The 256,454-nt window shown below is 42.8% G+C and overlaps 26 protein-coding genes, 1 long non-coding RNA gene and 1 pseudogene across 38 annotated transcripts; 15 read left to right on the top strand and 13 right to left on the bottom strand.

The window, feature by feature from the left end:
* Positions 1-2,590: 2,590 nt before the first annotated feature.
* On the bottom strand, positions 2,591-12,391 carry pax10 (paired box 10). Of its 2 annotated transcripts, none has more exons than XM_053413108.1 (9): positions 12,239-12,391; positions 8,268-8,369; positions 7,209-7,438; positions 6,834-7,028; positions 5,080-5,162; positions 4,805-4,964; positions 4,397-4,470; positions 3,480-3,612; positions 2,591-3,343 (listed from the first exon to the last, which is right to left on the bottom strand). In XM_053413108.1, the coding sequence occupies exons 3-9, from the start codon at positions 7,312-7,314 to the stop codon at positions 3,243-3,245; spliced, it is 852 nt and encodes a 283-aa protein (XP_053269083.1). In that variant the 5' UTR covers positions 7,315-7,438; positions 8,268-8,369; positions 12,239-12,391; the 3' UTR covers positions 2,591-3,242. The 2 variants fall into 2 exon arrangements, with proteins under 2 accessions (XP_053269083.1, XP_053269084.1); XM_053413109.1 differs by having other exon boundaries at positions 3,480-3,597.
* A 1,591-nt stretch (positions 12,392-13,982) lies between these two features.
* Positions 13,983-18,589, top strand: zgc:92313 (uncharacterized protein LOC436869 homolog). Its single transcript, XM_053413107.1, has 6 exons — positions 13,983-14,328; positions 14,503-14,615; positions 15,905-15,984; positions 16,635-16,906; positions 17,610-17,770; positions 17,975-18,589. The coding sequence occupies exons 1-6, from the start codon at positions 14,283-14,285 to the stop codon at positions 18,227-18,229; spliced, it is 927 nt and encodes a 308-aa protein (XP_053269082.1). The 5' UTR covers positions 13,983-14,282; the 3' UTR covers positions 18,230-18,589.
* Positions 18,590-18,636: 47 nt separating this feature from the next.
* On the bottom strand, positions 18,637-26,464 carry mapk7 (mitogen-activated protein kinase 7). Its single transcript, XM_053413101.1, has 7 exons — positions 26,265-26,464; positions 24,641-24,921; positions 24,359-24,524; positions 22,286-23,832; positions 21,137-22,197; positions 19,219-19,349; positions 18,637-19,012 (listed from the first exon to the last, which is right to left on the bottom strand). Exons 2-7 carry the CDS (start codon positions 24,915-24,917, stop codon positions 18,865-18,867), a joined length of 3,330 nt encoding a protein of 1,109 aa, XP_053269076.1. The 5' UTR covers positions 24,918-24,921; positions 26,265-26,464; the 3' UTR covers positions 18,637-18,864.
* A 1,250-nt stretch (positions 26,465-27,714) lies between these two features.
* vkorc1 (vitamin K epoxide reductase complex, subunit 1) lies at positions 27,715-30,286 on the top strand. Its single transcript, XM_053413113.1, has 3 exons — positions 27,715-28,012; positions 28,363-28,472; positions 29,156-30,286. Exons 1-3 carry the CDS (start codon positions 27,837-27,839, stop codon positions 29,365-29,367), a joined length of 498 nt encoding a protein of 165 aa, XP_053269088.1. The 5' UTR covers positions 27,715-27,836; the 3' UTR covers positions 29,368-30,286.
* Positions 30,287-35,058: 4,772 nt separating this feature from the next.
* Positions 35,059-43,998, top strand: LOC128427251 (uncharacterized). The gene is made up of 24 exons (XM_053414343.1): positions 35,059-35,150; positions 35,253-35,521; positions 35,618-35,763; positions 35,852-36,200; positions 36,459-36,621; positions 36,725-37,005; positions 37,105-37,235; positions 37,282-37,642; positions 37,931-38,093; positions 38,197-38,465; positions 38,562-38,707; positions 38,796-39,144; positions 39,403-39,565; positions 39,669-39,949; positions 40,049-40,179; positions 40,226-40,586; positions 40,875-41,037; positions 41,141-41,409; positions 41,506-41,651; positions 41,740-42,058; positions 42,243-42,414; positions 42,504-42,769; positions 43,201-43,310; positions 43,430-43,998. The coding sequence occupies exons 1-24, from the start codon at positions 35,074-35,076 to the stop codon at positions 43,685-43,687; spliced, it is 5,343 nt and encodes a 1,780-aa protein (XP_053270318.1). The 5' UTR covers positions 35,059-35,073; the 3' UTR covers positions 43,688-43,998.
* Positions 43,780-60,704, bottom strand: LOC128426282 (integrin alpha-M). Of its 3 annotated transcripts, none has more exons than XM_053413093.1 (30): positions 60,411-60,704; positions 59,435-59,537; positions 59,218-59,312; positions 59,036-59,106; positions 58,716-58,829; positions 58,259-58,399; positions 52,179-52,324; positions 51,440-51,590; positions 50,900-51,050; positions 50,620-50,693; positions 49,857-49,977; positions 49,360-49,493; positions 49,124-49,270; positions 48,820-49,032; positions 48,244-48,377; positions 47,979-48,121; positions 47,716-47,870; positions 47,470-47,595; positions 47,264-47,337; positions 46,938-47,079; positions 46,282-46,380; positions 46,121-46,200; positions 45,949-46,035; positions 45,777-45,846; positions 45,386-45,484; positions 45,187-45,267; positions 44,998-45,108; positions 44,730-44,843; positions 44,538-44,648; positions 43,780-44,324 (listed from the first exon to the last, which is right to left on the bottom strand). In XM_053413093.1, the coding sequence occupies exons 1-30, from the start codon at positions 60,469-60,471 to the stop codon at positions 44,220-44,222; spliced, it is 3,453 nt and encodes a 1,150-aa protein (XP_053269068.1). In that variant the 5' UTR covers positions 60,472-60,704; the 3' UTR covers positions 43,780-44,219. The 3 variants fall into 3 exon arrangements, with proteins under 3 accessions (XP_053269068.1, XP_053269069.1, XP_053269070.1); XM_053413094.1 differs by having other exon boundaries at positions 58,259-58,386; positions 58,715-58,829; positions 60,411-60,702; XM_053413095.1 differs by lacking the exon at positions 45,949-46,035 and having other exon boundaries at positions 60,411-60,703.
* Positions 60,705-61,908: 1,204 nt separating this feature from the next.
* LOC128426298 (integrin alpha-M) lies at positions 61,909-84,224 on the bottom strand. Its single transcript, XM_053413114.1, has 30 exons — positions 84,092-84,224; positions 81,192-81,294; positions 80,982-81,076; positions 80,800-80,870; positions 80,480-80,594; positions 80,024-80,151; positions 70,864-71,009; positions 70,122-70,272; positions 69,527-69,677; positions 69,200-69,273; positions 68,950-69,070; positions 68,469-68,602; positions 68,233-68,379; positions 67,929-68,141; positions 67,328-67,461; positions 66,712-66,854; positions 66,449-66,603; positions 66,203-66,328; positions 65,996-66,069; positions 65,670-65,811; positions 64,966-65,064; positions 64,805-64,884; positions 64,633-64,719; positions 64,462-64,531; positions 64,025-64,123; positions 63,826-63,906; positions 63,637-63,747; positions 63,369-63,482; positions 63,177-63,287; positions 61,909-62,962 (listed from the first exon to the last, which is right to left on the bottom strand). The coding sequence occupies exons 1-30, from the start codon at positions 84,126-84,128 to the stop codon at positions 62,858-62,860; spliced, it is 3,417 nt and encodes a 1,138-aa protein (XP_053269089.1). The 5' UTR covers positions 84,129-84,224; the 3' UTR covers positions 61,909-62,857.
* A 1,553-nt stretch (positions 84,225-85,777) lies between these two features.
* Positions 85,778-87,074, top strand: LOC128426300 (uncharacterized). The gene is made up of 2 exons (XR_008333252.1): positions 85,778-86,050; positions 86,170-87,074. It is a non-coding gene; the product is annotated as an uncharacterized LOC128426300 (long non-coding RNA).
* LOC128426285 (integrin alpha-M) lies at positions 86,523-99,504 on the bottom strand. Its single transcript, XM_053413100.1, has 30 exons — positions 99,351-99,504; positions 97,588-97,690; positions 97,371-97,465; positions 97,189-97,259; positions 96,868-96,982; positions 96,417-96,544; positions 96,103-96,248; positions 95,375-95,525; positions 94,835-94,985; positions 94,555-94,628; positions 93,792-93,912; positions 92,270-92,403; positions 92,034-92,180; positions 91,731-91,943; positions 91,155-91,288; positions 90,890-91,032; positions 90,627-90,781; positions 90,381-90,506; positions 90,174-90,247; positions 89,848-89,989; positions 89,146-89,244; positions 88,985-89,064; positions 88,813-88,899; positions 88,641-88,710; positions 88,157-88,255; positions 87,958-88,038; positions 87,769-87,879; positions 87,501-87,614; positions 87,309-87,419; positions 86,523-87,095 (listed from the first exon to the last, which is right to left on the bottom strand). Exons 1-30 carry the CDS (start codon positions 99,385-99,387, stop codon positions 86,997-86,999), a joined length of 3,411 nt encoding a protein of 1,136 aa, XP_053269075.1. The 5' UTR covers positions 99,388-99,504; the 3' UTR covers positions 86,523-86,996.
* A 2,277-nt stretch (positions 99,505-101,781) lies between these two features.
* LOC128426283 (integrin alpha-D) lies at positions 101,782-113,739 on the bottom strand. 2 transcript variants are annotated; one of them, XM_053413097.1, is made up of 30 exons: positions 113,581-113,739; positions 111,879-111,981; positions 111,662-111,756; positions 111,480-111,550; positions 111,159-111,273; positions 110,704-110,831; positions 110,348-110,493; positions 109,607-109,757; positions 109,067-109,217; positions 108,787-108,860; positions 108,026-108,146; positions 107,529-107,662; positions 107,293-107,439; positions 106,989-107,201; positions 106,417-106,550; positions 106,152-106,294; positions 105,889-106,043; positions 105,643-105,768; positions 105,436-105,509; positions 105,110-105,251; positions 104,403-104,501; positions 104,242-104,321; positions 104,070-104,156; positions 103,898-103,967; positions 103,415-103,513; positions 103,216-103,296; positions 103,028-103,138; positions 102,760-102,873; positions 102,568-102,678; positions 101,782-102,354 (listed from the first exon to the last, which is right to left on the bottom strand). In XM_053413097.1, exons 1-30 carry the CDS (start codon positions 113,615-113,617, stop codon positions 102,256-102,258), a joined length of 3,411 nt encoding a protein of 1,136 aa, XP_053269072.1. In that variant the 5' UTR covers positions 113,618-113,739; the 3' UTR covers positions 101,782-102,255. The 2 variants fall into 2 exon arrangements, with proteins under 2 accessions (XP_053269072.1, XP_053269071.1); XM_053413096.1 differs by having other exon boundaries at positions 110,704-110,844; positions 111,160-111,273.
* Positions 113,740-116,001: 2,262 nt separating this feature from the next.
* LOC128426284 (integrin alpha-M) lies at positions 116,002-127,976 on the bottom strand. Of its 2 annotated transcripts, none has more exons than XM_053413098.1 (30): positions 127,817-127,976; positions 126,116-126,218; positions 125,899-125,993; positions 125,717-125,787; positions 125,396-125,510; positions 124,941-125,080; positions 124,552-124,697; positions 123,824-123,974; positions 123,284-123,434; positions 123,004-123,077; positions 122,243-122,363; positions 121,746-121,879; positions 121,512-121,658; positions 121,208-121,420; positions 120,630-120,763; positions 120,365-120,507; positions 120,102-120,256; positions 119,856-119,981; positions 119,649-119,722; positions 119,323-119,464; positions 118,625-118,723; positions 118,464-118,543; positions 118,292-118,378; positions 118,120-118,189; positions 117,635-117,733; positions 117,436-117,516; positions 117,248-117,358; positions 116,980-117,093; positions 116,788-116,898; positions 116,002-116,574 (listed from the first exon to the last, which is right to left on the bottom strand). In XM_053413098.1, the coding sequence occupies exons 1-30, from the start codon at positions 127,851-127,853 to the stop codon at positions 116,476-116,478; spliced, it is 3,423 nt and encodes a 1,140-aa protein (XP_053269073.1). In that variant the 5' UTR covers positions 127,854-127,976; the 3' UTR covers positions 116,002-116,475. The 2 variants fall into 2 exon arrangements, with proteins under 2 accessions (XP_053269073.1, XP_053269074.1); XM_053413099.1 differs by having other exon boundaries at positions 124,941-125,068.
* Positions 127,977-129,468: 1,492 nt separating this feature from the next.
* Positions 129,469-136,161, top strand: LOC128426781 (fructose-bisphosphate aldolase A). Of its 2 annotated transcripts, XR_008333287.1 has the most exons (8): positions 129,469-129,740; positions 130,234-130,352; positions 131,005-131,271; positions 131,366-131,526; positions 131,693-131,951; positions 132,088-132,287; positions 132,438-132,590; positions 136,071-136,161. XR_008333287.1 is itself a non-coding variant. In XM_053413824.1 (7 exons), exons 2-7 carry the CDS (start codon positions 130,241-130,243, stop codon positions 132,528-132,530), a joined length of 1,092 nt encoding a protein of 363 aa, XP_053269799.1. In that variant the 5' UTR covers positions 129,469-129,740; positions 130,234-130,240; the 3' UTR covers positions 132,531-132,797. The 2 variants fall into 2 exon arrangements, 1 of the variants encoding a protein (XP_053269799.1); XM_053413824.1 differs by lacking the exon at positions 136,071-136,161 and having other exon boundaries at positions 132,438-132,797.
* On the top strand, positions 133,480-137,949 carry LOC128426784 (fructose-bisphosphate aldolase A-like; annotated as a pseudogene).
* Positions 137,950-138,251: 302 nt separating this feature from the next.
* zgc:123217 (uncharacterized protein LOC641414 homolog) lies at positions 138,252-144,321 on the bottom strand. Of its 2 annotated transcripts, none has more exons than XM_053413825.1 (6): positions 144,097-144,307; positions 142,552-142,566; positions 142,315-142,477; positions 141,080-141,348; positions 139,897-140,039; positions 138,252-139,157 (listed from the first exon to the last, which is right to left on the bottom strand). In XM_053413825.1, exons 1-6 carry the CDS (start codon positions 144,149-144,151, stop codon positions 138,843-138,845), a joined length of 960 nt encoding a protein of 319 aa, XP_053269800.1. In that variant the 5' UTR covers positions 144,152-144,307; the 3' UTR covers positions 138,252-138,842. The 2 variants fall into 2 exon arrangements, with proteins under 2 accessions (XP_053269800.1, XP_053269801.1); XM_053413826.1 differs by lacking the exon at positions 138,252-139,157 and adding an exon at positions 139,164-139,554 and having other exon boundaries at positions 144,097-144,321.
* Positions 144,322-145,657: 1,336 nt separating this feature from the next.
* Positions 145,658-153,876, top strand: si:ch211-180a12.2 (uncharacterized). The gene is made up of 13 exons (XM_053413823.1): positions 145,658-145,849; positions 147,683-147,994; positions 148,118-148,411; positions 149,238-149,543; positions 149,625-149,735; positions 149,893-150,054; positions 150,814-151,044; positions 151,128-151,178; positions 151,262-151,516; positions 151,602-151,949; positions 152,235-152,507; positions 152,972-153,247; positions 153,367-153,876. The coding sequence occupies exons 1-13, from the start codon at positions 145,798-145,800 to the stop codon at positions 153,396-153,398; spliced, it is 2,703 nt and encodes a 900-aa protein (XP_053269798.1). The 5' UTR covers positions 145,658-145,797; the 3' UTR covers positions 153,399-153,876.
* Positions 153,877-154,870: 994 nt separating this feature from the next.
* si:ch211-136m16.8 (uncharacterized) lies at positions 154,871-160,167 on the top strand. The gene is made up of 6 exons (XM_053413435.1): positions 154,871-155,156; positions 155,919-159,176; positions 159,276-159,471; positions 159,681-159,760; positions 159,841-159,932; positions 160,016-160,167. Exons 1-6 carry the CDS (start codon positions 155,100-155,102, stop codon positions 160,074-160,076), a joined length of 3,744 nt encoding a protein of 1,247 aa, XP_053269410.1. The 5' UTR covers positions 154,871-155,099; the 3' UTR covers positions 160,077-160,167.
* A 144-nt stretch (positions 160,168-160,311) lies between these two features.
* On the top strand, positions 160,312-166,561 carry LOC128426527 (uncharacterized). Its single transcript, XM_053413436.1, has 9 exons — positions 160,312-160,549; positions 161,344-163,830; positions 164,020-164,071; positions 164,328-164,447; positions 164,645-164,734; positions 164,903-165,034; positions 165,123-165,251; positions 165,653-165,724; positions 165,976-166,561. Exons 2-9 carry the CDS (start codon positions 161,425-161,427, stop codon positions 166,011-166,013), a joined length of 3,039 nt encoding a protein of 1,012 aa, XP_053269411.1. The 5' UTR covers positions 160,312-160,549; positions 161,344-161,424; the 3' UTR covers positions 166,014-166,561.
* Positions 166,562-166,825: 264 nt separating this feature from the next.
* On the top strand, positions 166,826-174,961 carry eif3c (eukaryotic translation initiation factor 3, subunit C). The gene is made up of 23 exons (XM_053413674.1): positions 166,826-166,986; positions 168,039-168,156; positions 168,244-168,309; positions 168,409-168,598; positions 168,748-168,873; positions 169,029-169,080; positions 169,256-169,377; positions 169,498-169,625; positions 169,815-169,962; positions 170,121-170,224; positions 170,436-170,577; positions 170,834-170,962; positions 171,267-171,360; positions 171,554-171,741; positions 171,876-172,100; positions 172,195-172,386; positions 172,566-172,737; positions 172,827-172,986; positions 173,162-173,227; positions 173,443-173,530; positions 173,678-173,843; positions 173,980-174,042; positions 174,308-174,961. Exons 2-23 carry the CDS (start codon positions 168,059-168,061, stop codon positions 174,598-174,600), a joined length of 3,012 nt encoding a protein of 1,003 aa, XP_053269649.1. The 5' UTR covers positions 166,826-166,986; positions 168,039-168,058; the 3' UTR covers positions 174,601-174,961.
* A 201-nt stretch (positions 174,962-175,162) lies between these two features.
* Positions 175,163-179,865, bottom strand: prodh2 (proline dehydrogenase 2). Of its 2 annotated transcripts, XM_053413676.1 has the most exons (11): positions 179,717-179,865; positions 179,324-179,645; positions 178,949-179,139; positions 178,415-178,541; positions 177,983-178,054; positions 177,822-177,902; positions 177,567-177,710; positions 177,283-177,449; positions 176,836-176,946; positions 176,579-176,667; positions 175,163-175,954 (listed from the first exon to the last, which is right to left on the bottom strand). In XM_053413676.1, exons 2-11 carry the CDS (start codon positions 179,552-179,554, stop codon positions 175,773-175,775), a joined length of 1,395 nt encoding a protein of 464 aa, XP_053269651.1. In that variant the 5' UTR covers positions 179,555-179,645; positions 179,717-179,865; the 3' UTR covers positions 175,163-175,772. The 2 variants fall into 2 exon arrangements, with proteins under 2 accessions (XP_053269651.1, XP_053269650.1); XM_053413675.1 differs by having other exon boundaries at positions 179,324-179,827.
* An 832-nt stretch (positions 179,866-180,697) lies between these two features.
* Positions 180,698-187,006, bottom strand: tbx6 (T-box transcription factor 6). The gene is made up of 9 exons (XM_053413699.1): positions 186,855-187,006; positions 184,318-185,521; positions 183,640-183,850; positions 183,207-183,474; positions 182,976-183,119; positions 182,655-182,725; positions 182,503-182,561; positions 182,112-182,397; positions 180,698-181,998 (listed from the first exon to the last, which is right to left on the bottom strand). Exons 2-9 carry the CDS (start codon positions 184,385-184,387, stop codon positions 180,771-180,773), a joined length of 2,337 nt encoding a protein of 778 aa, XP_053269674.1. The 5' UTR covers positions 184,388-185,521; positions 186,855-187,006; the 3' UTR covers positions 180,698-180,770.
* Positions 187,007-187,126: 120 nt separating this feature from the next.
* On the bottom strand, positions 187,127-190,623 carry nif3l1 (NIF3 NGG1 interacting factor 3-like 1 (S. cerevisiae)). The gene is made up of 7 exons (XM_053413700.1): positions 190,511-190,623; positions 189,296-189,900; positions 188,973-189,129; positions 188,376-188,499; positions 188,135-188,273; positions 187,916-187,999; positions 187,127-187,837 (listed from the first exon to the last, which is right to left on the bottom strand). Exons 2-7 carry the CDS (start codon positions 189,888-189,890, stop codon positions 187,653-187,655), a joined length of 1,284 nt encoding a protein of 427 aa, XP_053269675.1. The 5' UTR covers positions 189,891-189,900; positions 190,511-190,623; the 3' UTR covers positions 187,127-187,652.
* Positions 190,624-193,363: 2,740 nt separating this feature from the next.
* cabp5a (calcium binding protein 5a) lies at positions 193,364-195,469 on the bottom strand. The gene is made up of 7 exons (XM_053413993.1): positions 195,285-195,469; positions 194,755-194,804; positions 194,426-194,456; positions 194,197-194,340; positions 193,979-194,088; positions 193,726-193,873; positions 193,364-193,640 (listed from the first exon to the last, which is right to left on the bottom strand). Exons 1-7 carry the CDS (start codon positions 195,319-195,321, stop codon positions 193,612-193,614), a joined length of 549 nt encoding a protein of 182 aa, XP_053269968.1. The 5' UTR covers positions 195,322-195,469; the 3' UTR covers positions 193,364-193,611.
* A 2,544-nt stretch (positions 195,470-198,013) lies between these two features.
* taok2b (TAO kinase 2b) lies at positions 198,014-218,339 on the top strand. Its single transcript, XM_053413221.1, is given in 22 exon segments — positions 198,014-198,548; positions 200,541-200,681; positions 202,037-202,108; positions 202,185-202,286; positions 202,589-202,634; positions 202,743-202,839; positions 203,117-203,230; positions 203,724-203,815; positions 203,960-204,053; positions 204,499-204,580; positions 204,946-205,113; positions 205,758-205,964; positions 206,418-206,487; positions 206,518-206,647; positions 206,748-206,925; positions 207,127-207,255; positions 207,478-207,681; positions 207,805-208,044; positions 212,771-212,983; positions 214,327-214,509; positions 215,009-215,188; positions 215,190-218,339. Coding segments are annotated over 21 exon segments (3,495 nt in total). The 5' UTR covers positions 198,014-198,548; positions 200,541-200,549; the 3' UTR covers positions 215,952-218,339.
* Positions 218,340-219,728: 1,389 nt separating this feature from the next.
* mazb (MYC-associated zinc finger protein b (purine-binding transcription factor)) lies at positions 219,729-226,874 on the top strand. 2 transcript variants are annotated; one of them, XM_053414022.1, is made up of 7 exons: positions 219,729-220,627; positions 220,812-220,962; positions 221,759-221,865; positions 222,655-222,902; positions 223,395-223,458; positions 223,670-223,841; positions 224,572-226,874. In XM_053414022.1, exons 1-7 carry the CDS (start codon positions 220,595-220,597, stop codon positions 224,913-224,915), a joined length of 1,119 nt encoding a protein of 372 aa, XP_053269997.1. In that variant the 5' UTR covers positions 219,729-220,594; the 3' UTR covers positions 224,916-226,874. The 2 variants fall into 2 exon arrangements, with proteins under 2 accessions (XP_053269997.1, XP_053269999.1); XM_053414024.1 differs by lacking the exons at positions 219,729-220,627; positions 220,812-220,962; positions 221,759-221,865 and adding an exon at positions 221,987-222,183.
* A 1,556-nt stretch (positions 226,875-228,430) lies between these two features.
* On the top strand, positions 228,431-235,598 carry tlcd3bb (TLC domain containing 3Bb). Of its 2 annotated transcripts, none has more exons than XM_053413797.1 (7): positions 228,431-228,835; positions 230,145-230,352; positions 230,656-230,739; positions 231,216-231,441; positions 231,884-231,979; positions 233,256-233,365; positions 233,514-235,598. In XM_053413797.1, exons 2-7 carry the CDS (start codon positions 230,228-230,230, stop codon positions 233,779-233,781), a joined length of 909 nt encoding a protein of 302 aa, XP_053269772.1. In that variant the 5' UTR covers positions 228,431-228,835; positions 230,145-230,227; the 3' UTR covers positions 233,782-235,598. The 2 variants fall into 2 exon arrangements, with proteins under 2 accessions (XP_053269772.1, XP_053269773.1); XM_053413798.1 differs by lacking the exon at positions 228,431-228,835 and adding an exon at positions 228,857-229,098.
* Positions 235,599-236,490: 892 nt separating this feature from the next.
* On the bottom strand, positions 236,491-238,917 carry pagr1 (PAXIP1 associated glutamate-rich protein 1). Of its 2 annotated transcripts, none has more exons than XM_053413796.1 (5): positions 238,720-238,917; positions 238,300-238,505; positions 237,172-237,508; positions 236,990-237,078; positions 236,491-236,880 (listed from the first exon to the last, which is right to left on the bottom strand). In XM_053413796.1, the coding sequence occupies exons 2-5, from the start codon at positions 238,469-238,471 to the stop codon at positions 236,645-236,647; spliced, it is 834 nt and encodes a 277-aa protein (XP_053269771.1). In that variant the 5' UTR covers positions 238,472-238,505; positions 238,720-238,917; the 3' UTR covers positions 236,491-236,644. The 2 variants fall into 2 exon arrangements, with proteins under 2 accessions (XP_053269771.1, XP_053269770.1); XM_053413795.1 differs by having other exon boundaries at positions 238,300-238,487; positions 238,720-238,916.
* A 122-nt stretch (positions 238,918-239,039) lies between these two features.
* On the top strand, positions 239,040-244,836 carry kif22 (kinesin family member 22). The gene is made up of 13 exons (XM_053413794.1): positions 239,040-239,384; positions 239,665-239,877; positions 239,967-240,094; positions 240,460-240,611; positions 240,877-241,086; positions 241,435-241,831; positions 242,181-242,301; positions 242,616-242,736; positions 242,966-243,128; positions 243,526-243,620; positions 243,843-244,043; positions 244,181-244,240; positions 244,639-244,836. Exons 2-13 carry the CDS (start codon positions 239,690-239,692, stop codon positions 244,666-244,668), a joined length of 1,866 nt encoding a protein of 621 aa, XP_053269769.1. The 5' UTR covers positions 239,040-239,384; positions 239,665-239,689; the 3' UTR covers positions 244,669-244,836.
* A 307-nt stretch (positions 244,837-245,143) lies between these two features.
* Positions 245,144-249,453, top strand: prrt2 (proline-rich transmembrane protein 2). Its single transcript, XM_053414166.1, has 5 exons — positions 245,144-245,371; positions 247,314-247,603; positions 247,795-248,093; positions 248,173-248,302; positions 249,286-249,453. Exons 2-5 carry the CDS (start codon positions 247,369-247,371, stop codon positions 249,300-249,302), a joined length of 681 nt encoding a protein of 226 aa, XP_053270141.1. The 5' UTR covers positions 245,144-245,371; positions 247,314-247,368; the 3' UTR covers positions 249,303-249,453.
* The last annotated feature ends 7,001 nt before the right edge of the window (positions 249,454-256,454 follow it).

The raw sequence follows: 256,454 nt of genomic DNA, 5'->3' as shown, positions 1-256,454 counted from the left end.
CATTCACATAAAAAGCTACCTCACGTAATCAGTGTCTCGGATAAATCCTTAATCCTCTGTGTGTGTGTGTATGTGTGTGCGTGTGTGTGTGTTTGTGTTGACTTACAGTCCGAGGCACCAGGTGAGAGTCCATTGAAAGTCAGCGAAAGAGCAGCGTGCAGTCATCCATCCTTCAACAACAGGCTGAAGTCATCCAGGACCATTTCTGCAAAGTGTCTTTTCTCAGCGCCCTAATCACAATGACTCAAACTGGGACTGCTTTAACACACTGTCTCCCAGGTGTTATTACAGTAAGCTTCACACTGCAGGTTGCCTCACACACACAGACACACACACACAGAGGCATTCTTAATGGTACCTGACAGAAAATACAATAAGACACTAAAGGCACGTCTCCTATTATTTCCATGAACCTGTAGATATCACATAAAACCTGTTTGTATGATCTATAGTAATTATTGTGTCATCAGGATGTTACTGGTCTTTCTGCAGTGATTGTGCATGAACTCAAATTACACAAGGACCTTTCAGGACTTTGAGGCTACATCCACAAAACTGTGTATAGTTAAAACAAGTATAGAATTAGAATCTACATATTCTGAGTCTGAATATAGGAGGTTAAAACTAATCTATGGAACTAAAAAGAGGTCTAAAGCGTATGGAGATATTTGAAATGTTTATTTCCAAGGAAGAAATTATGTTTGTAAGGAAATTGTTTATTCATCTAGATGGAAATGATCAGACATATTTGATATTTCTCCTTGGAGTCACTCTGTCTAGAAGCGTAACAGCAGTCAGAAAATCTTTGAGTTGAAACTGTGAGTCTGCAGCTCTTTGATCCTTCGAAGATCTTTCCACACCTCTGGCTTAAAGCACAACTTCAACCTCTTGAGGTCAGCAAAAAACCTTCTGCCTGTGTTTCTCTTTAAATGAAGTATCCACCCAAAACAATCAATTGTTGATGTCGAATTATTGATTGAAGCAGCTTTAATTAGACCAAACTTAAAATTTGATTTGAATTGAACTTTCTTTCCCTTGAACCACATGGACGGTGAGTAAAGCATGACATGACCACACAAACAAAGACCTTTACGGGTTTATTTTCATTACGCACAGCTTTATTTTTCGTTAAAGGGATCCAAGGCCTTCACAAAAGGGTTGACTCTTGGTAGCTATACAGTGCTAACACGACACGCGACAACAACAGAAACAACACGGAAGGACTTATGTGAACGAGTGAGAACACAAATAAATAAGAGTCGAAAGACGTTACGAGATCAAAACCGAGATGCATCAACGAAACCAGTAGTCAGAGGAAAGTGAGCAGAAAACCCTGCAAACGACGGTCACAGTTTTTTGTACAATACTTGATTCCTTTCTGCGAGTAGCTGATTGTCTACAGCGGCTTGTTTTTGGTCATGCACAGTTGATAGAGTCATTGCTATTCAATGGACAGTGAGGCAATGATTTCACAGTTTGTCGTTATTACTTTTTACATTTGGATCTCCTCTACCTCCAGCTTTGATTGTCAGTCTCTCAGGTCACGATGCTTGATTGTCACTGGCTCATGGATATGTTTCATTAGTGCTAATACTGGGGACGCTTCATGATAAGTACAACGCCCCAAAAACCGTCTCTAATAAAAAAAAAAAAAAAAATAACATCCTCATATTTATGACAGAAGAAAAAACACTAGAGTAGTTTTTGGTAATAATCTGTTCAACCTGTACATGATCTGTAGTATTTCTATGTTTCAGATGACATCTGAATCCAACAGTGATATGGTGCGTCCCTATTATTTTATCACGACAGATGAAACTTGTGCTTTGAGGATGATTCGAGTCCACAACATGCTACATTCTTCCCTCTGATAACATCTGACGATGGTCCGGTAAATCTTCTTCATACACAGACGTCTGTACAAAAATATGCAGTTTGAGTCTCAGTGTAACTTTGCTGGCAGGATAGGCAGGAAGTTTGTTTTTTTATGGTAATTTTTTTTTTAACACGTTTTAGTAAAAGTGATTGCCTTATGCAAGTCTAAAATCTTCCCAGCAACTTCACACCAGCTTATGCTCGGGGGGGGAACAAGCAAGTTATCACAATATCATCGAGCTGCTCAAGTAACAAGAAACTGTGGTTACGCCTCACGATACATACATCTGCTGGCATTTACTTAGTACCACTCATCCCTTCCTTATCTATTATAGGTCCATACTTATTGGTCACATGTTGATCATCTCAACGTTCAAGGCTACAGTTCTACTCACAGTTTGTTTTTAAATTTACTTTCATAAAATTAACTTTGGGGAAGTATCTCTTGCCGGCGACTTCTGGTATTTTTCAACCTGGATGGTCTCCACTAGCAGCCCTGACACGGAGGCAGTAGCAACCATGTGATCCTATTGGTCAACTGCCACAGTCCAGCACATTCTAACTAAAGGTCCTTTTTATTCTGTCAGGTCTGCTGAGATGTGGGTTGTTGCAGGAAGACGGAGGTGGAGGTGAGAGTTGGAGAGAAACTATGATGGCTGAATCTTATTCTGATGAAGTTGAAGCATTGTGACAGAAGATCCCCCCCCCCCCCCCCCCCCCCCCTTTGATCAACAGGGTGAGACGTGTGTAATGTTAACAGACTCTAAGCAAAGATGCGGTGTCCTAGCTGCTGATTGAGATGATCTACTGTGCTCATTTCAAAAGTTTATATAAGTACCATTAATTTACACACCCACATTTAAAAACATAGGACCCAGGTTGAAACATACCAGAATTCAAACCGTGAAGCAGTCTCCTGCCCCCTCTATGGTAAGAACACTGACTCCTCTTGGTGGTTATCCATTCCTCGTGGTTCAAGCCGGTATCCGCCCTTCTTGTTTTTGTTGTTATAGTTCGTAAAAGCCAAATTATTTTGACTTCTGAAGGGTCCAGATCTATTTCTCAAATAGAGCTAATCCTAAAAATATACACTTCCACCATGATTAACACACTAATCCACCCAAAAAGTGCCACCTGATAATACTAAGCAAATACCAGAGTCCTGTCAAGTGCAACCAAAGCTGCTCTCGGCTGAATTTGTAAACATTTAATGCATTTGGGGTCTGCGACTCATCCAGACCCCTCACATGCTCCCTCGTGTGTCCCCCATCATTTTTTATTCCCGTTATTTTTTTTAACATGCCCTTTTTCTCCTTCATCTTCTTCTTCTTCTTCTCTTACGCCTGTTGGAAGTGAGTGTCTGTTGCTCATTGTAATCTGGCCCAGTACTGACCCAGGTTCTGACTCATGCTCTGCTGCTCACTTCCTGGTACCTGGACCGGCACTGAGACACCAGGCGATATGAGCCCTGAGAGACAGAGGGGAAGAAACACAGTTAGTCATCCAGTTTCATATTTACCATGTAAGCACTGATAGACGGAGACATACAATGAAGTGTGTCTGGCCCATCAGACAAACCCCACATCTGCCTCAGAAACACTCACCAGTGTTGGAGTTGGCTGAGGACGGAGTCTGCAGATGAGGGGAGGAGTACGCCGATGAGTCAAAGCTGCGCGGGGTGGAGGGGGATGGAGGCAACATGCAGGAGTAGGACGAGGCCGACTGGGGAGAAATAGACTGAAAGTGAACACAGGAGCGGAGGAAAGATTTGGATTAGATTTACATTCACAAAAAAATCATTAAATCAAGTAGGAATCTTGAAATATTGTTACACAATGTGCTGTAAAAGCCAGTGACAATATGGTCTCACTTACACCACACGGGGGTGCTAGAGTACTGTTAGTGATCGGAGTAACGCACAACAGCAGCGTCCACATTCATTGTCTCACATGTGGAAACAGTGTTTCATTGATCTTTATTGTGAATCTTATTCTGGCTTTTCTTCCTCCGTTGATACCAAGTCATTTTAACTGCAGTTTTTCATCATTAATCAAATCATATTTTATCTATATAGCACATATTCACAAATCACTATTTGCTGCATGGGCCTTAACAAGGTGTGACATTCTGGAGTTTAGAAGAACCTTTTTACAAAATGTCTATTCATCAAATGATAGTTTCTTGTATAAGTAAGATAAGTTATTGCATCTTTGTGATTTTGCAGTTTTAATTATTTTGAGTTCTTGTGACTATATTAATATTATTAGAAATCTGACAACAGCAAAGATACGATTAAGAAAAGAAGAACAATAAATTATATATTTTGTCAAGATTGCTATTATCAATATTAGTTTATATTTCAAATAGTAGCATTAATGTCTGCAGTATATCTATTATTCATTTTCTTTATTGTACATTCTGGACCCGTGATGTAAAGCATCTTGTGACTCGCTCCTTCTGAGTGGTGACATCGTGTGTTGTTAAAAGTTTGGAAGGTGCTGATGAAGGATGAAAGTCTAACCTGGACTCCAGATGAGAAAACTGACAGGGAGCTGTAGCTGGGCAGGGACGACTCAGCCTGACTCAACATGGACCCTGGGGAGGAACACACACACAGAGTGAGATGGTGAACGCGCACACACACTTACACACACTCATACACTTACACAAGCACATATTTGTGCCTTTAAACAGATGTGGTGGGAACATCTCGCTGTGGAGATGCTGTAATATAGATGTTCTCTAATGAAGAACCTCTGAGAGTGTGCCTGGCTGCAAATAACAAGCAGGAGAGATCTGAGGTTCTTACTGATAAACTATAAAATAAGTAAACACACGTCCGTCAGCAGATATTTCAATCTGAAGACATCACATGTAGTGTCAGTGTAATTAAGATTAAGGGTTAAAGGTGCAGGGAGCAGCTGTTTACCTGAACTGCTGCCATGCTGCTGATGATGATAGACAGATGTGTTGAAGGAAGTGGTCAGTGGAGCTTGACTCTGCGAACAGGAAGTCACGCCCCCTGACCTCCTTTGGTTGCGCAGCTTCTCCTCCCTCCTCCACTTGGCTCTTCGATTGGAGAACCACACCTGTCAATCAAAGACTCCCGTCAGGCCAGTTTTTTTTTTCTCATGCAGGAATAGATCTTTTTGAAAGCAGCTGATTGATGGCGTGTTGTCACAGGTTGAATGAGATGCTCCCCACCTGTATCCTGGCCTCTGGCAAATCGATCTTGTTCGCCAATCTCTCCCTCGCAAAGACATCTGGGTAATGTGTCCTCTCAAACTCTGTGGAAGATATGAACTAATGTCAAACACACAGTGTGAGTCTTAATCGGGGATGACAGGACGACTGGAGAGCGGCTCGCCACATCACACATCCTGCCTGGTGTTATTATGTTTTGGATTCATCTGAGCCTTTTTCTATTAATATGAAATATTGAATATTTAAATAAGTTTATAACTTTAATCTCATCATCTGTGCAGATATTTCCCGACCTACTGGGGAATTACTGCTTAATATCAGCATGACTAATTATCTTTCAGTGGAGTATACAAACCCAGGAAGCTGAGATGTATCCTTACAACCATATTTGAAATATTTATCTGTTGCACTTTGTATAAATTATTTACCATTATGGAACATGCGGAAAGTTCAAATGAAAGGATTCAAGTTGAGAAGCTGCCTAAGCACTTCATTTCCAAGGAGAGGGACCAAAGCTAAACTGAAGAAAAATCCTGAGAGGTTTCTAATCTTGTCATCATTTGTCATTTTGAATTAAAAAGTATCTTGAATTGCATTTTGTGAGTGGTACAGATCTGTAGTCGACTAATTGCACAGTATATAACAGACAGAGTCTTACTGAGAGTCAATTCCTCGTGTGATAGTTCCCTCTAACATTCATATATAAGAGACTTTCTGTAGCAGGGTATCATTTCTCATTGTGGCAGCTAATTTATAGTTGACAAACTGCTGACATTTTTGTTGTTGACAAGTCGAAACAAGAGCTGGCCTCTCCTTCTAACTGACAGTCTGAGTCACTCGGATGAACTCGTCCAGTCACAGCGACGTCTTTTACAGATTGAACTGTCGGCACTCGTGATGCTTAGCATTTGTTTAACGTGTCAATGACATGTCAACAGAGAAACTATATATCAATTAATGGTTTGTTTAAAACCGATGTGGTTGCATGAAAAACGGCAGCTGCAAATGTAATTATGTTTTTTTATATTGCTGAGAATATAATACGAACGCAGAACCTCTGTTGCGAGTGACACTGGTAACACAGGCTTAATAAATCCATATTGCACAAAGACAACAGCCCGATGAATTAAGTCTGTCTAACAAATTGTTCTAATTGGCTTGGTTATAATTGGCGTCTGTGTCAACACATGATTGTTATTGTGCCTTGGCCATGCACTGAGGTCAGGGTACCTCATTAATGTCTTTTGCACGGAGTGACCACACTGATACGTTTCCACTCGGCTGCACAGCGGACATTGCGTCCTTATTTAGCTCAGGGGCCCGCTGCAGCCATATCCAGTCAAGGGTGGCTTCCTGATCCCTCTCAGTGGATGTCAGCGTGCGAGGGTTCAGATCTCGCTGCATAATGTAACCACGTAGATGCATTATCACAACTCTCTGCTGCACTCGCTGCCAGAGGCCACGAGAGTTTAGATTCTGAAAAATCTGGAAGTGAGCCCAGATCCCTCGCAGGGTTTGATTAAACAAAAGTGCCTTAATTTTCCAAGCAGTTACAAAACTCGATTAAGATTTGGATTCTTTGGGATTTCTCATATTTATGCCTCCTGTCATTCACCAGAAACCTCTAAACAAGGTGTAAAGGCTACAGTCCAATGGCAACAGTGTTGGCAGGACGAGCTGCGTCATGCCGCTCTCTGGAGGGTCATTGGCTGGAGAGCGGAAGAGAGTGCTGTGCGTGCGTGCATTGGCCTGACCTTTCTCCAGAGCCTCGATCTGCTCCTGTGTGAAGCTGGTCCTGTTCCTCTGCAGCTTCCTCTTGAGCTGCAGCCTCAGCTGAGACTCCTCGCCCTCATCCCGCTCCACGGGTACTCCTCCCCCTCGGCCCGCTCCTCCACCCCCGGCCTCTCCCCCCATGCTCCCCTCGGTGTCCAGCAGACAGCCCTCAGACACTGGCAGAGAGGAAGGTGACAAAAGAGACGTGTGATTGCCGGGAAAAAATCCCTCCGATGGCGCGTCACAGACACTGTGAGCTGACAACAAGTTGGTGAGACAGTGCAGAGGCTATTTCTGATTTCTCTGTGCTCTAAGTGAGGATGTGTTAGCACTCATATGTGAAAATTTCCCCTCACCTGTGCTGTGTTGTGTCTGAACTCCAGTGGGGTCATGGTACCAGTTGTTGGGCCCGCTCCAGTTGGAGCCGCTCTGCAGGTTCAGCATGGTTAACTTCTCATACATGCTGCGAGTGTCCAAAACACCATGAAAAGAAGCCGAGACGTCCTGTGCTGTCCTGTGCGTGTCCGCCCCTGTTTACTGTCACCTTTGGCTCCTCGCTCCCTCCTTCAGTCCTCACGCTCCTTCTCTGTGAAAAGAGGGTGGAGAGGGGGGGGTGGTGAGTGACGGAGGGAAAAGAAGATGGAGAAGGAGGGGTTCATATCGCATGAGTTCACACATGGTCGGCATTGTGGTGAATTAGCCTCATGATGACAGACAGAAATGGAGTTAGTTATGTGTGCGCTGTCGTACCGTGTGTGTGTTATACATTGTTAGGCTGGTATACCGTGGGGAGCGAAGGTACATTAGAACCCACTCTGATCATGCTACTTGCTTTTAGCCCTATTTTTGCTGGGAAGCCGGAGCCTGCACTCGCACATACACACGTATGCATGAAAAGACAGTGCATTTATATGTAGTGACAAACTGGCATCACGAACACACACTTGCACGCATCCAAACGCACACAGTCGTTGTTTTTTTTGCACAAAAATCTAATAAAAGCTTTCAACCAAGCCCATGTTTAACTTCCTGTCTAAGAGCATCAGTACATCCATGAACATTAATAACGTGTCTATAATTCTGACGTTAAAACGGCTTATCTAACATTCACATTTTTTATTGAAATTAGCTTAAGGCAGAATCAGAAATGAAAACGACGATGTGTCGATACTGAGTCGAATCTCAGCTACTGCATGCACAAAATGTCAAAGGTCAAACTTCCTTCGTTTGGATGATGCAGCCCCTGAACAACAATTTACTCATCTGCTTTTCACTAAATTACAGAAATATACATATAGATACTGTTGGTGGCGTGTTGGATTCCAAAGCCTCCAGGGAAGTCAGGATTAAAGAAGTTACAGCTCAGAGCGAAAACACACAAAACCCCTCTAAACACACAATTTCTGCAAACTTACCAAGTGTCCAGGTGAAATGATGCAGGGGGTCCTGTGTGTTACTCTCCTCTTCCGTGGACCTTTATTCCCCTGCTCCCTTGTTCTCCAGCTTTGTTGACAATACTGTGTGTGTGTAAAGCAGAGAGATGGAGAGAGTTAGACAGGGTGAGAGAGAGTGAAAGAGGGAGAGAGAGGAGGAGGGGGGGTGCTCTGGAGAGAAATGCGTCTGCGGGCACTCTTGTCCTCCAAGCGATGGAGGCTGGAGAGAGAGAGAGAGAGAGAGAGAGAGAGAGAGAGAGAGAGAGAGAGAGAGAGAGAGGGAGAGGGAGAGGTAGAGAGAGGGAGAGCCACCGAGGGGTGACAAAGTGAGTCAACATCAGTGTCAAGTTTGAACTTAATGCCAGCAAGAGGAGGAGGGGAGGCCGAGAGAGTCGAGCAAAAAGCCCAGATAATGGAGAGATAGTGGATGATAAATAGATGATGGAATTCAATTTTAGCCATAAATTGCTCATCGGTATTGAGGACAATTGTCAGTCAAGTGTTTGTCTTTTCTTTCTTTTTTTTACACTGAAACATGTGCAACCAGACAACTGAGATTATCGGATTAAATGTTATGTTCACACTAAGGACTTGTGTCCGTTGATCCTCATTTACAAGCTCAGGAGAGATCAATTAAAACTTTGATAAAGCTTTTATAAGATCACATGCATCTGCTGTCGAACTGCATTCATTGTGCCGCGATAGTGAAATACTGCCAATTCTGCAGCCGCACGTAAACATTAACATCAGGCCTATCACATGGTCATATGGATTTTTCTTATTGTTTAAATAAATCATGATAAAACAAACTTATCTTATTAAGAGTTACTTCTCTGTTAAAATAATTGGTAGTATTAAAACATTATTTGGTTATTTACTTGAGTGAGATCTGAGACGTTACAAAACGAGAGGACAGAAAGAGATATTTCAAGATAGTAATACGCAGTAATATGAGGCTTAAAATTACATTAAAGTTTATTTATTAAAGATGACATGAGAAATGATGTCGCAAAAGAATCACAGTCTGTATCATTAGCTTTTGAAACCGATTGGATTTATTTGATACCAGACATTTGCTATTTAAAGGTTATTTTGTAATAACAATATATAAAATGTTAATTTAGCAAAGGCATTGCAGTGAAAAATTTAAGTTCAATGACTAAAATAAAAGCATTTGATTACAATACATATTATATGATGATATATAATTAAAAATCATGGTATGGATAGTATCTTAAGGCTGGGAGACAAAACAATATCAATAGTTACGGCAATATAATTTTCTTAAATAACAATATAACAATATAATTTATTGATTTTGCATTATGAAAGCACAGCGATGGTCTAACACATAATTGATCTACCTCAGATTTATATAATGTTTTGTTGTTTATTAAGTGCTTGTCATATTTTTCTCATAATTAAGATAAATAAGAGTTTAAAACCACGACCTTCGCTCAACCTACACACTCAAAATGAAAAGAAAACATTTATATCTTGATGTTAATTTTTAAATAAAAGCTCTAACCCTAACCTAACCCTAACCCTTTTGTATCAATTGTTTTACAAAATAATGCTCTGTATCTATGTCTTTAAGCAGCAACTAAGATATTGTAAAATAGCAATAACAGTTTTTGTCATTTTGCCATTATTGGTGATCAGTCTACAACCCAAAAATATTCAGTTTACGTCAAGAAAATACAGCAACTTATCAGATACAAGAAGCTGGAAGTGGAAAATGTTTTAGCTTGACAAATTATTGGTGGTTGATCTGTTTTCTGATCATCTAATTGATAATTTGATTAATAGCTACAGCTCAGCTTCTGTTCATAATGATGCATGTAACAAAACCCCAGCACCAGTACATGTGGCCTGTTGGGCTGTTGCACAGAGTTGGAGACGCAGCTTTCCTCAGAACACCTGAGCATTGTCCTCTGACAACAGAGGTATTGTTCTCCTGCTATAAAACACTGAGCTTTGAGCTAGGGGGACAATAAACAATGGCACTGTTTGGCCCCCGAGTGAAGGAGCACCACACCGAAACCCAGGGCAATAAAGACACAAGGTTTGATGTGAGGTAATGACGCAGGTATGACGGTATGTATGGTGGAGTCAAAGAGCGAGAGCAGAGTAGAACCGGGGTTTAAATATATCTCTGCAGCGGAAGGGAGAGAAGAAGAGAGAGATAGAAGATGGAAGCAGGGAGGCAGAGGAGAGAGAGACAGAGAGAGTGAAGAGGAAGTATGTGACTTTGGGGTGGGTGTAGGGGCTTGGGGATGGGGAGGGTGCCAGCTTGTTTTATTTCCGGTTGACAAGACTTTGCGCTCCCTTTCTCTCTGTCGCTCCCTCTCTCTTTCATACTCTGCTATTCTTTCTCCGCTGCCCCCGTTGCTCTGTCTCTCTAACCCCCCCCCCCCCCCCTTCCTCTGTTACTTTCCTCCGAGACGTGCCTTGGAGAAAGGAAAGGACTTGACAAGTTCAAAGGTAAAAAAAAGGAGTAAAAGCAAGGGAAGAAGTAAAAGTACAGTAAAGCACAGGAATCACACTAGTGAAATACTCAAATACAAGTACGGAGCCACTAATCAACATTTTAAGAATGTAAAAGTATATATGTATCAGCAAATCTACTTCAAGTAGAAAAACGTGTCCTTATTATTCAGGTATCATTAAATACAGTATGTTGTATACATTTTTTTTATTTCTGATGCATAAAAATGTATGTGTCATTTTAATGTCTGTAGCTTGTTAAGTGGAAATTAATAAAACTACTAAATGTATTAAGTATTTTCATCATCACTATGTGTGTTTTTGTGTTTAACGTATCTATATTCTATTTTATTCTATTCTATTATTATTCTATTGTTTTTATATGTAATTATTCTGTATTTGGGATGCTGTACTACCAGAATTTCCTCCATAGGGATCAACAAAGGATTTTCTTATCTTGTCTTTATTTTAAAATGACACATTTTATAAATTCATGATATATTTTATTCACAATAAAATCTACAACGTCATAAGTACAAGTAAATGTCAAATAAATGAGGTAGAGTCAAACTTGCAGTGTTTCTCTCGTTAAAAAATGAAGCATAAAGAAGCTGGAAACTGGAAGTAAGTATCTCCTATTTGTACCACTTGAATACATTTTTCAGTAAGAGCACAGAAACGGGAGGAAAGAAAAGGAAGTACACAAGGGGAAGTTGAGTAGCACAACCGCTTGGTTAATTTAAATCTGAGCTAAACAACATACACCTCTGTTCCTACTGCCTGTTTTCTAGCCGGCTACTCTTTTGTTTTTTCCTTTACTCAGAAATCATGATTACATCTTATTGTGTTCCAGTTGTTGGAATGTGGCCTAACCTATGTGATCCCGATGTGCTGAATGCAATACTGTGTGTGTGTGTGTGTGTGTGTGTGTGTGTGTTGAGCTGTGTGTGTGTGACGGCGCGTGCTTCACTGCAAGGATTCATGTAGCTCCGGGACATGCATTTTTTTTTTAGTGCATCTTGTTAGTTCATTCCTGTCACCTCTCTCTCTCTCCCTCTCTTTCCCTCCCTCGCCATCCCTCGCTTTTTCAGCGCTGGAGGGGGGATGGGGAAGGGGCGGTGGACGGGGCTGGGAGGGGAGGGCGGGGGAGGCGGCGGCGGTGGAGGCAGTCGCCATGGTTACAATGCCATTACAAATATTCATCAAGTCGTTAAAATAAAAACAAACGGGAGTGCATTATAATTGCTCTTACTGACTGGATCCTATAATGCGTTCATATATTATGAGTGAGAGGAGCCGAGTGGAAAGGCCTCACACACGAAAATATGCCGCCAGTGATAAAAAGTGAATATCAGCTGACCTGGAGGCAAATGCATGTGGCACACACACACGCAGACACACACGCACACTTGCTTACTTGCACACACTTCTTCAACTGCTTTTGTGCAACTTTATCTCTACATTACCTGTTTATGGAATTCCCTGTGAGTACTTTCGTGAGTCTCTCCTTTCCTCTCTCTTTGTCCCTCCATCTCTTACTCTTCCTCTGCTGTTGTGTAGCCCCAGGCGATACTGTGATGTGTCCTCCCTCTGTCCCGCCCTCCCTCTCCCTCTCTCTCTGTCCCTGTCACCTTCAATTGCTCTGTGAAACTAGACACACTGCCTGGGGCGGGGAGGCAGGGTGGGAGGAAGAGATGGAGGGAGGGAGGGAGGGAGGGAAAAGAGGAAGAGAGAGGAAAACGGGAGACAGACAAACAGCTTTAAAGACAGACATGAGGGATACATTTTTGGTGTCATTAAAAACAGGACAACCACGGCCCAGATGTGTGGCACACTCTGAAAAAACCAACAAGTTATGTTAACGTCACATCACAATCAAGTCAAAAATATACAACACTTAAATAATGTATCACTGGAAACATTAAAAACACATAATGACTGTATACATACACACCTACCCAATTTAAAGGAGTGTTTTGACCTAGAAGTTTTGTCCTATTAACAGGATGTTATTAACCGTCTGTGTTCTATGATCCAGTCATCTCTCCGCCAGTTTGGACCTGTTAGACTGGTTTGTATTTTTCAAAAGGAGCAAGGAAGACGTGAGTGTTCCTTTCTCCCTATAAGCCCTGAGTTAAAGTTACAATGACGCCTCAACAATCATGTCCCAAAGAGGGGAATGTAATTCATGCAAGGCCTATTATAGTTATTGAGATATGACAAGTGACACAAAATCAGCAGAGTAATAATTTCCAAGAATAACGTAATACAAGCTTACTGCATCTTTTGATGATTTAACCCAGGTCACACTTGTGGTAGTAAATTGCTATAAATTGCATCTAAATGTTAAGTGTAAATCTGATGTGTAAAGTATAGAGATAAATTATATTATTAAACTAAACTAAATATTCACATGTGAAGAGGCTCCTTTTTTTTAATCCAAAAGACCTAAAATATGCTGGTCTTTACCTTTTTTTGATTTTATAAAGCTTTGAAATGTCCAAATGTATCTGCAAATTTGAGTATATGCAATTACAGAAAGCAATGCATCCAACAATTTCACCATAGAAGCAGATACTTTTAGGTAAAGATTTATCTTATTGGGCTTAAAACATTATAACATTTCTATTTCCATATAGGACTTTAATAATATGACACGTGTGAAATGTAACTAAACTGTTAATAACTATAACTCCTGGTGAAGTATAACTCAAATAAAATAACCTGTGTAGAGTCATGTGTATAATACAGTAAACTACCATAACCATACTATTCCAAAGGAAATTATAATGTGTAGAGTATAATCAGTAAATGTAGGCAACCTAAGTATCAAAATCAGTGTCCATTATGCAGATGTGATTTCAATATATTATATTATATTACTATTAATGATGTATGTCATATCATGGACAAACAAGCAGTATTTATATTTATATCTTGTTGAATTCAGTTAAATGTAACTACATTACTTTACTGTTGATTAGATTTAATCTAAATTGTTGCTTCATTTACAAATAAACAATTTGTTTTGTTTATTTAAGATCTGTTAAATCTGATAAATAAACTCCCCCGGAGGTTTGAGGACTGAAGCCCTCAGTTCACCTGGGTACGATCTGATTGGTCTGCAGCAGCATTTCTTCAACGCCATTGGTTCAGGTGTGTTGCGAAGGCGGGACATGAGCTCTGATTGGGCGACGGTGAGCACACAGGTAGTCAGCTGACTGATTTGGGAGGAATTCGCCTGAAACCGTTTCAGGATGAAACTCGGATCCGTTACGGGAGCGAGTCCGCGGCCATGGATCTGAAGACTCCCACCACAGAGATCTGTTAAGAATACATGAAACTCACCTGGAGGCTGGTTTGAGTTCCTGTAGCTGGACACAGGAAGAAGAAGAAGAAGATTGAAGAAGAAGAAACGTTTCAGAAAGAACTTCCCTCAGATTTGTTTTCTTCTTCTTCGCTTAAAAAAAACAAGGCGAGACGCGTTCGGTGCCCGCGAGACGTCCCAAAATGTCGCCGAATTCCCGTTTTTTCGCCATTTTCTGGTTCACAACAGGTGAGTGTCGCCTCCATCCCCCTCCACCCACCTGCTCCTTCTTTGTCTGCCGTGCCTTTGTCCCCCTGCTTTCCCCCAGCTAACTCCGTATACCTGAAACATGATGTCGTCTCTCCCCCCGCCCAATTCCTCCCCGTGAGCGACTCAGAAATGTTCTCTACGTTTTCCACGCAGGGGTTCTGGCCTCCTACGCCCAGGAATGTGGCCGACCACCGCTAACGGAGAACCGGATCGTGGGGGGCATGGACGCCGAGGATGGGGCTTGGCCCTGGCAGGTGGATGTGCAGGTGGGTCTTTCGTTTCCTGTTCTGGTCTGTGGAGATGTGCACTTCCCTGAATGTGTTGATGCCATTTCTGACCTTCTTGTTTCAGATCCACTGTCATTAATATCAACAACAGTCTGAAGTTAAACAGCTTGTCATTCCACAATCACCACTCCTGTTTGTTTTCATTCTAACAACTGGTCTGTCAGAGCTGAAACGTGATGGTGCACAACTGTTCCTGTGTTCTCTCTCTTATCTCTCTCTCTTTCTCTCTTATCTCTCTCTTATCTCCCCATTTTACCTCTGCTCACTCCATCCAGGGTTTCTCTTTCATTTTAAGGTCTTGCGATAATGCATTTTATGATTTGGTGCTATACAGTTGGAGCTTGTGGCCCAAAAATACATCAACGTAACAATTTACAAGTAATAATATCATTTATTTTATGTTAAGAGACCAAAATAAGTGCTTGGTAATAAATAAGACGATTGACAGAACACTAGATTGATAGATGGATACTTTATGGATCCCGAGGGAAATTCATGCAGCCAGTATCACACGGAACATTCAAAACACAAGAGCATAAGAACAATAAAAGGTCAAAGTAAGTTCACTGCAGTGAGATGAAAGTCCAGCCACCAGAACTAATACCAAGCTGTCACTGTAATGAAGTATGTGCTCTTGGAGATATTGACAATACAAATATTTTTAAGTATAAGGTTATTGAAAGACACAAGCAACCGAGGCAGAGTATTGAATCCAAATTTAAATACAGATTAAAAGATAAATAACTGTAATAAGTGTAAAAAACAGCTCCACGGACCAAATACGGTTTGGTCTTCTAGGGTTCAGTCATGTGCGCCGTCGCAAACATCTGATTTAAGAAGCTGAGCTGAATCCATTAATTGTAAAATCACTGAGATGATTGACAGACAAATAATCAACCATCAGTCATTTTTCCAAGCTGAAATGTTCAGTAGCTCCAGCTTCTCATATCTGATCATTTGCTGCTTCTTCTTGATGTAAATTTAATATTTTGACTTGTTTTTGCTCAAGTTAAACAGCAAAAACATTCTATATAAATCTGAGGTAGATCAAATCCAGGGGTTTTGTGTTTGGTAGTGCGTTGATGTGTTCCATTTTGTCATTATGATTATTGATATTTCCTTATTGCCCAGCTCTAGTATCACTTCTGCCTGTGGCTAGCTCTCTGAGTGGGTTAGTCAGGGTTTTGTTGATGAATACGAACTTGCTGAGAGAGGCTTTTGCCTGTGATGCTGCGGTGACTCACTCCCTCTCTCCCCTCGGCTTCCAGACAGTCGGTGACGGTCATATCTGCGGAGGCTCCATCATCACGGAGAACTGGGTCCTATCAGCCGCGCATTGTTTCCCCAAGTAAGAGAAGTTACACACAGGCTGTCTTCTTCTTTATCGAGCCGTCTGAATCCTGGCAGGGGCCACTGCAGAAAGCCCCTCAAGGAAAGTCTACTTATTCGAGGAGAATGTTTGAAATGTGCATAATCGGGAAACTGACTTCATCACGTTAAACTCCAAATCGATCCCGTTTTCATAATTCGTTTTCTCCACGTATAATATTTATCAAGTGTCTGCACACACAAACTGACTGTGAGGAATCAAAACTTTCTGTTAATCATTTACAGGTGATTCATCTCATTTGTACCAGATGAGTATCTGAGGAGCTAAACTAATATGTCACTCAGTAGAGCGCATGCCTCCGCCCTTCTCAACCATTACATTAAATTCAATAAAGTCCCACCAAATTGTACACACTCATAGATATTGGTCTCCTAAATATGCCTGTTCCTGATCCATGGATTATTTCTTGAAAAATTCACAAAAATCCCCAAATCTCAGGAGAAAAAAAATCAGGAAAAAATGGTTCAATTGTTTTATTGCATAATCCTGCTGATAAACAGACACAGCAATGGCGTCAGTAAGAAGTGCATATGACAAACAACATTCAAAGTCCCCTTTATGTCCAATCTAGCAGGTTCTGTTCAATGTTCCTCTTCTTCTCCTTTCAGTCCCTCGGACGTGAGCTCTTACATCATCTACGCTGGCCGGTACCAGCTGAATGGCTATAACCAGCACGAGTTATCGCGTCGCGTGAGACGGGTGGTGATCCCATCCGGTTACAGCGACCCTAACAACGGGAAGGACGTGGCGCTGGTGCAGCTGAGCAGCCCGCTGACCTGGTCGGATCACATTCTTCCCGTCTGTTTACCGGGATCAAACACGCTGTTCCCGAGTGGCATGGTGTGCTCCGTCACCGGCTGGGGGCACACCAGGGACGACGGTAGGACATCCTGGATTCTGTACATTATTTTATCAAGCAGTCCAACGTTTCAACAGTTCACAAATATCTGTTTTGTTTATCTGGATAACTGGTGTCAAGGGCCTAAATTTGGTTTGAGCATTCATTATTTTTCTTGATCTCCTTTTTCATAGTATAATTCGTTGACCTGCTTGCATCAGCTCTGCACCCACTTCTGGGCTCATAGTACTTATCATCATATGCTCATTCAATTTAACATTATGTGTAAAATCCTTTTAAAAGTTTCTGACCCACACCCACCAGCAGTCTTTGTGTCTTGTTGTGGGGTCTCTCTGCCGTCAGTGTGGTCTTCACCAGGTGGAATGCTGCTCAGTAGGACTGAGATCAGGTGTCTCAGCCAGTCGAGGACATTCCAGCTCCTAGCCCTGAAAATCTCTTTGCTTTGTTCGACAGTTTTCCTGCAGAATGACTGAAGATTAGATTTGATGCATTTGATCACAGTAAAATGTATGTAAGTGTGTCCTTTGCATTGATACCCTGGTTATTTCTAGACAAAGACCCATTCCAACCCTTTATCATAAAAGATTTAAACCTTCAACATGGCCATTGAGCCTTGCTAGTAGTAGAACAAAGCTTACCTGCCACCTGTTCCTGCTGCAGACATTTAAGAGGCTCGTACTCCCTTTTGTTGTTCATTCTCCACCTGGCCTCGTGTCCCCCTCAGTCCCTCTGCCAGGAGTCGGGACTCTGCAGGACGTGCAGGTGCCAATCATCTCTCAAGGTTCATGTCAGAGCATGTACCAGACGGACCCATCGGAGCAGGTGGACATCCTGTATGACATGATCTGCGCTGGATACCAGGAGGGCGGCAAGGACTCCTGCCAGGTACTGTTTGATCAACTGTTCCTGCTGCCGTGTTGACGTTCACAAGGCATGTTTAGATGAGCAAAAACAAGAACGTGCTTTGACAATAACCTGGATTGTTGCCTTTCTGCAGCCATTCACCGTTTAGTGTGGAAGGACATTCCTTTTGAGAACTTTGATACCTCCCAGTGGCGAAAGTTGAATGTGTATGTTTTTTTTTTTCAGGGTGACTCAGGAGGGCCTCTTGTGTGCCGAATGATAAATGGAACATGGGTGCAGGCCGGGGTGGTGAGCTTTGGACTGGGCTGTGCTCATCGAAATAAGCCAGGTGTGTACACCAGAATGACCAGCTACACGAGCTTCATCAGCAACACGATACCAGAGATCAGGCTGTACGGCCGAGCGGATCAGAACTGGTGTGGGAGGGCTGCCATCGTGGTCAGCTGCCTGTCCTCTCTGCTGATCCTGCTTCAGAAATAAACCCAGGGAGGAAGAATGTAATCCAGGTCCATCGTAAATGTATGACTTATGTCTAAAGTGATCCTGAATAGTTCACCTAATGTGATGTGCACATGGAGCCATATTTAATATTGTGTCCTAAACATTTTTTGTAATGAAACTGATTTATCTTTGAGTCAAAATAGCTTTGATAGGTTTGTATTTTAAATTAGGAAAAATAGCAAAATAAATTATGTCTTCTATTTCTGAAATAAATTGTTCATCTCGGTGCTCTTTTAACCTCTAAGCCGTTACTGTACGAATCATCTTCTGCTCTCACCTGTAAATGTTTCCCTTCGATTATGTATTATGAAAATAATAAAACAATTTCTGTGCACAGCCCTTTTGAATGTTTTCTTGATTGAAATGAAGGTAGTTTTAAAATGGTCTGAAGTTCATAAAATATTCAGAAACAATTAAAGTTTTCTTTATTATAAAGAACAGGCAGCATGTCAAAATGGTAAAAAAAAACAGCTTGGTAGTAACGATGAGAAAAATTACAAAAGACGCGTATAAATTAATTTGATAAGTCTTCATTTAAGGTTTTCATGCTAAAAAAGTAAATAACTTCTACACAAATCACAGATTCATCTTTCCAGATTTAAGGAAAAGGAGAGTCAGGTGTCAGGGGGAATGGTATCAGAGAGGATCATGGGAGAGCCGAGCTGCAACTCCTGCTGCAGTGATTCCAGATCAGCCGGAGTCATGCGGTGCACCTCACTCCAATCAGATAAGAGGGAGGCCGAGAGGGGAGCCGAGTCGTAGCTGATGGAGGAGAATGTAGAAAGCATTAAACGTGGCCCTTCTTCTGACCATTCAAGAGTATATTCATTGTAGAACTTAGTGTTTTTCAGTGCTTGGTCAAAGCTCAGAAATGCACTTTTCAATCGCTGGTTTGAGACTTGTAGCAGTTATTCACGGTGCAGCTTGACACTGGTGTTCTTCACATTAGGAAACAAGTAAGACCTCACCTGTCCCGGTCACAGTGTTGCAGGTCTGTGAGAGACTGGTTGAGAAGGTCGTCCAGGTCGAAGCCCACGCCGTACCCAGCGCCGCTACCTTTAGGGGTGACTGAGAACACCGGGGGTAGAATGTCCTCCACCTGACAGGACAACAGGGACAATATTAGTACAGAAGAACTTTGTATCCCTCATATCAGTTCAAGGCAAAAGAAGATTGTGACATTTAAGGCGTCTTTTTCAGTTCTGTTTATACAGTGCCTTGCATAAGTATTCACCCCCTTTGGACTTTTCTACATTTTGTCATGGTATAACCACAGATTAAAATTTATTTCATCGTGAGTTTATGTAATGGACCAACACAAAATAGTGCATCATTTGGAAGTGGGGGGAAATATTACATGGATTTCACAATTATTTACAAATAAAAATCTGAAAAGTGTTGAGTGCATATGTATTCACCCCCTTTACTGTGAAACCCCTAACAAAGATCTGGTGCGACCAATTGCATTCACAAGTCACATTTGCAAGTCACATAATTAGTAAATAGGGTCCACCTGTCTGCAATTTAATCTCAGTATAAATACACCTGTTCTGTGACGGACTCAGAGTTTGTTGGAGATCATTACTGAACAAACAGCATCATGAAGACCAAGGAGCTCACCAAACAGGTCGGGGATAAAGTTGTGGAGAAATATGAAGCAGGGTTAGGTTATACAAAAATATCCAGAGCTTTGAACATCTCTCTGAGCACCATAAACTCCATCATAAGAAAATGGAAAGAATATGGCACAACCGCAAACCTACCAAGAGGAGGCCGTCCACCCAAACTGAAGAGTCGGAAAAGGAGAAAATTAATCAGAGAAGCAACCAGGAGGCCCATGGTTACTCTAGAGGAGTTGCAGAGATCCACAGCTGAGGTGGGAGAATCTGTCCACAGGACAACTATTAGTCGTCTACTCCACAAATCTGGCCTTTATGGAAGAGTGGCAAGAAGAAAGCCATTGTTGAAAGGGATCCATAAAAAATCCCGTTTGGAGTTTGCCAGAAGCCATGTGGGAGACACAGCAAACATGTGGAAGAAGGTGCTCTGGTCAGATGAGACCAAAATTGAACTTTTTGGCCTCAATGCAAAACGCTATGTGTGGCGAAAACCCAACACTGCCCATCACCCTGAGCACACCATCCCAACAGTGAAACATGGTGGTGGTAGCATCATGCTGTGGGGATGCTTCTCTTCAGCAGGTACAGGGAAACTGGTCAGAATAGAGGGAAAGATGGATGGAGCCAAATACAGGGAAATCCTTGAAGAAAATCTGATGCAGTCTGCAAAAGACTTGAGACTGGGGCGGAGGTTCATCTTCCAGCAGGACAATGACCCTAAACATACAGCCAGAGCTACAAAGGAATGGTTTGGATTAAAGAATGTTAATGTCTTAAAATGGCCCAGTCAAAGCCCAGACCTCAATCCAATAGAGAATCTATGGCAAGACTTGAAGATTGCGGTTCACAGACGGTCTCCATCCAATCTGACTGAGCTTCATCTTTTTTGCCAAGAAGAATGGACAAACCTTTCCATCTCTAGATGTGCAAAGCTGGTAGAGACATACCCCAAAAGACTTGCAGCTAATTGCAGCGAAAGGGGGTTCTACCAAGTATTGACACAGGGGGGTGAATACTTATGCACCCAACAGATGTCAACTTTTTTGTTCTCATTATTGTTTGTGTCACAATAAAATGTATTTTGCACCTCCAAAGTACTATGCATGTTTTGTTGATCAAACGGGAAAAAGTTTATTTAATTCTATTTGAATTCCAGTTAGTAACAGTACATAATGGGAAAAAGTCCAAGGGGGGTGAATACTTATGCAAGGCACTGTACATACTACACTGATCGTCTCTTTGGAAAACACAAGAATATATCACAAACCTGGGACTTTGACAGTTGCAGTGTTACTGTGTGGATGTCGGGGGCAATGGAGGGTCCATGTTGTCCTGTATCAGTGAATCCTAAGCTGGGATGAGGCTGTGACGGGACCCCTAAAGCCCCACAGAGAGGGTTTGTCGGCTGTGGCCCAGATTTCTCTCCCACGGTGGGACACAGCTTCTCCATCGGCCCAGCCCTTGTAGTCTGGTGGGAGTTGAGGTTATTTTGGCCTCTGATGTCCACGTTCCCATTTGTCTCTCTGCTGGTCAGAGTTGGAGCCTTAGTCAAAAAACTCTCCAGCGGGAGCAGCTGAGGTTGAGGGTCGGGTTGGGTTTGGCTTTGTGGTTGGAGCTGCGGCTGAGGAAAGCCGGACGGTAGCGTCTGCTGTTTCCTGTTTTGTTGTGGTTGTTGAGGTGGCCTTGTCTCTACTTGCTGCCCGCTCCAATTCCCCAAAGAGTTGAAACCACTCTGTCCGTTGCCCTCGTTGTGGGGTTTGAGCGTGTTGTTTTTAACGAAGCTGCTAGTGACACTCGCTATATCTATCCCTCCACTCACAACTAGATCTGCAGGAGGTTTCCTCTGGCTCACGGGTAAAAGTAATGATGCTTGCTGGCTGCTGGGTGGCTGGAACAAACTCGGCTGGTTAGGTTTAACTCGAGAGATTAACTGTTTGTGAAGATAAATCCTCCTCAGCTCCTTGTCTGTTTTACTGCTCAGAGCTCCTTGAGTGCTATCAGCGATCCCCACGCCCCGGTGTGAGTTACAGTCATTTTCAACAACCCTCTCGTTGCGACTGTCCATCATCATCGTCCAACGCTGCAAAAGGCTTTTGTCGTTGTCACTCAGCAGAACCCCGCCCAGAGAGTCCCCCTGTTTTCCCTCTCTTCTCTCCTTTTCCTTCACTTTCCTCTCCCTCTCTCTGGCTCGTTCCTGCCTCTTCCTTCTCTTCTCCTCTCGTTCTCGTTGACGCTCTTGGGCTGTGACAGGCCGACGCGAGTCCTGAACAGATGACAGGGAGGACAATATACCTCCGCCACCAGCATCCAGCAAAGACATACCTCCATCTGTGATGAAGACAACAAATTAATTGTAAGCAAAACATTTTAACGGTGTACATTTAAAATTTAAACACACCGAGGACGATACACTTACCACCCCTGCATTTATTTCTGAGAGCGGATTTCAATAAAGCTGCTTTAAGGGCAGCTTTAGTATCCTCCGAAATGGCTCCTTCTTTTCTGGTTCCCTCTCCTGCACCAGGAGGAGGCCTGGCGTTCTTGGACAGTGACTGTGAGAGGGACTGAGACAGTGACTGGGCTTGTGCCACAGACAGGGAAAGGGAAGGCACAGTGGTGGGTAGGGGTGTCATGGTCTGTGCTGGCGTTGCAGGAACACTGGTGGGAACCTGGCTCATGGACTGGCTCTGGGTGGGTTGAGTCAGGGGAGCTTGACTGCTGGTGAGCTGCTCCTGTACCTCACTGTCTCTCATTGTTTCTGAGGGGGCCTCCTGACTAGACACTGGTGTTGTTAAATCTATGGTCTCTAGCTGACTGCAGTCTGAGTTGGCACTGGGCATGTCCACATCAACTGGGCCACTCTCATTTTTAGAGAGTAGGGGCAAATTATGGGTCACACGAGGTGGACTAACCTCTAGGAGTGATGTGGGCTTATTAAAGGTCTGCATGTCATTTGTAAATGCATAGTTCCCTTTTGCTGGTGTGTGGTCTTGTTGCTGATGAGTTTCCACTTCTCTCATTTGCTGCTGTTGTATCTGTGCTGCTTGTGAGTGTTGTGCCATGGGAACCAAAGCTGATTTGGTGACAGTGGAGGCCTGAGCGTTAGACTGGTTGCTGCTCTGCGCTACAGCTCCGCCATTCACCCTGACCAGAGGCCTGAACTGCAGTCTCTGACGGGTGATTTTTTTGTTTTTATGAAAGTCCTGGATCTCCATCAGAATCGCCTCTTTGATCTGCTCCTTGTTCATTTGGAGGTTGTCGAATTCAAAGTCGAAAGCCGGCACACAGATCGGCTCGTCATCTGGGTCGTGGTACTTGGCCAGGTAAGGATGCTCCAGCGCTTGTGTCACACATATTCGTTCACGAGGGTCAAAGCGCAACATGGCCACCAGCAGGTCCAAGGCCTCCGGTTCAGCCTGTGGATAGAGCTTGGCCAAAGGCACGGCCAACCTCGTTGGAAGACTCTGAACGTAGGAGCGTACTCTGTCGGCTCTGATAGCACCGATTAAACCCTCCGGAGGAGTGCCTAACACAGACAGAATGAGCTGCAGCTGATGGACGTAGTGCTTCCCAGGAAAAATCTGCTTACGCCCTAGCATTTCTGCAAAGATGCAGCCCACCGACCACAAGTCAATGGCCAAAGTATAGTGATTCAGAGACAGCAGGAGTTCAGGAGCACGATACCATCGCGTCGCCACGTATTCAGTCATGAAGGAATGACACTCCTCAGGGTGCGAACTGAGACCCCTCGCCATGCCGAAGTCTCCGATTTTCAGCTCACAGTTCTCGTTCACCAACAGGTTGGAGGGTTTGAGGTCACGGTGGATGACGTTGGCTGAGTGCACATACTTAAGGCCACGCAGTAACTGGTACAGAAAGTAGCGTGTGTGCTCCGGGGTGAGCGATTGGGCAGAGTGTATGATCTGGTGCAAGTCGCTCTCCATGAGGTCCAGCACAACGTACCTGTGGACATGGGAAATGGAAAAGAGATGAGCTTTAGAAAGGGGGTCACTCAATACTCAGGAAGCGAGGTCCTTTTGATGTACTGAGGTGAACTTTGGACACATAAACATATCGGTTTTATGTGGAATTATTATCCTGTGATGCTAATGCTCCATAAAATGATTTCTAAGAATATAACTATCTTAAAACCTATAAATACTCCATTAATAAAAGTTTAAATAAATATGACCGTCTTAATCAGAAATATGTCTCCCACTTACATAACATTCTTAGTACAACTCCACCAATACAATAATGTCAAATATAAACTATATATTTATAGGGATGGGTTTTGTTCTCTGCTAATTATTTCAAATCCACATTTTTGAAATATATTTGTGTATTTTGGTTATAAATCCGTATTACTGAATCCTCAGCTTGATGGGTACATTAATTATTTTAAATATGAATGACATTGCAGACTTTTCTGTTCGATGCGTGTGTGTTTTGTGTTTGTTTTTGTGTGTTTTTGTGTGTGTACACGTACACAGACTTGAAGGCAGAGTGAGGGAGGTTCGGCTGCAGGATGTCTTTGATGGCGATAATGTTGTCATGTTTGAAGTGCTTCAGAATCTTGAGCTCTCGCAAAGTGCGCTTGGCATTCGTCACCACTTCAAAAGCATTGGAGATCTTCTTTATCGCCACCTGCTGGCCTGTGTAATGCAAACATGATTCAAGAAATAATCAAAAGGACTTCCTCATTCATCACTGAGCATTGTGGTAAAATCAAAACTAGATTTTTTTTTCTTCTTCAGTAAATCAGACCTACCAGTGTCCCGTCTCCTGGCAGATGACACGACTCCATAGGCCCCTGTGCCGATGGTTTCTATGACGTCATACTCCTCTCCGACGTCAAACTTCACATCCAGGGAGTGAGCTTTGAGCAGGGCCAGGTTTTTTGCTGATGTGCTGGTCTCTGTGGTTTCTCCCGTCGCCTCGACTCTGCACTCGTTCTGGTTTCCTCTGCTTTTGTCGGTGGACATTCTTTCGGGCGACATGGCCACAGGTTGACCGTTCTTACCTTCGCTGTCCTCCTTGGTCGACATTTTTCTGTAAAGAATAAAAAACAACAAAATTTGAGTTTTTCATTGGTGTCAGTTTACAAGACTTCACAGTGAGGCCCCCAGGAGCCACTTCAGGATTACTGGTACCTGCGTCAAACTCCACAGTGAGGCCCCCAGTATTCTCTTCAGGATTACTGGTACCTGAGTTTAGATCTGCTGATACCTGAGTCAAGCTCCACAGTGAGGCCCTCAGGAGCCACTTCAGATCTACTGATACCTGAGTTTAACATCACATTGAGGCCCTAAGGAGCCCCTGATACTTGAGTTTAACTCCACAGTGAGGCCCCCAGGAGCCCCTGATACCTGAGTTTAACACCACAGTGAGGCCCCCAGGAGCCCCTGATACCTGAGTTTAACTCCACAGTGAGGCCCCCAGGAGCCCCTGATACCTGAGTTTAACTCCACAGTGAGGCCCCCAGGAGCCCCTGATACCTGACTTTAACACCACAGTGAGGCCCCCAGGAGCCCCTGATACCCGAGTTTAACTCCACAGTGAGGCCCCCAGGAGCCCCTGATACCTGACTTTAACTCCACAGTGAGGCCCCCAGGAGCCCCTGATACCTGAGTTTAACTCCACAGTGAGGCCCCCAGGAGCCCCTGATACCTGAGTTTAACTCCACAGTGAGGCCCCCAGGAGCCTCTGATACCTGAGTTTAACTCCACAGTGAGGCCCCCAGGAGCCCCTGATACCTGAGTTTAACTCCACAGTGAGGCCCCCAGGAGCCCCTGATACCTGACTTTAACACCACAGTGAGGCCCCCAGGAGCCCCTGATACCCGAGTTTAACTCCACAGTGAGGCCCCCAGGAGCCCCTGATACCTGACTTTAACTCCACAGTGAGGCCCCCAGGAGCCCCTGATACCTGACTTTAACTCCACAGTGAGGCCCCCAGGATCCCCTGATACCTGACTTTAACTCCACAGTGAGGCCCCCAGGAGCCCCTGATACCTGACTTTAACTCCACAGTGAGGCCCCCAGGAGCCCCTAATACCTGACTTACACAGGTGTACAGTAGATTTAAAACCCTCATGGAAAACCAAACTTCGCAGCAGGTGAATGTGCAGCTATTTAACGGGTTTCTATGTATTAGCAGAAGGTGGTGGGACAGGGACGAGCCTGGACCCGACCCGTTAGGCCTGGATGACAAGGGACCGAAACCTGTGGCTCCCGGTCCGGACACCATTCTACGACACAGCGGCGGTGAACAGAGAACCAACCCGGGACGAGCTGTCTTTGAGCCGCTCCTACCCTTTTCCATTAAACAGAGGGACACCCACTGACTCCATGATACCTCACCCGCTCTTTGACGCAGGGGCGTAGGCTGCTTACCTGCAGCTCAGCCCAGGAGCGTTGAACCGGGTCCTTCTCGGTCATGAACCGGACCGTGACATCCCGGAGACGATCCTGTGAGTAACCGAGCACCGGTCCACCATGTGAAGTAACCACAACACGTGTAGATGTGTTCGCGATCCCGTGGTAGAGCTGGTTTCTCTTGTTATTGTCTGCCGCCTCCTCCGCGCTGCACTTCCGCGTCGCGTTTGAGTGACGGTTGGCGGACCAACGAGGTGAGAGCACCGACAAGAGCCCGTCCAATGGGAGCAGAGGACGTGGTGGAGGGCGGGGCGTCGCTCTGTATAGTAGGCTCTCTGTTTTTTGGTGTTTTTTTTTTTATTGGACGTGATGACGTAATTTTCCAGAAGTTATCTAGTTGAGGAGGAGCCACAGTTTATCCGACAAAAACGTTAACACTTACAGATATTTGTATAACGGATCTACACTAATATAATGACAGTGTATAACATTAACCACTTTTACTGTCAATAATACACAAATAACTACTAATATCTGTATATAGAGAAAGAAGAATGGGAAGAAAAATACAAAGAAAAACTGTTTCATTGAGATTATTAAATTGTTTTATTTTTGCCAATACTTACATTGGTAGGACATAACCACCAATACTACTACTACTACAAGATAGACGGATAGATATACATATAAGTGAATAAGTACAATTCAGATACTTTGCTTACTTATATTTTATTTAAGTAATGTAGGACTATAACCACCGCTACTACTACTACTAATAGACAAATAACTACTCTAATTTCTATATCAATAAGACTGAGTTATAGATAGATAGATAGATTTGTGGATGGACATCAGAAGGGGGGGTGAAAGTGTAAATATTCATAGTATCTAAGAATATACTCGAGTAATTAAGTACAGTAAATACAACCAGATGAAATGCATCAAAACTTTGGTGCAGCTGGGTGGTATAATCTCCAACATAGGTCAGTAGTATAAAGTAGTTAAACTTCTTCTTCAATTGTTAAAATCCTGCTAAAACAATACTGCAATACCATGTCCAACGAGTACTTAATATATTGCACATATTTCATATTCATTCATATATTGTATTTTTTTCTACAAAGTTTATATTTGATGTATCTTTATCTTTCTCCTTGAACGACATAACCCCTATTTTTCTTGTTGTGTGACATGTATCAAATACCAAAAATACTTATACCTGAAAACTTACTGATTAATGTGAGTTACTTCATCTACCACTGGTCATATACATGGCAGTACTGGGTCCTATGGTTTTACAGTATTTTTAATTAAAGACTTCAGATGCTTAAACCTGTTCCATGTCCTTACAGGCCCCAGAGACTGAAGTCCACAGTAAACACACAGTACACACCCCCTCATCCTGGCTGTCCAACAGCTGCACCCAGCTGTCCAATGAGAAGCAGCTGCAAAAATCCCCCCAACCAATCAGAAGAGAGAATCTGGCCTCCAACACGTCCCCTGCAGAAGAGCTGGAAAGAAAATATCTGCAGCAGCAAAAACTCAAGTGAGATTGATCTAACTCTTCTGCAGACTCGTGTGGTTTTAAACATGGCCGGTGAGATGCCGCGGTGGGAGAGGAAAGTGCGCGTCTTCCTGTGCGTCTTCGGTTTGGCTCTGTCAGTTTACGCGCTCCACGTCGAGGTGTCCAAAGAGTCGAACCCAGCCTACAGAGCGATGTGTGACCTGGGGGAGTCGGTGAGCTGCTCCAAAGTCTTCACCTCCAGGTAGGCTGTTCACTCATGTGCTGGTTCTCTTTGGTTCTACTGGTGCGAACCTGTGGTGCTGCAGCAGCAGCAGCAAACCTCGACCTCGTCTCTCTCCTGCATTGGTTAATTCATGCTTCTCACGTTTGCCTGTAAACTGTGAAATGTGCATTCTTCCAGTCCCATTCATTTTGGTGCCACGTGCTACATTCCTCAGCTACTGTTCCACACTGTGAGACAACCGAGTGATTATCCCTGGACTTTTCCTGAAGACAATAATTATAATCTCTGAATTATATAGTGGAATGCAGCCGGGCTATCCTTTCATCATCTTGTCAGTAATGTGTGTCCTTTTGTTTTGTTTTTGGCAGATGGGGACGTGGTTTTGGTTTGGTCCAGTTCTTCGTGGCCCAGGACAGTCCTCTGAACCAGCCCAACAGTTTGCTCGGCATCATATTCTACACTCTGCAGATGGGCCTCGGTTAGTCTGTCATCATCTTCAGCTGATTATAGCCCAGTGCATTTAGGGAAAATACTGTTTACATTCCAGCATTTCTATGAACCATGACTGGCCCTGCTCTTCAGGTTTTTCAGAAAAGTAAAGAAAGTAAGTAAGAGAGTAAGTAAAGTAAAGTTTGAGTATGTAAAGTTGGAAAGCAAAGAACGTAAGTTAGTTAATTAGTTAAATAAAGCACTTTTCTCCGACCAACCTCACATAGTGCTTTTCAGAAAGACAACAAAAACACAAGGATTCAAAAAAACATACACGGTGAGACATACTAATCAGTGTAAATAATTGGGTTTCCAGTTACTGCCGAATGTAAATCTATGGGAAGAGTATTCCATAATAACGGGGCCAAAACTTAGAAATATATGTGGTACAAGCAACCAGTGTATGACAGGTCTGGACGATCAAGAGGCTCCAGAGATGATTCATTGAGGATGAGAATAAAGATGTGAATGATCGTCTGTAGCTCCGCTTGTGACACAAAGGTCCAGATGACTGCAGATTTGGTCAAAGTAAACGTAAGGTATAAGCACAACATAGTATTTGATTGCTTATCAGTTAAGCTTATCAGTGATAGATTCTGCTGTGTTTCCTTAAATTGCCACTGTGTCTTTTTATTGATTGTCTAAAGTCCTGGGTGTCTGTCTTCATTACAGGTCTGTCACTGTCCAGGAAAGCTGCAAAGTTGCTGGTCTTCTTCTCCTGGGTGTCGGTGGCCGGCTCTCTCTACCTGGCGTCCATTCTCGCCTTCGTCCTCGGGGACTTCTGCATGGTCTGCGTGTCCACGTACATCGTCAACTTTGCACTGCTCTTCACCAACGTCAGGCGAAGGAGAGCAATCGGGGGCATGAAGGAAAAGGCCGGATAGAGTGTGTTACTCGTGAAATTCAAGGCCTCTGCTGAGGTGAAGCCACACTGGAACCGAATATTCACCCCCAGAGTATTTGTGTTTCTCTGAGAAACGGGACTGGTTGTGTGTCTCATCTCAGCTTGATACTGGATAAAGCAAGAGTCACTTTTCTGCTTCATTTGATTTTTTGTGTTGCTGATGCGCACACACACACACCCTTATGTATATTTGAATAGTGCTGTTTGTCAAATGTGATTTTAGTCCACAGAAGCTTTAAAAAAAGCTTTAATGTACAGTAAATCAAATGTTGGTGAAGCAATACAGAGTCGTACCAGTAGATGGGGCTACATGTCAATTTCTGTTCATTTAAAATAACTGAGGGTCTGTTTGTCTTCTTTTTCCTTTGATGCTGTGAAGGAAATCTTGATGGACTCACTCAAAAACGCCACTTTATTTCTCCTAAGTTTAAAACCTTTTGATCAACCTCTCATTTACACTTGGGAAGTTGCAGATTCTCCACAAAGGGGAGGTGTTAGTTCAGTTTGATACATGTCACTCAAGGCTCTTCTTCAGAGGTGCAGCCTTTTCCTGTGGTGGTGCTGTTGAATGCAGCTTCACACACTCTTTCTAGCAGTGGTGGAGGAAGTACTCAAACATTTAATTTAGTAGGTACTTAAATGTACTATAAGTATTGAAAGTGAGAGTAACTTGCAGTGATGCTGCTCGGTCTAATGTGACCTGTCTGCTCTTATTGGATCAGTGGAACAAGTCCCCCCTCACTATTGATTATGTTAAAAACATATTTTCTTTAAATACGTTCATGTAACGGTACATTGTAAGAAAGTACAGGTATTTGCTGATTTAAGTGGGAAAAAGTGCCTGAAAACAAATATACTTAAGTAAAGATACATGAATAAATGAACTTTGTTACATCCCACCACTGCTTTCTAGATTCACAGTCCTGCAGCACAGTGACGCCCTCGGTAGTATAAAATCTGTCCTCTAACGAGTATACAACAGACAATTTGCTCAAGATAAGAAACCCATACTTGGAAGCTTTCAAGAGAAAATGTAAAGCCACAACAACCCACATTACTGTGAATTTAGCGACAGAGAAACAACAGATAAAAATAACTGCAGCAATTAGCAGGGTTTGGATTTTCTGACGCCTGTTGCTTTTTTTTTCTTGTCGCTGTAAAAGTCCATCTGAATCAGACAACCAAGGAAAAAATTTAATTTCACGACGCTCCCTTGGACCCCGATGAAATCAATGCTTCACAATTCCCCAGTGTTTTAAATACTAAACAAATAATTGATCAACTGAGGAACTCGATTGTTTCACATCAGCTACAACAGAACGGGTTAGGCGTTCCCCATTCCACTTGGATTCAAGTGTCAGCACGGGACGTAAGGAAAAACCAACAAATTCATCATCTTAACAAAACCAAAATGACATTTGTGTCTAATTTTAACTTCCTTCTCTGATCGTACATCATGATCTCAAACCCTCACTTATTTACTCTTTCACCAACCCACCTCATTGAGATTCTCTCCTCACGAAATGTGTGTATGCTTACACAGTAAAGTTTACTTAAGCCTCTTAAGGCTTCAGATTTGTTTATGGTATATGTGACAAATGATAAGGAGTCAGCTCAAGAGTTAAGTAAATAAATAAATGTTACATTTAGCAATCCTCCATAAAGTCACTTCTAAAGTCACAATCTTATCTGGCCGCCATTTTATTCCATGATCATGAAGCTGACATCTACTTACTCTATTAACTCCCATGAGAGCAGAAGTATAGTTATGTATTAATCTGCATTTGTTTGTTTGTTATTTAGTTGTTTCTGTTGTTCAAGAATCTTCTAGATTCAAGATTCAAGAGTTTATTGTCATATACACAATAATTACATTAAGCAGTCGCTGGCAATGAAATGCTTGGGTCACAGGCTCTCTTGTAACAATGCATTGTATACAAAATGAAATATAGATATATCTTAAATATAGATATACCTAAAGACAAAATAAATAGTGCAAATATGTGCAATAGTGCAAATATGCTAAGTAAAGAGTTAGTGGAATTATGACAGATTGGAGGAGTTTAAAAGTCGTATGGCCTGGGGGATGAAACTGTCTCTGAGCCTGGTGGTGCGGGCCCGGATGCTGCGGTACCGTCGGCCAGATGACAGCAGCCCGAACAGTTTATGGGTGGGATTTAGAGTTTTCATGATATTTCCACACATAATGTTCAATAAAAGTTGCCACACGTGAACATTGTATAGGGACAAAGTTAACTATTTCCTCGCTGAGAACAAAGAAGAGAAAATGTGAGGTAAGAAAACAGCAGCATGTGTTGTGAAATGTTACATAACGTTCCGACCTTTACATTTGTAAAGGTCTTTCTATGCACTGTCAAAATACATATTTGCACTCAAAGAATAGAGAGAATGATGGATGAGGAGTAAAGGTTCAAGCCGAATCTTTAAATGTCATAAGACGTAAGTGTAGTAATGTCTCCCACTGCAACGTCACCAACTTGTCAGCAGGGAATTCTTACCTCTGTGTTATTGTTTTTCCCCACATGGCACTGAAAGACGAGTATTGTCTTTATCAGTGATGAGTTGTGTCGTGGAAAGGTATTTGTGTGAATGACTTGTTTGAATGGCTACGTACGTGTGCTGAAGAGTCAGACCCCTACGCTTGATCCATAGCTTCCTGCCAAATAAACCTCACAGCCACTGTATGATAGCTACGATTTTTGATTAAAATTGAAGCATTAATAAGTGGGCCTCAGCAGATTTTTGGTTTAAATCCTGGTTCTGTGTGGAGTTTGCACGTTCTTCCCGTGTGTGTGTGAGTTTTCTCCAGGTACTCTGGCTCCCTGCACAGTCCAAAAACATGCAGATTGGGTTTAGGTTCATTTGAGACTCTACTTATGTGTGAGTGTAAATAGTTGTTCTCCCTGTGATAGACAGGCGATCTGTCAGGGGTGTACTGAGCCTCTCGCCCAATGTCAGCTGGGATTAGCTCCAGCTCCACCCTCGACCCTGACAAGCTGTACAATAATGGACGGATAGATGGATTCGGGAAAGTATTATTAATTCATTCAACTCATACTGTGGATGTGGTGTGGTGGTCAGCACTGTCATTGCAAGGAGGTGCCTGGCCTTTCCAGGTGGACTTTGCAGGCTTTCCTTTTGCATGTTGTTTTTCCAGTTACTCCTGCTTCCTCCCACAGTCCAAAATGATGCAGACTGGGGTTAAAGGGAAAGTTCAGCCGAACATGAAAAGGCGATGGAGGGGTGCGGGAAGTGTTTGAGTTAAAAAAAAAACTTTCAGAGTTTCAGGGGTAAACAACTTAGCAACCAAAATTCCAATGCAACTGTTAGTAACAAGTGACTGGTTCTTCAAACGGAGAAAAAAAAACAGAAAAAATATCCCTTCTTCCTGCTCCTGTGGTATCCAAGTGTCCGTACGCCCTGACATTCTAATTAAACTTGAAACTGCGTCATTTACACCTTGTTTTCAGCTGAAATGTCTGATCAGTAATTAGAAATGTAGGTATCTATCCCATAGGTTACACGATAGGATTGCAACAGGTAATGTGCGTGCTACCAGTGACATAACCAGGTAACATCACTTTATCTCCACGAGGTGCTGAAATGCACCATTGTCTGATACAAACTGTGACAGCAGACACTTCTGTCTCATCTTGTGGAATGGCAAATATTATTTTTGTCGTCTGGTTAAGCATTTGACATGTCTGGGTTTTTACCCCGATCTCACACTGGGTTTGCAAAACATGTGATACTGTAGGTGGTGGTTTGTCCTCATCTTAAGTTTCAATATTCATGCAGTAAATCCGAGCTGTGTAAAGATTGAGATAGGGACAAAATGTAGCAATTAATCCACTAATCATATGTTTGATCACAAAAAAAATCTTAATATTATTTCTATATGTTTATTACATTTAATTGTGTCTAATTGTGTCCATGCTGCACATCTCCTTTAATTCTTCTTTCTAACAGGGGCAGTGGCCTCTAAACTGTATACGTATGAACTTACATAGCTGGATTGTTTTAGAAGTTTTTCTACAAGAATGAATGAGAAGGAAGGAGGAAACTGTTTCTTATTGACAGTGAAGAAAGGTGTCATGTGGGAGGGGCACACCTCCCCGTCGCTGACTGATAAAACCAAGCTTAAATAGAGAAACGAGCAAGAGCCGTGCACTCAAACGATGGCTTTGGTGAGATGGATCTGCGCGGTCACTCTGACCAGCCTTTTCTCCACAGGTGAGTCACACTGAATTGAGAAAAACTTCTTTGTTAATGGGTAGCTGCTGGGAAAATGTTATCAAGTATAGTAGACATATGTAGAAATAAACAATAGCACACATTAAACTACCCAAGGGGACCTGAAGTCACTTTAAAGTCACATGAATCTGTTCTGATTTAGTTTGGAAAAATTGTCTCATATGGGAATAACCGCTGTGTATTTTCAGCACAGTGATGTTAGATGAGGACCAAGTACAACTTTAAATTAATTATTAAGCTTAGGTAAAGTTAACAATTGAGAAATGATGTGCCCTTTTTATAACAAATTAACCAGATATTGTCAGATGTCAGCAAGGAAACAAAATGTAATAGTTTCCAAATAATTGTTTTAATCTGTAAATTATTTAGAAATATTCTTTCCGTGCCAATTTATCTATTAATGCTGAAATAACTAATTTGACACTGTACTTGAATTAACACATGATCAAGTCAAGTCAAAGGCTTAAAAAATATAAAAATAAAATAATTTGAAAATACAGAATGAAAAACACTAAAGCAATAAAATGTTAAACATCATATGATATAAATAAATATTTGATAGATAAGATATTGCACAAAAGCAGAGTCTCAAACTCAACTTGAAGCCGAAATGGAATCTTGAGATGGTAAAAGTCCTCATTACTTTAAAAAGTGTTTGCGTTACATTTTTTAATTAAATCAAATTCACCCAAGTAATTTTATTAACTCAAACTAGCATGATGTAAAACACTGGGGTAGGGGCTGTATATTACTTACATCCTAAATTATGAAAGTATGAAACAAAGTCTATAATTTTAGTCTATTTCAAGAATCTTCAGTAAAGTGCAAATGTAAATTGTTATATTCTTTGTTAACGTTTTATTTGATCCATAAATTGAGATGACTGAATACATTCAAATTAAAATACTTTTGGCTGTATTGGCCTAAAGAAAAGGACAACCTTTAGATTTTTTTAATTTGTTGATTTATCGTCAATGAGTTACTCTTATTAGAATAAGTGCTTGATGAAACATAAATACCAGTAATAAAGCCAATACAGTAAGTAATTAATAAATTAAATGTGCAAACCAAAAAGGTGTATAATGGTTAAAATAAATTCCAGAGGAGAACTGTCTTTTTAACAATAGGGAATTGTATCTATAGTTGAGCTTATATTTTACGAAACATCACATATATCTGTGATTAACCAATTTGTTTTGTCGTCTCTAGAGTTACATGCTCAGCTGGATGGTAAGATCAGAATTTTTTTTAATCTTAACATGATTCCAATCATCCTGGAAATTAAAAAGATAACAGGAATAATTTTGGAATTTTCTTCTTTCCAGTATGTGGCATCACTCCCCTGAACACCAGGATAGTTGGAGGAGAAGATGCTCCACCTGGAAGTTGGCCTTGGCAGATTAGTCTGCAGATGTTTGGCGGCCATTTTTGTGGTGGCTCCCTCATTAACAGAGAGTGGGTGATGACTGCTGCTCACTGCTTCTCCAGGTGGGTAACTAGTCTATAATAGAGGATGCATTTGTGTGTGTTCCAGTCTGTGGTTCCGCTGTGATTTTCTTCTTAATACTGACCCTTATTTCTATTTTTCAGCACAAGTACGTCGGGCTTGAAAGTTTCTCTCGGCCGTCAGAACCTGCAGGGCACGAACCCAAACGAAGAGTCTAGAAGTGTTGCCACAATCATTTTGCATCCAAACTATGACAGCGACAGCAGCAACAACGACATTGCTCTACTCAGACTCTCGTCACCAGTGAATCTCACTGACTACATCCGACCTGTGTGTCTGTCAGCCAGTGACAGTGTGTTCAACAGCGGTACAGATAGCTGGGTCACTGGCTGGGGCAACGTCAAGGAGGGAGGTGAGTCTGCTTGTTGCTGACAAAGAGTGTTGTCTAAGTGTTATATTAACTGTAGGTGGATGTATGAATTGTGTCTCTTTCTTGTTGGCCTCTCAGTGTCATTATCGTTCCCTGAAACTCTACAAGAAGTGGAGGTTCCAGTTTTGGGCAACAGACAGTGTAACTGTCTCAATGGAGTCGGTACAATCACAGACGACATGATTTGTGCTGGTGTTCTGGCAGGAGGCAAAGACTCATGTCAGGTGAGCCTCTTTTATTGATTTGTAACTTGTCGGTCAGTGTGTTGAGGACTTTGTGAAATCCTCAGTCGTGTCCTCATTTTGTCCTCAGGGAGACTCAGGAGGTCCAATGGTGAACAAACAGGGCTCCGTCTGGGTCCAGTCTGGAGTGGTTAGTTTTGGTCTTGGTTGTGCTCGGCCCAATCTGCCAGGAGTTTACTCCAGAGTGTCCCGTTACCAGTCCTGGATCAACTCCATCATCCGCTCTGATAGGCCCGGATTCGTCAAGTTCACCTCCAGTGGACTGGATGCTGACAGCAGCTACACCTGTCCTGGTCTCCCACCTCCTCTTATTACAACCACCGCTGCTACTGGTCTTGCTACTGAAGGACCAGAAGCTACAACCACCAAAGCAGTGTCTCAAACCACGAGTCCCGACCTGACCATGTCAAGTGCTAAATGTAAGTATTCTCACTGCCAACTTTTCCTAAGTTGGTCATTCTATTATGTCTCTGCTCCGGCAACAGGTGGTGAAACTGCACTGGTCAGTGGAGGCATACATCTACAGTGCAGTAATTAGGTTATCATCTAAACAAATACTCTGTTTATCTTGTTGGTACTTCTTTCAGTAGCATGTACTTTCATGAAACTCTCTGAATTTATTCTATGGGTCAGTCACGTTAGTTTGAGCTCCACATTCTTTGCTCTGTTGTTTGCAGTATGTGGCATGACTCCCCTGAGCACCAAGATAGTTGGAGGAGAAGATGCTCCACCTGGAAGTTGGCCTTGGCAGATTAGTCTGCAGATGTTTGGCGGCCATTTTTGTGGTGGCTCCCTCATTAACAGAGAGTGGGTGATGACTGCTGCTCACTGCTTCTCCAGGTGGGTAACTAGTCTATAATAGAGGATGCATTTGTGTGTGTTCCAGTCCGTGGTTCCGCTGTGATTTGCTTCTTAATACTGACCCTTATTTCTATTATTTTAGCACAAGTACGTCGGGCTTGAAAGTTTCTCTCGGCCGTCACAACCTGCAGGGCACAAACCCAAACGAAGAGTCTAGAAGTGTTGCCACAATCATTTTGCATCCAAACTATGACAGCGACAGCAGCAACAACGACATTGCTCTACTCAGACTCTCGTCACCAGTGAAATTCAGTGACTACATCAGACCTGTGTGTCTGTCAGCCAGTGACAGTGTGTTCAACAGCGGTACAGATAGCTGGGTCACTGGCTGGGGCAACGTCAAGGAGGGAGGTGAGTCTGCTTGTTGCTGACAAAGAGTGTTGTCTAAGTGTTATATTAACTGTAGGTGGATGTATGAATTGTGTCTCTTTCTTGTTGGCCTCTCAGTGTCATTATCGTTCCCTGAAACTCTACAAGAAGTGGAGGTTCCAGTTTTGGGCAACAGACAGTGTAACTGTCTCAATGGAGTCGGTACAATCACAGACGACATGATTTGTGCTGGTTTTCTGGCAGGAGGCAAAGACTCATGTCAGGTGAGCCTCTTTTATTGATTTGTAACTTGTCGGTCAGTGTGTTGAGGACTTTGTGAAATCCTCAGTCGTGTCCTCATTTTGTCCTCAGGGAGACTCAGGAGGTCCAATGGTGAACAAACAGGGCTCCGTCTGGGTCCAGTCTGGAGTGGTTAGTTTTGGTCTTGGTTGTGCTCGGCCCAATCTGCCAGGAGTTTACTCCAGAGTGTCCCGTTACCAGTCCTGGATCAACTCCATCATCCGCTCTGATAGGCCCGGATTTGTCAAGTTCACCTCCAGTGGACTGGATGCTGACAGCAGCTACACCTGTCCTGGTCTCCCACCTCCTCTTATTACAACCACCGCTGCTACTGGTCTTGCTACTGAAGGACCAGAAGCTACAACCACCAAAGCAGTGTCTCAAACCACGAGTCCCGACCTGACCAATTCAAGTGCTAAATGTAAGTATTCTCACTGCCACCTTTTCCTAAGTTGGTCATTCTATTATGTCTCTGCTCCGGCAACAGGTGGTGAAACTGCACTGGTCAGTGGAGGCATACATCTACAGTGCAGTAATTAGGTTATCATCTAAACAAATACTCTGTTTATCTTGTTGGTACTTCTTTCAGTAGCATGTACTTTCATGAAACTCTCTGAATTTATTCTATGGGTCAGTCACGTTAGTTTGAGCTCCACATTCTTTGCTCTGTTGTTTGCAGTGTGTGGCATGACTCCCCTGAGCACCAAGATAGTTGGAGGAGAAGATGCTCCACCTGGAAGTTGGCCTTGGCAGATTAGTCTGCAGATGTTTGGCGGCCATTTTTGTGGTGGCTCCCTCATTAACAGAGAGTGGGTGATGACTGCTGCTCACTGCTTCTCCAGGTGGGTAACTAGTCTATAATAGAGGATGCATTTGTGTGTGTTCCAGTCCGTGGTTCCGCTGTGATTTTCTTCTTAATACTGACCCTTATTTCTATTATTTTAGCACAAGTACGTCGGGCTTGAAAGTTTCTCTCGGCCGTCAGAACCTGCAGGGCACAAACCCAAACGAAGAGTCTAGAAGTGTTGCCACAATCATTTTGCATCCAAACTATGACAGCGACAGCAGCAACAACGACATTGCTCTACTCAGACTCTCGTCACCAGTGAAATTCAGTGACTACATCAGACCTGTGTGTCTGTCAGCCAGTGACAGTGTGTTCAACAGCGGTACAGATAGCTGGGTCACTGGCTGGGGCAACGTCAAGGAGGGAGGTGAGTCTGCTTGTTGCTGACAAAGAGTGTTGTCTAAGTGTTATATTAACTGTAGGTGGATGTATGAATTGTGTCTCTTTCTTGTTGGCCTCTCAGTGTCATTATCGTTCCCTGAAACTCTACAAGAAGTGGAGGTTCCAGTTTTGGGCAACAGACAGTGTAACTGTCTCAATGGAGTCGGTACAATCACAGACGACATGATTTGTGCTGGTGTTCTGGCAGGAGGCAAAGACTCATGTCAGGTGAGCCTCTTTTATTGATTTGTAACTTGTCGGTCAGTGTGTTGAGGACTTTGTGAAATCCTCAGTCGTGTCCTCATTTTGTCCTCAGGGAGACTCAGGAGGTCCAATGGTGAACAAACAGGGCTCCGTCTGGGTCCAGTCTGGAGTGGTTAGTTTTGGTCTTGGTTGTGCTCGGCCCAATCTGCCAGGAGTTTACTCCAGAGTGTCCCGTTACCAGTCCTGGATCAACTCCATCATCCGCTCTGATAGGCCCGGATTTGTCAAGTTCACCTCCAGTGGACTGGATGCTGACAGCAGCTACACCTGTCCTGGTCTCCCACCTCCTCTTATTACAACCACCGCTGCTACTGGTCTTGCTACTGAAGGACCAGAAGCTACAACCACCAAAGCAGTGTCTCAAACCACGAGTCCCGACCTGACCATGTCAAGTGCTAAATGTAAGTATTCTCACTGCCAACTTTTCCTAAGTTGGTCATTCTATTATGTCTCTGCTCCGGCAACAGGTGGTGAAACTGCACTGGTCAGTGGAGGCATACATCTACAGTGCAGTAATTAGGTTATCATCTAAACAAATACTCTGTTTATCTTGTTGGTACTTCTTTCAGTAGCATGTACTTTCATGAAACTCTCTGAATTTATTCTATGGGTCAGTCACGTTAGTTTGAGCTCCACATTCTTTGCTCTGTTGTTTGCAGTGTGTGGCATGACTCCCCTGAGCACCAAGATAGTTGGAGGAGAAGATGCTCCACCTGGAAGTTGGCCTTGGCAGATTAGTCTGCAGATGTTTGGCGGCCATTTTTGTGGTGGCTCCCTCATTAACAGAGAGTGGGTGATGACTGCTGCTCACTGCTTCTCCAGGTGGGTAACTAGTCTATAATAGAGGATGCATTTGTGTGTGTTCCAGTCCGTGGTTCCGCTGTGATTTGCTTCTTAATACTGACCCTTATTTCTATTATTTTAGCACAAGTACGTCGGGCTTGAAAGTTTCTCTCGGCCGTCACAACCTGCAGGGCACAAACCCAAACGAAGAGTCTAGAAGTGTTGCCACAATCATTTTGCATCCAAACTATGACAGCGACAGCAGCAACAACGACATTGCTCTACTCAGACTCTCGTCACCAGTGAAATTCAGTGACTACATCAGACCTGTGTGTCTGTCAGCCAGTGACAGTGTGTTCAACAGCGGTACAGATAGCTGGGTCACTGGCTGGGGCAACGTCAAGGAGGGAGGTGAGTCTGCTTGTTGCTGACAAAGAGTGTTGTCTAAGTGTTATATTAACTGTAGGTGGATGTATGAATTGTGTCTCTTTCTTGTTGGCCTCTCAGTGTCATTATCGTTCCCTGAAACTCTACAAGAAGTGGAGGTTCCAGTTTTGGGCAACAGACAGTGTAACTGTCTCAATGGAGTCGGTACAATCACAGACGACATGATTTGTGCTGGTTTTCTGGCAGGAGGCAAAGACTCATGTCAGGTGAGCCTCTTTTATTGATTTGTAACTTGTCGGTCAGTGTGTTGAGGACTTTGTGAAATCCTCAGTCGTGTCCTCATTTTGTCCTCAGGGAGACTCAGGAGGTCCAATGGTGAACAAACAGGGCTCCGTCTGGGTCCAGTCTGGAGTGGTTAGTTTTGGTCTTGGTTGTGCTCGGCCCAATCTGCCAGGAGTTTACTCCAGAGTGTCCCGTTACCAGTCCTGGATCAACTCCATCATCCGCTCTGATAGGCCCGGATTCGTCAAGTTCACCTCCAGTGGACTGGATGCTGACAGCAGCTACACCTGTCCTGGTCTCCCACCTCCTCTTATTACAACCACCGCTGCTACTGGTCTTGCTACTGAAGGACCAGAAGCTACAACCACCAAAGCAGTGTCTCAAACCACGAGTCCCGACCTGACCATGTCAACTGCTAAATGTAAGTATTCTCACTGCCACCTTTTCCTAAGTTGGTCATTCTATTATGTCTCTGCTCCGGCAACAGGTGGTGAAACTGCACTGGTCAGTGGAGGCATACATCTACAGTGCAGTAATTAGGTTATCATCTAAACAAATACTCTGTTTATCTTGTTGGTACTTCTTTCAGTAGCATGTACTTTCATGAAACTCTCTGAATTTATTCTATGGGTCAGTCACGTTAGTTTGAGCTCCACATTCTTTGCTCTGTTGTTTGCAGTGTGTGGCATGACTCCCCTGAGCACCAAGATAGTTGGAGGAGAAGATGCTCCACCTGGAAGTTGGCCTTGGCAGATTAGTCTGCAGATGTTTGGCGGCCATTTTTGTGGTGGCTCCCTCATTAACAGAGAGTGGGTGATGACTGCTGCTCACTGCTTCTCCAGGTGGGTAACTAGTCTATAATAGAGGATGCATTTGTGTGTGTTCCAGTCTGTGGTTCCGCTGTGATTTTCTTCTTAATACTGACCCTTATTTCTATTATTTTAGCACAAGTACGTCGGGCTTGAAAGTTTCTCTCGGCCGTCAGAACCTGCAGGGCACAAACCCAAACGAAGAGTCTAGAAGTGTTGCCACAATCATTTTGCATCCAAACTATGACAGCGACAGCAGCAACAACGACATTGCTCTACTCAGACTCTCGTCACCAGTGAAATTCAGTGACTACATCAGACCTGTGTGTCTGTCAGCCAGTGACAGTGTGTTCAACAGCGGTACAGATAGCTGGGTCACTGGCTGGGGCAACGTCAAGGAGGGAGGTGAGTCTGTTTGTTGCTGACAAAGAGTGTTGTCTAAGTGTTATATTAACTGTAGGTGGATGTATGAATTGTGTCTCTTTCTTGTTGGCCTCTCAGTGTCATTATCGTTCCCTGAAACTCTACAAGAAGTGGAGGTTCCAGTTTTGGGCAACAGACAGTGTAACTGTCTCAATGGAGTCGGTACAATCACAGACGACATGATTTGTGCTGGTGTTCTGGCAGGAGGCAAAGACTCATGTCAGGTGAGCCTCTTTTATTGATTTGTAACTTGTCGGTCAGTGTGTTGAGGACTTTGTGAAATCCTCAGTCGTGTCCTCATTTTGTCCTCAGGGAGACTCAGGAGGTCCAATGGTGAACAAACAGGGCTCCGTCTGGGTCCAGTCTGGAGTGGTTAGTTTTGGTTTTGGTTGTGCTCGGCCCAATCTGCCAGGAGTTTACTCCAGAGTGTCCCGTTACCAGTCCTGGATCAACTCCATCATCCGCTCTGATAGGCCCGGATTCGTCAAGTTCACCTCCAGTGGACTGGATGCTGACAGCAGCTACACCTGTCCTGGTCTCCCATCTCCTCTTATTACAACCACTGCTGCTACTGGTCCTGCTACTGAAGGACCAGAAGCTACAACCACCCAAGCAGTGTCTCAAACCACAAGTCCCGATTTGACCATGTCAAGTGCTTCCACAACATCTGCATCTACAACAAAGCCAAGTACCTTAGTGACTCCTACAAGTGAGTGTCCTGCTTAATGTCTTATGAATTATAACCTCACACTTCTTGTTTAACCTATCTACAAGTTAATTCTGATTCTCTTAATTCATCAATTTCTACCATGAAGGACCAGTGTGTGGCAAAGCTACCTTAAACAGTCGTGCTGTAGGCGACAGCAGTGTTGTTCTTGGAGGAATGTGGCCCTGGATGGTGAGCCTCCACAAAAACGGGGTCTTTACATGTGGAGGAACCCTCATCGCTGATATGTTTGTCCTCACCTCCGGCCAGTGCTTCTCCACGTAAGAATAAAATTAACTTATTTTGATTATTTACAAAGATTTTCCATTGGACATGACTTTCTGAAGATGTGTTTTTATACTCCTTACAGCTCCAGTCCAAATGTTCTTGAGTGGAGAGTGTTTCTTGGCCAGCGACTTGTGGGCAGTTCTGAAGAGTTTGAGATGTCTGTTGGTGTTGTGAAGATTATCCTGAGTAAATTTACAGGATTTAACATTGCTGTACTACAGCTGGAGAAACCAGTCAGCTACACAGATTATATCCAGCCTGTGTGTCTGGATAGCAACAATGACAGATCCTTCCCCGTTGGTAGTCAATGCTGGCTGCCAGGCTGGGGGATGGGCAGTAAGAATGGAGGTGAGGATCCTTCAAGCTATGTGACCCTGCTCAGACTTGATATTAAAATCCATCCTGCGTTATCCAATCACAAGTGGTCAGCACGCACCCAAATGCATCCTGAGGTCTGATCAGGCAGACCAGGTCATGAGGTGGTCTTGGATGCATGGGGCCTCATTATTTTTGCTGTGTGAGGACAAATGCGCGTTTTGTCGAGACGCGTCACACAAGTGCATTGACAGAAAGCATGAATGTAAAAGCATGAGTATAAAAGCCTCAGAACGAATGCTAAAGCACTTGTGATCAGTCTTCTCAGAATGGATTATAACACCAGGTCTGAATAGGGCCTGGTTTTAATGGGATTTTAAGTTTTAACTAAACATGAGTCAGGCTTCATGATGTGTAAGACATAGACTGATAATTCACAAAAACTGTATTCTTGTGTTTTTAAGGTGCTGACAAAGCTGGCTCAAGTCTGAGAGACCTTGAAACTCAAGTGGTAAACTGTGGGAGTGTTTCTGATTCGGACAACATTTGCACTTATGCCGTAAACCTTCAAGAGGTAAAAACTCAAAGTTTCCCTTTCACCTGAGTTTCTGAAATCGAATTGCTTTTCTCATCAGGGAAGAAGGTTTCAGATCAGGACCTGACTGATGTCGAATTCTCTTTTTCTCTTTGCAGGGGGATCAGGGCAGCCCTTTGCTTTGTAAATCAGACTCCTCTTGGTTCCAGGCGGCCGTTGTCACAATGAGTGGGAATAAATCTGTGCGGGCAGATATTCAGTCATTTGCCAAAACCTCAAGATTCGGGTCATTCTTAAAGGAGACAGTTGGTGATTTGCCATCTCCTGAAACGTCCCCAATAGCAAATGCAGCAGAAAAAGCCTTTTCCTTGTTCTTTAGTTTTGCTGTTGTTATTACCTCCATGTTCCTGTTGTAATGATGTGGTATTTGTTGAAGCTGCGTGAAATAGTCCAATACTGTAAATGCACTTACAAAACTCAGGTCGAACAAAAGAGAATACACCATGAGGCACTTCCAATCAACAGTTTATATATCTAACAAAAGGTATTTTACTGTAAGAAATCTGTAGACAAATTGTACTGCAAAAGGCAAATCTTTTGAAATGTGTTAATCCATCTGAATGAAGTAGAGTGTTTATTCTCTGTTCCATCAAACCTTGTCTATTTTCTTTGATTCACATAATAAAAGTCAAATCGAAGCTTGAAATAAATATTAATGAAGCATGAAACAAAAGTTTTTTCACATTCATTCCAGTTTAGCAAGAGAAGCTGCTCCTAAGCATATTTTATTGTAACAGTTTTCATGATAAGCAGAAGCCAGCAGATCCAAGTGTATTGTGTTTTTCTCACTTCCACCTAAAGAACACAAGGCAGGAATAATAAACCAATTGGGGCGGCTTGATAGCATGTAAGAGGACTGTTGGGGCTTAGCAGTGGTATATGTGCCAATTATGTTTGCTGTTCTGGTATGGCTGAAGCTTCATCCGCCCCTGGTTCTGCTGCTGCTTCTGCCTCATTCATCATTTCTTTGTATTTACTCTTGAAAAATCCAGCCTGAGAGAAGAAAAGAAAGAAAGTGACATTAAAACACTCCGATCCTGCATTAAAGGTGCTTCATACATGAAAGGAAAGAAGAGAATAACTGCTGAATAGTTAAAAAATGAAAGGATAGTGTTCATTTACTTTTATTGGGGGTGGAACACCGTTCATTGACTCCATAAGGCTGTATAATAAACTAAAATAATGTATATATTTCGTGAGCCTCACCTTATACAGGCCAGCAGTGAGTAAAGCCAGCAGAGCTAACCCTCCCAACAATCCCCCGACGATTTCTTTGATGAAATCTGGTTGTGGATAGACTTCAACCTCGGCTTCAATCTGAGACATGAAATGACATGAAGGTGGATCAAAATCAAGGTTATTTGAAAGACAAGTAAAATAAATAGAATGTGGAATCACCTTGTGAATCGGAGGCTTGTTATTAGACCCTGTAGAAAAGAAGATGTACTGGTTTGTGTCGTACTCCAGAGTAGCCGTGCTGGTCAAGAGGAATTTTGCCGAGTCGAGTCCAATCTGTTTAGAAAATGAAAGACTTCGTGATGAGCACTGCCTTTGGTGACTTTCAATTTCTTTGGTAAATTACTGTAATTTTACCACTTTAGAATGAGCACCAGTTGTAAAATACTTCAAAATGCCTGTTACAATATGACACATGCACATCAGTTACCTGCTCTATCCATCCTGAACTGATGTTGGCAGAGATTTTGTACTTTTTACTCTCCAGTCGTCCCATGAACCTACTGCACCTGAACACTCCGCACCTGGCCACAGAGCAGTCCTGTGGGTGAGGAATAGACGACAGAAGTTGTAGTACAGTGTAAGTACTTGAATCCCCCATTGAAGATAGTTAACTCACCACTACATTATTCTTCTTTATCTTAGCAACAAAGTCTGTGACAGTATGGTCTTCGTCTGCGTCTCTTTGGCAGTCTGGAATCTGGAACAGAACAGGTTTGCTTCAGTTTAACAGACGACCAGATGTGGTTCTCATGTCCCTCCGGCTCTTCAGGCTGCAACAGCGACATGAGAGACTTTTCATGGATCAGTAACGTCACCTGCAAACTGCTCGAATCCAACCAGATGTCTTTATCACCGAGCTTGACTGGCACCTTGATCACCACCGTGAAGTTCAGCGCCCTGATGTTGTTTGTGACCTGTCAGAAGAGGAGAAAGGGAAAGGATCTATCTGAGGAGGCTGAGCAAGCATCACGATCAAGATGATGAACAAGTTATTAAACTCAGCCAAGATGATTCTGTTGCAATATTTTCTACATTTTCCTTATTTTCATGGATCTTGAAACTATACCAGGCATGTTTAGGGGGGTGACATTGATGAGCGTGTGTAATTTGGTGCAGATCTAGTTAAAACATTGAATTTAAATTTGGTTTGATAAGGGGAAAGCTGGTTCTCGGCGAAGGATATGATCATGTGAGGAGAAACTTTACCACAATTGACTGCTTGTGAGGTTTCAGCAAATCGTTCTTTCCAGATGTGAAGTTGTTGTAGCTGAGGGAGCTGAAACAGATGTTTTAATATCAGGTTATAGACTGTATGCTTTGAAAATATTAATATTTGAATGTGATTTCTTTGTCTAACGCAGGGGAAAAAACACCAAACCTTTCAATCGTGACAAAAATCCTGTAATTCAAGTCCAACCATTTCATTTGGTAAAGTTCACTTGAAGTGGAATGTTCCTGATTCTCACTAAAAGATAGAAATGAAATTAACTCTGCGAAATATGTATTAGTAATGTAATATGACTTATAAAGATTAATGACAGGCACAGTACCTGGAAGCATTTGCAGAGATAAAAATCTTCCTGTCAAATCGTCTGTTGCCTTCAATCCAATAGGAGACGGTGAACAAAGCCTTTAATGAAAGAGGGGTGAGATTGTCTCTGCGTTTTACTGCAGCAATGGGAAGAGATGCCTGTTTACAAATAACACAAACCTTAGTGTTGCTCTTGAAAATGGGGTTGTTAATAGTGCAGGTTGTCAATCCTCGCGATAAGCCATCTTCACTGTCCAAGGAGTTGCACTCGATTCTTCCCTTCATTAAAAGGCAATCAATGAAACAACATTATTGTGGGGGGAGCGGTAGACTGTATCTGTAAATCAGCAATGTGTCTCCACTTCCTCCCGTGAATGAGCCTTAAATATCCTGAGCCTAAAAGTAAGGGTGCTGCCATCTTGATATCTTGGCATAATTTTGAGAATAGTCAGTCTGCGCAGTAAAGATGTTTTTGTTGTTAATCAAGACCGATACTCATGGTCAAGAGTTCCATTATAACAGACCAGACGCTAATGATTTACGGCGAATTTTAGCTCAATGCTAGATATGTATACGTAAATTTGAGCCTTGTCCATATTATGCATTCATTTAATCTTTATTTCATTTTTGTGCACATCTTCTGAAGGTTTATGGATATTGGTAAAACAGACAAAATGGAGCAGTACCACCGGTAATCATAGGGGGCATTGTGAGGAGAGATTTGAAACTCTTGACTCGGTGCTGCCATCTAGTGGATGTACAGCTTAACAACCACACCAACGTAAACAACGCATTGGAAGTATGTCGGAGTTACAGTTAAACCAATGAGCCCTTACCTGCAAACCTGTGAACTTCCTGTAGGAGAGCCCAGCTGGGTACGTAAGTTTCACGTAGCTGTTGTAGGAGTCTTCTTCTCGGTTCTCCACTGATACGGTGATGTCCAACAGTTCATCAATGCCCACCTTCAACTCTGAGGAGCTGACAGAGAAAAGAGAAGGTGAAGGCATGGAAAACAATAAATATAATTGTCTCCTTTTGTGCTAGCAGCTAGCGACCCCCTCAGCTAGATGCTCACAGTCTACTATGCCAGACGTGTTCTTGCAGAGAAGAGAAATGTAACCTTGCCCACACCCTTAGGTTGGGCTTCACTTTTGGTTCTCACCTGTTGAAGTTGAAATCCACTTTCAGGTTATCTACACACTTGTTGTCAGTGCCACAGTTGATCTCGAATTTCAACTGTGGAAGAGAGCATGAAGAAAAACAATAACAATGACAAAAATTCATAAAAGTTCAAATTAAAGCTGTTCACTTACTCACTCTGTTCAGTTAAATCAACATTTATTGCAAGTTTGTTTAAAGGTCACTTACAGAATGGTAGGTGGTGGTTTGAGCCTGCTGGGCAAGACTTGGTTTAAGGTTTGTTTTAGAGGGAATACCGTCAAAGGTGAATCTGAGCTCATTTCTAAGTACATTGAGAGCATCCTGAGGACAAGCCTGCGAGAGGAGGGCACAGTTGGGAAATACTGTTAGTTTGAACTCAGTGAGTTTGTTTGTTTTTGTTTTTCAGACGGAAACCTCTTTGGGTTGTGATATAATCTGATGCCAACAACTCACCTTAATAAAGAATTCCACTTGGAAGCAGTTTGGCCTTTGTAAGTCAACTTCAATTGACCCGGTCGTCTCTCGTTGTTTGTCGTTGATGTAAGCTCTGTTGTTTGGGACCTTGCAGGTGGCATCCAGTGTTAAAGTATAATTGATCTTTGCTCCAGCTGGAATGAATGACGGTTAAATCAACATGTTACTCATGTACAGGGAAATGTATTTGAACTGATAGACAGTGGCTCTGTGGTTCAAGAAAAGTGAGAGGAATGAGTAACCTGTGGAAACTGTAGAAAGTTTGGTCATGGTAAAGCAGATTTGAGCTGTGTTCTCCAGTGGGTTCTTGCAGACTGGGTTTTTTGTAGGGATCTGGTTTGGGTTGAACGACATCGTAGCCTCTACCATTACGACCGGCTGTGACCTGGAAATGGATAGAGCAGGAAAAAATGAGGACCACCACGTTTTCATAGCATCAAATCCAAAGCAAAAGTAGTATGTTAACAAGAACTGTAATAATAGCAGACTGTAGAATCTTGTACAAACCTGAGTAAGACAACTGTGCCCTTTGACCCCACTGCTAAGTCAGGCAGACTGTCGCCACTGCGGTCAAAAGACGAGTCACTGATTGACATACCGAAGAATCTAAGTTGTTGCCGGACTTCAGAGGCAGCAATTCTCTGTGGAATTTAAGTATTTGAGATAAAACATGTTAATCTATCTGAAAGAATAAGGCCTGACATACTGAATTTGTTACAGTCCCACTAAATTCCCCTTAAACTCTTCTTAGTTCTTCATAATAACATATTCAAAAGGTTTGACATGAAAGAATTCCCCTCACAGCCTTGAAACAACTTAACTCTGCACCTTATGGCCCGGTCCTGTATATCCCAACCCTCACAGCACCACCTGCAGGTGAAGAGCTTTTTTCAGCTGCTTGGTCCCACTCACAAGTTGACTTTCTTAGGTTTGTGACATCACAAACCCTGGCTGTATCCATATTCTGCAGCTTTATGGTGGAAAAAACTCTTGTATTGGATCATGTCAAACCCTGACATATGAATATGTTTTTATGATTTTCACCCTAGCGGGACATTGATTTTTTTTTTTTTGTCTACTCACCTGTGAGTAAGTCGAACTGACTCTTCTTCCTCCTTCGCCGTGGAATATGTAGATGCTGCCTTGACCACCATTCTCCAGAGGTGCACCGACTGCCACCTCCCTGAGGTTATCTGCGTTGAGATCAGGCAGCACAGCGAGAGAAGAGCCAAACCTCGCCTGGTCGGACTCAACCCCTCTCAGCACTAGCGGAGATTCGAAGTGACATTCGACCCTCTGTTCAAAATATATGGAGTAGAGTCAACGTTTTCCTGGATGTTAAGATTTTTTTTTTTATTTAATGGCACTAGAAGAAATAGTCACTTACCGAACGAGCTAAACCGCAAACGTACACTCTTCCCTCTCTATCAGCTTCCTTGTACATCGGGGCAGATATGAGGATTAGGTCAGTGTATCCGTCAGCGTTCACATCCATGGCTCGAACCTCTGCCCCAAAATATTCACCAGTCTGAAACTGTTTAAGAAGCAAGAAGAAAACAATACTATTTAATCCAGATCTATGTACACGTTGATCGTCTATATATCTGATCAGAAACCACGCACCTGCCATGGAAAGGGATCAATCTTTTGATTGATCTGTCCACGAACTGCCATCACAAGTCCTCTGTGTTTATATCTCGGAGCGCCAACAATTGTCAATTGGCCTTCTCTGGTTCTTGCGATAGTCATGGAGTAACCTGAAATTTAAAAGTCAAAGCAAATCAAATCAAAACATCCAAAGCTTTAGCTACACTTGACAAAAGAGTCATTTATAACAACTGATTAACTTTAGTAGTGAGTGTAGTGTTTTTCTTTTCTATGAAGGGTTTCTAATTTACCTTTAAATGTAACTTTGGTGATTTTTTTGAGCTTCATGTTTGACATGTGAACATGTTTTACTCACATGACTCTTGCATGTACAGTACTTTCTGACTCCTTGTTCTTCATTTGCCTTTTTACCTCCCTGTGCTCAATTCGAGTCGTTAGCGTGGGAGGGAGGGTTACAGTAGAAAAGTACTAATCACGTGTGTATTAGTTTGTTATTACTGTAAAATTCTTACCCAGGTAACTGTCTTGTTCCATGAACAAAGGTTCATATGAACTCAGCTTCTGGCCTGATAATGTGTATTCCATGTAGCCTCCTTTCCACTGGTTAGCGCCAACAGTTCCCATTTGAATTCCCTGTAATTCAGAAAACCACAATCAGCACATAAAAGCGAAAGTTAACTGCATTATAGCAGGGGTCTTCAACATTTTTCAAGCCAAGGACCCCCAAGCTGGTGGAGAGACGGAGCAAGGACCCCATACCATATATATTGTAAAAAAGTGTGTTTTATATTGAATAAAGTACCAAGTGCCATGTATAAACATAGCTACCCTGTTATTGTGCATTCAATACTAAACTATTAAAATATTACACAGTTTCATATATTCATGTTTTTAATTTAAACATGTGCAAGGTACAGGGTGGTCATGTCACTGCCTTTTATTTTTAACATACATGTAGAAGAGACAGTGAATCCTCAAGCCATCTGTGCATGGCACACATACTCTCACATAAGTGAGATGTCGGACCCTGATGGGTAGCACACAACTTATCTAACCCTGGATGAATGGAAGTTGTCAGGCAGAGGGTCATATCAGCCTCACAATATGTTGGATGCATGTTAATGTGTATTTAAGGACATTTACATTTTTTGGGGGGAAATTGGTTGGAAAATCAATAAAAAAATTAAAAAAATTGTCTCAAATTTTACGTCTCCCCTGCAGTATTTCCATGGACCCCCCTGTTGCTGATCTCTACGTGTCTTTGATTATTATTACCTTTGGCACATAAGCCACACTGAATCCCTCCTGAGCCATTTCCATTTTCAGTGTCTCTCCACTGGACTGAGATCCTGAAACAGCAAAAGAAATTAGTACTGAGCTGAATCCCACAGTTACATGCCCGCTATATTATAATATAATTATTATTTCGGTGTTGGAAAACATAACATAAGAACTGGATGTGCATCATGAAAGGAGCCCAATAGACAACATCAACGCTAATATTTGTCAACTGAGAATGTTAATTCAATGTTAAGCTGTTAGTTTACATCCGTACCCTCAATAGAGAAGATTTTGTCCTGCAAATTCTTCGTTATTGCAGCAAGTGCGTCAAAGCTCTCTACTCGAAACACGTGATCTGTCGAGAGCGAAGATGCAATGAGGTCCAGTTCCTGTTTCGCCCTTTTGGAAGAGAACGCATTCCCCACCTAGAGGCATGTTGAGAAAATAGTTTTAATGCTGTTCAAGTTTAGCTGAATTTTTTTACGCTTTCGTGGATAGTTTATCCACCTGCACTCATCACGAAACCAGAGTTAAAAAGTAATGTATTTATGTAAAAAAAAATTGATATTCACATAAATAGGTTTAAGGGATTTTTAAACCAATAAACTTTTTTCAGAATCAATTCTGAAAGCAGCATGAGAAGAGATGGTGTTGATGGGATGTGGTGAAGGATTGTAAACTTCTTATTTATGAAATTTCACTTACAATTCACAGGGTAGTATCATGTAACTGTATGTCTGGATGTATGGTAAAAAACTAAAACAAGGTTTTTTCTGTTAAACACATTTTGCTCATTGATGTTAACTGAACTTACCCCAATAGCAAATCGAACAATCTTTGCATTCTCAGCTAAGCGTATTGCATATGGCAAGTTTTGGCTGTCAGAAGATTCTCCATCAGTAATGACGATCAGGATCTTCTTCACGTTTGGTCTGGAACCTCCTGCTGATGTGAAAACATTTTGGCTGCCAAGACAAAAACAATATCATCTAAATACACTTTTGTCCAAATCTTTGATCAATAACATAACCTAACAATTTCATCTCTCGAGATCTGCATTTTATTTATGTTTGAAAATATGCTCATTATGCAACTGACTTAGTTTCCCTTATTTTGGCTTTACCAGTTATCCAATAATATAACCAATAGCAATATAACTAATGTTCAGTCACTTTATTGCTTATACATTGTGCACAGTGAGGAGGTTTAACACATACGTTGTAAAATGTTTTGTTATCAAGTTTGTTTAAAACCACAACCCTCTCTACCACAACCCTCTCTAAGGAGCGAAAAACTGCTTTTACTCTCAATGTGACATTTATTGTGATAATTATCGATATTGACGTGGAAAGTTTGGTTTCACTTTGGGTCGTATTGTCCAGACCTATTTTTACGTCTAGCTCACTTTGGGGTTTGTCTCGTCCACTGCACGGGAGACAAACTACACACACAACACCACAAACTACACCCTCAAGAGTGTGTTAACTGCTCCTGTGTCAAAAATTAGACCACCATCATATACATTATCACATCAGGATCACATCAGCACTTACACCACATATCGGATGGCACCAGCTGTGTTAGTTGTGCTGCCTTTTTGTGTTATTCCATCGATTTTCGACTCCCATCGTCCAGATGAGAAAAAGTCACGAAAGTTCGATTCAACAGTGACATCATAAGAGAACTGGACAACAGCAAACTGCAAAGAGAGAAGAAGAAGAAGAAGAAGAAGAAGAAGACTTTTGACTTTTACATAACTTTATTTAAGAGACATTATCAAAAAAGCTCTTAATTACTCAAAATTTTTTTTTTTTTTTGGGAAAAGACAAGGGATGAAAACATTATATACACGCACACATCATAAACCAACCCTAAAAAGTTAAAACCAGAGACTGGTTCTCCCCCAGTGAGCATAGGACCTGTCCCACCCCCCACACAGCCCTGAAACCCTCCAAATTGCTAGTAAGTGTAAAATACGCATGTTCAATGCTCAGCCGAGCTGCCACAAACCCCCTCAAACAGCGCAGTGGATCTGTCCATCCTCCCCCAGCCATTTTGTTTTTTCTACTAATCCAGGTTGCCATCTTTGCATTAGAAAAAAGAAAATTCATTAAAACCATAGTATGTTTTTTCCTTGCTGTGTACTTGGGTCCAAACACAAAAAGTGGCAACGAGAAAACCTCTCCTAACCCCCCCACCCACTGCTGCAGCTGTTTAAACATTTCAGCTAACCTGGGACAGGACACCACTAAGTGCTCCAGGGTCTCAGGCAGTGAACAGAATGGACACCCCCCCTCAGTGCTTGGGTCCAGGTGAGCTCTGTATCTGTTTGTAGCTAGAGCTCCATGTATAATTCTCCACTGGATGTCTGCCATCCGTCTCTCCACCGGAGGTTTATACAGGACCCGCCAGCTGCCACTAGGGGAATAGTCTGAGCCAAAAACCTCAATCCATTTTGACTCCCTGACTCCTTCAAGAGAGCGACAGTTCAGGACCTTCACGCAGCTATGGTAGAGCTGTTTCCCTCCAGAGTTGTTGAAGGTGCCCAGTGCTGGAGTCCTGAGGGCTAGCAGTTGGCCGCTCTCTTCTGTCCACTCCCCCACTGCAGGACTCACCTTCAGGATAGGGAACACGTATTCCTGTGTTTTGGTCCACTGGTCCGCCTGACTTTTGTTCTGGGCGAAGGTCCGCAGAGCCTGGGGCAGTGCCTGCCACACCTCATCCACGAGGCTCCGCAGCATTCTGGTGGATCGAATTCCCGTCACCTCTGCCAGCCTCTCAAGTGACGTCCGGGTCAGGTGGCCCAGCTTCACTATTCCTGCCTCCCTGAACTTGTTTTTTACCGTTGTTGAAGTGGGTGTGGATGTCAGGACTGAAGTGACCAGGAAACCATTATCAAACAGTGGCTCCTCAAATAGCCACATCCCAGGCGCGGGGTCAGGAGGTCTCGTGAAGTTGAGTGTCCTCCAGGCATCTATCACAGAGGTGTAAAACTGCGTGAGTCCAGTTAGTTTGTGCTGCGGAGAGTTCAACAGGAACAGCTGTTTGTCATAACCAAGGCCCCCGGCTCTCCAGAGCAGCAGGCGTGCCACAGCCGACCAGCACCGTGTGGGGCCGTACAGGAGCCTCTGGGCTGCCTGCAGTCTGAAGGCAGCAGTCCTGGCGATGATGTCGGTTAGTCCATGGCCCCCCTCTGCCACAGGGAGGTACAGCACGGACGCCCGCACCCAGTGGTGACCCGACCAGAAGAAGTCGACCAGGAGCCTCTGTAGTTGCTCCATGAGTCCCGGTGGAGGAGTGAGCACATAGAGTCTGTGCCACAGGGACGCTGCAACCAGGTTATTGACTATCAGACTTCTTCCCCTGTAGGACAACTGGGGTAGCAACCATTTCCATTTAGACAACTTGACCTGCACCTTTCCCAGCACTCCCTCCCAGTTCTGCCTCTCTATCTCTTCACTGCCGATATGCAAGCCGAGGACTTTTAACCCTTTAATACCCCATGTCAGGTTCCCAGGGAGACGGGGTACTCTCCCTGCGTCCCACTGACCAATCACACAGGCTTCACTCTTACCCCAGTTAACTTTTGCCGATGAAGCCTTTGCATACAATGACAGACTGCCCTCTAATTCTTGTATGTCTGCCTGATCCTTGACAAAGATGTTCACATCATCCGCATAAGCTGATATTACTATTGGGGGGCTGTGAGCCAGCTCAGGCAGACGCAGGCCTTTCAGCCGAGTCCTGAGCCGACACAGGAGCGGTTCGATTGCCACACTGTAAAGTTGGCCTGAGATGGGGCATCCCTGCCTTATCCCTCTTTCAACTGGTACAGGTCTGCTCAGGCCTCCCCCCACCTTCAAAACACAACATGTATCATTATATAATAGTTTCACCCAGGACAGAAAATGCTCCCCAACACCGAAAGCCTGCAGTGTGGAAAACAGGAATGAACGATCGACACGATCAAATGCTTTTTCCTGGTCAATGGAAATAATGCCAATATTAATATTACACGTTGTACACAGATCAAAAATGTCTCTCATTAAAAACAAATTGTCTTGTATTGACCTACCTGGTACACAATAGGATTGGTCAGCACCAATAAACACTTCCATAAAAACCTTGAATCTATTTGCTAAAACCTTAGATAAAACTTTATAGTCACTACATAAAAGAGAGACGGGTCTCCAGTTTTTCAGCAGGGTCAGATCCCCTTTCTTCGGCAGGAGTGATATTACAGCTCGTCTGCAGGAGGCTGGAAGAAGCCCCTTCCCAAACGACTCCTTCAAGACATCCAGCAGATCCTGTCCCATAATGTTCCAGAAATGTTTTAAAAAATCTGCCGGTAAACCATCCAAACCTGGTGACTTGCCTGCAGCCATCTGCGAAACTGCAGTGGTCAGCTCCTCCAGAGTGATGTCCGAGCTCAGGATGTCCCTCTCACCTGGACTCAGCTGTGGGAGGTCCTGCAGCAACTCGGCCACAGCTTCAGCGTCACACTCCTCTGCCCCAAACAGGTCGGAATAAAACTCCACTGCGTGTCTCCTCATCTCGGCTGGTTCTGCTGTTATATTCCCATCCGGCAGCCGGAGACCCACCATCTGCTTCCCCTGGGCCACGGATCTCTCCAGATTAAAAAAGAAAGAAGTGGGTGCGTCTATGTCTTTTAATTTCTGGAACCGAGCTCGAACCAGAGCTCCTTTGGCCTTCTCCTGGAGAAAGGAGTTTAGTTGTTGTTTTTTAGTTTTTAATGTCTCCGTGTTGGTAGGTACACTTTCCAGCTCCTTTATGTCGGCCTCTAGCTGCTCCATTGCTCTTTTAATGTTCCCTGAAGAGTACGCAGTGTATTGCTGGCAGAACACCTTAATTTGACCCTTGCCAACCTCCCACCACTGACACAGGGAGGGAAACAACTCTTTCTTTGATTCCCAGTTGGCCCAGAACAGCTTAAAATTCCCACAGAAATTTAAATCCTTTAAAAGCTTAACATTAAAATGCCAGAAGGATCCAGGCTTTCTAACAGGAGATAAAAGTAGATCTACTAGAACTAAATGATGGTCTGTGAAGCCAACCGGGTGAATTTGACAGTTTGTCACACGGGTAATAAAAGGAGCGGATATGTAAAATCTGTCCAGCCGGGCACCATGGATCCTGCCGTCTGTTATCTTTATCCAGGTGTACTGCCTGGCCGAAGGATGTTGCCTCCTCCACGGGTCCACTAGATCTGCCTCCTTGACTGTCTGGCCCAGGAAAGAGGAGGACTGAGGATGGAGCTCCTGTCCTGTTCGGTCCAGATTGACATCCGTGCAGCAGTTCCAATCCCCCCCCATTACAATACATTCCCCTTGACCCACACTGCCCAACATGTTTTTTAATAATTTAAAAAGAGTAACCCGTTCAGGACCTTGGTTGTGTGCATACACGTTGATTAAATTAAAAATAATACTGTGTATTTCTACTCTTATAGTCAGAAACCTGCCTGCCACGCTCTCTGTGCTGGATAGAATTGTCATGTTTAAAGAGGGAGAAAATAACACAGCGACTCCTGCGCTCAGGTTAGAGCCATGGCTGAGTATGTGCTGCCCCCCCCACCATACTCCCCAGTCTGTCTCATTCAGGCAATCACTGTGTGTCTCCTGTAAAAAAAGGACATCCAGCTTTTTTACTTTAAAAAGTTCTGATACTAAAAACCTTTTCTGAGCACTTCTACCCCCGTTAATGTTTAATGAGGCTACCCGTAATGCCATGAGAGGATAAAAAATGCAGCTTAAAAAGACAAACAGGTACACACAGCAGAAAGAAAACACCCAGTGATGAATGGTCATGGTCAATTTTATTTACAACTTTTTCTTCTCTTTGACCGTATATTACATGGTAGACCTTTTTTAGCCGCAGTGACATGCTTCCTGAGCCTATACCTTCTTTTCTCATCCAGGACATCCGTCCCCACCACCTTCTGCAGTGTACTGACTGTCTGAATGAACTTTCCTACGTCTGGGAAGTACTCCCCTACTTCCACTGCTTTGCCAAATGATTCATCCAGAAACTCATTGACCTCTTTTAATGAATATAACTCTGCGCTTAGTGAGATGCTGTCAGCTAGAGACACATTATCAGATTCATAATCTTCCTCCACATCCATCTCACTAACCTGACTGTTGTTTACTTCAGCCTGTGGTTCTACCTGCTGTGCAGGACCACACTGCATCTCCTGTTGTTGCTCGGCAACAACCACCTTTTCTATTTCAACCTGTTTCTCACATCTCTTCTTCGACCTCACCGCAGCCACCGGCACTACCGGTACCACCGGAGCCGACCCGGGAGCCGCAGCCACCGGCACTACCGGTACCACCGGAGCCGACCCGGGAGCCGCAGCCACCGGAACCGCATCCGCGGCACCGGGAGCCGCCGCCCCCGGAACCGCATCCGCGGCACCGGGAGCCACCGGAACCGCATCCGCGGCACCGGGAGCCCCAGCCCCCGCAACCGCATCCGCGGCACCGGGAGCCGCAGCCACCGGAACCGCATCCGCGGCACCGGGAGCCGCAGCCACCGGAACCGCATCCGCGGCACCGGGAGCCGCCGCCCCCGGAACCGCAACCGCGGCACCGGGAGCCGCAGCAGCAGAACCAGTAGCCGCAGAGGACGCAGCAGCACCGACCGACCGGCCCCACGCAGGCCGAGTCACCCCAGCGCTGCCCTCCCCTCCTTCCGCTCCAGCGGCCCCCCCCGCCCGTCTCCCGTTCGGGCACGTCACCTTCTTGTGTCCCGCTTCTCCACACTGAAAACACTTCATGCTCCCCGAGCTCGCATAAACCATGTAGAACTGTTCCTCGTAGCGAACCCGGAAAGACACGTCTAGTGTCTGAGACTCATTCTCCAGAAACATGAAGGCTTGTCTCCTCAGAGACTGGACGTGCTTCAGCTTCGTGTCTCTGCACCCCAGAGCCACCGCGCGGAACCCACTCGCGAACTTCCCGAACCTCCTCAGCTCTCTCTCCAGAGCTTCATTGGGGATGAACGGGGGGACACCGGACACGGTGATCCGGGTGGAAGCTACCGCTAGCGGGGACACTTGAATGAACTCCTCCTCTAAAGTTAAACCGCTCTCAATTAGCTTAGTGACCGAGTCTGGATCTTTAAAAAAGATCACCAGCGCCTTGTTCATCCTGGAAGCGTAAGAGATGTTCTCATGTCCCACCTGCTCCCCCACAGCCAACAGCACCTGCTCCACCGTGGAGCTGAGCTGAGGCACCAGCCTGACGCCATGTCTCAGGGACATCGGCGGCGTCCCTGCGGACGCCATCCCCCCCACAGACACGGCAAACACACAGACAAACTACACTAAACGTACACAAACACTACACAACAATGAACATACAATAAACATACAGAAATCTGAATAAGTTTAAACGCACTTTCCTTCACCTCCTCTGTCTTCACAACTACACCTCCACCAACGAAGAAGAAGAAGAAGAAGAAGAAGAAGCAGAAGAAGAAGAAGAAGAATACACATTTTAACTTACAGTCATGGAGGCAGTGACAAACTGTAGAATTTGATCTTTCAGTGAATTCTCTGAGTGTCTGCAATAGTTTAAGTGGCAGTGGGAACATCGTCCTGGGAACATACCTGTGTATCTTCTCCCACAAACGGGCGTACCAGCGTTTTCACAAATGTCTTCATTGTTTTAAAATCTCCAGGGTTGACGCTGCCTGAACCATCCAAGAGAAAAGCAATATCTGCTTCGGTTCTGCACTCTGTCAAAGACACGGGCCAGAATCTGAATCATTCGTTAAAATCCACATAGCACATCTTTGACAAAAATCTATTTGATGTGTCCTTTGTCCTGTCTGTTAACATGGAGGAGGCAGGGTTTATGAGCTACACTGCAGACATCTAGTCCACTCCTCTGAACATCAGTTCTAACATCTAAGCAAACTGAGACTAATTGACTTAAACTGCTCTCATTTCAAATAAGATAAAAAAGAATCTAATAAAAAGCAAGAAAACATTTGTGACCAATAATAAATGTTCAGGAGGAAAAGTTTACCAAAAGTGTATCATGGTAAATGTTCACAAACTCACCTGGAGAGGACGGCGGCACCGCGGATCCAAACCGATTAAACTGGTCGATCTGGAAGCATGCGCCGCTGTACATGGTGATACTTTTGCAATCCTTTGGGATGGTTGGGCCACACGCCTGAAAAGAGACGAGATCAAATCAACCTGATTGAATTAGCGGACTATTTGATTCTGTAGTCGCTCCTTAAAACAACCGTTTTTCAAGCTGCAAGGCAATAAGAAAGTGATAAGAAGTGAACATATCAAATGTTTAATTGGACTTTTGATCGATCTCTATATTGATTTTAACTATGTTCTGGAAATCTGTGAAGTTTAACAACTCACCATAGTGTTTTGTGTGATGGGGTCATTCGTCATTGTCAAACCAAGGGACATGTTGACTGCAAATTCTGGCGCTGCATAGAAAACATTGAACACTTGTGTTACGAAGCTCATATGATACGAATGCTTGTTGTCACAATATCAGTTTTTCTGGTCTTTCTCTGGAGACGTTAACAGCCGCCTACCTGCAAATGGCAGACTTGTGCAGGTATCATTGCACTTGTATATTTTCCCCCTTCCCGATGGTGAATACTGTTCAAGGGGAGCGCTGATGAGCACGCTGAGGAAATAAAACCCAGAGAAATATGGAACAGAAGCAGTATCGTCTGCGCCGTGCAGCTGTTTTCTTCTATCAAGAAATGCCATATGTTATTGCAGCTGTTAGACGTGAGACTGACTTACTCTGACTGTCTTTGCACAACCTGGTAGCCAAACCCTGCGGCACCGTTTGTCCAGGTCTTCCAAGCAACGGGGTCGATATTGAAACATTGAGCCATATTCAACACTGAGAAACGAGAAATGATAAGATCAGAATCATACTTGCTGAAGTGTTATAACAACTGTAAAACTCATCAGAATTTTTGTCTCTATCTATAGACTCCATGTGCGCCATTCAGTTTGTTTTTGCTTTACAGTGGTGTGAACTGGGGGTTACCACATTGTCTGTTTGGATAACACCACTAGGGGGCACCAAAGCAGAGCCTTTCCAACTCTGGACTCACTATGTGCAGTGCCAGACAGACCTGGAGATGAGAAAATGCTCTTAAATCTTTATATTTTATCCCATCTTTTCATATTGGGAATAACAGAGGTGTAATGCAAATTTTTATTCAGGATGTCTGCCTCTAAAGACTGAGGAGTCAGGGGTGAACAATGTCTCCAGTCTCCTCTCTGCACAGGACGAGCAGGTATTGATAATAAATGGGAGGGTTGTTGATAGTTTAGCCTCTTCTCATGTGTTTCTGTGATTATTTTCCAGATTCTTGCCGACCTAATCTATTCATGCAGCATATGCACACAGGTCATTTAAATGATACATGCTGTTAAACAATCAAAATGAATCTAAATGGTCAAAACGAAGTATCTACCAGTATGAGCAGTTGAAATGGGATCAATACGGAGACTGGGTTCTGTCTGGGGTGTGCTCTATATTTTCAAAATGTTGTTATAATTGTTCGTTCATCCTGTAGCTCTGGTTAAACAAGGCAAATAAACTCATTTCTGCAGGAACACTCTAAATGTCAGAAAACAAAATAGATTACATTTTTACTGCCTCACAAATATATAGAAAAACGTTTTCTCCATATGTAAGGATGGTGTATATTATCTTCTTTTTTTTAAAAGACAGTTTAAGAAAAAAACCTGCAAGTTTTCTTACCTAAAATGAATACTGCAGCAGCAAATATCCCGGCCATTGTGTGATATCCTGTCGGGAACATGCATAAAGTGCGATGGTTTGCTCACATGAATGTATGTGGAAGTGAGAGAGCTGACTATTTCTACTACTGCTTGTGCAGAAATCTTGAAAGAACTCGTTAAAAGTTGAGATTAGAGGAACCTGAAGTAGGTGGGGTCACAATCCTTATCCCCTCGGTTTAATGTGGGCTATATAAGGAAGTTCAGTAAAGTTGGCAAGATATTCACATATTCAGACAATATGTCACCACTCCCAGGAAGAACAGGACGATTGTTATTATGATACCACGGCGGCCCTGAGAGCTCAACGCACATCCACTTAATAAAAAAACGTGCAAGTGGCCAAAACAGAAGCGAAGTAAGAAAACATCTTCATCAATTTCACAACACATTACAGAAACGCGCAGTAAATACAGAAATGCGCAGCAAACAGGGGAAACGACATCGGATGTGTTTCCAGGGGACTCCTAAAGGAGATGGACAAATCCGCTTGTTGTTGCTGTCGCAGTTTGGAGTTGTCAACAAATATCAAACTTTATTCCTGCAGATGTATCCTGTCAACCCTCTGAGAGACACTGGGCTTGATGCGATCTCAAATATCATGTTGACTTTAGAGCGCCTTGACTGCTCTGGTCTGTGCTGGAGACATGCCGTCTTCTCCTGTTAAACGGAATAAACAGCGCTAACAAGCAAGCCCCTGTTCGTGAGGCAGTGTGTTGTCCATATTGTGCAGGGGTAGGAAACCTTTACTATCAGAGAGACATTTTGTCCCCATCTCCCGAGCTCCGATGATCTCACTGTGTCTCCGAGCGAGTGGGCGGAGCCACGGGTTGCAGACCCCTGTGTGGAACCGAATCTGTTTGATGTATTGGACGTGTTTGTGTCTCCTGTGGCCACACTATCCATCACTTTGAGGAGTCCTGTTGAGAGTGGATAAGTATATGAATGCATGTAACTATATTTGTTCAGGAGGAGGCGCTGTTGCGTCTCATATGGCATCGAGTCACGTGTGACTGATGACGCCACTTCCTTATAAGGGAGATGTTACCGAACTCTCTCTCTATGTACCTGCCTCTCACGGAAAGGCACCTGTTGTGCACAGGTCTTCAATAAACAACGCCAAGAGACCGATGGCTGAAGAAACAAACGTTTGTTCATCCCTTAGAATTATTATTCCGCTGTGCAGGTAGGCAGAAGGAATAAGCCTACCTGTTAACAAGTCCTATGTAAACACGTCGTTTTCTCTATTTACTGCGCGTTTCTGTAATGTGCTGTGCTGTGTTGTGAAATTGATGAAGATGTTTTCTTAATTAGCTTTTTTTTGGTCAACTTGCATGTGTTTTCTTTGCCCTCAGGGCCACCGTACGATTCAATACAATAAGAACATGTTTTAAAAAGACACCAGAAGAATACAACCTTAACTTAACTTTTTGCTGGAAAAGGGGAAGTAGATGCAGACGCAGATATGAAGGAGTTTTATTTATAACAAAAAATCGATGAGTACAAAAGCCACAGCACGAATACTAAAGCACTTGTGATCAGTCCTCTCAGAACGGATGTTAACACCAGGTCTGAATAGGGCCTGGTTTTAATTGGATTTTAAGTTGTAACTGACATAAGTCAGGTTTCATGATGTGTAAAACATAGACTGATAATTCACAAAAACTGTATTCTTGTGTTTTTAAGGTGCTGACAAAGCTGGCTCAAGTCTGAGAGACCTTGAAACTCAAGTGGTAAACTGTGGGAGCGTTTCTGATTCGGACAGCATTTGCACTTATGCCGTAGACCTTCAAGAGGTAAAAACTTAAAGTTTCCCATCCACCTGATTTTCTGAAATCGAATTGCTTTCCTCATCAGGGAAGAAGGTTTCAGATCAGGACCTGACTGATGTTGAATTCTATTTTTCTTTTTGCAGGGGGATCAGGGCAGCCCTCTGCTCTGTAAATCAGACTCCTCTTGGTTCCAGGCGGTCGTTGTCACAATGAGTGGGAATAAATCGGTGCGGGCAGATATTCAGTCATTTGCCAAAACCTCCAGATTCGGGTCATTCTTAAAGGAGACAGTAGGTGATTTGCCATCTTCTGCAGTGTCTACATGATTTCTTGTTCACATTTTAAAAGTCATATCAAGTCTTGAAATAAATATGAATGAAGCATAAAACAAATGTTTTTTCACGTTCATTCCAGTTTAGCAAGAGAAGCTGCTCCTAAGCATATTTTATTGCAGCAGTTTTCATGATAAGCAGAAGCCAGCAGATCCAAGTGCATTGTGTTTTTCTCACTTCCACCTAAAGAACACAAAGAAACACAGATAGTTTGCAGGAATAATACAGCACCAACAAATTGGTGCGGCTTGATTGCATGTAAGAGGACTGTTGGGGCTTGGAAGCGGTATATGTGCCAATTATGTTTATTGTTCTGGGATGGCCAAAGGTTCATCAGCCCCTGGTTCTGCTGCTGCTGCTGCTTTTGCCTCATTCATTATTTCTTTGTATTTACTCTTGAAAAATCCAGCCTGAGATAAAAAAAAGAAAGAAGGTGACATTAAAACACTCCGATCCTGCATTAAAGCTGCTTCATACATGAAGGGAAAGAAGAGAATAAATGCTGAATAGTTCAAAAATGAAAGGATAGTGTTCATCTACTTTTATTGGGGGTGGAACACCGTTCATTGACTCCCTAAGCCTGTATAATAAACTAAAATAACGTATATATTTCGTGAGCCTCACCTTATACAGGCCAGCAGTGAGTAAAGCCAGCAGAGCTAACCCTCCCAGCCGTCCCCCGAGGATTTCTTTGGTGAAATCTGGTTGTGGATAGACTTCAACCTCGGCTTCAATCTGAGACATGAAATGACATGAAGGTGGATCAAAATCAAGGTTATTTGAAAGACAAGTAAAATAAATAGAATGTGGAATCACCTTGTGAATCGGAGGCTTGTTATTAGACCCTGTAGAAAAGAAGATGTACTGGTTTGTGTCGTACTCCAGAGTAGCCGTGCTGGTCAAGATGAATTTTGCCGAGTCGAGTCCAATCTGTTTAGAAAATGAAAGACTTTGCGATGAGCACTGCCTTTGGTGACGTTCAATTTCTCTAGTAAATTACTGTAATTTTACCACTTTAGAATGAGCACCAGATGTTAAATACCTCAAAATGTATGCTACAATATGACACATGCACATCAGTTACCTGCTCTATCCATCCTGAACTGATGTTGGCAGAGATTTTGTAATTTTTACTCTCCAGTCTTCCCATGAACTTACTGCACCTGAAAACTCCGCACCTGGCCACAGAGCAGTCCTGTGGGTGAGGAAAAGACGACAGAAGTTGTAGTACAGGGTAAGTACTTGAATCCCCCATTGAAGATAGTTAACTCACCACTACATTATTCTTCTTTATCTTAGCAACAAAGTCTGTGACAGTATGGTCTTCGTCTGCGTCTCTTAGGCAGTCTGGAATCTGGAACAGAACAGGTTTGCTTCAGTTTAACAGACGACCAGATGTGGTTCTCATGTCCCTCCAGCTCTTGAGGCTGCAACAGCGACATGAGAGACTTTTCATGGATCAGTAACGTCACCTGCAAACTGCTCGAATCCACCCAGATGTCTTTATCGCCGAGCTTGACTGGCACCTTGATCACCACCGTGAAGTTCAGCGCCCTGATGTTGTTTGTGACCTGTCAGAAGAGGAGAAAGGGAAAGGATCTATCTGAAGAGGCTGAGCAAGCATCAGGATCAAGATGATGAACTAGTTATTAAACTCAGCCAAGATGATTCTGTTTTCATCAGGGTTTGATGTTTGGAAGGATTATGCAAGAAAAGAGAAAGAAACTTTTTGATGTGTATACTTTTTTTAATCGTTAAAATTGCAATATTTCTACATTTTCCTTATTTTCATGGATCTTGAAACTTTACCAGACATGTTTAGGGGGCTGATACTGATGAGAGTGTATAATTTGGTTCGGCATCTAGTCAATTTAAATTTGATGATAGATTTGATGATGAGATACATTACCACAATTGACTGCTTCTGAGGTTTCAGCAAATCGTTCTTTCCAGATGTGAAGCTGTTGTAGCTGAGGGAGCTGAAACAGATGTTTTAATATCAGGCAATAGACTGTACACTTTAAAATTGTTAATATTTTAATGTGATTTCTTTGTCTAACGCAGGGTTAAAACACCAAACCTTTCAAATGTGACCAAAATGCTGTACTTCACGTCCAACCATTTCATTTGGTAAAGTTCACTTGAAGTGGAATGTGCCTGATTCTCACTAAAAGACAAAAATGAAATTAACTCTGCGAAATATGTATTAGTAATGTAATATGACTTATAAACATTATTGACGGGCACAGTACCTGGAAGCATTTGCAGAGATAAAAATCTTCCTGTCAAATCGTCTGTTGCCTTCAATCCAATAGGAGACAGTGAACAAAGCCTGTAATGAAAGAGGCGTGAGATTGTCTCAGCGTTTTGCTGCAGCAATGGGAAGAGATGCCTGTTTACAAATAACACAAACCTTAGTGTTGCTCTTGAAAATGGGGTTGTTAATAGTGCAGGTTGTCAATCCTCGCGATAAGCCATCTTCACTGTCCATGGAGGTGCACTCGATTCTTCCCTTCATTAAAAGGCAATCAATGAAACAACATTATTGCTGTGTGAGCGGTAGACTGTATCTCAAAATCAGCAATGTGTCTCCACTTCCTCCCGTGAATGAGCCTTAAATATCCTGAGCCTAAAAGTACGGGTGCTGCCATCTTGATATTTTTACATAATTTTGAGAATAGACAGTCTGCGCAGTAAAGATGTTTTGTTGTTAATCAAGACCGATACTCATGGTCAAGAATTCCATTATAACAGACCAGACGCTAATGATGGCAAATTTTTGCTGAATACTAGATATGTCGCCGTAAATTTGAGCCTTGTCCGTATTCTGCATTCATGTAATCTTTATTTTGTTTTTGTGCACATCTTCTGAAGGTTTATGGATATTGATAAAACAGACAAAATGGAGCCGGTTATCAAAGGGGGCAATGTAGCCAATCGTTTAAGCGAGACAGAACATGAGGAAGACAATTCAGCAATGGCGGAACTTTATGAATAGAGACTTGAAACTCTTGACTCGTTACTGCCCTCTAGTGGATGTACAGTTTAACAACCATACCAATGTAAACAACGCATTGGAAGTATGTCGGAGTTACAGTTAAACGAATGAGCCCTTACCTGCAAACCTGTGAACTTCCTGTAGGAGAGCCCAGCTGGGTACGTAAGTGTCACGTAGCTGTTGTAGGAGTCTTTTTCTCGGTTCTCCACTGATACGGTGACGTCCAACAGTTCATCAATGCCCACCTTCAACTCTGAGGAGCTGACAGAGAAAAGAGAAGGTGAAGGCATAGAAAACAATAAATCTAATTTTCTCCTTTTGTGCTAGCAGCTAGCGACCCCCTCAGCTAGATGCTCACAGTCTACTATGCCAGACATGTTCTTGCAGAGAGGAGAAATGTAACCTTGCCCACACCCTTAGGTTGGGCTTCACTTTTGTTTCTCACCTGTTGAAGTTGAAATCCACTTTCAGGTTATCTACACACTTGTTGTCAGTGCCACAGTTGATCTCGAATTTCAACTGTGGAAGAGAGCATGAAGAAAAACAATAACAATGACAAGAATTCATAAAAGTTTAAAATTAAAGCTGTTCACTTACTTACTCTGTTCAGTTAAATCGACATTTATTGCAAGTTTGTTTAAAGGTCACTTACAGAATGATAGGTGGTGGTTTGAGCCTGCTGGGCAAGAACTGGTTTAAGGTTTGTAACAGAGGGAATACCGTCAAAGGTGAATCTGAGCTCATTTCTAAGTACATTGAGAGCATCCTGAGGACAAGCCTGCAAGAGGAAGGCACAGTTGGGAAATACTGTTAGTTTGAACTCAGTGAGTTTATTTGTTTTTGTTTTTCAGACGGAAACCTCTTTGGGTTGTGATATAATCTGATGTCAACAACTCACCTGAATAAAGAATTTCACTGGGAAGCATTTTGGCCTTCGTAAGTCAACTTCAATTGACCCGGTCGTCTCTCGTTGTTTGTCGTTGATGTAAGCTCTGTTGTTTGGGACCTTGCGGGTGGCATCCAGTGTTAAAGTATAATTGATCTTTGCTCCAGCTGGAATGAATGACGGTTAAATTAACATGTTACTCATGTACACGGACATGTATTTGAACAGACAGACAGTGGCTCTGTGGTTCAAGAAAAGTGAGAGGAATGAGCAACCTGTGGAAACTGTAGAAAGTTTGGTCATGGTAAAGCAGATTTGAGCTGTGTTCTCCAGTGGGTTCTCGCAGATTGTTTTTTTTGTAGGGACCTGGTTTGGGTTGAACGACATCGTAGCCTCTACCATTACCACAGGCATTGACCTGGAAATGGATAGGGCAGGAAAAAATGAGGACCACCACGTTTTCATAGCATCAAATCAAGAAAAAAGTAACACTTGGAAAAACATTGGTGCGATAAAATCTACCGAATAATGTGAGAAAACGTTATTTGACGTGCACTTTGACTGTCTAATTTGGTCCATGTCCTATCAACGAACATGGAGGAGGAGGTGAACTAACTTCTAGACAAAAATAAATCGGATTGACAAGAGCTGTGACAATGTTGAGACAACAAAAAAAGGTTTGTGACATATACTGCATCCAGCCACCAGGTGGTAATCAAAAAGCTTGGGCTTCACTTTTGGGAGCTTACAAATCTTCCATCTATACAGTCTATGCTATAAATTATATTTTGATATAATTGTAAGCTTATAAAAAATAAGATTACAATTGAACAAAAGCAGTAGGTTAACAAAGGACATTGATGTTGACAGACAGCAGAATATTGTACAAACCTGAGTAAGACAACTGTGCCCTTTGACCCCACTGCTAAGTCAGGCAGACTGTCGCCACTGCGGTCAAAGGACGAGTCACTGATTGACATACCGAAGAATCTAAGTTGTTGCCGGACTTCAGAGGCAGCAATTCTCTGTGGAATTTAAGTATTTTAGATGAAAAATTATAATCCCTCTGAAATAATTAGGCCTCACAGACTGAATTTGTAACAGTCCCACTTAATTCCCCTTAAACTCTTCTGTGTTCTTCATAATAACATATTCAAAAGATTTGACATGAAAAAATTTCCCTCACGGCCTTGAAACAACTTAACTCTACAATTTATGGCCCAGGCCCTGCCCCCAATATCCCAACTCTCACAGCACCACCTGCAGGTGAAGAGCTTTATTCAGCTGCTTGGCCCCACCTACAAGTTGACTTTCTTAGGCTTGTGACATCACAAACCCCGGCTGTAATCCATAATTTTCCAACTGGCATTTGTTTACTGCAGCTTTATGGTGGAAAAAACTCCTGTCTTTGATCATGTCCAACCCTGAAATATGAATATGTTTTTATGATTTTCACCCGAGGGGGACATTGAATTTTTTTGAGTCTACTCACCTGGGAGTAAGTCGAACGGACTCTGCTTCCTTCTTTACCGTGGAATATGTAGATGCTGCCTTCACCACCATTCTCCAGAGGTGCACCGACTGCCACCTCCCTGAGGTCATCTGCGTTGAGATCAGGCAGCACAGCGAGAGAAGAGCCAAACCTCGCCTGGTCGGACTCAACCCCTCTCAGCACTAGCGGAGATTCAAAGTGACATTCGACCCTCTGTTCAAAATATATGGAGTAGAGTCAACGTTTTCCTGGATGTTAAGAAAAACAAATTTATTTAATGATACTAGAAGAAATAGTCACTTACCGAACGAGCTAAACCGCAAACGTACACTCTTCCCTCTCTATCAGCTTCCTTGTACATCGGGGCAGATATGAGGATTAGGTCAGTGTATCCATCAGCGTTCACATCCATTGCACGAACCTCTGCCCCAAAATATTCTCCAGTCTGAAACTGTTTAAGAAGCAAGAAGAAAACAAGACTACTCAATACAGATCTATGTACACGTTGATCGTCTATATATCTGATCACAAACCACGCACATTCCAGTCGAAGGGATTAATCATCTGATACGTCTTTGCATTAACTGCCATCACAAGTCCTCTGTGTTTATATCTCGGAGCGCCAACAATCGTCAATTGGCCTTGTCTGGTTCTTGCGATAGTCATGGAGTAACCTGAAATTTAAAAGTCAAAGCAAATAAATTAAAACATCCAAAGGTTTATTTACAATTGGCAAAAGAGGGATTTATAAAAACTAACTAACTTTAGTAGCGGGTGCAGTGTTTTTCTTTTCTTTGAATGGTTTCTAATTTACCTTTAAATGTAACTTTGGTGATTTGTGGAGCTTCATGTATGACATGTGAACATGTTTTACTGACATGACACTTGCATGTACAGTACTTTCTGACTTGCCTTTTTACCTTCCTTTGCTCAATTCGTGTCGTTAGCGTGGGAGGGAGGGTTACAGTAGAAAAGTACTAATAACGTGTGTATTACTCTGTTATTACTGTAAAATTCTTACCCAGATAACTGTCTTGTTCCATGAACAAAGGCTCATATGAACTCAGCTCCTGGCCTGATAATGTGTATTCCATGTAGCCTCCTCTCCACTGGTTGGCGCCAACAGTGCCCATTTGAATTCCCTGTAATTCAGAAAACCACAATCAGCCTACAAAAGCGAAAGTTAAATTCATAATAGAGTCAAAATATGTCGCCTGTGTGTAGCTTTTTGTATCACAAAGGCAGGTGTCGGTGTCTTTGATTATTATTACCCCTGGCACATAAGCCACACTGAATCCCTCCTGAGCCATTTCCATTTTCAGTGTCTCTCCAGTGGACTGAGATCCTGAAACAGCAAAAGAAATGAGCACTGAGCTGAATCCCACAGTTACATACCCGCTGTTGTTGAATGGATTTACAGTTGCAAGCTCGTTAAAACAAGTTCAACTTATTTTAATATAATTATTAATTCAGTTTTGGAAAACATAACATAAGAACTTGATGTGCATCACGATAGGAGCCCAATAAACAACATCAACGCTAATATTTGTCAACTGAGAATGCAAATTCGATTTTAAGCTGTAAGTTTACATCCGTACCCTCAATAGAAAAGATTTTGTCCTGCAAATTCTTCGTTATTGCTGCAAGTGCGTCAAAGCTCTCTACTTGAAACACGTGATCTGTCGAGAGCGAAGATGCAATGAGGTCCAGTTCCTGTTTCGCCCTTTTGGAAGAGAACGCTTGCCCCACCTAGAGGCATGTTGAGAAAATAGTTTTAATGCTGTTCAAGTTGATTTTTTTTACTTGTTCATAGATAGTTTATCCACCCGCATTCATCAAAACCAGAGTTAAAGAGTAAGTAAGGTGTTTATGTAAACAAATTCAGAGAAGGTAAATAAGAGAGTGATTCATTGAAACATAAATAACAAAGAATGAAAAGATATATCTGTAAAAGAGACAATGTATAAATTAAGAGGGAGATTAATAAGATAAATTAATTGATATTAATAAAATTGATTAAAAAAATTGGTGTTAATGAGATGTGGTGAAGGATTGTAAACTTCTCATTTCTGAAATTTAACTTACAATTCACAGGGTAGTATCATGTAACTGTGTGTCTGGATGTATGGTCAAAACAAAAACAAGGTTTTTTCTGTTAAACACATTTTGGTCATTGATGTTAACTGAACTTACCCCAATAGCAAATCGGACAATCTTTGCATTCTCAGCTAAGCGTATTGCACCCGGCAAGTTTGGGCTGTCAGAAGATTCTCCATCAGTAATGACGATCAGGATCTTCTTCACGTTTGGTCTGGAACCTCCTGCTGATGTGAAAACATTATGGCTGCCAAAACAAAAACAACATCATTTTAATACACGTTTGTCCAGTTCTTTGGTCAATAACATAAAATATCAATTTCATCTCTGGAGATCTGCATTTTATTTATGTTTGAAAATATGCTCATTATGCAACTGACTTTGTTTTCGCATAATTTTGGCTTTAACAGTTATCAAAGAATATAAACAACAGTAATATAACTAATGTTCAGTCACTTTATTGCTTATACATTGTGCACAGTGAGGAGGTTTAACACATACGTTGTAAAATGTTTTGTTGCTTATCAAGTTTGTTTAAAACCACAACCCTCTCTAAGGAGCAAAAAACTGCTTTTACTCTCAACAGAAATTATGATATGACATTTAATGTGATAATTATCGATATTGACGTGGAAAGTTTGGTTTAACTTTTGGTCATATTGTCCAGCCCTATTTTTACGTCTAGCTCACTTTGGGGTTTGTCTCGTCCACTGTATGGGAGACAAACTACACACACAACACCACAAACTTACTCCTCAAAAGTGTGTTAACTGCTACTGTGTCAAAAATTAGACCACCATCATATACATTATCACATCAGGATCACATCAGCACTTACACGACATATCGGATGGCACCAGCTGTATTAGTTCCTCCACATTTTTGACTTATTCCATCGACTTTCGACTCCCATCGTCCAGATGAGAAAATGTCACGAAAGCTCGATTCAACAGTGACATCATAAGAGAACTGGACAACAGCAAACTGCAAAGAGAGAAGAAGAAGAAGAAGAAGAAGAAGAAGAAGAAGAAGAAGAAGAAGAAGAAGAAGAAGAAGACTTTTTTGACTTTTGAATAACTTTATTTAAGTCACATTGTCAAAAGAAATCTTTAATTATTCAACATTATGTGTCACAGAAAATGTTAAAAAACATTCCAGGCACACATACATCATACACCAACGATAAAATTTCCAGATGTTCTGTTAAAATTTTTAAAACCAGAGACTGGTTGTCCCCCAGTGAGCAAAGGACCTGTCCCATCCCCCACACAGCCCTGAAACCCTCCAGATTGTCCGTAAGTGTAAAATACGCATGTTCAACTCTCAGCCGAGCTGCCACCAAACCCCTCAGGCAGAGCAGTGGATCTGTCCAGCCTCCCCCCGCCATTTTGTTTTTTCTACTAACCCAGATTGCTATCTTGGCATTAGCAAAAATAAAATTCATTAAAACCATAGTATGTTTTTTTCTGGCAACGTACTTTGGTCCAAAAACAAAGAGTGGTAGCGAGAAGGCCTCTCCTAAACCCCCCACCCATTCCTGTAGCTGTTTAAAAGTGTCAGCTAACCTGGGACACGACACTACTAAGTGCTCCAGGGTCTCTGGCAGCGAGCAGAAAGGACACCCCCCCTCAGTGCTTGGGTCCAGGTGAGCTCTGTATCTGTTTGTAGCTAGAGCTCCGTGTATAATTCTCCACTGGATGTCTGCCATCCGTTTCTCCACAGGAGGTTTATACAGGACCCGCCAGCTGCCACTAGGGGAATAATCTGAGCCAAAAACCTCCGTCCATTTCGACTCCCTGACTCCTTCAAGAGAGCGACAGTTCAGGACCTTCACACAGCTGCAGTAGAGCTGTTTCCCTGCAGAGGTGTTGAAAGGGCCCAGTGCTGGAGTCCTGAGGGTTAGCAGTCGGCCGCTCTCTTCTCTCCACTCATCCACTGCAGGACTCACATTCAGGACAGGAAACTGGTATTCTTCTGTTTTTGTCCACTGGTCAGCCTGGCTTTGGCTCTGGGCGAAGGTCCGAAGAGGCTGGGGCAGTGACTGCCACACCTCGTCCACGAGGCTCCGCAGCATCCTGGTAGATCTTATCCCCGTCACCGCCGCCAGCCTCTCCAGTGATGTCCGTGTCAGGTGGCCCAGCTTCCCTATTCCTGCCTCCCTGAACTTGTTTTGTATTGTCGTTGATGAGGATGTGGATGTTAGGACCAGGAAACCATTGTTGAACAGTGGCTCCTCAAGAGCCACATCCCAGGCGTGGGGTCAGGAGGCCTCGTGATGGTGAGAGTCCTCCAGGCATCTATCACAGAGGTATAAAAATTACTGATCCCAGTCAGTCTGTGTAGAGGAGAGTTTAACAGGAACAGCTGTTTGTCGTACCCGAGGCCCCCGGCTCTCCAGAGCAGCAGGCGGGCCACAGCCGACCAGCACAGTGTGGATCCGTACAGCAGCCTCTGGGCGGCCTGCAGTCTGAAAGCAGCAGTCCTGGATATGATGTCTGTCAGTCCATGGCCCCCCTCGGCCACAGGGAGGTAAAGCACGGACGCCCGCACCCAGTGATGACCCGACCAGAAGAAGTCCACCAGCAGCCTCTGTAGTTGTTGCAGGAGTCCCGGTGGAGGAGTCAGCACCTGGAGTCTGTGCCACAGGGACGCTGCAACCAGGTTATTGACGATCAGAGTTCTTCCCCTGTAGGACAGCTGGGGTAGCAACCATTTCCATTTAGACAACTTGAGCTGCACCTTCCCCAGCACTCCCTCCCAGTTCTGCCTCTCTATCTCTTCACTGCCTAAAAACAAACCGAGGACTTTTAACCCTTTTACTCCCCATGTCAGGTTCCCAGGGAGACGGGGTACTCTCCCTGCGTCCCACTGACCAATCACACATGCCTCGCTCTTTTCCCAGTTCACCTTGGCTGTCGTAGCCTTTGCATACAATGCCAGACTGCCCTCTAATTCCTGTATGTCCCCCTGATCCCGGACAAGAATGTTTACATCATCAGCATAAGCTGATATTATTATAGGGGGACTTTGAGGCAGCTCTGGCAGACGCAGGCCTTTCAGCCGTGTTCTGAGGCGACACAGGAGAGGTTCGATGGCCACGCTGTAGAGCTGGTCTGATATTGGACATCCCTTCCTGATCCCTCTTTGGACTGGTACCTGTCTGCTCAGCCCTCCCACCACCTTCACCACACAACATGTATCATTATATAATAACTTCACCCAGGACAGAAATTGCTCCCCGATACCAAAAGCCTGCAGTGTGGCAAACAGGAATGACCGATCGACACGATCAAAGGCTTTTTCTTGGTCGATGGAAATAATGCCAATATTAATATTGTATGTTGTACACAAATCAAAAATGTCTCTCATTAAAAACAAATTGTCCTGGATTGACCTTCCTGGTACACAATAAGATTGGTCAGCATTAATAAATACTTCCATAAAAACCTTGAGTCTATTTGCAAAAACCTTAGATAAAACCTTATAGTCACTGCATAAAAGAGAGACGGGTCTCCAGTTCTTCAGTAGGGTCAGATCTTAGCCTGACGTTGTCAGACTCACAATTCTAGTCAGAATGCGAGTCTGAGACCGCTCCATTGGGCTGTGATTATGGGGCGTGTTTCAACTGACCAGGAAGTAAAATTCTTCTTCGCTCAATTGGATAGACCTACAACCAATCAGACCAACGTAGTATGTGACGTATGCTAAGCAACGCATTGTGAGTTATTTACTAACGCCGGGTTCACACCGGACGCTTCAGCACAGCGCCAAGCCTTAAATAACAGCTGGCTCCCATCCACTCCCATGTTAAAACTTTGTGCCGGTCACACCGGAGGCTGAAGCACGGCGAGGCAGCCTTGACGCAGCGTGGTGCTTCAGCCTCCGGTGTGACCGGCACAAAGCCGTGCAGCGATCTACTGGATCAACGGGTGATATTATTAGCGCTGCCCGGCGGTTCAGCGTCGCTTCAGTGTCCGTTGTGAACAGCCAAGCGCCGGGGCGATAGGGATTAGCGCGGTGCTTTGGCGTCGCCTCCACGTTCTGTGTTCCTCTTTCAAAATGAATGCGCTGTCGATGTCTTCTAAAACAGACTCAATGGCAGCATCTACACATCTCAGTTCACCAGCGGCAGGCATGTTTGTTGAAAACGAATTCAACCCAGGCACTTTGATGACGTGGTTGATTACGTTACCGTTGATCATCTGTCAATCATCGTATAAAGCCCGCCCTGACAATCTTGAAATTTTTTCCTAACGGAGCGACTCCAGACCGAACCGCCCGACCTAAAATGTTGTGGGCGGGGCTAAGTTCGTCTGGCATCCAGGCTAGTCAGATCTCCTTTCTTCGTGTAACCCAGGTTAAAAAGAAACATGATTTAGTAAATAAATTAGTGAATAAATAATTGAATAAATACTATTAAAATGTACCTGAGTTAAGTTGATATTATTTATAAAATCCATGATTTGATCTGATTAAAAGGTTTAACCAAACACTAAAACAAATATCAAAACTAATACAATAAGGATCCATATTATTAGTTGTGAAAGTAGTTTCAAGTGCACTGTTGCTTTAAGAAAACACAGTTGCAAGAGCCAATGGGAAACCAGTTAAGGCCAATGTATGCTTCTCCGTTTTGACGAACACGGACAGATAGGACCGCCCTCTCCAACGTGGAACGCCCTTTTCGTGCAGCTCTCATTTTTCTAACTACACGTCGAAATGACGGACAGCCCACGGATAGCCCTTGGCTGTGATTGGTCCGCTAACGCCAGCATTTTGGAATGGAAACTTCCTGTTCCATTCCCTACATCACAATAAACCAAAATCACAACTACGACTCTATGATTAATGTGACAAGTGTGTTAAGCCAGCGGCGTTGTCCGGCTGACGGTGGCTGGTTAGAGCACTTACAGCATGTGTGTACGGTCACATACGGTTATAACGAACTTTCATAACGGGGCTAGCGGGCTAACCACCATGCTAACTGCGGTGGGAACAGCGCAAAAACCCGCTGACTTAATCCTACGGCTGTCTTGACACTGTTTCTCAAACACCGTCAGGTTAGAAGCAACCACTTGGTAGTAGTTAGTATCGGGTGTCCCTGCTGACTGTGTGTGGAAGCTGGGGGGGAGCTAGCTGCCTCCGTGTAGCTTCAAGCCGTGCAGCTTTTGAATTAGCAACGCAGTTTGGCAACAAGACCGGGGAACCGCTGCGTTAAGACACGATAACAAAAGCATTTTGACCCGCTGGGTGTCACTTTATTTCAGCAAAAACTGTTGCGTCATCAACATCCTATTTCTGTTAGTTGTCATCGTTCACTGTGTGTGAGGAGCCGGGAGGACGTAAATAAACCAGCGTGGACTTCTTCTATATACCTCATGAGGTAGGCTTCTCTAAGCTCGACTTCAGTTGCACCATCTACTGTTCTGGCGGTGAATTGTTTTCACAACAAAAAGGCTCGTAGAACTATAAATCAAAAAGGGTCTGTCCGCTCTGTCCGTCCGTCAGTCCGCAACGGACTCGGAGAAGCATACTGAGGCCTTTAGTTCTCCTGCTCCGGAGAACGGCAGGTGGAAGACAGGGAGACGGAGAAAAAGAGACTGGTTTGCTAAGAGTGAACTAAAGCTACTAGAAAACCTGGATTTGGACTGTTGTTAACTTTTATTTTATTTTCTAAAAGTGTTTGAGTTCTATTCTGTCTTCGTCGGTGGACTGTGGTTTTTTTGGACATTTGAAAAGTGATTTAGACTGACTGAAAGATCGCGAGGAGCTTAGCATCCATGCTAGCATCGTAGCTTCATGCATGCAGAGGAATAGATGGCGAACCAACCGAGCGAGTGACCACACCCTGTCCAGAGCGTGACCCCACGGGACAGAGTCCTGTTCATCGGAGGACAGCACGTGTTTTTCTGGAATTTACGGACTGCAGCACGTGGCCGTAAGATTGTATGATTAGAATGTGTTTTTTGTAAATATTATACTTGATATTGATTATATTGCATTGAATGAATATTATTTTTTCCTTGTGTTAGTTGTATTGCAAATGTGTTATATGTTGCCTGTTTATCATTCTATCTAAAACTACTTTTTCTATTCTTATATAAAAGTCCGGCATTTCAACTTATTCTATGGTCTGGTGTGTTCATTATATTTATATTTCTATTGTTTAACTATTTTACTGCTCCCACGAAACCTAGACTCTGGTCCTGTTTCCAACTTAACTGCAACCAGCAGTAAGTGTTACATTCGGTAGCAGTGATATTACTGCCCGTCTGCAGGAGGCTGGAAGAAGCCCTTTAGCAAATGCCTCCTTCAAGACATCCAGCAGATCCTGTCCCATACTGTTCCAGAAATGTTTTTAAAAATCTGCTGGTAATCCATCAAACCCTGGTGACTTGCCTGAAGCCATCTGAGATACAGCAGTGGTCAGCTCCTCCAGCGTGATGTCAGCGCTCAGGGTGTCTCGCTCACCTGGACTCAGCTGTGGGAGGTCCTGCAGCAGCTCGGCCACAGCTTCCCCATCACACTCCTCTGCCCCAAACAGGTCGGTATAGAAGTCCACCGCATGTCTCCTCATCTCTGCTGGTTCAGATGTAATATTCCCATCCGGCAGCCGGAGACCCACCATCTGGGCCACGGATCTCTCCAGGTTAAAAAAGAACGTGGTAGGTGCATCTATGTCTTTTAATTCCTGGAACCGAGCTTGGACCAGAGCTCCTTTGGCCTTCTCTTGGAGAAAGGAGTTCAGTTGTTGCCTTTTACCTTTTAATTTCTCTGTGTTGGTAGGTACGCTCTCCAGCTCCTTAATGTCTTCCTCCAACTGCTCCATCGCTCTTTTAATGTTCCTCGTAGAGTATGCAGTGTACTTCTGGGAGAAGACCTTAATTTGACCCTTGCCAACCTCCCACCACTGACCCAGCGAGGGAAACGAGTCTTTCCTGGAACACCAGTTGGCCCAGAACAGTTTAAAATTCTCACAGAAATTTTAATCATTTAAAAGCTTAACATTAAAATCCCAGTTTGATCCAGGCTTTCTAGCAGGAGATAACAATAGCTCTACTAAAACCAAATGATGGTCTGTGAAACCAACCGGGTGGATTTGACAGTTGGTCACACGTTGGATAAAAGGAGCGGATATGTAAAATCTGTCCAGCCGGGCCCCACTGACCCTGCCAGCTGTTATTTTTATCCAGGTATACTGCCTGGTGGAAGGATGTTTCCTCCTCCACACGTCCACTAGATCTGCCTCCATGACTGCCTGGCCCAGACACGAGGAGGACTGAGGATGGAGCTCCTGTCCTGTCCGGTCTAAAGTGACGTCTGTGCAGCAGTTCCAATCCCCCCCCATTATTATACACTCCCCTTGACCCACACTGTCCAACTTGTTTTTTAATAATTCAAAAAGAGTAACACGTTCAGGACCGTGGTTTGGTGCATACACGTTGATTAGATTAAAAATAATGCTGTGTATTTCCACTCTTATACTCAGAGCCCTGCCTGCCACGATCTCTGTGCTGGATAGAAAAGTCCTGTTTACTGAGGGAGAAAATAAAACAGCGACTCCAGCGCTCAGGTTAGAGCCATGGCTGAGTACGTGCTGACCCCCCCACCATACTCCCCAGTCTGTTTCATTCAGTGAATCACTGTGAGTCTCCTGTAAAAAGAGGACATCCAGCTTTTTTACTTTAAAAAGTTCTGATACTAAAAACCTTTTATTAGCACTTCTACCCCCGTTTATATTTAATGAGGCTACCTTTAATGCCATGAGAGGATAAAAAATAGAGCGTAAAAGGACAAACAGGTAAACACAGCAGAATGAAAACACCCAGTGATGAAACGTCATGGTCACTTTTATTTACAATTTTTCCTTCTCTTGGACCGTATCTTACATGGAAGACCTTTTCGTGCTGCAGTCACATGTTTCCTGAGCCTATATCTGCGTTTCTCATCCAGGACATCCGTCCCTACCTCTTTCTGGAGGGTACTGACTGTCTGGATGAACTTCTTAATATCTGGGAAGTACTCTGCTACCTCCACTGCTTTGCCAAAGGATTCATCCAGAAATTCGTTGACCTCTTTTAATGAATATAAATCTGTGCTTGGTGAGACGCTGTCAGCTAGAGACACATTGTCAGATTCATAGTCATCCTCCACGTCCATCTCACTAACCTGACTGCTGTCTAATTCAGCCTGTATCAGTTCTGTCTGCTGAGCAGGACCACACTGCATCCCCTGCTGTACGCTGGCAACAGACACCTTTCCTATTACGCCCTGCTTCACCGTCACCACGGACTCATTAACAGGCACAGCAGAGGAAACCTCTGCGCCCCTCACAGCAGCTGGATCCCCCGCCCCAGGACCCCCAGCAGCTGGATCCCCAGCAGCTGGATCCCCAGCAGCTGGAACCGGCGCTGCCGGCCCGGCACCCACCGGACCGACCGCACCCGGCCCGGCACCCGGCCCGGCATCCACCGGAACCGCCACAGCCACCAGCACTGCCGCCGCCGAACCGGACGTGGCCACCATATAGAACTGTTCTTCATATCGAACCCGGAAAGACACGTCTAGTGTGTGAGACTCATTATCTAAAAACATGAAAGCTTGCCTCCACAGAGACTGGACGTGCTTCAGCTTCAGGTCTTTGCAGCCCAGACCCACCGCGCGGAACCCACTCGCGAACTTCCCGAAGCGCCATGATCCGGGTGGAAGCTACCGCTAACGGGGACACCTGAATGAACTCCTCCTCTACTGTAACCCCGCTTTCAATGAGCTTAGTGACCGAGTCTGGATCCTTAAAGAATATCACCAGCGCCTTGTTCATCCTGGAAGCGTAGGTGATGTTCCCGTGCCCTACCTTCAAAACATCACCCGAACTGAATTCTTCCACCTCCGCAACATCTCCAGACTCCGCCCATCACTGACCCAGTCCAGCACCGAAATCCTGGTCCACTCATTTGTCACATCCCGCATCGACTACTGCAATGCCCTCCTCACCGGACTCCCCACAAAACTCATCAACAGACTGCAAATCATTCAGAACTCGGCCGCCCGGATCATCACCTGTACCAAATCATCGGATCACATCACTCCTGTACTCATCCAACTTCACTGGCTCCCTGTACAATACCGCATTGACTACAAAAACCTTCTCCTCACCTATAAAGCTCTCCACAATCTAGCCCCCACTTACCTCTACGACCTCCTTCAGGAATACATTCCCCCCCGCACCCTCCGCTCATCCTCTTCTGGACTGCTAACCATCCCCACGTCACGCCTCAGTACCATGGGTGCCCGAGCCTTCAGCTGCTCAGCACCCAGGCTCTGGAACTCCCTCCCCCCACACATAAGACAATCAGACTCCATCACATCATTCAAGTGTCAACTCAAAACTCACCTGTTCAAACTGGCATACTCCTTATAACTGGACCCTGTGCACTTCACTTGTTTTTATGTTGATGTCCTGTTTTAATGTTTTTTTTTCTCTTTAATGTTTTTATCTTTTATCCTGTACTATTGTATTGTAAGGTGACCTTGGGTGACATGAAAGGCGGCTCCAAATAAAATGTATTATTATTATTACCTGCTCCCCCACGGCCAACAGCACCTGCTCCACTGTGGAACTGGGCTGAGGCACCAGCCTGACGCCATGTCTCAGGGACATCGGCGGCGTCCCTGCGGACGCCATCCCCGCGGACGCCATCCCCGCCACGAGACACGCACAACACACAAAAAACTACACTACACGTACACAAACACTACAAAACAATGATCATACAATAAACATATATAAACCTGAAAAAGTTTGAACGCGCTTTCCTTCACCTCTCTTCACAACTACACCTCCACCAACGAAGAAGAAGAAGAAGAAGAAGAAGAAGACAAATTATACCTAACAGTCATGGAGGTGGTGACAAACTGTAGAATGTGATCTTTCAGTAAATTCTCTGAGTGTGTGCAATAGTTTAAGTGGCAGTGGGAACATCGTCCTGGGAACATACCTGTGTATCTTTTCCCACAACTGGGCGTGCCAGCGTTTTCACAAATTTCTTCATTGTTTTAAAATCTCCAGGTGCGACGCTGCCTGAACCATCCAAGAGAAAAGCAATATCTGCTTCGGCTCTGAACTCTGTCAAAGACACGGGCCAGAATCTGAATCATTCGTTAAAATCCACATAGCACATCTTTGACAAAAATCTATTTGATGTGTCCTTTGTCTTGTCTGATAACATGGAGGAGGCAGGGATTATGAGGTACAATGCAGACATCTAGTCCGCCCCGCTGTACGTCAGTTCTAACAGCTAAGCAAACTGAGACTAACTGACTTAAACTGCTCTCATTTCAAATAAGATAAAAAATAATCTAATAAAAAGCAAGAAAACATTTGTGACCATTAATACATTTTCAGGAGGAAATGTTTACCAAAAGTGTATAATGGTATATTTTCACAAACTCACCTGGAGAGGACGGCGGCACCGCGGATCCAAACCAATCATCCCGTTCGATCTGGAAGCATGCGCCGCTGTACATGGTGATACTTTTGCAATCCTTTGGGATGGTTGGGCCACACACCTGAAAAGAGACGAGATCAAATCATCCTGATTGAATTAGCGGACTATTTGATTCTGTAGTCGCCCCTTAAAACAACAGTTTTCAAGCTGCAAGGCAATAAGAAAGTGATAAGAAGTGAACATATGGAACGTTTAATTGGACTTTCGACTGATCTCTCTATTGATTTTAACTATGTTCTGGAAATCTGTGAAGTTAAACAACTCACCAGAGTGTTTTGTGAGATGGGGTCATTCGTCATTGTCAAACCAAGGGACATGTTGACTGCAAATTCTGGCGCTGCATAGAAAACATTGAACACTTGTGTTACGAAGCTCATATGATACGAATGCTTGTTGTCACAATATCAGTTTTTCTGGTCTTTCTCTGGAGACGTTAACAGCCGCCTACCTGCAAATGGCAGACTTGTGCAGGTTTCAGTGCACTTGTATATTTTCCCCCTTCTCGATGGTGAATACTGTTCAAGGGGAGCGCTGATGAGCACGCTGAGGAAATAAAACCCAGAGAAATATGGAACAGAAGCAGTATCGTCTGCGCCGTGCAGCTGTTTTCTTCTATCAAGAAATGCCATATGTTATTGCAACTGTGAGACTGACTTACTCTGATTGTCTTTGCACAACCTGGTAGCCAAACCCTGCGGCACCGTTGGTCCAGGTCTTCCAAGCCACGGGGTCGATATTGAAACATTTAGCCGTATTCAACACTGAGAAACGAGAAATGATAAGATCAGAATCATACTTGCTGAAGTGTAATAACAACTGTAAAAATCATCAGAATTTTTTGTTCTAGGAAAATCTATAGACTCCATGTGTAGTATTCAGTTTGTGTTTGGTTTACAGTGGAGTGAAATGAGGGTTACCACGTTGTCTCTTTGGATAACACCACTAGGGGGCACCAAAGCAGAGCATTTCAAACTCTGGACTCACTAGTGCAGTGCCAGACAGACCTGGAGATGAGAAAATGCTCTTAAATCTTTATATTTTATCCCATCTTTTCATATTGGGAACTTGCAGGTAGATATAGTGGGTCAAAACAATAATTATTTAGGAACATTCATGAGACAGCTACTACCTCTTTGTAAACTTCCGAGTAATTTGTTAAAGCAGAAACGCAAATGAAGCCTCTCTTATTTTTCCTTTTTTGGATTCTCCAAAAATGGTCAACGTGATACGAACTCTTTGTCCGTCTGACTAATGATGTTCTCATGGTGAACAGCAGGAGAACAGAAGAAGTTGAACCACCAGGGTTTGATGTCTGTGACTTTAACGATATTTTGGTATCTTGTACGTTTTGAACATCATGTGTATATTCACATTAATCTTGCATAAAAGTTCAAACCTGAGTTTCTGCTGTGTTTTACTTTTCATTTCTTCTGACACTATTGGTTGTATTTTAAGCAGCTTAATATAACCAGCTTTATATTAACTTACCCTGGGTCAAAGAGCACAAAATAGATGTGTTATGATGGATAAGTATAATGTGAGTCATTTAGTAAACGCACATTATGATGACTTTTAACAGCTTTTATAGCTTTAATAGCTTTTTTGCAGCCAGCTTCTTTTATGGTCAGTTTAAATGTAAAACACAATTTTAATTCAGGATGTCTGCCTCTAAAGATTGAGGAATCAGGTGTTTGTGACACGGTTTTTATGAAACAAAAGGCCTATTTTTTGGCCTACATGTAGTCAAAGACTGGAAACGAGCATGGTCCTCTTTGTTCAGGAGAACTATTAGAAAGCCACGGAACTCAGGCTTCAAGAATGCTGTATGTTCCTCTCGTTTCAGCAACTTCACACAGAGGTGTGAAAAGCCACAATGCTCACCACCTATTGGTCACTCTGGCCCCATGACCTGTGAGGTCACTGGGTCTATATAAGACCAAAATCTCCCTCTCTTGTATCTCCTTCCAGAACTCTTCAAGGAGTGAGGCTGCCGGCCTTTTCTTCCTGCATCGGCGAGAGGAGAAACCTGATTTCTCCAGCTCAACCCTTCTCTTCGCATCCAACGAGAGGAACGCAGAGTTGCAGCTTCCAGTTCATCTTCTCAAGGAATCCGCCCCTCAAATCAAGCTCTACAAACTCCTAGCAGCGACTCGATGTCCTGTCGGTAAGATTCAACAAGCAACCGCATCACAGCTCAACAGAACCGCGAATGCAGAAACCTTATGACCAACCGGAGATTTCACCGAAATTGCGAACTGGACTGCAATTTCTTTTCCCCTTTATGATAACATAATCTGGGCTTAATAATTATACTACGCTAAGCAAGACTGTTTATTTGATTCTGTGTGGTGTTTAAAAGTTTGATATATGTTGTGATATTGTGATTATATGTTATTTGAAAGTTAATGTTAGTTACCCTCTACACAGACTCTTGCATTCTCTTATTACCATTCACACAGACACACGCATATCTCTTCACCTACTCACCTCCTCCCCCACTGCAGAAGAAAAGACGGGGCTGTTATCTTTAGTGGGCCAAACCACCATTTTGAAAGCATGCTGAAGAAGGTGTGATCTTTTGACAGCCATTTTGGGAAACACACTAATTTACATACACACACACTCACATACACATCTTTGTTTAGCTAGTACGTTTTGTTATTAATTTGTGTTTTTATACTTTATTATATTCATAATAAATGATTTTCTTACACAAATGTTCTTTCATTAATATTGCATAAGTGAGCTTTGCCAACCGCTACACTGTCAAGAAACTGCATAACCTTCACTGTTCATTATATAATCTTTAATAGTAAATATTGAGATTTCTAATTGAACTAGCTCTAAATGAGATTGATCTTAATCAATACATTGGATATCTTTTCCCTTCCTTTGAAGGGTGGTGCTCCGAGAGAACTTTAACCAACTAAAGTTATGATTTAATATTAATATTTTAAATATTTATTTTTTATTTTGATAACCAAATTTATTGATTGCCTAAAGGCACACCATTCTATGGTATCACTTTTTAAGCATTATTGCACAACACAGGGGTGAGCAATGGCCCCAGTCTCCTCTCTGCACAGGCAGGCAGATATAGATAATAACTGGGAGGGTTGTTGATAGTTTAGCCTCTTCTCATGGGTTCCTATTTTCCAGATTCTTGCCGACCTAATCTATTCATGTAGCACATGCACACAGGTAATTTAAAGGATATATGCTGTTAAACAAACACAATTAATCTAAATGGTCAAAACGGTGTATCTACCAGTATGAGCAGTTGAAATGGGATCAATACGGAGACTGGGGTCTGTCTGGGGTGTGCTCTATATTTTCTAAATGTTGTTATTAATGTTCATTCATCCTTTAGCTCGGTAAAACAAGGCAAATAACAGCATTTCTGCAGGAACACTTTAAATGTCACTTAACAAAATAGATTACATTTATACTGCCTCACAAATATATAGAAAAACCCTTTGTCCATATGTAAGGATGGTGTATATTATTATTTTATTTTTTAAAAGACACTTTAAGAAAAAAACCTGCAAGTTTTCTTACCTGAAATGAATACTGCAGCAGCAAATATCCAGGCCATTGCGTTATCCTGTCGGGAACATGTATAAAGTGCGATGGTTTGCTCACATGAATGTATGTGGAAGTGAGAGAGGCGACTATTTCTACTACTACCTGTGTAGAAATCGTGAAAGGACTAGTTAAAATTTGAAGTTAGAGGAACTCAAAGTAGGTGGGGTCACAATACTAACCCTTTCCATTGAATGTGGGCTGTAATGACAATATGTCACCACTTCCAGGATGCACAGGCAGCTTTTTATTATGGTTCAATACATAAAGAACATGTTTTAAAAAAACACCAGAAGAATACAACCTTAACTTCAGCTCTTGTTGGCTGTTGTGGCACTTTTTGCTGAAAAAGGGGAAGTGGATGCAGACACAGATATGAAGGAGTTTTATTTACGACAACAAATCTATAAAGTCACTTCAAATTCAAGGATACATCCACAGCAGTGGGAAAACATTAGGACGTATTTCTATAGATTAAAATAAAAACCAAATATACTTGTTTTGAGATGTATAGGATGTTGTCTTTCGCTAATATTGGTGTCTCTCCTGACAACTTTGGCAGTAAGGAAGTCAAATATCATGCAGCTCCTTTTCTACCTCTGTCCCATCGCACGCCATTTGAGAGAAAGAGGTCAGCACTATGAGCAGGGAGAGTCACTATCTGATGACTTTATTACCTCAGATAGAGAGGTATGTTTATATGTCTGTTAGGATTATACAACAATACTGCTCAACGGATTACCATAAAACTCAGATGGGCGGTTTTTCGATGTGTCAAGAAGGAATAAAAAAAATGGGAGGAGAAATACATCATCTTGCTTTTATTAAAAAACATATTTAAAATAAATAAAGTAGAAGGATTCATTACTAAGTCACCCTGCTTTTATCTTTTTATCAGAGCTCTGCATGTAGAACCACTCTGCAGCTCACAGCTGCAGAGTGGACAAGGAAGTGGACTTCCTTCACAACCACTGATCACTGATGATAACTTGCGGCCCTGCCACGAGTGTTTGGAACCAAGCTCTCTGACCACATACAACATCTTCTTAAAAGACAGCGCAAGACACATGTTTGACTTGCGCTGTCACATAACCAGAGTGAGAAAATATCACAGATATAAAGTGCCGTGAAACCAAATGACGTGCAGGTACAACCTTTGCAGAGTGTGCCCCTTGACCCTTTGCCTGCCGAGCATTGTTCTAATTATTATTATTGGCAAGATTATCCTGAGTAAATGTACAGTCTTTAACATTGCTGTACTACAGCTCGAGCAACCCGTCAGCTACATAGATTATATCCAGCCTGTGTGTCTGGATAGCAACAATGACAGATCCTTTCCCGTTGGTAGTCAATGCTGGCTGCCAGGCTGGGGAATGGGCAGTAAGAATGGAGGTGAGGATCCTACAAGCTATGTTACCCTGCTCAGACTTGGTATTAACATCCATCCTGAGTGATCCAATCACAAGTGGTCAGCACCCACTCGAATGCGTCATGATATCATCTGATCAGGCAAACCACGTTGGGAGGTGGTCTTGTATGCATGGGGGCTCATTATTTTTGCTGTGTGATGACAAATGTGTGTTTTGTCGAGACGCTTCACACAAGTGCATTGACAGAAAGCATGAATGCAATAGTATGAGTACAAAAGCCACAGCACGAATGCTAAAGCACTTGTGATCAGTCCTCTCAGAATGGATGTTAACACCGGGTCTGAATAGCGCCTGCTTTTAATTGGATTTTAAGTTGTAAGTTGACCTGAGTCAGGCTTCATGATGTGTAAGATATAGACTGATAATTCACAAAAACTGTATTCTTGTGTTTTAAGCTGCTGACAAAGCTGGCTCAAGTCTGCGAGACCTTGAAACTCAAGTGGTAAACTGTGGGAGCGTTTCTGATTCGGACAACATTTGCACTTATGCCGTTAACCTTCAAGAGGTAAAAATCTAAGTTTCCCATCCACCTGAGTTTCTGAAATCGAATTGCTTTCCTCATCAGGGAAGAAGGTTTACAGATCAGGACCTGACTGATGTTGAATTCTCTTTTTCTCTTTGCAGGGGGATCAGGGCAGCCCTCTGCTCTGTAAATCAGACTCCTCTTGGTTCCAGGCGGCCTTTGTCACAATGAGTGGGAATAAATCGGTGCGGGCAGATATTCAGTCATTTGCCAAAACCTCAAGATTCGGGTCATTCTTAAAGGAGACAGTTGGTGATTTGCCATCTCCTGAAACGTCCCCAACAGCAAATGCAGCAGAAAAAGCCTTTTCCTTGTTCTTTAGTTTTGCTGTCCTTATTACCTCCATGTTCCTGTTGTAATGATATGGTATTAGTTGAAGCTGCGTGAAATAGTCCAATACTATGAACGCACTTACAATACTCAGGTCGAACAAAAGAGAAAACACACTGAGGCATTTCCAATCAAATCTTTATATATCTAACAGAAGGTATTTTACTGTAAGAAATCTGTAGACAAATTGTACTGCAAAATGCAAATTCTTTCAAAATGTGTTAATCCATCTGAATGAGGTACAGTGTTTATTCTCTGTTCCATCAAACCTTGTCTATTTTCTTTGATCACATTTTAAAAGTCGTATCAAGTCTTGAAATAAATAGGAATGAAGTATAAAACAAATCTTTTTCTAGTTCGTTCCGAAAACAAAGCAATTCAGTTTAGCAAGAGAAGCTACTCCTAAGCATATTTCATTGCAGCAGTTTTGATGATAAGCAGAAGCCAGCCGATCCAAGTGCATTTTGTTTTTTTCACTTCCACCTAAAAAACACAAAGGAACACAGATAATTTTCAGGAATAATAAACAAATTGTTGCGGCTTGATAGCATGTAAGAGGACTGTTGGGGCTTAGCAGTGGTATATGTGCCAATTATGTTTATTGTTCTGGCATGGCTGAAGCTTCATCCGCCCCTGGTTCTGCTGCTGCTTCTGCCTCATTCATCATTTCTTTGTATTTACTCTTGAAAAATCCAGCCTGAGAGAAGAAAAGAAAGAAGGTGACATTAAAACACTCCGATCCTGCATTAAAGGTGCTTCATACATGAAAGGAAAGAAGAGAATAACTGCTGAATAGTTAAAAAATGAAAGGATAGTGTTCATTTACTTTTATTGGGGGTGGAACACCGTTCATTGACTCCCTAAGGCTGTATAATAAACTAAAATAATGTTTTTATTTTGAGAGTCTCACCTTATACAGACCAGCAGTGAGTAAAGCCAGCAGAGCTAACCCTCCCAACAATCCCCCGACGATTTCTTTGGTGAAATCTGGTTGTGGATAGACTTCAACCTCGGCTTCAATCTGAGACATGCAACGACATGAAGGTGGATTAAAATCCAGCTGATTTGAAAGACAAGTAAAATAAATAGAATGTGGAATCACCTTGTGAATCGGAGGCTTGTTATTAGACCCTGTAGAAAAGAAGATGTACTGGTTTGTGTCGTACTCCAGAGTAGCCGTGCTGGTCAAGAGGAATTTGGCAGAGTCGAGTCCAATCTGTTTAGAAAATGAAAGACTTTGTGATGAGCACTGCCTTTGGTGACTTTCAATTTATTTGGTAAATTACTGTAATTTTACCACTTTAGAATGAGCACCAGTTGTAAAATACTTCAAAATGCCTGTTACAATACGACACATGCACATCAGTCACCTGCTCTATCCATCCTGAACTGATGTTGGTAGAGATTTTGTACTTTTTACTCTCAAGTTGTCCCATGAACCTACTGCACCTGAACACTCCGCACCTGGCCACAGAGCAGTCCTGTGGGTGAGGAAGAGACGACAGAAGTTGTAATACTGAAAAAGTACTTGAATCCCCCATTGTAGATAGTATACTCACCACTACATTATTCTCCTTTATCTTAGCAACAAAGTCTTTGATAGTACGTTCTTCGTCTGCGTCTCTTAGGCAGTCTGGAATCTGGAACAGAACAGGTTTGCATCAGTTTAACAGATGTCCAGATGTGGTTCTCATGTCCCTCCAGCTCTTCAGTCTGCAACAGCGACATGAGAGACTTTTCATGGATCAGTAACGTCACCTGCAAACTGCTCGAATCCACCCAGATGTCTTTATCGCCGAGCTTGACTGGCACCTTGATCACCACCGTGAAGTTCAGCGCCCTGATGTTGTTTGTGACCTGTCAAAAGAGGAGAAAGGGAAAGGATCTATCTGAGGAGGCTGAGCAAGCATCAGGACCAAGATGATGAACAAGTTATTAAACTCATCCAAGATGATTCTGTTTTTATATAAGGGTTTGATGTTTAGAAGGATTCAGAAGAAAAGAGAAAGAAACGTTTTGATGTGTATACTTTTTTTAATCTTAAAAATTGCTATATTTTCTACATTTTCCTTATTTTCATTGATCTTGAAACTAAACCAGGCATGTTTAGGGGGCTGATATTGATGAGCGTGTGCAATTTGGTGCGGATCTAGTTAAAACCTCTAGTCAATTTAAATTTGGTTTGATAAGGGGACAGTTGGTTCTCGGCGAAAGGATATGATCACGTGAGGAGATACTTTACCACAATTGACTGCTTGTGAGGTTTCAGCAAATTGTTCTTTCCAGATGTGAAGTTGTTGTAGCTGATGGAGCTGAAACAGATGTTTTAATATCAGGTTATAGACTGTAAGCTTTGAAAATATTAATATTTTAATGTGATTTCTTTGTCTAACGCAGGGAAAAAAAACCCAAACCTTTCAAATGTGACCAAAATGCTGTACTTCACGTCCAACGATTTCATTTGGTAAAGTTCACTTGAAGTGGAATGTGCCTGATTCTCACTAAAAGACAGAAATGAAATTAACTCTGCGAAATATGTATTAGTAATGTAATATGACTTATAAACATTATTGACACGCACAGTACCTGGAAGCATTTGCAGAGATAAAAATCTTCCTGTCAAATTGTCTGTTGCTTTCGATCCCATAGGAGACGGTGAACAAAGCCTTTAATGAAAGAGGCGTGAGATTGTCTCAGCGTTTTACTGCAGCAATGGGAAGAGATGCCTGTTTACAAATAACACAAACCTTAGTGTTGCTCTTGAAAATGGGGTTGTTAATAGTGCAGGTTGTCAATCCTCGCGATAAGCCATCTTCACTGTCCATGGAGTTGCACTCGATTCTTCCCTTCATTAAAAGGCAATCAATGAAACAACAATATTGCTGTGTGAGACTGTGTCTGTAAATCAGCAATGTGTCTCCACTTCCTTCTGTGAATGAGCTTAAAACATCCTGAACCTAAAAGTACGGGTGCTGCCATCTTGATATTTTGGCATAATTTTGAGAATAGACAGTCTGCGCAGTAAAGATGTTTTGTTGTTAATCAAGACCGATACACATAGTCATTATAACAGACCAGACGCTAATGATTTCCAGAAAATGTTTGCTCAATGCTAGATATGTATAAGTAAAATTGAGCCTTGTCCGTATTATGCATTCAATTAATCTTTATTTTGTTTTTGGTCACATTTTGTGAAGGTTTATGGATATTTATAAAACAGACTAAATGGAGCAGTACCACCGGTAACCATAGGGGGCAATGTAGCCAATCGTTTAAACCAGACAGGACATGAAGAAGCTATTTCAGCAATGGCGGAACTTTGTGAGGAGAGATTTGAAACTCTTGACTCGGTGCTGCCATCTAGTGGATGTACAGCTTAACAACCACACCAACGTAAACAACACATTGGAAGTATGTCGGCATTGGCCGTTAAACAAATGAGCCCTTACCTGCAAACCTGTGAACCTCCTGTAGGAGAGCCCAGCTGGGTACGTAAGTTTCACGTAGCTGTTGTAGGAGTCTTCTTCTCGGTTCTCCACTGATACGGTGACGTCCAACAGTTCATCAATGCCCACCTTCAACTCTGAGGAGCTGACAGAGAAAAGAGAAGGTGAAGGCATGGAAAACAATAAATCTAATTGTCTCCTTTTGTGCTAGCAGCTAGCGACCCCCTCAGCTAGATGCTCACAGTCTACTATGCCAGACGTGTTCTTGCAGAGAAGAGAAATGTAACCTTGCCCACACCCTTAGGTTGGGCTTCACTTTTGGTTCTCACCTGTTGAAGTTGAAATCCACTTTCAGGTTATCTACACACTTGTTGTCAGTGCCACAGTTGATCTCAAATTTCAACTGTGGTAGAGAGCATGAAGAAAAACAATGACAATGACAAGAATTCATAAAAGTTTAAAATTAAAGCTGTTCACTTACTCACTCTGTTCAGTTAAATCAACATTTATTGCAAGTTTGTTTAAAGGTCACTTACAGAATGATAGGTGGTGTTTTGAGCCTGCTGGGCAAGACTTGGTTTAAGGTTTGTTTTAGAGGGAATACCGTCAAAGGTGAATCTGAGCTCATTTCTAAGTACATTGAGAGCATCCTGAGGACAAGCCTGCGAGAGGAGGGCACAGTTGGGAAATACTGTTAGTTTGAACTCAGTGAGTTTGTTTGTTTTTGTTTTTCAGACGGAAACCTCTTTGGGTTGTGATATAATCTGATGCCAACAACTCACCTTAATAAGGAATTTCACTTGGAAGCATTTTGGCCTTTGTAAGTCAACTTCAATTGACCCGGTCGTCTCTCGTTGTTTGTCGGTGATGTAAGCTCTGTTGTTTGGGACCTTGCGGGTGGCATCCAGTGTTAAAGTATAATTGATCTTTGCTCGAGCTGAAATGAATGACGGTTAAATCAACATGTTACTCATGTACACGGAAATGTATTTGAACTGATAGACAGTGGCTCTGTGGTTCAAGAAAAGTGAGAGGAATGAGTAACCTGTGGAAACTGTAGAAAGTTTGGTCATGGTAAAGCAGATTTGAGCTGTGTTCTCCAGTGGGTTCTCGCAGATTGGGTTTTTTGTAGGGATCTGGTTTGGGTTGAACGACATCGTAGCCTCTACCATTACCACAGGCTTTGACCTGGAAATGGATAGGGCAGGAAAAAATGAGGACCACCACGTTTTCATAGCATCAAATCAAAAGCAAAAGTAGTATGTTAACAAGACCTGTAATAATAGCAGACTGTAGAATCTTGTACAAACCTGAGTAAGACAACTGTGCCCTTTGACCCCACTGCTAAGTCAGGCAGACTGTCGCCACTGCGGTCAAAAGACGAGTCACTGATTGACATACCGAAGAATCTAAGTCGTTGCCGGACTTCAGAGGCAGCAATTCTCTGTGGAATTTAAGTATTTGAGATAAAACATGTTAATCTATCTGAAAGAATAAGGCCTGACATACTGAATTTGTTACAGTCCCACTAAATTCCCCTTAATTCTTCTTTGTTCTTCATAATAACATATTCAAAAGGTTTGACATTAAAAAATTCCCCTCACAGCCTTGAAACAACTTAACTCTACACCTTATGGCCCAGGCCCCGTATATCCCAACCCTCACAGCACCACCTGCAGGTGAGGAGCCTTTTTCAGCTGCTTGGTCCCACTCACAAGTTGACTTTCTTAGGTTTGTGACATCACAAACCCTGGCTGTATTCATAATCTGCAGCTTTATGGTGGAAAAACTCTTGTATTGGATTGTGTCAAACCCTGACATATGAATATGTTTTTATGATTTTTCACCCTAGCGGGACATTGACTCTTTTTTTTGAGTCTACTCACCTGTGAGTAAGTCGAACTGACTCTGCTTCCTCCTTCGCCGTGGAATATGTAGATGCTGCCTTGACCACCATTCTCCAGAGGTGCACCGACTGCCACCTCCCTGAGGTTATCTGCGTTGAGATCAGGCAGCACAGCGAGAGAAGAGCCAAACCTCGCCTGGTCGGACTCAACCCCTCTCAGCACTAACGGAGATTCGAAGTGACATTCGACCCTCTGTTCAAAATATATGGAGGAGAGTCAACGTTTGCCTGGATAGTAAAAAAACTAATTTATTTAATGGCACTAATAGAAATAGTCACTTACCGAACGACCTAAACCGCAAACGTACACTCTTCCCTCTCTATCAGCTTCCTTGTACATCGGGGCAGATATGAGGATTAGGTCAGTGTATCCATCATTGTTCACATCCATGGCTCGAACCTCTGCCCCAAAATATTCACCAGTCTGAAACTGTTTAAGAAGCAAGAAGAAAACAAGACTATTTAATCCAGATCTATGTACACGTTGATCATCTATATATCTGATCAGAAACCACGCACCTGCCATGGAAAGGGATCAATCTTTTGATTGATCTGTCCACGAACTGCCATCACAAGTCCTCTGTGTTTATATCTCGGAGCGCCAACAATTGTCAATTGACCTTGTCTGGTTCTTGCGATAGTCATGGAGTAACCTGAAATTTAAAAGTCAAGCAAATAAAATCAAAACATCCAAAGGTTTAGCTACACATGACAAAAGAGTCATTTATAACAACTGATTAACTTTAGTAGTGGGTTTAGTGTGTAGCCCTTGCTAAAGTAATGGGTGTATTTGCATTTTTGATAATAATATAATGTACAGATTCATAATTCATGTGAAGTTTATTGTGTATTCATGTGTTTAAAAATGCATAAATATGGTTAAAATACAAAGGTTAAAAAGTTTAAAATCTACATGAAGTATGTGTTAAAAATATAAGTTCATGTCATCACATGTCGTGTTCTAAAAGGAAAAAGAAGCTTGGAGACTCCGGCCAATCGCGGGAGCAGTCTGACGTGAGGGGGTGGGATTTAGACTCTGTGGTGGTTCCGGGAAGAAAGCGGGGAAGAGAGAAAAAAGAAGGAAAAGAAGGAGACACGAGTTAGCCCAACCGCGTCGAAGTTTTTTTAGAGGCTGAAAGCTCTTGTTTGTAGGTCAACGGACTGTTACCTGATAACAGTCTGATAGCCCTGTCAAGAGGATCTGCGCCCTCTGGTGTGGACGAGAGCTGTCGGACGGAATCGTACGAGTGGACTGTGAGTTTCGGCTGCGCCTGCCGGCGAGCCGCCATCCCCTGTTTCCCCACGGACTGTCGGGAGCGCAGGGACTGTTGTCGGGAGCCGTGAGTAACTTGATTTGCACGTGCCTTTTATTTTGCTTTCAGAAAGCGAAGCGGCCAGTGTGTTTTGGGCCTCAACGCACACGAGCAACGGAACAGGCCTGCAACGGGGTTTTGGGATAGCTTTTCCCAGACTGTTGTGGACTGTGGTGTGTGTGTGTGTGGGTTCATTGCATTATTCGCTGGCTTTATGATTTAAAACGGGTATCATTTCTGTTGAATGTTAATTGTATTGTCACTGAACCCAAGTGATTATTGCCTATTTTTATTTGTCTATTTTGAACTAAAAAAATCCTCTAACTAAAGAAGGTATTTACATTTAAAGTGCTATTGTGTGTGTTTTTCATTTACTAAATTCTTATTTTATTTATTAAGCAAAACAAAAAAGGGAATATCATAAGTCTAACTCGGGCCCCGCCCCATAGGTACATGAGACGGGTGTTACAAGTGTTTTTCTTTTCTATGAAGGGTTTCTAATTTACCTTTATATGTAACTTTGGTGATTTTTTTGAGCTTCATGTTTGACATGTGAACATGTTTTACTCACATGACTCTTGCATGTACAGTACTTTCTGACTCCTTGTTCTTTATTTGCCTTTTTACCTTCCTTTGCTCAATTCGTGTCGTTAGCGGGGGAGGGAGGGTTACAGTAGAAAAGTACTAATCACGTGTGTATTAGTTTGTTATTACTGTAAAATTCTTACCCAGGTAACTGTCTTGTTCCATGAACAAAGGCTCATATGAACTCAGCTTCTGGCCTGATAATGTGTATTCCATGTAGCCTCCTTTCCACTGGTTAGCGCCCACAGTTCCCATTTGAATTCCCTGTAATACAGAAAACCACAATCAGACCATAAAAGCGAAAGTTAAATGCATTATAGCAGGGGTCTTCAACGTTTTTCAGGCCAAGGACCCCCAAGCGGGTGGAGAGACGGAGCAAGGACCCCATACCATATATATATTGTAAAAAAGTGTGTTTTATATTGAATTGGGCCTAGTGCCATGTATAAACATAGCTACCCTGTTATTGTGCATTCAATACTAAACTATTAAAATATTACACAGTTTCATATATTCATGTTTTTAATTTAAACATGTGCAAGGTACAGGGTGGTCATGTCACTGCCTTTTATTTTTAACATACATGTAGAAGAGACATTGAATCCTCAAGCCATCTGTGCATGGCACACATACTCTCACATAAGTGAGATGTCGGACCCTGATGGGTAGCACACAACTTATCTAACCCTGGACGAATGGAAGTTGTCAGGCAGAGGGTCATATCAGCCTCACAATATGTTGGATGCATGTTAATGTTTATTTAAGTACATTTACATTTTTTGGGGGGAAATTGGTTGGAAAATCAATAAAAAAATTGAAAAAATTGTCTCAAATTTTACGTCTCCCCTGCAATACTTCCATGGACCCCCCTGTTGCTGATCTCTGCGTGTCTTTGATTATTATTACCTTTGGCACATAAGCCACACTGAATCCCTCCTGAGCCATTTCCATTTTCAGTGTCTCTCCACTGGACTGAGATCCTGAAACAGCAAAAGAAATTAGTATTGAGCTGAATCCCACAGTTACATGCCCGCTATATTATAATATAATTATTATTTCGGTGTTGGAAAACATAACATGAGAACTGGATGTGCATCATGAAAGGAGCCCAATAGACAACATCAACGCTAATATTTGTCAACTGAGAATGTTAATTCGATGTTAAGCTGTTAGTTTACATCCGTACCCTCAATAGAGAAGATTTTGTCCTGCAAATTCTTCGTTATTGCAGCAAGTGCGTCAAAGCTCTCTACTCGAAACACGTGATCTGTCGAGAGCGAAGATGCAATGAGGTCCAGTTCCTGTTTCGCCCTTTTGGAAGAGAACGCATTCCCCACCTAGAGGCATGTTGAGAAAATAGTTTTAATGCTGTTCAAGTTTAGCTGAATTTTTTTACGCGTTCGTGGATAGTTTATCCACCTGCACTCATCACGAAACCAGAGTTAAAAAGTAATGTATTTATGTAAAAAAAAATTGATATTCACATAAATAGGTTTAAGGGATTTTTAAACCAATAAACTTTTTTCAGAATCAATTCTGAAAGCAGCAAGAGAAGAGATAGTGTTGATGGGATGTGGTGAAGGATTGTAAACTTCTTATTTATGAAATTTCACTTACAATTCACAGGGTAGTATCATGTAACTGTATGTCTGGATGTATGGTAAAAAACAAAAACAAGGTTTTTTCTGTTAAACACATTTTGCTCATTGATGTTAACTGAACTTACCCCAATAGCAAATCGGACAATCTTTGCATTCTCAGCTAAGTATATTGCACCCGGCAAGTTTGGGCTGTCAGTAGATTCTCCATCAGTAATGACGATCAGGATCTTCTTCACGTTTGGTCTGGAACCTCCTGCTGATGTGAAAACATTTTGGCTGCCAAGACAAAAACAATATCATCTAAATACACTTTTGTCCAAATCTTTGGTCAATAACATAACCTAACAATTTCATCTCTCGAGATCTGCATTTTATTTATGTTTGAAAATATGCTCATTATGAAACTGACTTAGTTTCCCTTATTTTGGCTTTACCAGTTATCCAAGAATATAACCAATGGCAATATAACTAATGTTCAGTCACTTTATTGCTTATACATTGTGCACAGTGAGGAGGTTCAACACATACGTTGTAAAATGTTTTGTTGCTTATCAAGTTTGTTTAAAACCACAACCCTCTCTAAGGAGCAAAAAACTGCTTTTACTCTCAATGTGACATTTATTGTGATAATTATCGATATTGACGTGGAAAGTTTGGTTTCACTTTGGGTCGTATTGTCCAGACCTATTTTTACGTCTAGCTCAGTTTGGGGTTTATCTCGTCCACTGCACGGAAGACAAACTACACACACAACACCACAAACTACACCCTCAAGAGTGTGTTAACTGCTCTTGTGTCAAAAATTAGACCACCATCATATACATTATCACATCAGGATCACATCAGCACTTACACCACTTTTCGGATGGCATCAGCTGTGTTAGTTGAGCTGCCTTTTTGTGTTATTCCATCGATTTTCGACTCCCATCGTCCAGATGAGAAAAAGTCACGAAAGTTCGATTCAACAGTGACATCATAAGAGAACTGGACAACAGCAAACTGCAAAGAGAGAAGAAGAAGAAGAAGAAGAAGAAGAAGAAGAAGAATACAAATTTTAACTTACAGTCATGGAGGCAGTGACAAACTGTAGAATTTGATATTTCAGTGAATTCTCTGAGTGTCTGCAATAGTTTAAGTGGCAGTGGGAACATCGCCATGGGAACATACCTGTGTATCTTTTCCCACAAACGGGCGTACCAGCGTTTTCACAAATTTCTTCATTGTTTTAAAATCTCCAGGGTCGACGCTACCTGAACCATCCAAGAGAAAAGCTATATCTGCTTCGGCTCTGCACTCTGTCAAAGACACGTTCCAGAATTGAATCATTTGTTAAAATCCACATTGCACATCTTTGACAAAAATCTATTTGATGTGTCCTTTGTCCTGTCTGTTAACATGGAGGAGGCTTTATGAGCTACACTGCAGACATCTAGTCCGCCCCGCTGTACGTCAGTTCTAACAGTTAAGTAAACTGAGACTAATTGACTTAAACTGCTCTCATTTCAAATAAGATAAAAAAGAATCTAATAAAAAACAGGAAAACATTTGTGAGCATGAATAAATGTTCAGGAGGAAAAGTTTACCAAAAGTGTATCATGGTAAATGTTCACAAACTCACCTGGAGAGGACGGCGACACCGCGGATCCAAACCGATTAAACCGGTCGATCTGGAAGCATGCGCCGCTGTACATGGTGATACTTTTGCAATCCTTTGGGATGGTTGGGCCACACGCCTGAAAAGAGAGGAGATCAAATCAACCTGATTGAATTAGCGGACTATTTGATTCTGTAGTCGCTCCTTAAAACAACCGTTTTTCAAGCTGCAAGGCAATAAGAATGTGATAAGAAGTGAACATATCAAATGTTTAATTGGACTTTTGATCGATCTCTATATTGATTTTAACTATGTTCTGGAAATCTGTGAAGTTTAACAACTCACCATAGTGTTTTGTGTGATGGGGTCATTCGTCATTGTCAAACCAAGGGACATGTTGACTGCAAATTCTGGCGCTGCATAGAAAACATTGAACACTTGTGTTACGAAGCTCATACGATACGAATGCTTGGTGTAACAATATCTGTTTTTCTGGTCTTTCTCTGGAGACGTTAACAGCCGCCTACCTGCAAATGGCAGACTTGTGCAGGTATCAGTGCACTTGTATATTTTCCCCCTTCTCGATGGTGAATACTGTTCAAGGGGAGCGCTGATGAGCACGCTGAGGAAATAAAACCCAGAGAAATATGGAACAGAAGCAGTATCGTCTGCGCCGTGCAGCTGTTTTCTTCTATCAAGAAATGCCATATGTTATTGCAGCTGTGAGACGTGAGACTGACTTACTCTGACTGTCTTTGCACAACCTGGTAGCCAAACCCTGCGGCACCGTTGGTCCAGGTCTTCCAAGCAACAGGGTCGATATTGAAACATAGAGCCATATTCAACACTGAGAAACGAGAAATGCTAAGATCAGAATCATACTTGCTGAAGTGTTATAACAACTGTAAAAATCATCAGAATTTATGTCTCTAGGAAAATCTATAGACTCCATGTTTAGTATTCAGTTTGTGTTTGATTTACAGTGGTGTGAACTGAGGTTTACCACGTTTTCTCTTTGGATAACACCACTAGAGGACACCAAAGCAGAGCATTTCAAACTCTGGACCTAGTAGGGCAGTGCCAGACAGACCCGGAGATGAGAAAATGCTCTTAAATCTTTATATTTTATCCCATCTTTTCATATTGGGAATAATAGATGTGTAAAGTAAATTTAAGAAAGGACTTCCTCAAGCAGGCCCTACACAATACCTCACTGTTTTATCTTTTGTGAGCTGGACGTTGAGTTTTATAAACAGTCTTTGCTGCAGAGTGAAGTTAGAAAACTGTGTTCATCCCACCTGGTTTATCTGCAGTGAAGATTCTTCATTAAATGAAACTGACTTTGTGTTTTTTTTCTTACTGTTCACATCTGTGACCGATGTTTGTAAGAACTTGCAGGTAGATATAGTGGGTCAAAACAATAATTAATTGAAGAACATTCGTGAGACAGCTACTACCTCTCTGAGTAATTTGTAAAAGCAGAAACAGCTTTTTCATCATGGAAACAAGCACAACTTCCTTCTATACGTGCTATTTTTGTACATTGAGGGATTTGTTTGTTGCGCAAGTCTCTCTTCTTTTTCCTTTTTGCGATTCTCCAAAAATGGTCAACATGATACAAACTCTTTATCCGTCTGACAAATGATGTTCTCATGGTGAACAGCAGGAGAACAGATGAAGTTGAACCACCAGGGTCTGATGTCTGTGACTTTAACGATATTTTGGTATCTTGTACATTTTGAACATCATGTGTATATTCACATTAATCTTACATAAAAGTAAAAACCTGAGGTTCTGCTGTGTTTCACTTTTCATTTTTTCTGACCCTCTTGGTTGTATTTTTAGCCAATTAATATAACCGGCTTTATACTAACTTACACTGGATCACAGAGCACAAAATAGATGTGGTATGATGGATGAGTAGAATGTTTCTTTAAATGTAAAAAAACATTTTAATTCAGGATGTCTGCCTCTAAAGATTAAGGAATCAGGTGTGAACAATGTACGGAGTCTCCTCTCTGCACAGGACGAGCAGATACAGATAATATCTGGGTAGGTTTGTCGATCGTTTAGCCTCTTCTCATATGTTCCTGTGATTATTTTCCAGATTCTTGCCGACCTAATCAATTCATGTAGCACATGCACGCAGGTCATTTGAACGATAGATGCTGTTGAACAAACACAATGAATCTAAATGGTCAAAACGATGTATCTACCAGTATGAGCAATTGAAATGGGTTCAATACAGAGACTGGGGTCTGTCTGGGGTGTACTCAATATTTTCTAAATGTTGTTATTATTGTTCATTCATCCTTTAGCTCTGGTAAATCAAGGCAAATAATAGAATTTCCGCAGGAACGCTTTAAATGTCACTTAACAAAATAGATTTAATTTTTACTGCCTCACAAATATATAGAAAATCGTTTTGTCCTTCTGTAAGGATGGTGAATTTTATTATTTTATTTTTTTTAAGAATATTTAAGAGAAAAACCTGCAAATTGTCTTACCTGAAATGAATACTGCAGCAGCAAATATCCAGGCCATTGTGTTATCCTGTCTTAAAAATGCATAAAGTGCGATGGTTTGCTCACATGAATGTATGTGGAAGTGAGAGAGGCGACTATTTCTTCTACTGCCTATGCAGAAATGGTGAAAGGGCTATTTAAAAGTTGAGGTTAGAGGAACTCAAAGTAGGTGGGGTCACAATACTAACCCTTTCCATTGAATGTGGGCTATAATGACAATATGACACCACTTCCAGGATGCACAGGCAGCTTTTTATTTTGATTCAATACATTAAGAACATGTTTTAAAAAGACACCAGAAGAATACAACCTTAACTTCAGCTCTTGTTGGCTGTTGTGGCACTTTTTGATGGAAAAGGGGAAGTGGATGCAGACACAGATATGAAGGAGTTTTATTTACAACAACAACTCTATAAAGTCACTTCAAATTCAAGGATACATCCACAGCAGTGGGAAAACATTAGGATTTATTCCTATAGATTAAAATAAAAACCAAATATAATTGTTTTGAGATGTATAGGATGTTGTCTTTCGCTAATATTGGTGTCTCTCCTGACAACTTTGGCAGTAAGGAAGTCAAATATCATGCAGCTCCTTTTCTACCTCTGTCCCATCGCACGCCATTTGAGAGAAAGAGGTCAGCACTATGAGCAGGGAGAGTCACTATCTGTTGACTTTATTACCTCAGATAGAGAGGTATGTTTATATGTCTGTTAGGATTATACAACAATACTGCTCAACGGATTACCATAAAACTCTGATGGGCGGTTTTTCGATGTGTCAAGAAGGAATAAAAAAAATGGGAGGAGAAATACATCATCTTGCCTTTATTAAAAAACATATTTAAAATAAATAAAGTAGAAGGATTCATTACTAAGTCACCCTGCTTTTATCTTTTTATCAGAGCTCTGCATGTAGAACCACTCTGCAGCTCACAGCTGCAGAGTGGACAAGGAAGTGGACTTCCTTCACAACCACTGATCACTGATGATAACTTGCGGCCCTGCCACGAGTGTTTGGAACCAAGCTCTCTGACCACATACAACATCTTCTTAAAAGACAGCGCAAGACACATGTTTGACTTGCGCTGTCACATAACCAGAGTGAGAAAATATCACAGATATAAAGTGCCGTGAAACCAAATGACGTGCAGGTACAACCTTTGCAGAGTGTGCCCCTTGACCCTTTGCCTGCCGAGCATTGTTCTAATTATTATTATTGGCAAGATTATCCTGAGTAAATGTACAGTCTTTAACATTGCTGTACTACAGCTCGAGCAACCCGTCAGCTACATAGATTATATCCAGCCTGTGTGTCTGGATAGCAACAATGACAGATCCTTTCCCGTTGGTAGTCAATGCTGGCTGCCAGGCTGGGGGATGGGCAGTAAGAATGGAGGTGAGGATCCTACAAGCTATGTTACCCTGCTCAGACTTGGTATTAACATCCATCCTGAGTGATCCAATCACAAGTGGTCAGCACCCACTCGAATGCGTCATGATATCATCTGATCAGGCAAACCACGTTGGGAGGTGGTCTTGTATGCATGGGGGCTCATTATTTTTGCTGTGTGATGACAAATGTGTGTTTTGTCGAGACGCTTCACACAAGTGTATTGACAGAAAGCATGAATGCAATAGTATGAGTACAAAAGCCACAGCACGAATGCTAAAGCACTTGTGATCAGTCCTCTCAGAATGGATGTTAACACCGGGTCTGAATAGGGCCTGGTTTTAATTGGATTTTAAGTTGTAAGTTGACCTGAGTCAGGCTTCATGATGTGTAAGACATAGACTGATAATTCACAAAAACTGTATTCTTGTGTTTTAAGCTGCTGACAAAGCTGGCTCAAGTCTGCGAGACCTTGAAACTCAAGTGGTAAACTGTGGGAGCGTTTCTGATTCGGACAACATTTGCACTTATGCCATTGAACTTCAAGAGGTAAAAATCGAAGTTTCCCTTTCACCTGAGTTTCTGAAATCGAATTGCTTTCCTCATCAGGGAAGAAGGTTTACAGATCAGGACCTGACTGATGTTGAATTCTCTTTTTCTCTTTGCAGGGGGAACAGGGCAGCCCTCTGCTCTGTAAATCAGACTCCTCTTGGTTCCAGGCGGCCTTTGTCACACTGAGTGGGAATAAATCGGTGCGGGCAGATATTCAGTCATTTGCCAAAACCTCAAGATTCGGGTCATTCTTAAAGGAGACAGTTGGTGATTTGCCATCTCCTGAAACGTCCCCAACAGCAAATGCAGCAGAAAAAGCCTTTTCCTTGTTCTTTAGTTTTGCTGTCCTTATTACCTCCATGTTCCTGTTGTAATGATATGGTATTAGTTGAAGCTAGGTGAAATAGTCCAATACTATGAACGCACTTACAATACTCAGGTCGAACAAAAGAGAAAACACACTGAGGCATTTCCAATCAAATCTTTATATATCTAACAGAAGGTATTTTACTGTAAGAAATCTGTAAACAAATTGTACTGCAAAATTCAAATTCTTTCAAAATGTGTTAATCCATCTGAATGAGGTACAGTGTTTATTCTCTGTTCCATCAAACCTTGTCTATTTTCTTTGATCACATTTTAAAAGTCGTATCAAGTCTTGAAATAAATAGGAATGAAGTATAAAACAAATCTTTTTCTAGTTCGTTCCGAAAACAAAGCAATTCAGTTTAGCAAGAGAAGCTGCTCCTAAGCATATTTCATTGCAGCAGTTTTGATGATAAGCAGAAGCCAGCCGATCCAAGTGCATTTTGTTTTTTTCACTTCCACCTACAAAACACAAAGGAACACAGATAATTTTCAGGAATAATAAACAAATTGTTGCGGTTTGATAGCATGTAAGAGGACTGTTGGTGCTTAGCAGTGGTATATGTGCCAATTATGTTTATTGTTCTGGCATGGCTGAAGCTTCATCCGCCCCTGGTTCTGCTGCTGCTTCTGCCTCATTCATCATTTCTTTGTATTTACTCTTGAAAAATCCAGCCTGAGAGAAGAAAAGAAAGAAGGTGACATTAAAACACTCCGATCCTGCATTAAAGGTGCTTCATACATGAAAGGAAAGAAGAGAATAAATGCTGAATAGTTAAAAAATGAAAGGATAGTGTTCATTTACTTTTATTGGGGGTGGAACACCGTTCATTGACTCCCTAAGGCTGTATAATAAACTAAAATAATGTTTTTATTTTGAGAGTCTCACCTTATACAGACCAGCAGTGAGTAAAGCCAGCAGAGCTAACCCTCCCAACGATCCCCCGACGATTTCTTTGGTGAAATCTGGTTGTGGATAGACTTCAACCTCGGCCTCAATCTGAGACATGAAACGACATGAAGGTGGATCAAAATCAAGGTTATTTGAAAGACAAGTAAAATAAATAGAATGTGGAATCACCTTATGAATCGGAGGCTTGTTATTAGACCCTGTAGAAAAGAAGATGTACTGGTTTGTGTCGTACTCCAGAGTAGCCGTGCTGGTCAAGAGGAATTTTGCCGAGTCGAGTCCAATCTGTTTAGAAAATGAAAGACTTTGTGATGAGCACTGCCTTTGGTGACTTTCAATTTATTTGGTAAATTACTGTAATTTTACCACTTTAGAATGAGCACCAGTTGTAAAATACTTCAAAATGCCTGTTACAATACGACACATGCACATCAGTCACCTGCTCTATCCATCCTGAACTGATGTTGGTAGAGATTTTGTACTTTTTACTCTCAAGTTGTCCCATGAACCTACTGCACCTGAACACTCCGCACCTGGCCACAGAGCAGTCCTGTGGGAGGGAAGAGACGACAGAAGTTGTAATACTGAAAAAGTACTTGAATCCCCCATTGTAGATAGTATACTCACCACTACATTATTCTCCTTTATCTTAGCAACAAAGTCTTTGATAGTACGTTCTTCGTCTGCGTCTCTTTGGCAGTCTGGAATCTGGAACAGAACAGGTTTGCTTCAGTTTAACAGACGACCAGATGTGGTTCTCATGTCCCTCCAGCTCTTCAGGCTGCAACAGTGACATGAGAGACTTTTCATGGATCAGTAACGTCACCTGCAAACTGCTCGAATCCACCCAGATGTCTTTATCACCGAGCTTGACTGGCACCTTGATCACCACCGTGAAGTTCAGCGCTCTGATGTTGTTTGTGACCTGTCAGAAGAGGAGAAAGGGAAAGGATCTATCTGAGGAGGCTGAGCAAGCATCAGGACCAAGATGATGAACAAGTTATTAAACTCATCCAAGATGATTCTGTTTTTATCAGGGTTTGATGTTTAGAAGGATTACACAAGAAAAGAGAAAGAAACGTTTTGATGTGTATACTTTTTTTAATCTTAAAAATTGCTATATTTTCTACATTTTCCTTTTTTTCATTGATCTTGAAACTAAACCAGGCATGTTTAGGGGGCTGATATTGATGAGCGTGTGCAATTTGGTGCGGATCTAGTTAAAATCTCTAGTCAATTTAAATTTGGTTTGATAAGGGGACAGTTGGTTCTCGGCAAAAGGATATGATCACGTGAGGAGATACTTTACCACAATTGACTGCTTGTGAGGTTTCAGCAAATTGTTCTTTCCAGATGTGAAGTTGTTGTAGCTGATGGAGCTGAAACAGATGTTTTAATATCAGGTTATAGACTGTAAGCTTTGAAAATATTAATATTTTAATGTGATTTCTTTGTCTAACGCAGGGAAAAAAACACCAAACCTTTCAAATGTGACCAAAATGCTGTACTTCACGTCCAACGATTTCATTTGGTAAAGTTCACTTGAAGTGGAATGTTCCTGATTCTCACTAAAAGACAGAAATGAAATTAACTCTGCGAAATATGTATTAGTAATGTAATATGACTTATAAACATTATTGACAGGCACAGTACCTGGAAGCATTTGCAGAGATAAAAATCTTCCTGTCAAATCGTCTGTTGCTTTCGATCCCATAGGAGACTGTGAACAAAGCCTTTAATGAAAGAGGCGTGAGATGGTCTCAGCGTTTTGCTGCAGCAATGGGAAGAGATGCCTGTTTACAAATAACACAAACCTTAGTGTTGCTCTTGAAAATGGGGTTGTTAATAGTGCAGGTTGTCAATCCTCGCGATAAGCCATCTTCACTGTCCAAGGAGTTGCACTCGATTCTTCCCTTCATTAAAAGGCAATCAATAAAACAACGTTATTGCTGTGTGAGCGGTAGACTGTATCTTTAAATCAGCAATGTGTCTCCACTTCCTCCTGTGAATGAGCTTAAAACATCCTGAACCTAAAAGTAAGGGTGCTGCCATCTTGATATCTTGGCACAATTTTGAGAATAGTCAGTCTGCGCAGTAAAGATGTTTTGTTGTTAATCAAGACCGATACACATAGTCATTATAACAGACCAGACGCTAATGATTTCCAGAAAATGTTTGCTCAATGCTAGATATGTATAAGTAAAATTGAGCCTTGTCCGTATTATGCATTCAATGAATCTTTATTTTGTTTTTGTGCACATTTTGTAAGGTTTATGGATATTTATAAAACAGACAAAATGGAGCAGTACCACCGGTAACTATAGGGGGCAACGTAGCCAATCGTTTAAACCAGACAGGACATGAAGAAGACATTTCAGCAATGGCGGAACTTTGTGAGGAGAGATTTGAAACTCTTGACTCGGTGCTGCCATCTAGTGGATGTACAGCTTAACAACCACACCAACGTAAACAACGCATTGGAAGTATGTCGGCAGTGGCCGTTAAACAAATGAGCCCTTACCTGCAAACCTGTGAACCTCCTGTAGGAGAGCCCAGCTGGGTACTTAAGTTTCACGTAGCTGTTGTAGGAGTCTTCTTCTCGGTTCTCCACTGATACGGTGACGTCCAACAGTTCATCAATGCCCACCTTCAACTCTGAGGAGCTGACAGAGAAATGAGAAGGTGAAGGCATGGAAAACAATAAATCGAATTGTCTCCTTTTGTGCTAGCAGCTAGCGACCCCCTCAGCTAGATGCTCACAGTCTACTATGCCAGACGTGTTCTTGCAGAGAAGAGAAATGTAACCTTGCCCACACCCTTAGGTTGGGCTTCACTTTTGGTTCTCACCTGTTGAAGTTGAAATCCACTTTCAGGTTATCTACACACTTGTTGTCAGTGCCACAGTTGATCTCGAATTTCAACTGTGGAAGAGAGCATGAAGAAAAACAATAACAATGACAAGAATTCATAAAAGTTTAAAATTAAAGCTGTTCACTTACTCACTCTGTTCAATTAAATCAACATTTATTGCAAGTTTGTTTAAAGGTCACTTACAGAATGATAGGTGGTGGTTTGAGCCTGCTGGGCAAGACTTGGTTTAAGGTTTGTAACAGAGGGAATACCGTCAAAGGTGAATCTGAGCTCATTTCTAAGTACATTGAGAGCATCCTGAGGACAAGCCTGCGAGAGGAGGGCACAGTTGGGAAATACTGTTAGTTTGAACTCAGTGAGTTTGTTTGTTTTTGTTTTTCAGACGGAAACCTCTTTGGGTTGTGATATAATCTGATGCCAACAACTCACCTTAATAAAGAATTCCACTTGGAAGCAGTTTGGCCTTTGTAAGTCAACTTCAATTGACCCGGTCTTCTCTCGTTGTTTGTCGGTGATGTAAGCTCTGTTGTTTGGGACCTTGCGGGTGGCATCCAGTGTTAAAGTATAATTGATCTTTGCTCGAGCTGGAATGAATGACGGTTAAATCAACATGTTACTCATGTACACGGAAATGTATTTGAACTGATAGACAGTGGCTCTGTGGTTCAAGAAAAGTGAGAGGAATGAGTAACCTGTGGAAACTGTAGAAAGTTTGGTCATGGTAAAGCAGATTTGAGCTGTGTTCTCCAGTGGGTTCTTGCAGACTTGGTTTTTTGTAGGGATCTGGTTTGGGTTGAACGACATCGTAGCCTCTACCATTACCACAGGCTTTGACCTGGAAATGGATAGAGCAGGAAAAAATGAGGACCACCACGTTTTCATAGCATCAAATCAAAAGCAAAAGTAGTATGTTAACAAGAACTGTAATAATAGCAGACTGTAGAATCTTGTACAAACCTGAGTAAGACAACTGTGCCCTTTGACCCCACTGCTAAGTCAGGCAGACTGTCGCCACTGCGGTCAAAAGACGAGTCACTGATTGACATACCGAAGAATCTAAGTTGTTGCCGGACTTCAGAGGCAGCAATTCTCTGTGGAATTTAAGTATTTGAGATAAAACATGTTAATCTATCTGAAAGAATAAGGCCTGACATACTGAATTTGTTACAGTCCCACTAAATTCCCCTTAAACTCTTCTTAGTTCTTCATAATAACATATTCAAAAGGTTTGACATGAAAAAATTCCCCTCACAGCCTTGAAACAACTCTACACCTTATGGCCCAGGCCCCGTATATCCCAACCCTCACAGCACCACCTGCAGGTGAGGAGCCTTTTTCAGCTGCTTGGTCCCAATCACAAGTTGACTTTCTTAGGTTTGTGACATCACAAACCCTGGCTGTATCCATATTCTGCAGCTTTATGGTGGAAAAAACTCTTGTATTGGATCATGTCAAACCCTGACATATGAATATGTTTTTATGATTTTCACCCTAGCGGGACATTGATTTTTTTTTTTTTGTCTACTCACCTGTGAGTATGTCGAACTGACTCTTCTTCCTCCTTCGCCGTGGAATATGTAGATGCTGCCTTGACCACCATTCTCCAGAGGTGCACCGACTGCCACCTCCCTGAGGTTATCTGCGTTGAGATCAGGCAGCACAGCGAGAGAAGAGCCAAACCTCGCCTGGTCGGACTCAACCCCTCTCAGCACTAGCGGAGATTCGAAGTGACATTCGACACTCTGTTCAAAATATATGGAGTAGAGTCAACGTTTTCCTGGATGTTAAGACATTTTTTTTTATTTAATGGCACTAGAAGAAATAGTCACTTACCGAACGAGCTAAACCGCAAACGTACACTCTTCCCTCTCTATCAGCTTCCTTGTACATCGGGGCAGATATGAGGATTAGGTCAGTATATCCGTCAGCGTTCACATCCATGGCTCGAACCTCTGCCCCAAAATATTCACCAGTCTGAAACTGTTTAAGAAGCAAGAAGAAAACAAGACTATTTAATCCAGATCTATGTACACGTTGATCGTCTATATATCTGATCAGAAACCACGCACCTGCCATGGAAAGGGATCAATCTTTTGATTGATCTGTCCATGAACTGCCATCACAAGTCCTCTGTGTTTATATCTCGGAGCGCCAACAATTGTCAATTGGCCTTCTCTGGTTCTTGCGATAGTCATGGAGTAACCTGAAATTTAAAAGTCAAAGCAAATCAAATCAAAACATCCAAAGGTTTAGCTACACATGACAAAAGAGTCATTTATAACAACTGATTAACTTTAGTAGTGAGTGTAGTGTTTTTCTTTTCTATGAAGGGTTTCTAATTTACCTTTAAATATAACTTTGGTGATTTTTTTGAGCTTCATGTTTGACATGTGAACATGTTTTACTCACATGACTCTTGCATGTACAGTACTTTCTGACTCCCTGTTCTTCATTTGCCTTTTTACCTTCCTTTGTTCAATTCGAGTCGTTAGCGTGGGAGGGAGGGTTACAGTAGAATAGTACTAATCCCGTGTGTATTAGTTTGTTATTACTGTCAAATTCTTACCCAGGTAACTGTCTTGTTCCATGAACAAAGGTTCATATGAACTCAGCTTCTGGCCTGATAATGTGTATTCCATGTAGCCTCCTTTCCACTGGTTAGCGCCAACAGTTCCCATTTGAATTCCCTGTAATTCAGAAAACCACAATCAGCACATAAAAGCGAAAGTTAAATGCATTATAGCAGGGGTCTTCAACGTTTTTCAGGCCAAGGACCCCCAAGCTGGTGGAGAGACGGAGCAAGGACCCCATACCATATATATTGTAAAAAAGTGTGTTTTATATTGAATTGGGCCTAGTGCCATGTATAAACATAGCTACCCTGTTATTGTGCATTCAATACTAAACTATTTAAATATTACACAGTTTCATATATTCATGTTTTTAATTTAAACATGTGCAAGGTACAGGGTGGTCATGTCACTGCCTTTTATTTTTAACATACATGTAGAAGAGACATTGAATCCTCAAGCCATCTGTGGATGGCACACATACTCTCACATAAGTGAGATGTCGGACCCTGATGGGTAGCACACAACTTATCTAACCCTGGATGAATGGAAGTTGTCAGGCAGAGGGTCATATCAGCCTCACAATATGTTGGATGCATGTTAATGTGTATTTAAGGACATTTACATTTTTTGGGGGGAAATTGGTTGGAAAATCAATAAAAAAATTTAAAAAATTGTCTCAAATTTTACGTCTCCCCTGCAGTACTTCCATGGACCCCCCTGTTGCTGATCTCTGCGTGTCTTTGATTATTATTACCTTTGGCACATAAGCCACACTGAATCCCTCCTGAGCCATTTCCATTTTCAGTGTCTCTCCACTGGACTGAGATCCTGAAACAGCAAAAGAAATTAGTACTGAGCTGAATCCCACAGTTACATGCCCGCTATATTATAATATAGTTATTATTTCGGTGTTGGAAAACATAACATAAGAACTGGATGTGCATCATGAAAGGAGCCCAATAGACAACATCAACGCTAATATTTGTCAACTGAGACTGTTAATTAGATTTTAAGCTGTAAGTTTACATCCGTACCCTCAATAGAGAAGATTTTGTCCTGCAAATTCTTCGTTATTGCAGCAAGTGCGTCAAAGCTCTCTACTCGAAACACGTGATCTGTCGAGAGCGAAGATGCAATGAGGTCCAGTTCCTGTTTGGCCCTTGGGGAAGAGAACGCATTCCCCACCTAGAGGCATGTTGAGAAAATAGTTTTAATGCTGTTCAAGTTTAGCTGAATTTTTTTACGCTTTCGTGGATAGTTTATCCACCTGCACTCATCACGAAACCAGAGTTAAAAAGTAATGTATTTATGTAAAAAAAAATTGATATTCACATAAATAGGTTTAAGGGATTTTTAAACCAATAAACTTTTTTCAGAATCAATTCTGAAAGCAGCATGAGAAGAGATGGTGTTGATGGGATGTGGTGAAGGATTGTAAACTTCCTTTTTATGAAATTTCACTTACAATTCACAGGGTAGTATCATGTAACTGTATGTCTGGATGTATGGTAAAAAACTAAAACAAGGTTTTTTCTGTTAAACACATTTTGCTCATTGATGTTAACTGAACTTACCCCAATAGCAAATCGAACAATCTTTGCATTCTCAGCTAAGCGTATTGCATATGGCAAGTTTTGGCTGTCAGAAGATTCTCCATCAGTAATGACGATCAGGATCTTCTTCACGTTTGGTCTGGAACCTCCTGCTGATGTGAAAACATTTTGGCTGCCAAGACAAAAACAATATCATCTAAATACACTTTTGTCCAAATCTTTGATCAATAACATAACCTAACAATTTCATCTCTCGAGATCTGCATTTTATTTATGTTTGAAAATATGCTCATTATGCAACTGACTTAGTTTCCCATATTTTGGCTTTACCAGTTATCCAAGAATATAACCAATAGCAATATAACTAATGTTCAGTCACTTTATTGCTTGTACATTGTGCACAGTGAGGAGGTTTAACACATACGTTGTAAAATGTTTTGTTGCTTATCAAGTTTGTTTAAAACCACAACCCTCTCTAAGAAGCAAAAAACTGCTTTTACTCTCAAAAGAATTTATGATGTGACATATATTGTGATAATTATCGATATTGACGTGGAAAGTTTGGTTTAACTTTTGGTCATATTGTCCAGCCCTATTTTTACGTCTAGCTCACTTCTAGGGTTTGTCTCGTCCACTGTATGGGAGACAAACTACATACACAACACCACAAACTTACTCCTCAAAAGTGTGTTAACTTCTACTGTGTCAAAAATTAGACCACCATCATTTACATTATCACATCAGGATCACATCAGCACTTACACGACGTATCGGATGGCACCAGCTGTATAAGTTCCTCCACCTTTTTGACTTATTCCATCGACTTTCGACTCCCATCGTCCAGATGAGAAAAAGTCACGAAAGTTCGATTCAACAGTGACAACATGAGAGAACTGGACAACAGCAAACTGCAAAGAAAGAAGAAGAAGAAGAAGAAGAAGAAGAAGAAGAAGAAGAAGAAGAAGAAGAAGAAGAAGAAGAAGAAGAAGAAGAAGAATACAAATTTTAACCTACAGTCATGGAGGCAGTGACAAACTGTAGAATTTGATCTTTCAGTGAATTCTCTGAGTGTCTGCAATAGTTTAAGTGGCAGTGGGAACATCGTCCTGGGAACATACCTGTGTATCTTTTCCCACAAACGGGCGTACCAGCGTTTTCACAAATGTCTTCATTGTTTGAAAATCTCGATTGTGGACGCTGCCTGAACCATCCAAGAGAAAAGCAATATCTGCTTCGGTTCTGCACTCTGTCAAAGACACGGGCCAGAATTGAATCATTCGTTAAAATCCACATAGCACATCTTTGACAAAAATCTATTTGATGTGTCCTTTGTCCTGTCTGTTAACATGGAGGAGGCAGGGTTTATGAGCTACACTGCAGACATCTAGTCCACTCCTCTGAACATCAGTTCTAACATCTAAGCAAACTGAGACTAATTGACTTAAACTGCTCTCATTTCAAAAAAGATAAAAAAGAATCTAATAAAAAGCAAGAAAACATTTGTGACCATTAATAAATGTTCAGGAGGAAAAGTTTACCAAAAGTGTATCATGGTAAATGTTCACAAACTCACCTGGAGAGGACGGCGGCACCGCGGATCCAAACCGATTAAACTGGTCGATCTGGAAGCATGCGCCGCTGTACATGGTGATACTTTTGCAATCCTTTGGGATGGTTGGGCCACACACCTGAAAAGAGACGAGATCAAATCATCCTGATTGAATTAGCGGACTATTTGATTCTGTAGTCGCTCCTTAAAACAACAGTTTTTCAAGCTGCAAGGCAATAAGAATGTGATAAGAAGTGAACATATCAAATGTTTAATTGGACTTTTGATCGATCTCTATATTGATTTTAACTATGTTCTGGAAATCTGTGAAGTTTAACAACTCACCATAGTGTTTTGTGTGATGGGGTCATTCGTCATTGTCAAACCAAGGGACATGTTGACTGCAAATACTGGCGCTGCATAGAAAACATTGAACACTTGTGATACGAAGCTCATATGATACGAATGCTTGTTGTCACAATAACTGTTTTTCTGGTCTTTCTCTGGAGACGTTAACAGCCGCCTACCTGCAAATGGCAGACTTGTGCAGGTTTCAGTGCACTTGTATATTTTCCCCCTTCTCGATGGTGAATACTGTTCAAGGGGAGCGCTGATGAGCACGCTGAGGAAATAAAACCCAGAGAAATATGGAACAGAAGCAGTATCGTCTGCGCCGTGCAGCTGTTTTCTTCTATCAAGAAATGCCATATGTTATTGCAGCTGTGAGACGTGAGACTGACTTACTCTGATTGTCTTTGCACAACCTGGTAGCCAAACCCTGCGGCACCGTTGGTCCAGGTCTTCCAAGCAACAGGGTCGATATTGAAACATTGAGCCGTATTCAACACTAAGAAACAAGAAATGCTAAGATCAGAATCATACTTGCTGAAGTGTTATAACAACTGTAAAACTCATCAGAATTTTTGTCTCTAGGAAAATCTATAGACTCCATGTGTGGTATTCAGTTTGTTTTTGGTTTACAGTGGTGTGAACTGAGGTTTACCACGTTGTCTGTTTGGATAACACCACTAGGGGGCACCAAAGCAGAGCATTACAAACTCTGGACCTACTGGGGCAGTGCCAGACAGACCCGGAGATGAGAAAATGCTCTTAAATCTTTATATTTTGTCCCATCTTTTCATATTGGGAATAATAGATGTGTAAAGTAAATTTAAGAAAGGACTCTCTCAAGCAGGCCCTACACAATACCTCACAGTTTTATCTTTTGTGAGCTGGACGTTGAGTTTTATAAACAGTCTTTGCTGCAGAGTGAAGTTAGAAAACTGTGTTCATCCCACCTGGTTTATCTGCAGTGAATATTCTTCATTAAATGAAACTGACTTTGTGTTTTTTTTCTTACTGTTCACATCTGTGACCGATGTTTGTAAGAACTTGCAGGTAGATATAGTGGGTCAAAACAATAATTAATTGAAGAACATTCGTGAGACAGCTACTACCTCTTTGTCAACTTCTGAGTAATTTGTAAAAGCAGAAACAGCTTTTTCATCATGCAAACAAGCACAACTTCCTTCTATACGTGCTATTTTTGTACATCAAGGGATTTGTTTGTTGCGCAAGTCTCTCTTCTTTTTCCTTTTTGCGATTCTCCAAAAATGGTCAACATGATACAAACTCTTTATCCGTCTGACAAATGATGTTCTCATGGTGAACAGCAGGAGAACAGATGACGTTGAACCTCCAGGGTCTGATGTCTGTGACTTTAACGATATTTTGGTATCTTGTACATTTTGAACATCATGTGTATATTCACATTAATCTTACATAAAAGTAAAAACCTGAGGTTCTGCTGTGTTTCACTTTTCATTTCTTCTGACACTCTTGGTTGTATTTTTAGCCAATTAATATAACCGGCTTTATACTAACTTACACTGGATCACAGAGCACAAAATAGATGTGGTATGATGGATGAGTAGAATGTTTCATAAGTCATTTAGTAAACGCACATTATGATGACTTTTAATAGCTTTAATAGCTTTTCTGCAGCCAGCTTCTTTTATGGTCAGTTTAAATGTAAAAAAACATTTTAATTCAGGATGTCTGCCTCTAAAGATTGAGGAATCAGGTGTGAACAATGTACGGAGTCTCCTCTCTGCACAGGACGAGCAGATATAGATAATATCTGGGTGGGTTTGTCGATCGTTTAGCCTCTTCTCATATGTTCCTGTGATTATTTTCCAGATTCTTGCCGACCTAATCAATTCATGTAGCACATGCACGCAGGTCATTTGAACGATAGATGCTGTTAAACAAACACAATGAATCTAAATGGTCAAAACGCTTTAAATGTCACTTAACAAAATAGATTTAATTTTTACTGCCTCACAAATATATAGAGAATCGTTTAGTCCTTCTGTAAGGATGGTGAATTTTATTATTTTATTTTTTTTTAAGAATATTTAAGAGAAAAACCTGCAAATTTTCTTACCTGAAATGAATACTGCAGCAGCAAATATCCAGGCCATTGTGTTATCCTGTCTTAAAAATGCATAAAGTGCGATGGTTTGCTCACATGAATGTATGTGGAAGTGAGAGAGGCGACTATTTCTTCTACTGCCTATGCAGAAATGGTGAAAGGGCTAGTTAAAAGTTGAGGTTAGAGGAACTCAAAGTAGGTGGGGTCACAATACTAACCCTTTCCATTGAATGTGGGCTATAATGACAATATGACACCACTTCCAGGATGCACAGGCAGCTTTTTATTTAGATTCAATACATTAAGAACATGTTTTAAAAAGACACCAGAAGAATACAACCTTAACTTCAGCTCTTGTTGGCTGTTGTGGCACTTTTTGATGGAAAAGGGGAAGTGGATGCAGACACAGATATGAAGGAGTTTTATTTACGACAACAAATCTATAAAGTCACTTCAAATTCAAGGATACATCCACAGCAGTGGGAAAACATTAGGATTTATTCCTATAGATTAAAATAAAAACCAAATAGAATTGTTTTGGATGTTGTATTTCGCTAATATTGGTGTCTCTCCTGACAACTCTGGCAGTAAGGAAGTCAAATATCATGCAGCTCCTTTTCTACCTCTGTCCCATCGCACGCCATTTGAGAGAAAGAGGTCAGCACTATGAGCAGGGAGAGTCACTATCTGTTGACTTTATTACCTCAGATAGAGAGGTATGTTTATATGTCTGTTAGGATTATACAACAATACTGCTCAACGGATTACCATAAAACTCAGATGGGCGGTTTTTCGATGTGTCAAGAAGGAATAAAAAAAATGGGAGGAGAAATACATCATCTTGCCTTTATTAAAAAACATATTTAAAATAAATAAAGTAGAAGGATTCATTACTAAGTCACCCTGCTTTTATCTTTTTATCAGAGCTCTGCATGTAGAACCACTCTGCAGCTCACAGCTGCAGAGTGGACAAGGAAGTGGACTTCCTTCACAACCACTGATCACTGATGATAACTTGCGGCCCTGCCACGAGTGTTTGGAACCAAGCTCTCTGACCACATACAACATCTTCTTAAAAGACAGCGCAAGACACATGTTTGACTTGCGCTGTCACATAACCAGAGTGAGAAAATATCACAGATATAAAGTGCCGTGAAACCAAATGACGTGCAGGTACAACCTTTGCAGAGTGTGCCCCTTGACCCTTTGCCTGCCGAGCATTGTTCTAATTATTATTATTGGCAAGATTATCCTGAGTAAATGTACAGTCTTTAACATTGCTGTACTACAGCTCGAGCAACCCGTCAGCTACATAGATTATATCCAGCCTGTGTGTCTGGATAGCAACAATGACAGATCCTTTCCCGTTGGTAGTCAATGCTGGCTGCCAGGCTGGGGGATGGGCAGTAAGAATGGAGGTGAGGATCCTACAAGCTATGTTACCCTGCTCAGACTTGGTATTAACATCCATCCTGAGTGATCCAATCACAAGTGGTCAGCACCCACCCGAATGCGTCATGATATCATCTGATCAGGCAAACCACGTTGGGAGGTGGTCTTGTATGCATGGGGGCTCATTATTTTTGCTGTGTGATGACAAATGTGTGTTTTGTCGAGACGCTTCACACAAGTGCATTGACAGAAAGCATGAATGCAATAGTATGAGTACAAAAGCCACAGCACGAATGCTAAAGCACTTGTGATCAGTCCTCTCAGAATGGATGTTAACACCGGGTCTGAATAGGGCCTGGTTTTAATTGGATTTTAAGTTGTAAGTTGACCTGAGTCAGGCTTCATGATGTGTAAGATATAGACTGATAATTCACAAAAACTGTATTCTTGTGTTTTAAGCTGCTGACAAAGCTGGCTCAAGTCTGCGAGACCTTGAAAGTCAAGTGGTAAACTGTGGGAGCGTTTCTGATTCGTACAACATTTGCACTTATGCCGTTGAACTTCAAGAGGTAAAAATCGAAGTTTCCCATCCACCTGAGTTTCTGAAATCGAATTGCTTTCCTCATCAGGGAAGAAGGTTTACAGATCAGGACCTGACTGATGTTGAATTCTCTTTTTCTCTTTGCAGGGGGATCAGGGCAGCCCTCTGCTCTGTAAATCAGACTCCTCTTGGTTCCAGGCGGCCTTTGTCACAATGAGTGGGAATAAATCGGTGCGGGCAGATATTCAGTCATTTGCCAAAACCTCAAGATTCGGGTCATTCTTAAAGGAGACAGTTGGTGATTTGCCATCTCCTGAAACGTCCCCAACAGCAAATGCAGCAGAAAAAGCCTTTTCCTTGTTCTTTAGTTTTGCTGTCCTTATTACCTCCATGTTCCTGTTGTAATGATGTGGTATTAGTTGAAGCTGCGTGAAATAGTCCAATACTATGAACGCACTTACAATACTCAGGTCGAACAAAAGAGAAAACACACTGAGGCATTTCCAATCAAATCTTTATATATCTAACAGAAGGTATTTTACTGTAAGAAATCTGTAGACAAATTGTACTGCAAAATGCAAATTCTTTCAAAATGTGTTAATCCATCTGAATGAGGTACAGTGTTTATTCTCTGTTCCATCAAACCTTGTCTATTTTCTTTGATCACATTTTAAAAGTCGTATCAAGTCTTGAAATAAATAGGAATGAAGTATAAAACAAATCTTTTTCTAGTTCGTTCCGAAAACAAAGCAATTCAGTTTAGCAAGAGAAGCTGCTCCTAAGCATATTTCATTGCAGCAGTTTTGATGATAAGCAGAAGCCAGCCGATCCAAGTGCATTTTGTTTTTTTCACTTCCACCTACAAAACACAAAGGAACACAGATAATTTTCAGGAATAATAAACAAATTGTTGCGGTTTGATAGCATGTAAGAGGACTGTTGGGGCTTAGCAGTGGTATATGTGCCAATTATGTTTATTGTTCTGGCATGGCTGAAGCTTCATCCGCCCCTGGTTCTGCTGCTGCTTCTGCCTCATTCATCATTTCTTTGTATTTACTCTTGAAAAATCCAGCCTGAGAGAAGAAAAGAAAGAAGGTGACATTAAAACACTCCGATCCTGCATTAAAGGTGCTTCATACATGAAAGGAAAGAAGAGAATAACTGCTGAATAGTTAAAAAATGAAAGGATAGTGTTCATTTACTTTTATTGGGGGTGGAACACCGTTCATTGACTCCCTAAGGCTGTATAATAAACTAAAATAATGTTTTTATTTTGAGAGTCTCACCTTATACAGACCAGCAGTGAGTAAAGCCAGCAGAGCTAACCCTCCCAACAATCCCCCGACGATTTCTTTGGTGAAATCTGGTTGTGGATAGACTTCAACCTCGGCTTCAATCTGAGACATGAAAAGACATGAAGGTGGATCAAAATCAAGGTTATTTGAAAGACAAGTAAAATAAATAGAATGTGGAATCACCTTGTGAATCGGAGGCTTGTTATTAGACCCTGTAGAAAAGAAGATGTACTGGTTTGTGTCGTACTCCAGAGTAGCCGTGCTGGTCAAGAGGAATTTGGCAGAGTCGAGTCCAATCTGTTTAGAAAATGAAAGACTTTGTGATGAGCACTGCCTTTGGTGACTTTCAATTTATTTGGTAAATTACTGTAATTTTACCACTTTAGAATGAGCACCAGTTGTAAAATACTTCAAAATGCCTGTTACAATACGACACATGCACATCAGTCACCTGCTCTATCCATCCTGAACTGATGTTGGTAGAGATTTTGTACTTTTTACTCTCAAGTTGTCCCATGAACCTACTGCACCTGAACACTCCGCACCTGGCCACAGAGCAGTCCTGTGGGAGGGAAGAGACGACAGAAGTTGTAATACTGAAAAAGTACTTGAATCCCCCATTGTAGATAGTATACTCACCACTACATTATTCTCCTTTATCTTAGCAACAAAGTCTTTGATAGTACGTTCTTCGTCTGCGTCTCTTAGGCAGTCTGGAATCTGGAACAGAACAGGTTTGCATCAGTTTAACAGATGTCCAGATGTGGTTCTCATGTCCCTCCGGCTCTTCAGTCTGCAACAGCGACATGAGAGACTTTTCATGGATCAGTAACGTCACCTGCAAACTGCTCGAATCCACCCAGATGTCTTTATCGCCGAGCTTGACTGGCACCTTGATCACCACCGTGAAGTTCAGCGCCCTGATGTTGTTTGTGACCTGTCAAAAGAGGAGAAAGGGAAAGGATCTATCTGAGGAGGCTGAGCAAGCATCAGGACCAAGATGATGAACAAGTTATTAAACTCATCCAAGATGATTCTGTTTTTATATAAGGGTTTGATGTTTAGAAGGATTACACAAGAAAAGAGAAAGAAACGTTTTGATGTGTATACTTTTTTTAATCTTAAAAATTGCTATATTTTCTACATTTTCCTTATTTTCATTGATCTTGAAACTAAACCAGGCATGTTTAGGGGGCTGATATTGATGAGCGTGTGCAATTTGGTGCGGATCTAGTTAAAACCTCTAGTCAATTTAAATTTGGTTTGATAAGGGGACAGTTGGTTCTCGGCGAAAGGATATGATCACGTGAGGAGATGCTTTACCACAATTGACTGCTTGTGAGGTTTCAGCAAATTGTTCTTTCCAGATGTGAAGTTGTTGTAGCTGATGGAGCTGAAACAGATGTTTTAATATCAGGTTATAGACTGTAAGCTTTGAAAATATTAATATTTTAATGTGATTTCTTTGTCTAACGCAGGGAAAAAAAACCCAAACCTTTCAAATGTGACCAAAATGCTGTACTTCACGTCCAACGATTTCATTTGGTAAAGTTCACTTGAAGTGGAATGTGCCTGATTCTCACTAAAAGACAGAAATGAAATTAACTCTGCGAAATATGTATTAGTAATGTAATATGACTTATAAACATTATTGACACGCACAGTACCTGGAAGCATTTGCAGAGATAAAAATCTTCCTGTCAAATCGTCTGTTGCTTTCGATCCCATAGGAGACGGTGAACAAAGCCTTTAATGAAAGAGGCGTGAGATTGTCTCAGCGTTTTACTGCAGCAATGGGAAGAGATGCCTGTTTACAAATAACACAAACCTTAGTGTTGCTCTTGAAAATGGGGTTGTTAATAGTGCAGGTTGTCAATCCTCGCGATAAGCCATCTTCACTGTCCATGGAGTTGCACTCGATTCTTCCCTTCATTAAAAGGCAATCAATGAAACAACAATATTGCTGTGTGAGACTGTGTCTGTAAATCAGCAATGTGTCTCCACTTCCTCCTGTGAATGAGCTTAAAACATCCTGAACCTAAAAGTACGGGTGCTGCCATCTTGATATTTTGGCATAATTTTGAGAATAGACAGCGCAGTAAAGATGTTTTGTTGTTAATCAAGACCGATACAGATAGTCATTATAACAGACCAGACGCTAATGATTTCCAGAAAATGTTTGCTCAATGCTAGATATGTATAAGTAAAATTGAGCCTTGTCCGTATTATGCATTCAATTAATCTTTATTTTGTTTTTGGTCACATTTTGTGAAGGTTTATGGATATTTATAAAACAGACTAAATGGAGCAGTACCACCGGTAACCATAGGGGGCATTGTAGCCAATCGTTTAAACCAGACAGGACATGAAGAAGCTATTTCAGCAATGGCGGAACTTTGTGAGGAGAGATTTGAAACTCTTGACTCGGTGCTGCCATCTAGTGGATGTACAGCTTAACAACCACACCAACGTAAACAACGCATTGGAAGTATGTCGGCATTGGCCGTTAAACAAATGAGCCCTTACCTGCAAACCTGTGAACCTCCTGTAGGAGAGCCCAGCTGGGTACGTAAGTTTCACGTAGCTGTTGTAGGAGTCTTCTTCTCGGTTCTCCACTGATACGGTGACGTCCAACAGTTCATCAATGCCCACCTTCAACTCTGAGGAGCTGACAGAGAAAAGAGAAGGTGAAGGCATGGAAAACAATAAATCTAATTGTCTCCTTTTGTGCTAGCAGCTAGCGACCCCCTCAGCTAGATGCTCACAGTCTACTATGCCAGACGTGTTCTTGCAGAGAAGAGAAATGTAACCTTGCCCACACCCTTAGGTTGGGCTTCACTTTTGGTTCTCACCTGTTGAAGTTGAAATCCACTTTCAGGTTATCTACACACTTGTTGTCAGTGCCACAGTTGATCTCAAATTTCAACTGTGGTAGAGAGCATGAAGAAAAACAATGACAATGACAAGAATTCATAAAAGTTTAAAATTAAAGCTGTTCACTTACTCACTCTGTTCAGTTAAATCAACATTTATTGCAAGTTTGTTTAAAGGTCACTTACAGAATGATAGGTGGTGTTTTGAGCCTGCTGGGCAAGACTTGGTTTAAGGTTTGTTTTAGAGGGAATACCGTCAAAGGTGAATCTGAGCTCATTTCTAAGTACATTGAGAGCATCCTGAGGACAAGCCTGCGAGAGGAGGGCACAGTTGGGAAATACTGTTAGTTTGAACTCAGTGAGTTTGTTTGTTTTTGTTTTTCAGACGGAAACCTCTTTGGGTTGTGATATAATCTGATGCCAACAACTCACCTTAATAAGGAATTTCACTTGGAAGCATTTTGGCCTTTGTAAGTCAACTTCAATTGACCCGGTCGTCTCTCGTTGTTTGTCGGTGATGTAAGCTCTGTTGTTTGGGACCTTCCGGGTGGCATCCAGTGTTAAAGTATAATTGATCTTTGCTCGAGCTGAAATGAATGACGGTTAAATCAACATGTTACTCATGTACACGGAAATGTATTTGAACTGATAGACAGTGGCTCTGTGGTTCAAGAAATGTGAGAGGAATGAGTAACCTGTGGAAACTGTAGAAAGTTTGGTCATGGTAAAGCAGATTTGAGCTGTGTTCCCCAGTGGGTTCTCGCAGATTGGGTTTTTTGTAGGGATCTGGTTTGGGTTGAACGACATCGTAGCCTCTACCATTACCACAGGCTTTGACCTGGAAATGGATAGGGCAGGAAAAAATGAGGACCACCACGTTTTCATAGCATCAAATCAAAAGCAAAAGTAGTATGTTAACAAGAACTGTAATAATAGCAGACTGTAGAATCTTGTACAAACCTGAGTAAGACAACTGTGCCCTTTGACCCCACTGCTAAGTCAGGCAGACTGTCGCCACTGCGGTCAAAAGACGAGTCACTGATTGACATACCGAAGAATCTAAGTCGTTGCCGGACTTCAGAGGCAGCAATTCTCTGTGGAATTTCAGTATTTGAGATAAAACATGTTAATCTATCTGAAAGAATAAGGCCTGACATACTGAATTTGTTACAGTCCCACTAAATTCCCCTTAAACTCTTCTTAGTTCTTCATAATAACATATTCAAAAGGTTTGACATGAAAAAATTCCCCTCACAGCCTTGAAACAACTTAACTCTACACCTTATGGCCCAGGCCCCGTATATCCCAACCCTCACAGCACCACCTGCAGGTGAGGAGCCTTTTTCAGCTGCTTGGTCCCAATCACAAGTTGACTTTCTTAGGTTTGTGACATAACAAACCCTGGCTGTATCCATATTCTGCAGCTTTATGGTGGAAAAAACTCTTGTATTGGATCATGTCAAACCCTGACATATGAATATGTTTTTATGATTTTTCACCCTAGCAGGACATTGACTCTTTTTTTTGAGTCTACTCACCTGTGAGTAAGTCGAACTGACTCTGCTTCCTCCTTCGCCGTGGAATATGTAGATGCTGCCTTGACCACCATTCTCCAGAGGTGCACCGACTGCCACCTCCCTGAGGTTATCTGCGTTGAGATCAGGCAGCACAGCGAGAGAAGAGCCAAACCTCGCCTGGTCGGACTCAACCCCTCTCAGCACTAGCGGAGATTCGAAGTGACATTCGACCCTCTGTTCAAAATATATGGAGGAGAGTCAACGTTTTCCTGGATGTTAAGAATTTTTTTTTTATTTAATGGCACTAGAAGAAATAGTCACTTACCGAACGAGCTAAACCGCAAACGTACACTCTTCCCTCTCTATCAGCTTCCTTGTACATCGGGGCAGATATGAGGATTAGGTCAGTGTATCCGTCAGCGTTCACATCCATGGCTCGAACCTCTGCCCCAAAATATTCACCAGTCTGAAACTGTTTAAGAAGCAAGAAGAAAACGACTATTTAATCCAGATCTATGTACACGTTGATCGTCTATATATCTGATCAGAAACCACGCACCTGCCATGGAAAGGGATCAATCTTTTGATTGATCTGTCCACGAACTGCCATCACAAGTCCTCTGTGTTTATATCTCGGAGCGCCAACAATTGTCAATTGGCCTTCTCTGGTTCTTGCGATAGTCATGGAGTAACCTGAAATTTAAAAGTCAAAGCAAATCAAATCAAAACATCCAAAGCTTTAGCTACACTTGACAAAAGAGTCATTTATAACAACTGATTAACTTTAGTAGTGAGTGTAGTGTTTTTCTTTTCTATGAAGGGTTTCTAATTTACCTTTAAATATAACTTTGGTGATTTTTTTGAGCTTCATGTTTGACATGTGAACATGTTTTACTCACATGACCCTTGCATGTACAGTACTTTCTGACTCCTTGTTCTTCATTTGCCTTTTTACCTTCCTTTGCTCAATTCGAGTCGTTAGCGTGGGAGGGAGGGTTACAGTAGAAAAGTACTAATCACGTGTGTATTAGTTTGTTATTACTGTCAAATTCTTACCCAGGTAACTGTCTTGTTCCATGAACAAAGGTTCATATGAACTCAGCTTCTGGCCTGATAATGTGTATTCCATGTAGCCTCCTTTCCACTGGTTAGCGCCAACAGTTCCCATTTGAATTCCCTGTAATTCAGAAAACCACAATCAGCACATAAAAGCGAAAGTTAACTGCATTATAGCAGGGGTCTTCAACGTTTTTCAGGCCAAGGACCCCCAAGCTGGTGGAGAGACGGAGCAAGGACCCCATACCATATATATTGTAAAAAAGTGTGTTTTATATTGAATTGGGCCTAGTGCCATGTATAAACATAGCTACCCTGTTATTGTGCATTCAATACTAAACTATTTAAATATTACACAGTTTCATATATTCATGTTTTTAATTTAAACATGTGCAAGGTACAGGGTGGTCATGTCACTGCCTTTTATTTTTAACATACATGTAGAAGAGACAGTGAATCCTCAGGCCATCTGTGCATGGCACACATACTCTCACATAAGTGAGATGTCGGACCCTGATGGGTAGCACACAACTTATCTAACCCTGGACGAATGGAAGTTGTCAGGCAGAGGGTCATATCAGCCTCACAATATGTTGGATGCATGTTAATGTGTATTTAAGGACATTTACATTTTTTGGGGGGAAATTGGTTGGAAAATCAATAAAAAAATTAAAAAAATTGTCTAAAATTTTACGTCTCCCCTGCAGTACTTCCATGGACCCCCCTGTTGCTGATCTCTGTGTGTCTTTGATTATTATTACCTTTGGCACATAAGCCACACTGAATCCCTCCTGAGCCATTTCCATTTTCAGTGTCTCTCCACTGGACTGAGATCCTGAAACAGCAAAAGAAATTAGTACTGAGCTGAATCCCACAGTTACATGCCCGCTATATTATAATATACTTATTATTTCGGTGTTGGAAAACATAACATAAGAACTGGATGTGCATCATGAAAGGAGCCCAATAGACAACATCAACGCTAATATTTGTCAACTGAGACTGTTAATTAGATTTTAAGCTGTAAGTTTACATCCGTACCCTCAATAGAGAAGATTTTGTCCTGCAAATTCTTCGTTATTGCAGCAAGTGCGTCAAAGCTCTCTACTCGAAACACGTGATCTGTCGAGAGCGAAGATGCAATGAGGTCCAGTTCCTGTTTGGCCCTTGGGGAAGAGAACGCATTCCCCACCTAGAGGCATGTTGAGAAAATAGTTTTAATGCTGTTCAAGTTTAGCTGAATTTTTTTATGCTTTCGTGGATAGTTTATCCACCTGCACTCATCACGAAACCAGAGTTAAAAAGTAATGTATTTATGTAAAAAAAAATTGATATTCACATAAATAGGTTTAAGGGATTTTTAAACCAATAAACTTTTTTCAGAATCAATTCTGAAAGCAGCATGAGAAGAGATGGTGTTGATGGGATGTGGTGAAGGATTGTAAACTTCTTATTTATGAAATTTCACTTACAATTCACAGGGTAGTATCATGTAACTGTATGTCTGGATGTATGGTAAAAAACTAAAACAAGGTTTTTTCTGTTAAACACATTTTGCTCATTGATGTTAACTGAACTTACCCCAATAGCAAATCGAACAATCTTTGCATTCTCAGCTAAGCGTATTGCATATGGCAAGTTTTGGCTGTCAGAAGATTCTCCATCAGTAATGACGATCAGGATCTTCTTCACGTTTGGTCTGGAACCTCCTGCTGATGTGAAAACATTTTGGCTGCCAAGACAAAAACAATATCATCTAAATACACTTTTGTCCAAATCTTTGATCAATAACATAACCTAACAATTTCATCTCTCGAGATCTGCATTTTATTTATGTTTGAAAATATGCTCATTATGCAACTGACTTAGTTTCCCATATTTTGGCTTTACCAGTTATCCAAGAATATAACCAATAGCAATATAACTAATGTTCAGTCACTTTATTGCTTATACATTGTGCACAGTGAGGAGGTTTAACACATACGTTGTAAAATGTTTTGTTGCTTATCAAGTTTGTTTAAAACCACAACCCTCTCTAAGGAGCGAAAAACTGCTTTTACTCTCAATGTGACATTTATTGTGATAATTATCGATATTGACGTGGAAAGTTTGGTTTCACTTTGGGTCATATTGTCCAGCCCTATTTTTACGTCTAGCTCACTTTGGGGTTTGTCTCGTCCACTGTATGGGAGACAAACTACACACACAACACCACAAACTACACCCTCAAGAGTGTGTTAACTGCTCCTGTGTCAAAAATTAGACCACCATCATATACATTATCACATCAGGATCACATCAGCACTTACACCACATATCGGATGGCACCAGCTGTATTAGTTGTGCTGCCTTTTTGTGTTATTCCATCGATTTTCGACTCCCATCGTCCAGATGAGAAAAAGTCACGAAAGTTCGATTCAACAGTGACATCATAAGAGAACTGGACAACAGCAAACTGCAAAGAGAGAAGAAGAAGAAGAAGAAGAAGAAGAAGAAGAAGAAGAAGAAGAAGAAGAAGAAGAAGAAGAAGAAGAAGAAGAAGAAGAAGAAGCAGAAGAAGAAGAAGAAGAAGAAGAATACACATTTTAACTTACAGTCATGGAGGCAGTGACAAACTGTAGAATTTGATCTTTCAGTGAATTCTCTGAGTGTCTGCAATAGTTTAAGTGGCAGTGGGAACATCGTCCTGGGAACATACCTGTGTATCTTTTCCCACAAACGGGCGTACCAGCGTTTTCACAAATGTCTTCATTGTTTGAAAATCTCGATTGTGGACGCTGCCTGAACCATCCAAGAGAAAAGCAATATCTGCTTCGGTTCTGCACTCTGTCAAAGACACTGGCCAGAATTGAATCATTCGTTAAAATCCACATAGCACATCTTTGACAAAAATCTATTTGATGTGTCCTTTGTCCTGTCTGTTAACATGGAGGAGGCAGGGTTTATGAGCTACACTGCAGACATCTAGTCCACTCCTCTGAACATCAGTTCTAACATCTAAGCAAACTGAGACTAATTGACTTAAACTGCTCTCATTTCAAATAAGATAAAAAACAATCTAATAAAAAGCAAGAAAACATTTGTGACCAATAATATATGTTCAGGAGGAAAAGTTTACCAAAAGTGTATCATGGTAAATGTTCACAAACTCACCTGGAGAGGACGGCGGCACTGCGGATCCAAACCGATTAAACTGGTCGATCTGGAAGCATGCGCCGCTGTACATGGTGATACTTTTGCAATCCTTTGGGATGGTTGGACCACACGCCTGAAAAGAGACGAGATCAAAACATCCTGATTGAATTAGCGGACTATTTGATTCTGTAGTCGCTCCTTAAAACAACCGTTTTTCAAGCTGCAAGGCAATAAGAAAGTGATAAGAAGTGAACATATCAAATGTTTAATTGGACTTTTGATCGATCTCTATATTGATTTTAACTATGTTCTGGAAATCTGTGAAGTTTAACAACTCACCATAGTGTTTTGTGTGATGGGGTCATTCGTCATTGTCAAACCAAGGGACATGTTGACTGCAAATTCTGGCGCTGCATAGAAAACATTGAACACTTGTGTTACGAAGCTCATATGATACGAATGCTTGGTGTCACAATATCAGTTTTTCTGGTCTTTCTCTGGAGACGTTAACAGCCGCCTACCTGCAAATGGCAGACTTGTGCAGGTTTCAGTGCACTTGTATATTTTCCCCCTTCTCGATGGTGAATACTCTTCAAGGGGAGCGCTGATGAGTACGCTGAGGAAATAAAACCCAGAGAAATATGGAACAGAAGCAGTATCGTCTGCGCCGTGCAGCTGTTTTCTTCTATCAAGAAATGCCATATGTTATTGCAGCTGTGAGACGTGAGACTGACTTACTCTGACTGTCTTTGCACAACCTGGTAGCCAAACCCTGCGGCACCGTTGGTCCAGGTCTTCCAAGCAACAGGGTCGATATTGAAACATTGAGCCGTATTCAACACTAAGAAACAAGAAATGCTAAGATCAGAATCATACTTGCTGAAGTGTTATAACAACTGTAAAACTCACCAGAATTTTTGTCTCTAGGAAAATCTATAGACTCCATGTGTAGTATTCAGTTTGTGTTTGATTTACAGTGGAGTGAAATGAGGTTTACCACGTTGTCTGTTTGGATAACACCACTAGGGGGCACCAAAGCAGAGCATTTCAAACTCTGGACCTACTAGTGCAGTGCCAGACAGACCCGGAGATGAGAAAATGCTCTTAAATCTTTATATTTTATCCCATCTTTTCATATTGGGAATAATAGATGTGTAAAGTAAAATTAAGAAAGGACTTCCTCAAGCAGGCCCTACACAATACCTCACTGTTTTATCTTTTGTGAGCTGGACGTTGAGTTTTATAAACAGTCTTTGCTGCAGAGTGAAGTTAGAAAACTGTGTTCATCCCACCTGGTTTATCTGCAGTGAAGGTTCTTCATTAAATTAAACTGACTTTGTGTTTTTTTTCTTACTGTTCACATCTGTGACCGATGTTTGTAAGAACTTGCAGGTAGATATAGTGGGTCAAAACAATAATTAATTGAAGAACATTCGTGAGACAGATACTACCTCTTTGTGAACTTCTGAGTAATTTTTAAAAGCAGAAACAGCTTTTTCATCATGGAAACAAGCACAACTTCCTTCTATACGTGCTATTTTTGTACATTGAGGGATTTGTTTGTTGCGCAAGTCTCTCTTCTTTTTCCTTTTTGCGATTCTCCAAAAATGGTCAACATGATACAAACTCTTTATCCGTCTGACAAATGATGTTCTCATGGTGAACAGCAGGAGAACAGATGACGTTGAACCTCCAGGGTCTGATGTCTGTGACTTTAACGATATTTTGGTATCTTGTACATTTTGAACATCATGTGTATATTCACATTAATCTTACATAAAAGTAAAAACCTGAGGTTCTGCTGTGTTTCACTTTTCATTTCTTCTGACACTCTTGGTTGTATTTTTAGCCAATTAATATAACCGGCTTTATACTAACTTACACTGGATCACAGAGCACAAAATAGATGTGGTATGATGGAATAGTAGAATGTTTCATAAGTCATTTAGTAAACGCACATTATGATGACTTTTAATAGCTTTAATAGCTTTTCTGCAGCCAGCTTCTTTTATGGTCAGTTTAAATGTAAAAAACCATTTTAATTCAGGATGTCTGCCTCTAAAGATTGAGGAATCAGGTGTGAACAATGTACGGAGTCTCCTCTCTGCACAGGACGAGCAGATATAGATAATATCTGGGTGAGTTTGTCGATCGTTTAGCCTCTTCTCATATGTTCCTGTGATTATTTTCCAAATTCTTGCCGACCTAATCAATTCATGTAGCACATGCACGCAGGTCATTTGAACGATAGATGCTGTTAAACAAACACAATGAATCTAAATGGTCAAAACGCTTTAAATGTCACTTAACAAAATAGATTTAATTTTTACTGCCTCACAAATATATAGAAAATCGTTTTGTCCTTCTGTAAGGATGGTGTATTTTATTATATATTTGTTTTTAAGAATATTTAAGAGAAAAACCTGCAAATTGTCTTACCTGAAATGAATACTGCCGCAGCAAATATCCAGGCCATTGTGTTATCCTGTCTTAAAAATGCATAAAGTGCGATGGTTTGCTCACATGAATGTATGTGGAAGTGAGAGAGGCGACTATTTCTTCTACTGCCTCTGCAGAAATGGTGAAAGGGCTAGTTAAAAGTTGAGGTTAGAGGAACTCAAAGTAGGTGGGGTCACAATACTAACCCTTTCCATTGAATGTGGGCTATAATGACAATATGATACCACTTCCAGGATGCACAGGCAGCTTTTTATTTTGATTCAATACATTAAAAACATGTTTTAAAAAGACACCAGAAGAATACAACCTTAACTTCAGCTCTTGTTGGCTGTTGTGGCACTTTTTGATGGAAAAGGGGAAGTGGATGCAGACACAGATATGAAGGAGTTTTATTTACGACAACAAATCTATAAAGTCACTTTAAATTCAAGGTTACATCCACAGCATTGGGAAAACATTAGGATGTATTCCTATAGATTAAAATAAAAACCAAATATAATTGTTTTGAGATGTATAGGATGTTGTCTTTCGCTAATGTTGGTGTCTCTCCTGACAACTCTGGCAGTAAGGAAGTCAAATATCACGCAGCTCCTTTTCTTCCTGTGTCCTATCGCACGCCATTTGAGAGAAAGAGGTCAGCACTATGAGCAGGGAGAGTCACTATCTGATGACTTTATTACCTCAGATAGAGAGGTATTAGGATTATTATTATTATTAGGATTATGCAAAAATACTGCTCAACGAATTACCATAAAACTCTCATGGGCGTTTGTTCGATGTGTCAAGAAGGAATTCCAAAAAAGTGGGGCGAAATACATCATCTTGCCTTTATTATAAAACATAATTAAAACTAATAAAGAAGAAGCATTTCTTACTAAGTCACCCTGCTTTTATCTCTTTGTCACAGCTCTGCATGTAGAGTCACTCTGCAGCTCACAGCTTCCTCTGCTCAGGAAGTTGACTTCCTACACGACCACTGATCACTGATGATAAGTTGCAGCACTGCCACAACTGCTTGGAACCAAGCTCTCTGACCACATATGTGTGACCTGCCCTGTCACATAACCTGTCAGAGTGAGAAAATAAAACACATATAAAGTGTCGTGCAACTAAACGACGTGCATGCACAACCTTTGCAGAGTGTGCCCCTTGACCCTTTGCCTGCCGAGCAGCGACGGTTGAGAAAAAGGTCAAGAACCAGGACAGAGTGTCGCTGTGTCTGGATAAAATTTCTGAGTGCAGGTTGGTTATTTTGTCACATGCTCTCCCTGTCTCAGTGTGTGTGTGCGTGGGTGTGCGTGTGTATTAGTACATTCTGTATACACCCCAAAGTTCATACATATATACCCTTGCCATTTACCCTTTCAAATGACCTCCGGGAACTATGAAGCACTTCCAAATTATGAAAGAAACAAACTGCAGTTTCACAATGTGGGAAATCTGCTTTTATAAATTGCAATATAACGTTATAAAAAGGCAGTTTGCAAGATTCACTAGTTTGCAATAGATTATCTAAAAAGTAAGATTAATTCCAAGTGAATCATTGCTGAATATTTCTCTGTGATATCTTCTATAAATATATCTTCCTATTTGTATGACTCTCATAGAAGCATCTCCCCCTCCACCTCTCGCACAACGGAGACTCTTTCTGTGCGGCTCGCTGAAACCCTCTCTGCCCTTTCGCTGGCTGCTCACTACCATGTTACTCCAGCCCCAGACCCCTCTGAATGTCACGGGCCAGCTCTGGTTGCATCCTGTTCTAATTATAGCCGGGCAGCTGAAATGTGAGGGGTCACAATGGGAGGATAAATACGAGGGCCAACTGGCTGTGTGGTTGTCGCAGACGAAGCCCAGAACTTCTCTTTCCCTCGGACTTCTCTCAGCTCTCCTCCTAAACTCAAAGGTAAAAGAGCAGAACACACAGACGCATTTTTGTTCTGTAATTATCTTTCTGTAAAACCTGTTGAACTTTTTGTTCTGTAAAGACATACGCTAGAGCTGTGACATGTCACCTTCTGCTGGAATAAAGTTGTGGTTACTGACGCAGCCAGAGTGTGTATGAACATCAAATAAAAAAAATGGAATAGGTCAACCACACGCTTGTCACAACTTCGAAAAGGGTAGTCAGATATGTGGAGCATGGGGCAAAGGAGGGTCGGGGGGTGGTAGGTGTGTGTAGCTGCAGCAATCAAAGTGCCTAATGTGGAGGCCGTGGTAACAGCCGTGAAAACTGCAGCCACAAGGTCAGAGGTACTGCTGATTTGATGCAGGAACAAGTCACACTTTATGATCAGGCTCTTAATTTACGCCATTAATGTTAACTTCTGCCCATTTGTGTTATATTAACAAATTGTTTTCCCAAATGATTCCTTGTTATCTCATTCTTTCCTCTCCAGAGTCAGGATGCCTCACGCATTTCCTTTCCTCACTTCTGAGCAGAAGAAGGAGCTCAGCGATATTGCTCACAAGATCGTCGCTCCCGGCAAGGGAATCCTCGCCGCAGACGAATCCACTGGTAAAAACTTCTTTATACAGTTATTTTAATGCCAATTGCTCTTTTTGGACAGCTCTGTGATATCTATGATGCACCTAATAAAGTTGGCATATATACATGATGACAAAAGTTATGCAACAAGACTAAAAGGGTCTACAGAGCATTTTAATGAAGCTGATGATTTTCTTACGCTGTAAGTACGAAGGGTTGTCAAAAAGGCAATTTTAAGACCAACAAATCCATGGGGTGCTCATTTAGGTGGAAGTGCATTTGCTATATTGACAGCAGTCACTTCAAAAACCCTCAGTGAGAGAGGTGTGTGCAAAGAGAAAGTCTACATTTGCTGTTGTGGGGCAATACTTTGATGGAGAGTAGGTAAGGTTTGTTAATCGCTGGACTTGTTGGGGTCCGGAGAGTCAAAAAATCTAGAAGCAAAGACGTTAAGTTGGCACCAATGTACCCAAACGACTCCCTGATCACATAACAGGAACTGTCGGGCCTATGCATTTTTAAAGAGCAACTGCCAAGTCACTGTCATTTTCAGGATCACAGATCATAGGTGGTGACTGAAAATAAACTGGAAATTGTTTGCCATCATCTGTAAATGCACAATCAAACATGCCAGTGCAGTTCACATCTGGACTAAGCCATCATCTGTCTCTCCAACCTCCAGGCAGCGTAGCCAAGCGCTTCCAGAGCATCAATGCTGAGAACACTGAGGAGAACAGGAGGCTGTACCGCCAGCTCCTCTTCACCGCTGACGACCGCGTCGCCCCCTGCATTGGTGGCGTCATTCTCTTCCACGAGACCATGTACCAGAAGACCGACGATGGCAAACTCTTCACCCAGCACCTGAAAGACAGAAATATGGTTGTTGGCATCAAGGTCGACAAAGGCGTTGTCCCCCTGGCTGGAACCAATGGCGAGACAACCACCCAGGGTGAGCGAAAGAAAAGATTTATATACAAATAGACAAATCGATCAGTATCTCGTAGCATTTCTCTGATCCACTCTGTCCTCTCCCTCGTTCACAGGACTTGATGGATTGTATGAACGCTGCGCCCAGTACAAGAAGGATGGTGCTGACTTTGCCAAATGGCGCTGTGTGCTGAAGATCACCCAACACACTCCCACCAAACTGGCCATCTTCGAGAACGCTAATGTCCTGGCCCGCTATGCCAGCATCTGCCAGATGGTAAGACACAACAAACACAAGCTAAACTCTCTTGGCGAGCACAGACTCTAGACGATGCCCTATTGAGAGCCTATTAAGCTTTTAACATGACAACAAAATCTCATAAAATCTCTTAAAACCCACAGCTTTCTGCTCAACATTACCATTTGGACTTTTTCTTCCTCAGCACGGCATCGTCCCCATCATCGAGCCTGAGATTCTCCCTGATGGTGACCACGACCTGAAGCGCTGCCAGTACATCACTGAGAAGGTCCTTGCCGCCGTCTACAAGGCCTTGTCCGACCATCACGTGTACCTGGAGGGCACCCTGCTCAAGCCCAACATGGTTACCCCCGGACACTCCTGCTCCCACAAGTTCAGCAACCAGGAGATTGCCATGGCAACTGTGACTGCCCTGCGCCGCACTGTGCCCCCTGCAGTCCCTGGTGAGCTGGATGCACAAAATATTGTCTGTCTGCAAACTTAAAAAAACCATTCAGTCCTTCATCGAATAGTCTTTGTGACATTCACTCAAATTTATAGAGAGGTGTCTTGCTCAACTCTTTTCATCTTCCTGTGCAGGCATTACCTTCCTGTCTGGTGGCCAGAGTGAGGAGGAAGCCTCCATCAACCTGAACGCCATGAACCAGTGTCCTCTGCACAGACCCTGGGCCCTGACCTTCTCATATGGCCGTGCCCTCCAGGCTTCTGCCCTCAAAGCTTGGGGTGGCAAGAAGGAGAATGGAAAGGCCTGCCAGGAAGAGTTGATCAAGAGAGCTCTGGTATGAGTCAATGCATTTAAAAATGTATTAAAGTATGTCACTATATAGGGCTGCAGTAGATTTTTTATTCAGAGAACTGTATCGATTGTTACAATGAACCTTCAGTCTTGTATTGTGCATTCAATAATACTGTCCTTTCTATTCTTACAGGCTAACAGCCTGGCCTGCCAGGGTAAATACGTTTCCTCAGGAGGCAGCTCCGCCGGTGGAGAGTCCCTGTTCGTAGAAAACCATGCTTACTAAACAAGGACACTCACCTTCCCGTCATTATCACATCACCATAGAAGTGGCCACGCCGTAACGGTAAAAAGCTGTGCTGTTGCTGTGCCAGGAGATTCTGGCAAATTGTTCTGCCTCCATTCCCTTAGCTTTTATTTTTGAACACCTTTTTTTAGGAGAAAGATTCCTTCACTGTTTTTACACAACTTGTGCTTTTCTTTCCTTTGTCTGATTCCACCAAGTCCAGTGCATAATTAACAACAGTGCTAAGGAATAAAGCATTTCCCCCGACGTGCTGCCTCTGACCCACTTTCTTCTCCTTTTGATATGTTGCAGCATTATGCTAAATAAAAAAAGTGCCCCGCTTCAATCTCAATGGTACAGTTCACAAACGCATCCTTATCAACCGACCCAATGAAAGCTGGAAAAGAAGTGTTGTGAGGAGAAGCTTGCGTTGCTTGACAAGATAAGATGTGTCCGAAATCACCCTCTCACTCACTCACCCCTCCCCCCCTACTTCACTATATAGCGACTTCTATGTAGAGGACAATATAGTGAGCTCTTCCGCACAAGAAGGCTACTCAAAATGTATTTAGATCAACTTCAAATTGAGATGAGTGTCATAACAACAAGATGGAGATAACAAATTATTAAAAGATACATTTTTTTATCACACCGTCTGACCGTGGCGTGGTGTGGCGTCAAAGTTTGATTAAACGTCATCCACTCACCGCAACCACGTCAATCTGAATCAAATGGGTCTCAAGACATTGATAATGTAGGCATAAGATTACTGTGACTTTTCGTCAAACGTTATATAAATGGCGTGGCATTAAAGTTCATCAACTCACCATGACACACGAAATCGCTATAACTTCCATCTTCAATAGTCTATCTCCCTCAAACTATTTGTGTAGCAACAGCCCCCCCGCCCCCCCCCCCCCGAAGATATTCATATGGTTTTAAGGAATGGGTGTGGCAAAATAACTGCCTAGCGCCCCCTAAAGGGCAGCCCGGCACTACGTTTGGCCGGCATCTACAAAAATCTATTGGGACACATGTCTTTTCATGACAAACAAAAAAGTCTCTTGGATAAATATGCTACACTAAACAAGAAGCCTGCCATTTATGATTTGGTGGCCATCTTGGCTATTTCCTACAGTTTTACTCTGATGAACTTGTCCTTGGGCTTTCATCAGGTCAACTTCAACTTCTGGGAAGGTCATCTCAAAAACATGGAGATATAGTATGACCGTGGGGTGGCGTCAAAGTTTGATGACACGCCATCAAAACACGGGGTTCTGTATGTCAGGCATATTTGGTCCAATCGAGTCCAAACTAGACATGTAAGACAAGGGTCCCGTCACAGTGTCAGTGGTCATAGATCAAAGGAATCTATGATGTCTTAGACAGTTGCAAAGGTGAAAGATTTCACCTTTTTCAAGCGAGCCAGTGACCCGCTCGGTATCTCATTCTCTGTCTCACTTTCTCTTTAACCAACCAGTTTCTCTCTCTCTCTCTCTCTCTCTCTCTCTTTCTCTCTCTCTCTCTCTTAAACCGGCCAGTCTGTGTCTCTATCTCTCTCGAACTGAAACAGTCTCTGCACCCAGCAGGAAGCACGCTGCACACATTCAAAGTTTGTAGGTAGGAATATTCTTACATGTCTAAAAAATTTTAAGGAATCTATGACTAGCGAGCACCACTAGGCGCAAGATTTTCACCTAGTTATCATTACTATTGTGCTGTTGAGTAATTATCAAAAAGGTTGCCAGTTCAAAACCCTGGGTATTTCTCTGTGGAGTTTCCATGTCTTTCCCGTGTAGATGTGGGTTTTCTCCAGGTATTGTGTCTTCCTCCCATGGGGCCTCAGCATTGTGATTACACATATGCAGCCGTTCCCGCAGCATTAAGGAATGGACGAAGACGGATGGATAACTAACAATGAAGCAAGAGTTAATAAGAAAGAGAAAAAAAATTGATTTAAAAGATGGCAGCTATTTCAAATAAATATTTGCTTAAAGGTTCGGTGTGTAGAATTTAGTGACATCTTGTGGTGAAGTTGCATGTTTCAGCTGAATACCCCTCAGCTCACCCTCCCCTTCCAAACATGAAATATAACCTGTGGTAGCCTTCAGGTGTCAGCCGGGCAGCTGAAATGTGAGGGGTCACAGTGGAAGGATAAATACAAGTGCCAGCTGGCAGTGGTTGTCGCAGGCGTAACCAAGAACTTCTCCCTCCCTCGGACTTCTCTCAGCCCTCCTCCAAAACTCAAAAGTGAAAAAGCAGAACACACGTACGCATTTCTTATCCGTGATTATCCTTCTGTTAAACTTGTTGAAACTTTTGTTCTGTAGACCTGAGGTGCGAAAACCTTTCACATACGCTAGAGCTGTGACATGTCACCTTCTGCTGAAGAAAAGTTGTGGCTACTGAGGCAGCATGAGTATATGAATATCACATTTAATCCACAGACAAATGTCATCTTTTTTTTGTAACATATATTTATTGGTTTCATACATTTAAATAAATGTACATACATACAGGAATCTTCCCCCAAACTGATCATATAGCAGTATATAAAAAAACAATAGATAATACAAATATCACATAAATGGCTAAGTTATAATTAAAACATAAATTCAACAAATGTCATCTTACTTATCTTTGACCGACTGAAACATCTCTGTGCTTTCAATAATACAACTTATACCTTGCGTCTCTTGCACTCTACCTCAGTCAATTGTATTTATCACGTACATCGACTTTGAAACCAGGGAGTGGTGATCATTTTGGGGTTGATAGATGTATATTAACATGAAAACCATCAGTAATGTGATTTAAAACTCAATTTGATGTTGTAGGTGATTCTTTAACACAGTTCACTATCTGCCATGACTGTGGTGCTGGTCGCTCCTTCATGTGATGCATAGTTTCAGAGTCATTAGTGACTCACTAGTTCACTAGAAATTTCAAAAGTTGGTTCCCAAATTGCAAATCTTACTTTAGTGCAGGACACGCCCGTGAACCATGACGGCTGTGAGGCTGCACAATTCTCTTTCACATAATTCCTTGTTTCCAATCCTCAGAGTTATAATGCCTCTGCAGTGTATATTTAGTCTGGCCTATTAAAAGAGGAGTTTGAGAGGGGGGAAGAGGAATGAGGAGGGACGGGGCAGTGGAGGGGAACAGAAAGGTCAAGGATAAGAGGCAAGCAAATGGAATAGGTCAACCACATGCTTGTCATAACTTAAAAAAGGGTAGCGATACACGTGGAGGATGGGGCTCAGCAGGGCGGGGGGCTCTCAGACACTGGATCCCTTTTTTGCTTCTTCATTTTGTGTCTGGGGAGCAGTGTGTAACCACAGCACACAAAGTGGCTAATGTTACAGCCATGAAAACTGCAGCCAAAAGTTCAGAGCTCCGGCTGGTTTGATGCAGAAACAAGTCAAACTTTATGATCAGGCTCTTATTTTACACCACTACTGTTAACTTCTGCCCATTTGTGTAATTTTAACAATCTATTTTCCCAAATGATTCCTTGTTATCTCATCCTTTCCTCACCAGAGTCAAGATGCCTCACGCATTTCCTTTCCTCACACCTGAGCAGAAGAAGGAGCTCAGCGACATTGCTCAGAGGGTCGTTGCTACTGGCAAGGGAATCCTCGCCGCAGACGAATCCATTAGTAAAAATCCATTTACTTTATACATTGTAAATGCACGATCAAACATGCCAGTGCAGTTCACATCTGACTAAGCCATCATCTGTCTCTCCAACCTCCAGGCAGCGTAGCCAAGCGCTTCCAGAGCATCAATGCTGAGAACACTGAGGAGAACAGGAGGCTGTACCGCCAGCTCCTCTTCACCGCTGACGTGTCACTCCTTGCATTGGTGGCGTCATTCTCTTCCACGAGACCATGTACCAGAAGACCGACGATGGCAAACTCTTCACCCAGCACCTGAAAGACAGAAATATGGTGGTTGGCATCTAGGTCGACAAAGGCGTTGTCCCCCTGGCTGGAACCAACGGCGAGACAACCACCCAGGGTGAGCGAAAGAAAAGATTGATAAATAAAAAGACTAATCGATCAGTATCTCGTAGCATCTCTCTGATCCACTCTGTCCTCTTCCTCTTTCACAGGACTTGATGGATTGTATGAACGCTGCGCCCAGTACAAGAAGGATGGTGCTGACTTTGCCAAATGGCAACTGTGTGCTGAAGATCACCCCCTACTCTCCCTCCAAAGTGGCCATGTTAGAGAACGCTAATGTCCTGGCCCGCTATGCCAGCATCTGCCAGATGGTAAGACACAACAAACACAAGCTGAAATCTCTTGGCGAGCACAGACTCTAGAAGATGCCCTATTGAGAGCCTATGTAGCTTTTTAAATGACAACCAAATCTCACAACAAGCTCTTAAAACCTACAGCTTTCTGCTCAATATTATTATTTGGACTTTTTCTTCCTCAGAACGGCATCGTCCCCATCATCGAGCCTGAGGTTCTCCCTGATGATGACCATGACCTGAAGCGCTGCCAGTACATCACTGAGAAGGTCCTTTCCACCGTCTACAAGGCCTTGTCCGACCATCACGTGTACCTGGAGGGCACCCTGCTCAAGTCTAACATGGTTACCCCCGGACACTCCTGCCCCCACGGAGATTGCAATGGCGACCGTGACTGCCCTGCGCCGCACTTTGCCCCCTGCAGTCCCTGGTGAGCTGGATGCACAAAATATAGGTGTCTTGCTCAACTCTTGTCATCTTCCTGTGCAGGCATTACCTTCCTTTCTGGTGGCCAGAGTGAGGAGGAAGCCTCCATCAACCTGAACGCCATGAACCAGTGTCCTCTGCACAGGCCCTGGGCCCTGACCTTTTCATATGGCCGTGCCCTGCAGGCCTCTGCCCTCAAAGCTTGGGGTGGCAAGAAGGAGAATGGAAAGGCCTGCCAAGAAGAGTTCATCAAGAGAGCTCTGGTATGAGTCAATGCACTTAAAAATGTATTAAAGTATGTCACTATATAGGGCTGCAGTAGATTTGTATTCAGAGAGTTGTATCGATTGTTACAATGAACCTTCAGTCTTGTATTGTGCATTCAATAATACTGTCCTTTCTATTCTTACAGGGTAATACGTTTCCTCAGGAGGCAGCTCCACCGGTGGAGAGTCCCTGTTCGTAGAAAACCATGCTTACTAAGCAAGGACACTCACCTTCCCGTCATTATCACATCACCATAGAAGTGGCCACGCCGTTACAATAGTGCTGTTGCTGTGCCAGGAGATTCTGGCAAATTGTTCTGCCTCCATTCCCTTACCTTTTATTTTTGAACACCTCTTTTCAGGAGAAAGATTCCTTCACTGTTTTTACACAACTTGTGCTTTTCTTTCCTTTGTCTGATTCCACCAAGTCCAGTGCATAATTTACAACTGTGCTAAGGAATAAAGCATTTCCCCCGACGTGCTGCCTCTGACCCACTTTCTTCACCTTTTGATATGTTGCAGCCTTATGCTAAAAAAAGTTTCCGGCTTCATTCTGAATAGAACATTACACAAACGCATGCTTTTCAACCAACAAAATGAAAGCTGGAAAAGAAATGTTGTGAGGAGAAGCTTGCGTTGCTTGACAAGATAAGATGTGTCCGAAATCACCCTCTCACTCACTCACCCCCTCCCCCCTAATTCACCATACTGCAACTTCTATGTAGAGGACGATATAGTGAGCTCATCCGTACAAGGAGGCTACTCAAAATGTCAGTCATCATTCATCAACATTTATCAAGAACAACCACAGGTCTCTTATAGCTCTACTGAGCTGTGTATTCCTTTAACCCTTAGAGGTCATGATTTTATCTTTACAAATAAAATGGAAACTGTCGGAGAATAAAAATGTCAGCACCTCCTTCCCGTGATTGACACAGAGTTATGTAGAATCAACTGCAACACTTATTATTTAGAAAGGTTGTCAGACCTGATATCTCTCTTTCAATCTTCTAAACCACCAAGGATTAGATCTAATAAATGTAACTTTATTAACAGGCTATGCATTGCAGGCATTTATTGGCCTCTATGACTTGTAGAAGTTAAACCACAACCACACTAAGTGACTGTTGGATTTCCCATTGATTTATCAAACAGTTTGTCCTAGGCAACAATTTGATCATACAAACTCTACTGCAACAACCATGAGGTTGTATGTAAGTAGAATGTAGAACTTTATCAAATTAATTCAAAAGGGTAACACCAAAGAAGGTACATCACATTTCATTTAGCGGGCGCTTTTATCTAAAGCGACATACAATAAGTGCATTCAACCAAGTTGTTTTTTACAACTTTGCTATTGAGCTAAAAGAGCTGCAGGAACACTGTCACTTGGCTTATAACAAACACAGGCAGCGCTGTCAAGGTTGATGATGAGGAGGGTGCAGTTCCATTTGAGGGACACACAAAGCTGCTGTCTTGGTCGTTGCCATTGGAGGTGTATGTCAAAAATCCAACACTGGCTCCTGCCACTTGTTGTCTGATCCAGCCCTCGAACTCAGACACTCGGCCATAGACCTCAGGGTAACCCGCAACGGCACAAGGTATTCCGAAACTGGCAATCCCAGCCTGGATCCACTTTGAGCCTTGTTTGCACTGCAAAGGTCCCCCGGAGTCCCCCTTAAAAGACACACCATGGCAGTTAGTGGACACTCCCAAGGATCATGTAAGACTGGAGTAGCTTAGCTTTGCCTCACTGACAATAATATACAATATGTTTCAATGTTAATATGTTTAAATGTGTAAGACTCTTGATGCTCTACAGCTTCATCATCGTGACAGATGCAAATATTTTAACTTTTTGTGTGAATAGATGTCTCTGAGGGATTTAAGAAACTCCAAAGAACAATCTAGGCAGGTCGGTAATCATCAGTTCTTATTATCATTAGTATTGTGCTGTTGAGTAATTATCAAAATGGTTGCCAGTTCGAATCCCTGGGTATTTCTGTGTGGAGTTTGCATGTTTTTCCCGTGTTGATGTGGGTTTTCTCCAGGTATTGTGTCCTCGTCCCACGGTCTGAAAGACATGCAGTTTGGAGGTAAGACCCTGAATTATAGGTGTAGATGTCTCTGTCTTTGTGATACACTGGCGACCTGTCCAGGCTGTAGCCCGCTTCGATTAGATCATGTTCTCCCTGTGACCCTCAAATGATAATGGATGGATGGATAAGTAATTATTTTCAGTATCAGTGAATAATTGGTTGTACTTCTTAGAGAAATTTTTACTGTCAGTAGAAATAAAAGCTTCCACAGAATTGAGGTTGTTGTATTATATTGTGTGAGGTTTATTTGTTGACTTATGTCTCTATGTCGGTCGAGCAAATAGTCGGTACACCTCATATTTATCCTCCGTTGTTACCTGACACACTCCTTTGTTCTCTTCCCCAGCACAAATCATTTGGTTAGTGATGCCTATTTCTTCTTTGTAAGTGCACCGGCACTTCTTATTTCCAATGACAGGGATCTTCACCTCCTGAAGTTTCATAGTAGCTGGCAAAGGCTCTGCAGGAGAGATAATATAATCACTCCATCATGCTCAAGTTTCAGTCTTGCAAATGTATTATTTGCCAATAATCAGACAATCTCTCCTCTGTGATCTGATGACAAGTGGTTGACGCTAAGTAAATGAGCAAACACAACCAAATATGTCAACTCAGCTGACGTCCTCTGACCCGCTACAGTTTCACGATGATTGAAAAGTATTTCTTTACGTCTCAATATCAACACTTATTTCTTTTTTTTTTAAATGGATAAAATATTTTCTTCAGCCGCTCATTGATGCATTCAGTCCCACCTGACTTGTGGTCACTAGTGGTCACAGGAGACACCTTCAGGATGCAGATTAATGTCAATATACAGACAAACTAGCTAACCACTTGTGATTGGATCTTTCAAGATGGAGAATAATACCAGATTCGAATTGGGCCTCAGCCTTGTGATTATACATTTACAGTCGTTCCTGCACCATAAAGGAACGGATGAAGACGGATTGAGAACTACCAATGAAGCAAACCTTCGTAAGAAAAAGTGGTGAAAAAAGATTCAAAAAATGGCAGCTGCTTAAATATATATTTGCTTAAAGGTTCAATGTGTTTAATTTAGTGACATCTAGTGCTGAAGTTGCATGTTGCAGTTGAATACCTCTCACCTCACCCTCCCCTTCCAAACATGAAAGAGAACCTGTGGTAACTTTCAGTTGTCACAAAAACTACAAAAGGTGTTTTGTTTGTCCAGTCTGGGCTACTGTAATCCTCTCTACATCCGTAGAGAGGACCCGCTCCCAATGTAAATATCAAGTATTAAAATATAAAGGGCCCATTCTCGGGTAAAGAATACAACAATTCATACTATTTAGATGAATCATACTAGTGGAAACATCACTAGGATTATTTTATATAAAATGTCCCTTTCACCTAAATCTTACACACTGTGAACCTTGAAACTTGGTCTGGGATTAAAATAAAAGTGACGGAATATCCCGACAGAAATATGGTCTGGATGCTCTCTCTGCATCCAACTATACTACCTGAAAGGACCCTCACCATTTTTCGTAAGTCTGCCCCATCCAGTGGCCCAGCAGAGGGTGGAGTTGAAGAACTCGCTTGTAGTACTTGCCAGGCAGATGGGTCTGATGTAGTTGTTGAAAGTGACAGTGCTGCTGAGCTTCATCAGGGCAGCGTCATTGTTTAGCTTTGTGTTGTTGTAGTCGGGATGGAAGATGACTTGGGAAACAGTGCGGCTCACCTCATTAACATTAGGGCCACTTTGAGTCTCTCTTCCGAAATAGAGAGTCCATTCATCGATTTGGTTTCTACATTTAGAAAAACATGAATTAAATTGTGGACAGAAAAATCTCATATCAACCCATTTGCCCATGTATTAATTCTCCTAAATCATTTCAGGAAGATCTGTATGTTTCCAACAATTGATTTGATTCCACCAACGGCTCAAATGCTGTCTACTTGTTATTTTACACTTCATGTTCTTGACATGATTGGTTAATTTGGTTTGTGACATCACAAACTTGGCGGTTTGAACACTTTTTTTCATTATTTACTGCAATGTTAAGGTGTGAACATTCATTACAGATTTACTTTCTCTGGAATTGGCACCCAGTCCACCTTTTCGTTTATTGACTCTTTTAATAATATTGAATTTTTTATCTTGTTTTAACTCTTACCTGATCTTTACATTTTATATTTTTTTATTTTCTACTCTAAAGCTGTGTGATCTCCATATTTTTTGGGCTTACATTTTTCATTTTTAACCTATGAAAAGCCTTTTCATCGTGCTGTGAAAGGTTTATAATTATGTAAACGGCACAGGGGCGACATGTTAACAGGTTTAAAGTAGATTTTCAGTTTGCAGTGCAGAATTGCAGTAAAATGGAAAGTGTGATGGTTTTATGTAACACATGTTGGATCCTGTTTTTGCATCCGGTTTGCTATGAATTAATTACACAAGCTGATGAAATCATCGACGGGATGCAGTAACAGCTAGTATCAGAATTAGGCTTCTGGTGTATCAGGGTATTTCACTTCCTCATTTGTACAAAAGCAGACTATTTTTAAATAAAATATATATATATGTTGCTTATTTGCAACTAAGAATATAAATACATTCAAAGATTGCAAGACCATGAGGATTTCGTCATAGATATGAACTTACTATTTTTTTCTTCATGTGCATTGTTGCCATGAAAAGGAAGCTTTTGTCGTAAGAAAGAGAAATTTGACTGTTTTTCTGTTGTGTTTTGTTCAGTGGGAGTTTGTCTTACGTTAGGATGCAGTGGGCAGCTGTGAGCACCCACTGGTCACTGATGAGGGTCCCTCCGCAGATGTGAGACCGAAGATAGTGCACGCTGACCTGCCAGGGCCATGAGCCGGCTGTGGCACTCTCGCCGCCCACTATCCTTGTGTTCAGAGGTGCATCTCCACAGTCTGAGAGAGAACAGAAACCGACTCATCATAGATGCTTCTAAGTATTTGCACAGAACTAAATAAACTGTACTCACCCTGAGCCGTTGAGCCTGTGAAAAAGAGAGATGAAGATGTTACTTAAATCTGTTCTTCTTTTATCTATATTGTTTATCCTGTAAGGGTCGTGGAGGGATGGCTGGAACATTGGGTTAAAGGCCGGTATACGACCTTAGGGCAGCATATCACAGGACCAACATACAGACACATATGATCATTCACACACACCTACATTAAATATAGAGTTTCCTATCAACATTACCCAGACTTGCCATTAGTAGTCAAGATAAGGACTAAATGTAAGTTGAGTCTTTAAAAACATCACTTCGAAATGGCCTTGGGTATGAATACATTTGAATTTATCATAACCTTGAAGATGTGAGTTGGAATAATGTGGAAGTGTGTGTTTGTTTGATGAGATAAAGGAAAGTTTAAACAGCAAATAATCAGCAGAAAAAACGACTTATCTTTCCAAATTGAAACAAAGTTCAAAGTGAAGTTCACTACATGTTTTTATGGCAGAAGGTTAACACAGTCGTTTTTTGGGTTGCAGTGAATCTGCATGTGTTGGGACTGTGGAAACCCCCACTGACATGGACCAAGAAACCCACCGAAAGACCGAGAGCTTTCTCACTGTGAGTGTTAACCATATCCCTCACTTCAATCTATATATACTCAATGTGTGATTGTGTATTTGAGTGTATGATAGTCAGACCTGTGTCCATGTATGGTGGTGTAACAGTGTTTTGTTTTGTGTGACTACATCCACAGTGTGGCGCTAGAGTCACAGCTATTACCTCCAATTATTTCTAAGCTGCGGGATGAGATGTGCAAACAGCAATGTGAGTATTCTGTTCGTATTCATTCTTAATATGTTTATATGAATTATCTGCCATGATAGTCCTGATATTTAATATAACAGTTTTTGCTTTAATATGATCTCTGAAGTAAGTATGATTATGCGTCAGTGTACAATTAGATTATACTGCAAATCTGATCAGAATAACAAGCATAATTCACAATTCAGAGGAGCAAACTTCTGTTAACCTTGGTTTTAATGATAATAACAATAATAATAATCCACATCACATTACACTGGCAGCTAAATATAACCAATGAGTCATAAAATCTTAATAAAAAATTCCATTTGTAGTAAAAGACTATGGAATTATTTCCTGATCTTTAGAAATTCAGGGTGTAAGTGGAGATGTACTGAATCCCTGAATGTTTCAGTCACTGGACAGTTTGCTATTGGATATTAATGGTGTTATATTACATGTTCAATGTGATACAGGACATTACAAGGATGACGTGCTTGACGGCCTGGAAACAGTTAATGACAACATCCTCAGTTGTCCTGCGAGAAAGCCTGTGTTTCGTATTCACATCATTGAATTAACGTTTTATTGAGAGTAAAAGTCATTTCATTTTGAACCACCATTAACTACGTCCTCACAAATATACATAAAGTTGAATCACAGCTAACTAACTAACTAACCAACTAACTAAATACCTAACTAACTAAATAACCTACTTCCTTACTCACTCAGTTACTTACTCACCTACTTTGTGTAAATGCTCACCTTGATTCAACAGGACTATACACATCAAAAGCATCAGAACCGTCCCAGCTGCCATATCTGATCTGTCACTGTGTGTCTCCAGCTGTGCCTCGCTCTACGTTTAATTCACCCTTGTGAACTAATGCAGGTAGTTTTCTACACGATAGCAACACCCTACAGTACAGGTTAGACCTGTATAACCTTTGTGATTGGAAATAAGCTCAGACCCCCCTCCCCCACACGCACACACACACACACACACACACACACCCTTTGCAGCAGGACAATCACTGCTTTTGAGCTTTTGATGATTGAAATAACTTTCCTAATCACAGTGGGTGTGTGACGCTGCTCAAACCTGATTTCCTCAATACCTCTGCTGTGTGTAAGTCCCGCTTCGCCGTCAACTCTTTTCTGTACCCATCAGAACAGCTTTAGAGTTTGTGATTGTCTGACTTTAAATGTGTCATGTGTTCATTTTGGACGTGGTTGAGATGATGCGCAGCTGTTTCGTTTGTTTCACAGATTGTCTATTCTTGCTGTAGTTTGTGTGTTTTTTTATGTGCACCTCAACGACAGATACATTTGATTTGATTTTAAATGAAAAATTAAGCCTATGACATGGCTGCCCACATCATTAACCACATTTAGTAGGTGGCAAGAACAACTGTAGACTGACAGACGACAGTCACACACAAAATTACATATATTAAATTGTAACCTTCATTAAATGTTAAATAAAACACTACAATTAAGTGAGTACTGATTTGTTCTCCTTAATACATTGGCTGAAGTCCTAAAAATGTCAAGTGAAGTGATCACAATCAACATAATCCTTCATCGTGAAAAGATCAGTGTCAGAAACAAGTTGCCCAGTCAGCGAGAACACGGAGTACTGACACAAACAGGCAAATGGAACACATTCGTCACAGTTTAAATCTCACTCAGGTTTCGGTTTTGTTGAAATAAAACAGCAAAGGAATGTGACAAAAGAAAAGATAAAACACTTGAGCCCAGTGACAGAGAGGCCCTGTGTGATCTCCACGTAAGAAATGAACCCATGTTTGCAGACTGATGTGTGTCACGCTCAATTAAAGTGTAAAGTCAAACAAGTCAAACAGCTAATCAGGTTAATGAATATTCAGAGAGAGGGCGACAAAGACAAATCCCTTTCCTTCAAATATCAAGCACTCGAGGTGGTTAAAGATTAACTCCAACAGGGACACATCATAGCAGGACTGGAAACACAGAGGGCCCGTAAAAAAAGAGCCATTCTCTTCTTTTTATCCCCTTTTCTCCTGAATGCAACACCTCACAAATTTTCCCCTGGAGAGAAAAGAGTTGTGGTCTCGCCTGAATGTTTGCCCACATAAGCTCAGTGGGATGACCCTCTCTGTTTGTTCATGGCAACACTGCACCAATGTAAAGTAGCCCACAAAACCTTGGCCCGGGGCCCGAGTGAATTTTAAGTGACCGGTTTCTCCCATTGGTGTGTCCCTGCACATCTAACTCCCTTCCCTGCTTCTCCTTCTGGCTCTATCAGTCCTCTGGGGCTCGCTTCCCTAAGGAGGACAAACACATATCAAGGGCCTCCTTTCAGTCCCGTGAGGCCCAGGGACAATATTTCTTATTTCCCATTTGGCAGGAGAATCCCGCCCACTTTCATCTCATAGCTCTATATAAGACAGTAAAGGGGCCTGGCGATAAGACACGGCTCTCAAGATGCGGTGTAAAGTCCTCGTCTATGTCGGCCTCCTGGCTCTCATAAAGCATGGTGAGTATTGGGTCATTTCACTCACAGGCCAGTTACGGGTGCTAGACTGTTGTTTGTTCACCTATTGACGAGGTTTGTGAAGAGTTTGATCAGATCAGGTGAAATTGGAAAATCGATGCTGATTTATCTGAGATGAAGTCTTGGACGTGGTCTGTATGCAAATCGAGACGGTGCCTGCTGCTCCGACCTGTCAACATGCTCTCAACCCTTTATTTTGAGTTGATTTGTCGGAAGTGTAGGACCATTGAAGGTTTGAGAGCAATGTGTGTGTAGGTGTAATGGGTTTAATTGGGTAATAATACACTGATATATGAAAATCTGATATTTCTTCTTTTTCTTATTGATGCAACTTTCATGTCTCCTGTTGGTTCAATGTGAGCAATGCTGCTAATCAATGAATAGCACTGCTTTAGGGCAGTATTGGATTTAAAGTGTTTTCTTGCACCAGTGTGATGATTTGTCTTAACCAAAAATATATATTCCAGTCCGGCTATTAGAGAACATGTCTCTCAATGGAATTCATAGAAAATTGACTTACTGCTATCTGCTAAAATATGATAATTCATATACAGCAATCAACGCTTTTTTATCCACATCGTCCACTCCAGTATAATAATATTCACATGCACTGAGAATATACATAAGAATCTTTAAATGGTGTATTTGTCTACGCTACCGATTGTGCAGATTAGTAGATAAATAGCGAAAGCTAACCAAGCTAACCAAGGCAATTTCCTGTATGTGCAAATATACATGGCAATAAAAAGAATTCTGATTCTGATTCTGATTCTGAAAAGTATATTTTAAGATTTTCTTCGGAAAATAGTTTTCACTCAATTGCTCTGATCCGGCCCGAAGTTTAAAATAACTCTAATCTAGACTTAGCAGCAAAGTATAGCATTAGTCAACTCATTCTTCATCTGTTTGTCGGCCTCCTATGATCGGCCCATCAGTCACACTTATCAAGAGGTGCAACACAAACACTCCACACAAAAGAAAGTTTGCCTTGCTTTGGCTCTAAGTATTTATTGTGCTAGTTACTAATTAAGCTTATTGGCTGCTCAGAGCAGACTCAAAGGGTTCATATTTACACTGATTCTATGAGGTATACACTCAGATTACTGATTTACAATTAGGAAAGAAAAGAAAGAACGTGGACAAAGGACAAACTTCATGAAACTCAAACAATTCACTCAAATTCCAATTTATCTTGTGATGACATTTGTCAAATTAAATAAACAACCCCGGACTGGGTCAAGTCGGGATCCAGGAAAACTTTTTCACTTTCTTTGACAATGCGAGAGACGGCTGTTCAACATTTATGTTTGTTTCTCAAAGTTTAATTTATAGATCTTGGTGAAATAAACAGAGATATTTATGGGACTGATATGAGTGTCTGCTGATTGGTGCAGATTCCCAAACATGTAAATGTGTTTTTTTTTAGCTACATTTTCACCTTTATGAGGAGGATAGTCTTTTCTTCTTTTGAAAGAAGACAGCTTCACAAGGAGTTAAACGCTGTAGAGGAACGTTAGCTCGACTTATATCATGAAAGCTTTGCTATTTACAAGAGAATGTATAATCTTAAAAACAAACCTTTGAATTTCGTTTGTTTTCACAGGACTGCTAATTTTAAATCTAATTTAAGCTTAATTCAATTCAATTAATTAAACTGCAGCTGAAGATCCTAATCATTAACCAAATATTAAAGGCACATTTCACCAATCATCACTAATCTAATCTGTGCTGCAGTTGGTCAGGGCATCATTGAATGTGGTTCAGTAAAGTCTCTTTATTTCCTTCTCATCTGAATTAACACTCTCTGTGTTTCAGGGTCTCCCAGAGAAATTCAGGCCGGCCCAGATCAATATGCAACCCTCCCCTGCAATGTGACGCTCCCTGTTTCTGTGAACGAGTCTCTCATCACTGTCAGCTGGATAAGTAACGGCTCTGCTATCGCCTCATTCGGGAACGTGGCAACGCAAATAAAGGAAGGCTTCTTCTGGCGCCCCAGTGATTTTATCAGTGGATCCTTTTCACTGTACGTCCTCAGAGCCACTCTCGCCCTGCAGGGGGTGTATGAATGCACGGTCAGCTACAACTCCACGATCCTGCACTCCAGCAACGTTACATTCAGTATCATCGGTATGTCTTGGTTCAGTTGTGGAGATTTGGGCTTTAATTTCTCATCTGAACCCAAAAGTAGACGATGCTGAACTCTTAATCTCGTATTTCTCAAGCAGTTTCTTCTACGTCATCTCTCTGCAGCTCCCCCCACTCTCTCAATCCCTCAGCAGTGGGTGGTGTTAGAGACAGAGTGCCAGTTCATATGCAACGCAGATGGTTTCTACCCTCCTCCTGTCTCTTTCTCCTGGACCAGAGACGGGCAGGTGATTCATCCTCCCCACCCGGTCCAAGGTGAACAGGCTCCAGACGGTTTCTACACGGCCGTGGGCAACTTGACCCTCTACCCTTCCCGTGAGGACCAGAATGTGACCTTTGGCTGCAGAGTGTTACACAATGGAAACAATCAAGAGCTGGACTTCCAACTCAACATCACATGTGAGTGACACAAAGACACATTGAGCTTTATCGATCTGAACTCGTGGTCTGACACACGTGTGCATCCATGGTGGCTTAAAGAGAGAATGCCCCTGAAGAGGAAACAGATCTATTTAAGATCGGCTCAGTTTGAAAATGGAAAAAAATGAATGATGTAATAAGGTGAAATATGGTGACACAGACATCAGATCAAAGTTTTGTTTTTGCTGAATAGCTCTATCGCTTTGTGTTCCTTCAAGATAGGAATGCGAACGATTCCTCTTGACAACCCCCTCGTGCACTCATATGGGAACAAGTACCTATGCCAACTAGAATGACTTCTGAAGAAAAGAGATTAGAGAGCAATTGTCTTTTAAGTATACTTTATTACTTGCAAGGAAGGTCAGACAATCAAACAGCAGCGATGAGCATCCTGCAGAGGGAATGACAAAGAAACAGTTGCACTGTGTCTGTGTGTATGAAGGTGAACTATGTGTGTGTTTGTGTGTGTGATTGTGTGTGTGTGTGTGTGTGTTTGTTTGTGTGTGTGTTTTTGTGTGTGTGTGTGAGTGTGTGTTTGTGTGTATGTTCCCAGATTTGTGGCCCTGCTATAGTATGCATAAGCACAGATAAAATATAGTGCAGTATAATCCATTAATAACCACATTTAAATCCACTAGATCTGGATTTGTATTAGCTCCGCCACAGAGGGTTTAATTTCATCCACATTTGTTTGTTAGCCGGATTGCACAAAAACTGCACATTAACAAGTGATCCCGATGATTCCTCACGTTTCTTTTTTTCTGTGAGAACAGTTTTTCATCTGGTTCATAAATGTTTTCATCAGATCTCCCGTCTGTGCGTCTCTCTGCGTTGCCGTCGCACTCCAGCAACATTCCTCTCACTCTCTACTGTGACCTGGAGAGTTTCTACCCTGAGGAAGTCTCGGTGTCCTGGATTCAAAATGGCACAAGCCTTCCCGAGCCCCCGGCCACCGAGCAAAACCCAGACGGGACCTACAGCACCAGACACTATTATACTTTGAGCCCCGAGCAGAGGGAGCAAGGTGGGAGGGTCGAGTGCTTGGTGAACCAACCTGGGGTAATGGTCCCAGTCAGCGGCTCGGCAGACATGGAGAAACTGGATCCACAAGGTAATACTTAATTGAGATAACACATGTCTTCTTATAGATAACTGTTTGATGGATTTATTTCCTCATGCTGTTTCCTGTTAGATGAGTCTCCGGTGTTGACGAAATCAGCCAAAGCATCTGTGGCTCTGATGTGCATTTCTATAGTGCTGGTCTTCCTGCTCTGCTTCGGCTTTTCTTGGAGGAGAAGAGATGGTGAGTCAGAAACTGTCATGCGCTGATGCTTCCATTTATCTGACAAACAATCACATTTCCTCAGACCACCGTGTTAAATTCATTTGACCAATCAAATCCGATTGATTTAACTTAACTATGCTTTTACTCCTGGTAACTCGTTTGTTTTTCCCTTCAGAGAAGCAGAAGTCTCTCACCGTGTCGGGGATCATTCTCCCTCCGCGCGTGATCATTGGTAAAAAGGGCCGAGTGACGGTGAGCATCGAAGGCCGGAGAGTGGACCGAGTCCAGACAGCCTGGTTCCTCAATGATACCCCTATCTCCGACACCTCATTCACAGGTAGGAGAGCGGATGAAGCGTCCAGATGACCAGTGATTGCTCATTAATCCGTCTTTGTCCTCTTAAACCCGACTGGACCGGATCAGTGAGAAGAACCGAGTCGATATGTTTGATGTTTGAGATTTTTACAACCTTAGAGAAAGGGTTTGGTTAAAGGAGCTGTATATGTAAGGATTGCTATTGCTACATATCCAGCATCAACTCTTTACTTAATCGAGTAGAAACCCTAGATTACAGGGTTATAATCTTATTCTCAAACTCTACTCAACTTTTGGGAAGGCATCATTGAAAGTCCAGTATCGAATGTTCATTTACTCGCCAAGAGCTGGGCTGGCATGTGAAACACTGGGGTCACGAGAGGGCGCACGTTGCCTCTTGTCTTGTAAACCCAATGATGGCTGAAGCTCCCAGCAGACGAACATCACCACCACAATATATAGCACCTTTAATGCACTTACCACTCATGCCTGTTATGGCAAACTTTGGGCAGCAGCTACATTGAAAGGTCAGTGTAACTACAATGGGCGAAGTGGCTGATATATTGAAGAAACAGGAAATAAAACGTAGTTTGGACTGATGAAGGTACAGGAATCTTTTATTCTGTTCGTGAAACTGACCATGTTTTTTCTTTTACACTATAATTCTGCTAACAATTTACCAACCTCACACACGTAGGGACCTCCAAAGCTAACTTCAACTGCCTCTATAACCCCCTAACCACCATCCATCTGCCCTACGGTCTAACTCTCACCTCCACAGCATCAGAGAAAGGCCCCCTGCTGCCCTCCAGAGGCGAGATGGCCTACTACAAGCTGCACACCGAGGGGCCGCTGCACTCGACTGGAAGTGGCTCCCAGCAGTTGATCTCCGCGATGACCTTCATACCCCAGATTTCAATCCACAAGTCGGCGGTGTTCAAGTGTCAGGTCTCCTACATTGGCAAGGACAAGATCGTGGTGGAGAAGGTGTCCGAAAAGTTCACGATTCTGTGTAAGAAGTTATTCCCTCTCAATCATTTTCTATGACTTTCACATTTTTATGCCACCGAAATTATCACAAATTTTCTCCCACAGCTCCGCCTGAAGTATCAGAAATCCAGCTGGCAGAGACACCAAACGACTCAGGTAAAGCAACAGTTAATCCCCTCAATACATGTAGAACATTCCTGATTGTTAGAAGCTCCATCCCTCACATCTCTGTCCTGCAGATGTCATCAGCATGACTGTACGGGCAACACATTTCCATCCGGACGTCATCACCTTCCGCTGGTTCTGTCAGGGGGGTGAGCTGAGCCCTGTGGCCTCCCAGGCCTCGTCCTCCCCGAGGCCTAACTCTGAGGGTTTCTTTTCGGCCTACAGCCAGTGCAAGTTGCCCCAGAGGGAACTGGAAAAGGGAGGAACAAAAGTGTGGGTCAGTGTCCACCACATCGCCCTGAAGCAGCCAGTCACCCGCGAAACCAGAGGTAAGAAGCAAGGGAAGCAAAAGGCATGAAATGTTTATTTGATATACAAAATTAAAGCTTGATTTTCTGCTTGACTCTGAAACAGGCTTCATGAGGAGGCCGTGCGTGTCCGAAATCTTCAGCTCCGCCTCTTCCCCGGATCAGACTTCAACCTTGGGATGTGAAATCACAAATTTCTACCCTCCGAACGTCACAGTGACCTGGCTGAAGCTCAGAGAGGGAGAGCAGGATGACAGGGAGGAGGAGGTGGTCGACGGAGGGGAGCTGTGGGGCCCCTTACAGACTCAGCCCAGAATCTACAGGGCCACAGCCTTTCTGAAAAGGAAGGGAATGAGTCAGGGGAAGAAGGAGAGACGAGGAGGGATTATGTGCAGAGTGGAGCACTGTTCACTACAGGAGCCCATTGAGAGGCAATGGAAACATGTTGACATTGGTATGAATCATAATAATATCGGTATTTTCACTATCATCAGCGCTATCCTATGCAGGCCCATTTCCGCCAGTGATAAATAAAAATGAATCTAAGTCATAATTAAAAGATATCAAATCATTTTGAGACACTAAATTGTTATTGTGAGACGAGAGTTATTATTTTACATTTTCTCAGTATAAAAAACTCCATAATATCCAAACAATAACCCAAAGAGGGGGAAAAACATAACTTTTCCTGCTTTTAAACTTTTTCATGAACTAAGTCTTTCTGTTGTCACTCCTTTAGTTGCTCCCTACATTGCTCCATCCCTCTCGGTGTGTTGGAGCAGTGAAGGGGTCGGCGTGTTCTCTCTCCTGGTGAAGGGAGGTCACCCCAAGGTCAAACTACTCTGGGCGGCGGGCGGACACACTCTCTCATCGCTGGTGTCCAATGAGACGGAGGAGATCGGAGACGACGGTCAGAGGGAGCTGAAGAGCGTGTGCGCCCTGGAGAGGTCGACGAGTCTGCCAAGTCGGACGAACAAACAGCAGGAGAGACAGAAGAACAAACACGCAATAAGTACTTATTATATTTATACATATGTGTGTGTGTATGTGTGTGTGTGTGTGTGTGTGTGTGTGTGTGTGTGTGTGTGTGTGTGTGTGTCACAAACAGTAAATAAAGTTGGAAAACATCATTGGCACCAAAAGTGGAGCCAATGCATCCTGATCGCCATCTGGTGGCTGGAGTCAGTATGAGTGATAAACCCAGTTCTTATCCCACTTGCGTATGTTTAAGTGTTTTCCCACTAAGTCAGGTTTTAATTAGTTATTTGATGCTATAGATTTAGGAAGTGGAGATGCATTGTGCATCTTTATTTACAGTCTATTGTTTAAAGTCTACAAATTGTTAAAGGGAATCCTGTGCTACAATTCTAACACAGGGTTTAAAAACATGGGTTTTAGAGTAGAGAGCATCAAATGAAAAATGCATCACACATAGAGACATTCACTTTTAACTCATTCGCTGTTCTTACTTCGCAGAAACAAAAGCTGCTGTTACGGACCCGGACGCCGAAGGGATCGAGTACATCGACGAACAAGTGGACGGAGAGAACAACAACATTGACAGGGAGGAGGACATGAACGCGGAGGTGGACCAGGACAGCGACAAAGAGGCGGTGGACGACTCGGGCGCGCTGCACATCAACAGAGTCAACCTGAGCAGAGGCCCCAGAGAGAGCGAGCGAGCGTGCATGAGAGTGTGCGTGGAGATCACACACGCGGCCCTCAAGCTTCCTGTTTATCGAACGTGGACAGGTGAGATTACTGGTGTCAACTGTCGCTTTTGTTTGCACAAGACAGAAGTAAAGCTCCCTCTCAACAGGAAGTGTGTTCACGTTTAGTTCTTCAACTGGATCTTGTGTCGTCTCTTTCAGAGCCCAATGAGGAAATGTCCTCCTCTGCATGAAGCCCTGACGTCTGAGGAGTGTGTCTCTGTGTCACACAGCATAAATCTAACATACTGTATGTTTCTATATAGTGAATACAAAGTAGTCATGATTCCAGAATGTCAAGGGTTCAATTTTATTTATTATGATGTGTCACACGTAACTTTTTTTCTTCCAACTCCACAACTTTTACAAATGTTCATAGTTTTGTACAAAGAATTTTGCAACAATAATAATCAACCTCTGTGGATATTAAATCTCTTTTGGGAAATGCAATCTATTCTAAATCAAGAGATTTGTGTCTTTTGTTTCTCTCCGCTCAGTGGTCTGTGCAGAAACATAGGAGTCTATCTGTTTCTGTTGTTGGTCAACCACTGCAACATGTTCTCATTTCAAAATACACTTCTGTTTTTCCCCCTGCACACCCTGACCACAGGGACGTCACGTGCTCGGCTGAACTGAGTAATTAAGATGATGTTTAGTTGGAAACTTCCGTTGCACAAACAGTACATCTACAGTCACAGCTGTGCAATGATAAAGAGGTGGAACAGACAACTCTTTTTATTCCTTGTATATGAAAGTAGGTTTTTAGTATAATTTTTGGTCAATAAAATTCTAGCAGCTTTCATACACACGACCTAAGTTTCCCACGTATGCTGTGTTTTGTATTGTTTTAATGCGAAACCTGGTGCAATAGTTACCCACAATGCCCCTGGACCTGATTCACTCAACTGTACAGATTAACACTACAGTATCTGTCGCGCTGATCTTTTGAGGAGCCAATCCCAGCCGACATTGGGGGAGAGGTGGGGTCCGTCCCTGGACAGTTTGTCAGTCTATCACAGGCTAAGACAAACAACCAGTCACAATTTACCACAATATGGCAAATTTAGAACTGACCTAACCCAAACCTGAATGTGTTTGGACTGTGGGAGGAAGCCCATGCAGACACAGGGAGGACCGCCTTACTCCACACAGAGAGACCCCGACCAAACTGGGATTCGAACCAGGGACCTTCTGGATGTGAGGCAACAGGGCAAACCACTGAAACTGAGATTGGAGTCTGGAGTTTATTTTAGTTTTCTATTTAGTTTTTTAAAATTCCTAATCTTCATTATTAACTTCAAAAAGACAAATATAAGAATGAAGATGTTGCAGATGAGAAAAGGGTAAAAATAAAACACTATAAAATGATTTAAACATTCACTAGGCATCAACAAAATATTATTTAAATGTGCATAAATGACACAAAGGCCATTAGGCTCTCTCTGGTTATCTGGTTAATATCTCTAGTTTGATATAAAGTGAACCAGGTGTAAACACAAGTCAGGTTTAGTTCTGCATGAACAGATATAATTTGATCTGAGCAGGGGAAGTTTTGCACCCTGGTGCACGTGTTATAATATTTTCACACATGAGCTGCAGCTGTTTTTTCCATCGTGATCATGAGCGGCTTTGCTGTAAACGGTGACTGGGAAGTAAAGTCTGATCTGTGGTCGGACTTTGTCACATCCGCAAACTGTGCGACACGCAGCAGAGACTCAGCTGCGTTCATCAGCCTCTTCCTCATCTTCACCCACCGGATATCAAGTGTGTGTCAGTGGAGCAGGAATCGAACCAGGCTGGATGCTCGTGTGCAGCTTGATGTCATCGCCCAGGACTTTTAATCAGTTTTGTTTTGAGTAAATGTTTCGGAGGGTGGAGGAGCAGGAAGTCAGAAGATGGACCCGGACAATGACTCCACTTCCCGGGTGGAGAGGAGCCTGTGGTCCCTATGGGTGAGCTGCTGCTGCTGCTGCTTATCGATACAAGTTGATCATTGAACCACAGTGAAGTTTCCGGTTCGTTCACAGCTGATCTCAGGGGTTTTAACTCGTCAACAAATGAACGTTTGAATATAGGAGATAACTGCGATGTTTTCAATAGACTCCGAATCACCTCAGATATTATTACACCACACAAACAGGAAACAGCTCGTTTAAATGGATTTAAGTGCGTTCTCTTCTATAAATATTTATGAATCACACATTTTTCACTAGCTTATATTCAAAGATGTGCTGAATTGTAACAACAGCATAGAAAAAACAGGACACACCTCTTGTAAGTGGAAAGCACTGTTGTATTTTATATGAATATTATTATTTAAAAAACGTTGTCTCTTAATTTGCTCCCATGTCACGTGACCCTATGATGGCAAATCAATGCTGGATTGTATCATATTATTTATATCCCAAGAAAAACAGAACACACTTTCATGGGGTTTATTATTCTTTATTTTATTATTGGATTTTAGTGCTTTTGATATGGATAAATGTATATTCTTTCAATATCTTCCATTCCACTTAATTCTGACTCCTGCACTTGATTATAATATTATCCAAAATGATTGAATAGATAAAGATGTATTTGTGAGTTTGTTCACCTCCTCGGTGGATGACAAACAGGTCCCATGTTATCCCTTGTGAGGAAAAATGCAGAAAATTACAGGATGAATACAAATTTGAATTAAAAATCAACTCTTTCTCTCCATATCTTCTCAGTCCTATATAACCGGAGCAGTGAACAGACTCTTCCGTCCAGAGCCCACGAGCCCAGAGTACAATGACCCCGACTCCTTCCAGCAACCTGCAGCTGACAGTGAACCTGCTGACAGCCGTCCCCCAGACTCCGGGGGACGGGGTGTGGATGAAGAACGGCCTCTTTCGACGACCTCTCTGCTTAGTCCTCCGCGGTCGGTGGTTGTCTGGGAGCTTTGCAGCACAAGTGACGACTTCGGGCCCGAGGAAGAAATCATGCAGTTCAGAAGCCAACTGAGTGAAGGCCCTGAGAGCAAAGCATCTGAGGAGGCCGAGGCCACCAGAGAGGAACAGCTGGGCCAAACAGGAACTGATGATGCAAGGTTGCTTAAAGCAGCAAAAGAATACAAAGATGTGGGTGATGAGGAATCTTACACTCGAGGACAAGAACAGACGACAGAGAATGAAGGGCCTTTAAGTATTACAGATGATGACATGAGGGGAAATGGAAGACAGGCTGATGACCACGGAAAAGTGGATGAAAAAGGGGAAGATGATAAAATGCACCTTGAACATGAACCAACTTCGGAGATGGAAGATGCTGAGATAACGTTGTGCTTGGGGACAGATTTCAGTCCAGAAGAGGAGCGTTACATGCACATAGAAGAGGCAAGGCTGCTGAGGGATGCAGCAGGAGAAGGAGAAAACCGCGATGGGTTGTCACAGCTGGGCTCGGAAATCAGTATCAAGTACGACGAGGGGAGACAACAAGTTGAACATCAGTTACTCGTCTGTGAGGAGCTCTCAGAGAATGACAGAGAAGTCAAGGGAGACCCAGGCTCGTCCTCGCTGGAGGATGAATTAACTATGACCCTCGGAAAAAGTGGTGAAGTATCAGAGGGCGTTGGATATGAGCATGTTATGGGGGAGCTTGGTGGGGAAGAAGAGGAGGCTGCAGACCACCAGGCGGTAGATGAAGAGTTTTTTACTGAACAGGCTGCATGTAATGAAGAAGTTGTGCAGGACTCTGAAGCTGAGCTGCAAACAGCTGAATTTAGAGATAAAGAAAAAGAGGATGTGGCCAAATGCATCGAAGTGCAAACCATAACACCAGAGACGGATGATGCGAACGAGGAAAAATCGAATGTGGCAACAACAGACGTTTCAGTGGAGAAGAGATTTTTTGATAAGGATCAAACAGAAGTGGAGAGTTTTTCCAGTAAATTGAAAGACAACAAAGAAAGTAACATAGAAGCAGCATGTACAACCACTTTAGTTACAGTAAAACCCAAAGGCCAAACTGGACAGGAAATAAGTGGAGAGCTCAAAAATATTCCCCCGGGGGTAGGCGAAGGCCATGCTGTTGTGGTGGAGGAGCCGCATTCTCCGACCAGCCAGGGAACACAAGAGGGAGTTCCTGAATACAACAATGAGCCTGGGCCAGATGAAAATACAACACAAAGGTTCCTGGAAGTAGGAAATTACAAGGAAAGCGATGCCACCCAATTACCAGAAGAGGTGGAGAGCCAAGAGTGGGAGAACATTCAAAACAGTGGCACTGGAGGTGGGTTTTCCCCAGTGAGGGAGCATAAGAAGGAGGAAGGAGACGGAACAGAAGATTTTAAGAAGGAGGATAGAAAGATACTGCAGCTTACAGACGCTGGATTACCACAAGAGACTGAGGATATGATTGTCGAACCAGCCGTCGAAGGATCAGGACAGAAAGACGAGACATTCTCGAGCTCGATGAGGACGAGGATCGGACAGTTGGAAGAAGAATTTGAGAGCCACGTTGGTACAACAGAGGAGAATCTTAAGAAAACAGAAGAGCAGGATGGAACTGAAGAGCTGCTGGTTGACTTTGAAACTCATGAAGATTTAAGTGGAACCAAAGAAGCTGCAGGAGGTGACCAGGAATCGACGGGAGAAGCTTTGAAAATCCTTAAGGCTGAAGAACAGAGGATGACAGAGATGAGTTTCTATCAAGTGTCAGGAGATGCTGAGCAAAACTTCGAAGACATTATCGAATCTGGATTTATGAAACAATTGGAGGAGCCTAAACTACCTGAAGGTAATAGTGTAGAAATGCAAGATGCAGGGATAGATATGGAAGAAACAGGCTCTGGAGTTGAGGAGCAGGGAACGGAAGATGAAATGGAGAACAACAATGAGATGGAAGCTTTAAATCTGGCCGCCGAGCTAACTTCTGAAAACAACAAAAATATTTGGTTTGCAAAATCGGAATTAACGACACAAGACGAGTCGCTGGAGATTGAAAATCAAACATCAGACGAAGCATCTGAGGCGAGTGCAGCAGCAGATAAATTAATGACAACCACAGGCAAACCAAATGATTTGGATGTGATAGGAAAGGAGGAAATGGAAAAATTTGAGGCCGAATCAGAGGAGAGCTCCTCAAGTGGATCTCAAGACCTGATTGAGGAGGAAATCCTTGACTTGTGGATAGAGAAGGCATCGTTCAAGGAGGCAGAAGAAATGGAACCACGAGAAGGGCCTGAACCCGGAGGACAACGGGTCAAAAAGAGAGAGGAGCAATCGGATGAGACGGACGAGGAGAACGAGAAGCTTGTGGAGTCGATGTCAGGAGAATCTGGATTAGTGAGCGACACAGAAATGTCTCCATCAGCAGCAGAGTCTGGATTATTGGACCAGTCTGTCAGTGGATGGAGCACAGACCCCAGTGAGTCCAATCTCCTGGAGTCAACGAGCTCTGGGTCCCCACAGGACATCTTGGACTTGTTCGCTGGTGCGTTAGACTCAGCAGACGTCTCCGAACTGTCTACACGGCAGCCTGACTCTGAATCTCAGGATGTGTCGTTGGAGGAAGCAGCGGAGACGGGGCAGTCGGATCTGACAGAGGAGGAATCGACCCCTGAGACAGGATTTCACCCTGGATCTGGAATAATATCACTAGAGGCTGGATGTTTCAAAGTGAGATCGGATAAATCTCAAGACAAAACAGATGAGGAACCAGTTGAATCAGCAGAAAGTGAAACTGGAAAAGAGAAAGGGAGCGACTGGAAAGACTCTGGAGAAGAAGATCCTGAGACCCTTTACACAGAAGAGAAAACTGAAGATGCAGGTGCACCTCGTGAGGCAGCTGTCTCTGACTCTGGAAGTGGCTCAGAGGTTTTGTTACAGGACGAAATCCCCATGAGGGATTCAGAAGATGTCCCCTTTGATGAGAAGTTGGAGCAACCACAGGACACCGCGTGGTGGGAGGATATCGCTGAGGAGGCAGACGAGCCGACAGCAACTCAGGTTCAGATTGATGCATTGTTTCTAAAATAACATATTTAAATTTCAAAGTGTTCATAACCTTCAGAGATGGTGTGAGCTCAGTTGGTTTTGTCATTGCAGGTGGACGAGTCTGCTCTGGACTTCACACCACAAAAGTCGAGGATTGCTGTGAAAAACCCTCGTGTCAGGCCGCCCTCAGATCCCCGCTCCCTGCTGCACATGCCCTCAGCGGATCCCACGCCCTCCTCGCGGCTGCCAGTCAAAGTCCCTCGAGGTGTGCCTTTGGGAGGCATGGGCATCGGGATAAAACTGCCAGGTATGGGTCACTCTAAGTTGTTTCCAGACATGAACTTTGGAAATTGTTTGTGATATCGGATCCGGACATTTTCAGTAGTTTGTCTTTTACGTACGAGTCTCATTCTATCTCAAATTTGACATCTTCGCCTGTGTCTTGCACGTGTATGGCGCCTCTTTGTCCTCATGTATCAAAGTTTGTAAATAATGTCACAAATCTTCGTTTTTCAGGCCTTGGCGCAGGTTTCCCCGCTTTGAAAAAGACCAAGCGTGCGATGACGGAAGAAAAAAGCTCAGAGACCTTCTCACAGGTATCATTAAGCTTCATTAATAGTCTGTGAGTCTCACGTGTTGAGGTGTGAACATGTTTACAATGTGGTCACATCAACAGGAACCTGAAACAAAGCCTGAGGAGCAGAGTGATGCGATCAAACAAGACGAGGAAAAACCCAAACCTAAATGGATGCCACCTCGACATCCAGGGTAAACTTTTAAGAAGAGTGAAATTCTGCAGAAAAGAGACATGAAGTCTGATTCTTACTCTTAATTTTGAAATGTCTCCCCAGATTTGGAAATCCCCTCATGTCTGAGCTGAAGAACAAACTGAAGAAGCCCACAAACGAGTGATGAAGATGAATTGTGTGAAGATTTGATGATTATGTACAAATGGATTTATTTTTTGTTGTTTTTGTCAAACTGGATAAAGTGATGAGATGTTCATCGTGTCGTGTTTTTCTTTCTCCGCCGTGTTTGAGTTTTGTAATAAAGCTTGAGAATTGTTTAATTATGAGTTATCTTTCCATGGAGGCAGCAGGTGGCAGTGCTGCTCTTTCCTCTATGAACGCTGCTCACAGTGTACACGAAGAAGAAGTGTTCAGGGCTCTGATTGGTTGGATATGTCCAATGATCGTGAAGGAGACTTCTATTTTGAACTGGAGCGGCGGCTCTGTTGCTTCAGGAAGTTCGAGATGTGACTTTTCGCTCGTAATTCTGACTTTTACTGAACATCAGTGGAGTCGTGGTTCAGATCCGAGTGTTTAGAAAACCGGTTAAAGAGTTTTAAAGGATAAACGTTAACTAACAAGTTCCTGCTGACGTAGGTAAGTTGTTAAAAAGCCTCCTAACTGACGGTCACGTTACCGAACTAACGTTAGCTTAGCTTCTCTTGGGGCTGTCACCTCCTTAAAATAACACAAACACCATCCGTCAGTGTCTGTGCCTTCTCTCTGTTGACTGGAGTTGTTATAATTAGCTGAACTTTTATGTTTTGACCTAATTAAAGTGAATATAACATCAGTGCAGAAGGTCCAGTCCACAGCGTCCGTCACCAGGTGTTAATAACCTGCACAACGTAGATGACGATATGATTTTCATCAATAGCAACAAAACAAAAGTCCAATATTTACGTGGGTATTATGCACAGGGACGAGGTGTAACACCTCAACTGATCGATGTCAGATCTGTCAAAGTTTTGGTCAATCTCTGCCCATAAAGAAGAGATTCAAACCACAACCTTCGCTCAGGATCAGTCTCTGAACTTTAAAGAAATAATAATGTGACATTTATCATGATGATGATGTGGGAAATGTTGTTGGAAAAGTTGTCTGTCGTAAAGTGTTAAAAACGTATTTGTATTTTTAAACAAAAGCCTGTCTCAGATCTGCCTTTTAAACAGTACTTTACAACAGCAAAAACCTTCAATAAATAAAAACAATAAATTAATATTCACCCAGAAAAAAAAAAAGGTTTTAAAAGCAGTAATGAGGAATGACAAGTACACAATCAGCTGATCTAAGATGGAATGCAGGCTCAATAGATTCATACCTGAGAGTAGTTTGTTGATATGACAATAATGTAAAGATGTTTTCCATTAACTACATTTTTTAATCCACAGGCTGCAGTAACAGAGCATCTGAGAAAACACCTGAAAAAAGAACGTCTTTCTCGTGTGAAAGAAGACGAGAAGTTCGCCGTCATGGCCGATGAGTCGACACCGCAAACCTCATCTATTCAGGAAAATGCAGAAGCTGAGGAATTTCGTGAAAATATTCCACCCGGAGGCACCGCTGCAGCTGAGACCTCAAAGCTCCAGGTCCAAGGAGACTTGGCCGGATATTCCTCTGCAGATCCAGGTGTAGAAAATAAGCCTCTCTCTGAGAACTGCACCTTTTCAACCCCAGCCCCAGGAAGCGTCAGCGGTGGAACCAAGGCAAAGTCACGGCTGTCTGGCCTTCAGTCTGCTCTAACACCCATTTTAAAATACTTAAACATTGGAAACAAACCTCCATCTCCAGAGCCTTTGAAATGTGGGAACAGTCCCCACCCCAGTGCTCCCTTCTTTCCCTTTGGTGTAACCGCGGCGAGTTGTAAAAAATCAACTGGAGGGTGGAGCCAACATCCCAACTCAAATCCCTCTAGTAGCCATTCTGGTCAATCATTAGGCGATAAGAATTCTCCTGTTTACTGGCTGCAGGACGAAAGCCTGCCTGAAATTACTCTCCTTGATTGTACGTATGATTCCCCTATGCAAATAACTAGCAATGAAAGAAACACTTCTGACATCCAGCCGCCTAAACTGTCAAAACATAATGGCCCAACAGCTGGTACAGATCAGAATGCTAAGATGGTCGACACCCCTGACAGTAAGGGTCAGCGTGAGCGCTGGCTGGATGACAGATATTTCCCCGAAATTACTCTCCTCGAAGTGACTCGTGACTCAGAGCTTTCACCGGGAGCAGACATGTCCAATATGGACGTTACACAGGATATTCCCCCAGTGGATGCTGTGAAACCCAGCAGGCTTTCATCAGAGCTCAGTGGATTGATTGTGGCAGAGCCTGACGGACCGGACATGATGCAAAGTGAAGAACTGTCAAGTACTCTTACTGGCGGTGTCACCAGCACCACAAGCTCATTTAGTGAACGACCGGTCAACAAGTCTGTGCAAAACGTGAAATCCTCTATGGAAGCAACTCGGGATATTTCTGTGTTAAGTGTTTTAGAAAACAACTCCTCCTCCTTAGAGCTCAGTGGACAAAGCATGAAGAGTCAAACATCAGCTGAGGACACATTTGAAATCGTTCCTTCTAATGTGACTCGCGACATGAGCTCCTCCAGCGACTTGTCGGTTCAGAGCGCTGCTTCACAAATCGCTACCCCGGATGTGCAGAGTAACACCAGTTTAAAAAATGTCACCATCGAGATTCATGTCAAACCCGTGGAAACTTCTATCGCTGTGGAGGCTAACGAGGAAGAGCTGCTTACTGGTCGTGATACTGAGTCAATGGGCAAAGAGCCGGAAACGAGCTCCGATCTGAGTGCCTCCACTAATTTAAATACCACTGATCAAACATCCTGCCCTCAGAACAAGACTCTGGATCTTCCACCATCTAATGTAAACAGTCCCAAAGCAGAAAGTGTGGCTGTAGATCAGGTTAGTGCCGACGTTCAGAACGCCACTGAAACTTCCCTTGATACGAATCAGAATAGTTCAGCTGCTAAGTCAGGTGAGTCGGGTGATGTGCAGAACGGAACTTTTGATATACATTCTCTTCAGAAATCCTGTGGCACTAGTGCTTTAGGGGAAACCGGTGCAGTGACCTTTTGCCTCCAGAACAACACTTTTGATAATAAACCTTGTAAACCGAATGGCACGATAACAATATCAGAAACCAGCTCAAGCGACAGTCCCCAGAATACCTTGGACAAACCCTCTCCTTCAAAAGTCTGTAATTCAACCATTGACTTTAAAGACAACACCTCTGATGTCCACACGCCTGAAGTATCAAAACTAAATGGGACAGCTAGTGCAGACCCAGATGTCAAGATGGCTGACACACCTGAGAGGACATTTGAAGCTAATCCAGCTGTCGCTGTAGCTCCGGCAGCGAGTAGACGTGAGACAAAGGATCATTCACAATCTGTGCCGGACGGTCTTTCCGACAGTTTGGGCCATCAGGGCACGGATACGGAGAACAACCAAGCAAACCCCTTCAATTTGGATGACACTTTAGATTTGAAGGTAGACTCGTTGGTAACCTCAACGCCGATGACTCACAGTAAAGTTTTCCACTTCAACTCTGAGCAAGACATCGGCAAGGCCATCGCGGCACAGAAGAGGCTTTATGGGGACGGACCCTGTAAGCTGGTCATTCAGGTGCCGACAGATGTACCGTCCAATGTAATCACAGACCGAAAAACCCTGATGCAGCCGCTAGCGAGGTCCCACTTGCCTCCTTCGAGAGCTGCCTCACAGCTTTTGAAATACCACCCAACCTCCGCACTTCCAGGAAGAGGTGAGCCGGCAACTTCAAAACTGCCCATGACGAGACAGAGGACCCAGACTGAAGCTGTGAAACACCCTGCACCTTCAGCCCAGGGGGTAGGCTTTGAATGTTAAAAGTATTTTTTGTACAAATGATTGATGGCATTTCTGTTTAAAGGAATATATCAAATGAACTCTTTTGGTCTTTGTCAGTATCATCTGTTAAATCCACTATTTTTATGATTGAGACCAGAGAAGAAGCGTTGCCTGCTTGTATTGATGATTGTCTCTTGTTAACATCTTCAGTTTAAGATCTCAGGGATTTCAAGCTCCTACAACTTGCGTCCTACAACAACTGGTAAGCAGAATGTAGTCGTCTTTTTAAAATGGGATTGGTGGAAAACAGTTGTAAATATTTAGAGTAAATTATTAAAATGGGATGAGAATTGTAGGCACTGGTGCAATTTTTTTGTATTTCGTGTAATATTTGTTTTGTTTCATTTTGCTTAACCTCAGTTTTAGTGTTGTGTACATCAGTGTAATGCCTTCTGTATGAGAAGTGTGTGGAGGCACATTATTTACATCTCTCTCCATCTTCCCTCTGCTGATGTCAGCATCCAAGCAGCCCAACTCTGGCCTGCCGAGACCACCGATGAGCAGCATTCCATCGGGCTTCCAGAGATCTGCACCAGGGCTCAGGCCTCCTTCTGCTAAAAGTAACCTAGGACCTGCAGGTAATAATACAGTGGTCAGACTGTAGGCTTTGATTGTTTTGGTCAGTTATAAGTAGGAAAAGTTTATGTACATGATTTTATCAATGCAGGGTTGAAATTTCTTTACCTTTTGGTTTGTAACATTGCAATCATTGAGGACTAAGGACCTGGAGTATCGTGTTAAACTATCTTGTGATATATTTTCTTTTTTTTAACAGCTGCTAACCCTGGGACAAAGTTTACACAACCAAAGAAGCACACATTAATCAGAGGGGAACTTTTGCCAACAGCAAAGAGGAAGAAAACAGGTAAATACTGACGTGCTGCAATTGTACAATACAACCGATCTTTATTTTGTAGGACTTTTGTTGTTAGGACTCATTGTTGGATCCAACCCCCATGACTCAAACAATTCAGCTGTTATTGTGATAGTGTTAAAAACCCATATCTGAGCTCATTCTTTGTCCTCTTGTCAGACGGTCCTGCACCATCATCCAGTGGAGCTGAGACCTCAACTGCCTCTGATGCTGGGAACGGATTCAAAAACCCGAAACGGATTGGAACCAGCTGCAACCAGAGAGTGTTACCAGCTAAAGTCCACAGAGATGGTAGGTTGGAATAACGCCACGCCCTTCTGTTATGCAAAACTCTTGACTTTTAGTGAGCTACTTACTTATCGTGCTACGTGACTTTCAGACGCTGCAGTGCCAGTCACTGCTGCTGCTGCAGAAAACATGACATCTTGCAACGCAGCCAGCAGAAGCAGAAACCAGAAACTGCCTGTAAACCACCATAGATCTCAGCCAGCTAAACCACAAGGACAAGGTAAGCCGGGACTGCAGGAAGGGAAGTGTTCATACATCATCCGTAAAATAAGATCTTTGGAGTTGGGTGTCTGTGTTTAATGCACATCCATGTTTTTCTGTAGATGACACAGCTTCTGTTAAACCTAGTCTGTAAATTTCACAAGCAATCACAAAGGTCATGATCAATCTATAAAGAAGACTGATCTGTGGCCACTTCTTAAACTGGTTTGTTTTATAATGCTGCAAAATGTCTATTTACATCTCTGGATAATAACAGTGTTCGCTGGAGGAAGTGAGAGTAACAGAGAATGTATAAATGAGGAAACCACTTCTACTAAACATAAAATTGTACATAAAGAGGAAATAAATGCTTGTTTGACCAAGAGTCCGTCCACAGTAATGATTCTCCTTGTGTTGCAGGCTGTGCCAAATGTGTCTCGTTGGAAGAGCAGCTCAAAACACAATCAGCAGAAATTAAGAGACTGAAAGAAGGTATGATAAACATCACTATTTTTCATCTCTAATAATTCTTGAAAAATAATTAAGTAGACATAATGTTTGGTGTTATGAAATGAAAGAAATATAAATCACGGGTTCTTCAGGTGAGTTTTCATTCGTCACATCACTGATCAAATAGTTTTGTGCATTTTCACACAAGTGGCTTTACCCAATTGTTAATTGAACATTTGCTGAGTTTATAAAGTTTTAATTGTGCATTTTTTTAATTTCTCTGTCTTTTCCAGAGCTGCTGAAGTACAGTCAACAAGGAGAAGAGTGCTGAATGTGCCGACAAAATCCCCCTGTGAACTTTTAATATCACATCTGTTGTTATTTTAATAATTGTAAAGTTACAGTTTGACTGTAAATGTATATTCTAATCAATAAATGTACTAAATATATTAAAAATACTAAAATGTATTTTACTTGACAGTATTGTATAATAGAAATCCTCAGTGTAAAATAGTGACTTTGGTTGACCAGTCACTGCACGACTGAGGTGTGGTCTGATGTGTGTGCACATAATATAACTACACTCCTGATATGGATGCAATTATATATTCAACCAGAGTATTTGAATGCTCTTCATTATGTGTCAGCTATCCTTAAATAACATAGTAACGGGAAGATGTGAGAAAGCTTTATTTTTGGTGAGGGGGAAACTTTCCACTGCCAGAGTGAATATTAAAGTGAACTAATGGACAATGCTGAAATGAAGATGTGTGTGTTTGTACTGTTTGTGTTCAAAATCTATAATATCCAGTTTAATGTGTGAAAGGCTGTGTGGCCTTGAGAGACAATTGAAATAAACATGGTGGTGAAACATTTAAATGTCTATAAAGTTATTAATATTATTAGGGCCTAAGCACTGACAGACAGTGAGGCTCTATTGAAATAGTAATTATTATTTTTCAGGCAAATGAATTGTTTTTGTTTCAGGGCTTTAACATGCAAAAATTTGCGCAGGTGTATCATGATTATTGTTGTTTGACCTCTATAAACAATATGAGGCGCTATCCTCTGGTTGTACACGTGATCCGCCGCTGGGTGGCAGTGTGACCTGGCAGCCTGTAAATCAGCTGGGAACACCATCCCTATGATTTGTAGATCTGCGGCGAACTTCCTTTCTGAGTCCTTCCGCGTCCTCAGCCCGTCTGTCTCACGCTCGTATCTGTGGCCGTCGTGCAGCAAAACTGGATTTATCATCGACCCCGAGTGGACAGAAACAGCACAGGACAACTTTCAACCGCACATAGGTGAGTCCGACTCTACATCTGACCGAGCTACGCGCCAATTATCCGCGTTTGAGGAATGAATTCGCCGGCTGCACATGCGGGGAGGCCCGGTGCGAGGCTAGCGTTAGCTTAGCAGCAAAACGTGTCTGCGTAGTTTTAGCTGATGCAACTACTGTGTTAGCTTGTAAGCTAATAGGCTGAGGTGCCCTTTTTTACATTGTTTGTTTTGTAAAACCGTAGTTTGTAAAAAACGCAGCTGTATTTTGGAGTTCAGTTATATAATGTCATCGTTTAGCTGGTCCATCTGTCAAAGGCAATGTTAGCTCAGTGGCGGGTAGCGTTAGCACGTACGGCCGAGGGATGCTAACTTTACCGGTACATTTCACCGGAAGTTCTCAAAAGACACGGAATTAACGTTTTTAGAACGTTAACATCAGCTCTGAAAGTCTGTAACCTGAGATCGCACAGTGAAAAGACACAAACAACAACGTGTTACTTACTAGCTAGCTACGTAGTGTGTATCTTGATAACACCCCGCAGTAGTTCTCCTTTCAATGGGAAGATGAAATCCACCTGCTTTTCTAGAAAGTGTTTTAAACTAACAGGTCCATTTTACTGATGCAGCCATGACGGGTTTAGATACATATTTCATTCACTTCTTACAATGCACAGGAATCAAAGCAGTTTTAGCACAAAGCAGAGCTAACACACGTCTCTACCAAGTCCCATATGTTTTCTTATATTCAATCACCAGATGGGAAATACTCGTGTATACATCAGTCCCATAAACGGGCCTGGTTTTCTCATCCATAGTTTACTGGGAAATAGGTTCCCACACTGCTTAAAATATAAATTCTGGATGCTAAATCGAAATGTAACAGGTTATTCGCAGATCCATAACACATCCTTCCACCAAGTTTCATGGTAATCCATCCAGTAGTAATTGTGTAGTGGTGCTGACCAACAGACAAACAAGCAAACGCAGATAATACAATCCTTGGCGGAGGTGAAAAGTGTAAAATGTTCTGGAAACCTTAACCCCTAACCCTAATTCTGTAATTTTGCCTTCACAGATTGACATCGACCTTCAATCATGTCTCGTTTCTTCGCCACCGGGTCTGACAGTGAGTCAGAGGAGTCCTCGTCTGGCGAGGAGATCGCCCCTAAAGCAACCGGAACAACTTTCAAGCAGTCAGTACAACTTGCATTTGAATTCCATCACTAGATATCAAATTGTACTTGTAGCAGTTGTCTCACACATCCGCATGTTCTACACAGGTCGTTGCTTCTTAGTGATGATGAGGAGGACACCAAGAGAGTGGTGCGCAGCGCCAAGGACAAAAGGTTGGTCTTCTTTTTTTTTTAACAGTGTACTTAAAAAAAAAAAAAAAAAAAGATTCTTATACAATTTCGTTTTAAATGCTTTCATTTCTAAATCTCAAGATTTGAGGAGTTGACCAACCTCATCAAGACCATCCGCAATGCCATGAAGATCCGTGACATGGCCAAATGTCTGGAGGAATTTGAGCAGTTATGTCGAGCGTTCCTCAAAAGCAAGAACATAGTGGACAAAGAAGGAGTCCCTCCTTTCTACATTCGTCTTCTGGCCGACCTGGAGGACTATGTGAACCAGGTCAGTTCCCAAGAGTTAAACCACAAATCTTTAAATACAAAATTTGAAGTTCATGTGTATTAACCTTGGTTAATGCCCTCTCGCATGTCTGATGTCACAGTCTCCGCCTTGCCGTACAATTGAAATAATGAAAATTATTTTCTGTCCAGCTTTGGGAGGACAAAGAGGGCAAGAAGAAGATGAACAAGAACAACGCAAAGGCCCTCAGTACTCTGCGTCAGAAGATCCGCAAGTACAACAGAGAATACGAATCAGAAGTTGCTGCTTACAAGGAGGTAAATTAGGAGACCTTTCCTCTGTGGTTTAATGCTTCAACTCAAATTCTGTGGTTGTACTGCGCCCAGTTGTAACTGTCTAACAACAGGGTGACACTGCATAAGAGCACATTACGTTCTCAAAGGTAAAATCAAATTCCCTCTGTGTCTTTTAGAACCCACAGGAGTCTGCAGATGAAGAGGAGGAGAAGGAGCCAGAGGATTCTGGTAAACTTGCTATTGATATGTTTGTTTTTGTTAAATCTGACGATCTTTCTTCAAGGGCACAAGTAATTACACAAACTACAAACCTTAACAATAGATATTAATCCTTTCACAGTCCTGGGGGACACCTGGTTAATTACACTATTATGTATAATCATTGTAATTTTTGTTCCTTAAGGTTCCTCTTCTGAGAGTGAAGGAGAGGACGGCGATGAAGTAACAGCCGACGCCTTCTTGAAGAAAAAACCTGAGCCTATTCCAGACGCCAGCGCGTTCCTCAAGACTGAGAAGGGATCTGGGGTAAGATACCACATTAGAATCTGCTGACGATGACAAATCCAGTGTAAAAGACAGTAGTTGTTGTGTTAGAGAACTCCTGTGTGAGGGGAATACCTAAACTAATGAGTTTTGCCCTGACAGGATGAGTCGTCTTCCAGTGATGATGATGATCCGGAAGACTGGGGCTCAGATACTGTTGACAGTGGCAGCGATAGCTCGGACGATGGGGAGGAGAAAAGGTCTTCCCTGGCCGTGGTCTTCCTCAAGAAGTGAGTCTCCATTTGCACATCCTTTTACCGTCGCAACATAAAAAGCAAGGATCAAGTATAGAGCAATGAATGTTTCTCAGTTGCCTAGTTTTTCACATTTGGAAAACAGAATCACTGTATGTAGATGCTTTCCCGACTAAAGTATCTTGCAAGCTTTAAAAACCTGACTTTCTGTGTGTCTGTCCTCAGGGCTCACGATTCTGAGAAGTCCAGCGAAAAGAAACTCGGGAAGAAGAAGAAGCCCAAGAAGAAAGAGCGGCTAGAGGAGGAGGCTGAGGAGGAGGGAGGAGAGGAGGTTGAAGGAGGCTGGGAGAAGGTCAAGGGCGGCGCACCAATGGTAAAGATAAAACAAATGTCATTTTGAGAAAAGTAAAAGTCGTTATCTTTCTTTCATTCATTCATATTTAGATAAAAACAGTCAAGATAAACAACCAAATAATATGGATAGAAAAATGATTGTCTATTAATGTTATGTGGTATCCATCAATGCTTCAGGAAAAGCCCAAGATGTTTGCCAAAGGCACCGAGATCAACACAGTAGTGGTGGTGAAGAAGCTGCATGAGATCCTGCAAGCAAGAGGCAAAAAGGGCACAGACAGGTAACAGCCTAGAAAAATTAACTGGACTTTTCATTCATAATTAAAGTAATTTAGTAAAATCAACACACAACAGTTGCAAACACTTATTTTTGTCACCACTTATGCGTAACTTGTTTGTTGTTTATTAAAAGACAAATTGTAAAAAAGTGGTGTGTGACTCAACAATTAAAGTCATCATTACTAATTAAATGATCAATTCTCCATGTGACAGGGCTGCCCAGATCGAACTTCTCCATCTACTGGCTGCCATCTCTGCTGAGAACAACTTGGGTCAGGGTATCCTGGTCAAGATTAAGTTGAACATCATCGCCTCCCTGTACGACTACAACCCCAACTTGGCAGCCTTCATGAAGGTAGGAGAGGTGGTTTTTCTAAACCTAAAAATGAGATTAAGAGATTAAAAAAACATCTAAAAGACTTGCACAGAACAACAGAAAGACCCAGTGTGTATATTTCTATATTGGCCTATTGGAAAATTATTATAACAGTTGAATGTTAAATCAGCTGAAACATGAGCTTAAGTGCAGTTGACAGTTTAAAAAAATAGTATTGAAAAATCCGGCCTGGAATCCTGATGAATGAATGTGAATCCGTCTTCGTTACCTTCAGGCCGATATGTGGAAGAAGTGCCTGGAGTGTATCAACGAGCTGCTGGACATCCTCTTTGAGGAGAGCAACAACATCTTCATCGGGGAGAACATTGCAGAGGACAGCGAGAGTCTGGCCGTCTCTGATCAGGTATCTAGTCTTTTTTCCCTTTTTCATTAGAGATATATGAGATGTTTTGAGGTTGCAGTTAGTTCTAGTTGATGAGTAGACCAATGTTATTTTAATATTTTGCCTCACTGTCATTTATGGAGACATGTACTTTTCATGGAATTACACGTCAGCCACAACATTAAACCAACAATAGTAGTTAATGAAGTGGCAGATTTGTTAAGTTTGTTCCCCTCTGCACAACGTGTGGATGTGTCTCATAAGCCCAGATCAAGGATGGTGTTCCAAAACATAAATATGAACCTCTTCATTGTGTGTTTGTCAGCCATTCAGGGTGCGTGGATGTGTGTTAACTCTGGTGGAGAGGATGGATGAAGAGTTCACCAAGATCATGCAGAACACTGATCCCCACTCACAAGGTGAGTTTATACCGTAATAACACACTCAAGAATAATTTTTAATGCAGTATTGTGATTTTAGAAGGGAAAGTAAACATTGATTATTGGGAAATCATATTTATAGTATCCCTGATTTGTGTAGCTAGAAATCGAATAGTTGTCAAACATCTCTGCCTGGTCCATTCCAATGTTGTGTTCTCCGCTCTTTTTCCAGAATATGTTGACAATCTGAAAGACGAGGGAGGAGTTTGTGCCGTCATCGACCGGCTGCTCAACTATTTGGAGACCAAGGGCACCCCTGAAGAGATCTGCCGCGTCTACCTGCGCAGGATAATGCACACCTACTACAAGTTTGACTACAAGGCCCACCGACGCAGCCTGGCCCTCCAGGGGGAGACCAAGGTAAGGAAAGCCCAGAAGTGACTCGGCAAGAAACAACCTGGTTTCTGTATGTGATTGTGTTCATATGTTAACAGTGTCTTCTCAAGAGCTTGTCTGTGAGTTCATTAGTAAGTAACATGTCTCTGTCTGTTTAGTCTGAGCAGGACCAGGAGGAGTGCGAGGGGGAGGACAGCGCTGTGATCATGGACCGTCTCTGCAAGTTCATCTATGCCAAGGATCGCACTGACCGAATCCGTACCTGTGCTATCCTCTGCCACATCTATCACCACGCTCTGCATTCACGCTGGTACCAGGCCCGTGACCTGATGCTGATGAGCCACCTGCAGGACAACATCCAGCACGCTGACCCGCCCGTGCAGGTAGGCAGGCAGACACAGAAACGCTACACGAGCAGACTTGCAAGTGTGAATGCCAGAGATTAAAAAAACAATTATTTGTTTTCTTTTGTCCTAGATCCTGTACAACAGAACCATGGTCCAACTGGGCATCTGTGCATTCAGACAGGGCATGATAAAAGATGCCCACAATGCCCTGCTGGATATCCAGTCCTCTGGCCGTGCCAAGGAGCTCCTGGGTCAGGGTCTGCTCATGAGGAACATGCAGGAGAGGAACGCTGAGCAGGAGAAGATTGAAAAGAGGAGACAAGTAAGTCCAGCACGAGCCAATCAATGAACATCGAGCAGATCAATGAACGTCTCATTGAAGCTACCACATGCAATGATCTCACTTGAGATAGTAGTTTTGTACCGACATTGGAAATACTTAAAGATCAGGCTTCACATGTGATTCTAGAGAACCTGATTGTCATAACATTGCTTTAACAGGTGCCGTTCCACATGCACATTAACCTGGAGCTGCTGGAGTGTGTGTACCTGGTGTCAGCCATGCTGTTGGAGATTCCATACATGGCTGCCCATGAATTTGACGCCCGCCGCAGGATGATCAGCAAGCAGTTCCACCACCAGCTTAGGGTGGGAGAGAGGCAGCCGCTGCTGGGTAAGCAACATGTCTCCTCACAAGCCTTTACACCAGTTATATCCACAGAGAAACCAGAGAGGATCAATGCATCTCTCTTTTTACTCCAGGGCCCCCAGAGAGTATGAGGGAGCACGTGGTGGCCGCCAGCAAAGCCATGAAGATGGGAGACTGGCGAACCTGCCACTCATTCATCATCAATGAGAAGATGAACAGTAAAGTGTGGGACCTGTTCCCTGAAACTCAGCATGTCCGCAAGATGCTTGTCAGGTTTGAGAAACTATTATGATCATACATCACTAAACTTATTTTCAAGTGTATGTACATTAATCTTATTAAATAGCAAGTTCGCTCTTCCTCTGTGTTAATACTCCCTGTTACTTCTGGTAGCTGTTAAAAACTCATTGTTCTGACATATTTACATTTATTTTAATACATTTTACAGGAAAATCCAGGAGGAATCACTGAGGACTTACCTGTTCACATACAGCAGTGTGTACGACTCAATCAGGTAAACACAACAAGTGTATTCTGTGCTTATGTCAGACATTGATACAGAACTCTGAGCTTTATTCTGTATCCTCTTAGAGCAGAAATGGCTCTGTCAGGGGTTTATATGTCTCCTAATTTGAATGCAAATAACAATAACAAAGCTTAACCTCCATCTTATCTGAAATGTTCTTACATGATTAAGGAGATAACACCTGTTTTTATCTGTCCTCTCAGCATGCAGACACTGTCGGAGATGTTTGAGTTGGAGATACCCACAGTCCACAGCATCATCAGCAAGATGATCATCAACGAGGAGCTGATGGTAAATGTCACAGACATTGTTCTGAATTTTAATTGGAATAGATGGGACTGAAAATCTTTATAGAAACTTCTGCTGCATACTTGCATGAACAAAAATATACATGTTCCATTGTAATTAAGGGTCCAAATGTTTTGTTCCCTCCGACAGGCGTCGCTCGACCAGCCCACACAGACGGTGGTGATGCACCGCACAGAGCCCACCTCCCTGCAGAACATGGCTCTGCAGCTGGCTGAGAAACTGGGCAGCCTGGTGGAGAACAACGAGCGCGTCTTTGACCTGAAACAGGGCGTCTACGGAGGCTACTTCAACAGAGGTGAGTTTAGACAACGCACCGTCTGCTAGATGTGTTTGCACGTTGTTACATCCACCGTGTTTGACAAAGATCCCCTTGATATTACTGATTAGTGGCTCCTTATTAAAATGTCGCCTGGATGTTCTTTGCTTTACAGATCAGAAAGGTGGCTACCAACAGAACAAGTCCTATCAGAGAGGAGGAGGCGGAGGAGGAGGAGGTACGTGGCTGAGTTTGCACATCTGTTCATTAGTTAATGCTCCTTCAACTGCGTCGCTGACTCAGTTAGTTTGCATCGAATCAGTAAAATACTTGTAATAAATAACTGCCATGTTTAGAAAAAAAGCGGTTTGAACTGTTTCTTTTCAAAGTGTGTGTAAACCTCAAAAACAATCGGGTAAAGATATTTACTTTGTATAATGGATTAAATGCGGCAGTGTGTTTTGCTGGATGATAACCATGTTTTCATCTGTGCACATTTACAGATCACAGAGGTTCATACCATGGGAATAAGTCGAACTACCGTGGGGGCGGTGGTGGTGGCGGTGGTGGTGGTGGAGGCGGCGGCGGCGGCTACAGAAACCAGGGTCACAACCGAGACAACTACCATAACCGGGACAACTACCATAACCGGGACAACTACCATAACCGAGACAACTACCATAACCGAGACAACTACCAGAACCAGGGCAACTACCAGAACCAAGGCAACTACCAGAACCAAGGCAACTACCAGAACCGAGACAACTACCAGAACCGAGACAACTACCAGAACTAAAGCAACTACTGAGCTTTGAACGTGAGGATTTCAGCCCCACCACCTGAATTAGTTTTCATTCCATAACAACAACGACCCCCATGTTCTGTACTTGGCTTTGTGCTGTTCTCCTTGTTTGACTCATTACTGATCCTGAAACAGCTGAAGGTCAATAGAGTTACAAGCTGTTCTCACTGCAACTGCATAGTGATTTATCTTTTATTCCAGTTCTACCACTTCCACTTCTTTGGATAAAGTTTTTTAAGATTATTGCTAAAAGAAAGGCAGTGCAGGGAGGCTGGTTTGTGGAAGTTGAGTCAGGTGACAGATACTTCAAGTATTGTTGATTCATACTTATTAAATAAACAATAATAAACAGTGATTTCTGAGTTTTCTTTCTTGGCATAGAGAGCAATTTAACCTCAGGTTTAAGTCTGGATTTGGATTGTTATGATGGTGGTTCACTTCTTATGGTAACGCATCAAAACGTGTCTACAGCCCAACTACTGACCAATCACATCATTAGAAAACCAGTCATTGATCGACAGGGATCCTCATGCAGACAAAAGAGTTTACAGCAAAGTGAGAAATAGATGTTTTTATTCATCAGTTGACTTGTTGAACTGTTCCAGACTTTTCATGTGTTCAATCTGCTTTTAAAAACAGCTTCTATCAAACAGATGACACTGAAATATTTCCCATGAGTGTTAGTGAACATTTTATTCATCAGACTTTAACTGTCTTTTTTTTTTCTGCATCAGAGAAGTTGATTCATCATCAGTTAAAAAAGCTAAAATACTTTGAATCCCTGTAACTTGTACAGTATATGTCCAGCCCGACCTTCCAGTGTTTATTTTTTCAAGTTTCGCCTTGTTAAATATCACCTTTTCAAAAAAAAAAATTCTCCTAAGCCAGCGAGACTCTGTCACTGTCTGACCACCGTCGTGTTCTCTGGTTACTAATTAGCTCAAAAATGTAATCCTCTGAAAAGCAGTTGAAACCTTTTATCGTAATTATATTTAAAAAAAAAAATCCACACCAACTCTTTTCAACCAACACAGTCAAAGCAGTTAAGGTTATTGTCTTTTTTTATTAAATGGAAAATTAAATCACATTTACTGCTTCGCTGCCAAAGAATGAGTGAATGCTTTGTAATTAAGATCAGATCTACATTAGCCTTCCCCTCACAGCTTTCATACATATTTAACATGTCTCCGACGCAGCCTCCTCCACACCTCTTGCCTCAGTAGGTCCCTCTCTTTGCGGATTCCCTGCAACACAGTGCGATTCTCCTGAGCCCGACGCACCAGGTAGGGCAGTGTGTCGTCCACTGAGCCGTATGGCACTGACTTGTATATGGCATAACCTTCCTTAGCTGGAGGGAAGAAGAGAGAGAGACGTGAACATATTCATCAATGTAGGACTGTTAACCAGTGCATGAGAAAACAATGTATTTTCCTGTGGAAAGGTAAGAAAGCAGATCACACGTGTGTGTGTGTGTTGCCAGTGGAGCTATGATACAACATGTTAATATGTGACTACACTGGAAAACAGGCAACCACCAGACCAGAGTGTTTCCTCACTGGGAACTGTCAGAGAATCTATTTGTTATTCCATCATAGACTGGTTTCACTTATTGATTCATCTGAAATAAGAGACTTTAATAAATTTAAGTTTGACCGGCAAGCACACGTCTCATCCTAACTTTATATCAACAAAAGTGAATTGAAGGTTACATGCAGAGGAACCTGTAGAGAAAACCCTCATCATCAGCCTCCAGGTTTTTTACCGTTGGTTTTATCAGCACTTTTCTGAAATGTTTGCTTTCTTTTCTGAAGTGTCTCAGCTTGAGATATGAAAATGAGTCAAACCCGGTGCTTTCTCCAAGATCCTCCTCGATGGGCACGGCCAGCATGGGCCTCAGTCCCAGCAGCTTCATCTTCTCCATGGAACAAGCACAATTACTCTATACAGATAATATAAATAATCAGCAGCCCACCGAGTGTGAGGGAGACGTGGTCACACATTCCCAGCAGCTGTCCGAAACACACTGAACCTCCACCTTTGTTTATCTCCAACTCCTCCATCCTGAAGACGAAACAAAACAATTACATTATCACACACGATGGGGGGGCCTGAGACACTGCAGCCAGCCACCAGGGGGCTTTCAAGATGCTTTGGCTTCATTTTTTTGGGGAGCAGTCATGTCATCCATCTTAATTATGGAACACACTATGTTAAATGACGTGTTCTGACCGTTGGGCGGCTCGTCTCACGGACTCCTCGTTGTGGGTGGCGACGATGATCCTGTGGCGCTCGGGTTTCTGGGATATGGCGTTCAGCATGACATCCAGCGAGCCGTTGTAACTGCACACACACACACAACAGATGAAATGTGTACGGGTCAAGTTCACTGTAAGAAACCGTTCAAAAAGGTCCCGTTTTCTTGACCCTTTAATGGAGCCTTTATATTTAAATACTTTATATGTACATCAGGAGTGGGTCCTCTCTACGGAGGCCGGCATGCTTTTTACAGTAGCCCAAACTGGACAATCTAAAGACCTTTTGAGTTTTTTATGACAACTGAAGGCGCAACAGACAACTTCACCACTAGATGTCCCTAAATCCTACACAATGAACCTTTAATGGTTAGGATGCATCTGCCTGGATTTATGCACAGTAATGGCCCCGGCTCCCACCCACCTGTCGTTGGTGTCCTCCCAGCACTGATGGACTGGGTCCTGTCGACCTTCTTTCTCTGCCAGTTTCCTCTCCTTGTCCATGTAGGCTCCTCTCACCAGCTTGACCCCCAGACAGAAACCCTCGCTCTGGGACAGAGACAGAGCTTCTAACAGGAGGGACCTGGATTCCTGGAGGACACAACGGAGCGAGGGAGTATTATGTCTCCTTTTCAGGAAAATTCCATAATAAGTTCTGTTAAAATTAAATTTTGATATTTATACAAAGTGACAAATAAATAGATTTGCCTTCAGATAACACTGATATGTGTTCCAAATCCAGGCGCTGTCTTTGTTAAACTTCTTCATCATGGCCATGGTGACAAGAGAGAGGGCGGGGTTCATGTAGGTGTACTCAGCATCCACCAGGACTCGCACTTTGTTGACACTCTCCTGAGGAAACAACAGACACAACAGATGCAAAAATAATAAAAAAATACATGATTTCATTTAAATGATGTGATGATATCAAAACAAATTTCCCATGAGCCTTCAGATCTGTACCTCTGCTATTTTGTTGAGTCTCCGCAGACCACACAGGAAGTGGGCGACTTCCCTTTCATCCAAACCAGGGAAGCTGATTGGCTGACAAGGGATCAACATCACAGTATTAGTAAATGTGTGTGTGTTTGTGTGCGTGTGTGTGCGTGTGTGTATACACATACCTCTCCATCCATGGCCCTCACAACCATACTCAGGTCATACGGTTGTTGTGCGATGAGGGTTGTGAGTTTCACCTTGATACAAGCACAGATTCATCACAGTCAGTAAACACACACGTCTACACTGTAAAAAGGGAGCAGACACTCGTCATTACTGCTGAGGGGGGCGTTCAAGAGCAACAGCCTTGAACTGAAACGTGTATTCTTATCTTTTTTTCCCACGTATTTGAAATACGTGAGGGTTCTGTTTGGCTCAGATGTGTCAGGGTTATAAAGAAATGTCATTTATAGGACATAACAATAAAATATCAACGCCCCCTATACTGAAAATGGACATTAATCGTTTTTTTTTCACTTTTCTTGCATAAAGAAATCCTGAAAACAAATAGCAACAGTTCTATTTGTTTCAATTAAAACTGTGAAACAGAACCTTACACACAGATCCGGGCTGAGCAGAGCTGTCATCTTCAGCTGCATCATCGGGTCTTGGCTCCAGGTGTTGCCGTGTGACATCCTCACACATTCCAGCATGGCCTCCATGTTGTCGTCATATCTCTTCTCCCTGGGGATAAGAAAGCAGATCAAACGTGTGTGTGTGAGTGTGTCTGTGTGTGTTGCCAGTGGAGCTATGATACAACATGTTAATATGTGACTACACTGGAAAACAGGCAACCACCAGACCAGAGTGTTTCCTCACAGAATCTATTTGTTATTCCATCATAGACTGGTTTCACTTATTGATTCATCTGAAAGAGACTTTAATAAATTTAAGTTTCACCGGCAAGCACACGTCTCATCCTAACTTTATATCAACAAAAGTGAATTGAAGGTTACATGCAGAGGAACCTGTAGAGAAAACCCTCATCATCAGCCTCCAGGTTTTTTACCGTTGGTTTTATCAGCACTTTTCTGAAATGTTTGCTTTCTTTTCTGAAGTGTCTCAGCTTAAGATATGAAAATGAGTCAAACCCGGTGCTTTCTCCAAGATCCTCCTCGATGGGCACGGCCAGCATGGGCCTCAGTCCCAGCAGCTTCATCTTCTCCATGGACTGAGAGATCTCTGTCTCACTCTCTCCGGCCACAAACTGAGCGTACACGGTGGGTCGCAACAGCAAGGAAAAGCCCCTTGTCCCCAGGATAGTGCGTGCTGCAGACATAAGCTAAGAGAGAATGACAAGAAGAAGAAGAAAAGGACAAAGGTGCATTATAGATGCCAAAAATATGCACTCAAGTATCAACTGTCTCAACAAGGAATCCTCAGAGCCTTGACAACACTCCTCCAACTCTCATTCAGATTATTTTCTTGCACTTATCAATCATGATGAGTGACAGATGTCTTCTCACCTTCCCACAGTTGTTCACCAGCACTGGGATGGAGCAGAGGTGGAAGACCCCCAGAGCGCGCAGCAGCTCCCCCCAACTCTTCACCTCGAAGGCGCTGGGATCCTGGAAGGCCAGAGCGGCCGAGGGCAGGTCATGCTGCCTGGCAGCCACCGTCCGGGTGGCCGCGGTGCCCATCGCCCTCAGCGGCAGGAGGCGAGCGAGTGAGGGGCGCAGAGGAGGGCGTATCATCATCCTGAGAGGAGCAAGTGTGTCCGGATGGTTTGAAGTGTGTGTGTAAATCTACCTCTGGTGTAATTTTGAAAGCTGTTCCCTCCAGCTGAACCTGGCTTGACAAATAAAAATGAATAATCCAGCGTATCAGACAGAAAGCAGACAGAAATCAGCAGAGCTCACCGTCCTGCTCTCAAGCGTCGGACCTAAATGGCGAGAGGTCGTCTGTTGACGCTTGTTTTTCAAGAGAACCAGTAACATTCATCATCTTCTTTCCAACTGGCAGGTTAATGGGTGACGTTGGACAAAATTGTGTAAACATCACATTGACCCTTGGGACCAAGCCACAAACTTTATCTATTTTCACCTTCGCCGAGGGACTCTAGGATTTTATTTACATTTGCCTGCGTGTCTGTCAACAGGATTAACTCACGAACTACTGGACCGAGATAAACAGGTGGAGACAAGATTATTTTAGGATGTGATGTGGGCCTTGATGACAGTATTGTTTTTTTCTTTTTCCCCTCTTTGGGTCGGTGATCCTTCAAAAATGGGTTTATGAGCTAGGTTGAAGATTGTTTAATGGTGGAGTGGACGCATGACACATGCCCCTGGACTGTGGGTTAAATGTAGGCCTGAGGGATGAAGGGGGGGGGGGGGGGTGTTCATGATATAAAGCAGAGTCAGGTGTCAGTTCCAGAGGAGACTCTGTGAATCAAAGTAAGAATTTTTTTAAACAGCCGAAATGTGTGTGATGTATTGGAAGAAATCCTTCAGAGATACAGTTGTTTGGAGGGATTATCGTCATCAGGCATCGGTTTTGTATCAATCAGCAATATTAGCCTATATTTGCTTAATTGTTTATTCAGTTAAGTTGAGGTGAGGTTGCAGCTTTTAAGCTTTGTCAGACTTTCTAAAAGGTTCTATAAAAATGTATTACATAATAAGAACTCAGTGACAAAAGCGTGACAAAGAAACAATTTTATTTTTCCCTGTGGAATGGATATTTTAAAAGAAAATCTTCAACATCTATTTACAGATTCTTATAAATTCATCAGCTCTCTCTCTCTCTCTCTCTCTCTCTCTCTCTCTCTCTCTCTCTCTCTCTCTCTCTCTCTCTCTCTCTCTCTCTCTCACACACACACATACACACACATTATCTATTGCTACACATTGCTAAAACCCCTAAAAGCGCTATAAGGCCGAAACATTTTGTCAACATAAACATTGCTGCGTTTCAAAACACCGGTCTTGCACCCATGTCCAGGTAGGACCCCTGGGGGTGGGCATGGCCATGCTGGTGTTGTCTGTACAGATGCCTGAGAGGGATGGAGAGGGATGAGTGAGGGTCCTGATACAGCCGCATGGGGTAGGACGGAAAGGGTGGGTAGAGCGCAGGAGGAGGAGTGGAGGAGGGAAGAGATGGATCCAGCTGAGGGAGAAGAGACGGGTGGTGCAGTACCATCTCTGGGCGATACTGGGCAGAGGGGTTGAACTGAGCCATCGAGCCTATGTCAACCGAAGGGTACGAGGATGTGCAGGCGGACGCATGAGCATTGGGAAAGTTTTGAGGATAGGTAGGTGGAGCGGACTGCTGGAAGGAAGAGGAAGGTTGGTAAGGAGGGAGGGAGGATGGTGGATACGAGAAGGAGGAGGGAGGGAAGGCTGCAGCGAGGCAGGGGGCTGGGGCTTGGTAGCTCAGATTTTGGAGGTGCAGGCCGGGGTGGGCCTGGCTGGGTGACACATTTGAAAATGAGAGGTTTTGCATGTGATGGGGGACGGAGGGGAAGGCAAAAGATGTGGCTCCGCCGTGGGAGGGTAGGGGGCAAGGCAGAGTGGGAGCCGGGGGTTGGTTGTAGTTGAAGAGAGGCTGAGCAGCAATTGGAACTGGATCAAGATTTGTAGGCAGGATATTGGGATAAATAAATGCTGCTGGGCTTTGATCGCTGGGTGAATTGTTTCCACTGGGGATACCTTCACCCTGCAGTGGTTGACTGGTCTGGGTGAGCACAGGATGGGTTGATATTTGGTGCTGCAGGCCAGACTGACACACAGAAGATGGGGCGGGGAAGGAGGCGTCTGTGGGTGTGTGGGGGCCGATCGTCTCTGGGATGGTGTGGTAGGTGTTGGCGGAGGGAGAGGACGAGGTGAGGAGGGGCTGTGGGGAGGAGGAGTTGGAAGGAGGTGGAGTGGGGAAGGTGAAAGTGGTCTGCTGCAGGGAGGGAGTGGTGGAGACGGGGGAGGAGGAGGAGGAGGAGGAGTGGAGTGTGGGTGAGGAGGAGAGAATTGAGGGATAGTCGAACGGCGGGATGGAGGGCTGAGGAGCAGATGAGGCCAAGGGGTCGGGGATGGGGAGGGAGGAGAAGGAGGAGGAGTGAGAAAGAGGAGCTGAAGGGAACGAGGAGGAGTTGGCCTGAGCAGGAGCGAAGTTGGAGGTGTAAGCTGGTTCACCCATAGTGTCTGATCTGTGGAGGAGAAAGAGAAGTAAAAGTTTAATGAGATGCAGTAAATTTTACACATTTAATCAATAATAATCATAATAGTAATAAACGTATATATATATATATGTCACACACACCTTTCATTTATACTATTCGTCACATCCCTCCCCGGTGCGTCCTGCATCCCATTGGCCATGGAGATGCCGATGTCAGACATCTGGGAGGCCATAAACGCCTGGCCGAGGTCCAGCGGCTGCTCTGGGACCAGCGTGTCCTGATAGGACGCCTCCTGTGGTCTGTACCCACAGGAGGGGTCAGTCAGCTGGGGCAGAGAGGCCAGAGCCAGGGCCTGCAGGTCTGCAGCGGTGGTGGAGGAAGTGGGCAGCGGCAAAAGCTCGTCAGAGTTGCATGGATCACAGTTGACTGAGGGAGACAGAGGTGGAGGTGTGTCAGGAGCAGTCAGGTAAAAGTGACATTAATCATACTAGTCAAAGTAATGACTCGGTAATGGTGTGAGTCTGCACTCACCGATATCCAAAGGTTCCGTCAAGTCGGATATTTTGCGCTTCTGTCTTGCATCTCTTTGTCTGCAGAGGAAAAAATTTGTAGTTTAGTTTCTTTAAATCATTTGTGTGACTAAGCGTGTGTGTGTGTGTGTGTGTTTCTGTGTCTGTATGTACCTTTTGCTGTTCATGCCGTCCTCTCTGAAGCCCTTTGCGAAGGGGTTGGCTCTGATCTTCAGCTCTGTGATCTGGAAACAACAATAAAAATGTACTTTGGTTTATATTCTCTTATTTTCTTAGCTTTGCATTTTACAGAGTCTACTATTGACTTGAAAAACAATCATCAGGGCTCTGCTGCTTGAGCTCATATAGGCACCAGGTCCAAATTAAATTTCATATTTGGTAAATTTGGGTCTTGATGGATGTAAACACTCTTTTATCCCGTTCTATGTTTTGGCCTAATCTTGAATATCCAGTGTAAAGGTCGTGTTCTGGTACCTTGTTGTTCTGGTAGGCTGTGACCGTGAGAAACTGGGTCTCGGGGAAAACGAAGGAGTGCTGCCCTCCCCCCCACCTCAGCACGTCTCTGGCTTCGATCACATGAACTCTGGGCTGGTAGCGATGCAGCGAGTGGAGGATGATCTGGAAACAGAGGAAGAGAGATTTGCTCAAAGTTCTCTGTGAAGGTTTTTTTACGTTGTGTTTCTGCTGAGTCTGCAGTAAACTTACATGTCCCTGTGAGTCCAGTGTGTTGTTGGTGAGCTTGCAGTAGTGAAAGGAGATGGTGCGGCCCTGCCAGTGAGCGCCCGTGGCGGGGGAGTCCGGATGAATGAACACCCGGTCTGGTAGCCTGGCCTCTGCCCCCCCGATAGCCTGCCAGCCGCCACCTTGGAAGCGGTAGCGGGAGTTGTCCAGTGGGACGATGTCCAGGAGGAGGATGTAACGTAGGGATGGATTCAGGCCCGACAGCTTCATCCTCAAGCCGGGAAACATCCGTCTAGGAAAGATAAAAATGAAAAACGCGTTTATGTTTGTATGTTGTCTGGTTAGTGTCGGAGAATAAAACATCAGGATAATAACAGAGGTACAGAAGCTTGAGGGTCAAAAAAGAGGTCAAAGGTCACAGTGGTGGTACACATGCAGTATCGCAGTATTCTCTCACCGGCCCTTCTTTGTGATGATCATCTCTGTGCCCACGGAGCTGAACTGCTTCCATAGAGACGAGTTCTCCAGCTCCATCCTCACGTCGTCTTTTGGGGTTTTGGTCGCAGGCTCGCTCACAGAGGGAGGGGCCAGCAGCCTCGGGGGCAGGGCTTTGGTGACCATGTCACAGGCGGGAGGAAACAGCGACATGTGGGCTGGAGCTTCCCGGTCTGAGGAAATGCAGATTTATATATTATAAAGCTATAATAATACGATTTTAATGATATCAAACCCTGTTTTTCGGTGTGTGACTTCTTTGCCGCAGCGATTCAGTCTGTTTACACTCTTGAAATATCATTAATTTTGTAGTATTATAGGAATAAGGATAACACAATCAATTAAATCACAAAATTACAGTAAATCTGAATCCACTGAAAAACATAGATTTAGTGCCTTTTGTGTATTAAATCCATCATAAAGGTTAAATGTTTTTATTTATTGAGGTATAAAAATGTCTGCTCCAACTCATGCTTCGGCCTCAGATCATCTGAATGACACCCACTGCAGCTTCCATAACAGATGCAGTGCTTTAAACCTAAATGTTTTTGGTGAATCATTTAAAAATCATATAAACATTGAAAATATTCTAGGTAAAAGTATAAACTAATTTGTATTTGTCAAGCATTGTCCCTCTCACCTCTGTAGAAGCAGTCTCCGATCCTCTGAGGTCCCAGAGTCAACCCGGGGTACATCTCCACGCTCAGCATCCTCCTGGTCTGCGTCTGTCACTTAGAACTCGTCCTCTTCACCAGCTCCAAACTGACATTTCAGTTGTGTCTTCTTTCAGATTGACCTCAGCTGCCTGAAGCGGTATCAGTCCTCTGCTGTCCTGGAGACCTCTTCTTGAAAATAGCCACTGCTGTCTTGGCTCTGTGTCTGTTCCTGTCTCTCTGCCGTCCTTTGCTCCAAATGCCCTCGGTGGTGTCTGTTGCTCTGTTAAATAGGTGTGTGGGGCTTCACACATGAGGCCAAATGGCTCCATTTTCATGTGTCTCTCCATCTTCCCTTATGTCCCCACTCCACTAAAACAAACAACACTGGGCAAAGTGTTACTTTAGTTTCTGAAAGAATCGTTGTTGTGATTTGTTGTTTCATGTCATTAGAGGTGGAATGAGTAGCTTTACTCAAAAACTGTTTTAGTTTAATGTACTTAAGTATTTTCTATTTCACTGCATTGCAGGGCAAATATATTCCCTTTCACTCACTAGTTATTTAAGTAGTTTTTAATAATGATAAGTTATAGTTCTGTATGTTTATTTAGCACTTATCAGAAGCAGAGATAACAAAAGGCTTTATAAGGACAACAATGAAAAGACACATGCGTCTCACTTCATTTCTTTACACATAAACCAACCTGTATACACATGTTAACACACACACATTTACCTATGTTGAATATAATATTATATATAAAAAATACTCTATGGATGGATAGAATAATACAAGGCAGTTTTTCATAGATATTCTGCAGATGAGCATGTATCTATCCATCCATCCATCCATCCATCTATCTATCTATCTATCTATCTATCTATCTATCTATCTATCTATCTATCTATCTATCTATCTATCTATCTATCTATCTATCTATCCATCTATCTACCTGATTATTTTGACACTGTGGTATTGACACTTGTAACATTTCTTGCAGCTGCAGCTCGTGTTTCAAACGGCTCTTGTCCTTCCACGTAAATCCAGTGGTTTACTGGCAGCTCCCCTGTGGCTGCTTGATGACTTGATGACAGGGCTCTTCCTCTCAGCAGTCCGCCTGTTAGTTCTTCTCTGCAGGGAGCCGGGCCTTGAATGAAGCCGGAGGAGGAAGACACCTTGCAATTTGGCCTCTACAAAAACACGGGCGTCTGGAGGTTTATATGTGGGTTTGAATTGAGGCTGCAGCTCAGTATCAAAGCTGAATCTGGCAGAGCACTTTCTAAAACACTGGAAATGTGGAATTAATCAATTCAACACTAATTCTGTCGTCCTGTGGGGGACGTTTGGTGAGCAGACAGGCTTTGTGGTTAATAAACAATAAAACTACAACAATAGACCACACAGACAAATCAGTATGAGCAGCGGCTGGTAGTCAAACATTCACTTAAAGTAAAATCAGCCATACCTCAATGTGAGATAACTTCCTGACGACCAGAAGTCATGCATCTTGTATTATTATTTATGTAAGTGGATTATTATTAATACTGGTGCATGAACATGTATACGAACTGTAGTGGAAGTATAGAGTAGCATTGTATACAGATACTTGTGCTTTTAATATATGCAAACAAGGTGTAAAACAGCTCATGGAGGTTATGTCAGATTGTTGGTTGGTTTGTACGTTAGTTTGTGAGGAATATATATATATATATATATATATATATATATATATATATATATATATGTATATATGCATAAACTAACAGACGACCATGAAACTTGGTTGAAGGACCCATTCAATTTTGGTGCGAATCTGGATCAGGGGGTAGAGGCAGGATATGTTTTTTTGACATTTGGACTGATTTCCAATGGAATCATTCATGAATTGTGATGAGAACAACCAGGCTCATTATGGGGACTGATATTTATGAGTGTGTGTAATTTGCCGCAGCTTGACTGGAGTTAATGGGACTGTTGGGCCTTGTGGGAGGAATGAGCTCTACTGAGTCTCATTCTAGTTTTTAATCTGTGGTCAGCAAGTTTATTTTCAGCCTTAGTCGTTCTAACTTGAATTCCTAGAAGTGACAACTGAATGGAACAAATCCTCATAAGACTTTAATATGAGCATTGATCTGCTGCTTTCAGGAAGAAGTGCCCTCGGACCACAGAGGCTCTCGAGCAGAGGATTACCGTTACATCATGACTGGAGCTTTTTGCAACTTCAGTGATCAGCCGGATAAAGTGTTTGGCCTCATCTCTGAGGATTTCCCTATAAATTGTGTCTATCGGTGATAGAAAACCCTCAAGCTGACAAACTCCCCCCTGATCTACCTGCTCGTGGACATTCTTGCCGATATCCCAGTGACAGCTGGAGTGACCTCACATGAGTGAAGTGAAAATGTTGTTCTAGTTGTTGTTTTCCTTCTCCATTTGTGTGCGTGTGTGCTGGTGAGAGATAAAAGCGAGCGGGGACGGAGGGGAAGTGGAGGTGTGAGCGCCACACCGAGAGAGAGAGGTCATTACCCTGATGGCTGCAGTGGGGCGGGTGTGACGTCTCTTAATGTTTTTACGAACTAACAGGTGTGTCGCAGGCGCTGCAGCCACCAGACTCTGTAACAGGCCATAATGAGGATTGTTACGTGTTGTTTCTTTAAGCCATCAGGTCAGTGTGGGCTGTTTGCAGTGCATTCATTATTTCCACAGGTTTTGCTCTTTGACGCGTCCCCGCTAAGTGCTTTGATGTCCTCCTCTATTTACTCACTGAGGTTTCAGGTCAATCTACAGAAAACACTTGATTTCTTATTCTCATTTTCTGATTTTATTTGAAGAAGCACAAACCGGGAGATTGTCGGATTTCTTCAATCACGTATATGATGAAACAACAAGGTTTTTAATCCCATGAGGATTACCTTGTCCCCAACTGGGAGCAGGATGCAAACACTTTTAGGGAAAACGTGTGGATGCTGAGATTCTCTCACCCCACCGGCGAGTGTGTTGACTGTGAATTAATCCACTCTACGTATAAACCGCATGCATTCAGATTACAGATTACAAGCCTCAGTTCATTTTGCGGATCAACCAGGGCCCATTTTATTAGGACCCTGCCATAAATACATGGCAAACTACATGTACCAAGGAAGCACGTTTAATCATGAAAGGAGGCACGGCTTGTTTACAGAGATACAAACTTCACACAAAGAGCAAAGCCAAAGAGTTTTTTTATGTAATCATTTCACACACACATTCTATCTGCCTCTGTCAGAGAAACGCCGACTCTGATCCCAACATCTCCGATTTACCCAGCAGATGTTTAAGACGCGGTCAGACCACCTCCAGGGGATCCCGGTCGGCCTTGGACACCACCACCGTGACACTCTCAGGGAGACGCACAGCCAGCTTCTCCCTGAACACTGTCAGGTAGCCGCGCTCGCTGTTGCTGTGATCGCTGAGGATGACGCTGGTTCCCTTCGCCACAGTGTCCAGCACCTCGTGGTGGGCCATCTCGCCTGAGAAATGGATATTCATCACTGGGATATCTGGTATTTAATCAGCAGGCATTTTATATTTTCGGTTGAAACCTGTACCTGTGATATGAAGGTCGGCTTTGACCCCACTCAGCACTGAGATTCCTGATCCAGCGCACACAGCCACGGTGCACACGGTGGACTCTGAAAAAGGAAAATCTGGTCAACCTCTTTTCATAGATTTATTAGAAAGTGTGAGAAATAAGTAACTGGTTCATTGCATTGTTTACATGTGTTATTTTAAAGCGTAAGCACCAGGACGAGGTGTGAGGTCATTACCTAGTGTCTGCCCCCATCCTAAAGCCAGACGGAGGTGACTCAAGCCCAGGTGAGACTTCATCTTCTGGATGGCTGTTGCAACCGTTACTGGCTGGACCAGAACACTGAGTCGCCCTGGGCCATGGCCTGGAATAGGAGGCTGCAGGGAGTGATCCATGAAAAACGATATTAGTAAATCGTACTATAAACAGCTGCTTTGTGAAATGTAAAGAACAACTTTTTAACCTTATAATAATAATACCTTCTCTAGCTTCAGGATGCTCAGGGACTGGCTGGGAGTTGTGTGTTTTAACAGAGCGTGGACACTGAGGGTCAGCGCTGACTCACTGCAGGTTACACCGACGTGGATCCCACTGTTTTCTGGTCTGTGTGGAGGATAAATACATCATCACTGTGGTTAGTTTCTCTTCTTTTCAACGTGTTGTCATCATTCAAACTTGCCAAAAATAGTTCATTAAGGATAATTTCCTTGTTATTTGTATTTAGCCTTTTTCTGTGGCTGTCCTGCCATCAACTTATGCTAATGAAGCCAGTGGAAGCTTTGATATCCAAGGTGTGAAAGTCGACTGTCAAAATGCAAAGTGGCAAGAAAATCAAACCCAGAGTAATAAACCAACACACTGGCTGCTGTGAAAACACTGGCTGTGGCCGGTTCATCACTAACACTGATGCCTAAATCTCCCAGGACCACACTTTGATAGAGAAAAGTAGATTCAGCTGGGAGTTTTGAAGGTAATCAAAAAAAGGGATTGATTAAGACAAAGACAATCAATCTTAACTTGCTGCACGTATTGGAAATCGTCTGGTGTAAAGTCAGAAATGTGTCATGAAACACGACCTGTTCACTGAATGCTGTAGCGCTGTTCCACCATCACAAGCCTTCAGTTCCTCCATGACGGTGTCGAGCTCCTCTTGGCTCCTGACCATGAATTCCAGTTTGTGAGTGTGGGAGGAGCCACCGAAGGACTGACTCAGCACGGACACCTGGCCGCTACCTGAGAATCACAGACAAACACCAGAGATGGAAAACAATCACTCAGGATAGTGGACCAGTGGACCAGTGTCATGTGTCACAACATTTTAGCCTGAGCCTTCGTTAAATATGCAAGTAGCATAAGCAAAGTGTATGCGACACATTTTCCATTCAGAGTGACATCTTACCAAGTCCCCCGACCAGCCAGTCGTTTATTCCTCCTTTAACGCTGTCCCACGATGTGTGAGGGGAGAAGATCGCCATCCCGGCCTCGACCGCCCGCACGGCCAACCGCTGCTTCCACTCTTTCTGAACTAGACGCTTGATTGGCCGAAACAACGGAGGGTGATATGAGATCATGAGGTCGCAGCTCATGGCCTCTGCTTCTTCCATGACGGCGTCTGTGAGGTCGTTGGTCAGCAGGACAGTTTTGACAGGCCGAGGTTTGCTCGGCTCCACCAACAGGCCGACGTTGTCCCACGACTCAGCCAGGGACAGAGGAGCGAGCTGCTCCAGCACCTGCAGAACCTCTTTGAGCTCCATCCGGCCCGAACAGTGAGTCGAGTGACAGAGGCTGTGGGCGGAGGGGAGCAGGGGGACCAAGGTTTGTCTGTTTGTCAGGAAGCGGCGACTGTGAGAAGGTGAAGGGAGAGATGGACGGATGGAGGAAACTGTGGAGGCAGAGGAGCAGAGAGCGGAGCGTGAGACCAAGCTCCGGTCGGCACAGAGGCTTCTGTAGGAGAGCGAAACAAATGTCCGAGTCAGATTTCTTCCAGTCAGCATCGGAGGAGACCTGTGTGGGATAAAATAAAAAGAATTACAAAATGCAGTAGGTTTAATAAACCCCCATAGAAAAGAATTCCACTGAATAAACCTGAGCATCAGATTTATGTTGGACATGTTTCAGGTGTAATTTAATAGTTTTTCATTTCGTTTTAGGGCTTGATGTCAAACAGAGTGGATCAAACTGCATTAACTTTTTTTTCTGCTAAATGCATTGTTAATACAACTGTAAACTAACAGCTAATAAACAGACTGGCTCTTTTTAACTGGTTCAAATCCTTCAAACTAAATGAACACCTCACTTGTTTTTGTTTATGGACAGAAAACCTGCAAAGACAATAATAAGCAGTCTGATCAGATTCACACTGAGTGTTTCTAATGACACAGACAGTTGAACCTGAAGTTTCATGTTGTATTAAATCCATAAAGTTGCTCTGATATTTCAAACCTTCTGACGTGATCTCCACCAACAGCTGTGACAGCTGTAGTAGTAGCATGCTAACAGCTCAGCTAGCCAGTTAGCCATCGTTAGCTTCTACCAGCACACATTGTATGAACTTGACTGTATTGAACACGACAGTGTGAACGTGTCAGTGTGTGATTGAGGAAACTCTTCATACTTTAGCTGGACTTGAACTCAGGAAGTCAAACGAGCCGCTGAACAGGCTTCACCCGGATGTCGGAGGAGGTGCAACAGTGCAACGCACTTTACTGTGGAAGAATGTTCACTTCCGGCTTCCGCTCGTGTTGCGATCTGATTGGATTGATTTCCATGTGACTTAAATAATAAGAATCATAATAATAATAAAAATATATACTTTTTAAAATATGTCAGTTATGCTTACTGGTACACTGATCGTGTGCAGGAACAAATTAATATTGAAATTCTCAATATATTTGAGTTCTAAGACCTGGTTGGAAAAAAAAAACAATAGATAAAAAATGACTGGAGCAACTTGTAGTAAAAACTGAAAGCTTAACTTTGGTGGTTGAATTTCACCGGATGAAGCTGGAGCAACTTAGAGAGGTTTTTTTTATTCTCCTCGTGTCTGACTGTTAAATTCAAACATCATGTGAACAGTGAAAGACCGGATGACTTTGATAAACTGCTGGGCCTATTAACTCTTCCAGAGCAGGCGGTCCAGCAGCAGATACTCAGGAGGCATCCGCCACTTCTCAGAAGGATTATGAGGACATCTGAAAAACACAAATGAAAATCCGGAAACAAAAAACATAGACGGAGCGGGAGGGTTATCAATGTTGACAGATGATTGAGAAAGGTCGAAAACCGCAGTTCTTATCACGTGCACGACAACGAGCCGCTGGGCCCACAGGCCAAATGAGCCTGGGAGCGACCGGGAGAGAGATTACGGTGGATTAATAAATAAAGGTCGATGCTGGATGTTAGAGGGATCAGGGAAGGATCAGAGCAGGGGCGGCGCAACCATGCATTACATCATGTGATTCTTCCTTTGGGTCCATCAGTCCCTGTGTGCTCTGTACAGTTTAAATGACATCCCCTCTGCAGACGCCCACGCTGACAGTCCACGTGCTTTAATGCACAAATGAAATAAATTCAAAATTGTGAATCCTTCGTCCTCTCTTATCCTGATGTTGCCTGTCTACACTCAACAGCAGTTATGGACAACACAAAAAAAAAAAAAATTAGGAACCTGTCAATGTTGGCACAGCTTATGCCGTTGACTTTGACAGATGTGTGTTTAGTTGTTGGCAGATGTGTGGTTAGTTATTATGTCTGTGTGTTCACAGAGAGAACAACTTGTATTAATTGGTATTATAAGCCCTCTCACCCCATCTGGCAATGCGTATGAAGTCCTGCCCAGTTTGTCGTGCTGTAGCGTCTGTTTGTCTGGGTTCAGTGTCCCCGTCCACAACACTGATATCCTCTCAGCCAAGGTGATGAATGTCAGCCGTGCTGCCTTGGGGTCAGTTCCACGCAGTGTTGGAGACAGACCACCACACGTCTTCTGTTAAGTGGTAAATGGGCTGTGTTTACATTTCCTGTCTCATCGACCACTTAAAGTGCTGCACAGTACAAACTGCATTCATCCATTCATGCGCACTTTCAGTGTCTACCGCCATTTCTATTACACAGGCATCAGGGGAAACTTGGGGTTCAGTATCTTTCCTGAGGACACGTCGTAATGCGGATTGGAGGAGCTGGGGATCAAACCACCAACATTTGGGTTAGTGGACGACCCTCTCTCCCCCTCACACAACCAGTCAACAGGCCTTTTGTATCACGGTGGGAGATGAGGTGTAAATTTGAGAGAGTTTTGTTTATTCCATTATAAACTTGGTGAGATTTGCACAAGCTATTATCACAGCTCTGATTCAAACTGTGTATGAATAGAAAGAAACCAGCAGTCATTTGCTCTGATTCCATTTTGAGCCATTCGCTTTTTTTCGACACATTTGTTTATGAAGAGATAATATACCCTAAATTCTTAGTCACATTTTACCTCCAGATGTTTGCAGATATTTTCAACTTGCACTGATAATTATCTAAAGCAAACTTAGTCTGTGTGCTCTCAATTTAGTCCTCATTCTGGGACAAACATGTTTTTCCCCCTTTTTCTGCATCTACTACCTAGAAATCGGTTACGCATGAGTCATGATATAATCATTTTTAGTCTATGTATTACGAGCAGTACTCAAATCCGGCGGCATGTCCATTTTTGGTCACACAATCTCTGTCCTGACCTCCTTCCAAAAGATGTAGGACGGAGAAGTGACTAAATCCCCAACATTTCTACCGACACAGCACAGCAGCAGCATCACTGATGCTTTTGGTTTTCAAATCCCCTCTTTGGTGCACGAAATCCATAGATGATCGGGTCACTTCATTACACAACCAGCGAGTTGTGTATTATTATGCAAGCTGATTTGTTATGAAAGGCATGATGAGGATGTGCTCCACATTTGCTTTGATAGCTGAAGCAGTTTTACGTGTCAAAGAGGGAACAGGTGGAACTGAACTGTGACAGTGAGACAACATGCACAATAAGATGAGGAAGCTAAAAGGAAGTCAGCTGCCATCACCTGAATATTCACGTATCCTCTTTGCCTAATGTGACAAATAAATTCAACCCCTTGGTTCAGACAAACATTTTCGAATAAATCACAATAACAATCTCATGAAGATCTCTTTTATTTTCTGATTACTTTTCCAAATGAGTTGCCCCACAGTCTTTTATCACGTGAGATAAAGTCAGAGGTTAAATTCCTGCGGACTAACAGCTGAGTAACACATACAGAACTCATGTGCAAAGTTTACTCATATTAAGACGTTTTATTTTGTTCTTTGCCAAACAAAGATAGATATCTGCATTAAACTCGATGGATTTCATCCACACATTTCAAAAATCAGTCAGTTCAACAAAACAATCCATAAAGAACTTTGAGTTTACATTATAATCAAACCAAACGATAAAGCTTAATTAGTTCATCACAGTCTTTTCAGTATATTTTTACATTGGATTAATATACATGGTTGCATAGCTTTATATTCCCTCTGAGGATGACTTGATATTGCTTGACTGGTCTGTGCACCACTAACATTGAATTTTCACATGATTACAATTATTCTGGATTAGTAGAAGTAAATCTGTCCGAGAGCTCCAGACAAACACGGCATCATTATCAATGCATGTCTGCAGATGTGCACAGGTCCTCCCTTCACTGACCGTCCCCTCGGCCGTCATTGATGGGACATCATTCTGACGAACTCTGCAGGAAAGACAAAAAGTTTAATGAGCGAAATGCAGGAAGAGTCACATGTATTTTAATCACCTCATACATTTATGTCATATACCTTCAAAGTCCACGGTGCCGTCTCCGTTGTCGTCCGCTTCTTTCACGATGGCGTCTATCTCTCTCCGACTCATGTGCTCGCCCATCAGCTTGGTCATGGCGGACCGCAGTTCTTCTGTTGTGATCTCTCCATCGCCATCTATGTCGAACTACCCAGAGAGACAGAGGAACACTTGAAAGAATATACCAGTGTGTTGTTTTTATTTACGAGACATTCGTGAAGCTGCAGGATGGAGGAGTTCCTTCTCTCTCACCTCCTTAAAGGCGTCTTTAAGCTCCTTCATGCCAATCATCCCAGCCGTCTCCGCCAGCAGCTTCGGAGTCATCAGTTCCACAAAGTCTTCAAAGTCGACTCTGCCACCAACTATGAAAAAAATGACAATAATAATAATGAAGTTTCAGGAATTGAGAAAACATCTCTCAGTTGCATTTAAAGGTTTTGACCAGGACTTAAAGATGAGCGAGGACTTACGGTTCATGTTGATGTTTTGGCTCAGCTCAATCAGCTCCATCTCCGTGGGCATGTAACCCATCGTCCTCATCAGGTTCCCCAGGTCCTTACAGCTGATCAGCCCGTCCTTGTCTTTATCGAACTCGTTGAACGCGTCACGCAGCTCTGCAACAACACAACAAGACCCTGAGTCGGGTAAACAGTCTGCTAAAGGGCACCAAAAAAATCAAATGATGGGAATTTAACTTACCATCGATCTCATCATCAGCCAGTCCTCTAGCCTGCATAAGAGAAAAGGTTGTTGATTGTATGAAAAACACAGAAAGAAAATGGGCAACCAACAATCCAATTAACAAAATGGATGTTTTTATTTATCTTTATAGGTATTAAAGAGATTAAACTGTGGGATTTTTTTTAAAGCCATGGTTTTGAGTGATTATGCCCATATTGGCAGGCGGGCTTCATATCGGCCAGTAGCATCACCGGCATGTAACAGCATTTTGAGTTATATCACTTTTCAAAGCAAACATCAGCACAAAATCATCAACAATTTGAAAAGGCTGTAAACGTTGTACTTACGAGGTTTTTCCCTCCACGCAAGAACACACACGCTGCGCCTAAACTCATTTCTGGAAGCGGAAACATAGAGAGTGAAGTGTTATTTAGAAAGGTTATGAAACCAGTGACCCTCTCTCACGCAATACAGATGGGGTGTGGAGTTTGTCGAAGCCAGAAAGTCAGGATTAAGACAGATTGGATAGTCTGTGCTCCCTCTGAGGGATTAAACAATATGTCCTCTGTCTGGACTCGCTCACTTTGTCGATATGTGTGTGTCTGTGTGTCTTCATTTTCAGATATTGTCAAAAGTCAGAAGTATTCTTATAGATTAATAACAGGAGAAATTGTAGATTTGGACGAAAACACTAGAGTAATTTGGTAATTTCTTTCCAATTTGACTCTCTTCTGCAGTAATGTGAATTGATCAGTTATCTGGCATATACAGAACATGTCATTTGCATCATTATCTTTGAAAGTTTCCGAGTTTTCATTATGACTTGAGGAACAAAATCTGAAATAAGTGTCACAGTGTTGTGGTTATTCGTGCTTACCGGTCTCAGGTGATTTCTTCTCTTCAGCCGATCGCATTATAGACGAGCCCTGAAGTCGACTCTCGGCAGCTGCTCTGCACAGCCCTCCTCTCCGAGTCTTTATCTTCTTCTCTGTATCCGTCCCGTTCAGTCAGGACACACCTGCCTCTCAGTGTGAGGTGACCCTGTGTGACCAGCCTGCAGGGATGCTGTGAGGTTGCATGAGAGGAGGAGTGGCTGCCTCCAGGGTTGTATACCCATCGCGGGGGGGGGGAGGAGTCAGACGTGTGGGGCAGGATGACAGTGAGTTCATGTAAGAGCTAAAGAGATGCGGCCCTGGTTTCCTGCTGACATCACAGTGTACGTTTCACTGACGTCTGAAACCGCAGCTTACAGAGGAAATATCAGTTTACAGTTTGGGGGTTAGAGTTGCTTACTTACTGTAAATAAATTATAGTATAGTACTATTGTTTTTTACAGTTACATTTATTATTATATAATAAAAACACGTTGACTGCAACTCTTTACTTTTCTTTATTGATTAATCAGTCAGTTAATTTTCCTTTTAATCACTGAATGTTTAAACATGTCCAAAATCAACAAAAAAAGACAATCATAAACACAACATGACACAACATAAAAAGTACAACATGTTAGAGATAAACCTGTCCATACATATCATTATTAAAAATGTAAAAATCACAGCTATACAGGTTTTTATTCCATTCAAAAGAGGCTGTTTTTTTGTGTTTTTTAGTTGCATTTTTCTTGAGGCATTTGTCTCTGAAGTTAATTTTGATACTTGTATTGGGCTCCTACAAAAATTGAATTAAAAATCGAATTTTACTTTTATTTCCCCTTCTGTAATAAAACAAGAACAACTGAGTTCCCAGCAGAGTTGATGGTTACCAGTGTTCGTTTTGATGACAAAATCGTTTGCTTATGTTTTTGCTTCGTGTTTGGAGGGGGGGGGGGGGGGGGGGGGGGTAATAAACAGCCAACTACTGAATATTACAGGTGTAGTTTCTGCTGCAGCAGTTTTTATTTTTGGATCAGGACTCGCGTCGCAATTTCTGCAGGGTCAGCCTGAGTCATCAACTTTGTTTCTCACATCTATACACAATGATACAATGGTAAAGCTGGACTATCTATGTATATTTTACACAGGTGAATTCCATTTATATCAAATCCCGGGCTTAAATTTTTCTAGTAGAAAACATGTGACAGTAACAATTGAATAGAGGCTCATTTGGATCTTCGGGTCCTTTGTTGCCAATGTCACCCTGTGGGATAATATGAATTATTGTATTGGTTACATCTGCGTGGAACGGATTATTAATTCCATGAAATACCCTGATGACAATGTCCAGGATTAATGCCTCGAGGTCAATCTTGACTTCCTACAGCAAAAATGCAAACGTTAAGTCAGACTTAACAAGCTGAGCTGAAACACTTCAGCCTGCAGGTCTTCACAGTTTGTGTCCTCTGCTCTGACCTCTCCTCTCTCCCTGCATCCCTATTATGTAAATTCATCAAAAATCTGTTTGCATAAGACCAATAATCCTCTGGGATGTGCAACAGGCGCTAGGAATCTTTTTTTTCCCCCCTCCCTTGTCTTTGGTGAGCCAGCTGAAAGGTTACGCAAAGCCACAACCACAGCTGTTGAAAGATGTCTGTGCAGAGTATGAATGAAAACTGCAGAGGAGGAGGAGGAGGAGGAGGAGGAGAGACTAAGAGGTTAAGGGATGTATGTTTTTTTTTGGGAGATTGGGAGAAATTAAGAAGGTTTAGAAAAGTTATGAAAGCAATGTCGTGGAGATCAGACGTTTGACCCCTCAACATTCTGCATTGTTCAATAACTTTAAGCTGTAGTGGATGAAGAATGACTGTGTGTCTATTTCTGACGTATCACTACCTGATGACTGGTGCCAGTCTGATTTTAGCAGGCATGGGGGAAAAGTACAAATGGAAACTGTTTGTTCTTAATGTGTGATTACCGTATGTGCTGTGTCAGCTAAAAATGCACCATACAGAGATTATACTGAGTGGATTACCGCTGCGGAGGCTGGGATCAAAATGAGCCATATGTGGGATTGTGATGATGTGTGTCTGTGTGTGCAGAGCAAGTTTGACACCAAACAAACCAGACAGAAGAAAATGAGGTAATTGGTTATTGCATTATCTTTATTAAATGTGATACTTTATTACGGATTGATCTACTCAACAGAATAAATCAGTCATATTAACTCCAGCCCAACCAACTCTGGACAGTTCACCAGTCTAATTCGACTCCTTGAAACACATCTAATATAGATATAAAACACACAGGGGCAATTTAAAGCCCTATTAGAACATTTACTTTTGATTCCTTAAGTATATTTTGCTGGTAATATGTCATATCTATATTTTACTCAGACTATGATTTGACTTGATGAACTCTTAATTCCTGCTTTTACTGCTTTCACTCAAATACAAAACCTGAAACAAAGACTATGCACTGTAATAATAATAAAAGGAAAATATATGATATAATAATAATGATAATATATATGCAATAATTTAACTAATCATGAAACTATAAACGTATTGTTTTAAAATATTTATAAAATAAAAAATATGTTCATTACTGTTAATATTGTTTAGTTATAATAATAATAACACTCATAATACTCATAATAATACTGTCTCTCCTCAGCCACACGGTGACACTGTTCCGCCTCTCGTGCTTTAGAACCGTCGAAGAAGACCACTTCCGTTTTCCTTTCGGCTCCCGCCCCGCTCCGCCATCATGAAGTCCTGAACAAAAACGGATGGGAGTCGAGTAAAACGGGGATAAGATCAGACTGGAGATGAAATCCGTGGACGACATTCAGGCGATGACAATACGAAGCGGAGCGCGGAGCGGAGCCCTGGAAATTAACGAGGCGGTGTCTCGCTGAGAAGCGGGCGGGCGGCTCCTGTGGTCCGGGTTGTTTCGGTTAGCGGTGCGGCTAACTGCAGAGCTAGCCTGTGGTTTTCTCCTGGACTCCGTCTGTCAGCTGCGAGCTGTCACTTCGACTCGCCGCCGCTGGAGCTCATGTGCAGCGGTGCAGACGGGACATCTGTCCGTGTGACCCGGAGCGGCGGGATGGAGCGCACCGCGAGGACAAGCGTCGACACACACGATGTGGTTCGCTCGTGTTGAGTAGACACCAGCGCCGAGGAAAGGGGAGCGCGGACCGATAGTTTCCTGCCAGGCCGGGTAGCTAGCTTCACAGCTAGCTACAGTGGATCCCAACAGCCACGGTAAGACATGTTATAAATCATTCAGCGGGAGAAGGTGTTCCCCTCCAGCCCGGCTGGCAGGGGGAGGCAGCAGGCGGCGGCTTCGGCCACCTCCTCCTCCTCCAGCCCCGGAGAGGTTGACTTTGACTCGCGGGCTTGTTGTTGGCCCTGGACCCTGGACACTTAAGCCAGCCTGGAGTTGTTGTTGTCTGCTGTTGAATTACATGTCACGCGTTCCTGTGGTCAGCGCGAGCAGATATAACCTAATTGACCAGCCAAGTGCAAACAGCCACCGAGCCTGCACAGCTCGGATCCCCCCCTGTGCATGAGGCTGATGGAGAGAGGACACATCCAGGGACTGACTCCTCTCTCCTCCACCGGGGGGTTCCTTTACACGACCAGGAGGATTTCACATTCTATGTAGGTTAGAGAGATCATCTTTTATTTGTTGTCTCAGTGTGTGTGATTGAGAGCTTGCTTCAGGCTTGGTTGCATGATACAAAGAACTTCTGGTTTTAAAGGGAAACACACGCTTCCTCTTTTGACAGTAGTAACAAGGCCATGAAACAAAATGTTCTTGTACTATAAAGCTCAGTAGTTACGTATGTGTGTGTGTATATATATATATATATATATATAAATGTGTGTGTGCAGCCTGAAGCAAGCTCTCAATCCGACACACTGAGGAAGAGGCAACAAATACATCATTCTTGTGTCTTTATCCAAGATCAGCTCTCTAACCTATATACATACATATAAATATATATATATATTCTGCATTTGTTGAATTTCTACATTAATCTCTCTAATTAATCGGTAACTTGACAATCGGTGCAGAAATGATTAGTGAGAGTCTCAGCATCTCTCTCTCTCTCTCATTTAAAAAATGGGAACCTGAAATGGGAACCTCGGTTGCAGTCTGTCACATACGCTGAACACAGACTTTCAGGTTTCAAAAATAACATTTACCACAACTCCAGTATTGAGGCTATGTTCTGCACTTGTATCATTGTAATGTTGATTCTCCTCGTGAATATTATCTCTTATATTTCTGCTGTTTTAACACCTTTATTTGATAATACACCCAAAATATTGAACCTTCTATTCCTAGTTATTGACTAATATCAGTGAGAGGATTATTACTTTTTGTAGGATAAAATGAAAAACATGTGAAATAGGTGTCATTCTTCAACACAAGGGAAGAGGATGAAATAAATCATTAGAGAGAGAATTTCCAAAGCATAAAGATGCTGGATGATCATCAGTCATTTTGAGATATATTCTATAAAGATGATGTGATGCAAAAACAAGAATTTGTTTTACCACACGCTTTTATCTGAATATTGCAGAAATTGTTAAAATGAAAAATATAGCCTAATTAAGACTATGTTACTGGTGAAGAGACAGGTGGATGTAATGGGTGGGTGGGGGGGAGGATGGATGGTCGGTGGTCCGTAGCTGATGGACACTTGGATGTTTTTCCATCCATATGAACACGTATTTGCATTTTTTATTCGTATTCATTTGAAATGCAGACGTAGAGCTGGGATCAGCTTTGTATTGATTCATATAAGTGGCTGGACCCTGTGGAGTGGAAACGTTCTATCGAGCTGTAAAGTGGTGTAATGATTTTTGGAGGGATCAGCAGTAACAGAAGCCGTTTGATATTACAGAGTAACTCAGCATTAATAAAAAAAAAACACAGATATAAATAACAAACCGTATAAGTGTGTTTAGAAAGATGTTCTGTGTAACACATGTACTGCAGCTTTGAACTAGAAGGTGATCCCAAATAAGTCACTAGATATCTAAAGAGTATTGGCTTTAAAGAATAAATAAATATATTATTAAGGCAGAGCAATGTGGATAATTTTTCTGAAGAGATCGCAATGCATCGATTACATGTGATAGACTGAACCATATTTCCTTGGCGCCTCACGGTTCCAACACAAATGTTGGTAATTCTTCAGAATAACAGACGCTCACCCAGTGTGTCTCTCCCACGCTCACCAGGCGCTGGCCATGCCATCGAGTGTGCGGGCCGGGAGCCTGAAGGACCCGGAGGTGGCTGAGCTGTTCTCCAGGGAGGATCCTGAGAAGCTCTTCACTGACCTGAGGGAGATCGGTCATGGGAGCTTCGGAGCAGTCTACTTCGTAAGTTACTTTCCCCGGCGTCTGGGTTTGTGGAGGTGATGGAATATCGGTGCCACAAGTCTTTTTGGCCAACACATTAATTTGAAGTACATTTTTGGTTTCCCCTTGTAGGTCTTAATAGTTTTTTGCTTGTTATATGTGTAAATTATAGTTTCTAAATGATTTTCTACTTATTTTTCAAATTAACAGAGGAATGATTCCAAGTAGGTTTTTATATCATTAAGGTTTAGTCAGCAGTTAAAACTTCCCTGATACAGATACATCTCTACGATAAGAATAATGGCATTTAATTATTTGGCAGTTTATAATCTGATGTAGAATTCTTCCCCAAAATGACTTGTTTTGCAGTTACACACTCACATGAACACACACACACACACACCTCTGGCAAGCTCTTCAAAGTGGTCTGCTTAAAGGCTTATGCAGTATTGATTTCTGTTGGTATCATGCACTCCACAGGGAGGGCTACCTGGAAAATAGTTTGAATAATAAGTCTTGTTCAACTGTGCAGAGCAAGACGCTAAAACATTTTTATCATTCCACAACATAAGAAATTTAAGTAAACAAATATATAAAATCATTATCTTATTAATAATAGTCTTGTTGAGACCAAATCCGACTTTCTTGAGGTTCCGCTCATTTGAGACACAAATTTCCATTAAAATTAAATAGCATCTGTATAGTTGTAATCAATAAAAACAATGCCTCCTGGGTGCGGCAGCTTTCAGTGACCGTTTATTGTATTTCCACCTGTTTCAGGTTGTCACTACAGGAGATAACACAACCAAAAAAACTAGCACTGATGAGGAAAATAAAGCGGCATAGTTAAAATGAGCTGCTGCACTTTCACATCATTTAATTTGAGGTCACAGTCAGAGTGGTTGTTGTGAAGAAAAGCAACTGTAAGCATAGAAAAGGCCTAATAGACAGGACTAATGATGATGTGTGTCAGTGATGTTGTCTGTGAGACGGCAGAGAAGTTATTGATGGTATTGCCTATAAGAATACCAGGTGCATAAACCTATAAAGGTAGAAACATGTTCATAGTCACAGACAACTTGTAAGTGGGGAATGAAAAGCCCTGTTTAAAGGAGCGAGTCATGGATGAAGGGACGCGAGCAGAGAGGAGGCGGATCAGCAGAAATCCTTGTTTTATGCTGTCGTGATTTCTTCATTGGACCTGATGTAAAACGGTGCATTAATCCAAGAGGTCTCAGCTGTGTTGTGAGGATGCAGGATTGTGCTCTCGTCCACGTTAAAAGAAAGAAAACATAATAGAGGCATATCTATCGTGTAAATAAAACTGAGGAAGACTTGAAAGAAGTAATTTATTGTCTGTTGTCCCCAAACTTCAGGCCCATGATATCCGCACAAATGAGGTGGTGGCCATCAAGAAGATGTCCTATAGTGGCAAGCAGTCCAACGAGGTAGGAGAAACTCTCCCCCTTCTTCTGCTGTAGGAGTTTATCTCTGAGGTTTTTTCATCGATGTTTCATGTTGCAGAAATGGCAGGATATCATCAAGGAAGTGAAGTTCCTCGAGAAACTGCGTCATCCCAACACAGTCGAGTACCGTGGCTGCTACCTGAGAGAGCACACAGCATGGGTAAGTGTTGGTGTGGAGGAAATCATGCTAGGTTAAAAAATATATCAAATCATTAACCGCGTATAAAACCCTACAACAAATCATGTATGGGGATGATAACGGTTATATATTCTTACTTTACATCATGACTGATGTAATCTAATGCCGACTCTAGGAGATGAGTCTGTCCTCTGGAAGCAAACGTCCCACCTTTGTTTTGAAGAGGCCATTTGAATCCTTTTTTAAGCTGCACCTGAGCTCAACGACAGTTTTTACTCTTGAACTCTCCCGCTTTAACTTAAACGCCCCTCTGTGTCTCACAGCTGGTGATGGAGTACTGCTTGGGCTCGGCCTCCGACCTCTTAGAAGGTAAGTGAGAAAGAACGACGACACAAACGAGTAATTAAAAAACACTGGTTAAATTTTTTTATTTTTGTTTTTGACGTTTGACATCTCCTAACCTCTCTCATCACCCAGTTCACAAGAAACCCCTCCAGGAAATGGAAATAGCTGCCATAACCCATGGTGCATTGCAGGGATTGGTGTATCTTCACTCTCACAACATGATTCACAGGTAAGGCTCCATTTTTTTCACACTATCTGTATCTGCTCTCATCCCCTCCCCCACAATTATTACAAGAGACAATGCAAACACAGAGGAGAAATCACAAACTCTGCTGCCGAAGAGGAGCTTATGCTACAATCTTTCTGCAGCACACTCAAGTGCATCTGACGATATATTTTCTCTCTTGTGTCTGTTTGTTTTGACTCGAACACAATTTCCCTGACTTGTCGTTTTCTCTGATCTGATCACGTCACTCTCCCTCTCTCCCTCTGTCTCTCTCTCTCAGGGATGTGAAGGCAGGAAACATCTTGCTCACAGAGCCAGGTCAGGTCAAACTGGGAGACTTTGGCTCTGCCTCCATTGTCGCTCCAGCCAACTCCTTTGTGGGAACACCCTACTGGTAAGATGCCAAACTTTTCACCCACCAGTCTCACCCTCATCAACAGTTGCTCCTGGCAGGTTCATAAGAAACACACCATGTGCTGATCCAGCAAAGCTTGTACCTTTCTCTTGTTTGTGCACAACAGCTCTGCCAAATACCTTTATTCTAAGAATTGTCCCTGTGTAGATTGAAGTCACCAACGTCCACGACATTATTAGCTTATTGAAAAATACAGTTACAGATTTCTCCATCTATAGGTAATAGCCATGGTTACTGTGTACTAAACTTGAGGTGTAGATTAACACTACAGGTCCCCGAGTTAGTTTGGCTATTTTCCATAATATTAAATCACACAATAAACCAACAATTCATAGGTCTCTCAATAATTAAATAAATAATTGTAAAAGTAGACGTTTGAAATAACAGTGAATCCAGAAGCGCTCCTTTTAGTCCAGGTTTAAAGGAATTAGGCTGAAAGTGGCTGAATAGCTGTGTTGTCTCCTCCGTGCAGGATGGCCCCTGAGGTGATTCTGGCCATGGACGAGGGTCAATACGACGGGAAGGTAGATGTGTGGTCACTTGGCATTACCGCCATAGAGCTGGGTAAGAGACAGCTCATTGTGTGTGTGTTGTGTACACAAAGCTGAAAGCATTTGACCCTTTTCTTTGCGTTCTCTTTTTTTTAAATTATTGCTCTTCATCTGCCGCTCTCTCATTGTCACATTATGCCGTTCTCTCATTCTCTAGCGGAAAGGAAGCCTCCTCTGTTCAACATGAATGCTATGAGTGCCTTATACCACATCGCCCAGAACGAGAGCCCTGTGTTGCAATCAAATCACTGGTGAGAGATGATGAAACAGTCCCTGTCCTTGTATGCAAATATGCCTTATGTTGGGCAATATGATAAAATAAGCAAAGAGGATTTTGTTATACATGCTTCTTTTAAGAATTGCTGCTAATGTTATTGAGGCTCTTTCATATTATTCATAGAATTTATGACATGTGTGAGATTGCCAGGAGCTCTACTGGGTGTATGGATTGATTTTGTTTTATTAAAACCGTGTTTGACAAAGTGCTGATGAAGGAAAAATGATTAGTCTGTTGCAGTAAATTGACTTTATGCAATAAACGGGTGTTTGAACCCTGGTGCTTTCAGATCTCAGTAAATTAAAAACTTGTGTTAAATTGTTACAACATTGGTTTTGTCGTCTCTATTCAATAGAGATTAAACCTGCAACATCTGCTGTGTTGAACTTCCTCTAAAATGACCTCTTTATCATTTTCAGGTCAGATTATTTCCGCAATTTTGTGGACCTCTGTTTGCAGAAGATCGCCCAGGACAGACTTACCTCTGATGTGCTGCTCAAGGTACATGGATGGATATTTTCTATTCAGGCAGACAAATATTTGTGATTGTCACTTTCTTACAAATATGTTTTTATAATTAAGTAAAGCTTTTATCCAGGGGACAGATTAATGTCAATAGAAGAACTTAAATAACACATGTAATTTGTACTGAAAGTAGTGAATTATCGCTAAATGAAGGCAGACAAGCACCAGGTTGCAGGAGCATAATCCCAGATAAATTAATAACTAAATTCAGCATGAAGCAAAATCATTTGGCTCCAAAAACAAGCCCCTAAGTAGGATTGAATTACATAACTTTAGAGCTGTTCACCTGTTGGTGTCCACACCTGTCTCTTACTCTGTTGACCTCTACGCCCCCCCTCCAGCACCACTTCCTATGCAGAGAGCGTCCCATGACAGTCGTAATGGACCTGATCGCACGCACCAAGGATGCTGTCCGCGAGCTGGACAACCTTCAGTACCGGAAGATGAAGAAAATCCTCTTCCATGAGGCGCACAATGGTCCCGCACCGGAGGGAGGTGATGAAGAAGAGGTAAGAAGTGGACAGACTGTAATTGTGCGGTTTTTTGAAGGCGAAATTGTTTCCATTGCCTCAAAGTTGTGCAAGGCTTATTGCATATCCTGCCACGAACATGAGACCAGAACAAACTGAGGTTCCTGAATAGTAACATCAAAGTTTCCAGGACTCAACTCAAACAAAATTAGGAAGTACTGGCTTCTTTGAAGACAAACCGTTGAACAACCTTTTATTTGGACCTTTTACATGGAAAACCATGTACCAAGGCCTGTAAGGGTTTTAGCATCCCTCCTGCCTTTTGTATTGTACTACTTAATGTATACTGTGACCTGAAAACCGCTTCCTCTCGATACAAAGGGCTTTGTTTCCATCAGCATTTATTCCAGTTGGCTGTTCCCCCCTCAAAAGGAAATGGAGGAATTCAGAGAATGTGGTGCTGCACTTTTCGAGAGAGTCAGCTCGTGTCTCACTGCAATTTTTACAATGTGTCTGCTAAGATAGGGTTTCATAGGATATAAATGGGTTCATACTGTCACCCTGTGAAGTAAAGACACTCATTCACAATCCCAAAAGGGTTTCACTTCACCATAGCCATTTTTTTATATCTTCCATATTTTTGGAAAAATCTTTCTGATAATCTTCTTTTTCCTGAACACCAGGATGGGGAGCAGTATATGCTTCGCACCGGCACAGTCAACAGCATGGAGAGCTCCCACTCTCTGCCATCCATGTCAATCAGCGCCAGCTCCCAGAGCAGCTCGGTCAACAGCCTGGCGGACGGCTCCGACGACAGCGGGGAGATGGCCATGATGCAGGAGGGAGAGCACACCGTCACCTCCAACAGCTCCGTCCTGCACAAACCCCTGGTCAGTTCAGATGAATTCAGATGCATCATAGCACTGTGTGTGTCATGGAAGGATATTGGAATAACACTTACCCTGTAAATTTACAAATAGTTTCCCCACAAAGATGGTTCACAGGTTGCTCTGTAATCATCCGACCAGCTGAGCACATGGAAACTTGCACCACCTACAGAAAAATATAGTTATAGCAGCACCAGTTTAGACCTGGTTGGCCACCTACAGATTAAACAGAAAATCACCTCACAGCATGAGAACATGCGAACAGACCAACAGCAGAAGCTGTAGGTTTTGGGGGATTTCCACTTAGCCCTAGATTTAGTTAAATGACCAATGTAGATTAGATTTGTATTACGAGTAGAGGGTGGGGAAATTCATTTTTTGTTCTTTCAATAATTTTGTAACTCATCCTCCCCCTCTCGTCTTTTTGTTCTCGCTTGCTTGGTCTCCGCTGTGTAGAGCCATGACAACATCTACGATGATCCCTATCAGCCCGAGATTGACCCACAGCGAGAAGCTCCTTCTGCTGGTGGTGTTATTGTACTTGGAGGTGGTGGAGGAGGAGGAGGAGGAGGTGGGAGGCGTCGTCGAGGAAGAGACCATTTTGCCACCATCAGGACGGCCTCGCAAGTCACTCGCCAGATTCAGGAACATGAGCAGGGTTCGGCCCTGAGAGAGCAGATGTCTGGGTGAGAGGGATAGTGAAAACTTTGTTAGTGTATTAGAACTTTATTCAAGTCGAGGCAGAAAGTCCCTCAAGCTTACTCAACTCCCTGCATCTCCTCACAGGTACAAGCGGATGCGGCGGCAGCACCAGAAGCAGCTGATGGGCCTGGAGAACAAGTTGAAGGGAGAGATGGACGAGCACCAGCTGAGACTGGACAAAGAGCTGGAGAATCAGAGGAACAGCTTCTCAATGGAGGGAGAGAAACTCACCAAGAAGCACCAGGGTATTCTGGAGAAGGAGGTGAGCGGGTGAAGTATGAATGAGTGATAGTGAGGAGGAGAGAACAGACAGAATAGTTGGTCATGTAGCTCGGAAGGAAGAGAATAACGGAGGAGAGGAAACGACACCCTTCATGTTTATGACGGGTAACAGAGTCTGCTGCTGGTGGGACATCTTGCTCCTTGTAACATGCAGTGAATTCCTAATGTATGTTTTCTCCAGATCAAGGCCGTCATGACTGAGGAGAAGAAGTTCCAGCAGCACATTCTGGGCCAGCAAAAGAAGGAGTTGACCGGTTTGCTGGAGTCCCAGAAACGACAGTACCGGCAACGCAAGGAGCAGCTCAAAGAGGTGCCTCTACGTCACCAGTCAGCTGACCATCACAGCTACCTATTTGCATTAATTGATTATCATCTTTCCATATTTCTTATTCTAAGTAATATGAGGTGGAAATTTGCTGTGATCACTCTCCTGCAGCTTTAAAACAAACTGCATCGTAGTTACAGTATAAAAACAGGTATCTGGTATCATGTTCATTTTATTCTAACACCGTAGTTTGTGTTTCCGCTGTAGGAACTGAATGAGAACCAGTCGACGCCGAAGCGAGAGAAGCAGGAGTGGTTGGTGCATCAGAAGGAGTGTATGCAGCAGCTACAGGCCGAGGAGGAGGCCGGCCTGCTGCGACGGCAGAGGCAGTATTATGAGCTCCAGTGTCGCCAGTACAAGAGGAAGTTGGTGCTGGCACGCCACAACCTGGAGCAAGACCTGCTGCGAGAGGTACCACTTTGCTTTTGATTGGCAATGATGGATTGATAATGAAAATCCACTGAAAACTTTTTAGATGGATTAAATTTGATAGAATTCCTTCCGGCCTCCTCCTCATCCTTCTCTCTTCTCCAGGAATTGAACAAGAAGCAGACTCTGAAGGACCTGGAGTGCGCCATGCTGCTGCGTCACCACGAGTCCACCCAGGAGCTGGAGTTCCGCCAGCTGGGTTTGGTGCAGCACACACGGGCCGAGCTCATACGCACGCAGCACCAGACGGAGCTCACCAACCAGATGGAGTACAACAAGAGGCGTGAGCAGGAGCTGCGTCAGAAACACGCGGTGGAGGTCCGCCAACAGCCCAAGAGCCTCAAAGTGAGTGAGAGCACCCAGGGCCCGGGGTCTCCTGAGGAGGGAGAGAGCCAGACCACAGAGGGGCCGAACGGCAGCTGGGACAGTGAGGCAGGGGTGGTGGAGGTGGAGTTAGGAGAGGAGAAGGAGGCGGTAGCTAAGGAGATAAATGATGTTGAGCTTGACAGAGGAGATGAAGTGTTAGAGGAGGAGGAAGGAGTGAATGTCCTTGAGAGGAAAGATGAGGTGGATGACGAGAGTAAACCAAAGGGAGACGAAGATGAGGGTGAGAAAGAGGATTGGAAAATCAGTGAGGAAGGTATAGAGGTGAGGGAAGTAGAGGGGGTGCAGTGGGAGTACGAGGAAGACCCCAGTAACACTGCACAGGTAGATACTGATGAAGAGGAAGAGGAGGGCAGGGGCGTGGCCGATGGCTGTCCATCAGATCTCATCTCATTCCAGTCCCTAGAAAGGAGACGCCTCCATCAGCGGCAGATTGATGAGCTCTCTGAGTTCTACTTCCCCGTAACACCAGAGGAGCTGGAGCCCACACCTATCTCCCCCCCTCCTCCCCCTCCCCCCTCTCAGACTTCCTTCCCCTCTCTCTTCTCTCATGCCATCTGCCTCCTCCTCTCCCTCTCCGCTGCTGCTCAGCCCTCCAACCTCACTTTGCTCCTACTTTCCATCTTCCTCCTCTCCCTGCGTCGTTCCCCCCCTCTGCCCTCGGTGGCCTCTGTTGTTCTCTCTGCTGAGCTTGCCCTATTGGCGCTCTTCTTCTCGTACCTCTTCCTTCGCTCCTGCTGCTCTTTGTCTCTATCCACGTACCTGTCGCTCAGCCTCTGGGCCAGCGGCCTCTTCAGTTTAGGCCTCTCCCTCAGTTTGGGGATTTATTATATCCCCATGATTTTGATCTCAGCCTCCTTCCTCAGCTCCCCCTCTCTCTTCCTCTCCCTCTACTTGGTGGTGGTGCTGATTGTCAGGCCGGCCCGTGACTTCCTCCAACACGCCCCCCGCAAAGTCAACCGCCTCTGCATGCGAATCCTTTTCCGCCTCCCCAGACCCCTGTTTGCCATGTGCCAGTCAGTCTTAGGAGGTATGGCTGAGCGTAGCCTCTATGAGATGTTTCCCAAAGCAGGGCGCAACTGGGGTGTGCGTCGGTCCAAGATCCCGGTCCCCCTGAAGAGCTTACCTTTAGAGTACCAAGCTCGCTGCAATATCACCTCTCCCTGGGCTAAGGGCCTGCTCTGGGTGAAGCGTTTTACTAGACGCCCCCTTGGGGTCCTGGCAGATCTGGCTAACTCTGTAGTGCTAAAGCTCGCCGGACAGGCGCTTCAAAAGTTGCCAGACAGTGTCCGGGTCCAGCTCCAATCTCTGGGTCTCTTGAGGAAGCACACCCCGAGTAGGTTGCCCCGACTGCTGCCCAGGGAGGAGCGGGAGAGGAGACAGGGGGAAAGGAGGAGGAGAGAGGGGGAGAGACAGAGGAGGGAAGAGAGGGAGCGGATGTTTCGAGATGATGCCAGGTGGGAGTTTGGGTTGAGGCGAACTTCTTCTGGGAGGTTTGTCAGAAGGAAGATTCGGCCGTGGAGATAGCGAGAGACAAATCAAAGGATTGAGTGGGAATGTGTGCTGCTGGTGTTTGTGTGAGTGTGATCGTGTTTTATGTTCCATTGTTGGACCATTGTTTGTGTCTTTTTGATTTTGACCCGCATGTCTTTTGTTACATGATTCCCTGATTGGTTTTTGGTCACATTTCTCAAAGATGAGGTGTATTTCACCCAGCAACAACATGCGTCTGTGTGCGCTGGCTGGAGGTGATTTTATACACATGCACACAAGCCGTACTGTTGATTCAGTTGGCTCTGCCAGCGTAAACCTGCAGCTGACCCCACGGTTACTGTACCAACCCCAGTGAAATTAATACATTTCATTATTGTGCTTTTTGTAAAAGTTCCTTTGAAGTTTCTGCAATTTTGATTTTGCTCTTAATTTGTAAGACAAATGTTTTTATGGTTATTTTTAAGACCGTTTTTGTGCAATGGCTAATTTTCCTTTTATAGTGATCTTATTTAATGGGGTCTCTTAGTGCTGGGAACAAATATCACAGTGTGGCATAGTTTCACTCCCCAAAGCTCAAAACTGTGAAAACAAAGATGCTCAATAATTTCACTAACATCAAGCTGAACACTAGCCTGAACTCAGTCGGTATATAAGTGCAATAAAAAGCAGAAAGACGTGGGACCACTGTAAGACGTCTGATATTTGAAATTCGGTTTCTTTGAGATATCAAAGTGGGAAACAATTAACAGGGGATCTTACTTTTATAAGACTAGTAAAGTTTATTTCAGGTTTAGACATTATTAGATGATATTTAAATCTCGTGGAATCATTATCTTTCAGATTCTAGTTGGAAAAACTACTTTTACTTTTATTGCGCTTTATGCAGCAATGTTGTTATGATTTACCATGTAAACATTTAGATATTTTTCTCGTAATCATCCTATAAATCTACAGCAGTTGAGTGCCTATAGTTACATAACTAGTCGGCTGTGAAGTGACATATCCTGAATTTAGAGTGAACACGTAAGAAAGTAGTTTTACTCAGAGTAGTAAAAGTATTATAATATAATTAAAACCTATTTAATATTGCAGGTAAGCTTGTTGATATGAAGCCATAGACAATCGTTTGAGACATGCAATCGTAAAATCAGTCCAAAGATTGAGGAAACTACTGAAAGTGAATGAAGAGATCCAGATGTTGCAGTCATGTCTGATTTTGCACCGTCTCAAAGAACAACCCAGGAGAGCAGATACCCAGTTTAGGGCTGCAAGGAATTATTATTTTCATTGATTAATCTGTTGGTTGATTTATTCAAACATTTATGAAAATCCATAAACCAAAGAAGTAAGTGAGTTTACATTGATAAATGAAAAATTGTCTGATCTGAGAAGCTGGAACCAGAAAAGGTTTTGTATGTTTTCACCATGTTTGCTTTAAAACATTCATGAAAACATTAAAATGATTAGTTGATTATCGATTATCCAAATACAAAGGGTTGCTGATAGATTTCTGTCAATCAACCAAAAAAGAAAGAAGCAAATTGATGGACTGAAAAACCAAAATGCTATCGAGTGCACATTTAATTGAGATGAAGAAAAAAGCAAAGTCAGGCTGAGATGTGCAGTTGTGTCCTGCATTGAACTAGAAATGGGAATATGAAGATTTTAAAATGTGCAAGTCTACAAGGGAAGTCTGGTGGAACAGGAAAATACACCAGTGCTTATAAAACAGATTTTATATCGAAGGAAACAAAAAGTGGCGTCGTTTGAGCCGTTCAAACTTAACTTTATCGAAACCCGGGGGGAACAAAGAAGTCGGGCACTTCTTTTTATGAGTAACTTGCATTTGGGAAATCTAGATTTTAAAAGAGATATTTTACAAATATTGTTATTTGAATGTAATTGGTTTGTTTTTTGCCATTGATTTACATTTGTGTTCCAGTTATTCCCTGTTCCTATGTGTATGTTTACATGTTTGTATTCTGTTTTTGTTGTGACACCGTCTGTGTTTTGAGTTTCCACAGAGTTATATCACATTGAGGTTTTTTTTTTTTATTTAATTTATGCAGTATTTATAAGACTAGTACTGCATTCTGTTTGGCAGCCATTTTGTTGTCCTCTTTATTCATTTGAGCTGCACGAGTGTTGGCATACTGTACGGCTGTATGCTCGCAGGCATAGACAAATATTTTGTCATACGTCCAGATTTTTCTTTACACAAAAAAATAAATTATTTTGTGTGTAAAATCATTGTCTTGTTTGTTTTTATGATTTTTGTTTTCCATTATTATCACGTCTTCATTCGTTTCCTTCTTCCCTGATTTATCGACCAAACTTATTTTTGTTCATCATCATTCCTCCTGTATCATCGTTTTATCTCCTTTGTCATGTTGTTCCCTTCCTCTGTTTGAAACTCTGCCACTTTGCTTATCAATATTTAAAAGTTGAGATTTAATTATGTGTTAATTATTAATTATGTGGATGCTGAATATATTGTTTTCAATCCGTTTAGTGTTTAAAACTTTTTAAAGAAGTTTAGATTATTATATATCTATATTTTGTTGATGTTGAAAGTTCATCATTAAGAATTAATTAAAAAAACTACCGCTTTAGGTAAAAATACAGATTCTATTTCAAAGCAAAAGCCAATTTAGACTTTCATGCCTCTAACCTGAAACTTCTTCTTTACTGAAGATCATAAAGAAAACGGTTTGTTTTTATGTCTTTAAGGAAAAGACGAGTTGTTTTATAGACTTGGGTCTTCTAAATTATTATAAAGTGAACTGTTTAATCTCTTTAGCTGCTGCTGACAGAGATTTTCCTCATGTCAACTTTTACTTAATTACACAGCTAAGAACATGATTATTCTTTAACCCGGTTTTCAGGGGCTTTAAATCTTCAATCCTGCTGTTAAATCATCACCTGGATTTTCAGCTAAATTAATACTTACATGTTTTTCTATGTGGTAAACTTTCATAATGCTAATAGAATTACAACATATGTAAACGACAAAGGCAACATTAGTGAGCACGTTTGGTGGTGATGGTGTCTTTCCTTTAATTTGTCTTTTTTAATTTCTTCACCATCAGAGTTTCTTCTCTGTTTTTCCGTATATCTTATCGTCGTGTCAGTCTATAAAAACCCCAGGAGCTCTTGAGCGCAGCCGCCTCCATCTCTCTTCTCTCTCCTCCAGTCCAAAGAGCTTCAGATCAAGCGTCAGTTCCAGGACACGTGTAAGATCCAGACCCGCCAGTACAAGGCCCTGCGCAACCACCTGCTGGAGAACACGCCCAAGTCGGACCACAAGGCCGTGCTGAAGCGGCTGAAGGACGAGCAGACCCGTAAGCTGGCCATCCTGGCCGAGCAGTATGACCACTCCATCAATGACATGCTGTCCACACAGGCTGTGAGTAAGGCAAGGAGACGTTGTTCACTTCACACTCGCACCACACCACACCACCACCACTGCTGTGCCTGGCCTGGGGGCCCTACTGCCCGGCCGCCTGTCCGCCTGTCCGACCGTGAACCAACCTCCTCCTGGTCCCTCAGTGATAAACTGCACCTCAACCCACAGATCCCACTTCAAACCTCCTTTTCCCTGAAGATGTGGGAGAAATCATCATTAGCTGGTCTGTGTCAGGAGAGTAGAGACAAGAGCTTTGGTCAAATCTGACACCTTCAATGAAGAAAATGTGTTTGAGGTTCAGAAAACACTGATATTCTGAACAACAGCAGACAATATATTATAGCTTTTTAAAGAATACCCACCAATTATCAATAATTTGTCAACACCTGGCTCTCATATTACCCATAATCCAACTTGACCACTTTTTAATTCCTTTCTAACTCTCCGACCAAAGTTTTAAGACAAATCTCTCCGATAACAACTGATTAAATGTATAAAAGTATGTTTGGTGCAGAAAAAAAAGTTGCCTGTACTTGTATATCTGTAATTATTGTATAAACGTGTGAGCGTGGGAACCAGAACACGCACATAAATCCCCAGGCTTATAAATAGATGAAATTAATGAAATATAACAGGAAGAAGAAGATGGGAGGAAACTAAATATCTTGTCTCCTGAAGTGACTTAATGTCCTGGACATCTTTAATAACCTCACACGGCCCCGGGCCAGTAAGCCAAATCCCTGCTGCCCTTGTTTGTCCGCACATCAGCTCCTGTCGTGGGTAAAGTCTCTGTGGGAAGTTCTCCAACACAACGATTACAACTAATAAATAAATGAAATAAAGATAGAGAAAGATCAAATATAGATCTCATCTGTTTCAGGCAACACAAAATCCACAATGACCTCAACTATGGTAACATTGAGGAATATTATGCTGATTTACGTACTTTGGTAATTTTTAGTATTAGCATTTTAGTTAATCAGTAAAATAATATCTTTAGCTTGGAATTTAATTTGACGATTTCATATATAATACATTAACACCTTATTTATGTATTTATATATGTACTTATATTTATGTTTCATTTCCAACCTGTTAAATATACTTATAATCTCTGCAGACACAGACTAATCAAACAAGACAAAACACTGAATCAACAAACCACCAGCATCTCTCACTCCTCATCCTCCTCTTCTCTCTTCTGCATCTCCCTCTCTCTTTTCTTCACGTCTGTCAGAGCTTCTCCTCCTCTACCCTCCACAAACACCAAAGCAACATCTCTTTCCCATACGTTTGTGCCAGAAGCATCTTTCCTCACTCTCCCTACTGTTTCTGCCTCTTAGCTGCGATTGGATGAAACCCAGGAAGCGGAGTACAAGGTGCTGCGGATGCAGCTGCAACAGGAGCTGGAACTGCTCAACGCCTACCAGAGCAAGATCAAGATCCACACGGACACGCAGCACGACAGGGAGGTCAAGGACCTGGAGCAGAGGGTGTCCATCCGCCGCGCCCTGCTGGAGCAGAGGGTCAGACACAGTTAATCTCCTTAATGTGTTGTGCAAGAATTTAGTGAGTTTAGGAATTAATTCAGGCAGACGGAGACGGCCAGAAGACGGAGGAAGTAAGGTCACATAGGACAGTTGATGTTACAGAATTAACTTCCTGCTGTTCTTTGTTTAGTCCTTTAGAACCTTTAATGATCTCTGTAACAGGCTGTTCTGGAACTTTCGGCCGTTTCGGACGAACTTCTTTTGCACATGGAGTCAAACTTAAAGGACCCATCATCCTTGTTAGCTTAAAGATAAGACTGAGAATTAATTCATGGCCAAAGAAATCCCAGCACAAGGGACCACTCAGTAGATTTCCCTGAGAAAAGAAAATAATTAATGTACATTTCAGTGACAACTAGGCTCCATAAGCTAAGGACGACCATGTGGTACGGTCACAAGCATCAGAACTTTCTGTCTGAAGTTTAACAGTAATTAGGTTTTGATGACATTGTGTTCTCTTCCTCTTGCCTTCCAGATCGAGGAGGAGATGTTGTCGCTGCAGAACGAGCGCTCCGAACGCATCCGCACGCTCCTCGAGCGTCAGGCCGGAGAGATCGAGTCCTTCGACTCAGAGAGCCTGCGTCTGGGCTTCAGCAACATGGCACTGACCGGCATCCCCAGTGAGGCCTACCCCAAGCAGGCCTACTCCAACGCCCCCCCCCTCCAGCTCCCGCTCCGCCGGCCACTGGAGCCACGGCATTCACCCGCAGAACATGCCCCCCCAGCAGCACTCCCGCCGCAGCCACAACAGCAGCAGCAGCAGCGGCATCAGCAGTGGCAGCGGGGCCGGGGACCGCAGGAGCGAGTCCTCCTCCTCCTCCTCCCATGGTCTGGCCATGGCCCTGGGGCTGGGCAGGGACAGCAGGGAGGTGCACCACTCGTCCCGCTCATCTGCCTCCTCTTCTTCCTCTTCCTCCTCGTCTTCCTCCCACCACCAGCGCCACCACCTGCCCCAGCACTACCACCACCAGAGCACGCCGCAGCTGTACCGCGAGCGGGAGCGGGATCGAGATAGGGAGCGGGAGAAGGAGAGGGAGCGGGAGTGGGCCGGAGTGCGAGGCTCCGGCGGTGACCTGGCCCACCCACACCCCCTGCCCTTCTCCCATCACCTGCCCTCACGCTCCTCCTCTCAGTCCCTGGCCATGCTACCTCCGCCACCGCCTGCCCCTCCCTCCATCTCTGGCCCGTCCTCCTCTTCCTCTTCCTCCTCCTCCTCGCAGGGGGGGATATACGGGGGCGGCGGGCTGGCTGTGCGTGGTGCCCCGAGTCTGATGGCCCTGAGGAACAGCCCTCAGCCTCTGAGGAGGACGGCGTCCGGCGGGGGGCCTGGTGGCTCCGCGGGCAGCGACAGCGTCCTGAGCCGAAGCACCTCAGTCACTTCTCACATCTCTAACGGCTCCCACATCTCCTACTCTTAGACGGCAGGAGGAAGAGAACGGACGAGGGAGGGGGTGATTTAGGAAGGTAGCTATCACAGGTTGCATCTCAATACTCTCAGTTGGCCGCCCTTGCCTTGCGTTCTTTCTTGGAAGCATCTCAAGTCTCTGTGGAGCTGACATGCAGAGGATATGGGGGAAATCACCCTCTCCTCTTTGTGCATGGGAAGGTAAAGAAACGAGAGGCCAACCTGACATTATTGAGCTGCAACCTGCGTCTTTAGACTCAGGGCGGGTCGAGAGGTTTCCTCCCATTCTCACAGGTGTAAAAAGAGGGAGGGAGGAATGTAACCACCTGTGAAACCGCCGGATCGAGGCGATGTTAGATTTTAACAAAGCGGAGGTTTGTGTTTAATGTTTTTATCTTTGTTATAGCCTGTACAAAAGTGAGATAGGAACGTGTGAACGGAGAAGTGGTTTAGCCTTTTTTTTCCTCCCAGAGCTGCAGAGAGAAAGGGGGACGGCAGCCATGTCTTCTTCTATGATGTTCTATGCTGGAATGGAGAAAGAGAGAGGACAGGGGGGAAGTTTTACAAAAAAAGGGATAATGTTTTCCTTGGCATTGTGTCTGTACTTGTATGTAGTCTGTAGTGTTCAGATATTATCTAGAAAGCACTCGCAACTTGGGCTCCGGAGAGGAAAAGAAAGGGCAGAATCAGAAAGGATGGGGAACTTCAGTCTTCAGCCCGGTGGAGACTGGAAAACACTTTTTATTGATTTACAACTGTTGATGTTTCTGTTGTTTTCTCTCTCTCTCTTTTTTTTTTTAGTAAGTGTACAAAAAAAACACAAAAAAACAGGTTGCTTGGAAAGTCACCAATGCCTTTAAGGGGTTCTTAAAGGGATGCCGTGACATCCGAATTTTTATTTGACGACCGCAGGATGATGTAAAACCGAATTAAATACGATCAACGCAGAATGTTTGTAAAAGCGAGAGACTCTCAAATGCAGCTGGGACGACAAAACTAGAGAAGAAGAGGAAGAGAAAAACGCTTTCTGGCATCCGTGACATATTGAGTATCTAAACAACATAGGGTGTCTCACTCCGATGCATGAGATAGATGTACAAAAAAACAACACATTTGTAAACATGACCAAACACATTTGAAATGTACCGTACCCGTCCAAGTTTCACCGGCATCGAAGATCACCTGTCCCACATTTTGGATCTTTACTGTACATATTAATGGAAATAATTAAAAAAACAACAAAAAAAACACGTCATTTGGTTTTATAGAGTAACAACGATAACGATAGTAATTTTGATATATTCCAATGAGTATTGACTTCAAGATTTAGAGCGACAACTCCAAACCGCATTTTCTATAGGTGTCGATATTACCATAACTAATCCTGATGTAATTGTTGTTGTAATCATGTTCACATTTTTCTTGTGAGAAGCAAAGGGCCCACTTTTGACTGTAAAAAGAAAAAATTGACGACAAAAAAACCTGTTGCGTTGTCAGGTATGGTGTGTGTTCAAGGTGTTAATGATTATTAATAATAATAAGGGGTTATTAATAATTGTTGATGATTTATGTATGTGTGTGTGTGTGTCGAGCGGTAAAGTCTAGTTATATTACCACTTTTTTTAGCAGTTGAATTTTAAAAGACACTCCTACACCCCACTGTTCACATGAACTCTGACCTCCTCCTCTGGACTCTTAAGAGACAACAACAACAAAAGAAGATTTTACAATTGGCCACAGGAATGTAAACGCTGGTTTTTACGTTTTTTATTTGATTGTTTTTTGGACGAGGAAGCAAAGTGATGCTCTGAAAGGAAGAACGTGGAGGTTGGATGAGAGAGAGCGGACAATCCCTGTTGACCCCTGCAGGGTTCAGCGTGCAGGAAGCGTGTGAGGAAGCGTGTGAGGAAGCGTGTGAGGAAGCGAGGGGACGGGCGTGACTGAGCGGCTGCGACGGCTGCACCCTCTTGTGCCGGAGCAGCAGCAGTGACCGGAGCGGCTCGTCCTCCTCACACGGGAACAGAAAAGACCACTCAGTGATCCACGAGCAGGAGAACAGGCCCTGCTCCCTGCTCCCTGCTCCCGTGGGCTGACTTTTACTTGAAGGAGATCACGAACAAGTGGACTCTTGTTTGTTTATTTGTCTGTTTTTACTATTATTGTTGTTTTTATTTGAGGAAAAAACAAAAAAAAAATGATAATCACCCTGCTGTTTGTATGACTCAGAAACACCAGCTCAAGACAATTCCCTGTATAACCTACTACTTTATGCTTGGTTGGAATCTCAGTGCATGCATAAACTCCTTATATAAACTAAGACTGGCTGCTTCGGGGCGGCCTCCGTGTTGGGAAATCAGTTTGGTAGTGTTTGTAGACAGGTGCCCGAGGCTCTGGGGGGGGGGGGGGGGGGGGGAGATGGGAGCCTCAGTTCCTGTGTCGAACGATGAAGATGATGATGATGATGATGATGAAGCAGCAAAAGAAACAAAGCCTCATCTGTGACTTGCAGAGTTTGTTTTTGTTTACTTTTCTTTTGTTTGTGGGTTGGGATGGTGGGGGGGGGGGGGGGGGGGGGGGGGTGAAATCCTTATTATTAAATATTCAAATCAAGCGATTCCAAGCTTGAGAAGGAGGAAGGGTCTTGACACATGTATTGGAAAAGAAGTGGGTGCTTTAAAAAGTAATTTAAAAAAAATAAAGATAATAAATTGATATTAACACATTAACTGGTCTGGATTTGATCTACCTCGCCCACTGATGACAATATCAGTAAGATGTTTATTATAGAGCTGGAACAAAATAGATTGTGTGATTGAAAACTTTAAAATAAGATCATCGTGTAATGAAACTAATTTTCATTTTTTGATTAACATTTTCTCAATTTCTCAGGAAATGTTTTAATTTGATATTTTGATGATAATCAGTTTACAAACCTGGAAAATAAACAACAAATATTCACATTTCAGAAGCTGAAAGAGCTCAAATTTGGATTAATGGATTATTCCAGTAACCTTTCTGGTTTATTTCCTTGTTGCCTCCAGAGGAAGTTATGTTTGTGTCTGCCTTTATTTGTGTATTTATTTGTTTTCATGATTACGCAAAAACTACTAAACCAATTCTACAGGGAAGGAGTTTCTTTTATGGTGGAGATACAGGATTTCCGTGCTTTTACTGAGAATGTGTCTTAGATTTAGATGGAAAAAATAAGCCATGTTTCAGGGGCTTATTTTGTTTGGTGCTGATGCAAATATAAATCTGTCTCTAAAGAATTTACATGTGGTTTCATACGGGACCTTGGAGGAGCAGTCTGTAGTTTATTATAGAATATAATTATATTTAGGTCATTACCACCACTATGTCATATCCTGTTTGTGTTTATGTGCTCGTTTTTGTATCAGTATTTATGTAATGCAGACCATAATCCTCCTCATCTATTGTGTGTGTGTGTGCTGAGCTGCTATTCGTCCTCTTGTACTATATCTGATTCTGACATCATTATTATGGGCTGGATCTGTGCGCACTGCCCTTTAAGATGCGTCTGTCATTAATGGAGAGTCATTCTGGCTGTTTTTTTCTGCAGCGCCGGAGCTGATCTGCTCCAGTTGGCCCCGGGAAGAAAGAGGGAGGGAGGGGGGGAGAGAAAAACAACAGAGTGGTGGAGGCCCTGTTTTGTGTCGGCCGACAATCCCAGGAAGGAAGTGGGGGGGAGGGAGGGAGGACGGGCCCTGCCGAGGGAGACGGAAATGAGAGGGAGGAGGGAGGGGGGAGTCCGGAGAGGAAAGCCCATCCCTTTAAGAGCGAGTGGGACATAGCGGTGCGAGGAAAAGGAGAGGAGGGGGAGAAGAAAGAGGAATTAAAAAAGAAAAGGAAGAAAGAGACAGGGAGGGAGGAGGGAGAGCGGGCGATAAAAAAAGAAAGATGACATCCTCGCAGCTGAGCGACCGAGGTGGAGCGATGGGCTGCGGCCCGGCGACAGCGCCGCTCGCCGGGGTCACGGCTTGAAACCGACAGCGAGGCTTCGACAAACACCCGAGTGGCCTATTGAGGGGAAATCGGAAAAAACAGATCCTCAAAATTAAAAGGAAAGCATGGGCTGCGGTGCCGCCAGACGCGCGTGCGACTACCCATATGTGCTTCCGTGCGTAAAAAGCGCATTTATTTTACGCAGATTGGTTTTGGTTTGTTGCTAAAGTGTAACACCGAGCTGTGCGTGGGTTGTTTTGGAGGTTCTTTTTTTTTCTTTGGGGGGGTTGGTATTATTTGTTAAGGAAGTTTAACAGGGTGCTGCTGCGCGTTCAGGGAGATTTGATGAATTAAAGTTAGGAAGCAAAGTGAAAGGAGGAACAGGCCCGTGCAGGAGCTGGCCTGCTCCGCCACCACCGCCGCCGCCGCTGCCTCCCTGTGCGCACACGGCCGCGCTGCGTTACCCAACAGCTGCGTGCATGTTAATGTCGGAGCATTAGGCCGCCTCGATGAGAACAGCACCATTTCTGCAGAGCACTTCATCCACGTTTTTGCGAGAGAGAGAGTCCGGGAGGCCGCGGATCATCGCGCTGCAGGACGCACGGTCGTGTGCGCCGCCACCATCGCTGGGCCCAGTCGCACCATGCACAGGATCCCAATCAGGAACTGACTTTATAATCTCCGTGGCGCAAAATGGATGCTGCTTGGAGCAATTTCCTCTTCCAGGTAGGCTTGACGAGCGGCGCGGGGGGGGGGGGCGTTTTCAGGCCCCACTTGTCTCTCTGCTTCTCATTTCTCTGCCTGTCCATCACTCTGTGTCCTGCAACCGTGCACATCTTCTATCACACCTCGACATTATGCTGTGACTTGTGTTTACTTTTTGGTGATGGCCTTCTCCTTGCTTCTCCAGCATACTCCCACCCAAAACCAAGTGGAGGGGAGTCTCCAATCAGAGCTCATGCCCGTGCATACGAGTTCTCCCCAAACCCCACCCACAGAGCACATAGCACAGCCTCCTTCTACTGTGGACACTGCTGCCCTCAATGAGGATCCCCTGCCCGGTGAGGGAGCCTGCACCTCAACACACTGAGCAACACATGCATCATACACAACCACAACCTGAACTCACACGTCCAGTGAAGACAGACACACGATGGCAACAAAGATCTATATCTTAAAAAGTCACTTGGACATCCACCTGTTAAATTTATTTATTTGACTTTCTTCTGTGTACAATGCATTTAATCTGATCAATAAGAACAGAGATCTGTACTCACATAAATTTTAAAACTACAATGAAATTATTTTAATCTGAGACAGATCAGCTGTTTTTCCTCTTAATATATTTTCTTACTTAAAGTAAGTTTTTTTTAAACTGTTGTAAATGTCATTAATATTTGACACACATGTTTCAGATTTGACGCAGATGCTTAAAAATCTGTAAGAGACCCTGAGAGTGTAGTTACAGCTATTAGCCTCTCTCAATGTTATTGCTAATAAGCATCCACACTGAATATACAATATTTCAATATTCAAAGGTAATCTTGGTTTGTAAAAAACTAAATTAAAGCTTGTTACCTAATAGAGATTCAGCCTGAGACAATTAGTTAATTATAGACATTAAATTACTGATTAATTGTCATTGGGTTTTTTAAGCAAAAATAACTCACAGTTCTCTTAGCTCTCAATTTCACAGAGATCACAGATTATTAGCTGCTAATCTTAACATTTTAAACAAGAGTGAAAAAAGTTCCAGAGCAAAATGTTTTATGATAATTATATTTACTTTCCCTCTTTGACTTCTCTCTCTCTCTCTCTCTCTCTCTGTGTCTTGTCTCCGGCCTCCCCCTGGTCCAGTGAAGCCAGTGTCTCGGCCGACCCGCGTGCCCCACATCTGTGCCATCTGCAACAAGCAGTTCAAGAACAACTACAACCTGCGGCGGCACCAGTCGGTCCACACTGGGGTACGCATGAAGGACAGGGCCAGAGAGCAGGCGGAGGGGGCAAAGGAGGGAGCAGCCTGCCAGGTGGCGGCGGCGGCCCCGTCGGCGATGGCGGTGGGGGCCGGAGGGAGGACGGAGAGGCCCACTGTTCCCCTCTCCCTGCTCCACCTCTCCGCGCCACTCCCTCTCGCCCCTCCCGGCGTGCTGGTGGGTGCACAGCAGCCTCCCCTGGGTAGTCAGGATGGTGAAGGGGTTGCCATGCCAAACCTAATGGCTAGTGTTAACCCCCATGCTCCGCCTCCTGCTGCTGTCGTCATGGCCACAGGGGCGACAGTACAGGTGGGTCAGGGCCTTGTGGAGACGGCTGTCGACAACCCCCAACCTTCAAGCACAATGTTTCTTAAGCTGCCGGCCACAGGGACGGTTAACCCGTCTTCTGTTAATGGTCCTGGACAGTACGTCACCGGCTGTTTTTTAAAGACAATTCTCCTGTGTGTTAGAATTGGATAAATATGAATGTGCTTTAATTCATGCAGTGACCAGTAAATCCCATCCCAGTGTTTGGCTCTGGTCCCCAGTTTGAGAAACACCGTGCTAGAAGCCCCCCCTCCCCCTCACGCTCCCCTGCATGTTCTCTGTAACGCACACAGTGTGAACGCAGACTTCACATCTAACAGGAAGTAGACAATCTTAGCACTTGAATCAACTGTCAGAGATCTTAAAAATAAAATGTTTTTATATAATGGTTATAAAAATGCCTCCCATCTAATCTCTCTAGTGTGTGTATCTCTGTGTCTGTTTCTGCCTCAGCGGCCCTCGAATCCCAACCCGAACCCGGTGAGGAAGAACCACGCCTGTGAGACGTGCGGGAAGGCCTTCCGCGACGTCTACCACCTCAACCGCCACCGCCTGTCCCACTCGGACGAGAAGCCCTTCTCCTGTCCCATCTGCCAGCAGCGCTTCAAGAGGAAGGACCGCATGAGCCACCATGTGCGCTCCCACCAGGGCGGAGTGGAAAAACCCTACGTCTGCCCCCACTGTGGCAAGGCTTTCTCCAGGTGAGGCATTTCACATGTTTATGTAAAATATCAATAACCATTATCTACCCTGTCCTTAAACTGTTTTATTTAGACTCTTGTTGAAATATCAGATCCTGGAGTGTCAAAGATACTGAAGCTTGGATTAACTGAAGTTTAAATCCATGGTATTAAAAGACAAATCCACTTTTTAAACTTCTTCAATGGTTTAAATAAGCTTTTGGAATAGAGAGCAGCTCAGGAGCGACTCCGTCCCAGACACGAATGGTTATAGCTGGTTATGACCTAAATATCATTAAAAAAAATGTGTGCCTCAGGAATCCACGTAAAGCCCGACCAGTATGGATTTTTGGTGGCTGATACCGAAAGTTGTTATGTTGCCAGAGAACAAACGTTATTTCTCTGGCATTTCACCCAAACGTTCCCATCGTTGACAAAGCAGACGCCTGAAATTAACTCGTGCAGTGTTGACCTGATCTAATATGTCTCCTCTCTCTCTCTCTCTCTCCCCAGGCCTGACCACCTGAACAGTCACGTCCGACAGGTGCACTCCTCAGAGCGACCTTTCAAATGCCCAGTAAGTCACCTCCACCATCTGTAACCTGCTCACTGTACACAGCATCTTCTTTTTGTCCATTCTGTCATTCGAGTGAATGGCTTATACAGTATATGACTAATCCACTTATCTGTGTAGTCTCTGGACTTTTTAATTTCCTCTGTTTAAGTGAATTCACGTGTTTTGCATTTTTTGTTTCTAAACACTCATCGATTTCCAAATTTTTTCTCAGACCTGTGAGTCCAGCTTTGCCACGAAGGATCGATTGCGTGCGCATATGATCCGCCACGAGGAGAAGGTCCCCTGCCACATCTGTGGGAAGCTCCTGTCTGCTGCTTACATCACAGATCACATGAGGGTGCACAACCAGTCGCAGCACCACGCCTGCCACCTGTGTAACCGCAGTAAGTCCACACAGCTATGTGTCCATGTGTGTCTGTGGAAATAAATAGAGGCAGTGTGGGGACACTGTAGTTATTAGATTTGACGCTGAACATGAAAAAACACCTCCTGTTGTCTCCCTACTGACGATATCTAAAAATGCAATAATGATGGAAAAAGAAAGCAGTGCATAACACATAAATCCGTATTCAACCTGCATTTTCAACTTCCTGTTGTTGCTTTGTGTCAGAGAGTGACTTCTGTGTTGTAGATCTTTGTCAATGATGCAGATATTAAAACTCTGTATAAAACCACAAACAAGACCGATGTGGAACTGATCACTGAGTCTACAAACAGCCCGACCAGACTTGATCTCAGTGCACTCAGCTTTGTTGTGGTAAAGACTATAGATAACTTCCGTCTTTGTCTGTAGTTTAACGTGGCATAAGGAGAGTTGTTCTCTACTCGGCTACTTCACCTGATCTTCAATAATGTGACATGAGACTTAAATTTCACTCATGGTCTTAAAAGGTGTTCACTTTAATAGAAACCAGCAGGAACTTTGGATTTGAGATGTAAATGGTTTGTTTAACTTTAAAATCGCTTTTAATTTTTTGATTACATTAAGGCCGTCTTTCACTTGTGACTGTTTACTATCGATCAGACATCAGTTTATCACTTGTTACATCAACTTCTCTTTGCTGAAATAACTCTGTTGTTCTCTCTCTCTCTCTCTCTCCTGTCCTCCGTCAGGCTTCACCACGCTGACGTACCTCCGTGTCCATGCCCAGAAGCACCACGGCCAGGAGTGGAAAGACAGTCCGGGGGGCTTTGGCGGCACAGCCTCCGGTGGCGTGCTCGTCTGCCACTTGTGTGGCATCCACTGCAAGACGCCCACACAGCTCCAGGGGCACATGGGCACCCATGGCAACAACCACGGTGCCCCGAGCCCCGTCACCTCTAACGTGGGTGCCGGCAGCTCCATCTCCCTCAGCAGCATGGTGGCAGCACCCACTGTGTATGTCACCGGCAACACGGTGGTGGACCTGCTCGTCACAGACTGCTCTAGCATCGCAGCACCGCAGCAACACAGTTAGCAATAGAGAGCCCAGCAATAATAACCTCAGTCCCTTAGCGGAGGGCAAGGTGGGAGAAGGTCGGAGTTACTCGTAGATGCTGATCCGGTTTCAGTTCTGTCATGTCCCCCACTTCTAGGTAAGGTCAGGATCGGGGGTGGGGGAGATTCACACAGCGCTGCGGAGCTGGAGCGTCAGGAGAACCGGAGGCAGAGGATACGTTGTATTAATAGAGCGATGAAGTCATGGAAAAAAGGGACGGTTGTGGCTGCAGCAGGTTCACAGACACTTAACGACAAACATGGATGTGTCGTCCAAATATTCCTGAATGCTCTCGTGCATTAAAGACTCCAATGAAACTGTGGTATTGTGAGCATCTACTGTATTACTCTCCCCTCTCTGCCCTGTCTCTCTCTTTGGCTGCTCTCTGCAAGTGCACCAAGTACTGTATATCTCACACCAGCTCTGATCTTACCTCCATTTTGCAACTCACGTACTGAGAATCCAAATGGCTCGTGTTTTTTTTTTAAGTAGGGTGAGAGAAGGACCCTACATAGACATAACGGAGAAACACAATAGTCGGGAAGCTGCGTGCTTGGGTGTGGGTGTGTGTGTGTGTGTGTGTGTGCAAGTCAGGGGCTCTTCTAGCATGGTAGTGTGTTTGTCTACATAAAGTAAAATAGATTTCGAGCTAGTTTCTAGAGGGCTGTTTCTAGATCAGGAAAGATGACCAGGCACCCGTCGTGGTTGGTGTGTAATCGTATCGTGGGATGTACTTTTTTCATTTGTTTTCTTAACGTACAGAGATAAGAATAGAGTCGTGTTCAGGAGTGTCAAGCACCTTAAGTTGTTATTGTTTGATCCGGCGTGGATCAAAATGGGTTTGAGATTTCTTGGGTTTTCTTGCTCTGAGTCTTCCTCTCTGGGTCTGGCCGTGTTTTAAAAAGAACAAAAAGAAAAAACATACCTGCTACTCAACACTTCGGCTTCGGACATGGCGATTCTTGCACCAGAGAACTACCTTCTGCATGAAAACAGGCTCGCTCGGTCATGCTTAACGTTAGGGAGGCGTCACAACAAAATAAACTTTTAGCAGTTTCGCTAAGTTAGTCGCCTGTAAACAATAATATTTATAAAAGTGTTGATTTTTATTCAGAATAATTTCCGTTGGCCATTCATTTGATTGTAACTGTCTCTGCCATAGTCCTTTTTTTCGTTTTCTCTATGTATCAGTCCAACGAGTGAAACTTATGCATTAGATTTAGTCATCTAACTCTCTGTATAGCACATAATGTTCTGAACACAAGTCATTATCGTTCCACATTAATCACGGGAAGAGTGCTCACTTGTTCATTGCCTATGTTTGGTTTGAGTCATGTCATGAGTGGATGTGTGGTGTCGGGGAAAGGGCTCAAAAAGTCACAAGTCAGGCAAAGAAGTCCGATGGGATTTCGACAACACCAATTGGTATGCTGTAAACAAATCCTGGTTTTTGTACTGGAGTGCTTTTTCAGTTTTGTGTTCATATGTTACCTTCGGATCTGTAGTTGTTTCTTTCCTTTCTTTCTTTCTTTCTTTGGAAATGTGTTCTTCCTGTTGAGAAAAGTAGTGATTTATTCAAAAAGTTAATTTTAGGGTTTCCTCCATCACACTAAGAAAAAAAGTAATACCTCTACTCTAGGATTCTGTACAGCTCTTGTGATACATCTTAATGCCTTATCGTACTCAACTGCATTTTAATTCTTTTATGATGAGATATTTCAAATCTTAGTCATGGATTCATTAAGAATATTAATGGGATGTATTTATATTTATATTTTTATATTTCTCAACAGTATGCATGTCTAAAAGGTTGTTAGAGCAAAAAAAATCAATGATGCTTACTACAGTCATAAATATTATCTTATTTTGTAGATGAAGTAGATGAACATGTTATTATTTTGTAATTTGGACAGTTTAAAGTAAAAAGGGTAAACAGGCCCTGAGTTGTGTCCTGATCTGTTCATGTAGTTCATCACTTTTGCACCACAACTTCTGCACTGACATAATTCTGTTTATTCTGATGATCAAGTCATTAAGAGTTGAAGGGATTGGATAAAACATGTTTATTAATGAATACTAATTCATAATATATGTGTATATGCCAGCAAATTACCCAGTATTATATTTCACGGGACAGGTGAATTTGATTCTTTCTGAAAGCAGACAGATAATAATTCTCAGTGAAAATGAAGCTGATTCTATTGAACAGAAAATCAGAGGCAAACATTCCCAAGATGCCCAGAAACAATCGGAGTCTGACTCCGAACACACCATTAACACCAACTTTTACTCTTTCACTACATTTACACTGTACACCTTTGATTACACGTCCGTCCATTATAACCTGACTGACCCTGCAGTACTTTGGAGGGGGGGGGGTTATGGCATAATCACTTTCTATACACCACTACTACAACAAAGTAATCCATCAATCGATTATCTATTAAATAAACTTTATTGTTCCCATGCCCAGGACATTAAGTTGTTACAACAGCAGCAGATATTAAATGAGGAAGACAAGAGATCATGAAATTATAAAATAGAATGAAGTAGGTAATTAAGTTAAAATACAGAGAATATGTACATGGTTTACACTTTTCACGACAGGGTTAGGGTTAGGGGCCCCTGAGCCCGGGGCCCCTGAGCAGCGCCCCTGCACTGAGGCCCATTACTCGAGAAACAGAGAGAGAGAGAGAGAGAGAGAGCAGCTGCTCGTAGAGGCACTTCCGGTGGCAACAGAAACTGTCACTGATTTGTAAAGGTTGCAAACAGCTGTTTGGGGGCAGTTGCAACTGCTGCCTCCCAGTTTGAGTCCAACAGCCCGAAAACTAACAACTGTCTAATACACTTTCCTAAACCAGTATATATATATAAATATATATCTATATCTATCTCATTGAATACATCACAAACAGCCTTAGTTGCTCTCAGACAGTGTGGCCACAGAGGCAGCTGCTTATAAACGGTGTAGAATCAAAGTCAGCTATATCAGTGCAGTTCCTGTTGACACTGGAACCACTGCCACGATTTGAACTTGCCCTTACTGGAACTGGGAGCGCGGCTCCAGCAGATCACAGGTACAACATCAGACGCCTCTGTGCAGAATGGAACATCAGAGATACTACACAAAACCCTCAATCTCCCAGAGGACCTGAGCTGTAGAATGACATACCACACCCCATATCCCATGTGTGTAAGAGGGAGTTTATATATTTATATGTGTGTATATGTGCCGGGTTTATTTAATATTCCTCTGACTTGCTCTATGTACTGCCACCATGGATTAGAGAGACCCATAAGTAAGAGAAGGAATACTGAGTGAAAGGGAATAAAACTAAATCCTCCATTCATCAGAAAATCGCAACAAATAGAAAACCAATTTAATGCAAAGCAGTGGGTGGTGCAGGTTCCTCGTTAGACTGGAGCTGCTGCTGTGGAGCGGTGGGAGCAGTGGGACCTGGAGCTGGCGCAGCAGCAGCATCCTTCCATACTGTTGAGTCAACGTTGCATATGTGAGGAGGCAGCGGCGGATCTGCTCTCTGCTGATGCGATGACATAGCGGCTGGGATCAGCTAACGTCGCCGCCTCGGACACCCACGGATCGCACCGTCTCACAGCCGTTTCCCTCCCGTTGCTTTGGCCGCGTGTTAACTCGCCGCTTCGCTTGAGCCGGCCACATCGCAGGGAAGTGTCCAATGCTCCCAGTGAGCTGCCCTCGCGTAGATTTCGATCTAAGTTGCTGCAAGCTAACGTTAGCTCGCTGCTGCTACCCTTCAGACATCGAAGTGGCCGCATAAACATGCGGATCGTCGAGGCGGAGACCCCCGGGACACCTCTAGACGCTTTCCGCAGGACCCGAGCATCGACTGGCCGCTGAACGGACTCCGCAGAGTCTCCAAGTAAATGATGCTTCAATCCGTTTCTCCATTTATTTAGAAAACATGTGTGCCCCCAGAAGTCCGTTAGCCAGCTAGCTAGCTAGCAGTGATTTGGCGTGCATGGGGATCAGCCGCTAGCGCCGGCTAACGGCTACAAACAAATAACAAGCTAACAAGACAGATTAGCGGCACCGTGGCCTTTTCGTGTACTTGGCTCAACCCACGGGGGGTCTACATTCGGGTTTGATCTGAGTTCTCTCTTCTTCACCATGATGCTTTCTCCGGTTTGTTGGATGGGCTCTAAACGAAATGGTTGCTCACTGAAGCTGCGGCTGCGAGATGCTAACGCGAGCTAACGGACCTAGCGTCATTGTTAGCAGTGATTCATACGGTGGGGTCATGCTCGCCGAGGGTCGGGGAGGACATGTCATGTTAGCATGGTCGTCTTCCGACGTTAAATACACACACCGACTTGTTTGTGGCTAACAGGTTGGCAGCAACATCACATGTTACCTGTAGCTGCCCGGTGGTGGTGGTGGTGTTGTTGTTGTTAGCGTAACTAGCTGGTGTGTTTTTGATGGAAAACGGACAGTGGAGCTAAGTCATTTGGCAGCCGGGGAGGTTTTGACATGTGTGATCTTCCACTTCAGATGGAGTCCATTAGCTGCTCGTGCTAACGTCCACGTTGTGTCAGGTCAAAACCAGAATAGTTGAGTTGAACATCGAGCGGGTGTCACTTTGCTCATCTGCACAAACTTGTGGATCTTAAGTGTTTTACAGGCGGATAGATTCAGGCACCTCGGTCAACATGGACCCGGAGCACCAGCAGCCCGGGTCTGGGTCGATATTTTCGACGTGCGGGGGGGGGGCGCAGTGCGTATTCTTGCTAATGGACTTCAACTTTTTAACGAGTCAGCTAGTCCATTGTAAGCAAAGTGCAAACCTGCATGGAACAAGCACATGGCTGCCCCGGGAATAACTGTGATTAAGGCTCACTGGGTCATCACATGTGCAGGGGCAGGGTGTTGCACAACAGGACCTTCTGTCCCATGAACTCAGGCTTTCTATTCCTTTAACTCACTTCTTTCACCTTTTTTTATTTATCAAAAAATTTGAAAATGTATTCCCAAGTGTCTGTTCTATGCACGTTATCTCGTTGTGCTTATGGCAAACCGTAGGGCAGTGAGGCTAGACTTGTATATTGAGACACATGTTGGACTTTGATACTGTGCTTTGTCTGTTATCTTAGCAAATGCATAGATGTGGGAGTTGCTGCCAGTGAGATCGATATGAACCGTCTCTCCACTGTCTGATGTGTTGTGTCTTTCAGAGAGAGGGGGGAAAAGAGCCACGGATCTCAAGGACCAGATTGCCTGCTGAACTTTTTGCCTCTCGGACGGATCACCGGGGACCATGCTGACCATCCTAGCTGCTGGGTCTGTGTTCTTTCCAGGTCTTTTCCTTCTGTCCAAACAATGTCTCAAGTCCATCCCAGCGCTCAGATGGAGCGAAGGAGATGCAGTCATTGTGTCGGCCAGGTGAGGCCCTCTTATACTTTTTTTGTTTTCTTTGAGACTTGCATTGAAGTGCCTGATGGCTGCAGATATATCACATAGATACCCAGCACTCAAGATATTGCTCAAAATTCAAGTACTTCCATGCAACTCCATCCAAGTTGTTGAGACTAACGTTTATATCCAGTGTGTCTAGTTGTTCTGGCTGCAGTTATGCTTTCAGCTGCATTGTTTCAGCTTAATTGTGACAGGGCTAACTAGGTTTGAGTAGACAATCTGAAACCCTTGAGAAAAGCATTATGTTTATTTTCTATTCTCTGTTCCAAGGTTGGTGTCGTCAGTCCAGGCAGTCATGGCTTCCTCAGCTGGCTACATCATTGCTTCCTCCTGCGGGGACATCATCGAGGACCAGTGAGACAAAACCGTTTTATCAGAAAATATTCAATCACATACAGTCAGCCTACCAAGTCTTGTAATGTGCAAAATGTACCAATGTACTTGAAGTGTGCTTTATATAAACAATTTACATCAATATCTTGTCAGAGAGTAGCATAAAAGTGTATAAATAGTTTTACTAAAGCAATTCCTTAAGTTTTCTCTGCTCAAAAGAAATGCCCAAAGCATTTTATCACTTGAAATCATTGTGGATTCAGATGAAATCTCTTCCATGGAGAGTTGCTTAGATTCTGGAGGGAAGAAGTTGGTCTGTATTGAGAGCAATAACTGCACTATTATTAATTAATTAATACTGTTATTATGAAAAAAGTCAAACTGTGTAGTTACCAAAGTAACAGGCTAAGATGGTGTTAGAAAAGCTCTGCTCTTGCTCTGTTCATCCTTTAATTTTCCGTGTTTGTAAAAGTCACTTTCTCTCCCTCTCAACACAGGCATTGGCTGACCAGCTCTTACATCATGTTCGCCGTTCCCTACTTTGTGTACGACATCTACGCAATGTTCATGTGCTACTGGTACAAGCTACGGGTCAAAGGGCACGAGGAGGCCTCGGCTGCACCCCAGCAAATGAGCTCAGCACTGACCAGCTACCTGCGTCGCGAGTTCCTCATGGTGCTGCACCATGTTGTCATGGTCACCGTCTGCTTCCCCGTCTCTGTGGTAACTGTCACACATTGCTCTTTATGTTCAGCAGCGATTCCTGCAATGTTAGCGTCCAGTTCCTCAGCCACTGAGCTTCAGCACATTCAATTTGAAATAAAACAATAGATATCATGTGTAAGTGCTAAGCTTTAATTGGAATTCGTTGACATCACTATAGAGAGAACTGTGTGGGAGGCAGGTGCACCCAGAAAAAGAAGAAAATGTCAAATGATAATAATAATGGTAGACTGAGGAGTGTTGTTGATGAAAGAGAATCTTTGATGAGGACAAACTTCTTTACAACTGCACTGCAAGTCAAATACACTGGGGGAGGGCAGTTTTTTGTCCTGCGAGCCCCAGGTATATATTTCTGAAGAGATGTGTGTTTATTGCAGAAAGTCCACAAAGGACACATCTGTAATTGCACCAAGTATTAATCAATCTCATTTTCGATTTCTAGTTTTGGCGACAAGGAAAGGGAGATTATTTCCAGGGTATATTGTTCATGGCTGAGCTCAGCACTCCGTCTGTCTGCTTAGGAAAAATACTCATCCAGGTAAGTTCCTTGTTTACCCTCACAGAAGTTTTGATCCTTGTTGCATGTCTCACATTAAAGCTCCTCTTCACTGTCCGGATCTTTCCTCTCTTTTTCATTCAATGGAGATTATATTTTTCGGTCACACTCCCAGCATGCACCTTTTTCACGCCCATCGGCTCCTGTCAGGCACATCACGCATTCATCATCAACACAGCTTTTGTGAATACACATCCTAGGAGCTGCATCCACCTGTGTGTGTGTGTGAGGCTTGTGTGGGTATGCGTTCAGTGTCTCAGAGTATGTATGAAGTTTGTTCCCACCACGGCTTTCTGCTCGTCACCCATCGGAGGCTCCTACAGCTGTTAGCCTCTGAATATACCCCTAGTACTTACACTGCATTCCGCTTGCCCTTTTACCCTCCGTCACTGAGCACCCTGGCCCTCCCATCCCTGACAAAAGTGCATGTTGTCGTTTGATAAATACCATTGGTCTCAGAGCTGTTTTAGCAATAGAATAAAAAACGACAAATGTCTAGAATGTCGCGCATACCTCCGCCAAGGCTGCATAGTCCTCTTCATTTCAATCAAGCTGCACCAAATTGCAGATTATTATAGAGAATGTGCCTATTTTTTCCCATCAAAATCCAGGAATTATTCTCTGGAATATCTCACAATGTGAAAGAAAGAAAAGAAATCCTGGAGCAAACATTTAAACGGCTTTGCAACAACATTTTATGGATTCTACCCTGACCCGTACCACATCCTTCCAACTTCATTGTGAACCGTTCAGTTGTTTTTGTGTAATCTTGCTTCCAAACAACAAAGCATCAAACAAACAGAAGACTGAAAACATAACCGCCTTGGTGGAGGTAACACGAACAATAGTGCATGTATCGATGAGATGCCATGTTATTCTGTCACCAGTTAAGTGGAGGAAGCACGGGTGAGCTTGTCCTCAGTGTTATCTCACTGAAGCAGGTTGACAGTTAAAGATAAAAGTTAAGTAATCTGATTTAAACAAAGGAGAATGTAAAAACGAAAAAGGACTGCTTCACTGACACACACACACTCTGTCCCGCTACGTCCTTTAGAAATCGACCAGTGTCCAAACAGCAGCATGGCATACTGTACTCTCTTGTCCTGTCCGTGCAGATAGTATTAAACAATTATAATGATTAAGGTATTAAAAATAAAACGATTGCAAAGAAGATTAACATCGTCAGCTTTCAACAAACTATTCTGCTTGCTTTTCTGTCTCCCTCTCTCGACCTCTCCCTCTGTTTTTTCGCTCTCAGTACAAACAGCAACACACTCTCCTGCACAAAGTGAATGGGGCTCTAATGCTGATCACTTTTTTCATCTGTCGAGTCCTCCTCTTCCCTTACCTCTACTACGCCTATGGAAGGTATGTCTTTCTTTCCATCTCTGTTTTCTCATGTTCTGCTCTCTCGCTGAGCTGGGGTCGCGTGATCTCTATCATATGGATTATGTAAATAAGACTGGGAGCATGTCTTTACAGTCCTGTAATCCTCTTTTCCCATGTTTGTATCCAGGTATGCCTCCATCCCCTTCCCCATGGTTCCCTTCAAAGTGCCATGGCACTGTAACCTCGGTGCTGCTCTGCTCATGGCCCCGCAGCTCTATTGGTTCTCCCTGATTTGCAGGGGAGCCCTGCGACTATTCATGGGCACTTCCCGCTCTCAGAGACCACGCCCGACTACAACCGCACCAAAGGAGAGCCAGGCGGACGGCAGCGCGCTGCCCCAGCCCGCTAACGGCTACAGCACCCGCTCCACAGAGCCCGAGCTGCCCACTCACTGAGAAGAGTGGAGTGGAGTGGAGGGGAGGGGGGGAGGGAAGGAAGGAAGGCGAATGTACCAATGAGTTTGTAAAGGAAAGAAAGCTGTGAGGGAAACGTGAGACTTGAAACAAGTAGCAATATGAAGAAAGCTACAGACAATGGCGTCACAGATCGCTGAAGTCTTTGTGGCCAGTAGGCAGAGTCTGACAGCTGAATGATTTGGTTGCTGGTCCTCAAGCACTTCGGCTTCTCAGTTTGTAGGAAACAACGGTGTATTATCACTCTCTGTATTTAAAGATGTCATCGGGCACTGTGACAGAAAGGAACATGCACTGACCTGAGAGGAATTTGCCTGGATGTATAGCGAGCATTGATGGCTATTGCCCTCATGTAGATCAAATTCAGTCCTCTCTGCCTCACAGTATGGGAAGAGCAGGAAAATAGGAATGTATAATATTGTATGTTAGTACATTTGCTGTAGATGAAAGGCCTAATTCAGTTTAGTAATGAAGAAGACCTTCAAAAAAGAGGAAAAAAATCCCGGCTCAGCAGTATTTTGACTTGTTAGTGTTTATTATCTGTATCCTCTCTGTAGTCACTGTCACTCTAACAAAATGTAACCGACCTGCAGACTGACTCATCTTTAGAAGGGAGATAATCTCACCAGACTGTATTCTGCTGCCTTATCCCCCCCCCCCTCCCCCCCATTGTTTGCAGTTAATTTTTTTTTTTTAATTTATTTTTATCCTCTTAACTATTAGGAAGAGGTTTTTCCCTCGAGCACAAAAACGTGCAGGTGTACATAGCCGATGTAAAATTGTCTTTATTTCCATGTCAGTATTAGTCGATGTTGGTTTTCTTTTTCTCCTCATTTGTCATTTTTGAAGAAACACTTACATTTCAGCATTAAAACCAATCATTTCACAGTTTTACTGCCTAGTGTAACACAGACGACCCCAAAAAGTTCCACCAGTGCTTCTTTGTTTCCGTGTAGATATGACTTCATTCCATTTACTGCAATCACTGGTATTTTTCTGCATACAGGGAAGTGATGCACGGTAGCAGTCACTTTAAACCGAATTCACTTGTGGTTTTTTTTTATTTTCTGTTTTAAGGAGTATGGTCATTTAAAAAAAAAAATCCATTCAATTAGCTTGAATAGTTCAAACCGGGATCCATGAAGTACTTATAGTTTTGTTTGGGGACTTGCAAAGCCACAGTTTGAAGGGAACCAAAAGTGAAAGGGAGATCACGGGGAAGCATTTCCTTGTGATTGACATGCAGCAGATCTGCCCAATAGTGTTGATGTAGCTCATTTGTTGTTTGTAAACCATCAATAAGCCGATGAATCGTATTAGCATTGTATGAGTTGCTCTGATCATTGAGCCGTGTATTTGAACCACTGGTTCCATGAACCTTCTATGAACAAACTGGCTTGTTTTTTTAAATCATTTTATGTTTGTTTTAAAGCCGCTACACTGTCCTGGAAGTGGGTCAAGGAAAAACAAAATCAAAGTTCCGAATCCATCAAGAAAGAGCAGCGTGTGCCAAAACATCTGGACAACTGTGGGCATGTTGAACACAGAATATTCATTCCCCCCTGTTCCATGAATTAATACAATAATGCTTCTTGACGATACTAAAAACATTTCAACTGATGTACTGTATATTCCACAAAAATGCTCGTTATTTATTTGTAAGTATTTATTTATTAATTTATTTGGTTTGTGGTTTTGAATGCATATTTATGCATCCATACTATACTCTATGCTTCTGAGCCTTGTATGGAGGCTGTATTGTTACTCAAACTTAGCTGAAATATACTTCTCTGTCCTGATCCTGTCTCGAGTGTTTTCTTTATCACTGTGAACGTATTTGAATGTGTCTGTTATTTCAGACATTTCTCAATTCAATGGTGAACATGAGCCAGTAGAGGGCTCAGAATTACATTGTTACCTTTAAAACCTGAACACTATTAAGCAATGGCTGATATCGTTTCAGGTAGAACAAAAAGTTTCGCCCTTACATTTTTACTTTACATACAAAACAAAATGTTTCCTCAGATACTTGAATCTGTCCTGTTTGAAGAGGTTTTGAATCTATAAAAACCCTCTCGGTATATCTAGCCATTGCAGGAATTAATATTTGTGACTGTTTCACTGCAATATTTCTGGATATCAGGTTACAAGTCAGTTGGAAACAGTATGCAGCTCAGTGGATCCTGGGCCATGACACTGGAGAAGAAATTTACTGTAAATGCCCAAATATGGAGCCTGGGACAGATTCTAATGCCAGTGTTCCTTCATGCACACTGATTGTAATTATTGCATATTTTGTAGTGCTTTACCTCGTTTCTAACATGTCAATTATTTCAAAGGAAAATTACGAACATTATATAGAGAGCAGATGAATTAAAATGTGTGGTGGAGCTTTTTAAAGTTCTTTTTCGCAGTAAAATGTTTTTACAAATCAAACAGAGTTAGAATTATAGGCCACTATAATAATAATAAGGCCGACAGAGCGATTGTGGAAAGCACTTAATTCCTTACACAATTGTTCGAGGTGATTTACCTTATTTTTTAAGGTACTTCCTTCACATTAGTAAGGAATACAACCTTTGTTATCTTATCCATAATATTTTAGGATGTTGGGTGTATAACATGACATACTGATAGGACCATATGCTGTTACAGAAGTTTTTTAAAATCAAGGTCCACAGTACAACAGGGTTATTCCAGGGTTAAAATGTTTATTGCCATTATACAAAACACACATAGAAAACATACAAAACTCATTACATTAAAAAATTCAAGTTTTGAGAAACACCGTGGAAAGATTGTGTCCTTGTTAGCCTCTGGGCAAGTCCTCATCTGTCTTAATACCTCAGTATCTCCTCTGTCTCGGTGAGAAGATGGTGTTGGGGTTGCTGTCTCGTTCCTTCTCCTTCTCTCGCTCCTTCTGGCTGTTTGGAGACAGGGCTTCCTCCTTCTTCTTCTCGCTCTTAAAGAGATCTCTGCCCGTGCGCATTATGTGCTCCTCGATCTTGCGGTGGCGCTTCATGTCAGACAGCACCTTGTCCAGACGAGCTTCCCTTTTTACGGATGAGCGAGCTGAGGATCCTAGAAGGGAAGAAAAACATTTAAGTCAGTACTAAGGAAAACAGACAGTTCAGAAGTAGTTGATTTAGCTTCAGCAGCTCAAGAGTGCAAACATGGACGGTTATCACACCTGGTGTTCTACGTCTGTTGATGAAGGCGTTTTTCGGAGTCGCTTTCATCTGCTCCTCATCAAAGTCAAACTCAGTCGGAGTAAGAGGCCTGAAAAAAAAACAGAAAGTCATGAGCCTTCTCCTTTATCATTACACAAAAAACACAGTTGAGTAGAGATGATTGATAAATGGTCAAACTGACCTGTGCTCTCTCTCCTCCCTCTCCCTTCCCTTCGCCGCCTCATCCTCCTCCTCATCTATTTCCGGCGACTCTGTGCGTTCAGGCGTAGGGGGCCGTCTCGGAAGGGGTAAAAAGTTTAATTCCAGCATCTCTCCTTTAGCGAGGAGCTCATAGAGTCTTTTGATCTCGGCAGGAGGGGGCATCCAGTTTTTGGTGTCCTCCATTTCCTCATCGCTGTAAGCAAGCTCCCACTCGTCCTCCGCCTCAACAGCCGGCTTCCCCTCCTCCCCGTTCACACCTGAGTCCGTCTGGGCTTCGTCCATGTTCGTCTCTCCCTCCGCTGCGTCCATGTCTCCATCTGAGGAAGCAGCAACAAGGAAGTTTAATAAAAAGCTTTTGAGTCTAAGTATAATCAATAAAACACTCTCCAAACTGACAAAAAAAAAAAATCAAATCTCATTTTAGTTCTACTCTCATGTTCTTTCCTGCACTTTGAAAATTAATCAATCTGAACCGCAGAACATTTTTCTATGAAACTTGGTGGGAGGATAGCACATGGACCAAAGACGAACCCATTAAACTTTGGTGCAAGTCCAGTTTCTATAGCATTGTGAGATGGGTATTTTTTTTTACATTTTCACAGATTTTTCGAGAAATAAGTCACGTAGAAAGTTCCACAAGTACAAAGTTGACACGTATCATATCAGACTTCTGTGGCATAAACGCTGGCTGCGCTTTTACAGCTATAGGAAGTCATTTGTTGTGTATTCCTAGATTTATTTATCTGTGTTACTTTTGGGTCATGACTGGGAAACTAGATACTAAAAGAAGTTCTACAACATAAATTCTGTATGTATTTGTCTTTCAAAAGGGCTTTACTTGACCCAGGCCGTTCAAAAATGAGAGGCAGCTTCACTTCCATACGAGGTTAGTAGCATAAAGCTGTTTAAACACGTCATAGAAGCTTTTTTGGTCTAACTGGTCTTACTGGTATGAGACTGATATTAAGTCCAGGTATCAGAATAGGAAGTGAGCATCTGTATCTTGTACTTTCAGACTTGTCATTACCCTTGGACCAAAAAAAGAGAAGATCTCTTTCCTACTACTAAATCTCCCTCTGTTTTTCAGTATGTGTTTCTCAGTATTTACCATCTTCCTCTTTGGGTGCAGGGTCCTTCTCCTCCTCCTCTGTGGCAGCTGTCAGCTCTGTGTCTTGTTGCTCCGGTTTGTTCTCCTCCTCTGCAGCAGGTGTTTCCGTGTCCTTCACCCCCAGAGCCTCGATGCCCTCTGCCAGTGAAGAGTGCGCGGCCTCAGCCTGCATCCTGCCCCCTGGAGACCTGCACCCACACAGGGATCTGATTCATAACCACATGGTTGTTTATCAACACACGGGGTTAGCGGGGTCTTTCAGGGAGTTAGCTAACAGGGATCCCGGGCGTGAAACGTTCAACACGTGCTTAACGATACACGAATGAAACATCATCTTTATCTCATTTAGATTTAACAGGGTTTCTAACATCAGGCCTAAACACAAAATACAATGAAGCCAACGTATGAGCGTGCAATTACCGGATTATCGTGGATCAGTGACGTGGCGGTTAAACGGTGTCTTCGGATTAACTTTCCCGGGAGATAAAGTCACCGCCTCGCGCCATGAGACCTGTTAGGGACAAGAACCAGATCTGAATAGACGTAAACATTGCGCCATTTTGGATCCAACAACTGCGTGACCGTCCGCTCGGTCCGGCGAGACTGCGCCGCGCGTTCCCGCTGAGTTATACATCATGGGGATGGTCCGTCGGGAGCGCGGGTGAACGACGCGCACTTCGAGCATCTGCGGTGAAGATCTGCGCTGACGTCAGTTCCTGTGCAACGCGTAATCCCGGACGTTTATCAATTCCGATCGCACGGAATTGAAACGCGGACTATTTGCTTCACTCTGCACGTTAATAGCGTAAATGAAATGGTGAATATAAACCATAAAGTTCACGGCGACGTTTGACGCCCGATTACGTCCCATTAACGATGTGGCTCGACGTCAAATAGGCGCCAGTGTCAGGTCGGCCTCTGATTGGTCTGCAGTCGCTTCCGGTGTCAGCGCTCCTCTTTTGAAAAGTGTTCCGTTAGAGACGCTTTGACGCCATTGTTAAAAGTCGGTGTCCGCAATGTCGCCCAAAGTGGAACTTGGAGACTCACGAAGAGGGTTTTGAAGCAGGAGTTCTCTCACAACATCGGTACGTGTTGACGCTACATTTGTAACGAATCTGACGAAGCAGCAACGCTAACTTTTAGGCTAATGACCGAGGCGTTTGCGTTACACGACGCTATCTTAGTTAGCCTGTTAGCCAAAAGAGACCATCGGTAAATAAAGTGCACGTAACTTTGTATTATCACTTTGCATTGTTTGTTGCAGACCAGTGATTCATTCTAACTTACTTTAATATGTTTGAACTGTTTAACTCTAGTTCCTCAACGAGTACTTACGTGTCTAACTCTCTGCTTGTTTTCCTCCAGGCGGTTTTGTTTTCACTAGTTCAACATGGCTCAGCGTGTGGCGACGGGAGATGGAGCGAGCAGGAAGACCTCCAGGGTTCGGGTGGCGGTCCGTCTCCGACCCTTCATGGGCAAGCAGGACGATAAGAACGAGGGGCCGTGCGTGAGGGGCCTGGACTCCCAGAACCTGGAGATTACCAACTGGAGGAACGCCACGGAGACGGTCAAATACCAGTACGTGTTCCCAGTGCAACTCAACTGGTTTGATCTCATATATAGGCCTGATATTTTCCAACAGCGTGTTCTGTGTGATTTGTTTTCAGCTTTGACGCGGTTCACTCGGAACAGACGACCCAGCAGCAGGTTTTCCTCTCCTCGGTGAAGCCCGTTCTACCGCACGCCCTCAATGGACAGAATGCCAGTGTGTTTGCCTATGGGCCAACAGGAGCAGGTGTTTAAAGAGCACATTTACACCTTATGGCTTTTTATTCCACCGCCAGTTTACCCATTTTCTTAATGGTTTAAGTGGAATAAAAGTTACTGTGTTACCTGGTTTAATTTATAATGCAGAGTTTCAGTGTTGAGCTCACTCTCAACACTCTATTTTCTCTTAGAGTTGTACTGTATTGGGCCAGAAAGAAATCTACCACCAGCAACTGTTTCTTATGAGTTGTATTGCTGCCTGAGAAATATTTAAACTGGTATAAAAGGACTGGATTGGGGACAATATAGATCAATGGGTAAAATTATGCGGAGATGTATAGAAGATTTTGGCACAACACTATCTTACATGGTTTATTTTCTGCTACCTCTCAGGTAAGACACACACCATGTTGGGCAGCTCAGCTCAGCCAGGCATGATCCCCAGAGCCGTTCGCGAGATCTTCAATCTGGTGAAAGCAAAGGATGAAGATGAGGGATGGGACTACAGCATTGGCATGTCTTATTTGGAAATTTACAACGAGAAGGTATGAATTATTGGCTGGTTAACAAACAGCATAGTGTGACCCGGTGTCAGAGATGGATAGTCATTTGTTATAGCATTAAAAGTAAGCACTGATAAATTACCTTTTTATATTAACGAGTAACAAAGTTACTATTTAAACTACAAAAGAAAAAGGACTTGTAGCTTTTATACTTTTTTATTGATCCTCTATGTATAAGCATTTGTTGCTTAAATTAAAATTTTATGACACTGTGCAGTTCATCATTGCATCCGTCTCATTCTCTCAGGTTCTAGATCTTCTATCGCCAGGCTCCCACGATCTGCCAATCAGAGAGGACAAGGACAAGAACATCCTCATCCCCGGCCTCACCCACACAACGATCTCCTCCTTCTCAGAATTTGACAAACTTTTTGTGCCTGCCACACTTAATCGGACTACAGCCTCTACCAAACTAAACGAGCGTTCCAGCCGCAGCCATGCTATTCTCCTCATCAAGGTGTGATTTTGAGTCTGATCAACGATCTGTTTTGTTTATTGAGCTGGTCAGTGCTTGTGTCTGTTGTGGACAGCATCTTGAACAGGGCGTGGCCCTTGTGCGGTAGGCCAAGATTTGGTAGCTGGTGCTAACATTAACTGTTTGTTGCAACGCTCCCGCTAGCAGCATCTGGGACTACTCTAAGAGGGATTCAGTCTGGTGTCTTCTTAACCAACATAAATCCTACTTTTACATTTGTACTTCTATCTATGCTGCTTCTCAGCCTTGGAATTCTGTCCTCTACTCCAGCCTCTGTCTGACCACTTTGCTGTTGCCCTTTCTAAAATCTTAATTTTCTCCATAATCCAGGTTGTGCGGACTCAGCGCGCCTTTCCCAACAGACAACAGACGGGCAAGCTGTACTTGGTAGACCTCGCTGGGTCGGAGGACAACCGCCGCACCGGCAACCAGGGCATTCGTCTGAAGGAGAGCGGTGCCATCAACCTGTCTCTCTTCACCCTGAGCAAAGTGGTGGATTCTCTGAACTCTGGCACTGCCGTCCGTGTCCCGTACAGAGACAGTAAACTAACACGGCTGCTACAGGACTCTTTGGGTGGCTCCGCGCACTCTGTCATGATCACAAATATTGCACCGGAGTACAAATACTACTTTGACACATTTAGTGCTCTAAACTTTGCTGCCAAATCAAAGCTCATCGTGAATAAGCCCTTCACCCGGGAGACTGTTGCTGTCCCCGTGTTGCCAGGTGAGTGAGAGGAGCACAAACCTTTTCCTTCTGAGAATTTGACCTAAATGCCAACAGGGGGCACCAGTGTCACATCCTAGAGGACGATAGCTTGGAATAAACAGCCGGCTGTCTCTCAGCAAGATAGAAGTACTTTTTAAATATTTGCACCTCTGGTTTCTACAGTTTTAGAGTATCACTTTCTTAAATGCAGTCATGCTTTTCTCTTGGCATTAATTCAAGCACTGCAATGCAGCCCAAACCCATGTACCATCATGTAGATTGCTTTACACTCAGGAGAACCTCACCAACACTTGCTTGAGTGCACTGAATACCAAACTGCTAATTTCCCCTCTGCCTTCATCTCCAGTGAAGCGGGCCAGAGGAGACCAGGAGGCAGGAAGTTCTGGCACCGAGCCACAGAAGAAGAAACAGAAAGGGGAGAAGAAAACCGAACAGGATGCTTCATCGCCCTCTGCACATTTGAACAGGTTAAAGACCACACACCCATAGAATGATTCTTTTATTATTTGCCCGGCTAATACGACTTGTTAACTGATGTTTGACTGGAGTGAACACACTCACTGTTTTTAGTCACAGCTGAAGGCAACGCCCTCTTTCTTGAAAACAGAGCTCTGCTTTATTGTCGAATGTTATCACGTGTGCCAGTCTTGTCTTTGCTGGAATATTCGCCCACGTTTGTTTGATCATCCTGGTTGACCTTTTGACTTCTGACTCCATTTGAAAGCACATGACCTCTCTAACCTGTGGTCTCCCTACCTTTCTTTTAATGTGTCTACACCAGTTTGTCAGAACCATCGGTGATGGACAGATTATTAGCTCTGGAGAAGTTGATGATGAGCTGCCAAGACAAGGACAGAAACAGCATGCTTAATGATGTGGCCCAGTCTCGCAAGGAGATCCAGGTGAAAACACACACTTATCACTTATATTGCTTCCACGAATGTTCCAGGTAAATACTCTGCATAGTATAAATATTTTGTTGACATTCTGGTTCAGCCTTTATCAGTGTCAGACTTTCCGTCCGTTTGCTATTTTACCAAATGCTGATACAGTCAGGTCTTTGTAGGGATCGATTTAACTCTTCTTCCTGGATGTTTGACAGCCAACCTCACCACTCGGTTGTTTTTGCAGGAGCTCAAAGAGAAGCAGAAGAAGTACGAGAGCCAGGCCCTTCTGATGAGTCAATCGGCCAACCAGGAGCCAGCCTTTAAGAACACCTCAGCTCCTCTGCAAAGAAAACCGTCAAATGCTACAAGACCCAATAAGCAGCAGGCTGTGGTCCAACCCCTACAAGGTCAGTTGGACATTACAGCGATGGATAAATCATTGCTAAATATGACAATCTTTCCTATTTGATAAAGCTTTATTTTTCCTGCCTCCCAAAGAGTAGTGACTCACTCCTTCTATTGTGTTGACTAACTGGAGCCAATGAGCTGCAATGTGATATTAGAGCTCAGTCGACATTATAGGAGCCATATATGATATCAAATAACGATGAGGAGGGATACTTTTTTTTACACCCCTCAGCTGATCAGTGTGGACATGGACGATGCACTATTTAGATTTTATTTCATCAGCGGATTATTTGACAGTTTCAATGTGAAAATTGTTGTGCATCTATGTTGTGAATATTGCCTCATTAAGGGATTACTTGAATTAATTATTTACTGATGTGGTTCCCCCCCCACCAGTGTCCCAGCTTCAACCTCTAAAGCAACTCGCGGTCGTCAAGAAGCAGTCGGTCTGTGTCAAGAAGAAAGAGAGGAAGCTTTCAGACCAGGTTGAGGTCAGCGTCTGAGCCTTTCCTGCAGATTCACAAGCAACAGATAGAAGTTGATGCTTTAAGCTTCAGTTCATTTTTTGACAATTGACGCTACAAAACAGACATCCTCCTCAGGCCAATACAGACAAATACATTTTATCAATCGATCAATTATTATCATGTACTGTATATTCTCTGTACAGGCTATTGTTGTCCTAATTACTTGGTCTGTACTTTATTTCTCAGCTTCCAGGTGGTAAAGAGAATATAATGGAGACTAGTTGGGAGTCCCAACTGGATACATCTGTTCTGGAGCATTCCAGGCAAAAAATCCTGCAGGTTCTTAACTCCGGCTCCCTCAAGGAGCTGAAAGGTCTGCAGCTGATCGGTGACAAGAAAGGAAAGCTCATCCTGGGCTGGAGGGAGATCCATGGCCACTTCTTAAAGGTCAGAAGACTGAAATGTTGCTCTTAGGCCGATGTATAATGTTACTCGAGCCACAAGAATACCTTGTCTTTTCCTAACTTCAGGTGATTGATGGGATTAGAGATTTTAATGTACCTCCTCTGTCATCTGTTTTGCAGTTGGAAGATCTAGTAAAAGTTGAGGGTATGACCGAGAAGAGATTCTCTTCCTTCATGAAGGTAAGTGGAACCCGAGTGAAATGATTTTGAGCTATGGCCTGATTTTCCATCTAGCTCTCTGGTTTGACTAAATTACTGCACGTAATGACACCAATTTACTGTTATGTTTGGCGAGTCAGAAATGTTAGCAAAACAGTATTGAGGATACATTTAATAGTAAAAGAAAAAGGGGTATTTCAACTTCCAAAAAAAAATTGATAATCATATTTGATTTAATTTAAACAAACTTAATTTGTAAAGTGTTACGAATTTAAGATTTCCTTTTCAGAAATGCTAATACGGTTAATGACTCTGCCTCATACTAATGACCTGGAGGTTGTGACCAGCTTTACCACATTATGCTGCTTTGAGGATGATCTTGTTTTACTCGTTGCTAACGTTCATTTCTTTCTTTTCAGGCGAACATCCTGAGCGCCATGGGAAAGTGATTTTTAAGTTTTTTTATTTTAATGTTTTAATAAAACCCACATCAAGTGTATATAATTCCTTTCACAAAAGTTTTTATTTGTCATGACTTTCTTTGTCTTATGTTTTTGTAGTTACATCTGTGTGCCAGCTGGCGGCGCACTGCTTTTTAATAAACGTCTGGCATGACATTGAATGTTTGGTGTGTTTACTTGGTGACGATGAACCAATGTGATGGTCACCTTCACATGTGGTCAGATGTCCTCCACGCTGCTCACGAATCAACCGTGAGCCTCTGCGGCGGCAGCGCTGCCCGTTTCCAGTTTGAAAACCTGATTTGGCTCCTGTCCTCTGTCAGGAGGAGACACCTTGTTATCACAGACTCTGGGAGCTGCATCGGTGGATTTATACCACAATCTAGCGCCCCCTGCCTCCAGCCCCTCCCACTGCACGTAGTCTGCCTGGTTTTCACTTTTCATTACACACACCTCCTGAGATCCACCCCGCCGTCCAAGAGGCTGCTCATCCATCCATCCCAACAACACACTGCGCTGCAACGAGACGCTCCACCAGCGTTCACACGCACCACAACAACAACACAACTCTGCACGTCTGCTGGATGTTGAGATGCTCGGTGGAGTCTGATGCTGTTCTTCCTTCCTCCTGAAACGAACGCCAGCACGATGCCAGAGCCCGGGATGGAGCGACTGGATTAATAAAAGAAAGGTCAGTTTGATTTATCTATGCAGCCTCCTCCTCATCCTCTTGTGCATTAATGAGAAACACACCAGGACTGTCATCGATTTGCATTCATGCTTTTTTTGCATGAATCCAATGCAACGTGCATGTGGTTTTTTTTGTTCCTTCTTGCATCTGAATTCTAAGCAGCAGCAGGAGGAGGAGGCTAATTAATGAGCAGCCTCCCTCCCGCTCCCCCTCCATCATCCTTCCATCCCTTTCTCCTCCATTCCACTATGTTCCCTTTGTGCTCGTTTTTTTTTTTTTTTTTACCTCCGCGTCCTTTACACCTTTTGTTCCGTGCACAACAAGCGGCCGCCATGAGCACACACACGGTGAAATAACGCTATGTACACACCTGCACGCAGAGCATGGCTGCCCGTGTGCTTTCTAAAGGAACCTGCCCCCATCTGCCTTTGTGCTGAGCCCGAGTCGGCGTGACCCGCTTCTCTGGGCTCACCTGATATCTCGCGCACGTCTCGGGGCCTGAAGCTCAGTGAACCACAGCGTTTCATCTGTTTGCCTTCAGCCTGATTATCTGCACGAGCACTGAGCAAAGAGAGAAACATGCGATTCATTAAGATGATGTTGACTCTGGGTCTTCAGGGACTGCGTGTAAATTATCGATTCGAGGGGGTGGACAAAACAAAACATGTGCACCCGTCCTTCAATTTTCAAAAAAAGCAAATGCATGTATGTATATGCTAATGTTTATATTAGGGCTTTTTATCAATTGCTAAGGTTCAATAAACAGATTTATTGCTTAGGCATCGTGCAAACACTGTAGGAGGTGTCATGTGATCAGCTATATTCACCACCAATGTTTTGATGTCTTTGCTCATAAAGAAGAGTTTAAAACCAGGAGCAAACAAATTATATTTTATCGTGATAATTATCTATATCTTGATATAATCTTTGGCCATAGTCCCTATCTAGTGTATATGAATTGGTACAACTCTTTATTAAATGCAGTTAGAAATAATTGGCGTTCTCTAATAGAAGATAAAGTATCTGATTCTGCATTGAACTCCTGTAATATTGTCACAACGGATTGTGTGAAACGTGATCAGAGTGGATGCAGCAGAACCGGAGATATCACATCTGTCTGTCCCAGTGACCACATGTAGAATAATGAGCACTTCCACTGGCTCCCATTACCACTTTCAAGCTGTATCCAGTGGATCCCAGAATTCATTGTGGTGTGCGGTTCCTCTTTAGCACATCTCTCGGCTTTAATTCTCTTTTAGGTTGAATTTAGGACAAACAGTATTGAACAGACAAGAAGAGGCTGTAGTTCTTTCTAACTTATCTTTCTACATGACACCAAACAGCTTAATATTTCATATCAGACACTTTCAACATCAATAATAAATACCACACCATTTTATTAATACCTCTGAAAAATGGTCTTTTGTTCCAGTAGACCTACAACAATTGGATTTATGGTCTTTATTATCTGAAGCAGGTCTTCCACTCTGTTTTAACTGATCAATACAGTATTGATCCTGTATTGATTATGTTGAAATGAAGCCATCAAATCATCTGAGCTTGATTTATTTGTGCAAAGAACAGGATGTGCACGTTACAGGAATTTAAATAACACATTTGTCCGGTTTCTCAAAAACTACTAATTGATCTCATTAGTTTATTTGAGATCAATTGAGTGAGGTAAATAAACCCAGAGGCAAAATGCACTTGAATGACCTGTGGTGGAAATATTTGATCTTCACATTTATTTATTTGTTGGCAATAAAATAAAACGTATATCTTGGATAAACCTTTAGAAGTTCCCCCCCTTTTAAAAAGCACCAAATGCACCACCCTCCCTCTCTTGTGATCCTCCCCCCCACGCTTTTCAAACAGACCCTAAGCATAAGGGGCAGAGCAGGTTGGTTAAAACCATTTTCTCATTCTCACGTGTCACAAACAGGCAGCGCAAATAGGACTGGTCCACAAACAGAGGCTTCATTTTGCCAGCAGTCAACATGGCCGTGAACATGCTCCCATCTCCTGCGTGGTCCGGGGAGGAACAACCATCGCTGCTGGACCAGGACGCCTCTCAGTCAAGCCAAGCCTCCGTCTCCTTCTCCATGCCCTGCCCACAGCTGTCCATCGGTGAACCCCTCATCCACGGCGGCAGCAGCCCGGCCAGCACGCGGCCCCCCCGCAGCAAATCCAAAGGAGAGCTGGTCATCGTCATCAACGAGAAACTGCAGAACAGTAAGTGACTGCGTTTGACCTGATAAGGCGGCGGGTGGGTCATGCAGCTGCTGAGTCAGCTCGCTCAGGGAGAGTCACATTCCAGTGCACAGAAGGACACACATCTACACACATCTACACACATCTACACACACACGCACCTCTGCCAGCGTTTCAAACATCTGCCTGTCCTTTCCCCCCCACATGTGTAGGTAATGGGATTCATCCAGTTCCTGCAGAAACCACCTCTCCAGTCATCTCCTCTCCTCCCAGAAGACAACACTCCATCTCCTCTTACCCCCATCACAACAAGACCAGGAAGGGCAGCAGGGCCAGCTCCATCGGCTACACCGCCTTTTCCCCGAGGCCGTCCATTTCTCGCCACTCCAGCATCGCCACCGTCCCGCCCCTGGACCGCACCAAGGTGAAGGACTACCTCCTGCTGTCCGTGCTGGCCTGCTTCTGCCCCGTCTGGCCCATAAACATCGTGGGATTCGTCTACTCCATCATGGTAAGAGTCAGTTTGGTAGCTGTGTAGGACTCTGTGATCTGCAGTCTGTTCTAACAGATGGTTGGATCTTCTGCCTCAGGCCAAGAACAGCCTGGAGCAGGGAAACCTGGACGGTGCCGTGCGCCTGGGCCGCGTGGCCAAGATGCTCTCCATCGTTTCACTGGTTGGAGGGACGTTCATCATCATCGCCTGCATTGTCAACCTGGCCAGTGAGTGTCCCAAATCTGACCTTTAAACACTAACCACACCTTTTCACCCTCTGTGTAGTGGTGCACAGACGACTCTCTCCCCTCAATCCTTCCTATATCCCCTCTGAAGTTTGCCTCGATAGATTTGCAGCAGTAGATTTGCTGTCGCTGATCATCTGGGTTTCAAAACCTGCCCCTGTCACTGTTTATCCCATCCCGACATTATATTTAGCTCCGTTAGCACAATCTGACTGTGTTCTCTGATATTATCACATCTAAGTCTGCACAACACTGCACTAGCTGTGAAGCCTGCACCAGTCCTAACACACTGCAGGAACCATGTCAACGCCCCACAGAGATCAGAGCGTATTAATCACATTTGCCTCTGACTCAGATCTTCATTTTTATTAAATCTTCCTCTGTAATACCAGGGCGGCCTCCGGCTGTAACTGACCACATGCCTCAGATCAGTGTGTGTGTGTCTGTTGAGTGATTTGTGCTTTCTGTTGTGCGCCTCGATCTGTTCGCTTGTGCACTATGTGGAGCCCTGTTGTCACTGTAACACATGTATAAGATGTATGTATCCATGTGACCTGTCGACTCGCACAAGACCAATAAATGCATTTATTGTACCTGGCGAATAAAAAGATTCTTATAACAGATCAGTGATTATTACTTATTAGTGGAAAACAATGAGTATTTGCATGACTTGATATTTAAGTATATTCGTTTATGAAGGATGAGGTGACTCCTCATCTGTATGTTTTCGACCACGGACAGTTTCTGCCTGTTGGGTCTCATTAAGCCCAGAGATGTAGCAATTAACTTAATCAGCTTGAGAGCAAATGCACGCACAACTTGACTTGAAGGGCTCTGGGACTCGACAACCCTTGTTTTCTCGTGATGTAATTGTCCTCTGTGGTCTGTGAAAGTGAACACGTCCATATAAGGTTGCAGAATATTCAGCTCTACCGCAACTAATACACTTCCTTTTCTTCTTTTAGTAAATGTGAAAACCTGAGTTTCATCCCAGGGTGAAACTGGATAGGACAACTGACCGACTGGCCCTCACCTGCACCACCGTCTTTACCACCTAGTCATTACCTGGATGTGTGACCAATATACACCCAATATACTCATATTTCTGTAATCTATAGAGGTCCTTTTTCGCCAACGGAAGAAAATGACATATGCAAATGCTGCTGCATTGAGTTTGGGGGGGGGGGGGGGTGTCTGATGTAAGATGGAGAAGGGCAGTCAGACTAATCGGCCCCTTCTTATTCACGCCAACACGTTCAGAACGATTCTCTAGAAAGACACAAACTCTTCGCCGTCCGCAGAACTGACTCAAACCAGTGGGACGATAAAACCAGTGGAGCTGGTAACACGACATGAAACAGGAAGCGACGCCTCATGCAAGTCCCCCACAAAATGTCCGCCAAATCCATCCTTCACCGTTCCGACAACACAGTTCCAGCTCGCCGCTAAATCCCCCCTCCGACCCGCGGAGAGGCTCCTGGATTTGTGTCACGGAGCAGAGATTCATCCTTTTTCCTTCCCGGAGAAGAAACACTTTCAATCATCGTTCGCCGTCTCCTCCCCGGTCTCCTTCTCCTGACTCCTGCCATACATCATGTGTTTGAGAAGAGAGTGTACGGGGGGGGGGGGAGACGAGGAGGATGAAAGAGAGGCTTACCAAGGACTAGCTATGGCTGCTGAAAAAGGAAAGGGATTATGGGAAGTCTTGCACAGAATGCACAGTCGCCACTGCGAGGAAAACATGTGCCAAAAAGGAATTTAGTGGGAAAAGTTTCTCAACTCTGATCGTAGAACTGTTGTTGTAGAGGGCGTTTCCACTCGGCTGCGACTTTACTGTATAATCACTCGACACCACTGAGCACTGTGACCTGAGAGCGGCTACACGTCCACCTGATTGAAAAACCCCACTGTAGCAGGAGACTCATTTTACAGTGAAGCCAATTCCGCTGCGTCATCTCGAACCTATCTTTTTTGATAATGTTTTTGTAAGCGATCACTTTGAAACCAAGGAAGATTTGTAACGTGACGCTCCTCAGTGCCGTGTGTGTGTTGACAGACGGTGGGAGGGTTATGTGCGAATGGGAACATCACGATTTGGTTAAACAAATTTAATAGCTCGTGATTGCAGGAAGGGTTGAGGCTCAATCTGCAGCCACAGATCGGTGGCACTTGTTTCTCCCATTAAAAACCATGAAAACTGTTGAATTTGATTAACACTTAACTATCTATGCCCTGTTTGTTTGTAATATTGTCGGATGATGCACAGTTGCTGTGATAGAACTAATGTTTACATCTGGTTTATTATGGATATTATTACATTTCCTGTGTGTTATGACCTCTAATCTCTGTTTCTCAACCAAAACAAACGAGTTTCATTGACGATAGATAAAACTCCTTCTTTATTTACCGTATCCTGGATCTGGAATAAAGTACAGAGAGGTTCAGACCTGCAGATAATTTTCTTTCTTTTTTCTCCCTCTGTTTCTATTTAATATGTAAAATTTAATTATAATCAACAGTCAATGTATTCTGCAGATATTAATCTCAATATTGTGATAATTCTCTAGTTGGTATGAGTTAGCATTAAGTAGTTACGTAGGCACAGGCGCTGCCACCGGGCTAATATAATCTTTGTGGTTACTGGCATGTTGTGGATTTCTATTCATGTACGACGATAGAAACTGAAAGACCTGCAGAGATAAAGCTGGCACTTGGAATATTATACTTCTGCAGCACATTCATAATAAAGACACAATGCATGGAACATGTTGTCAGTGTGGTTTTGAGGAGGTGAAGAGCAGCGGCGGTGTTGATTAAATGAAATGAAAAGTCAAAAAAATGAGTGATATCCAGAGAGATTAGCCACTAAAGTGAGATTGTGTTTTGCAATTAATCTGATGAGAGGAACCAAAAAAAAGAGAAAGTATTAATATAGTTCTCCGTACTGTGACGGTGTATAAGCTGCATGAGAGCACCTGCTGTCGACGGGAAGACTTAACTACTGAGAGGAGCGGCCCCTGAGCCAATGAAAAGCTCTGGATGAGAATTAAAACCTCAGATGACTTCAACATATTCAAAGCAAAAATATCTCTCATATTCTCAGAGGTTATTTTTAAACCCAAAAAGAAGTTATCAGCTGCTCAGCTTAACAGCTATGAGTATTTATACCTGAGAGATTGGGTAAAAAAGTTCTAGATAATCAGTGACTTGAATATCTTTGTATTTCTGTTTATTCAATACTCAGTATAACACACATCTTCTCCAAGGCCCAGCATCAGACCACATTTAAACTCACTAGATCTGGATTTTTGTTTTGATCTGCACCAAATTGCCAACACTCATAAATACCAGTCACCTTAACATGTCAGGTTTGTTTTTATCCAGATCCTGCAGTTATTCTCTAAGAAACCAAGGAAAAGTTGAGAGTTGCCCTCTGGCAAATAGTTAGATAACAGAAAACCAATTCCTGGATCCGCACCAACATTTTACAAGTTCTTTTTTTAGTCAAACACCACCAAGCAATCACATGTATTTATTTTTAAACCGTTCTGAAAACAACGCAGATGAAAAGTTAACCTTGGCGGAGGTCAAAACCATGAGCTGCAGCAATTTTGGCATCACAGCACAAAGAGGTAATTTATATAAACCAAGAAAAACACTGAACACAAACATTTATTATATAAAAGATGATTTAAGTCCCACATAGCAAGAAAAACTACAAACGTCTCGTTTATTATTGTGTTTCCAGAAAAAAAACCCTCAATTAGCAGAAATCACAGCATCGGAATACAACCCATTCCTGTGTCTGACAGCTGGAAGTTATTTCTGTTTGTACTCAGCTAATTAACAGCAGGTATACTCAGCTCCCAGAGGGATCCCAGCACCAGACAGGGGCCACGTCCAGCTGCAGGAAGTGGGTCGGGGATTATCCAGCTGGGTCAAACAAACACTGAGGCTGTGAGGCAACTTGGCAGCGTTTGAACGCATCACGATCAAGCTGTCGGTCCACAGGAGGCGACAGCGTAATGAGATACAGTACACTGACCTGTGGCCATGCTGTTCTATTAATCAGCCAGAGTAATCGTTATGAGAGTGAAGTCACGCTGCGATGGCTGGTCTGGGGCTTAGCTGTTTTTTAACCTTTAAAAGTAAAACAATATATATATTCTTTTAATAATTTATGACATATGGATGTTTTCACATCAAAGACTCAGAGTTTTACTTACTTTAACAACAATTATTTACACTGCAGTAACAGCTGCCTTGTGTTCATCAACTATCATCTAAACATCTATCTATCTATCTATCTATCTGTATATCTATCAATCTGTCTATCTGTCTATCTATCTGTATATCTATCTATCTATCTATCTATCTGTCTATCTATCAATCTGTCTATCTGTCTATCTATCTGTATATCTATCTATCTATCTATCTATCTATCTATCTATCTATCTATCACAATAAGGGATACAGGATGTAATGAGTTAATTGAATTATAATTGAGAACATTTCCAACATCCACGCATATATGTTAATTAAAACATGATGGGCCTTCAGGCTGTTATTTGTCCCATTATTACTGAAGTCAGCAGCAACCTGCACCATCACAGTGCAGGCTCTAGGTGACAGTACTGCAACCACTTACTTTTTTATGTTTTCACAGATTTTTTGCTAAGATTAGTTGAGTTTCACTGAATATTTGTGTTTTTTAAAGGAGAAACCAGCATTCGCTCAATAACGTGGGCAGAACTAAAAAGATTAAATTTCCTCTAAAATCCAACATTTCCAGGAATCAATAGCCTTCCAGGAAACCAGGCGGCCAGGTGGTAGTTACTGATACAAATAATATATTATTTGATGACGTAGTATTCTCCTCGTAGCTCTCATTCTCCTCCTTTATATGTTTTCATCAATCAGCACTAATGATGGCGCTCATCCCTGGTTTAAATAAATGTTTGTGGTTTCACAGAAATCTGCTAAACCACAGGGTTTCAGGTTAATCCTCCCTGAGTGAAAATAACTATTTTATTCTGTTAAAGGTTATTTTAATGTCTAGATTGGGCCCTTGTGCAGGAATGAGTGACATTTAATTTAACCTCTCAGGATTATTAAAACATCATCGTATTGTTAAAGTGATTATAACCCTGATGAGTTCTCACACGTTTCATGTTATTGTATCATCTGACGTTTCTTTTTAATTAAATGTCTTTATCGTCACAGGATCGTTTTTCAAAATGAATGTGTTCCGTCCTCAAGTGTCCGCTCTCATTTTTCTCATTTTTCACAGTAATCTCAGATTGGATCCTTCCTGCAGCTTCATAGAATAAAAGATAATCTTTTTTTTCATACTTTTATTACACATGGACCTGCACTATTGCAATGTTTTATTTATGTATCTGTGTTGAACCACAGGTAAGAAGTGTGACCTCAACTTTACAATCTCTACCTTTGCTACCTGTGGAATTATTAAGGCTTAAACAGATTTACAGCTTCTGAATATCTTCACATGAGTCACAATACAGCTTGTTGGGTCCTTGTTTTTCATTTTTTGTTTATACTCGACTCTGTAGGTGCCTGTTTGAAATTATTACTAAAAGCATTCTTGTAGATATATTTTAAAGCCATTATGTAGCTTTAACTTGGCTGTGTGTAAATTTGTTATATTGCTGCATTTACGTCGACAGCTGTTTCTTACCAATCCAGCAGAAATCTTGCAAGTTCTATGTCTTATTTCCGGGTTCATTCATGTTTCAATGAAGGAGCTGCAAAGTAAGAACTTCAATGTACAGTGTGATGCCTGTTTACTGTACGAATGACAGTAATGACTCATTAATCTTCAATAACTTGCATTTATACCCTGACAAACCTGAGTCAAGAATCCAACAGACGATATTGTTATTTCATTGTGCTTTAACAGTGGTACTAAAGTTCTTGAATCATGAACCATCACAGAGAAACATGGAGTCAGCGGATCCTTCCGCCTCGGGCTGCGAAGCCGAGACACAAAGTCACAACCAGCCATGAGTATTAGTGAACGTGTTGACGCTGAGACAACTGGACAAGTGTCACGATCTGCAGAAGCTCTGCAGTGAGGCGTGGGTCACACACGTCCAACATCTCATGAAGAGGACGATGGGGGGACTGATTGTCCCTGAAGGCTTCTGCTCAGACTAGTAGGACATCAAGCATCTCTGCAGGCTGTGTGATGAAAGGTTTGGTGTATGTGCCAGCTAAGGCCTCTGATGGTACTGCAGGAGCCAGGGGTGGATACTGTCATCGTTCAAATGTCGGGCTAAAATTGGGGGATATGTGTATAAAATAATGCTCAATACATGATATTTGACTTTGACTTAACTCTGCAGGAATAAACAAACTTTTCTTTGTTTGTGTTTTCCTTGTTGAGAGGATCTGTGGAGGACAGATCCCCCACAGGGTCTGATGTTTGAGCTCAGGGAGAACAAACAGTGACTAAGATGAAACACAAGGAGCCGTCTCTGATTTCCCACGAAGCTTCTTTCCCTCTCAGGATACCGGAGAAAATGCAGAATAATCAGAAACTGTGCAGCTGCAATGAGCTTCTGTTGTTGTTGTTGTTGTTGTTGTGACACCTCTTTTCAATCTAAACTGAGCCTCAGTCCCGACAGTAAGACGCTGCAGGTGAGTCAGAGACGTCAGCTTGGTTTGACCCTCAGGGAATGACCGTCCATCCCTGAATACTCAGGAAGCAATTTGACCAAACACCTCCTGTGACCTGATACTGACCTTCCCCTTCAAATGGTAAAAGCAAAGATGATGTAAAGATAATAATCAACATCTTGACTCCAAGGTAAATAGTTAATAGGCTATATACCAGTAAATCTACCTAGAACATAGTTGAAGTTTACTAAGAACTAACCCTAATCCTAGCTCCAACCCTAATCCTAATTCTTGGGCTGGGCTTTTTAATTAACAGATTCTGTTTTTTAATAATCATGGTCCCTATGTCCCTGTGCCCATTATAAAACTTATTAAAGCTCAAACCGTCCTTATCTTTGGTTTCATCTTAAATTATCTAATTTGGGCGAATTGAGTCATGATTTGACTTGAAGTTTAACTAAAGTTTAAATATGGTAAAATTTGTATTTTTTGCATCGAACCTTCACAAACATCCAGTTTTTAAATACCACAGCTTAAATGGTAGATAGAGAAAAACTCAATCATTATTTCAGAAATAATAAATCTAAAGGTAAAACAAAGACATGTTATAAATTAAGTGATATTCAAATATCAAAAACTAAGTGTTCAAATCACATCAAATTACACCCCTCAAGGTTTTGGGGGGGATTTTCTTTCATCTCTGTCTTCCCATGAGTCGACCCCTAGATCCATTCGGCTCATATAACTCAGAGGAGAAGCTGCAATTACAGATCCTGGACACTAGGTGGCAGCGCTGTCTTTACTGGGCCACCTGTAAACTTTGCATGAACATTAGAGATTCAAAGAAGACACTGAGGAACAATGAAGAAATGGAATAGAAGCTCAGGGATTTACGCAGTAAATCAATAAGAATGTTTTTATGAAAAAGAAAACGAACCATGCGCACACTTTATGTTCCAGAGGACAAACATCCAGACGTCACAATATCTATTTACATATGAACACCACTGGTTTCTTCAGCATGCCTCATGGACCACGGCAGCGTGTGTACAAATAAAACCTGTAAACCAGAGTGAAGCAGCAGCGATGGAGAGTCAGAGAGTCAGAGTACGACGAGCACGCACAACAGCCTGCTCTGAAACTTCTCCTCTTTATTACACCACCGTCCTCCTCCTCATAAATAAAAAGTAGGTAAACATCAGCTTGTCATCAATAAGAAAACACATCGAAACAACCGTGAGTGGAACCAACATCGTCTGGAGTTGATCAGAGCCACACACCTCAGCAGGGTCACGACACCATGATGAACACATCGTCCTGCAGCGGAGTCCGCCACATATTCGTCTTTAAGTTTGTTCCGTCAACACCAAAACATGCAAACATACTGGACACAGACCATCAACATGGAAGAACCAATTATCTTATTAGGTTGTGCTGTGTGCAGGCAATCCAACGCCCAATCAGATCCATAGATACAAAACAGTAGTAAGACCAC

The sequence above is a fragment of the Pleuronectes platessa genome, chromosome 21 (genome assembly GCF_947347685.1).
Source record: "Pleuronectes platessa chromosome 21, fPlePla1.1, whole genome shotgun sequence".
Lineage (NCBI taxonomy): Eukaryota > Metazoa > Chordata > Actinopteri > Pleuronectiformes > Pleuronectidae > Pleuronectes > Pleuronectes platessa.
This window is presented reverse-complemented; position numbering and strand designations above follow the sequence as displayed.

Excerpts from the sequence above, each read along its gene's own strand:
- pax10 (XM_053413108.1), bottom strand. The coding sequence starts at position 7,314 with ATGTATGAGAAGTTAACCATGCTGAACCTGCAGAGCGGCTCCAACTGG. Across the intron at positions 5,163-6,833 it reads GATCGAGGCTCTGGAGAAAG|AGTTTGAGAGGACACATTAC; the intron begins GTCAGGCCAATG and ends TATCTTCCACAG. Across the intron at positions 3,613-4,396 it reads TTTTCTCATCTGGAGTCCAG|TCTATTTCTCCCCAGTCGGC; the intron begins GTTAGACTTTCA and ends GTTCACTTTCAG.
- zgc:92313 (XM_053413107.1), top strand. The coding sequence starts at position 14,283 with ATGTCGCCGAATTCCCGTTTTTTCGCCATTTTCTGGTTCACAACAG. Across the intron at positions 15,985-16,634 it reads GCCGCGCATTGTTTCCCCAA|TCCCTCGGACGTGAGCTCTT; the intron begins GTAAGAGAAGTT and ends TTCTCCTTTCAG. Across the intron at positions 16,907-17,609 it reads GGGGCACACCAGGGACGACG|TCCCTCTGCCAGGAGTCGGG; the intron begins GTAGGACATCCT and ends TGTCCCCCTCAG.
- mapk7 (XM_053413101.1), bottom strand. The coding sequence starts at position 24,917 with ATGTCGACCAAGGAGGACAGCGAAGGTAAGAACGGTCAACCTGTGGCC. Across the intron at positions 24,525-24,640 it reads TGCCAGGAGACGGGACACTG|GCCAGCAGGTGGCGATAAAG; the intron begins GTAGGTCTGATT and ends TGCATTACACAG. Across the intron at positions 19,013-19,218 it reads CAACACTGTGACCGGGACAG|CTACGACTCGGCTCCCCTCT; the intron begins GTGAGGTCTTAC and ends CTCCTCCATCAG.
- vkorc1 (XM_053413113.1), top strand. The coding sequence starts at position 27,837 with ATGGCCGGTGAGATGCCGCGGTGGGAGAGGAAAGTGCGCGTCTTCCTG. Across the intron at positions 28,013-28,362 it reads TCCAAAGTCTTCACCTCCAG|ATGGGGACGTGGTTTTGGTT; the intron begins GTAGGCTGTTCA and ends TGTTTTTGGCAG. Across the intron at positions 28,473-29,155 it reads CACTCTGCAGATGGGCCTCG|GTCTGTCACTGTCCAGGAAA; the intron begins GTTAGTCTGTCA and ends TCTTCATTACAG.
- LOC128427251 (XM_053414343.1), top strand. The coding sequence starts at position 35,074 with ATGTTTGGCGGCCATTTTTGTGGTGGCTCCCTCATTAACAGAGAGTGG. Across the intron at positions 38,708-38,795 it reads GAGGCAAAGACTCATGTCAG|GGAGACTCAGGAGGTCCAAT; the intron begins GTGAGCCTCTTT and ends TTTTGTCCTCAG. Across the intron at positions 42,059-42,242 it reads AGCAGTGTCTCAAACCACAA|GACCAGTGTGTGGCAAAGCT; the intron begins GTCCCGATTTGA and ends TCTACCATGAAG.
- LOC128426282 (XM_053413093.1), bottom strand. The coding sequence starts at position 60,471 with ATGTTCCCGACAGGATATCACACAATGGCCGGGATATTTGCTGCTGCA. Across the intron at positions 59,313-59,434 it reads GTTGTGCAAAGACAGTCAGA|CGTGCTCATCAGCGCTCCCC; the intron begins GTAAGTCAGTCT and ends TTATTTCCTCAG. Across the intron at positions 46,201-46,281 it reads TTTTCAAGAGCAACACTAAG|GCTTTGTTCACCGTCTCCTA; the intron begins GTTTGTGTTATT and ends CTTTCATTAAAG.
- LOC128426298 (XM_053413114.1), bottom strand. The coding sequence starts at position 84,128 with ATGGCCTGGATATTTGCTGCTGCAGTATTCATTTCAG. Across the intron at positions 68,380-68,468 it reads TTAATCCCTTCGACTGGAAT|TTTCAGACTGGAGAATATTT; the intron begins GTGCGTGGTTTG and ends CTTCTTAAACAG. Across the intron at positions 64,532-64,632 it reads ATTTTGGTCACATTTGAAAG|CTCCCTCAGCTACAACAGCT; the intron begins GTTTGGTGTTTT and ends CATCTGTTTCAG.
- LOC128426285 (XM_053413100.1), bottom strand. The coding sequence starts at position 99,387 with ATGGCCTGGATATTTGCTGCTGCAGTATTCATTTCAG. Across the intron at positions 91,289-91,730 it reads TCAGTTCGACTTACTCACAG|AGAATTGCTGCCTCTGAAGT; the intron begins GTGAGTAGACTC and ends TAAATTCCACAG. Across the intron at positions 91,033-91,154 it reads GGCACAGTTGTCTTACTCAG|GTCAAAGCCTGTGGTAATGG; the intron begins GTTTGTACAAGA and ends ATCCATTTCCAG.
- LOC128426283 (XM_053413096.1), bottom strand. The coding sequence starts at position 113,617 with ATGGCCTGGATATTTGCTGCTGCAGTATTCATTTCAG. Across the intron at positions 107,202-107,292 it reads TTTGCGGTTTAGCTCGTTCG|AGTGTCGAATGTCACTTCGA; the intron begins GTAAGTGACTAT and ends TATTTTGAACAG. Across the intron at positions 103,968-104,069 it reads ATTTTGGTCACATTTGAAAG|CTCCATCAGCTACAACAACT; the intron begins GTTTGGTGTTTT and ends CATCTGTTTCAG.
- LOC128426284 (XM_053413098.1), bottom strand. The coding sequence starts at position 127,853 with ATGGCCTGGATATTTGCTGCGGCAGTATTCATTTCAG. Across the intron at positions 119,723-119,855 it reads AAAACACCACCTATCATTCT|TTGAAATTTGAGATCAACTG; the intron begins GTAAGTGACCTT and ends TCTCTACCACAG. Across the intron at positions 118,544-118,624 it reads TTTTCAAGAGCAACACTAAG|GCTTTGTTCACCGTCTCCTA; the intron begins GTTTGTGTTATT and ends CTTTCATTAAAG.
- LOC128426781 (XM_053413824.1), top strand. The coding sequence starts at position 130,241 with ATGCCTCACGCATTTCCTTTCCTCACTTCTGAGCAGAAGAAGGAGCTC. Across the intron at positions 131,527-131,692 it reads ATGCCAGCATCTGCCAGATG|CACGGCATCGTCCCCATCAT; the intron begins GTAAGACACAAC and ends TTTCTTCCTCAG. Across the intron at positions 131,952-132,087 it reads TGTGCCCCCTGCAGTCCCTG|GCATTACCTTCCTGTCTGGT; the intron begins GTGAGCTGGATG and ends CTTCCTGTGCAG.
- zgc:123217 (XM_053413825.1), bottom strand. The coding sequence starts at position 144,151 with ATGGCAGCTGGGACGGTTCTGATGCTTTTGATGTGTATAGTCCTGTTG. Across the intron at positions 141,349-142,314 it reads GCTGCCCACTGCATCCTAAC|AAACCAAATCGATGAATGGA; the intron begins GTAAGACAAACT and ends TTCTAAATGTAG. Across the intron at positions 139,158-139,896 it reads AGAACAAAGGAGTGTGTCAG|GGGGACTCCGGGGGACCTTT; the intron begins GTAACAACGGAG and ends GTGTCTTTTAAG.
- si:ch211-180a12.2 (XM_053413823.1), top strand. The coding sequence starts at position 145,798 with ATGCGGTGTAAAGTCCTCGTCTATGTCGGCCTCCTGGCTCTCATAAAG. Across the intron at positions 148,412-149,237 it reads CTTCCAACTCAACATCACAT|ATCTCCCGTCTGTGCGTCTC; the intron begins GTGAGTGACACA and ends TGTTTTCATCAG. Across the intron at positions 153,248-153,366 it reads TGTTTATCGAACGTGGACAG|AGCCCAATGAGGAAATGTCC; the intron begins GTGAGATTACTG and ends CGTCTCTTTCAG.
- si:ch211-136m16.8 (XM_053413435.1), top strand. The coding sequence starts at position 155,100 with ATGGACCCGGACAATGACTCCACTTCCCGGGTGGAGAGGAGCCTGTGG. Across the intron at positions 155,157-155,918 it reads GGAGCCTGTGGTCCCTATGG|TCCTATATAACCGGAGCAGT; the intron begins GTGAGCTGCTGC and ends ATATCTTCTCAG. Across the intron at positions 159,177-159,275 it reads ACGAGCCGACAGCAACTCAG|GTGGACGAGTCTGCTCTGGA; the intron begins GTTCAGATTGAT and ends TTGTCATTGCAG.
- LOC128426527 (XM_053413436.1), top strand. The coding sequence starts at position 161,425 with ATGGCCGATGAGTCGACACCGCAAACCTCATCTATTCAGGAAAATGCA. Across the intron at positions 164,072-164,327 it reads CTTGCGTCCTACAACAACTG|CATCCAAGCAGCCCAACTCT; the intron begins GTAAGCAGAATG and ends TGCTGATGTCAG. Across the intron at positions 164,735-164,902 it reads AGCAAAGAGGAAGAAAACAG|ACGGTCCTGCACCATCATCC; the intron begins GTAAATACTGAC and ends TCCTCTTGTCAG.
- eif3c (XM_053413674.1), top strand. The coding sequence starts at position 168,059 with ATGTCTCGTTTCTTCGCCACCGGGTCTGACAGTGAGTCAGAGGAGTCC. Across the intron at positions 168,874-169,028 it reads AAGTTGCTGCTTACAAGGAG|AACCCACAGGAGTCTGCAGA; the intron begins GTAAATTAGGAG and ends TGTGTCTTTTAG. Across the intron at positions 174,043-174,307 it reads AGGAGGCGGAGGAGGAGGAG|ATCACAGAGGTTCATACCAT; the intron begins GTACGTGGCTGA and ends GCACATTTACAG.
- prodh2 (XM_053413676.1), bottom strand. The coding sequence starts at position 179,554 with ATGATGATACGCCCTCCTCTGCGCCCCTCACTCGCTCGCCTCCTGCCG. Across the intron at positions 178,055-178,414 it reads TGCTCAGCCCGGATCTGTGT|GTGAAACTCACAACCCTCAT; the intron begins GTAAGGTTCTGT and ends GCTTGTATCAAG. Across the intron at positions 177,711-177,821 it reads GACTCAACAAAATAGCAGAG|GAGAGTGTCAACAAAGTGCG; the intron begins GTACAGATCTGA and ends TTGTTTCCTCAG.
- tbx6 (XM_053413699.1), bottom strand. The coding sequence starts at position 184,387 with ATGCTGAGCGTGGAGATGTACCCCGGGTTGACTCTGGGACCTCAGAGG. Across the intron at positions 183,851-184,317 it reads CGGAGACTGCTTCTACAGAG|ACCGGGAAGCTCCAGCCCAC; the intron begins GTGAGAGGGACA and ends GCATTTCCTCAG. Across the intron at positions 182,562-182,654 it reads GACGGCATGAACAGCAAAAG|ACAAAGAGATGCAAGACAGA; the intron begins GTACATACAGAC and ends TTTCCTCTGCAG.
- nif3l1 (XM_053413700.1), bottom strand. The coding sequence starts at position 189,890 with ATGCTGACTGGAAGAAATCTGACTCGGACATTTGTTTCGCTCTCCTAC. Across the intron at positions 188,274-188,375 it reads GCATCCTGAAGCTAGAGAAG|CCTCCTATTCCAGGCCATGG; the intron begins GTATTATTATTA and ends CACTCCCTGCAG. Across the intron at positions 187,838-187,915 it reads AGCCGACCTTCATATCACAG|GCGAGATGGCCCACCACGAG; the intron begins GTACAGGTTTCA and ends TCCATTTCTCAG.
- cabp5a (XM_053413993.1), bottom strand. The coding sequence starts at position 195,321 with ATGCGATCGGCTGAAGAGAAGAAATCACCTGAGACCG. Across the intron at positions 194,805-195,284 it reads GAAGAAATCACCTGAGACCG|AAATGAGTTTAGGCGCAGCG; the intron begins GTAAGCACGAAT and ends TTCCGCTTCCAG. Across the intron at positions 193,641-193,725 it reads CGGCACCGTGGACTTTGAAG|AGTTCGTCAGAATGATGTCC; the intron begins GTATATGACATA and ends TCTTTCCTGCAG.
- mazb (XM_053414022.1), top strand. The coding sequence starts at position 220,595 with ATGGATGCTGCTTGGAGCAATTTCCTCTTCCAG. Across the intron at positions 220,628-220,811 it reads GGAGCAATTTCCTCTTCCAG|CATACTCCCACCCAAAACCA; the intron begins GTAGGCTTGACG and ends TTGCTTCTCCAG. Across the intron at positions 221,866-222,654 it reads ACCAGTCGGTCCACACTGGG|CGGCCCTCGAATCCCAACCC; the intron begins GTACGCATGAAG and ends TTTCTGCCTCAG.
- tlcd3bb (XM_053413797.1), top strand. The coding sequence starts at position 230,228 with ATGCTGACCATCCTAGCTGCTGGGTCTGTGTTCTTTCCAGGTCTTTTC. Across the intron at positions 231,442-231,883 it reads TCTGCTTCCCCGTCTCTGTG|TTTTGGCGACAAGGAAAGGG; the intron begins GTAACTGTCACA and ends TTCGATTTCTAG. Across the intron at positions 231,980-233,255 it reads TAGGAAAAATACTCATCCAG|TACAAACAGCAACACACTCT; the intron begins GTAAGTTCCTTG and ends TTTCGCTCTCAG.
- pagr1 (XM_053413796.1), bottom strand. The coding sequence starts at position 238,471 with ATGCAGGCTGAGGCCGCGCACTCTTCACTGGCAGAGGGCATCGAGGCT. Across the intron at positions 237,509-238,299 it reads TGCACCCAAAGAGGAAGATG|ATGGAGACATGGACGCAGCG; the intron begins GTAAATACTGAG and ends CTGCTTCCTCAG. Across the intron at positions 236,881-236,989 it reads CAACAGACGTAGAACACCAG|GATCCTCAGCTCGCTCATCC; the intron begins GTGTGATAACCG and ends CTTCCCTTCTAG.
- kif22 (XM_053413794.1), top strand. The coding sequence starts at position 239,690 with ATGGCTCAGCGTGTGGCGACGGGAGATGGAGCGAGCAGGAAGACCTCC. Across the intron at positions 239,878-239,966 it reads ACGGAGACGGTCAAATACCA|CTTTGACGCGGTTCACTCGG; the intron begins GTACGTGTTCCC and ends ATTTGTTTTCAG. Across the intron at positions 244,241-244,638 it reads GATTCTCTTCCTTCATGAAG|GCGAACATCCTGAGCGCCAT; the intron begins GTAAGTGGAACC and ends CTTTCTTTTCAG.
- prrt2 (XM_053414166.1), top strand. The coding sequence starts at position 247,369 with ATGGCCGTGAACATGCTCCCATCTCCTGCGTGGTCCGGGGAGGAACAA. Across the intron at positions 247,604-247,794 it reads CAACGAGAAACTGCAGAACA|GTAATGGGATTCATCCAGTT; the intron begins GTAAGTGACTGC and ends CCACATGTGTAG. Across the intron at positions 248,094-248,172 it reads GATTCGTCTACTCCATCATG|GCCAAGAACAGCCTGGAGCA; the intron begins GTAAGAGTCAGT and ends CTTCTGCCTCAG.